Below are 288358 nucleotides of genomic sequence, written 5' to 3'. Positions count from 1 at the left end.
ATCCTTTATCTGCAATAAAGTATTGGGTTTTTAATGAGTAAATGTGAAATATAAAACGAGCAATAAGAATTAAAAAAACGTTAGTTAGGTGGTGTTCGACTCGATAACCGAAAAGTTCCTTTGTACACCAGGTCCTTATACCAAACTTTTTGAGCGCTTTTTTTATCGTTCAATAAAAATTAACATTAGTTAGGAGTTATTGCGAGAAACCAAAAAATTCAAAAACCTGTTTTAAAAAAGTACATGATTATCTTCCTTTAACTCCAGAAGAATCAGAAAAAAAAATGTTAAGGCAAGTTATAAAGTAAGAAAAGTAATTACTAAAAAGGAGATACAGTTTAGAACTGAAAACTGTTTTAAAGAATATGTGTTGGCGTTAGTAAAAGAATTTTATTTATTTCATCAATGACAACAAGAACTCGTGTTTAGAAGATGTCTGAAGATTATAAAGCCGCAAAAATCAAATTAGGACGTTAACTAATCTGCTAAGATGAAAGTACTGATACAACTTTAGTTACTGCTCATCTGAGAATTTTTATAAGAGGTGTTTTTACTAACTTTGAAATTTAAGAAGAATTTCTAGGTATAGTTTCAATGCAAAGCACAACAATAGATTAAAACATTTTAATACCAAATGTGTAATGTACCAGTGTAATGGGTAAAAGGGTATGGACGCTGATCATCACATAACAACTATAACCCTTGAGCCAATTAACTTAAGAGAATATATTGTAAGAGGTGAGGGTTATAAACTTTTAAAGCTACTTACTTTTAAGTTTCAAGAAATGTACTTTTCAATATAACAAACGAATTGCAGAAAGTTGATTTTTGAAAATTACAAGCAGAAAGCTTTATGACAAAATAATTTTAAAAAATTGAAGACTCAAATAAATTTTGTTACTTTGTAATGTATCAAAATGATTAATCTAATTTTAATACAATTCTATTAATAATTAAGTAATTAAACATGTGGTGTATCAGATTTAGCAAAGGAATCAACTCAAGTTAAAGATTCTATAATTCAGGCAGTAAATAAGTTTTACTATTTAGCGGATTGTCAAACTGCGATTCTTGTTCAAATAAATTCTATAACGATACAAAACACGCTGAACTTATTTTGGCAGTTTTGGTCTTTGTGTGATTAATACTTATGTTTTAGTTATTGAGCATTTTAAAATGTTTAAACTTCTTAGAAATTCCTAATTACAACTCAATGCAACTGATAATTATTCTTGAACTTTTCCTTTCTTTTTTTGCTTATACATTAGTTATATAGCTTCTAAAAACAGAAAGTAAACAAGAAAATAGCTAAAAAGTTAAAAAGTTTTAAGTGTATAAAACTGTTAACAATAACATGGTATAGCTTTTAAAGTACACTATTACACTGTTTTACTACAAAATGTTTTAATATTTTGTTTTACTTGAAGAGGTCGCAATTTTTCTGTCACCGAAACCGGGTCGTAAATTAAATATTAAAATTGCACACCTCTATTTAAATAAGCTCTTCACACAACGTTGAAGTTTATCGGAATTTTCTCCGTCAGCATAGTAGCCCGAATCGCATTCGTAATCTACAGAACTTCCACTAACTATATTTGTTTCCGCGTTAGCGACATGTCCGTTTTTAATTACCGGCGGTGTTCCACATACTGTTGGCGGAAAAAATATTGGAGATTTTGAAAAAGTATGACACATTTTATTCTAGTTTTTGTTTAAAATCTAATCAAAAATGTTTCCTTGACATTAAACATGGTTTTCTAAAACGTAAAACTTTCAGTTCTCTAAACTTAAAGACTTCTAATTTATTATGGATATTCACATAATTATTAAATTTATCAGTAATAAAATGATACTCTAACTTTATTACTATTATTATCGTTTTAAACTATTGTCATTAACTGTTATTTTATACAGTAACCTGCCAACTAGGTACGCACTTTTGCGCTGTGTTGAAAGTTTGTACCTAGGTATTTTTGGTTTTGAAATACCTACAGTAAGCCTAATACAGACATATTAAAAGCAACTAAAGTTTAGAAAAGCCTCTTAAAGCACAATCCCTCAAAACAAAAACTTTATCATAAATACATAATAAATGTGTTGAAATTGTATTAAACAAATCTTTAAACTAGTTCGTTCCCTGTAATTTTTAAAATTTACATTGTATGTACATATAACTTATTGCTCACTATAAATAAATGTTTATGAAAAAATTGATCATGCGTTTAATAAGCTGTGTTTATTATTCAGAAAGTTATTCAAAAAAGCCAGTTTAAGGTAATGAAATTTTACTTCTGCTTACTAATTATTCAAAAAAAAATCCATTTTAACTGTTGGTCTCGGTAGAACACACGACAGTAAAGGATAAAATGATGTGGAGCTCGTAGTAAACTGAAGTTTCTATTGCCAATTTTGGCAGTAACAGATTTAGGAAAGGCTGCTTAAGACTTTTATTCTATAAGTGTACCTTTTACTTGTTTTGTTTGTACAAGCATATTTTTGATTAAGTAAATCTTGTTTTATACTTTTAAACGCTTTTTATATTTATGTTTCAATTATATGTTTTATAAATAACGTTTTATATGACAATTAACAATTTAACCGACTTTTTAAACATTCAAATTCATTCTTCTCCCAGTCTCTACCATTTACACAGTTGTAAGTTGTGCTTACAGATTCAGGCACCAAAATGTACGAATTTTTGCAAGTGTAAGTAACTCTTTGCTCAATTGTTTCTGAATTAACTTGATACTCTAAGTTAATAGTTTTTACTGCGTTTGGTATTGTTGGTGATGGGCCACAATCTGCAAAAACACTAAAGTTTTTAGAAATAATTTGTAAATTATAAAACACAAAGTTAAGCATAACGTAAAAAAAATTAAAAAAATAGTAACAAAACTTTTAAAAGTAAAAACAACAAGTTTCTCAATAGGCAATATAGTAAGTAGGTAGTGTATAACTTAAATTGAATTGTTTTTTTTTACGTGTTGATAAGACTAGCATTATAAATTAACGGGAAGAGAACATTTTAATAAGATTAATAGTTTTTTTACAGAGGTTGTTAGTCTTAAAAAAAAACTAAAAGTTTTATAAAACTAACTTTTTACAAAATGTATAGTTATTTAAAAAAGATATAAATTTCTATATTAAAACTTTTAATCGTTTTATTAAAGACGCTTTGAAGGATGATTAAAGGTATGCAACTAGAGCGGAGCATGATACCGTCTTATGGCATGTGAAAATATTTAAAGTTAGCTCTAATTTGTTTTTGTGTTAAAATAATCAATATATTCAAAAAGCTAAAAAGGGAAAGTTTAAGTTTTATAGGTTACTGCATTTAAGTTAGTTTATGTTGCTATGTACCAACTATATTGTCACAATGCATCGTAACTATTTCCAATATATTGAAGTATGAAGTATTAAAAATGGCAAATACTGCTTTAAAAAACTGATTTTGATGATCTAATAAATAACTATACATAATTTACCAAATATATATGAAAAACTAAACTAGTTGAAGTAGTAATTTGAGCTTATTTTATAATAGGGTGAACAATTCAATTCTTTGAATTTTTATTGAATGCTGGGTTATTTATTTAATAATGTGTTCTATTTAAATGGATCTCAGTTTTAAAAGTACCAATTATCAATCTTGGTTAGAATAATTTATTCAAATTGACAGTAACAATATCTTTTTTTTTTAGAAATATTTTTTTATTGTCATTTTGAATCCTTGAACCTTTTATTCAGTAAAAGTAGTCAGGTTGTTTTATTAGAAAACAAAAATAGTTTAAATAACACTACTATTAATTTTGAAGATAGTTTTACAAAATATTCAAGTCATAAAGTTACTTCGGTAGAAACTATTTGTATTAATTCAAGGACTTTTGTCTTACAACTATGTGAAAATATGTTATATTTTCATTAATTAAATTAGACTTAGAAATTAAGTAACATTTAGAAACCTGGATAGCACTCAAAAGTTGGGGTCCATTCACCGTTTTTATCGCAAGTCATTCTTGAAACTCTTGGCACGAAATTTTCTCTGCATGAATACTCAAGTTCAGTTCCACTTAAATCGTAGCCTCCACTTCTTATTGCATTAGTGATAGTGGGAGATTGAGTGTTTAGTATAGTTGGTACTTCATTGCATTCTAAGTATTGATGTTAAAGCAATTTAAATTAACTTTATAAGATTTATTTTCTCGTTCACTTAAAAAGTTAAAAAAAAATTATACTTTTATACGTAGATAGTAAAAGTAAATTAGTAGCAAATAGTATAAATAATAGCTTATTACTTCTTACTTTTCAGACATTTGAACTCATTGTTGACCCAAGATCCATTTACACAAGTATGGTTAGTGTCTGCAGACTCTGGTACTTTAAAGTACTGTTCTTTGCAAGTGTAAGATACAACTTGCTCAACTGTTGTATCTGAATTAACGTTAACAACTTTACCCACACTTTTTACAGAATTTGTTATATTTGGTGATGATCCACAATCTAAATATCGTTTAAGTTTTATTTTAACCGAAGCTAGATAAACTTTAAATATAAGCGCAATATACAAAACAACTGTATTAGTTTGTTTTTATAAAAGTAAATAACTATGTTATCGTTTTCCTAAATTTTACTTAACTTTAAAATTTTCTCATGCATATTAAAGTTAACTAACTAAGGTTAATAGCATTTTAAATATTCAAATAGATCTTTTACTGAAGCAAAACTGAAACACCAACAAACATTTTTTTTTTAATGTAAGGTAACTGTAATAAAGCTAATAAATAATTATACCTAATACAGCACATACATATAAAAACTTTATTAACGGAAACAGTAAAAAATCTTTTCTAAGAATAGGGTGAAAAAATTATTTTATTAAGGGCATAGGTTGAGAGTGAACCACCTTTTTCAGAACTTAGTCTTATTTCATTGAGTTTAAAGTAAACTACAAGTTGCTTTTTACAGATTTTAAAAACTTAAAGTAACTTTTTAGATAAAATGTAACTTGCTGGGTGATATGTTCAAAAATTTACTATATTAAATTGAATCTTAGTTTTACAACAACAGATTATGAACTATGAATTACTTTGGTTAGAATTGATAATAAAAATTGACAATAACAATTATAATTTCTTTTAAGAAAGGTTTGCTTATCGTCATTTTGAATCCTCGATTCTTGTATTCAGTAAAAAAATTTCAAGTTGTTTTATTAGAAAATAAATTCAGTTTAAATAAAACTAGTATATTTAAAGATAATAATACAAAATATTCAAGTTATAAAATTACTGATGTTAGAAACTATCTATATTAGTTCAAGTACTCTTAAATTACGATTATGTAAAAATTCTTATTTTTCCTAGAATATAAGTTAAGTTCAAAAACCTGGATAGCACTCAAATGTTGGGGTCCATTCACCGTTTTTACCGCAAATCGTTCTTGAAACTCTTGGCACGAAATTTTCTCTGCATTTGTACTCAACTTCAGTACCAGTTAAATAAACATCTCCTTTTTGAATTGGATTAGTAATAATGTAAGTTTGAGTGTTGGTTATCTTTGGTATTTCTTTGCACTCTGTATAGTTGTTTTTAAAAAAATTTATGTTTTACAAGTAGTTGTATTTTGTTTTATAATTTAACACGTAACATTTTAATCTTCTATGACTATAATAATATTAAAGAATAAACTACTTCTTTCACAGTAAGGAGCAGTTACGTTCCATTCTCCATTGTAAATACATTCAGCATGTGCTTTATCTGAATCACTAAGAATAAAGTTGTCTTCACAACTAAACTCGATTATCGAACCTTCAAAAAGTGTTCCATCCTCATAGCTTACTTTCTGGATAATTTCAAACTTTAAAGCTTGAGACAATTCAACTTGCTTACATTCTGTAAATATCAAATAACGTTAAAACAATTTAAAATATTCTTAATATGTTTTGTTCAAAAAATGATTTAATGCATACTTTGACGTCAACTACCTTATCCACACTTTTCACTGAGTTTAATATACTTGGTGATAATCCACAATCTGTAGATGAAAAGAATGTTTATAAATAGACTGAGTATAAAAACATCTATACACCTAACTTCACTAAATAATAATTAAAAAGTTAGAAAAGCTCTCCACAAAAGTTGGTAGGTGTCAGTTCATATCAAAAAAGGAACATACAAATGATAGTTAAGAACTAAACACATAAAATATTACAAATAATAAATTTTATGACCTGGGTAGCACTGAATAAATGGTGTCCATTCACCGTTTTCATCGCAAGTCAATTTCGACACATTTGACACGAAATTAGAATTGCATGTGTACACAAGTTCAGTACTATTCAAATAAACCTCTCCTCTTTTATTTGGATTAAAAACTTTGGGAGTATTGGCGTTATTAATGGTTAGTATATCATTGCATTCTAAATGTTGAAACTTGAATTGGTTTAAAACTGATGTGTTTTAAAATAGATGCGTATAAATTAGAAACTTTAGAACAAAAACTTAATGAAATTTTTTTTTTGTTTTTAGTAAAAAACTGTTCATAGTATTATGTTCTGTTTCTACTGTTAGTTTCTGGAAATAAGTAGAGAAATATACTTTAAATCGTCACAAAAAAAAGAATTGTAGAGAGTTTTATTTACCTGTTATATACCTAAAAAAATATTGATGGTATTTAAATTTGTTAAACCTTTAATGCAACTTATTAGTTTTTTAGGTTCCCACGTTGCTCCCAGTTCACAACGAAATCGAACATTTGCGCTTTCGTTTACCAGATAGTAATTAGTATTACAGCTATAATCAACTATACTTGCTTCAATGCTTCCATTTTCAAGCCTTACGGTTTTATTTTGAGTTGTATACGAGTTTGGAACATAGGGAGGAACTTCACAAACTAAAAATATAAACTTTGTTGTCAATAAAATTAAAATTATAATTCAATACCTACAGCAGATTAAAGTTAAGAAGTTTATTTAATGAACTGAAGTTTTTTTTTTTTTATGTCTTCTTTTTTGTTATCATACATAAACACGGTAAGAACTTTTAATTTAAATGTGTCAAAACTAACTAATTGAATACATAACTTAATAAAAAACAACAATTTTTTTGCTCAGTATGTAATCATGTTTAAATTTTTTTTTTTTTTCACTAACTTGGAGCACACTTTGGGGCATTTTGAAAGTCCCAACTTCCATTTAAATCACAAGTCAGCGTTTTATTTTCACCCCACAAAAAACTGTGTGAAGGAGCACACTTGTAGGTAACTTCAGTTTCACTCCAAAACTCGTCTTTTTTATGGCTGAATGTGATTTTCCAAAAAACGTGATCTCCTGCAGGAGGCAATTCACATCCTATTACAATGTGAAAATTTAACTTGTAAAATTCATAATTTCATTTAACGATAATGCACTCTAGTATTGAAATAAGAGACAGTTTTTTAAACCAACCTAACAGTAATCTTACTAAAACAAATAGCTCTTGAGCCCACTAAATCAATATTTACAAAGTAAAAAAGTTATTAGCGAATCAAACTACAAAGAGTTCAAAACATTGTCACTTTCCCACGGAGTAACTTCTACACGTGTGTCATGTTACATGAGTCGTCAGGCTTGCACATAGTAACGACTCGTGCGAAAATGACTACCGTGCAAAAGCAAGGACGTGCGAAATAAGCGCTCGATGTGTAAGTGAAGTTTAGCGTTTAATAGACACCTATCCATTTTAAAAGAATAAAAAAACTAGTACTTTTATTTGTTTTAATACACAACTCAATTTTGTAAAATTTGTGTCTTTAAAAAAACAATTAATGATCATAACTTATCGATTAGGAGAATGCAGGGTTTGTGTGCGGAATTTTTTTTTAATTTCGCCCGATTGAAACCATTTTGGGGGTCTTGACAAGTACTATTTTAGTTTCTGACTTTAACGGCTTTATGGAAAAAATTATTTTGAGCTTTAAAAGTCTGCAAAAAGCAACTCATAGCTTAGTTACAACTCAATAAAAAAAGACTGATGAAAAAGGTGACCCCGCATCCCATGCCCTTAAGATAAAAAAAAATATTATATAAGTTTTAAAATAAGTATTATATCTAATCTATTACTAGTGTAAAAAAATAATATATATTACTAAGCACAATTGTTCAATTTAGTCAAGCATTAAGTAAAAACATTATAACCAGAAAATTTATAATAAAACGACGTGCATTGTAGTGTTTTACTAACATTTAAAATGAAAGGTTACACAAGTATTAAAATAAGTACAAAATGTTTATTATAGTATTTTGACTAATACTGAAAATTGATACATAGTTATAAATCCCAAACTCTAAATTTATTCAGTGATTGTTGATTTCATATCAGATTTAAAAAGCTTACACTTAAACTAAAAAAACCTTTAATATTTTGTTGTTGTAAAGAAAAATGAATTGTACCTAAAATTTGTATTCCCAAAAAACTTAGTACTTATACTTAGTTATGAACATCTCAAATAATTTTAAATAAACAAATAGTAAAATGTATGAACAAACTGGTAAAAGTTTTGATCTAACAAGTGTTTGGTATAAAACCTTAAAATTATAAATTAAAACAGTTCAACTAACTAAGCTGTAAACAACATAGATGGTGTAAACAAATTCAAACAAACAGCTAAGTTGTTGAACTAAACTGTAATGTCTAAACTCTAAACTGTATAATTTTTCATGAATTTTCATATGACGTACATAATCTCCTCAAAACAAAACAATGGAGACTCTTAAATATTTTTTAGAGATTCCACAAAAGGACTTAAGCATTTATTTTTACAAATACTTACTGATTTTGTCTTTAATAACTAAATTTATATTGAGAAATAAATTCACATCTCAATTTGATCTTAAAAAAATTCTCAATTTTTTTAAACAAAAATTTTTAAATATTTGAACTTTGAAAAAACGAGATTCTCAAATTTTTGAATAAAATAATGATTTAGCCTGATGTTTTTTAACTTTTTTCAAAAAAACTGTTTTAGCCTGATTTGGCGTGATTAAGCCTGATGCGCACGAACCCTGAGAATGATATAACTTCAAATATTTTAAGATTTATTATGAAAACAATACCTCACTCAAAAAAGAGAACATCAGTTAATAATAAAATCTGATTTAAATATGGTAAACATGTTATAAGATATTAGGGTTCATTTAAGCAAAACTGTCAATGAAATGTAAAAAGTCAAACATATACTTGATTATAATAACATAAAACTTTAGAAACTATAAACTTTGTTAATTTGAAAAAAACAGCAGATAAATACTATTTTTTTAAAGGTGTACAAAATGTGAACTAACTTGTTATGCAGAGAGGTTCTCTAGTGTTGTTGTAAGATCCGTCATCTAAACACTGGTAAACATAATCACTTGATGTTCCATTATGAAATATATAGCCATCATTACAAGTATAACTAAAAGTATCACCATCTATATTTACACCGCTTGTTTGTTGGTCGAGAGCATTTATTTTTCCGTTAAGTAATTCATCGAGTTTACGACAAACTAAAACAAAACAAAAATAACAAATACATTAAACAATAATTATCTTCAAGAAAATGGATAAAAATGTTTTGTTAAGTGAGTGGTTAACTGATTTCTTTTTACTAACGTAGAACACATTTAGGGGCATTTTGAAAGTCCCAACTTCCGTTAAATCCACAAGTCCGCTTTTTGTTTTCCCCCCACAAAAAACTATGCGTAGAAGCACATTTATAGGTAACTTCAGTTTCACTCCAAAACTCGTCTTTCTTGTGGCTGAATGTTATTTTCCAACTCACGTTATCTCCTGTAGGAGGCGAAGGACAACCTATTGTAACGTAAATTTGTTCCTTTGTTATGAATAACAGATATTTTTAAAACTAATCAGCTGTATAGTTTTAAGAACGTACTTATTTGTAAGTTTCATATAGTAAAAAAACCTAACAGAACGATTGTTAAACCAAATGTAATTTAAATTTTTTAAATTCATTAAATCAATATCCGTTAGACCAACAGTTTCTAGCAAGTTAATCTAGTAACCATTCAAAAAACTATATCTATAAATGGATTTACTCAATTACTGTATAAAGTTTATAGTATTAAAAGACAGTAGTAATTTAGAAGATACTACACTTTAAATGAATGTTTATGTTTAGTATTTTAACTTTTATGATAAAATTACAAAAACTAGGTTTTAAAGTGCACAGCTTTTCACAAATAAAACGGAACAATTTTTTTTAGTATAAGGATAAACGCTGTTTTAACAACGTTTTAAGTCAAACGTAATACAATCAAACTGTCTTCAGAAACGAAGTTTGCTTCTTAAGATGTCTTGACTTCTAAGTATTTGTAAACAGTGTTTATTTTAATTTATAATTATAGAATAATGATTTAAAGAAAATAAACTACATAACTTCAAACTATAAAAAACTACTTTTAAATTTAGTTGCGATCATTGTGCTGTTATTTGTATGGTAAAGTTATTTTTTTATGACAAAATTAATATCATTGCTGTTTTTTTCTTACAAATCAAATTTTTGTATTTTATGTTAAAAAAGCTTATTTCTAAAGTTTTTTCTATAAAGACCAACCCTAACTCCACCTTAATATTTGATAGAAATAAATTAGTATTTTAGGATAATTAATAAATCTTAAAAATATAAAAGTAACAGCAGATAAGGTGTAAGTATTAAAAGGTCGTATTTATTAATATAAACGCGTAGTAACTTGTAATACAGAGAGGTTCTCTAGTGCTGTTGTAAGACATGTTGTTTAAACACTTGTAAATATAATCACTTGATGTTCCATTATGAAATATATAGCCATCAGTACAAGCATAACCAAAAACATCACCTTCCAAGTAAAAACCTTTACGTTTCTGGTCAAGACTCACTAGTTTTCCGTAGGGTATGTTATCAGGTTTATTACACACTATAAATAAAATTTGTTAAAAAACAAAAGCTAAAAAATTCGATACAAAACTTAATTTAGAAAAAAAAATGTATCAACAAAGTTTTTTAAATTCTCATGTCTAACTATTTTTTACAGCCGATGACATTATAAAAGCCAAGTACAGCTTTAGTGTATTTTATATACTGCGTAGATCAACTAAAAAGTTGTTTAGATTTTTTATAATTAATTTTTCTTAAATACAATGTCAGGTATAAGAAGTAGTCTGCTTCTTTAGAAAATAGTTGGGACAGCTTATAAAGTTCTACAACATTATTTATGTTTTAAACCATTAAGAAAAATATTTAAAAACAGAATTATATTTTATAAATGTTTTAAAATGTATAAATAAACGAAAGATCTACATTTAAATGTTTTGTATAAATCTAAGACAGATTTTTCTTAATGAACTTTACCACAAACGGTATTACTCCTGAGCTAAGTCGCAACATATTTTTACTTTTTCCACACATTGGAACAGCCGTAGCAGGCACGCTCTTCCACGTTCCGAACTCCTCGCAAATCCTGCCCACAAAATCTTCTGGTATCATGGACAGGTTGTTTCTGCAAGTGTACATGACTTCGGTACCTGGTAGCAACGATCCGTCGTGTATCCATTTCGTTACTTCGTATTCGGCGTTTCTTACGGACGGAACTTCTATGCAGCGGTGAACTGAAAACAACAGAAGTATTGTTTCATATTTTTAATGGTTGAACAAGTACTTAAAAAGTAAAATAAAAAAAGAAAATTGAGTGAAGTTTTTCAATATTGTTCACTTAAATAAAGACTAAGTCTTTTTTGTTAAATAAAAGCAGTAGATGTAAATTATAGACAATAAATAATACTATGTATTGTTTTTGTAATTCTTTTGTTGTTTACTTATAGATTTTGCAAACTAGTACTTCTATGACTAACAAAGAACTTAAAAAGTTTTCTTAAATTTAACCCTTTAAAAAATTATAATCATACAGTCTGCATACTGCAAACGCTTGTCAAGTCATATATTACATGCGTAACACGCTACCTGAATAACAGTTTCCTACAACTCCCTGCCAAGATCCATCTGCGCAAACTATTTCGTCTTGATCTCTGGGGAGTATTTCGTACCCGTCTACGCAGTAGTAAGTCACAACGCTTCCGTTTAAGTAGTAAGGGTTTTCACTGTCTTCTGAATACGTCATATTGTTTTTCTTTGGTGGTGAACCGCAGTCTAAAGTAGTGGTTATCTTTATTGAGATCGTTTTAAACTTTTTCATCAAAAATAAAGTATATAAGGTACTAAACAATATTCATTAGCAGAAAAAAAGGTTTTGTTGATTAATAGATTGTTAGTTAGAAAAGAGTTTATAAATTAATGAGAGATTATGTTCTAAGTTATTGAACTTTTATTGATCAACACATATTAACTTTCTATACATAATGAGTTTTAGAGAACAGTATAAATGCAAAAAAAACCTGTCACACATTTTGGAGCATAGAAACTTCCGCTGTTTTCATCGCAGTTAAGAACTGCTATTGAATCTGGTGAAATGACGTAGCCATTATTACAGTAGTACGTGACTTTTTGAGGTACTTTCATAACTGAACCATTTTCAGTGTTGTTTACAATTGAGAACAAATTGACTTCAAAGTAACCGTTTGTAATATTTTTAGGATATCCACAATCTGATTTTTCAATAAACTTAAAACAAAACTAATATCAAGTAAACCTAAAGCTTTAGTATATAAGTATAATAGATGAACTTAAATATGAAATGATAACAAACAACTACTTTTTAAAACTTGCATTGTTTTCCTAGCTAACATTTTAAAAAGTGCATACCTCTTACACAGTAAGGTGCAGTTATGTTCCATTCTCCATTGTCAATACATTCCGCGTGTGATTTATCTGAATCACTAAGAATAAAGTTGTCTTCACAACTAAACTTGATTTTTGAACCTTCAAAAAGTGTTCTATCCTCATAGCTTACTTTCTTAATAATTTTAAACTTTAGTTTGTCACTTAGTTTAATTTTCTGGCATTCTGTATTTAAAAAGTAATAATAAAGACACAGTTTAAGATACAATTTATATTATAAAACTATATTTACTAAATTAATGTAAATAATGAAACTTCATAAAAAAGTAGCAATAAATATATGTGATTCAAGCATGTTCATGCTTAGAATAGAAAGAAGATATTACACTTTTGTAAGAGTCCTTTTATTTATATTATTTATATTTTATTTATAAGAAATTACACTATTGCAACGCAAAGATCCAAGAAAGAACCAGGTTTACATTGTTAACAACATATTTCAACTAACGTTGTAAACACTTAAAGTCGTTGTAGACCCAGGATCCGTTTACACAATTACGAGTGGTATCTACAGCTTGTGGTAGTAAAAAGTACGGACGTTTGCAAGTATAAGAAACTATTTGCTCAACTGTAGTATTTGAATCGACGTTAGCTATCTTATTCAAACTTTTCACTGTGTTTGGTATATCTTGTGATGGACCACAATCTGTAAAAATTTAGAAATTATAAATTTTGCTCTTGGGTATTTTAAAGACAAAATATTTTAATGAATAATTTCCTAAATTTTAGATGTTTTATAAATGTATTAATAACTAATCTAAAATTGTGTATTAATAATAAATTAACTTAGATGATTATTTTAGACTGGAACTTTTACTATATAAAAAATTAAAAACCTGGATAACATTGAAAAGTTGGGGTCCATTCACCATTTTCAATGCAAGTCATTTTAGACTTTTTTTCACAAAGTTTTCAATGCATTTGTATTCAACTTCTGTTCTATTCAAATAAACGTTTCTTCTTCGACTTACGTAAGTAATGTTGTAAAAGTGTGAATTTGTTATGGTTGGTATTCTATTGCACTCTGAGCGTTTAAAAGTTACCTATTTATTGTAAGTACGGCATCTTTTTGTCTTATTTACGTTTGTGTTTGTTTGCACAAGTAAACAATAAGTGACAAAAATATATTAAAAAATTAAGTAAACATTTGTTATCAGTATTTAGTGGTTTTACTGTATAAGCTTATTAAACTTACTTTTAACACAACTTATAAGCTTTTTAGGCGTCCAAAATGCTCCTACACTGCACTGAAATCGAACATTTGCAGTTTCGTTAGCCAGATAATAGTCAGGATTACAGTGATAATCAATTGTGTTTTCTTCAACTTCTCCATTTTCAAGTCTTACGGTTTTAATTGTAGTTACATTCGCGTCTGGAACATATGGAGGAACTTCACAGACTAAAAAAAAGAAAATGTTTTTTGACCTTTAATTTATTATTTTATTGGTGATCTGATAACATTTTAAGCTGTGCACAGTAGACTGTTAAATAAGTTTTTTTTATAAATAAGCTGTTAACTTAATCGTTTAATTTTAATTTTAGACTAAATGTTATTTAAGTTATTGAGATAACACAGATTTTGGTTTAAACTGTAACTCAAAACTGGTTATATCTATTTTAAAAGCTCTGTTTAAATTAAAAATGTTTTCTAAAAAAGCAATGTTTAATAAGACTTCTCCATACTAAAGCTAAAATTTTATGTTTGTGAAATACTTACAAAAACAGAACATGATATAATTATGAATTATAATACCACTGATATTTATTTTCTTGTTAACTATTATTCCAAATTCTCGATAATATATAACTTTAATTGTTTATGATTTTTTAATGGATATTAATTAATTTTTTTTGTATTTTGTTAAAGGTTTCAAAATTAATTAGTTTAGTACTAATATGAAAAAAAAAGTTTAGAATTATTTCGTTGAAATGTATATAGTTGATTGTATGCCTTAACTTAGTATTTTTTTTAAACTTTAATACGTAAGACTAAAATTAAGTCTTCTAAAATATTGTTTATAATCACAAGTAGATCAAATATTAAACGTTTTAAAAAATATATATATAGTATGTCATTAAGGTTTTTTAGTAAAAAAAAACTAAATCTGCAGTTAATAATACTTTTTAGGTAACCTTTGTAATTTTAAATGAAAATTATAAGGAGATAAATAAATAATATTTAAGAAATAGAATAAGTTTCGAATATCTTTGTTATTTTATACTTGTATCATTACTCGTTACTATTTTTCGTCTAAATTATTTAAATCCTATTTTTAAAGCAAAAAAATTACATTTGCCTTTAGAGTATTAACTACATTTTCTTAATCTTTTTAATTCTAATTTACTTGGAGCACATTGGGGAGCATTTTGAAAGTCCCAAGTTCCATTTGTTCCACAAGTTCGCATTTTATTTTCACCCCACAGAAAACTATGTGAAGGTTTACAGTTGTAAGTTACTTCAGTATAACTCCAAAACTCGTCTTCTTTGTAGCTGAATCCTATTTTCCAACTTACATATTCTTCTTCAGGAGGTGAAGGACAACCTACAAATATTAGACGTATATTAAGCAAAAGAATAATAGTCGTAGTTGTTAGATAAAGTTATGGTGCAAATGAAATCTTACTTTGTAAAATTAACCTATTTCTATCAAAGTATAATGTGCTTCAGTCAGATTTTTTATTGCGATACGAAAATAACTAGAATAAGATCAAGTTAAATAGTTTATGTAACTGCTCAACATCTTGTGTGTCAAAGGATAAATAAGAAAAGCTAGCAACATAAGTAGGCATCTAAACGTGTTAGATAATATTCAAGAAAAACCATAACATTTAGGGTAAAAAGCCAAATTCCGTTTTCTAATATTTAATACAGTTTTGCCAAATATTTTAATTTGAAAAATGCTCTTGAGGTTTTAAACAAACTGTCTAAATTACATACACAAACAAATTTTATTGATGAGTAATATTTTACAGTTGATTAGAACTTTTGGAAATCTAAAAAATGTAAGTATTATAAACTAAATTAAAGTAAGCTTAGTTTAAGTTATAACACACATTTCATAATAAACAAGTTGGCTTGTAAAGCTCATAACTATAAAAGTTTAATAACATATTTTTAATAATTACTAGTTAATATTCTAATATTTTACAATAAATAATCATAAAAAGTTTCCGTACGTAGAAAAAATACAAAGTTTGTTGCGGAACCTCAAAAACAATTTGCTCTCAAAACAAATAAAATAATAACAATGATAACTTGAAAGTATAACTTGTACATCAGTTTTTTATGTGTTATAAAGTTTATATTCATATAAAATGTGTTCACTTGTAATGCAGAGAGGTGTTATAATGTTGTCGTAATTCCCATCATCTAAACATTTGTAAATGTAATCATCCGATGCTCCAAAGTGAAAAATGTAGCCATCATTACAAGTATAATTAAAAACATCACCAGCCAAGTAGAATCCTTTACGTTTTTGGCTATGACTGACTAGTTTTCCGTTTGGTATGGCTTCCAGTTTAGAACAAGCTAAAAGAGATAACACACGGCATTATACGAATTTCTATTATAAATTGAAATTTATATCTTTTGCATATACGTTTTTGAGTCGCTTTTAAATTAAACTTACCTCTGTGACAAGTTGGGAAAGTTGAGTTCCATGAACCTTGGTTGGTTCACGTTGCCTGAGAAAGTTCAGGGTTATCAATGACGTATCCAGCTTGGCATGTGAATTTCAAAACGGTGCCGGATAAGTAAGATACATCGTCGTGGATAATATTTAAAGTCTCCATGATGACTTTGCTAGAAATTTCTACTTTCGGGCACTCTGTAAAAAAGTTTGTAGAAGTTCTAATGCAAAAATTAAAGTATTTTTTTGTATATCTTATGATCTTTATTTGATATTCATAAAGTAAAGAACGATTTGATTATTTTTATAAAGTGCACTCTTACCAAAAAAATTAAATTGTATCAGTTATAAACTATAAGATCAAACTTTTAGCAGTCTTAAAATCAAGCAGTGATTATTTTAAGCATTACTTAAAGAAATACAGATGAGTATAAATTCATACAGCTGTACTTTGTTAACAAGTGAAAACTGTGTTTGACTACATAAAAAAAACTATTTAAAAGTTTTAAATATTTTGAAAAAAATTCACAAAGGCTTTATGGTCTCACGTTTTAAACACTGAATGGAAGCAATGTCCCAAGGTCCACCAGTATCGCACGTGAACATTTGTGAGGTTACCCTAGGATCAGGCATCATGTAAAGGTCTTCCTCACAAAAGTATTCAACTGAAGTTTCTAAGCTCATACCTTTACTAATGTTGCGGTAGTTTACCAATTTATAAGTTTGTGGAAAGGTTGGTGAAGACCCACAATCTGTGTTTTTTTTTTGTAATGAATTAAAACACTTTGACAAATTATTTTTTTGATTTTCATAAGAATTAAAACGTATAAAAAATTATACTGTTAAGCAGCAATTAAAAGTGTGTTCAATTTTTTTAAATAGCAATTCTAATTCCGACAATTAAATTCTTAAAAATGTAAAGGAGGCCATACCTCATGAAAATATATACATTATAAAGAATCAAAAGAACAATTGTAGATCTAATTAATAAGATTTTGAATAGAATAGTAAAAGTGAACTGAAAAAAAGTATTTAAAGAGAATTTAATAATTTAATAAAACTTACTATTTTTAAAAACTTGTTTTAGCGATATCTCAAAAATATTTAAGATTTTGCAAAATTAAAGAAAATATTTTTAGGTGTTAATTAGATCTAAAAATAAGATTTTTATTTTTTTTAATGTATGTTACGTTTTGAGTTGTGGCCATTTATAAATCGTTTAAAGAATTTGAACAGTCAAATTTTGAAATAACTGGCACCCGTTCAATTTATACTATAAACAACTGATTAGGTATATAAAACTCTTATTTACTGAAAAATTTTTTGAAGCGAAATTACCGGGAATGCACTCCATAGTAGGTCTCCATTTTCCGTCTGATCCGCAAGTTACATTGCCTGCCGTTTCCACAAAGTTTTCAAAGCATTTTTGAGGCACGACTGTACCGGGAATGAGCAGTGATGGCGCATTTGTAGGAGCACTGTTTTCGACAGGCGGTATTTTGTCACACTCTGTTTAAAGTTTTAACTTGAAGAATGGTAGGTTTTGAAATGTTTGAATAATTTTCTTATTGTATGTTAATATAGCTAAATTTTAACTTCCAAAAATAAGTAAAACATTGAATAGCTGTAAAATTACAACTTTGTTGTATGTATGGAAAAAATGACTCTTTTTAGTTTTCTGACTGATAGCCATGTAATCTATTGAAACATAATTTATAAATTGTTTTCTACTTGAAGTTGGACAACGTTCATCAGAGTACTAAAATTTTATCACATACATCATAAACAATGTCAAAAATAAGCAAAAATCGTTTTTTAAGGTTGTCAGTCAAGACTAAAGAAAGATCATAGTTTCACCTACGTTTTTTTTATTATATTTTTTAATAAGTTTCAGTTTCAGGCTTTTAGTAACGACAATTCTGATTACGAACTAAACTTAAACTTAAATTGATCAACGTTATACTCTAAAAATTGTTTTTATAACGATTCATTTTTAAACTGCAATACCTACCTTTAACGCACTGCGGTAGTCTTGTAAAGCTCCACCCGTACTTTGATGTGCAAGTAAAAATTTTACCAGCGTCTTCTTTTCGGTTAAAAACATGCCCGCGAAGACACACATACCTAATTTCTACGCCCTGAATAATCCCGTTGTCGGAACTTTCATAGGACTCTACTACTCGTCTGCTGTTGTTCACGAGTGGAATTATCGAACATGCTGTTAAAAATTAATAAGTATAAAATGTTTAAAGCAAGTTCAGTATCAGAACTTGAATTTTTAAATTTTTTAGCGAAATACAAAAAAATGTTTTCTGTGAGTATATTTTGAATGTCTTACTGAAACAAAAGTAAGTAACAAAATGCTCATACTTTTTTTGAATAAACAAACTTATATACTACTTGATTTTAAAAACTCTTTGAAGTAACTTTTAAAGATCTAACTTGTACAATTTTAAACTATAAACTGGCTGTTTAGTGCATTTAACGTAATTTTGTCAAAAATTGATAAAAATAAAAACTAACTCTGTCTGCATTCAGGAGCGGTTTCGTGACTCCAGGAGCCATCTTTCCTGCAGGTAAGAACTTCAGGTTGGTTGTACTTGAAAGAGTATCCTTCAACACAAGTGTAAGTAACCTTAGTACCGCTCCAAAACACGCCTGTTTGGTAACTGTAGTTTACTGTCATTGTTGATAGTGAACCTTCTGGTGGAGACGGACATTCTGGAATCAAGAATCACGTTAGCTTCTAAATTTCTAGATATAATCTAGAAGCAATATTTGTATATCTACAAGTTACAACATCCTAATACTTAACTCTGTGAACTTGCTTTTTATTTTAAAAATAACATTCCTAGAAAGCAATGATAATATCTAAGTATAAAACTTTCCATTACAAAAAAGTAAAAGATGTCAAACTGTTAATGAAATACAGCATATATTTTTAAGAATGTAGTAAATAACTGTGATTTTTCTCAATTTTAAGCATGATCAAGAAAAACTTACTTTTCACACAGACGGGGCGTGGTCTGAACTTTCCTGACGTCGCACACGTAGACACGGTTCCGAACCCTGGCGGAGTTTGGAATTCTTCGGTGCAGATGTAGGTGACGCGCTGAGGAATCCTGATCACTGATCCTAATCCGGTTACCACTTCTTCGAACTGGTTGATGCGGTAACGGCCGTCTTCTATGTTATCAGGAGCTCCGCAGTCTACATTTTAAATTTAAGCGTTATTTGGTAATCAAAAGGCCCAGAGTCTTAGAAATGAAACTTTTATAGTTACCTAGAGGTATGTTTATATTAGAAATATATAGCATATATACTAGATATAAGACTATAAAAATATAAACCAAAGTTTAATTGTTAGTTTATTGAAGGAGTATTAAAGGTAAGTATAGTAAATAGAATAAATACCATGAAAAAACTTTATGTGTTACTGACTAAAAGAACTAACATGTATTTCTATATTAAAAAAAACAATCAAAAATACTATTTCTTTATCATTTACGAAACATTTACTTTTAACACAGCTGTTAGCAGTTACATTCCAATCTCCATTGTTTGAGCACTTGGCAAACAGCTTTGTTGAATCTTTGAGGACGTAGTTTTCATCGCAGCTAAATTTTATAACTGCACCATTACTTATTTTGGTACCTCCTGATACTAAAGTTACAATTAACGCTTCGGTTGCTTCAATTTCCTTGCACTCTGAAAATTTAGTTAAGTTTTTGTAAAGCACAATATTGTTTATTTTTGCAGCTGTAAATATTTTTTTATTCAATAAGGAAAATAAAATCTACTTACAAATATTGAATCAAAAATAGCTTCCACAACCTACTCTTACGTAGGAATACTAACAAAATTTATTGAGTTTATGATAGTATAATTAAAACAAATGTTTAGTTTAAAAGCTTGACCATTTTCGCTTCGGAAAAAGGATTTTTTATATAAAACATATTTTTATTTCGAAAGAATAAGTTCGTCTGTAGTAAAAGACACGAATATTAATTGCACGCTGTTTAACAAACTCAAGTTAAATTGAAGTTTTGGTTTTATCACTAAGACAATAACAGACCACAAGCTCTCAATAGACCGAGACCTAAGTCTCGTTCATTTTATTTTCATCAGTCAGTCGCAATTGAAGTTTAATGTCAAACAGCTTGTGGTCTACAAATACAAGGGGTATGATCAAATCATGTTGTTAAGTTAAGCTTATTCGTAAGCTTTGTGTATAAAAATCCAGCATTTGCCTCTGATGACTTTCACCGATGTTTTCGTTTATCACTCTTTGACAAATATTAACGTTACTAATTTACATAATTTATTATCTATTTAATAAAGCCTATCCGTTTTTTAGCTTATATGAGCTTAAACCCTAACAAAACTTTATTAATCTTTATATAACGACTACACTTTTCAAGCAAAGCCGTGTGTTCTACTACTTTTTTGTGGGTGGGTGTCAGAATGACACAGCGACAAAATGACACGGTGCGTCACTTTGGCACGGTGCGTCACTTTGACACGGAGGGTCACTTTGACACGGCGACAAAATGACACGGTGCGTCATTTTGGCACAGCGACAAAATGACACGGTGGGTCACTCTGGCACGGTGCGTCACTTTGGAACGGAGGGTCACTTTGGCACGGCGACAAAATGACACGGTGCGTCACTTTGGCACAGCGACAAAATGAAACGGTCCGTCACCAGAGATGTTAAAATGCTAAAAGTTACTATGGTAATTCAGCAATGAAGTGTTTTATTTTTGGTTTGTTTTAAGTTAGTAATTTCACGCTTGAGTAAACAAAGCAGAGCTTTTTAACATGCCTGTCCGTCACCTTGGCACGGTGCGTCACTTTGGCACGGAGGGTCACTTTGGCACGGCGACAAAATGACACGGTGCGTCACTTTGGCACAGCGACAAAATGACACGGTGCGTCACTTTGGCACAGAGGGTCACTTTGACATAGCGACAAAACGACACGGTGCGTCACTTTGGCACGGAGGGTCACTTTGGCACAGCGACAAAACGACACGGTGCGTCACTTTGGCACGGAGGGTCACTTTGGCACAGCGGCAAAATGACACGGTGCGTCACTTTGGCACAGCGACAAAATGACACGATACGTCACTTTGACACAGCGACAAAATGATACGGTACGTCGATATAGCATGGATAAACAAACTTATAAGCAAAACTAAACTTTTTCAGCAAAATAACTTTTAATTGTAAAACTTTGATAGTAATTAGTTAAACAAAATATTTATTATATTTTTTCCAAACTATAGTAGCTTGATACATTTGAAACTATATATGATACAATGCTTTAAAATTTAAGTGCAAGTATAAAAACAAAAATATTCTTAAGTTTTATTTTTTACGTTTCACAACTTTTCATATTTATGTAATGAATAAAATTTAGTATTTTTTGTTAAACGTTTAATTAATTATTATCAGGAATTGTTATAAAAAATAACTAAGATTTAATTTTATACAGTGTTATTTCGTTGTAAGAATAAGTCATGCGTGTTTTAACTCTAGTTTTTGAAAATACAGAGTTTAGCTGCTTTTGTAGTATCTAGCCAGTTATATTAAATATGTTTAATATTTTAATCTTGTAGTTTGTTTAAACATAAAAGTTTTATTATTACTGTTTTTTAAACGACAAAAGGTTATCGCTCGAAAAGTTATACCAAAGAACATTTCAGTTATCGAGTCGTAAATAGTGATGTACCGGACTCACTATCCGGGTCCGGGTCCGGCCGGATATTGCCATTTTTGTCTGATATCCGGATCCGGCCGGATTCTAATTTGAAAAAAAAGTCCGGATCCGGTTCCGGCCGGACTCTAATTTGAAAAAAAAGTCCGGGTCCGGTTCCGGCCGGATACTAATTTGAAAAAAAAAGTCCGGATCCGGGTCCGGCCGGATCCTAACAGATATTCGGCCGGACCCGGATTCAGTTAGTAAAAAAAAGCATACTGAAAAGTATTTTTTCAAAAACAAACCCTGTGTAAATTAATAAGAGTCATTTTCGTCAGTTAAAATTAAACACCTACCGTGATTGGCTCATTCTGTACCAAGACTAATTTACATTTGTTTACATTTGAACTATGAAATAAACATTTCATAAATGCAACTCTTTACATATGTTGTAAAATTGAAAGCTTTGGAATGAATACTTGCATTATTTATTGTTTTAAGTTGTGCTCAGAGAATATTTAGAGTTAATACGTTGAATGTACGAGCAAATGAGAATCATATGACAAAATGTTTCAAACTAAATACTGATGCAACAAAACATCAGAACATGACAGGCAGTTTATATGTAAGCAGTTAGTTAGTTTAGTGTGCAGCTTGAAGCAACAAAATATCTTGAATTTTTTTGTGAATACTTATTGTAAGTAGTGTTTTGTTTTAAAAGTGAATATTTCAACTGGTGTTTAATTGCTTAAATATTTAAGCCAGGTTTAAAGTTTAATAGTTTATTAAAAATTTTAAAGTTTCTTGTTTACTAAAAGTTTTATTTAATTTTTAGTTTGTTGTTTTAAGTCTTTTGATATAGATTTAATTAGCTTCCAGTTTTTAAAGTGTTACCAAAGTAATTAATAATTTTGTATATGCTAGTATTTCTTGTTGTGTTTTATATAAAAGATTCATCACTCAAAACTGTCGTGTCTGATTATAGAAAGTAGTCTCAGTTAGAATTTAGTATTGGTTAGATATTAATTAAATAAGGTAGGATTTAATTATGATGGGTAGTACTAATAAGTTAAGTGTACCACAATCAGTCCACAACTTTACTACCAAATTGTCAACCTTTGCTAGCTGTCTGATTGTTAGATTAAAATAATTTTTTCAGTTTTTAAAAACCTCATTCTGACTCCGGCTCGTTTATACTCACTCTAGCTACTTTAATTGACTTAAACAGTGGCAACCCTGCTAGTTTGAAAATTTTTGGGAATTTTAGAAAATCTTGGACTGCCTCAGGCTAGTTAAGTTTTTTATAAAAACTCAGGCTAGTTTTCTTTTAGATTTTGAATGAGTTTAAGCTGATCCAGTTTTCAATACTTTGTATTTTGCTAGTGTATTTTGTTCCAGAACTTGATTTCAGATTTTTAATTGTAAATAAGACCTAAATTTGTAAACCTTGTGGCTAGCTGTTCTACTTATCACTATATTAAAGTTCTTTTTTTTCAGTTTTTAAAAACCTCATTCTGACTTAGGCTAGTTTATTCTAGTGATGTACCGGACTCATTATCCGGGTCCGGCCGGATATTGCCATTTTGTCAATATCCGGATCCGGCCGGATTCTAATTTGAAAAAAAAGTCCGGATCCGGTTCCGGCCGGACTCTAATTTGAAAAAAAAGTCCGGATCCGGTTCCGGCCGGATTCCAATTTGAAAAAAAAGTCCGGATCCGGTTCCGGCCGGATTCTAATTTGAAAAAAAAGTCCGGATCCGGGTCCGGCCGGACCCAAAATTGTGGGTCCGGTACATCACTAGTCGTAAATCACATGCTTTAACAATCTATTACGTGTAGTTAAAAATAAATTTTTTAAAAGTTAAGTCCTAAATTTCCAAAAACATACAAAAAAAATATTCAACAAAAGTTAATAACTTAGGATGTTTACTTAAAACTCTGTATTGAAAATGTATAATAAACTTGTCTAAAAGCAAATAATTAAAATAAACGGTCCTGGAGCCTAAACTTTTGAAAAAGTTAAAAATAGTATTATGAACAGTTGTGAGAAAATTAAGAGTCTGATGCAACCATTCATGCGCATTTATAAATTTATTACTTTTAAGAAAATTAAGCACTAGAGGTTATACAACTTGAGTCCTAATAAATCAAAATTAGTTGTTCTTAAACATAGTTTATTAAATGTTAAGTTTATCGTCAATTTAGTTAATTCTAATAAAGTTAATACTTCAAGTCTTTTTAATTTTTACAAAACTTTGTAGCCTAAAATATAAAAAATTAAACTTAGAGTATGACAGATATTATAGTATTTTTTGCATTTAAGGAATTAAATAGCATTTATACTATTAGTTTTAGTATTATAATAATAAGAAAAGTTGTACTTTGTTAAAGCAAGTCTACAATAGTCTATTACAAGTGTGTAATAGTGGTTTATTGAGTTTTATTTAAAGAGATGCTTGATGTAGGGAAATTTTTTGCTAAAAAAACTAATTTATTTGCGGTTATTTTTACTTATACTTTTATCTATTCAGTTTTAGTGTTATGTGCACAATTTTATTTGCGAAAGAGCATTATACTTCTACTTCTAAGTGCACGATATATGTTGCAACTAACAAAAGTCGCATAGAGGCGTAAAATTTCGATCTTTTAAGTCAAGTGCACAATGATTTTTTGAAGATGTTGCTACTAACGTAAATCGTCAGGAAACGCAGTATTTTAGTTCAAAATTGTCAGCTATTAAGTCGTCAAAAGAGCGCAAGTATCGCTTTTTTTAAGCATAAAATCGAAAAATAAGAACCGCATTAGAATTTAGAAAATAACAACAGCAGAAAAGTTGTTTTCGATAACGTCTGAGTTTTAGTTCAAAAACAAACTATCCTCTGTGTTAACACCTACTAGTTTATTGTTTTTATATGCTGAATGATTGATCTAACATGTAGATTGTATTTTTTAAATCAGAATGTTGCTGAAGTTTATAAAATAGGTTTATATGAGTTTTTATCTTTTTAGTCGTAAAATGGCAAGTCATTTTTTAATTTTTATTACTCGTATCAAGTTCTAGTACAAAACTGTGTTTAAGTTTTTCCATTCGAAAGAAATCAAAAATAAATTCCCTTTAACTTTGGCAGTCGTATTTTGTTAAAAAAGTTGCTGCTTTTGCTTCTTTGTGAACTTTGTTTGATACAAATAATTATTTGTCGTTTATTAAGCACAGCTTTTAAGCACACCTTACACCTTGCTACTGCTTAAAAATGAGTATGTTGTTTATAAGTACAACGATGGACAATAGAAGGTATAAACATTACGTGTTTCACTTTATTTTATGAAGTCACAATCAAAAATTCCTGCGGTCTTTGTTTTTAAAGTTAATCGATGTGATTAATGCTGATTCTACAAAACCGGTTAGAAGACAGGAAACCGAAAAGTTTCCTAGAAAAACAAGATCGTTGTCCATACCAGTGAAGATTTAAGTTTTACAACAAATCGTTCCCTCCCTTATTAACCACCGTGTCATTTTGTCGCTGTGCTAAAGTGACCCTCCATGCCAAAGTGACGCACCGTGTCGTTTTGTCGCTGTGCCAAAGTGACCCTCCGTGTCAAAGTGACGCACCGTGTCGTTTTGTCGCTGTGCCAAAGTGACCCTCCGTGCCAAAGTGACGCAAAGTGTCGTTTTGTCGCTGTGCCAAAGTGACCCTCTGTGTCAAAGTGACGCACCGTGTCGTTTTGTCGCTGTGCCAAAGTGACCCTCTGTGCCAAAGTGACGCACCGTGTCATTTTGTCGCTGTGTCAAAGTGACCCTCTGTGCCAAAGTGACGCACCGTGCCAAGGTGACGCACCGTGTCATTTTGTCGCTGTGCCAAAGTGACGCACTGTGTCATTTTGTCGCCGTGTCAAAGTGACCCTCTGTGCCAAAGTGACGCACCGTGCCAGAGTGACCCACCGTGTCCTTTTGTCGCTGTGCCAAAGTGACGCACCGTGTCATTTTGTCGCCGTGTCAAAGTGACCCTCCGTGCCATACTGACGCACCGTGCCAAGGTGACGCACCGTGTCATTTTGTCGCTGTGCCAAAGTGACGCACCGTGTCTATTTGACGACCGTGTCATTTTGTCGCTGTGTCATTCTGACCCGCTCCCCTTTTTTGTATCAATAAAAAACTAACCTTTCACACAGTTAAACTCATCACCACTCCAAGAACCGCCTTCTAAACAATTGTAATCGATACTTGCAGACGCGGATGTTATTATAAACGGTTCTTTGCAAGTGTAGGAAACTTTTAGCTCTATTTCTAAATTCTCATCTACTTTGTTCGTTTTATGTACATGTTTATTTGCGTTAGGTACGTTTGGTGAACGACCACAACCTATAAAAAGGATAGCAAATATCATTCCATTTTATTAAGTTATCAATTACATTTTTCCAATATAAATACAAGCAGAAAAAGTAATTAAAACTTTTATAATATTTAATAATGATTGTTAAAACTTTTAAACCATCTTAACTAAAACATTTTTTGACTTGTAAAAAATATATTTACTAGTAAAGCATTGTATGGGCGGATCCCAAACTCCATCGACACCGCAGGCAGATTCGTAGTTGCTCTGATCGTACCCCTCGTTACACAAGTATTCTATTGCGGTTCCTGCTAAATACACACCGTCTCTTTTGTTCTCATTGATAAATGAGTAGAGGAAGAGGAATCTTCCTGATGGATCATAGTTTCTAATTACACCGCATTCTGCATAAAAAGGAATTTTATTGTAATTTTGAAACGGAAGTTAGCTGCAGCAGATATATTCATCGATTTTATCTAGTACTGATTTTTAATAACCTAAGTAGTAAATGTAGTATTTTAATGTCTTTAAGCCTTATCATAAAATCAAAAACTGAAAATCTTAACACTTTGGCCCTAACAAATGACAGAGTTTGCTGCAAATTATAAATTGATCATACCTTTTATACAAGTAGGCAGCTCTTTAGGGGTCCATAGTTCGCCCAAGTTGCACTCAAACCTCATGTTGGCAGTCTCATCGCTGAAATGATACCCCTCAATACACTCGAATTCAACAACATGGCGTACCACATCTTCAGTAGCGGTAACATTGAGCTCAAGCGTGTCGTAGTTGGAGTTTTCAATTAAAGGAGGCTGGTCACAAGCTTAAAAAAGGTTTTGCCTTTAATAAAAACTTAGCTTAAGTTCGGAGTAAACTTGGCACTAAGCTCTAGTTTTGTAATAACATAGGTAATAAGAATATTTAGTGTTTAAAAGTTTATAAATAACTATTAGACCTACTCTTTTATTTTTATATGTTTTGAAGTTTATATATTTAAATTAGGTTATTCTCACCTTCTTTAACTCGAAAAACTACTTGATACTGTAAAGTTATAGTATTAAGTTCTTAAGAATGGTTCTTACACCTTAAGTTCACTCACCCGGAACACAACGTGGAGCGCGATCCGCGTCCCAGCCGCCATCTCTGCCACAAGTCGTTGCTCCAATTTCGCCCAGCGCCAATTTGTGCGCAGCGGAGGTGCATGCGTAAGCCACCCGGGTGTCGGTCCAAAATTCCCCCTTTCTGTGACTGAACGTGATGTTCCAACGAGTTTTGTTGTTTTTGGGAAGAACATCGCACTCTGTTTTATGGTAAAAGAAAAAAACAGATTGAATAAAAAGATCAATTAAAAAAACTATAACACATACAATTATTATAATATAAATTGTTATGAAAAAAAAGACTAACAAAATTTAAAATAATACTATGGTGTATAATGTTTTTTGTTTTATTATTTAAAAAATAATGATAGAACTTTAAATTTATATAAAATTTCAGACTTAAAATTATGTGTTTTAACTTAAAAATAAGTGCATAAACTTCATTTAAATACTGTACTTGAAAAAAATACCTTTAATGCAAATAGGCACGACAGAATTGTTATATAACCCATTTTTTAAACATTCTAAGGCATAATTATCTGCCATGCCAGTGTGGAATTGGTATCCTTCATCACAAACGTATTTGAATGTGTCAGATTGCACATACAAATCAGCTCGAGTTTGGATAACAACAAAAAGTTTTCCGTCTGGTACTTCATCGAGTGCTGGACATTCTATAAGAATAATAAAATCACTTCGTTATACTCAACTGTAAGACGTCAAAAAATTTAGCTAAATTCTTGACACTTGATACTTATTACTTAGTATATATAAATTGAAAAGTTTCAAAAATCAGTAAAATTAAAGCAGTGATTAAAAAAAAATACTTTTCAAGCAAGTCGGAAAAGTTGAGTTCCAATCTCCGTCTTCGTTGCACCTAATTGCTGAAAGTTGGGGATCATCAATCGCATACCCTTCTTCACAAGACATGTACAAAACTAAGTCAGTTACAAAAAGTTCATCATAAACACTAGTTGGTGCCATTTGTAAACCAGTTGTCATATTAAATATAGGACATTCTGTCAGTCTAATTTATTTAGATTTTAACTAGATATACATTAGTAAACATTTTTTTATTGAATTTTAGTAAACTAGTCTGCAACGCTTAATAACGTTAACAGATATTTCAAAGTTCTTTTGAAGGTAAAATAACTTCCACTTTTGTGTTGATAGAATTTTTAATTATATGGAAAAGTTCTAAAAAAAGCAACCTGAAAACAAACTAACTCTGTCCGCATTTAGGAGCGGTTTCGTGACTCCAGGAGCCATCTTTCCTGCAAGTAAGAACTTCAGGTTGACTGTACTTGAAAGAGTATCCTTCAACACAAGTGTAAGTAACCTTAGTACCGCTCCAAAACACGCCTGTTTGGTAACTGTAGTCTACTGTCATTGTTGATAGTGAACCTTCTGGTGGAGACGGACATTCTGGAAAGCAAAGTCTTTAGCTCAGGAAAAGTATATTAAATTTCAAGCAAATGTAGTACTCATTAAATCCTCACATTTTATTAGTTACAAAATGTATTTAAAAAAAGTTTATCAGTATGATATATTTTGGGTCTTATTAGTAGTTCTAACAAACTAAAGTTAAGTTTTTTTTTTCTTGCACTTAGAAATATCTTATGTGAAAAGTTTTTATGCTTTTGCATAACATCTTACTAAAACAATTAAACATAAACATTAATTACTTTTAGGTAGAATGCATACGGTAATATTCGTTGTTAAATTAATGAAATTTTTAAATAACTGATTTTTGGACTAAAAAACAATAGCGAAATATTTTATTAATACTAAAACCAACTTTATAAACTTTCAACAAACTACCAACTTTTTAAACAAACAGGATATGACGGCTCAAATTTTCCAGTTTTATCATTGCAATTCAGTTCAGCAGGCAGTTTAGATGGTATGCTGAAACCTACATTGCAAGAGTACAAAACTTGATGTGGAATTTCTATTTCAAACGACGATCCAGAGTAGGAAACAATGACATTTTCGTACAAAGTCGTTTTGAACTTTCCATTGTCGATGGGCTTAGGTGTGCCACAATCTACATAATGGACTTGGTGTTTACTAATTTTATAAGGTTAAAAAGGAATTGAAACAGTATTAATTACAATAACTTTTTGAGGCCATTTGAAATCACTTTCTGCTAACACTTAGGTGGATATACGCTTAAAAGTAAAGTCAATGCACATAGTTTACATATAAATTATCAAACTAAAGCTGTGATATGGCTGAACAAAATAAACAAAAACAATAAATAATACAACTATATTTTCTATGTAACAACTTATTTTACCCACATAAATTTATTATTCTACGTTTAATTAAAAGCTTTAATTTTGACACTAATAGCGCTTCAACCGACCTTTGACACAGAAAGGAGTAGAAATGCTCCACTCGCCATTTTGTAAACATTCAGCAACCATATTTGTCGTGTCGCTGAGAATATAATTTTCAACGCAGCTAAACTCGACAGTCGCTCCGCTGAAGAGCTTACCGCCATAATGAGTTTCGCTGCTAGAATTTATAAGCAGACCTCCAGTTGGTACTATCTCGGCGCACTCTGCAACAAAAAGCATGTAACGGATTAATAATACAGCCAAAAAATATTTATCTTACCATGCAAGCAGCTAAATTCCTCGTTAGTCCAAGACCCTCCATTGATGCAGTTATACGTGGTTCTGGCGTTTTCAGGAACTAAGTAGTAAGGCTCTCGACAAATATAAGACACATTGAGCTCAACTTTTGTTTCAAGATCAACTTCAAACTCTTCATTGATAGTTTTCAATGCGTTTAGTATATTTGGTGAAGGACCGCATTCTTTTGATTAAAAAAACTTTTTTAGTTTTTTTAGAAAACAAATAAAGATTTTATGTTATAGAATAAATATATTTTATATTTTAACTACTACTTATCGTAAAAAATTCTTACCAGGATAGCACTTTATGACTGGATACCATTTACCATCAACACCACAAGTTGAAACTGTTGCGTTTTGTACGTAATTATCTTTGCAAATGTACTCAACAGAAGTACTATTTAGAAGAATTCCGTTTCTTTCGTTTGTGTTTGTAGTTATGTTGGATTTGGTTTTTTCAACAATTGGAGTATCATCACACTCTTAAAAATTTTAAATATATAGAGAGCAATAGATACTACATACTTACGAAGATTGTTTTAAAATACCTGAAAAATGCTATTAGATAACAAAAAAGTTAATTTTTGCATTATTTAGTTATTCTCTGCTTAATATTTAAACACTTACTTACTATTTAAAACTTTGAAACCAAATTTTAGAATTATTTCAGTTTATCATCATAGCTTTTTATATCTAAATTTCAAACTAAATGAAGTAGTCTATTATCAAAGACTTAAAAATACATCTGTAAAGATGAGCTAAAAGATAAACTTTGTATAATGTGAACTTATTTATCTACCTTTTATGCAAAAGATCGGATCATTAAGTGACCATGAGGAATGTCTGTTGCTGCACTCAGATCGAACAACAGCAGACTCATTGCTCAGATAATAGCCGGGTTTGCAAGAATACTCAACAACATACATTTCTACAAACCCACTGTCTGATGTTTTAAGGTCTATTGTCGTGATGTTCGAGTTTTCTACGAAAGGAGGATTTTCGCAAGCTAAAAACAAAAAAATATATAATATAATTTTACAAAAAAGTTGTATAAATAGTTGTAAGTATAAAGTTCGTTGAAAAACAAATTTTTCAAAGCTATTTATTTTTAAATATAGCTACATGAATAAATAAAAATGTGCAAACTAAATATTTTATTTACGACCAGGTTTCGGTGACAAAAAAAGTACGACCTTTTCAAGTATAATAAAATAGTAAACTGCGCATAACAATGTTGCACATTTTGATTTGCACATTTTTAATTAAACAAGTTCTTTACATTTCAGTAAATCGAGCAACCTTTTTTAGTTAAGACAAATAAATATATATAGCTAAATAACACAAGTTTTTTGTAGCAGCAAAAAACTTTCTAAAACATTTTATTTGAAAACTAATAAACTACTCAGCAAAAAAAGTATTATAATTAGACGGACTAACGAAACTAAGAGATTAAAGCAAAATAAAACTGCAGTGCTAAACAAGTTTTGTTATTAACAGATATGTGTTTTTCTTACATATTTATTTATTAAGTTTTAACCCGGAACACAAGTAGGAGCGAAATCATGATCCCAAAGTCCGTTTCTGCCGCAAGTCAGCTTTTCAGGCTCGTTCCATTTGAAAGTGAACGAAGAGTTGCTGCAAGCGTAAACTACTTGAGTTCCAGTCCACATTTCACCGTATATGTGGCTGAATGATATCTTCCAGTAGACTGAATCACCTTCGGGTGGACTGATGCAATCTATCGGTTTGTTATTTTATTTTACAAGATATATACTTTATCGTTTACTCAAACTAACTGTAGACAACTAAAATTCAATGTTAAAGTATACCAGGTATTATCAAAAACGACAAACTTTTCTTACAAATTAGCTTAACACAAGGGGCGATTATTTGAAATTATTACAAATTAAAATATTTAATTTTACTACTTGTGATGCAGATAGGAACATTAGTGTTGTTGTACGATCCGTTTTCTAGACACTTGTATATGTAGTCATCAGCACTTCCCTTGTGAAACATGTAACTTTTGTCACAAGCATAACTAAAAACGTCATTACTCAGATAGAAATTAGCACGAGCTTGGTTGACAGAGTGTAACTTTCCGTCCTGCACCTTTTGGAGTGTTGGACATCCTGCAAAAATTTAATGAAACAAATTTAGCAATCAAATTACGTTTTAGAAGTAAAATTTAGCATCATTTATTTAAAGCAACGAATAAAAGCTTTGTACAGTTAAACGGATATTTTATTTTTACGAACATAAACTATGCAATTAAAATTTTAACCGAGTTTATAGTACGAATAAATTGGTTTTATAAGTGGACTGTAGATATAACTGGATAAGTTTTCACTCTACAAATTTTATTATGATTTTTCGAAAACTTTTGTGTTAAAACGGGTTATTATAAAAATATAAGTTTAAATATAAAAACTAAAGTTAAAATAATACTTTAGAGAGTTATAATAGAAACGACTACATAGTCAAAGGTTACATTTTTTTAGCATAAGTGTTAATTAAACTGATTAATTTTTATCTAATAATAAATAAAGTTAAACAAGTTACAAATACTGAGATGTAGTTATAACGAGATATTTAACCGGTTAAAAAACAAGTTGTTCTATGGTCTATACCAGATATGATAAAAACTTTTTTGTTAATAATTCTAATATGCATGAATCAGATTAATTTTAAAAACTGTGCACCGTAGAAAAATTTTTCTTAACTAAGCATAAAAGAATATATAAATAGAAAAATAACTAGTCGAATTCCAAATACTAAGTTTTATTATATGTTTAGTTTAAAATGCATGCTTACTTTTTTTGCATTCAAAATCAAATTCACTCCATTGTCTGTTACTTTCACACGACAGAACAGCTGGGTTGATGTCGCTAAAACTGAAACCTTCGTCGCATATGTACCTGACTTCCGCGCCTTCCAAAAATTCCCCTTCAGTAAAACCGTAATCAGCTATAAACCTCATGTTGAGCCCTTCAGGAGGTTGTTGACACTCTGGAAAAAAAAAACAATTTTTGTTGTTTTGTTAAATAAAGTTTAAACTACAACAGAAGCAAAAAAAAAAGATTTAAACCTAATTGATTTAACAGTAGGAGTTTACTTTTGTAAATCATTAGTATTTTAATCACTAGTTCAAAAAATAAGTTTGAAGCAAAACATTAAAACAGTTATTTATCTAAATTAAAAACTGATGGATAGGATGAATTTGATACTTTTTTATATTTGTGGTCAAACTTAGCTATTAAATAAATAAACCTTATAAATAGAATCTGATAAAACATTACGAGTTTACCTTTGTTGAAAAAAGTGCATTTTTAGTTAATAAACACTCTGAATAAAGATTACTGATTGTTTAAATACGAAATAATTACAATGAACAAAAACAATTGATTTTTTCTCATTGAATACAAAATACAAACTGTTTTAACTTTTATTCTTTAAAATTCGAATAACTTTTTGTGTTAAATGACTTAGGTAGAACTATAAACTAATGTTTATAGTACAAACTTGTTTAAGTAAAGCACAATTAAAAAATATTATTTTAGTTATTTAAAAAGTGTACCACTTAGAGTAGATTCGAAAAGTTAGATTAAAAAATTAGGATAATTCAAGCTGTTAATTCAAAAGTACGTTCATGTTTTATTATAGTTATGAATGAATAATAAATATAGAAATAAAATTTATAACACATATTTTCCTATTCATCATTTTATAAGGTTTAATCTTGAAAAAACAGTTCATTAAAAATAATACATTTTAAATTTATAACATAGTAAACTTACTTATAAGTGCATAGACTAAACAAATACCAACTTTTATTACACATATTGTTTTTAAAACTCACTTATTTTTAGACAAACGGGCGGATATCCCTTATCCCATTCGTAAGTTCCGTTTTCCAAACATTTCAACAAATCAGAAGAGTTTTGGTTGATGTAGTACCCCTGATTACACTCGTACTTATATGTAGACCCGTTTGTGGGCACATTTGGACCAGTATAATGCCCGTTTTCAAGTTTTGGTGGTTCACTGCAAACTAAAGTATTTGTGATATTAAAATATGTTTTTAAACATATCTAAAATTTAAAAACTATGTTTATTTAATTTAATTAAAACTACTTTTTTACATTCTAGATGAAAATAAGCATATAAATTTTGATTTGACTAAGGCTACTGTAGCATAAAAAACATTATCATAAGTTATTATATTTTTTATTTATTTCGTAAATCACATAAAACAACAACTTATAGTAATATTAAACTAACGTATTAAAGTTTGCCAAACTATGGATATTATACCACAAGATGAGCACTGCATTTACTTCAGTCAAAATTAAAAAGATACTTTCCAGACAGTTTTAGTTTCACCTAGATTAGTTAGATAGTTTAAAAGTAAAAAATTAAACATATAAGTCCTACGATTTTACAGTATACAGTGTTTTTAAAAAACAAGAAGCTTAAATTATTTTTTTGTAGAGTTAATGAAGATCTTAAACTAGTTCAATTTCAGTAATTAAAAATAAGCTTTTTAAACTAAGTAGCTTAATTCAGATACATTTTAGCTGTTAAATTGTTTGGTTTGAACACATCTTAAACCATCAGCAGTCTGATGGAAAGTACTAAACATAGTATAAAAAAAAACTTTGATTCTTTATATTTTTATTTGAATATACATTCAATTAATTAGCAACTACTAGTAGATCAAAAACTGAGTTATTATTTAGTTAGCTTTTTCCATATTATTTCTCAAACTTAAATAATATTAAGTTGCATAAATAATTTTATAATATTAAGTTTTGTCATTTAATCTCTGTATAAATAACATGCCACATAAATAGCTACATTGTTCAAGATATAAAGAAACCTTTGGTTCTATACTTAATTTTATTATCAAATAATCAGAACAAAAAATTAAGAAAAGGTATTAAACTTAATAATCATAATATGCTTCATTAAAAAGTTATAAATTTCGAAAACTAATTGCACAAATATTACAAAATAGAGGTTTTATCGCTAAAATTTCAAAAACAAAGAACTTATATCAATCATATCATAGAAAATTAACCTTATTTTACAATCACAAAATAGTTTGTTCATATAAAAATCATTTTTAATTAAGTTTGAATAAGTATACATTTAGTTTATAAACTTTTCTTAAAAGTCTTAAAATACAATAAAACACCAACCTTTGTATTTCCACTTTGATGTTTCCTAGTTTCTTTGGGCTTTTTGATTAAACGTTTGTTTGCAATCATCGAAAAAAACAAACTTATAAACTTTTATACAAGGTGACTAGTATTATTTACCAAAATATAATTTGAATAAATTAGTAAATTCATCTCATTTTTTAAATTACGTAATAATTGCTTTACGCACTTTTAAAAATTTCAAGTCATTTGCATTCAACATGAGGTTTTAGCTGTTTTAGTAGTAAAGTGTCAATTAAATTTTCAAAAAGTGTATAAACCAGGGATTGACAACCTGTTTTAAGTCGCGTGCCAATTTTCCTTAAAAAAGTTGCTCGCCGCCTGCACTGTATAAAAAAAGTCTATTGCGGGCCGCAGATATTAAAAAAAAAGTGCACTGACCAACATAAAAAAACTGATTTATAGCAAAAAAGTGATAATAACTATAGTAAAGCACTAGTAATTAATATTTATAAAATTAAGAGCATAATAGAAAGCTTTTACAACAATAAGTTTTCTTATTACTGTTTTCAAAAAAGTATGCTCTGAGCAGCAATAGTACATAGTTGACTGCAGTTTTTGAGGGTCGAAGTTTTCCGACCCCTGGTTTAAACATTTAGATTTTACACATAGAAATCTTTAATTTATTTGTTTAAACACTTTTCTTAGATTTAAATATCAACCATCGATCAATAAAACACCTAAAGTTAAACATTGTTTTGATAATCTGTTGAGTAAAAAATTTATATTTTGTCTCCTTACATGTATTGGTACAATACTTTTCATATCACACTTCACTTGCAATCCGAATATTTTTAAACTAAGTCAGGAATCGAAAAAACTTACTAAATACTTTGAATAGTTTGTATCTACAACGTTTTGTCTCAAAAAAAACTATAAAAATCTTACAGTTCGTTAGTTTAAGTAAAACAGAAAAACAGATAGTTGTGTATCAAGCATAAACGGTATAAATAGTCTAATTTGTAGAAATCATGCTGAGAAAACATTTTTTATTGAGTTACGAAAAAAAAAACCTATAAATAGATAACTCTATGGTTTTATTATCACAATTTGAGCATGCAAGTCAGTCATAGTCAACAAAACTTAAAATTCGTTTAAGATAAGCATAGGCGTTTTTTAAAAAATCTCTAGATATTTTTAAATCCAAACTTAAAATTTTTTTAATTAAATCTTAATTCAGATTCCCTTAAAAAAGTCTGGACAATATTAGTTTTAGAATGTTTTTGTTTCTTTATAAACTTGAGCTAAACTGTTGTAGTTAAATAATGCTGGTAACTAAAATACAAACTATTAGTACTACTTGATCAGTTTCAAAAAAATAGTTAACACACATGCTAATCAAACTTACATTTTATTTATGACCAGGTTTTAGTTAAAAAAATTCGATTTTAAGTTTACTTACTCTTCTTATTTTTATTTATGTCCTGAATGTATTTATTATTATAATACCAAATGCAACTTATAAGTAAGTTTATTGATATATCGAACTTGATAAAAATGTAAAGTAGCTATATAAAGTTGAAACATTTTCCTAAATTCATAATTACAGGTTAATAAAAACTTCATGGAAGACCATGATTTCAAATCACTTTTAAAAGACCTTAATATTACAATATATCCAAAATACTCCGAAAAGGTTGCTTGTTTGGTTTGTTAGGCTAGTTAATTTCTTAAATGTTATAACGTGTGTACTATTGTATAGTAAATATACTTTATAACATTGTGAACTACAAATAACTACAACTATAAAATACTACATACAGAGCAGACTATCTAAAGATCATAGAATTGCTGAATACTATTCTATACTGATTTAAAAAGAAGATTAGGTACGTTTGAGCTTAGTGTGCAAAAGAATGACAAGAGGTAGTAAAAGACGCTATCATGTAAACTAGTAGACTTTTATTAAAAAAAAAATGTTCATCATTAATTTTGAAGTTTAGACAACCAGTTGCATAGAAAAATTATAAAAATATAACCTGGTGTTATTAAGAAAATAAAGTTTAACTTTTTCCTTGTAAGTGAGCGCTTAGAATATTAGTTTGTGTTATTTCTTTCATATTTTTTTCAATTACCAGATAATTTTATGAAAGTATAATTTAACATGAAAAGTTTGATAAAACATTTAGATAAATATTTAATTTAACAATTAATTGCGTACTAATATATTTTAAAGGTGTGAAACTCTATGACCAAGAGGTTTTTTTACGCACCCAGGTCCTTGGACTTTTTTTTGAGAATTTTCGTTTTTTGTATTTGTTCAATAAACTTATGATAACAGGGAAACCTTGTGGTAGCGATAAATAATGTGATTTTGGGTGCACGACTATTCGAATTCGGACAATTCAATTTGAAAACATTCAAATTCTTGAAAATGATTAAAAGGGCCACAACTTAAAATGTGAAGTATGTTGGTCAAATATAAAAAATAAATATGTGGGTCCTATTATTATCTACAAGCTATTTTTTTTCTTTTTGAAAAACACTAAACATTTTTTGAGATATGGCTTAAATAAAGTAAAAAACATCGTTGTTTTTAGTAATTTAAAAATATCTTTGAAGTTTTTTTTAATTTTGCAAAAAAGAAAAAGTGGCTTGTAGATATAAATAAGGTCTACAAATATGATTTTAATTTATATTATACCTTAAGATATAGTTTTATTTTAAATAATTTTATTTATTTTACTTTATTTTATTTTGTTTGTACGTTTTACTATCAGTGTTACACTTAACCTTTATCCTTGATCTGTAAGCGGCTCTCGAATTTGATTGGGTGGGAATTATGACAGGTTGTAACTGAGCAGATCTCTGATTAAAGGCACAAACTGGTACAGTGCATATTCACTTATGCGGACATGTTTGAATAAATTTTTCTGTAGACATGTCCGGATAAGAATTTTTCCGGATAAGTACAACATTTTATTTTAATAAAATAATATAACTGCTGTATACTGTGCAATGCATAATAAATAATAATAACTCAGGTCATTTTTTTCTGCTTTAAATTTTTCTTAACGTTTCAAAATGTCGTACAAAGTCAACCGACCTACCTATGCTAAACTGCTCCATAATAAAAGACTCTGGCACATTGTTTTTTACCGTTTTATAAAACTGTAGATTATTTTCAAATTTTAAGCAACTCGTTTTGTTTATTTTTCGGTATCTTGTCCGTTTCTACAACCTTGTATGTTAAGTGTGTCAGACTTATATAACTTATAAATAAAAACAAAAAAAATGTTTGATTTAACAAATTTTATAATATAATTTGAATTAAATTGATAAAACATGAAAGAAATATTTTACATTAACTTTCTGAAAAAGCTTAGAACTTAATCATTTATCAAAAAACTTCAAAACTTTATATAACAAATGTTAAGTCAAATTTTTAATGACTTAATTTGAATTTTTTTAAACTAACTTACTTTACATACAAACGGTTTTTGATAACTAAAATAATTTTGAACAAAGTTTGAATGGAAGCTTTAGTAATATTACTACGTAAAAATGATGTACTAAAATGCAGAATTCATGAAATCATTTGAAATTTTCTTACAGCATAAAAGCTAAAATGTTTATATCTCACAAAAATGTTTGTGTTTAATACTGTTTTTTTTTTTTTTTTGACTGAAACTGTCCGGATAATAAGAAATTCGGGTTAGTGAAAAACACTGTTTTGTTTTTTACAAAAATTTAATACGCAATTTTCTTAAAATGTTTTTCGATCACTACTCAGTTTGTAAGTCACTGTGTTGTCTGTTACATACTATGCAGTATTTATACAAACAATATGTTTTCTAAATCAAGAGGTTTTTATAAAACCTTTAGTAACTATAGTTCTTAATACGAACATTAACTACCAAAATAAAATATAATTACCAGTAAAAATAAACAAGATTTAATTAAAAATTAATTTTTAACAAAACTTTAATTTAATTTACATATTTAAGTGAAAAACACAAAATCTCATTACTAGTTTAAACAATCAAAAATCACAAATTGATACTGACAATCCATAATGTAAATTACTGTACAATTCTAATATGCCTCTCTTAGTTTTTCGTAAAACGGTTTAAATTGGTTAAATTCATTTTAACTCCCTTGTTAACATTTAATAACCGTTAAACAAGTTTTAAACCTTCAGCTAAATAGTTTAAAAGAGTTTGTTAACAAAAACTAAAGAGAATAGTTTAAAATGGGTTAACATTTGAAAGCCTTTAAACAAGCTCAGGGGTCGGCTAACTTTTGTAAGTCGCGGGCTTTTCTAGAATAAGTTGCTCGCGGACCGCACTGTACAAGAAAATCCTCCGCCGGCAGCAGTAACTTCTAAAGATTTGTAGTAATCAACAAAATATATTTTTCTAATTCTGTTACTATACACTTGTTAAAATAAATAGTATTAACTTATTCTTTTTAATCTTAGATTGAAAAAGTTATGTAAAACTTATTATAAAACCTGTTATCATTTATAAAACATTGATTAACGAATTAAGCTGATATATTTTACAAATTTTGTTAAACTACTCTAAATTTTATAAACTTATCTTGAAACAACAGACACAATACATATTCTTGATAGGCTTTAAAAAAAATTAAATACAAAAATCTTCATGTTGTAAACAACAATGCTTGTTGAAAAATAAGATTTACAGTAATATTTAAAAACAAGTTGAAAAACCTTTATATTTTACATAGTTGTCTGAAAAATTCATTCAAACGAAGAGCTTTTTCTTGAAGTACTTATCTGGAACTCTTTGTAACAAACTGAAGTAACGGCAAAAAATGGCATAGAATCTGTCTAGCATATTACTCTGTTTTAGAAAAGAGACTTAAGTTCAAAATGTTATCTACTTATTAAATTAGTTTTCTTAAACGTATGTTTAACGTTAAATTTTTTAAACATAAATTTGGAATATGTATTCAGTATTTAACGTTTACTTGAATTTTCTTGAAAATAAATCCAATTTAATTTTAACTTCGATTGTACACCTCTGATAGTGATTAAATTATAAAGACAAAAAAGCAACAAACGGCTTTTTGAAATGAAACGTAAATTATTTCTAATAAGACAGTTATTAAGCTATATAAAATTATTTTAATACTATAACAATTTTTTAGGGATCTAAACACGACTCTATAATCCTAAACGCAATATGAAGCGTAAGAAATTTAATATTTTCACCGTTAAATAACATAAGTCATCGAACTATTTTTAGTCGCATTAATATAAGTTGCATACATACTTAAAGCTGATTTTATCGATTTTACTAAGATATTTTATTACAATGAAAAAAAAAATAATTTTTTTCAGAGCTTCTTATATAGATGCATGATTTCATATGACAATGATAAATATGTTTCTAATAATAGACAAAAAATTAAAGTTTTAATAAAGCGTCAATAGTACTTTGCTAATAGAAATATGAATTTCTATCGACAATGAATAAATTAGTATTAATAAATAGATTAATATTATATTAAAACGCATCCTAACGCTAAAGAAAGCGTTTCTATAATCTAATTTCAAATTTATACATCTTGGTGTCAAAAATTTATTTAATATTAAATAAAAAAAGAGTTTGTTAAATTTAAGAAAAATGCAACAATAAGTGATTTAAAACTATACTTAAAAATTTAAGTTATTTATAGATATTAACCTAAATTTTATCGGATATATCGAATAGCTTTACACTTGTATAAAATCGTGAATAACAGTTAAACTAATAAAAAATTGTTTTCAAAAATTTTTTAATCAAAAGTTTTTTGAGTAACTTTTTATTTTGTTGAAATTTCAACAAACATATTTTATGAAGTTTTTCTACTATTTTGTTATTTAAAAGTCTTTTAAATGTTATAATTCTATTTTTTATTTACAATGTAACAATTGCATTTGCATTGATAAAATTTGTTTATCATCTTATTACCGACTAAATAAAATTCATGTTATTTTAATGTTGTATTAATTTTCAAATGTTTCACCGTGAGCTTAGCTTTATTGATAGTTTACTTCTGATTAAGAGCAAGTATTAGCTAAACCTTGAAATTTCATAACTATAAGTTTTTTAAGTATTTTATAAGCTTTACAATGAATGACATATTAATGAATTTATTTTATCAAATTAAAAGCAGACTTTTTGTTCTAGATTGACATGTACAACTATTAAAAAGGCCTTGCTATTATTTTAAGTGTTAAAAAGTCTTACATAGTATTAAAACATATCTTTAAAAAAATTAAATATAAAAAAGTTTAGTTCTACTATATTGTTGGTCAAATAGTTTTGAATTCTTAAAAAAGCAAAAAAAACCTTTAGAATGTTTACGTTATGCATTATTAATGTATAAATTGTCGTGAAATAAAATGTTTATTTAACTATTTTCGTTAAACGAAAACTTACATGTAATGTTTTCTAAAATAAAATAAAAATTAATACTCAAGCTTCAATTATAACTAAGTGTTTTTTATGTGATTTACTTCCGTAATGGTACGATAAAAAATGTCTATTAATAACAAACTACGGTTAAAAGTTTGTTAATCACATGAAGTACCTATTTATTAAGTAGATGAAATTCGAGTATATAAAAATATTTAATATAATAGCAACTGTTTAGAGATCTGAAAACGACTCTAATTCCAAAACACAACGTCATGTGTTTTAAATTCAATTCTTTTCTTTCTATAACATAAGTCATCGAACCGTTTTTAAATCGCATTAATATAAACTGCATACATACTTTGAGCCGATTCATATTGATTTTACTAGAATATACTATTCTAAAAAAAATATTTTTTTCTTCAAAGCTTGTAATGTAACATGACTGTATAATGAATTAGCTTCACAATTTCGCCAAGTGAAGAGAGGTTTAATAAAACGTCAATAACATTGAGCTCTTGATAGAAAATAGTTTAAATAATTTATTCCTACACGGCTTTGTAACAAAAAAGTTTTCCTTTTAGTAATTTGTAGTTTATAAACGTTTACATTATTACGCTTCAAACATTTAAACAAATACTTTTATCGTAGTTTTTATTTTTATCTTCAACTATGATATACACGTTTTGTTTTATTAGAATAAAGCAAATCGCTAACACATGTTATACTAAACTAACTGTGTTCTAGGGTGTATATAAGCTGTATATGGGTGATTCAACACGTACACGGAGGTTAAACACGGAAGAGTTTCAAAATGTGCTGAACTTTTATTTCTCATTTGCTTTGTAACTGAAGCTTACGAAATTAAGATCCTCTTCATTCAGCTTTTGAGTAAAAGCATTTTAATTTAAAGCAGTATGAATGAAAAAGTGTTGAAAAAAATACACTTATGTATACACTTGTAAATACATATACTCATTCACATACTAATGCTTTTTCTTAGGCAAGATTACAAATAACCATAACAAAGAGCAAACAAAGAGCACTTTTCACAAAAAAAAATAATTTAATTAAAAATTCAAAAACTTGCTAAAACGTTTGTAACTACTGCAACTTTTAATAAAACAATTAATGTTAAAGTAGGTTTTTGTTTAATAAACCTAAAGTTTTGGTAAGGCGGGTTAAGAAAAAGAGCTAATATGAGAAATTTTTGCAAAAAAGTTTTACGTAGTTTGCTTTTTTTTGTTTTGAAGTTTTAAAAGTAATAAATATGTCAAATTGAAAACTTATAATGATAATATTACATGATAACCTCAATTACAATATTTTACGCTTATAAATAGATAATTTTATTTAAAACTTTTAAAAAATTGTTGTCTTGCATTATTTTTTCAACTTTAAGCTCAATTACAAGTTTTATCTAGAGAGAAAAATAAATCAAAGCTTTTAGTATTGAAACAACAATGCATTACTATTGTAGGTATATAATTAAATAAAACAGTGTTTCGCCAGCTTAACTATCCTAAAAAAATTCAATTATTATACCATACAAATTTAATTTGTAAAGTACTTGCTTTATTAAGAATGATGACGTTTCTCTGTGCTTACCTAGTAACACAGCTCAACAGAGATTTTAATGAAACTTTCCAAGTACTTAGTAGCTACATTATAAGCCTTAAGAACAACTCCGTAGAACTGTGTTTAATATTTTTCACATATTGTTATTCTTGTTTTATTCCACTTGAACTTGTTTCTTTCGAGTATTTTGTAACAAGCATACTAAAATATAATACTTTTAAACGCTTTTTGAAAAGTTTTACTTTTTTTCCAATATTAAAGCTTTTAACAAACTTCTACTTGTATGAGAAGATTATTTTTATTCTTCAAAAGTATAATATGATTATATAATAGAACAAATTGAAATGTTTAGTCAATGGTGTATATTTTACTTTAAGAAATATATTATATAAAAGCTGTTTTAGTGTAAACGTTTAAATATAAACTGTTTTGAACACAGTAATAATATTCAAAATATTTAAAGAAAATATCTTGTAGAATTTAACGAAAATAGATTAAAAGTTAGAATGCTTAGTTTAACAGAACAAGTATATGTAAAACATTAGTAGAATAAATAATTAACTTCCTTTTGTTTAAAAAAAATACTTACCTAACACTTAGATTATTGTTTAATTTTTTATTTTTGTGTAGCTTCACTAAAGACTACTTTTTTACAACGCAAATGACACTCTGTTAGCTTTAAAGATTTGACACGTAATCATTTATTTTAAATGAGTATTAAAGTTGTAAGTTTAAATATTAATTTAATTCTGCAACAAATTTTTAAATTCTGTAGGTTTTTATGAGCTAGTTTTTCAAAGTAAAACAAGTTGTGTAATTATATTGTATAAAATTTATTTTATTTTGACTTAACTGAAAATAAATTAAAATGTGATTTGCATTTATGAAAAACACTCAAAGTTTTATAATTATTTTTTCTTAATAAAATACTTGAATTTTACTGTTTTGTTTTTTTACTGTTTAATGAACTGTAGCATTGGATTGTGGTACACTTAACTTATTATTACTACCCATCATAATTAAATAATGCTTTATTTAATTACTATCTAGAAAATACTAAATCCTATTTAAGACTACTTTATATAAATCAGACAATACAGTTTGGAGTGATGAATCTATTATATAAAGAACCACAAAACAATACAAACAAAATATTAAAAATATAAATTACTTTGACAAACACTTTAAAAACTGGAAGCTATTTAAATCTATTTAAAAGACTTTAAACAACAAACTAAATATTAAATAAAACTTTTAATAAACAAGAAACTATAAAATATAAACCTGGCTTAAATATTCAAACAATCAATACCAGTTGAAATATTCACTTTTAAAACAAAACAATACTTGAAATAAGCATTCACAAAACAAGTTCAATATATGTTGTTGTTTCCAGCTGCACACCAAAACTAACCAACTGCTTACAAATAAACTGCCTGTTACGTTCTGATGTTTCAACATTACATCAGATGATTCTCATTGGCTCGTGCAGTGAAGCGTATCTGACTCAAAATATTCTCCAAAACAATGACAACGCAGGGAATTTTGCACTGTCATTACACTTCCTCTTCTTCCCCTTCCTTTTGGAAGAGGATCTTCACTCTTCTCTCTTCTTCTCTCCTGGTAGCAGAATTCTAAGATGGTGAGCAACTAAACCTAAATGGTAAACAGCAAAAAAACAAAATAATAGGAACAGTGTAAAGAACAAATAAATACAAAATAGTCCAGAACTAATTTAAAATCAAATTGAAGTATAATTTTAATAAGAGAGAGAAAAAATTAAGAATTGGCTTTCACATATCAAAAAAAAAGTTATTAATGTTTGTATGAGAATATAAGTTTTATCAGAATAATTAACTCAGTAAAAATCTTAGACAACATAGTAAAATACTGGTGTTAACATTATAGTATTTGCATAATAAATAAAGTGAAATATCAATACAATTCTGGTTACATTACCAAATACTATTATTACTTTTTATAGATAAACAACTTTTAATTAAAATTTTAATCTCAAAAAAGAAAATTTGGAAATATAGTATCAATAGGTTTTAAAATCAAAACATTTCACAAAAAAAAAAAAAAAACATTTGTTTAGTCATACAAAAACATCACTCAACTGTCATGCCTAACTAAACCCTAGAATACTATTTTTTACATTTGCCTTTTAAAAACTTTATTTCTTAATTTCTCAATTTTAAGTTTAATACTCTCAACATTTTCTTCAATTTTTAGACTATCTTTAATCAACTCATCTTTTTCTGCAAGCAATTTTAGAATTGCACTCTGAGGTTCAACCTGTTCTTTTTCATTGCTAATAGGTCGATAGCCTGTTGAGCTATTTTTTAGTGAATCATTTAGAGAATTAAAATGGGTGCTTTCTTTTGCAAATTGTTTATCATCAGTTGCTTTATTGTTAACCAGACTAGGAGCCTCACTGATTTCCTTCGAAATTGCCTCGGTCTCAGGCTCGACAATCTCATCAGATTCAAGGTTAGCAGAAGTCTCGGAACAGCTCATTTCGGTGCACGAATGTGTGCGTGGCACTTTCAATAATAATGCCTTTATCAGGGGTTTTAAGGACATAACTATATAATCTATATAACCAAATATAATAAAACTAAGTAATGTTGTTTTATTATGTACAAATAAACGCAATGACAGCTCACAATAAGTCTAAACACTTAAAGTTAACAATTAGAAGGAAAACGTGCTCTGGATTCCCTCCTTGACGTGTCACTGGTCTCCGGTCACTCAGTTTCTGGCACTCGACGTTGGTCCGTCTCGTTTACAGAATCTTGATGAACGTGGCTTGATCTTCTTTCGTTTCCTTTCCGTAATCGGAGCGTGGCGATAAAATACAATATAAATAGGCACGATGATATAAATATGTATAAATATTACAATACAAGTACAATAGTAAGTAGATACGATAATATAAATATGTATAAATATTACGACAGAATTATTTAAAAGTACGAAAACAACTTGTTCGTAGAAGTGTAGCTAAGGTTGACGCCACAGTCTGTGTGGGCTTGCTCAATAATATAAATGTTCAAGTTTGTTTCCTTGGACGCTGAGGACTCAATCGTGGAATTCAGTGTTCAAATTGATCCAAAGAAGTTGTCTGCTACAGTATGCGTAGGCTTATGAGTATGGCACGTTAACAACTCAAATCGAGTTGTTCGCCCCGTCGACGTTGTTGAATAAGAAGGTTTTATCGGGTGTCATTTAGCTTTTCCAAGATGGCGACTTATGTTCAGAACGCCAAGAGAAGGTTTTTCCAAAGATTAGCCAGCTTTTCCAAGATGGCGGTTAATGCTCAAATTTGCGAGCAGCAGAGTGTCGCTTCGTGCTTGTTTCGAGGTAAATGACCTGCTTCATGCTCTGATTGGGCGTATTTATAGTTTTTCGATTTTTTTTCTAGAATTTCCAATAATCACGCGATCTCTCATTTGATTCTCTCATTTTCCTGGACTTTGGACTGTAGATCACTTGATCTATCATTTGATTTTCTCATTTTCCCTTAGCCACACCCATAAACAAGCTATTTCCAGTTCAATCAAGAAATCAAAGACAAAAATCATTTTAACTAGCACTTATTTTGTTTGTGAAAAATAGTTTTTTTGGGAATTAGTTTTACTATATTTATTTGTTGTTTTTTTTTAAAGGAAAACTATAATATCAAGTGATTAACATTAATTTCTTTAAGTTATCAAAATTTGGACACAAGGCAAAATAAGATTTTGCATAAGTGTCCTACAGCTTCAACCTGATGGGTTAATTGGTGGTTGTGCTTAATCTTAAAACTGTTTTGCTCTTCTCTTTGCTGTTGGTCTTTTACTTTACAATAGTCACTGACAAAATAACATTTTTGTTGAGGCCTCTGTTGCCTGTTAAACCTCTGGTTATAGCTTGGCCACCTGTCTTGGGCATATTTAGAACCTTTAAGTGGTTTGTTATTAGGACCTGTTACTTTCACAGCCTGAGGTATTTTTCTTTCACTCATTACAACATCAAACTGAACAGCCTCACCTTGAGCAAGTGACCTTAAAAACTTGTTAGGGTTGGGTTTAGTAATTTCAGTGTGATGAACAAAAACATCACTTTCCTTATCATCACAGTGAATGAATCCATAACCTTTTTTAACATTAAACCACACAACTCTGCCTGTTACTACATATGCTATAACTTTTCTGGGAGCTTTGGGTTTAAAATTTTGTGCCTTTCTGGTTGAATGAACTGAATTAATTTTAGTCATTGCAAACTTACAGTGTTTTACTGTTCTGTCATTACCTTCATGTGCTTTGGAAATATTATGGTTTGGATCAATATGTCCTTAGTTCTTATAAAAGTAGTTTAGTTTAGACCAGGGGTCGGCAGGCAGTTGGTGGTCGCGGGCCAAATTTCAAGTTTACAAAGTCTTCGCGGGCCGCAGTTTTAGTTATAGTGACATTTGAATAATCTTTTGGTTTTAGTTTTAGTCAAACTAGAGAAAAGTTTTACTTTTATTCACCTTATTATTTTAAATAACTTTTAGCTATACATAGAATGACTATTAAAATTGAATTAAATAAAATTAGAATAAAATTTACATTGACTAATATACTTAAGTGTTAATAAACTATGTACTTTCATAAGCACTTACTAAGTTAAATTTAATACTTTTGTAATTTTACATACAATTTAACTCTCTATAAAAACCAAACTTGAAAGACAATATATTAGTTACTTTTATATATTTGTTATATTATCAACCCCTTTTTTCATATTTCTAAGAATATTAACTTCAAAAACTAGTTTTTACGTATTAAATAGTTTACATTCATGAAAAATTTAGTAATTAGTTAATTTAATAAAATTAATATATGTTTGTATTATAGAAAGCTAGAACAAATTCTTTAACATAATTAATTCTCGAATACTTAAATAAAATATCTTATTAGTAACTAGTCTTTTACATGGTTGTCACTTAAAAAGCAAAAAATGTCTGAGTTGTAACAAACCAGTCTAAGTTCATTAAAAGTTTGAAAAGCTAGTAAATCGTTGTAAATCAAGCTTAAGTACCTAGTAAAAATATCATCATCATTAAAAAGTACACAAAGTGTAAAAAAAACAAGAAAAAACTACAATTAGTAAATTACACTACAGTCATAAAAACTATTCTGGGAATTCTAAGATTTATTTAAAGTGTTTGAAATAAAAGTTTCACACACATCTGAGTTTTCAACCTTTTAAAATTTGTGTAGCAACCCAGTTAAAATAAAGTTCACAACATAAATAAATAACGAAACTTATTAACAGTAAACAAATTACATGCCAAAAAAATATAAGTCAGCTGGAATGGACAATTAATTGTATTAAACATTTTTAACAAAAGTATAAAACTTAATTGAGTCATTAGCGAAGAGAAAAACCTTTTTTTATTTAAGCATTACAGCAATTCTTTATCTGCAATAAGAATTTGAAAATATTAGTTGTAAAATAAAAGACGAGCACAAAAAAAAAACTTAAGTAGGAGTTATTGCGAGAAACGATAAAAAAACAAATCACCAAAGTCAGTTCCAACAAAGCACATGAATATCTTCAGTAACTACAGAATTACCAGAAAAAAGTTGCTAAGGCAAGTTATAAAGTAGCAAAATTTATAATCAATAATGAGATACCGTGTATAATTGAAAACTTTTTTAAAGAATTTTTGTTGGCAGTAATGAAAAACTTTTGTTTATTTCTTCAATGACAACAAAAATTCCTATTTAGGAAATGCATTAAGGTTATAAAGTCGCATAAATCAAATTATGACTTTAATCAATATGTTAAGATGAGAGCACTGATAGAAAAACTATTGCTCATCTGAGAATTTTTATTAGAGATGTTTTTTTAACTTTGACACTTTAGTATAATTTCTTGGTTTAGTTCAAACACGAAGCACAACAATCAGTGAAATTTTACAAGTAAAGGTGCAATGCACCAAAAGTTTTTAGAAGTACAATTCCTTCTTTTATTTTTAGTATAAAGTTTAATTAAAGTTTAAAAAGTGTCTTATAAAGTATATCAATATTAAAAAATACTGTTAAGCTACTTTAGTATATTTTTTAATAAAGAAATGTTTATTTGCTAAAATTTTTGTGTCAAATCGAAATTTCACTCTTTTACATGTAAAAATTGTTTGAAACTCTAGGCTTTTTCAAAAATTCTCAAATTCAAGTTTTTTTCCAAAATTTTTAAGCATACATTTTCAAGTTCAAAGCTTGAACTTGATATATTATAACATATATTATAACTGAAACTAACACTTTGGGTTGAGCAAAACTTACATCATAAGTTTAATTTGCCACTCTTTTAAGCAAAAAAGTAAGCCTGAATTAACAAAAACATTCCTGATATTTTTGTATACAAAAAACAATTCTAGCCAATAACTTATAAAATGACTTTATTGGCCTGAGATTTGAAGTCTTCAAATAGTGATAGTCTGAGTGTGTGTCAATGTTTATAAACTATCCCTAAGTCTAGTTTATATTAAATAGGTAGCTCCAAAAAACAGCAAATGTGTGTATTGATATGCAAAGCATAAAAGTTAACTTAGTTTGACAAAATCAATGTTTGAAAAATGAAAATGTATACCTAACAAAAACTATATTAGTTTATGTCATATATATTGTTTTAATTGTGTCTGTACAAATTTAGACATTACATGTAGAAAAAACATACTTAGAAAATTATGCATAAACTAAACTTAAACTAACTAAAGTATTTTACAAAAAGTGGTTTAAAATATGAGCATTTTTTTTAGTTGGTGTGCATATAAATTAGTTCAGGTGCAAAGAAAACTTCTAAAAAATTAAAATGTGTCAAAACAAAACTTAAATAAACCTTTTTTTCTTATTACTATGTTATTTTAAATGTTTTTACACTAAAACATAACATTTGCAAATAAAAGATATATAAAAGAAACTTAGGTATAAAATATATTGGAAAGAATATTTAAGCTATAAAGAAATGACACTTTAATTAATTACTGTGCATTACTTTTGTACAAAATGGAAAACATTTGCATTTAGTTTATTTGATAAAGAGGTATAATATAACTTACTTATTAAATTCAAGCACTCTTTTTTCAGATAATTACTTGCTGTTGTAAAATAGAAGTTATTATGAAACTCAGAAAAATATCCTGTTAGAATGCTAATCTGTCTTTTTCATATTTTTAAATTAAAGTAGCAACTTCTTCTAATTATTTTTAAATGTTATACAGAGACTTAAAAGCAAACTAAACAAATTAAATCGAATTACCGAAAAAAATTTTACTTGAAATATATTTTTGCTCAGCGGGCCACTTTTACATGCTCGCGGGCCACAAAATTTTCTTTCGCGGGCCGCATTCCATTCAAAAAAATAAAGTGCTCGCGGGGCGCAGTTTGCCGACCCCTGGTTTAGACCTTTGTTTATTATATCTGAAACCACTACAGCTCATATTTCTAGCTACTTCCTTTGTGTAGTGCTGATCTGCATCACAAATATTTCTGCACTAATGTTTAAAACTATCAATATCTAAACTTAAAATTTCTCTTATTTTTCCCTTTAAGTGGTCAGGGGCAAGATGCATGTACAAAATTTTTTTTAGGGTATCACTGTCTCTCATTTCAGCTTCCCATTTTTTGACTTCAAGCTCTAAAGTTTGGCCATTTAAAAAATTAAAGTTAGTTTTAGGCAAAAAAAAACTCTTCCTAGGTGGCCATCTCTGTTTGAAAGATAATCTATTAGACTTTGGTAGTCTCTCTTTTCAAAATCAATAGATGTATAATAAGTTCTGATGTCCCTTTGTGGCCAGACTGAGATGAGAACCTGGTACCTTAAATGTTGGTCAAATATTTCAAGACTATGACACATGTCTTCAAAATAACTTATCTCATCTCTTGGGTTACCATCAATATCTATTTTAATAATAGATTTAAGTTCTAAAAATCTATAATTGAATATGAACCCCCTATTACCATCTCTTGGTACGTGGGAATTATTATTGTTTAAAATTCCTGATGCGCACCTGGGTATTTTATTTTTTTTTTTGCTCTTTTTTATAATTAGATGTTTCCCCAGCATGTCCTGGAAAGTTTTGCTGAATATGAGTTTCATAACTTGAGTTACTTGACATTTCTAACTCAGTCTGTTGTACTTTTTTGTTGAGGGCTGCTAGTATTTTCTTTTTATGCAACAAGCTGTGAAGCTCTTGTTCAGTTTTGTACTCTGAATGGTTATTAATAATTGTGTCTATCTTTGTACTATCTAACTGTTTGTTGGAAGATTGATTATTCTCACTTAAAAAGGACGCCATTGTAGCATTGGATTGTGGTACACTTAACTTATTAGTACTACCCATCAGTGGCGTCGCGTGGTATTTTTTTTAGGTGGTGCAAAGTTTAGAAAAAAAATCCCCTACTTTAAAAATCTTTTTTATCCTAAATAAAGACTTTTTTCTACGACAATTACATTAAATTGCTAATGTAACCTGGGAAATTTTGTTTAGAAATAAAATATTTATTTTTTCAAAAAAAAAACATTTAAGAAAATAACTTAAAAAAATAAATAAATACTTTGAAAATTTAAGTAAATATAAGAATATAAGAAAAATAATTATTTTAAGTAATTTACAAGACTCAAAAAATGTGAGCTTACTTATGAGTATTAATTTTTAAGAAGGCTTTAAAATTTAAACTAACAGTAGAAAAAAATTTTGACAAAACAAACTTTTATTATGTTGAAAAACACAGCAACTTTAATAGTTTTTCTTTTGCCTCAACTTAATTTAAAAAATATTTGATTAAACATCATACTAAGAATGGTTATTTTACTAATATTTAACTTAACAAAAAAAAAGAAATGTCTTATTAGACTTGGCAAGAACATTAAAAAGTCTACAAACAAACAAAAAATGTTATGTACAAACTGCAAGTTTATTTTAAGTAAAATTTATTAAAACTCAGTAGAAAATAATTGCTTATTTACTGATGAATATTGAAAAAAATAAACGAGTATCAACTTATAACTAATTAAAATTGTTATGTTTGAAAAAAAAAACAGCTTGACTACTAAGTTAAAAACACAAAAGTAAAATAAGCAAGCTCATAAATATCAAATTTTACGAAGTCTCTAACTTACAATTTAGATTAAACAGATTAATATTATAATAAGAAAATGCAGCAACTGCAATAATATTTTTTTAGCCTCAACTTTAGTTAAAAATATTGGATTAATTAAATATCAAACTATTAATAATTGTTTTACTAATATTTAATGAAAAAAAAGTCTGATTATACTTGGCAAGTAAATTAAAAAGTCTACAAACAAATAAAACGTTGTGTAGAAATTGAATTTTTTTTAAAGAACAACTTCCATTACTCAGTAAAGAAATTTAAAATTCATTTATGATAAAAAAAAACTTAAATAAGTAAAAAACTCAAAAGTAAAACAAGCAAACTAAATAATATTAAGTTTTACAAAGGCTCTAAAGTTAAAACTAAAAGTAGCTTACAATTTAGATATAAGAAACTTATATTATAATAAAAAACACAGCAACTATAATAATATTTCATTTTAGCTTCAACTTTACTTGAAAAATATTGGATTAAATACCAAACTAAAAATAATATTTTTACTTATTTTTAACTAAACAAAAAAAAGGAATGCATAATGAAGCTTGGCAATTAAATTAAAAAGTCTACAAACAAAGAAAAATTTATGTACAAATTACAACTTTTTAAAGAAAAACTAAACTTGCTTAGTACAGAAAATAGTTACTACTGAATGTCTACCTAAAAAATTAAATCTAAAGTCTTACTTTGCAAACATAAATACTTAGACTCTTACTTTTCACCTTTGTAACTAAAATTCATTCTTCTCTCCTTTTGGCTGATAAATTTCTCCATCACCTCTTCTTTGAAACTAGTACAGTTTTTAAGTAAGTCACTACCAATCGAAATTACACTCAAAGAATTTAATCTTGACTGACCCATGGTGTTTCTCAAAAATGTTTAATCCTTTTCAAAGATGAAAATGTTCTTTCAGCGTCTACACTAGTCATGGGAATAGTTATCAAAGTTCTAAGAAGCTTTGTAGTTTTGTTAAATATTTTAGTCAGGTTATGTTCTTCAAGATATAACAGTACTTTCACCAAATCATCCTGATGCATGTGAATAAAATGTCTTCAGTTCTCTTTCTAACTGTTTACATTCAACTACAGGATAACACTTCTTCACTGTTTCTATAAGTTCTAAAGGAAAACAGGGTTTATAAACAGTAAAATATTTTGCCAATAATAACTGTGAAATTCTTAAATTGTTCTAACTATACAGAGTAAACTAATAAATAATTTCAATATTAAAAAAAATAAAATAAAAGCAAGGTTGCCACTCTTTGAGTCAAAAGAAACTGTCCTGAGTGACCTTGAAATGCCCTGAGTCACCATGTGTTTTTGAGAAAAAATCAAAATACCCTGAGATTTTTTAGAACTTAAAATATCATTAAGTTTCACTGAGTACCCTACGTGTGTGGCAATCCTGAATATAGTTAAAAAAAAATTAAAATAATTTCAAAAACAAAGAGTTTAATTTTATCAATAACTTTAAGGACATGAAGATATTTTTTTTTAAATATATTTTTACTATCAAGTTTGAAAAGAACTGAACTTTTGCTACACCTGAAGATAAGCTTTGCTTTTAAGGGCATAGGGAGGATGAAACACTTTCTTCACAATTTGATCTTATTTTATGAAGTTTTTACTAAGCTACAAGATGCTTTTTACAGATTCTAAAAATTCAAAATACTTTTTTAGATATAGCCGGTCGAAGTCGAAGGCAACAAAAGGTTCCTTACAGGAGGCACAAACTAAAACAGCGTTTAAAAAAAAAGTGTTTTACCTCCCTTTTATGCCTTTAACATATACTTTAGAATTATTTTACTGAACTTATTTTATTCAGTTTTAATTTAACTGCAAGGAATTTTTTATCAATATAAAAAATCATACTAATTTTTGAGATATGGTAATTCACAGTCAGAGATACAAAAGAGTCCTTATTAATATAATATAAACTCAAACAACAAATAAATCAAACCACTGAAATCATATCTTTTTTTATAAGTTGGCCTCAAAATCTTTAGATGTTTTTTTTTATAAAATAAAACAATTTGCTAAAATAGATATTTAAAACACTAAGAAAAAAAAAGTTATAACGAAAGTAATATTTTTTTTGTATATATAAAAATATATATTGATATTTTAAAATTTAAAACTTCTCTTCAACAAAAGTATAAAATTTTATAAAGATTAGGATAAAAATTTGATAAAAATTGCTTTAATAATGATGGAGAATATAGGTTTTCAGTAAAATTGTATTTTTTTGCTGTTTTAGTTTGCTCCTTGTATAATAAATCAATGTAATCTCTGTCCTGACCGGTTGTATCTAAAAGTTTAATTGGAAGTTTCAAGTTTATTAAAGAGTAACTATTAGCTTTCTGAAAAACTTAGAATAAGAACAACATGTAAAAAAGTGCCTATACATCCCCACCCCCCTCCCCATTACCCCTCACTATTTTGCACAATTTTTTTCAACAAACTTTAAGATTTTTATTAACTTTTTTTCTAAACTTAATGTATTTTTGTTGGAGGTTTAAAATTCAATTGTTTTTAAAGGGTATCTTTTCTGAATTTAAATTTAATTTGTTTTTCATTTTGATGACAGTACTTTTCTCAGGAACTCAACTTTTTAAAGTTTAGTTGGTGAGGCTGTTGAACTTTTTGAGAAATTTAAAGATAATTAATAAATATGTAACCATTAAAACAGTAAAAAATTGGTTAGTTAGTTTTCATGTGGCCATAGGGGTAAAACACTTATATTTTAACTTTAAATAAACTTGTTATTTTCAGAATAAAAAACTAAAACTGCTTTAGTCAGCCTGAATATTTTCTAATTTGGTCAGTTTTAATTTATCTTGGGTCATCTTGAGTTTTTTTAACATTTCCAAGTTATCCTGATTATGAGGCAAGGCAACCATGTTTCAACAATTTTATCTAAAATTTTTGCTTTGTTTATGAAAAAATTAAACCAAAAGTCATACAAAGTAGACTAAAATGTTAAACTACTCTAAGTAACCAAAGTTTCTTGGGGGGTCAGACTAATATTTTAAGTTAAGGCTATTTTTTTTATTTAAATATGTGAATGTTTCAATAACAATAATTTTTATTTAATATAAATCTAAATTATTTTTCTTTAAGAGTAAACTAGAAGTACATAATAAACTGCTTAACATTTTTTCAGAACTCAAATTTTACATTTAAATATTATTTAATTAAATATTTTATTAACTTTATGATTACAATAATCAGTTATAGTTAAGTTTATTTATGCAAATTAAAATAAAAAATCGAATTTCTTAGACTTTGGTGATTTAAGTTTCTTATCTTTTTTTTTTCAAAATATTTAATAGATGACAAGTTTAAATTTAAAAAAACATGTGAGTACATAAACTCAAGTTTAATCCTTTGCGGTAGCTTAGCTTTGTTTTTAGTTTATGTTTACAATAGCTTGTAGATCAGGGGTCGGCAAACTGCGGCCCGCGGGCCAAATGCGGCCCGCGAAGGGTAAATCTGCGGCCCGCGAGCACGTTATTTTTTTGAATGGAATGCGGCCCGCGAAAGAAAATTTTGCGGCCCGCGAGCATATAAATGTGGCCCGCTGAGCAAAAATAAATTTTAATTTAATTTTCTTTGATTAATTTAGTTTTAAGTCCTTGTATAACATTTTAAAAGAATTAAAAGACTTTAATGGACTAGCTTAAAAATTTGACTGCAGACTTATTTGATCAGTCTGTAGTTACTGAAAAAAATCATGTGCGTTGTTGAAGCGATTTATTTTTTGTTTCTCGCAATAACTCCAATCTAACGTATTGTAGTTCTTATAGCTCCTCTTATAACTCATATTTGCTCTTTTTAAACGCAATATTTGCATAGCAGATAAAGAATTGCTATAATGCTCAATAAAAATAGGTTTTCCTAATTCATAAATAGCTTAATAAATTTATATACATCTGTTAAAAATATTTAAAATCTTAGTTGTCTATTTAGGCTGAATTATAATATTTTTCTAGTTATATAATTAATTCACTGTTAATAAACTTCGGTATTTGTTTATTTTGTGAACCTTATTGTAAACATGGTTGCCAAACATTCAGGCTAGTTTGAAAATCTTAAAAACTAAGACTAGGTTAAAGCTATTTAAGAAATTTTTTTAAAGCTCAGGTGTATCTGAAACTTTTATTTCAAACACTTTCAATAAATCTTTGAATTCTCAGAATAGTTTTTATGACAGTAGTGTAGTTTATTAATTGTAATTTTTTTTGTCTATTTACATATTCTGCTTTTTCATCATAATGATATTTTAGTTATGATTTAAGCTTGATTAACATAAAGTTTTAAGCTATTTTAAATTATAATAATCTTTAATATAATTCAGACATTTTTGCTTTTAAAGTGGCAACCGTGTAAAATACTAATTAATTACTAATAAAGTTTTTTATTAAAGTAATTGAGCATTAATTATGTTAAAAAACTTGATTTAGCTTAACTACAGTATAAATAGGTATCAAATTTATTAAATTAACTAATTACTGAATTTTCAAAAGAGTGCAAACTATTTAAGACGCAAAAACTATTTTCAAAAGGTAACATTTTTTAAAATATGAAACAGTGGTTAATAATATAAAAAATGTATAAAAGTGACCCATAAATATTTTCAAGCTCGGTTTTTATAGAGAGTTAGGTTGCAAGAATAATAATAAAAATAACTTACTAAGTTTAACTCATTAAGTTTTTAAGAAAGTACATACCTTATTAAATCTTAAGTGCACTAAACAATGTAAATTCTATTCCAATAGATATTTATATATTAAATAGGCATTCTACGTGTAGCTAAAAGTTATTTAAAGTAATAAATTGAATAAAAGTAAAACTATCTCTGGTGTGACCAAAACTAAAACTAAAAGATTATTCAAATATCACTAAAACTAAAACTGTTGCCCGCGAAGATTTTGAAAACTTGAAATTTGGCCCGCGAGCACCAACTGCCTGCCGACCCCTGTTGTAGATGATACTTAAGCATGTCCTGTTTTAGGGAATTTTTAACTTAGCTTACTTACCGGAAGATATTGATTTTGCGGTAATTCTTGAAGAAATTTTGCTTTTTTGAGTTCATTTGCGGCAGTCAGCTAAGAGTTTGCGACAGTGAAGTGGGCAAAATGGTCGTTTTCTAAATTGGAGTTTTAAAAGAGATTTCGTTCTAAAAAATAACGAAAATATTATAGATACTTAATTTTTTCCTTACAAAAATTCCAGGTGGTGCAGTTGCGGCAGTGCAACACCCCACGCGACGCCCCTGGCTATCAACCATTATTATATGTACTTAGATATCTTTGTCTATTAAACAGCGTTTTTGATTAATATTTCAAAGCATTTGATGAATTAAAAGTTTTCAAAACATTTTTTAGTTTATTACGTAGAGATAATTTAAAAAACTGATAGACTATTACTTTTTAGTAAAAATTTAAATTAATATTAAAGGTAGGGGTTAAAAAAATACAAAATGACTATTGTGCATTAAAAAATTTTGAAATAATTTAAGTAGGCATAATATTAACAAAATGAAATTTATTAAGCATAAGTGGTTTTATAAAGATTTTGCAAATGTTTAAAAAAAATTTTATAAAATTTTTATCTTATCTATTTCAAACTTAATTTTGTTGAAAATTTAGGAGTTATTTCGATTGAATATTATAAGTACTTAAAAAAAAAAAAACTTTATATAAAGTTTATGTTTTGTCATAAAAACTTTTTTTTTTCATTAAACCTGTAAAAAACTAGTTTTGTACATTAATACTATAGGTTCGATTGTTAGAAGAATTTTTTTTTTACTTCCTAGAAGAAGAACAAATGTTTTTTTTTTAAAGTTAATCAGATCAGTCAATTAAGTTCTGCTAAAAGGTTTACACTAACTTTTATGTAAATACTATATTACAATTTTTCAATTATAGAGTAAACCACATTTTTTACATATGTTTCATACTAATAATTCTATTCGGTATAATAATCAGACAAGCTTTATTTTATTTGAAATGTTTTACAGAATTTTGATTCCAAACTTTCAAAAATGCATAAATTAACAACTACAGCGTATTTTTCAAATTCTGCTAACTGTACAATAAACTGGATTATTGCTACGTCATAATTATTATAAAAAAAATCAAAATATAAATTTCTGTTTACTATTGTAATAAACTTTAGCTTACTTAGGAGTACATAAAGTTTTATATTTCATGTACGAAACAGCTGTCTAAACTATAGTTTTTATACAATATACACATTTATATTTATTCTATTATAAAAAAAACTATTGGTTTATACGACCGTTTCGTATATGAGATATATAACCTCATATACTCGACAGTAACGCTAGCCTTTATTAACAATGTTTAACAGAAATTTAGAATTTGAAAATTTTACATTTATTATGACATAGTGATAATGAAGGTTTTTGTACAGTAAACCTTTTTTGAACAGTACAGTAAACACAGTACAGTAAAGGTTTTTGTACAGTAAAGCAAGTTTGAAAAAGTACGCTGATCTTGTTAGTTTAAGAATTTATGCATTTTGAAAAAATGGAAAAGTTGTACTAGAAAACGTTTTAAACTGTATTAGAAAAATGTTTTAACTACTCGTGTTTCGCGGCTTAATTTTACTTTGATTTAATACTGAGTTAGTTTTAATTTTGTTATAAGAGTTTTTTTGGTAATAAATGCATATATTTTGTCTTTTGCTTTTCTTGTTTAGTGTTATATTCTTGTCTGATTTATCAATTTTTTTCTAAGTTGCAAAGTTTGCAGCCGAATAGTTTAAAACATTTCTGATTTAGTTGATTGAAACATAATTTAGTTAGGTCAAACATGATTTAGTAAAGTACAAGTCATACACAGTTTAGTGAAATCAAACATGATTTTGTAAAATAAAACAAAACTTAATAAAGTAAAACATTATTTAGTAAAATTTAACCTGATTTAGAAAGTCGAAAATGTTTAGTAAAGTGAAAAATGACTTTTTAAAGTCAGACACGATTAAGTAAAATCATATATTATTTAGTTTAAACATTATTAGGTTCTGATTTAGTTAATTAAAACATTTTCTAGTATACTAACATAGTTTAGCAACGTCGAACAAAATTTGTTTTTACTCTACTTATGATTTGATAAAAAAAGAATTTTCTGGAAATAATTTAGTTTATGTAAAGCCAATACTTTTCATGGGTGAATTGAGAAGCGAAATTATTGATCTAATTCAGAATTTGAATTTGTATGATGTATATATTCGCTACAAAATGTTAGTTAGCACAAGCCTCGATAGCTCAGTCGGGAGAGCGTCAGACTGAAGATCTGAAGGTCCCTGGTTCAATCCCGGGTCGAGGCATGGTTTTTACCGATTTAAAGTTTACTTACCATTGATTAATTTTAATGTAACTGATAATTTGTATAGTGATTTATTTTACATAGTTGTTTTGTTTCTTAACGTACATATTTTTTAAACCTTATGTATTTGTGTTTTTTTATGATTTATTGTGCTTTATGCGTTATAATCCCAAAGGCCTGAGTTAGGGGATTACTTTTACTAATTAAATAAAAATTAAATGCTAAATATAAGGAGTTATAAATTTAATAAAACTATATATCTTATTTTAAGCGTCCAGAACACCTTAGTAACAACTATCTTAAACACTTAGTATGTATAAGTATCAGAGTGATTAGTTATTATGTACTGCTAAATATATATAATTCAAATAACAATTGTGCTAACAGAGTTTGTTCAAAGAAAAGCATTCGAATTAACTCACTAAAGAAGCAACTGAAAAACATAATAGTAACAAGAAAACAATAATACTCTCTGGCGCTAATGTGTGTGGCAAGAATATAGGCAAAAAATAACAAAAAGTACTTTGTTGTAGCTTAAGTATTTAAGTAAGTTTTAGTTAGTTGTAAATTACATTTGTTTATTTTATCAAGTTAAGTTTTACTAAGTTTTAAATATATTTATCATAAACTGTAAGTTTTAAGAAACGTGATATAAAATTTAAAAGTTGTTGAGTTAGAATTTAAAATGTTTAAGCGACTTTAAAAGTAGAAAAAGCTTAAATATTATACAATTTTTTCTATATGTTGTTTGAACAGATAAGAAAGAAAATAACTTTATAATAATCTTTTCAAATAATGAATCACTTTATAAGCTGAAAAATTGTAATTACTTTATTAAAAGTAAGAGGAAATTAACATTTCTTTTCTTGAAAAGTATATAAGTAAAGTGTGTAAGTATTTATACAAATAAACTGCAATGCACTTTAGTAAGACTTTAAAACATATATGTATACATATAATGTTAGGAATAAAGTATTTATTTATTTTCTATTTTTTTTAAACGAAAAAATTTGTTATTTTACTTTTTATAAGTTTATGTTTCAATAATTTACAAAACTAAACTAAGTTAAATTAACAACATAAAATAAATAACTTACTGTTTAAAAAAAAATTTTGATTGTTATGAGTACTTACAAATATTTAGAAATGTTTTAAAACTTAACATCATCAAATAGTTTGAAATATATAGATACAGCACTAAAGTTTCAAGTAATAAAGCTCACAGAAGTTTAAGTTACATAAACGTGCTTTAATTGTTACATCATAACGCTTACTTATACGTTTATAATAGCAAAATAACTTCGTTTGTTAAATTCTACATGGTCTAGTGGTTAGGATTTCTGGCTTTCACCCAGGCGGCCCGGGTTCGATTCCCGGTGTAGGAACATTTTGTTATAAAAGAAAATTAGTAGTTGGCTTTTAAGCGGAATAATAAATTTTGCTTATAAACTACACAAATCTATGAACACTTTTTTGTATTTAAAACACATGAAATTAAATAAATTAACAAATTAAAAAGCTGAATTACACGTTAGTTTTATTCACATTTCAATTAAAAAAAGTTCTTAAAAAGGCTCTGTTAAAGTTTTACATATAGACAACATAAAATAAACTTAATTAAACTAATTAGTAAGTAAGCATTAACGAAAAAAAAAGATACAGTGCTAAAGTAGGGTTCGATACTTTAGTTGTTTAAGTTATTAGAAAAATAAATTATAAATCAATAAATCTAAAACGTATACAAAAAAGTGATTATTTTTGTTTTGGTATTATAAACTACATTAAAGTTACTACCTTTTAAAAAGTTATTTATTCATTGTTGTAAAATAAATAAAAATCTAAAAAGTATTTTAAAATAGTGTTTAGATAACTGAAACTAAAAAAATGTTTACATTTTGTTTTGTTAAACATTGATTTATTTTAGTGAAGGGAAAATAGTTTAAAAGGTTTTAGTTAGAATTAGCCGTAAGGGTTTAAAAACTATTGTAACAGGATTATTTAATTACAAAAAAAATTAAGTCGAACTCAATCATTTGTTAACAATTTTGCCTTAGGCAACGCTGATAAACTGTTTATATTCTGTTCTGCATCAATTTGAACGTACGGGGATATAGCTCAGTGGTAGAGCAATCGACTGCAGATCGATAGGTCCTTGGTTCAAATCCGAGTGTCCCCTCCTTTTTTAAATTAAAATAAAACAGTTTTCTTGATGTCGAATAATTATGCTTAATGATGTCACTTATTCTCCAGTGGTGACCTTTGCAAGGCGTAAATTTTGCTTGAGTTTTAACTTTTTGTCACTTTGAACGTATTCCAACCTTACACTGACCTTAACCTCTTGCAAGTGTGATGATTTGTGCGAAAATGACACTTTGTGCAATAGTTACGGTTCCCTGAACAGTTATGCTTGATGTTGATTAGTTGTGCCGTAGTTGACTATAGAGCTTGATAATTGTAATCTTTTTTCTTGATATCAAATACTTTTGCATATTGTTGAACAAATTTACTTAATGTCGAATAATTGTGTTTCATGCTTATTAATTTTGCTTGATGCTTAGTAAATTTGCTTGATACAAAGTCATTTTGTCAGATGATGAATAGTTTTGCTTGATTTTTAATAATTTTGCTAAACTTATTATAACTTTGACAAGTGCTAAATAGTTTTGCTAAATGCTTGATAACTTTGATTGATGCTTTAAAGTTTTGGTTGATGCTGAATAATTTTCCTTGATATCGGAAAATTGTGCATATCTAATAGTTATATTTGTGGTTAATAGTTGTTTTGATGTCAAACAGTTTTGTTGATGTCGAATAGTTTTTCTTGGTTCTTTATAATATTGCTTGATGCTGAATAATTTTCTATTATGTCAAATAGTTTTGCATAACAATGAATAGTTATGCTTGATGTTTAGTAGTTTTACTTGATGCTTAGTATTTGTAATTGATGTCAAATAATAGTAAATATATATTCTACAACCCTGATTGAGGGTTTTACAACTATCCTTTATTAAAGAAATTGTTTGTACTATTTAAATTTTCTCATATTATAAATGGAAGGAAGGTAAACAAATAATATAACCGTTTTCACGTAACATTAAATAGTTTCAATTATATACGCATGATATTATATGGTGGTGCGATGGTCATCACACTAGACTTTGAATCCAGTACTCCGAGTTCATGTCTCGGTAGGACTTCTTTTTGTTGCAATATTAAATTGTTACCTTTTTACTATATAATTTTTTTAGTTTTATAATTTACTACAACTTTTGATACAAAATATTAAACTTTATATTGCCAAATTTTAAGATAAGTAAAGTTTTTTTTATAAATCAGCGTTTATATTTTTAACAACAAAGTGATTTTAATGTTAAACTAAAGTATTGCTTAATTTCTTCATGCACACCTTTAACTTATTTCATAAAAAAATGTTTGAATAAAAACCTATTAGTTACCATAAGATGTTATTTATTAAGTTATAAATTATTTACCTGCTAGTTGTTGTACAAAATATAGTCTAACAGTTTTTGGTTACATTAAGAAAATTAATTCTTTATTCGTAAGTAGAAGAAAGTTATCAATTTTAAAAATAAACAATGTATAGGCAAACATAACTACTTTATAAAAAATTGCAATTGTAAACTTAATTTATTTTCTGAAAAAACATCTAAAAAGAAGCCTGACAGGGGACTTGAACCCCTGACCGTTGGATTAAAAGTCCAATGCCCTACCGACTGAGCTAGCCAGGCTCTTGTCATTGTTGAAATTGTAGCGTTTATAAATAAAACCGTCATACATTGTGACGTAAATATTCAAACTCTGTGACGTAGTTATTGAACCTAATGTTGCAACAATAGAAAATACTTTTTAAATTATTCTTTTAAGCTGTTACAAACTACTGGCATTAAAACACTTTTTGTAATCTTTGAGTTAATAATTGTAGCACTACTATTACAATATTACTAAAGTTGCACACACTAAAGCAGGGGTCGGCAAACAGCGGCCCGCGGGCCAAATGCTGCCCGGGAAGGGTAAATCTGCGGCCCGCGAGCACGTTACTTTTTTGAATGGAATGCGGCCCGCGAAAGAAAATTTTGCGGCCCGCGAGCATGTAAATGTGGCCCGCTGAGCTAAATTATATTTTAAATTAAATTTGTTTAATTAATATAGTTTTAAGTCCCTGTATAACATTTTAAAACAATTAAAAGACTTTACTTATTTAGTTTAAAAATGTGAAAATGACAGGTTAGCATTCCACTAGTTTTTTATTTTCATAATAACTTTCTTCATACAACAGCAACTTATTTTCTATAAAATGAGTATAAAAAGTGATTTAAATTAGTAAGACAATTATATGATACCTATATTGTAAATAAACTAAATGTAAATGTTTTCCGTTTTCAACAAAAGTAATGCACAGTAATTAACTAAAATATCATTTCTTTACAGTTTAGTTTTTTTACACGTTTTTAAACCTAAGTTATTATTACAGATGTTTTGTTACTAAATGTTATATTTTAGTGTGCACAAATACATTTGAAATAACATAATAACATAAAATAAGTTCAATTTGTTTTTGGTTTTGACACCTTTAATTTTTTAGAAGTTTTCTTTGCATTTTGAATTAATTCCTATGCAAACCAGTGTACAAAAATGCTCACATTTTAAACCACTTTATTTAATACTTAACGAAATAAACTTTAGTTTATGCATAATTTTCTAACATTATTGTTTCTACATGTAATTATCTAAGTGTGTACTAACACATATAAAACAATATATATGACATAAATTAAAAATGTTTTTGTTAGGTATACTTTTTGATTTTTCAAACAATCTTTTTTGGAAAAATAAATTAGTTTTTATGCGCTGCATACTAATATAAACAGTTGCTGTTTTTTGAAACTACCTATTTAATTCAAAATAGATTGAGAAATAGTAATTTGTTAAGTTTTAACATTTTTTATCATAATAGTTAAAATTCGATCAAATAAACAAATAAAAATTGCCAAACACTCAGACTATGACTATTTGAAGACTTCAAATCTCAGTCCAATTTAGTCATTTTTCATTTTTTGGCTTGAATTGCTTTTTTTATGCTAAAATATCAGGCTAGTTTTAATCACTCGGACTGATTTTTTTGCTTTAAAGCGTGGTAAATTAAATTTATGATGAATGTTTTATTCAATGCACAGTGTTTGTTTGAATTAAAATATATTTTAAATTTTAATTCTTGCAGCTGATATAATTTGAATTATTATTTATATTAATTGTATACATATAACTGTGAATAATTAGTGTTGCCAAAAAATTCTTGAAAAGCTTGCAATCTAACAATTTATACTTAAAAAATCTGAAAAAGCCTTAAATTTAAGAATTATCGAAAAAACCTGGAGTTTTTAACAATTTTTACATGTAAAGTAATAAAATTTCGATTTGACACAAAAAATCTACAATATAATTATATTTTATTAAAAAATTTAAAGCAGATTAACAGTATCTTTTAAAATTTTCTATATTAAATAAGACTGGTTTTTTACTTTTAATTTTATACTAAGAATAGAAGCAACAAGTTGAACTTTTAAAAACTTTATATTTGTGCATTGCATTTTTCCTTTAAAATGGTTTTACCTATTTTTGTGCTTTGTTTTGGAACTAAAGCTAGAAATTTTAGCTATTTTAACTTTTAATAAAATTTTAATATAATTTAGACATTTTTGCTTTTGAAGTGGCAACCGTTTAAAAGACTAATTAAATACTAATAAAGTATTTTATTAAAGTATTCGAGCATTAACTATGTTAAAAAATTTATTTAGCTTATCTACAGTAGAAATAGGTATTAATTTTATTTAATTAACTAACTACTAAGTTTTCAAAAGAGTACAAACTATTAAGACGCAAAATCTATTTTCAAAATTTATCATTTTTTAAAATATGAAAAGATGGTTCATAACCTAAAAAATGTATAAAAGTGACCCATAAATGTTTTTTCAAGCTCGGTTTTTATAGAGAATTAGGTTTTAAGTAAAACAAAAAAATAATTTATTAAGTTTAACTCATTAAGTGTTTAAGAAAGTACATATTCTATCAAGACTTAAGTATATTTAACAATGTAAATTCTATTGCAATAGATATTTATATATTAAATAGGCATTCTTTTTGTAGCTAAAAGTCATTTAAAGTAATAAAGTGAATAAAAGTAAAACTATCTCTGGTGTGACTAAAACTAAAGCCTAAAAATTATTCAAATATCACTAAAACTAAAACTGAGGGCCCGCGAAGATTCTGAAAACTTTAAATTTGGCCCGCGAGCACCAACTGCCTGCCGACCTCTGCACTAAAGCATGTGTTTTCAGTTTTATTTTTTAACACTTAGTTTATGACAAAAAATCAAAAACTTGTTTACGTATTTTACTTTGACTAGTTAAGCAATCAGAAAGATTTTTTTTAAATATTTATAATAATTTAATTATTTTTCAAAGTTTTAAATAAATTCGGAGTACTATAACATACTCGGATTATTATAAGCATAACATAAAAGTTTTAATACATGAAAAGTTAATTCAATAAAATTATTTAATATGTTCAAAAGCAAATATACGATATGCAAATTATTAATGTAGTAAAAAAAGACATTACTGTAAGTGTAAAAAAAATTAAGTTTATCAAAATACCAAAGGTCCTATAGAGACTTGAACTCGGATCACAGGATTCAGAGTCCTGTGTGCTAACCATTACACCTGTGACCACTTAGTAAACATACATTTTCTGTGTTTGTATAGCTTTATAGGACCTTTGGTATTTTGATAAACTTAGTTTTTTTTACACTTACAGTAATGTCTTTTTTACTATTTTAATAATTTGCATATCGTATATTTGTTTTTGAACATATTAAATAATTTTATTGAATTAACTTTTCATGTATTAAAACTTTTATGTTATGCTTATAATAATCCGAGTATGTTATAGTACTCCGAATTTATTTAAAACTTTGAAAGATAATTAAATTATTATAAATATTTAAAAAAAATCTTTCTGATTGCTTAACTAGTCAAAGTAAAATACGTTAACAAGTTTTTGATTTTTTGTCATAAACTAAGTGTTAAAAATAAAACTGAAAAGACATGCTTTAGTGTATGCAACTTTAGTAATATTGTAATAGTAGTGCTACAATTATTAACTCAAAGATTACAAACAGTGTTTTAATACCAGTAGTTTGTAACAGCTTAAAAGAGTAATTTAAAAAGTATTTTCTATTGTTGCAACATTAGGTTCAATAACTACGTCACAGAGTTTGAATATTTACGTCACGATGTATGACGGTTTAATTATAAACGCTACAATTTCAACAATGACATGAGCCTGGCTAGCTCAGTCGGTAGAGCGTTGGACTTTTAATCCAACGGTCAGGGGTTCAAGTCCCCTGTCAGGCTTCTTTTTAGATGTTTTTTCAGAAAATAAATTAAGTTTACAATTGCAATTTTTTATAAAGTAGTTATGTTTGCCTATACATTGTTTATTTTTAAAATTGATAACTTTCTTCTACTTACGAATAAAGAATTAATTTTCTTAATGTAACCAAAAACTGTTAGACTATATTTTGTACAACAACTAACAGGTGAATAATTTATAACTTAATAAATAACATCTTATGGTAACTAATAGGTTTTTATTCAAACATTTTTTTATGAAATAAGTTAAAGGTGTGCATGAAGAAATTAAGCAATACTTTAGTTTAACATTAAAATCACTTTGTTGTTAAAAATATAAACGCTGGTTTATAAAAAAAACTTTACTTATCTTAAAATTTGGCAATATAAAGTTTAATATTTTGTATCAAAAGTTGTAGTAAATTATGAAACTAAAAAAAGTATATAGTAAAAAGGTAACAATTTAATATTGCAACAAAAAGAAGTCCTACCGAGACATGAACTCGGAGTACTGGATTCAAAGTCTAGTGTGATGACCATCACACCACCATATAATATCATGCGTATATAATTGAAACTATTTAATGTTACGTGACAACGGTTGTATTATTTGTTTACCTTCCTTCCACTTATAATATGAGAAAATTTAACTAGTACAAACAATTTCTTTAATAAAGGATAGTTGTAAAGCCCTCAATCAGGGTTGTAGAATATATATTTAATATTATTTGACATCAATTACAAATACTAAGCATCAAGTAAAACTACTAAACATCAAGCATAACTATTCATTGTTATGCAAAACTATTTGACATAATAGAAAATTATTCAGCATCAAGCAATATTATAAAGAACCAAGAAAAACTATTCGACATCAACAAAACTGTTTGACATCAAAACAACTATTAACCACAAATATAACTATTAGATATGCACAATTTTCCGATATCAAGGAAAATTATTCAGCATCAACCAAAACTTTAAAGCATCAATCAAAGTTATCAAGCATTTAGCAAAACTATTTAGCACTTGTCAAAGTTATAATAAGTTTAGCAAAATTATTAAAAATCAAGCAAAACTATTCATCATCTGACAAAATGACTTTGTATCAAGCAAATTTACTAAGCATCAAGCAAAATTAATAAGCATGAAACACAATTATTCGACATTAAGTGAATTTGTTCAACAATATGCAAAAGTATTTGATATCAAGAAAAAAGATTACAATTATCAAGCTCTATAGTCAACTACGGCACAACTAATCAACATCAAGCATAACTATTCAGGGAACCGTAACTTTTGCACAAAGTGTCATTTTCGCACAGATCATCACACTTGCAAGAGGTTAAGGTCAGTGTAAGGTTGGAATACGTTCAAAGTGACGACTAGCAAAAGTTAAAACTCATGCAAAATTTACGCCTTGCAAAGGTCACCACTGGAGAATAAGTAGTGATGTACCGGACTCACTATCCGGGTCCGGGTCCGGCCGGATATTGCCATTTTTGTCTGATATCCGGATCCGGCCGGATTCTAATTTGAAAAAAAAGTCCGGATCCGGTTCCGGCCGGACTCTAATTTGAAAAAAAAGTCCGGGTCCGGTTCCGGCCGGATACTAATTTGAAAAAAAAAGTCCGGATCCGGGTCCGGCCGGATCCTAACAGATATTCGGCCGGACCCGGATTCAGTTAGTAAAAAAAAGCATACTGAAAAGTATTTTTTCAAAAACAAACCCTGTGTAAATTAATAAGAGTCATTTTCGTCAGTTAAAATTAAACACCTACCGTGATTGGCTCATTCTGTACCAAGACTAATTTACATTTGTTTACATTTGAACTATGAAATAAACATTTCATAAATGCAACTCTTTACATATGTTGTAAAATTGAAAGCTTTGGAATGAATACTTGCATTATTTATTGTTTTAAGTTGTGCTCAGAGAATATTTAGAGTTAATACGTTGAATGTACGAGCAAATGAGAATCATATGACAAAATGTTTCAAACTAAATACTGATGCAACAAAACATCAGAACATGACAGGCAGTTTATATGTAAGCAGTTAGTTAGTTTAGTGTGCAGCTTGAAGCAACAAAATATCTTGAATTTTTTTGTGAATACTTATTGTAAGTAGTGTTTTGTTTTAAAAGTGAATATTTCAACTGGTGTTTAATTGCTTAAATATTTAAGCCAGGTTTAAAGTTTAATAGTTTATTAAAAATTTTAAAGTTTCTTGTTTACTAAAAGTTTTATTTAATTTTTAGTTTGTTGTTTTAAGTCTTTTGATATAGATTTAATTAGCTTCCAGTTTTTAAAGTGTTACCAAAGTAATTAATAATTTTGTATATGCTAGTATTTCTTGTTGTGTTTTATATAAAAGATTCATCACTCAAAACTGTCGTGTCTGATTATAGAAAGTAGTCTCAGTTAGAATTTAGTATTGGTTAGATATTAATTAAATAAGGTAGGATTTAATTATGATGGGTAGTACTAATAAGTTAAGTGTACCACAATCAGTCCACAACTTTACTACCAAATTGTCAACCTTTGCTAGCTGTCTGATTGTTAGATTAAAATAATTTTTTCAGTTTTTAAAAACCTCATTCTGACTCCGGCTCGTTTATACTCACTCTAGCTACTTTAATTGACTTAAACAGTGGCAACCCTGCTAGTTTGAAAATTTTTGGGAATTTTAGAAAATCTTGGACTGCCTCAGGCTAGTTAAGTTTTTTATAAAAACTCAGGCTAGTTTTCTTTTAGATTTTGAATGAGTTTAAGCTGATCCAGTTTTCAATACTTTGTATTTTGCTAGTGTATTTTGTTCCAGAACTTGATTTCAGATTTTTAATTGTAAATAAGACCTAAATTTGTAAACCTTGTGGCTAGCTGTTCTACTTATCACTATATTAAAGTTCTTTTTTTTCAGTTTTTAAAAACCTCATTCTGACTTAGGCTAGTTTATTCTAGTGATGTACCGGACTCATTATCCGGGTCCGGCCGGATATTGCCATTTTGTCAATATCCGGATCCGGCCGGATTCTAATTTGAAAAAAAAGTCCGGATCCGGTTCCGGCCGGACTCTAATTTGAAAAAAAAGTCCGGATCCGGTTCCGGCCGGATTCCAATTTGAAAAAAAAGTCCGGATCCGGTTCCGGCCGGATTCTAATTTGAAAAAAAAGTTCGGATCCGGGTCCGGCCGGACCCAAAATTGTGGGTCCGGTACATCACTAAGAATAAGTGACATCATTAAGCATCAGGCATAATTATTCGACATCAAGAAAACTGTTTTATTTTAAAGAGAAGGGGACACTCGGATTTGAACCAAAGACCTATCGATCTGCAGTCGATTGCTCTACCACTGAGCTATATCCCCATACGTTCAAATTGATGCAGAACAGAATATAAACCGTTTATCAGCGTTGCCTAAGGCAAAATTGTTAACAAATGATTGAATTCGACTTAATTTTTTTTGTAATTAAATAATCCTGTTACAATAGTTTTTAAACCCTTACGGCTAATTCTAACTAAAACCTTTTAAACTATTTTCCCTTCACTAAAATAAATCAATGTTTAACAAAACAAAATGTAAACTTTTTTTTAGTTTCAGTTATCTAAACACTATTTTAAAATACTTTTTAGATTTTTATTTATTTTACAACAATGAATAAATAACTTTTAAAAAGGTAGTAACTTTAATGTACTTTATAATACTAAAAAAAAATAATCACTTTTTTGTATACGTTTTAGATTTATTGATTTATAATTTATTTTTCTAATAACTTAAACAACTAAAGTATCGAACACTACTTTAGCACTATATCTTTTTTTTTTCGTTAATGCTTACTTACTAATTAGTTTAATTAAGTTTATTTTATGTTGCCTATATGTAAAACTTTAACAGAGCCTTTTTAAGAACTTTTTTTAATTGAAATGTGAATAAAACTAACGTGTAATTCAGCTTTTTAATTTGTTAATTTATTTAATTTCATGTGTTTTAAATACAAAAAAGTACATAAAAGTGTTCATAGATTTGTGTAGTTTATAAGCAAAATTTATTATTCCGCTTAAAAGCCAACTACTAATTTTCTTTTATAACAAAATTTTCCTACACCGGGAATCGAACCCGGGCCGCCTGGGTGAAAGCCAGAAATCCTAACCACTAGACCATGTAGAATTTAACAAACGAAGTTATTTTGCTATTATAAACGTATAAGTAAGCGTTATGATGTAACAATTAAAGCACGTTTATGTAACTTAAACTTCTGTGAGCTTTATTACTTGAAACTTTAGTGCTGTATCTATATATTTCAAACTATTTGATGATGTTAAGTTTTAAAACATTTCTAAATATTTGTAAGTACTCATAACAATCAAATTTTTTTTTTAAACAGTAAGTTATTTATTTTATGTTGTTAATTTAACTTAGTTTAGTTTTGTAAATTATTGAAACATAAACTTATAAAAAGTTAAATAATAAATTTTTTCGTTTAAAAAAATTAAAAAATAAATAAATACTTTACTCCTAACATTATATGTATACATATATGTTTTCAAGTCTTACTAAAGTGCATTGCAGTTTATTTGTATATATACTTACACACTTTACTTATAAATTTTTCAAGAAAAGAAATGTTAATTTCCTCTTACTTTTAATAAAGTAATTACAATTTTTCAGCTTATAAAGTGAGTCATTATTCGAAAAGATTATTATAAAGTTATTTTATTTTTTTATCTGTTCAAACAACATATAGAAAAAATTGTATAATATTTAAGCTGTTTCTACTTTTAAAGTCGCTTAAACATTTTAAATTCTAACTCAACAACTTTTAAATTTTATATCACGTTTCTTAAAACTTACAGTTTATGATAAATATATTTAAAACTTAGTAAAACTTAACTTGATAAAATAAACAAATGTAATTTACAACTAACTAAAACTTACTTGAATACTTAAGCTACAACAAAGTACTTTTTGTTATTTTTTGACTATATTCTTGCCACACACATTAGCGCCAGAGAGTATTATTGTTTTCTTGTTACTATTATGTTTTTCAGTTGTTTCTTTAGTGAGTTAATTCGAATGCTTTTCTTTGAACAAACTCTGTTAGCACAATTGTTATTTGAATTTTATATATTTAGCAGTACATAATAACTAATCACTCTGATACTTATACATACTAAGTGTTTAAGATAGTTGTTACTAAGGTGTTCTGGACGCTTAAAATAAGATATATAGTATTATTAAGTTTATAACTCCTTATATTTAGCATTTAATTTTTATTTAATTAGTAAAAGTAATCCCCTAACTCAGGCCTTGGGGATTATAATGCATAAAGCACAATAAATCATAAAAAAGCACAAATACATAAGGTTTAAAAAATATGTACGTTAAGAAACAAAACAACTATGTAAAATAAATCACTATACAAATTACCAGTTACATTAAAATTAATCAATGATAGGTATACTTTAGATCGGTAAAAACCATGCCTCGACCCGGGATTGAACCAGGGACCTTCAGATCTTCAGTCTGACGTTCTCCCGACTGAGCTATCGAGGCTTGTGATAAGTAGCATTTTGTAGCAAATATATACATCATACAAATTCAAATTCTGAATTAGATCAATAATTTCGCTTCTCAATTCACCCATGAAAAGTATTGGCTTTACATAAACTAAATTATTTGCAGAAAATTCTTTTTTTATCAAAACATAAGTAGAGTAAAAACAAATTTTGTTCGACGTTGCTAAACTATGTTAGTATACTAGAAAATTTTTTAATTAACTAAATCAGAACCTAATAATGTTTAAACTAAATAATATATGATTTTACTTAATCGTGTCTGACTTTAAAAAGTCATTTTTCACTTTACTAAACATTTTCGACCTCTAAATCAGGTTAAATTTTACTAAATAATGTTTTACTTTATTAAGTTTTGTTTTATTTTACAAAATCATGTTTGATTTCACTAAACTGTGTATGACTTGTACTTTACTAAATCATGTTTGACCTAACTAAATTATGTTTCAATCAACTAAATCAGAAATGTTTTAAACTATTCGGCTGCAAACTTTGCAACTTAGAAAAAAATTGATAAATCAGACAAGAACATAACACTAAACAAGAAAAGCAAAAGACAAAATATAAGCATTTATTACCAAAAATACTCTTATAACAAAGTTAAAACTAGCTCAATATTAAATCAAAGTAAAATTAAGCCGCGAAACACGAGTAGTTAAAACATTTTTCTAATACAGTTTAAAACGTTTTCTAGTACAAATTTTTCCATTTTTTCAAAATGCATTAATTTTTAAACTAACAAGATCAGCGTACTTTTTCAAACTTGCTTTACTTTACAAAAACCTTCACTGTACTGTGTTTACTGTACTGTTCAAAAAAGGTTTACTGTACAAAAACCTTCATTATCACTATGTCATAATAAATGTAAAATTTTCAAATTCTAAATTTCTGTTAAACATTGTTAATAAAGGCTAGCGTTACTGACGAGTATATGAGGTTATACATCTCATATACGAAACGGTCGTATAAACCAATAGTTTTTTTTATAATAGAATAAATATAAATGTGTATATTATATAAAATCAATAGTTTAGACAGCTGTTTCGTACATGAAATATAAAACTTTATGTACTCCTAAGTAAGCTAAAGTTTATTACAATAGTAAACAGAAATTTATATTTTGATTTTTTTTATAATAATTATGACGTAGCAATAATCCAGTTTATTGTACAGTTAGCAGAATTTGAAAAATATGCTGTAGTTGTTAATTTATGCATTTTGGAAAGTTTGGAATCAAAACTCTGTAAAACATTTCAAATAAAATAAAGCTTGTCTGACGATTATACCGAATAGAATTATTAGTATGAAACATATGTAAAAAATGAGGTTTACTCTATAATTGAAAAATTGTAATATAGTATTTACATAAAAGTTAGTGTAAACCTTTTAGCAGAACTTAATTGACTGATCTGATTAACTTTAAAAAAAAAACATTTGTTCTTCTTCTAGGAAGTAAAAAAAAAATTCTTCTATCAATCGAACCTATAGTACTAATGTACAAAACTAGTTTTTTACAGGTTTAATGAAAAAAAAAAAGTTTTTATGACAAAACATAAACTTTATATAAAATTTTTATTTTATTTAAGTACTTATAATATTATTTCGAAATAACTCCTAAATTTTCAACAAAATTAAGTTTGAAATAGATAAGATAAAATTTTTATAAATATTTTTTTAAACATTTGCAAAGTCTTTATAAAACCACTTATTCAATAAAAAAATTTTAAAATTTTATTACAATACAATCTTTCACTAGTTTTAAAAAACGAGATCTTTAGTTTTACAAAATCTGTAAGAAATTATGTGATAACAAGTATGAAGACATTAGGCTAAACTTGAAATAAAATAAGTTAAAAAGAAAAAAGTATAACAAAAAACTGAGTAAAATCTAATTAAAACTTATAGTTTATAGTTACTAGCATATGATGATTTTAATGTTGTTAGGCTAAATTTAGGAAAATGCACGTTACTTAATAACTATGAAATCTTAAAACTTAAGCAAATAAATAAAAAATTAACAATGAAAAATTACTTATAAAAAATAATTATACTAACATTTAGTGGCCTTGTGAATTTTGTAGATAACTAACAAAGATCTCTTTAACTAAAACTTTAAGTTAAATTTACTCGTTTTTAAAAGTTTGGCTATCGTATTATGACGTAATTATATATTGGTTTAAATACTTGTACAAATTAAAATAGATATTTGTTTATCAAAACGCTCTTAAGTTTTGAAATAAAGCTTTTTAAAGTGTATACAAGAGCATATTAACTCGTTCCTTTTGTTTAAAGATGTTCCCCTGTCAGCGTTCGCTATTTCCATTTTTTCATAGGAGCAGGTCCTGCAGATTCTCTGCGGTTTCCTTATGTGTCCGAGGTGGTGTAAAATTTTCCATTTGATGTTGTAGTTAGTGCTGTTTCGTTTTAGCTTCCAAATATATTTGGATTGTTCGGTTCCGTTCTCCTTGTAAACTTTTATATCTCTTATATGGCTATACCACCTTGTTTTGAAAGTTCCTCCGGTGCTTCCTACATATTGCTTTAATTGTTTTTTCGTCGTGACCGTAGCTTTATAGATAACATTCTTAGTTAGGCATTTGTTTTTTAGCGGGCATAAGTTTTTGTTTCTTCAGTTACATAGTGACTCTTCTTTGTCGTTATTTTCAGTTTTTTCTACATTAATTAAAGTTTTTTTTTGGTGTCCTTGTATTTGTTCTACTTTTTTTCATTTTTACTATAACTGTTTCCCCTAACCCTTAATGTCAAAAAAAACTTAAGATTATACAAATGATACTTTATTATGACGTAACAATATATTGCTTGCATACTTATAAAACGTAAATTGAATACTTTTTCGAAGTAAAATGAAATTAAACGCTAAAAACGCTAAAGTAAATAAGTCGACTTCTCGACTAAAACCGGCCGGATTAGCGAGGAAGCACTGTACTATGTTGAAAAATAATCAAAGGTTAGTTTATATTTTCAAGTAATTATATAACACTAAATACATAAGTATTAGAAAAAATAATTTCATCCATTATATAACATAATACATAAAATAACAAGTGCATAACAAGTAACAGTGCATAAATTGAGCCAAACAAATTGATAAAGCTCATAGTTTGCGTAAAACGTTTGAGCAAAATCACAGTCTAATATGTGAAGTATGTAAAATTTAAGATTATATACACGCGATACGGCTGTCAGACGTAATCCTCGTTAGTATAGTGGTGAGTATTCCCGCCTGTCACGCGGGCGACCGGGGTTCGATTCCCCGACGGGGAGGGTTTTTTATTTTCTGAAATTTCTTTTTAATATTTGTAACCTAAATCTTAATTTACCTTGGCGTAGTAAAATTTAAATTGTTATTGTTTGTAACTATTAGCTTGAACCAGGGGCTAGCGTGGGGAGGGACACTGGCGCATGCGTGCCACCCAAAAAAAAGAAAAATGTAAAAAAAAAGAATATAATATCTTTATCCTCTATAGTTTATTTTTTCTGCTTAATTTGCCTTTTTTTCAACTATGTTTATCTAGTATTCAAAAAGTTAAACGAAATTTTGAATACCAATTAGTGACAAGTTAGGAAAGTACATTTTATCACTCAATATACTGATTCGGTGCGTAATTGCAAATGCGCACCGATGTTGATGAAAAACTCCATAAGGAAAAATTTTATAAGTTCATTAACTTCATAAGATAAGAATTTAGACTCAAAAAGCACGCAATTAATATAGCGCACCGCTGTAGTATAACCTTATGGCAGATTATTTTTCTACAAAAAGTTTACAAAAATAAGTCACGCTTAAAGAAAAATTAAACAATTTTACAATTTTTTTTTTATGCTACATCGTTAAGACTACTGCTAGTTTTCTGAACTTTATTTTTGTAAACATACAAGATAAGCGTGTCGGCAAATGAGAAAAAAACTTTGTTTGTGATTTTTATTTTAAACAAATACAATCACATGAATTAAATATAAAAAGTATACTTTTAACTATTTTACAAAGTTGTAATAAACTGTAATAACAGTTATAAAGTTGGTCTATTTTAACTTCTGTGTAGCTTTATTAAAATTATGTGCAACGAGGTGTTGTTATCACTGTTGTATTGTATACTAAAGAGATTGATATTTTTTTCGTAAATAAAACACATACTTTCGTTTTATTGAATATATTAATTTTTAAAGATATAAAGTTTACTATAAGTAATAAAAACAACTTTTATTTAGTAAGCTTACATTTTTGCAAGTACTGAAATATATACTTTTATTTAACTGTTTAATTTTGTAAGAGATTAATATTTTTTAAAACAGTTAACGAACTTATTTTACTTAATAAATTTATTTCAATTATATTACTTATAAAAAGTTTTTTTATAGCTTATTACAAAAGTTTTAATTTAGAGGATTTTTTGAGAAAACAATTTGCGCTTCCCCTGACCAAAATACCACGTTACGCCACTGGCTTGAACCATAAATATTTTCAGTTTAAAGGTAAACTTAATAAATTTTAGGTAAGTTTAAAAACAATCTTAACTAAGTAAATCAAAGCTTGCAAATATTAAACTATTTGTCAACTAAATAAATAAAAAACGAAGTAATTTTCTGTTTTTATAGTTAAAAATTTAAAGTTAAAGCGTTTATTTCAAAACAATAAAAAACGCTGTTATAGATACTACCTGCTAATTTTTTGCATTTTGCTAATTCAAGCCAATTTACAAATTATTTTTGTAAACGATTAAAGCTTGTAAATACAGTAGGTTTCAACTAAATTTATATGCTTTTATTTTGATTTAAAAATAACTGTTTTCGTTTGGTAGTTCTGTAAAGTGTAAATATATCAAAAAATAAAGTATTTTAAATATATAGCTATAGAGTTATTTTCTACTTTTAATTAATTATTAAATCATAGTTTAAAAATATTTTTAACAGATACAATAGCAATTTAAAGCTTTTAAAAGCAAACTGTTTTTAAGTGTAAAAATATTCAGTAAAATTTAATTAAATATAATAAAATCTACGGATAACAGAGTTTTTGTTATAGCAGAGATTTTTATATTTTGTCTATGACCACATGTTTATAAATTAGCACTGAAATGTTGATAAAAAACTTCATTGATGTGGTAAATAAATGGTTGATTATTTAACTTAACATTAAAATTAAAAATTTTTTTTTTTGATTGGTGTCAAATATGCACGAAAGTTAACTTTTGCACAGCGTCAATTTTGCACAAAGACACTTTTGCACGGGTTGAAAACATTTTATTTAATCTTATATTTTATTAGTTTATTTTTTCTTTACGTTTGTGTTTTTACTATTACTGTTACCTCTAACTCTTAACCCCGGTCGGTAACTTTTTTTTTCTATTTTGTTTTTTTTATCAACCTTTTTTCTGCATTTTATTTTATTATATTAAATTTTATTTGTTATTTGTAGTACTTTTTTTTCATTTTTACTATTATTATTATATTGTTTATTGTGCAATGTTGGACTCAGGCATCAAAACCTGAGCCACTTAAACAGGACACACAAAAAGATAAAAAGAAAATAAACTTATATTCAAAACTTTAAGATAAATTATATATATATATACAAACATAATTTAAATGAAAACACAAAGGTAAACACAATATGATAAACAAATGATCTAAATTGAAAATTCAGTTCAAAAAATTCAAATTTATATATTACTTAGTACACACAGTAAAGAAGTTTGTCTAAAATCATGGCTTATAAAACAAAATTCATAACTACAAAATATATAAGTAAACTAATAGTTTGTAGGGGGGAGGCGTAGGGAAACGAATATTTTTTCTTTTGTTACAGTGGAAAATTAGTGAGTTTTACTGGTATTTATCGTATTTAAATCAAATCTTTTTAGCTTTAAACGAAATTGTTCTACCCTCTCACAAGATACTATATCCTGAGGTAGTCTGTTCCACATAGCTTTTGCTCTGTGAAAAAATGCGCCTTGCCACTGACTGTTTTGAAAATCATGTTTACATTTTATTTTCAAATTATTTCCTCTTAGTTGATATTTATTTTGGGAAAAATTAAAAAACTGGTTAAAAAAACTTTTATATTTGCCATTGATAATTTTGTAAAGAATTAATAAATCAAATTCCCATCTTCTATATTCCAGTGATTTCAAGCCAAATTTAATCATTCTATCATTATATGACGTGTAAGATATGTTGCAACGACTACAAATATGACGGGTAAAACTCTTTTGCACAGATTCAATTTTGTTAATATCCTTTTTTAAATGGGTAGACCAAATTTGGGTACTAAACTCAAGTTTAGGGCGAACGTATGTTTTAAATAGTTTTGTCAGAATTGAAGCAGAATTAGTTTTAAAACTTTTCAATATTTGATAACATGTAGTTTTTGCAATCTTATATAAATAGTTGATATGTTCATTCCATTTCAAATCTTTGGAAATATAAATTCCTAAATCTTTAAAAACTTTAATTTCTGGTAACTTGATGTTATTGATTAAGAGGTCAGTTGGAGAAGATTCTTTTTTGTTAATGGTTAGAATTTTACATTTGCTAGGATTTAAGTTTAGTTTTCTTGTTTTTAACCATATGTAAATATTATCTAAAGATAGTTGTAATGAAGTATTTGACTGACTAAAGATTTTGGCATCATCTGCAAATAAGCTTAACTCACTTTTAATATCAATGTTTGAACAAATATCATTAATATAAATTAAAAAGAGAAGGGGACCAACTAAACCACCTTGTGGTACTCCACTGTAGATTGTTAAAGAGTCAGAAAGCGTATTATTGATGAGTACTCTTTGTGATCTATTATTTAAAAAGTTATCAAACCAATCAATTAAGCTTTCATGTATCCCATGCTGATTTAAAATTTTTAATAATCTTTTGTGTGATACTGAATCAAAGGCTTTTTGAATATCCGTATAAACTACTTTAGTAAATTCATTTTTGAGATAAGGAACTAACCAAGAATGTAAGCATGTTAACAGTTGAATGGTTGATGAGCGGTTTGGAACAAAACCAAACTGTTTGTTAGTTAATAATTTGTTATCAAAGAGGTGATTGAGAATTTTTACAGATACAATATGTTCATAAATTCTTGAAAAGCCACTTGTTAGAGATATTGGTCTGTAATTTAATGCCTCGTGTATATTACCTTTCTTGTGCACAGGAATAATAAAAGATGTTTTCCATTGTTTAGGAACATCAGATAGTTCTAGAGAGCAATTAAATATTAATGAAAGTGGAAAAATTATTGATTGGATAACATGCTTGATATAATAGGGTGGAATGTTTTCTGACGTTCTTATGATTTTATCTTTTAAGTGGTTAATTGAACTTATAATGTCTTCATAGGTTATGAAAAAATTTTGCATCTTACTACAATTCTTTTTGGGTAGCTTGAAAGACTGGTAACTCTCGTCTTTTTTAAAAACTTTTTGAAAATTTATGTTAAAAAGTGTTGCTATTTCAAAATCTGAGGTTACTGTTTTGTTTTTATCATTATCATACAAGAGATGTATGGAATTATTTAACTTAAGTTTAGATTTCACGTAGCTATAAAACTTTTTTAAATTTGGGTTTTTGCAGAATTTGTTTTCATATTCAAAGTTGTATTTTTTAACAGCTAATTGATATTCTTTAGACTTGTTTTTGTATTTTATCAAAAGTGATTTATTTGTCTTACTTTTTTTGTATAGATTCGCTTTTTCTTTTAATAACTTTTTAATATGAGATGGATATTTTTTACTTTTGTTATTTTTAGAAAAAATTGGAACAAAACGTTTGATTGAGATTTGGATTGAGCTAATGAATTGATCGTAGAAGTGCTGGAGATTTTCTGAATTTTTAAATAAAGAGGTCCAATTAATTTTTGACAGGAAATCATTGATGCTTTCAAAATCTGCTTTTTTATAGTCATATGAGACTTCTTTAGCAATAGGTATTATTTTTTTTTTAATTTTAATTGTTAGTGAAAGCAAGTTATGATCACAAGTGTTTGTTAATGGAAAATTAGTTGAGTGTGATATGATTCTATCTAGATCAAAATGATTGCAAATTATGAGATCGAGAATGTTACCATTCTTATGGGTTGGATTTTCAATTACTTGGGTTAAAAAATTGTCTGTACAAAAATTAAGAAAACACTCATGGGGTTTATTGAAATCTGTGCTAGGAATCCTCCAATCTATATTTGGCATATTAAAATCACCAAGAACATAAAAAGAACACTCTTTTGGAAAAACCATTTTAATCATTTTGATTACATTTTAAACAGTCAGTGCGCATCTAGCAGACAGTGGAGGAAGGTAGACACAACAAAATCTTAATTTCATCTTTTTTAAAATTACATCTACACATAGGTATTCAAAATTGATGTTGCTAGTAGAGATAGAATCGTTTTTAACTTTAATAACTTTAAGCGAATTTTCGAAAAGGATAGCAACACCTCCACCCCTACTAGACCTATCACTTCGGTAAATGTTATAGTTAAAAGGACACACTGTGGCATCGTTGACCTTATTAGTCAACCATGTTTCAGTCAAAAAAAATAAATCAATGTTATTCAAATTTATATAGTTCTCTAAAATATAAAATTTATTTAAAACAGATCTTATATTAGTGTAACAAACTTTTAAATAGTTGTTGTTACAATTTATATAGGAAAACTTGTTAGTGTTAAAATTAATCCTATTACTTAATAAGTTTATACCCGTTGACTCACGATTTCCTCCACTAATCCCAGATGTCCTGGGAGCGGTAACGAAAGGGCTGTTTTGTCAGTTCAACTATCTTGTTGTTCCTTATAACATATTTTATGTCCAATTTATTCTCATCAGCGATGGCTTGCTTTATTTTAACTTCTTTTCTCAATGTTCTGAAAGCTTCAATTTCCAAGAGAGTTCTGTCAGGGTTGATGTAAATTTTTGATTCAATTTCACCATTAAACATTTTCAAATCTCTCAGTCTTAACAGTCTGTGTTTGGATGCTAAATTGTTTAATTTGACTATAATTGGTCTGATTTTGTTAGCTGCAATTTTACCAACTCGATAAAGTGACTTAAACTCTTCTTTTTTCATTTTATTTTCTCCTAATACTTTTTGAATAATTTTTAGATCATTTTTGCAACTTTCTAGTGCATTATGAGTTGGATTTTTACTTTCTGGAATGTTAAATATTATTACATTTAAAGCCTTTTTTTCTTTCAGTTTTTGTTCATTTTCAGCATCTATTTTTTCTGCTACTAAATTTAATTTGGTACTAATGTTTGTGATAATTTCTGTTGGTTCGCTTTTCTGCATAGCATCAGCATATTTGGAGAATTTAGTTTCAAACTTGTTAAATTTAGAAGAAAAATCAGACTTAAATTCTGAGAAACTTTTTTGTAATTCTGTAATTCTATTTTCTATATTGTCTATTCTCTTACTGCTGAATTCATCTTTTTGAATCTGATCAATGTTATTTTCGTTTTCAATTGAAATTATTCGTTTCTACTTAAAACATTTACATCATTCCATTCTTAAATGCAAAATATTTTACTACTGTACCAAAAGTACAAAAATGCGTCGACCGGGAGTCGGACCCGGAACTAGTGCTTGGAAGGCACCAATGCTAACCGTTACACCATCGACAAAAATAAAGTATTTTAAAAGTATAGGTATAGAGTTATTTTCTACTTTTAATTAATTATTAAATCATAGTTTAAAAATATTTTCAACAGATACAATAGCAATTTAAAGCTTTTAAAAGCAAACTGTTTTTAAGTGTAAAAATATTCAGTAAAATTTAATTAAATATAATAAAATCTACGGATAATAGAGTTTTTGTTATAGCAGAGATTTTTATATTTTGTCTATGACCACATGTTTATAAATTAGCACTGAAATGTTGATAAAAAACTTCATTGATGTGGTAAATAAATGGTTGATTATTTAACTTAACATTAAAATTAAAAAATATTTTTTTTTGGTTGATGTCAAATATGCACGAAAGTTAACTTTTGCACAGCGTCAATTTTGCACAAAGACACTTTTGCACGGGTTGAAAAAATTTTATTTAATCTTATATTTTATTAATTTTTTTTTTCTTTACGTTTGTGTTTTTACTATCACTGTTACCCCTAACTCTTAACCCCGGTCGGTAACTTTTTTTTTCTATTTTGTTTTTTTTATCAACTTTTTTTCTGCATTTTATTTTATTATATTAAATTTTATTTGAGATTTGTACTACTTTTTTTTCATTTTTACTATAACTGTTTCCCCTAACCCTTAATCTCAGTTAATATCTTTATTCTTAACTTTCGTTTTTATTTTAATTAATACATATTTTCTTTATTTTTATCAATGTTTTCTTTGTATTTTATTTGTATTTTTAAACACTCGTGCAAAAATTACTTTTCGTACAAAAGTGACCCTTCATGCAAAAGTTTCTTTGTGCAAAACTGTCTTCGTACAAAAATGTACTTTCGTGCAAAATTGCCTTCGTGCGAAAGTGTGTCTTCACGCTTATTCGAACCTTTGTGCAAAAGTGTCTCCGTGCATATTTGACCCGTTCTCATACTTGTTAGCTATATACAAAGCTTCGAGAAATAAGTTGGTTATGTTTATAAATATTTTACGTAAATAAAATTATAAAGGATAAACTACCAATAAAACTTATTAATATAAAAGTATATAAAAAAGAAAAATAATTCATACATTAAACTTCATGACTAAAATTTCATACCGTTATTTATGCAGATAATGAACCTATAAAATAAATTTCTATTAGAAAGACCAGGATGTGTAAATAAAAATAAATTTCATTTTTAGGAAACTATCTAACAACTACTTACATAAAATAATTCTATTGGTTTAACGTAACTTAAAAAGCAGCATTTATAAATAAATTGATAACAATTGTTAACTGGTAATAAGCAATTAAAGAATCAATGAGAGATTAAATTAAACTTTATCAAATATATAGCTGTAACAAGGGTTCTTCCTAAGCGCCCGGCTAGCTCAGTCGGTAGAGCGTTGGACTCTTAATCCAACGGTCGTGGGTTCGAGCCCCACGTTGGGCGTGGTTTTCATTGTTTTTTGCTGAAATGAACTATCTTTTGATAATAACATTGATTTACTTTAGGTGATTTTGTGTTTTTTTTTAATATTTTTTAATATCAAGTAGTATTAAACAGAATCTAAAACAACTTATTGTTTAAGCAGGGTCAACAGAACAATGTTTATGAATGTATATTAAAAAAAATAGGTATAATTTATGACCTGTATTTTTAACGATATTTTCTTGTAAAATTGTAAATTTACTACTAGTTTACTTTAAATGGTAATACATAATTAATTAGGTGAGCTTGATTTTTGACTTGAAAGTAACTAAACCATAAAAAATAGAGTTATGTGAAAATCAAATACAAGAGTATTACTACATTCCAACAAATAACTAGCTACCCGAATTAATTTTTTTTTTGAATATCTGATCAACACACTTGTATCTGATCATAAAAATAATTACTGAATTACTTGCTTACTATCTGATTCAAACTTTATAATTTCAAAACAAAATACAGTTGAAAATTGTAGATTTACATCAGTAGTCCTTCTATTACTTGTTTTTAAGTTTCATAAAGCTTGCTAAAATTAGTTTGAAATTATTCGTTTCTACTTAAAACATTTACATCATTCCATTCTTAAATGCAAAATATTTTACTACTGTACCAAAAGTACAAAAATGCGTCGACCGGGAGTCGAACCCGGAACTAGTGCTTGGAAGGCACCAATGCTAACCGTTACACCATCGACGCTTGTTTGCAATGAAAAATTACTATATATAAACCCAAATGTCGAGGCAAGTAAATCTGTAGCGCATTCGAATGCTAGCATATGTTCGTTCAAGCGTTAATTTTTTTGCCTTTAACTCGACAAAATGTGCTATATTATTGCGCTGCAAATTTTAAACGTGTTTTTGCTCGATGGCTTTGACGCTCGTTGAAAATAATCACGTGGTTAAGTAAACTGCAAACTTATAGCTACTGTTCGTTAGCTGTTGTTTAAAACTAAATACTGAATTTCTTGACGTCACATTTAAGCTTTAGCTACATATAGTTTAAAAAAAAAGAAAAATTGTTTGTAATATAAAACTAACGATAAATGGTGTTAATAAGCTAATTAAAAATTTTAAAAAATTCTACAACTTTGTTTAGTTGAAAAAGAAAACTTTAATAGCTTACGCTACCAAGAATAATTATTATATACTACATTTAAGATGAATCATAAACAAATATTTGATGATTTTTTTCTTATATAATTACCAAATTCTCATTAACTACTAAAAAAATTACTAATTTTATTAAGTTATGTTAATTTTAAAGCTATGGCTTAAATGTTCTTAACTTATTTAAGTATAAATAAAAGTCTCATTCTCATATGCATTATTTAATTTGTAATCTAATAAAATAGCTCTATATGAATTAAATGTTAATTTAAGATTAATCGCTCTTATGAAAGGATTCTATAATTTCTCATTATACAATTTCGACTACCATAACTTTAAGATTTTTATTGGGATCAGAAGATTAAACAAGGCTAAATATTTGTATCCAAGTATTGTCTTGAACAATTTGTAGAATAAAATAAAAACACTAAAAATGTTTGATCCTAGGACCTGGTGTACGAAAATACGTTTCAGTTATCGAGTCGTGCACTACAAATAGAATACAGTTAAAGGACTTTTCCAAATAAAAACATATCATCAGAATTGAATAGTTCCCTGGTCTTATTGGTCATCATCGTGCTTACACAAACGTAAAAAAAGCATATACCTATTAATGTTTCACTCACAAATTTTACTTACTGCTTATATCATGTTTGAATGCAAAAATGTTAATTGTTTAAATTGACACCTCTGAAAACATTATTAATTTTTAATTATGTTTTTTCAACAACCGGCTTCTAAAATGTTTGACAAAGTTCGATTTCAAAGTGACAACTTGGTTTTAACAAAGTTTAAGTAAACTTTAATATTTTTACAAAATTTCCTAACTTTGTTTATTAAGCTTAAGTAGTTGCAACTGTAAATTTATTTTAGTTTTAAACCAAATACTGTCTGTTAATATTTAAATAAACGAAAGTAAAAATGGTACATTAGTTTTATAAATAGATAAGCTGGTTTTAAATATTGATGTAAAAATTTAGTTAGTGTTACTATCAAAATTGTCTAGTTTTTTTCCCTTTTAAAAAATCTGTCATAAGGTTATACTACTTCGGTGCACTAACTAGTTGCGTACTGTTTGAGTCTAAACTCTTATGAAGTTAATGAAGTTATAAAATTTTTCCTTATGGAGTTTTTCATCAACATCGGTGCGCATTTGAAATTACGCACCGAATCAGTATACTGGGTAATTTCCCTAACTTGTCACTAATTGGTATTAGAAATTTTGTTTTACTTTTCGAATAGTACTAGAAAAACATAGTTGAAAAAAGGCAAATTAAGCAGAAAAAATAAACAATAAAGTGTAAAGATGTTGCATTTTTTTTTTACTTCTTTTTGTTTTGGGTGGCACGCATGCACCAGCGTCCCTCCCCACGCTACGCCCCTGGTTTGTACATAATTTTTTTTACTGTAACAAAAATAAATTAACTTTTTTAAATAAATAATGTGTTTAAAAATGGTTATAATTTAAAAATGCACAAAAACTAAATATCGAACCGGTAATAAGATAGTAAAAAAAAGTAAATACTAAATGCACTAATATTCAAGTCGCATAAAATCAAAGCTAAATGAACAGTTGATTTTTAATATCATCACAACGGTTAGCTACTTTTGAAAAGCAAATGCAGATACGCTGCATTTGATAAGCATTTGGTTTATATAGTATAAATTTTGAATCTCTAACAAGCATTGTTGGTTCAGTGGTAGAATTCTCGCCTGCCACGCGGGAGGCCCGGGTTAGATTCGCGGACAATGCACTTTTGCTTATTTGATTGAACACTGTCTTAATTTAGTTAGTATTATTTTTTTATCACATCCGAGAGACTGTCTTATTGAAAAAATATTTTTTTTTAATTTCTTTTCAAGAAAAGCAAGAAATGTTTTTTAATTCATTTTTTTTAATTTTCATACGAGTTTCCCCTAAAAACTTAAAATTTATAATTTTGGTTTCTTATGAAAGATAACGAGTTGTTTTATACAATAATAACAACCAGCTTTGCAGTTGTGTTTGTTTTTCTTTACTTACTTCTTAACTTTTCAAACTATAGATCAGAGAACAAAGTATAGTTGTATGCTTTTTGAACTCGTACTTTGAACACAGCCAAAAAGTGCAAACTTATCTAAATTATTGTCGTTCTTACTAAAGCTAAATCTAAATTACTAGTTATTTAATATATAAACCAGAGTCTCTGTAGTCTATTAAGCTTTTAAATGGCTTTCAATTTGGTTGAGAAATTATTGAAAGTCATTTTTTCTTGTTTGGTCGTATTATATCACCTCTAATTTTAAACTATACCATGAATACTTTTCTATGAAAATTTCAAACTTTATATAAACTAAAATGTCATCCAAGTTTAAGTGTTTTTGAATCTAAATAAATCACAGTTACACTGTTTGTTATTTTCTTTCAACAACTAAAATTTAGTCCGGCTGTTTTGAAATCATTTATATTAATGTTTCAACTGTGTTGTACATAATTAAGAAAATCATGTGTTGATTAATGCATTTGAATAACTTGCTTGGTGTGTTTATTAACTTGGTACTAATTCGTAGTAGTTTTCATATATTTTAACTACAAATGTTTAAAATTAAACTTCTTGACACTTATTTAAAGGAAGAAGTTTTTTAATAACAAGTTGCAATTTCTACACAAACTTTTTACTTAATCAAGAAGTTCGAACTTAAGCGGCAGAATTTTTACATTTAAAACTAAATATCAAGGTTATTTGTGATTTTAGCATTGCCTTTTTGTCTTCGTAATCATAAAACAATGGTAGATCAATCGGTTTTACTTAGTTACCATTGATATATAAATGGTGCAAATTTCAATATTAACGACAACACTTACTTAAAAGTATAACAATTATTTCAATAAAGTGTTCTAGATATTTGTTTTTGAAAATAAAAGAAGACAACAATTTAATGAATTATTTTTAGAATACTGCCTTTAAATACTTCATTAATAATTTTTAACAGTAAAAAAAAACGGTATAAAATAAGGATTTTGCCCGTTTTGAATAAAAAATAGTTTGAACTTTTAATTATTATTGTGTTTTAATATTTGATGTTTTATATTTTATCTAGAAATTCAGTTGTTAACAAACTATTTAAGTTATAAAATATCTTTTAGTAAAAAGCTACTTTATAAAATGATATTTTAAGAAATAGTTAATTTGAAGTCTAAAAAAATTAAAAATGTCAAATAAAGTATTATTTGTATTAATAATGATAAACATCAATAACATAAAGTTTGATGAAACTAAAATAAGTCCTTCGAGCCGGAGTCGAACCAGCGACCTATGGATTTCTAACAACTTGCTACAGTCCACCGCTCTACCAACTGAGCTATAGAAGGTGCTAAATATTAGCACAAATTTGTGTTTATAAACTTTAGTGTTTAAAGCACTTGGTGCACTTAACAATTTATTTTGTTTATTAAGTACATCAACACGGCATGTTAAAACGAAAATATGCTTTTGAAATTGAAAATATTTTGATTGATTTTATCAACTCACTAGTATGGCTTTATGCGCTTCTTCTGTTAAGTTGAAATCTTGCGTACCAATTGAAGTCTTTAAAGCTTAAAAATTTTAAATACCAATTTACAAACAATAATTTTGAAATAGATTTTTGTAATAGATTTTCATGCGTACCAACTGAGCTATCGAAGGTTGTTATAGTAACAATGATTGTTTTTTCTATATAATTAAATAATTAATGTATACCTTTAAAATTTTTTCTAAAGAAGCTTGTAAACACTGAGAATAATATGAAATTATATTAGCTTGTTTACATGTGATTCAAGTTATATTTGTAACCTATCATAATACTTAATTTTAAGTTTTTGCACAATTTTATTTGTAAACAAATAAATAAGTATTATATGTTTTTATAACTATAAGAAAATTAAATAAAAACTAAAAAATTGCAAAAAAAATATATTTTATAAAAAAATTCTAAAACTTATGTAAAACAACTATAACTTTTAATTTAGATTAAAAATATCAAACTTAAAAAAAAGCTACAACAAAAGTGTAAGAAAATAATAGTTTATAATAAAAACGCTTAGACTATATTTTGATTTATTAACAATGATTTTTTAACCTTAGTTAAAACTTTTCTATGTTTGGTATATAACTAGGACTGTATTATGAAAAAGTATGTTGTATGAAAACGTTTAATTTATGAAATGCTTTGAAATATTAATTTAAGAGCTGTTTAATAGACACATATATCTAAGTACATAAAATAATGCTTAAATACATACATGTTTACTTTAATAAAAAATACAGTTCTAGTTATATACCAAACATAGAAAAGTTTTAACAAAGGTTTAAAAATCATTGTTAATAAATCAAAATATAGTCTAAGCGTTTTTATTATAAACTATTATTTTCTTACACTTTTGTTGTAGCTTTTTTTTAAGTTTGATATTTTTAATCTAAATTAAAAGTTATAGTTGTTTTACATAAGTTTTAGAATTTTTTTATAAAATATATTTTTTTGCAATTTTTTAATTTTTATTTAATTTTCTTATAGTTATAAAAACATATACAGTGCTTCCTTGCTAATCCGGCCAGGTTGGGCAAGATTTTTTGAAAAATGGCCGGATTTGCCTTTGGCCGGATAAGAACAAAATATTGCTTTTTTTACAAATTATCTACCTTAGTTATATTATGAATGTCTATAACAAAACGCACTATAAAATTTCTGTTAATTTAATTTATTTTATTTTATTCAAAGAAAAAGAATTAAAACAGACAAAACTAAACAAAACAAAATTTTATAAGTTCGAAATTAATGGAAAAATCTACACTGTTAACACTTTAAATAAAATAAGATTTTTTTTTTTAAAGAAAGAATGGAAGATTGTTTTACAGTGCTTTCTCGTTTCTTAGCAGAAAACTCACGGAGGCTTTTTCTAATAGTATTGGGCCAGTTATTGGACAACCCTTTTAACGTTCCTGACGAAACCAAATGTGAAGGGCGCTGTTTAGCTTGTCAAAGACGCCTCCTTCTACTTTTTTTGCCGTTTGCAGCTATGGTCGTTTTAATGCTGGACAAAATCTGACTGGACAAAAATTTTCAGCTTGATATTCGACTAAAACTACAAACTTGCTAAACTTGAACTGGACAATTTTAACTTAGTAAAAGCTGACTTTTAAAAAATTTAACTTCCAAAAATATCCTTTTAAACTTATACAATATTATAAATATAATTAAATATATATTATAGAATACATTTTTAACATATAATACTAATATATAATAAGGAATGTAAAAATATTCTTTTAAACTTATAAAAGTAAGTATAATACTTAACAATATTATAAATATAACTAAATATATATAATTAAATACACTTTTAACGTATTAAAATAATACTAATATGTAATGAAGAATATAAAAATAAAAATATACTTTAAAATTTATAAAAATAATTAACAATATTATAACGAAAAATAGTAATAAAGTTTTCTTTTAAACTTATAAAAATAATTAACAACATTATAACAAAAAATAATAATAAATACTAACTAATCTATAACAAAAAATTGATAACACTATATAAATATACAAACTAATATTTGTATACAATTAAAAGTTTTTTATAAAATATAATAAGTAAAAAATAATTTTCACGAAAAAAAAAAATAAAATCAGTTGTGAAAAAATATATTAAAAACTATAAAATATAAAACAAAATATTAAAAAAATCAACATAAATAAATTATTTGATACAGAGTGATATAAAAGTTTGTCACCATTCTCTTATGAGTTTAGGTTATAGACCTCTTTTTATCAAACTATAATTTATTTACTATTTCTTCGAAATAAAAATTTAAATCAAAAACTTCAAAAAGTAAGTACTTGTTTAAGTTACATTTAAATAAAACAAAGTTTAAATTATTAAAACGCCTGTTTTTACTTTTAAAACTAACAATTTCAGGTATTGTATTAAAATTTTTACGATCTTCTAAACTTTACCTTAAAAAACACCTAAATTCGCCTTTTCAAACTATATGCCATTACAAAAAACATTTTAACACAAAAAGTTATGTACAAAATTTGTTGAAAATTTGTACATTTGGTTTTAAATGCAAAGTCTAGTAGTTAATTTTTTTTTAGTGTTCTAACTAATGTATTAAAAGTTTTACGATCTTCTGAACTTCACCTCTAAAAAACACCTACTTTTGCTTTTTTCGAATATAAGCCATCACTAAAAGCATTTGTAAACAGAAAATTTTTACAAAAATCGTTCAAATTTCGCACAAAATAATTTCAAGAAATATTCTAGTAAATAATTGATTTTTGTTGTTTTTATCAATGTATTAAAAATTTTACCATCGTCTAAACTTAATCTTCAAAAAAACACCTTTACTACTTTATAAACACATATATATGCTTTTTTAAACTATATGCCTTTACAAAAAACATTTTTAGACAAAAAGTTGTGTACAAAATTTGTTGAAAATTTATACAACTGTTGTTGAAAGCATAGTCTAGTAGTTAATTTTTTTTAAATGTTTTAACTAATGTATTAAAAGTTTTACGATCTTCTGAACTTCACCTCTAAAAACACTTACTTTTGCTTTTTTCAAATATAAGCCATCACTAAATACATTTTTAACCAAAAGTATTTTTTCAAAAATCATTTAAACTTCGCACAAATTAATTTAAAGGAATAGTCTAGTATATAAATGATTTTTGTTGCTTTTACCAATGTATTAAAAATTTAGGTGTTTTTAAAGGTGAAGTTCAGAAGATCGTAAAACTTTTAATACATTAGTTAAAACATCTAAAAAAAATTAACTACTAGACTTTGCATTTAACAACAGTTGTACAAACTTTCAACAAATTTTGTACATAACTTTTTGTGTTAAAATGTTTTTTGTAATGGCATATAGTTTGAAAAGGCGAATTTAGGTGTTTTTTAAGGTAAAGTTTAGAAGATCGTAAAAATTTTAATACAATACCTAAAATTGTTAGTTTTAAAAGTAAAAACAGGCGTTTTAATAATTTAAACTTTGTTTTATTTAAATATAACTAAAACAAGTACTTGCTATTTAAAGTTTTAGATTTAAATTTTATTTCGAAGAAATAGTAAATAAATTATAGTTTAATAAAAAGAGGTCTATAACCTAAACTCATAAGAGAATGGTGACAAACTTTTATATCACTCTGTATCAAATAATTTATTTTTGTTGATTTTTTTAATATTTTGTTTTATATTTTATAGTTTTTAATATATTTTTTCACAACTGATTTTTTTTTTCGAGAAAATTATTTTTTACTCATTATATTTTATAAAAAAACTTTTAATTGTATACAAATATTAATTTGTATGATTATATAGTGTTATCAATTTTTTGTTATAGTATTAGTTAGTATTTATTATTATTTTTTGTTATAATGTTGTTAATTATTTTTATAAGTTTAGAAGAAAACTTTATTACTATTTTTTGTTATAATATTGTTAATTATTTTTATAAGTTTAAAAGAATATTTTTATTTTTATATTCTTCATTATGTATTAGTATTATTTTAATACGTTAAAAGTGTATTTAATTATATATATTTAGTTATATTTATAATATTGTTAAGTATTATACTTACTTTTATAAATTTAAAAGAATATTTTTACATTCCTTATTATATATTAGTATTATACGTTAAAAATGTATTCTATAATATATTTAATTATATTTATAATATTGTATAAGTTTAAAAGGATATTTTTGGAAGTTAAATTTTCTTAAAAGTCAGCTTTTACTAAGTTAGAAATTGTCCAGTTCAAGTTTTAGCAAGTTTGTAATTTTAGTCGAATATCAAGCTGAAAATTTTTGTCCAGTCAGATTTTGTCCAGCATTAAAACGACCATGTTTGCAGCTCCAATTAGTCCCAGCTCCTCCTTTTCGGCTTTAAACTTTGTGAACTTTTCTTCGCCTCTCAAAATGTCATTTAAAGTTGACTTACCAATGTTAAACTGGCTCATTATAACAGCTTTAGGCACATTATTGTTTGCCATTTCGCAAACTTTTAACTTGTTTTCAATTGTTAGTTGAACGCGTTTTCGTTTCTTTGCTGTCTTATCCATTTTTTAACCAGATATGTTGATTGTAGTATATTAAAGTGTAACTTGCTTAGCAAAGACAGAAAAATTGCGAATGAATAATAAACAAGTTTGTTACAACTGAGCAGGAAAGTATGAAAAAAAAACTTAAGATCATACAAATGATACTTTATTATGACGTAACAATATATTGCTTGCATACTTATAAAACGTAAATTGAATACTTTTTCGAAGTAAAATGAAATTAAACGTTAAAGTAAATAAGTCGACTTCTCGACTAAAACCGGCCGGATTAGCGAGGAACCGGATTAGCGAGGACCGGATTAGCGAGAAAACACTGTAATACTTATTTATTTGTTTACAAATAAAATTGTGCAAAAACTTAAAATTAAGTATTATGATAGGTTACAAATATAACTTGAATCACATGTAAACAAGCTAATATAATTTCATATTATTTTCAGTGTTTACAAGCTTCTTTAGAAAAAATTTTAAAGGTATACATTAATTATTTAATTATATAGAAAAAACAATCATTGTTACTATAACAACCTTCGATAGCTCAGTTGGTGCGCATGAAAATCTATTACAAAAATCTATTTCCAAATTATTGTTTGTAAATTGGTATTTAAAATTTTTAAGCTTTTAAGACTTCAATTGGTACGCAAGATTTCAACTTAACAGAAGAAGCGCATAAAGCCATACTAGTGAGTTGATAAAATCAATCAAAAAATTTTCAATTTCAAAAGCATATTTTCGTTTTAACATGCCGTGTTGATGTACTTAATAAACAAAATCAATTGTTAAGTGCACAAGTGCTTTAAACACTAAAGTTTATATTTACAAATTTGTGCTAGTATTCAGCACCTTCGATAGCTCAGTTGGTAGAGCGGTGGACTGTAGCAAGTTGTTTGTAATCCATAGGTCGCTGGTTCGACTCCGGCTCGAAGGACTTATTTTAGTTTCATCAAACTTTATGTTATTGATGTTTATCATTATTAATACAAATAATACTTTATTTGACACTTTTAATTTTTTTAGACTTCAAATTAACTATTTCTTAAAATATCATTTTATAAAGTAGCTTTTTACTAAAAGATATTTTATAACTTAAATAGTTTGTTAACAACTGAATTTCTAGATAAAATATAAAACATCAAATATTAAAACACAATAATAATTAAAAGTTCAAACTATTTTTTATTCAAAACGGGCAAAATCCTTATTTTATACCGTTTTTTTTTACTGTTAAAAGTTATTAATGAAGTATTTAAAGGCAGTATTCTAAAAATAATTCATTAAATTGTTGTCTTCTTTTATTTTCAAAAACAAATATCTAGAACACTTTATTGAAATAATTGTTATACTTTTAAGTTAGTGTTGTCGTTAATATTGAAATTTGCACCATTTATATATCAATGGTAACTAAGTAAAACCGATTGATCTACCATTGTTTTATGATTACGAAGACAAAAAGGCAATGCTAAAATCACAAATGACCTTGATATTTAGTTTTAAATGTAAAAATTCTGCCGCTTAAGTTCGAACTTCTTGATTAAGTAAAAAGTTTGTGTAGAAATTGCAACTTGTTATTAAAAAACTTCTTCCTTTAAATAAGTGTCAAGAAGTTTAATTTTAAACATTTGTAGTTAAAATATATGAAAACTACTACGAATTAGAACCAAGTTAATAAACACACCAAGCAAGTTATTCAAATGCATTAATCAACACATGATTTTCTTAATTATGTACAACACAGTTGAAACATTAATATAAATGATTTCAAAACAGCCGGACTAAATTTTAGTTGTTGAAAGAAAATAACAAACAGTGTAACTGTGATTTATTTAGATTCAAAAACACTTAAACTTGGATGACATTTTAGTTTATATAAAGTTTGAAATTTTCATAGAAAAGTATTCATGGTATAGTTTAAAATTAGAGGTGATATAATACGACCAAACAAGAAAAAATGACTTTCAATAATTTCTCAACCAAATTGAAAGCCATTTAAAAGCTTAATAGACTACAGAGACTCTGGTTTATATATTAAATAACTAGTAATTTAGATTTAGCTTTAGTAAGAACGACAATAATTTAGATAAGTTTGCACTTTTTGGCTGTGTTCAAAGTACGAGTTCAAAAAGCATACAACTATACTTTGTTCTCTGATCTATAGTTTGAAAAGTTAAGAAGTAAGTAAAGAAAAACAAACACAACTGCAAAGCTGGTTATTATTATTGTATAAAACAACTCGTTATCTTTCATAAGAAACCAAAATTATAAATTTTAAGTTTTTAGGGGAAACTCGTATGAAAATTAAAAAAAATGAATTAAAAAACATTTCTTGCTTTTCTTGAAAAGAAATTAAAAAAAAATATTTTTTCAATAAGACAGTCTCTCGGATGTGATAAAAAAATAAAACTAACTAAATTAAGACAGTGTTCAATCAAATAAGCAAAAGTACATTGTCCGGGAATCGAACCCGGGCCTCCCGCGTGGCAGGCGAGAATTCTACCACTGAACCAACAATGCTTGTTAGAGATTCAAAATTTATACTATATAAACCAAATGCTTATCAAATGCAGCGTATCTGCATTTGCTTTTCAAAAGTAGCTAACCGTTGTGATGATATTAAAAATCAACTGTTCATTTAGCTTTGATTTTATGCGACTTGAATATTAGTGCATTTAGTATTTACTTTTTTTTACTATCTTATTACCGGTTCGATATTTAGTTTTTGTGCATTTTTAAATTATAACCATTTTTAAACACATTATTTATTTAAAAAAGTTAATTTATTTTTGTTACAGTAAAAAAAATTATGTACAAACCAGGGGCGTAGCGTGGGGAGGGACGCTGGTGCATGCGTGCCACCCAAAACAAAAAGAAGTAAAAAAAAAATGCAACATCTTTACACTTTATTGTTTATTTTTTCTGCTTAATTTGCCTTTTTTCAACTATGTTTTTCTAGTACTATTCGAAAAGTAAAACAAAATTTCTAATACCAATTAGTGACAAGTTAGGGAAATTACCCAGTATACTGATTCGGTGCGTAATTTCAAATGCGCACCGATGTTGATGAAAAACTCCATAAGGAAAAATTTTATAACTTCATTAACTTCATAAGAGTTTAGACTCAAACAGTACGCAACTAGTTAGTGCACCGAAGTAGTATAATCTTATGACAGATTTTTTAAAAGGGAAAAATTTTGTACTACAAACTAGACAATTTTGATAGTAACACTAACTAAATTTTTACATCAAAATTTAAAACCAGCTTATCTATTTATAAAACTAATGTACCATTTTTACTTTCGTTTATTTAAATATTAACAGACAGTATTTGGTTTAAAACTAAAATAAATTTACAGTTGCAACTACTTAAGCTTAATAAACAAAGTTAGGAAATTTTGTAAAAATATTAAAGTTTACTTAAACTTTGTTAAAACCAAGTTGTCACTTTGAAATCGAACTTTGTCAAACATTTTAGAAGCCGGTTGTTGAAAAAACATAATTAAAAATTAATAATGTTTTCAGAGGTGTCAATTTAAACAATTAACATTTTTGCATTCAAACATGATATAAGCAGTAAGTAAAATTTGTGAGTGAAACATTAATAGGTATATGCTTTTTTTACGTTTGTGTAAGCACGATGATGACCAATAAGACCAGGGAACTATTCAATTCTGATGATATGTTTTTATTTGGAAAAGTCCTTTAACTGTATTCTATTTGTAGTGCACGACTCGATAACTGAAACGTATTTTCGTACACCAGGTCCTAGGATCAAACATTTTTAGTGTTTTTATTTTATTCTACAAATTGTTCAAGACAATACTTGGATACAAATATTTAGCCTTGTTTAATCTTCTGATCCCAATAAAAATCTTAAAGTTATGGTAGTCGAAATTGTATAATGAGAAATTATAGAATCCTTTCATAAGAGCGATTAATCTTAAATTAACATTTAATTCATATAGAGCTATTTTATTAGATTACAAATTAAATAATGCATATGAGAATGAGACTTTTATTTATACTTAAATAAGTTAAGAACATTTAAGCCATAGCTTTAAAATTAACATAACTTAATAAAATTAGTAATTTTTTTAGTAGTTAATGAGAATTTGGTAATTATATAAGAAAAAAATCATCAGATATTTGTTTATGATTCATCTTAAATGTAGTATATAATAATTATTCTTGGTAGCGTAAGCTATTAAAGTTTTCTTTTTCAACTAAACAAAGTTGTAGAATTTTTTAAAATTTTTAATTAGCTTATTAACACCATTTATCGTTAGTTTTATATTACAAACAATTTTTCTTTTTTTTTAAACTATATGTAGCTAAAGCTTAAATGTGACGTCAAGAAATTCAGTATTTAGTTTTAAACAACAGCTAACGAACAGTAGCTATAAGTTTGCAGTTTACTTAACCACGTGATTATTTTCAACGAGCGTCAAAGCCATCGAGCAAAAACACGTTTAAAATTTGCAGCGCAATAATATAGCACATTTTGTCGAGTTAAAGGCAAAAAAATTAACGCTTGAACGAACATATGCTAGCATTCGAATGCGCTACAGATTTACTTGCCTCGACATTTGGGTTTATATATAGTAATTTTTCATTGCAAACAAGCGTCGATGGTGTAACGGTTAGCATTGGTGCCTTCCAAGCACTAGTTCCGGGTTCGACTCCCGGTCGACGCATTTTTGTACTTTTGGTACAGTAGTAAAATATTTTGCATTTAAGAATGGAATGATGTAAATGTTTTAAGTAGAAACGAATAATTTCAAACTAATTTTAGCAAGCTTTATGAAACTTAAAAACAAGTAATAGAAGGACTACTGATGTAAATCTACAATTTTCAACTGTATTTTGTTTTGAAATTATAAAGTTTGAATCAGATAGTAAGCAAGTAATTCAGTAATTATTTTTATGATCAGATACAAGTGTGTTGATCAGATATTCAAAAAAAAAATTAATTCGGGTAGCTAGTTATTTGTTGGAATGTAGTAATACTCTTGTATTTGATTTTCACATAACTCTATTTTTTATGGTTTAGTTACTTTCAAGTCAAAAATCAAGCTCACCTAATTAATTATGTATTACCATTTAAAGTAAACTAGTAGTAAATTTACAATTTTACAAGAAAATATCGTTAAAAATACAGGTCATAAATTATACCTATTTTTTTTAATATACATTCATAAACATTGTTCTGTTGACCCTGCTTAAACAATAAGTTGTTTTAGATTCTGTTTAATACTACTTGATATTAAAAAATATTAAAAAAAAACACAAAATCACCTAAAGTAAATCAATGTTATTATCAAAAGATAGTTCATTTCAGCAAAAAACAATGAAAACCACGCCCAACGTGGGGCTCGAACCCACGACCGTTGGATTAAGAGTCCAACGCTCTACCGACTGAGCTAGCCGGGCGCTTAGGAAGAACCCTTGTTACAGCTATATATTTGATAAAGTTTAATTTAATCTCTCATTGATTCTTTAATTGCTTATTACCAGTTAACAATTGTTATCAATTTATTTATAAATGCTGCTTTTTAAGTTACGTTAAACCAATAGAATTATTTTATGTAAGTAGTTGTTAGATAGTTTCCTAAAAATGAAATTTATTTTTATTTACACATTCTGGTCTTTCTAATAGAAATTTATTTTATAGGTTCATTATCTGCATAAATAACGGTATGAAATTTTAGTCATGAAGTTTAATGTATGAATTATTTTTCTTTTTTATATACTTTTATATTAATAAGTTTTATTGGTAGTTTATCCTTTATAATTTTATTTTCGTAAAATATTTATAAACATAACCAACTTATTTCTCGAAGCTTTGTATATAGCTAACAAGTATGAGAACGGGTCAAATATGCACGGAGACACTTTTGCACAAAGGTTCGAATAAGCGTGAAGACACACTTTCGCACGAAGGCAATTTTGCACGAAAGTACATTTTTGTACGAAGACAGTTTTGCACAAAGAAACTTTTGCATGAAGGGTCACTTTTGTACGAAAAGTAATTTTTGCACGAGTGTTTAAAAATACAAATAAAATACAAAGAAAACATTGATAAAAATAAAGAAAATATGTATTAATTAAAATAAAAACGAAAGTTAAGAATAAAGATATTAACTGAGATTAAGGGTTAGGGGAAACAGTTATAGTAAAAATGAAAAAAAAGTAGTACAAATCTCAAATAAAATTTAATATAATAAAATAAAATGCAGAAAAAAAGTTGATAAAAAAAACAAAATAGAAAAAAAAAGTTACCGACCGGGGTTAAGAGTTAGGGGTAACAGTGATAGTAAAAACACAAACGTAAAGAAAAAATAAATTAATAAAATATAAGATTAAATAAAATTTTTTCAACCCGTGCAAAAGTGTCTTTGTGCAAAATTGACGCTGTGCAAAAGTTAACTTTCGTGCATATTTGACATCAACCAAAAAAAATATTTTTTAATTTTAATGTTAAGTTAAATAATCAACCATTTATTTACCACATCAATGAAGTTTTTTATCAACATTTCAGTGCTAATTTATAAACATGTGGTCATAGACAAAATATAAAAATCTCTGCTATAACAAAAACTCTATTATCCGTAGATTTTATTATATTTAATTAAATTTTACTGAATATTTTTACACTTAAAAACAGTTTGCTTTTAAAAGCTTTAAATTGCTATTGTATCTGTTGAAAATATTTTTAAACTATGATTTAATAATTAATTAAAAGTAGAAAATAACTCTATACCTATACTTTTAAAATACTTTATTTTTTGATATATTTACACTTTACAGAACTACCAAACGAAAACAGTTATTTTTAAATCAAAATAAAAGCATATAAATTTAGTTGAAACCTACTGTATTTACAAGCTTTAATCGTTTACAAAAATAATTTGTAAATTGGCTTGAATTAGCAAAATGCAAAAAATTAGCAGGTAGTATCTATAACAGTATTTTTTATTGTTTTGAAATAAACGCTTTAACTTTAAATTTTTAACTATAAAAACAGAAAATTACTTGGTTTTTTATTTATTTAGTTGACAAATAGTTTAATATTTGCAAACTTTGATTTACTTAGTTAAGATTGTTTTTAAACTTACCTAAAATTTATTAAGTTTACCTTTAAACTGAAAATATTTATGGTTCAAGCCAGTGGCGTAACGTGGTATTTTGGTCAGGGGAAGCGCAAATTGTTTTCTCAAAAAATCCTCTAAATTAAAACTTTTGTAATTAGCTATAAAAAAACTTTTTATAAGTAATATAATTGAAATAAATTTATTAAGTAAAATAAGTTCGTTAACTGTTTTAAAAAATATTAATATCTTACAAAATTAAACAGTTAAATAAAAGTATATATTTCATTAGAATTACTTATACTTGCAAAAATGTAAGCTTACTAAATAAAAGTTGTTTTTATTACTTATAGTAAACTTTATATCTTTAAAAATTAATATATTCAATAAAACGAAAGTATCTGTTTTATTTACGAAAAAAATATCAATCTCTTTAATATACAATACAACAGTGATAACAACACCTCATTGCACATAATTTTAATAAAGCTACACAGAAGTTAAAATAGACCAACTTTATAACTGTTATTACAGTTTATTACAACTTTGTAAAATAGTTAAAAGTATACTTTTTAAATTTAATTCATGTGATTGTATTTGTTTAAAATAAAAATCACAAACAAAGTTTTTTTCTCATATGCCGACACGCTTATCTTGTATATTTACAAAAATAAAGTTCAGAAAACTAGCAGTAGTCTTAACGATGTGGCATAAAAAAAAAAATTGTAAAATTGTTTAATTTTTCTTTAAGCGTGACGTATTTTTGTAAACTTTTTGTAGAAAAATAATCTGCCATAAGGTTATACTACAGCGGTGCGCTATATTAATTGCGTGCTTTTTGAGTCTAAATTCTTATCTTATGAAGTTAATGAACTTATAAAATTTTTCCTTATGGAGTTTTTCATCAACATCGGTGCGCATTTGCAATTACGCACCGAATCAGTATATTGAGTGATAAAATGTACTTTCCTAACTTTTCACTAATTGGTATTCAAAATTTCGTTTAACTTTTTGAATACTAGATAAACATAGTTGAAAAAAAGGCAAATTAAGCAGAAAAAATAAACTATAGAGAATAAAGATATTACATTCTTTTTTTTACATTTTTCTTATTTTTGGGTGGCACGCATGCGCCAGCGTCCCTCCCCACGCTACGCCCCTGGTTCAAGCTAATAGTTACAAACAGTAACAATTTAAATTTTACTACGCCAAGGTAAATTAAGATTAAGGTTACAAATATTAAAATGAAATTTCAGAAAATAAAAAACCCTCCCCGTCGGGGAATCGAACTCCGGTCGCCCGCGTGACAGGCGGGAATACTCACCACTATACTAACGAGGATCACGTCTGACAGCCGTATCGCGCGTATAAAATCCTAAATTTTACATACTTCACATATTAGACTGTGATTTTGCTCAAACGTTTTACGCAAACTATGAGCTTTATCAATTTGTTTGGCTCAATTTATGCACTGTTACTTGTTATGCACTTGTTATTTTATGTATTATGTTATATAATGGATGAAGTAATCTTTTTCTAATACTTATGTATTTTGTGTTATATAGTTACTTGAAAATATAAACTAACCTTTGATTATTTTTCAACATAGTACAGTGCTTCCTCGCTAATCCGGTCCTCGTTAATCCGGCCGGTTTTAGTCGAGAAGTCGACTTATTTACTTTAGTGTTTTTAGCGTTTAATTTCATTTTACTTCGAAAAAGTATTCAATTTACGTTTTATAAGTATGCAAGCAATATATTGTTACGTCATAATAAAGTATCATTTGTATAATCTGAATTTTTTTTTCATACTTTTCCCGCTCAGTTGTAACAAACTTGTTTATTATTCATTTGCAATTTTTCTGTCTTTGCTAAGCAAGTTACACTTTAATTGTACTACAATCAACATATCTGGTTAAAAATGGATAAGACAGCAAAGAAACGAAAACGCGTTCAACTAACAATTGAAAACAAGTTAAAAGTTTGCGAAATGGCAAACAATAATGTGCCTAAAGCTGTTATAATGAGCCAGTTTAACATTTTGAACTTATAAAATTTTGTTGCGTTTAGTTTTGTCTGTTTTTATTCTTTTTTCTTTGAATAAAGTAAAATAAATTAAATTAACAGAAATTTTATAGTACGTTTTGTTATATACATTCATAACATAACTAAGGGAGATAGCTTGTAAAAAAAGCGATATTTTGTTCTTATCCGGCCAAAGGCAAATCCGGCCGTATTTTCAAAAAATTCTTGCCCAACTTAGCCGGATTAGCGAGGAAACACTGTACTTTACTTTAAAAAATAGTATGTTAGTAGAGACACTGCTGCAGTTTATAAAGAATTACAATAAATCAAGTTTAAATTACTTACTAAATAATAGATTTATAATTTTATGTACATTAGCTTTTTTAATATTTCTTACAAGTTTTACAAAAAGTTAGCCAATTTTTGATTAAACTTAAACTTAAGTATTTAAATACTGAATTTGTGGTTATTAATTTGATAATTACACAACAAAATTAACTTAATATTGATTGTAAAAGTAGCTTTTAGCACAAACTCAATTCTAAATTAATAACGTCATAATAGAATGAATGCATTTAATTAAACATTAAATTTATATTAAAAAACATATTTGTTTAATCTAAATATTAAGAGTTCTTCTTGAATAAATTTTGCAGAGTATGTGTACTACAAACACGTTTAAACATTTAATTATATTTTGTAATTTAATATCATGCTTAATGATAGTTTAAAACGCTTAAAATGTTTCATTACAGACAAAAAACAAATTCTCAGTAAACTAAAAATAAAAGCATATTCAAAAAATTGTTTACTAAGGTACATATTAATATATATACATTTTATTGAACGAAATAAAAAGCGCTCAAAAACTTGGTCCAAGGACCTGGAGACGAAAAACCTTTCGGTTATCGAGTCATACACCAGGATACAGTTTAATGTCATATCTAGGACATAAATTCATATTAATAATATATCAGTTAATATTTTCTTGATAGTTATTTTACTCTTATGTAGAACTTTTGTATAAAGACTAATTTAAAACAAGTTAACCAACTATTTAAATATTAAAAGTACTACAATATCGATAAGTTTGTTTATTTTCCTTTTCACATAATACTAATATTTTAGTTTTAACCCTATAAAACATTTAAAGTCATTAATAAGTTGCTTGTTTATTTATAACTTTCTTATATACTTCATTTTTAGAATTTTTTTTTGTAAAGTTTAGTTTATATGAATTATAGTGAAATTATAAAAACTGTAATATACCATAGCTATAGTGAAAAACACACAAATTAAATTAATAACTTATGATTAAAAAAAGTTCAAACAAAAAAAAAAAGCTAAAAATTGTTTATTAAACATATAATTTAATAACGAGTAAAAAATAAAACAAAAATCAAACTAACTAAAATTATAAAAAGGTATGGCCAGTACGGGGATCGAACCCGCGACATTCGCGTTATTAGCACGACGCTCTAACCAACTGAGCTAACCGGCCACACATCTAGATCATATTCTGTACGTATATAATACATTGTGGTTTATAGTTATGTTGTTTTTAGTGACTTCCAACCATGTATAATTCTAATTGTTTACTACATCAACTAAACTTTGGTTCATGTTTTATATAATACAGTGCTTACTCACTTATCCGGACGCTCACTTATCCGGACAGTTTTAGTCCGAAGAAAACTCAAAAAAATTTCAATCGACAAAATGTGCTATATTATTGCGCTGCAAATTTTAAACGTGTTTTTGCTCGATGGCTTTGACGCTCGTTGAAAATAATCACGTGGTTAAGTAAACTGCAAACTTATAGCTACTGTTCGTTAGCTGTTGTTTAAAACTAAATACTGAATTTCTTGACGTCACATTTAAGCTTTAGCTACATATAGTTTAAAAAAAAAGAAAAATTGTTTGTAATATAAAACTAACGATAAATGGTGTTAATAAGCTAATTAAAAATTTTAAAAAATTCTACAACTTTGTTTAGTTGAAAAAGAAAACTTTAATAGCTTACGCTACCAAGAATAATTATTATATACTACATTTAAGATGAATCATAAACAAATATCTGATGATTTTTTTCTTATATAATTACCAAATTCTCATTAACTACTAAAAAAATTACTAATTTTATTAAGTTATGTTAATTTTAAAGCTATGGCTTAAATGTTCTTAACTTATTTAAGTATAAATAAAAGTCTCATTCTCATATGCATTATTTAATTTGTAATCTAATAAAATAGCTCTATATGAATTAAATGTTAATTTAAGATTAATCGCTCTTATGAAAGGATTCTATAATTTCTCATTATACAATTTCGACTACCATAACTTTAAGATTTTTATTGGGATCAGAAGATTAAACAAGGCTAAATATTTGTATCCAAGTATTGTCTTGAACAATTTGTAGAATAAAATAAAAACACTAAAAATGTTTGATCCTAGGACCTGGTGTACGAAAATACGTTTCAGTTATCGAGTCGTGCACTACAAATAGAATACAGTTAAAGGACTTTTCCAAATAAAAACATATCATCAGAATTGAATAGTTCCCTGGTCTTATTGGTCATCATCGTGCTTACACAAACGTAAAAAAAGCATATACCTATTAATGTTTCACTCACAAATTTTACTTACTGCTTATATCATGTTTGAATGCAAAAATGTTAATTGTTTAAATTGACACCTCTGAAAACATTATTAATTTTTAATTATGTTTTTTCAACAACCGGCTTCTAAAATGTTTGACAAAGTTCGATTTCAAAGTGACAACTTGGTTTTAACAAAGTTTAAGTAAACTTTAATATTTTTACAAAATTTCCTAACTTTGTTTATTAAGCTTAAGTAGTTGCAACTGTAAATTTATTTTAGTTTTAAACCAAATACTGTCTGTTAATATTTAAATAAACGAAAGTAAAAATGGTACATTAGTTTTATAAATAGATAAGCTGGTTTTAAATTTTGATGTAAAAATTTAGTTAGTGTTACTATCAAAATTGTCTAGTTTGTAGTACAAAATTTTTCCCTTTTAAAAAATCTGTCATAAGGTTATACTACTTCGGTGCACTAACTAGTTGCGTACTGTTTGAGTCTAAACTCTTATGAAGTTAATGAAGTTATAAAATTTTTCCTTATGGAGTTTTTCATCAACATCGGTGCGCATTTGAAATTACGCACCGAATCAGTATACTGGGTAATTTCCCTAACTTGTCACTAATTGGTATTAGAAATTTTGTTTTACTTTTCGAATAGTACTAGAAAAACATAGTTGAAAAAAGGCAAATTAAGCAGAAAAAATAAACAATAAAGTGTAAAGATGTTGCATTTTTTTTTTACTTCTTTTTGTTTTGGGTGGCACGCATGCACCAGCGTCCCTCCCCACGCTACGCCCCTGGTTTGTACATAATTTTTTTTACTGTAACAAAAATAAATTAACTTTTTTAAATAAATAATGTGTTTAAAAATGGTTATAATTTAAAAATGCACAAAAACTAAATATCGAACCGGTAATAAGATAGTAAAAAAAAGTAAATACTAAATGCACTAATATTCAAGTCGCATAAAATCAAAGCTAAATGAACAGTTGATTTTTAATATCATCACAACGGTTAGCTACTTTTGAAAAGCAAATGCAGATACGCTGCATTTGATAAGCATTTGGTTTATATAGTATAAATTTTGAATCTCTAACAAGCATTGTTGGTTCAGTGGTAGAATTCTCGCCTGCCACGCGGGAGGCCCGGGTTCGATTCCCGGACAATGCACTTTTGCTTATTTGATTGAACACTGTCTTAATTTAGTTAGTATTATTTTTTTATCACATCCGAGAGACTGTCTTATTGAAAAAATATTTTTTTTTAATTTCTTTTCAAGAAAAGCAAGAAATGTTTTTTAATTCATTTTTTTTAATTTTCATACGAGTTTCCCCTAAAAACTTAAAATTTATAATTTTGGTTTCTTATGAAAGATAACGAGTTGTTTTATACAATAATAACAACCAGCTTTGCAGTTGTGTTTGTTTTTCTTTACTTACTTCTTAACTTTTCAAACTATAGATCAGAGAACAAAGTATAGTTGTATGCTTTTTGAACTCGTACTTTGAACACAGCCAAAAAGTGCAAACTTATCTAAATTATTGTCGTTCTTACTAAAGCTAAATCTAAATTACTAGTTATTTAATATATAAACCAGAGTCTCTGTAGTCTATTAAGCTTTTAAATGGCTTTCAATTTGGTTGAGAAATTATTGAAAGTCATTTTTTCTTGTTTGGTCGTATTATATCACCTCTAATTTTAAACTATACCATGAATACTTTTCTATGAAAATTTCAAACTTTATATAAACTAAAATGTCATCCAAGTTTAAGTGTTTTTGAATCTAAATAAATCACAGTTACACTGTTTGTTATTTTCTTTCAACAACTAAAATTTAGTCCGGCTGTTTTGAAATCATTTATATTAATGTTTCAACTGTGTTGTACATAATTAAGAAAATCATGTGTTGATTAATGCATTTGAATAACTTGCTTGGTGTGTTTATTAACTTGGTACTAATTCGTAGTAGTTTTCATATATTTTAACTACAAATGTTTAAAATTAAACTTCTTGACACTTATTTAAAGGAAGAAGTTTTTTAATAACAAGTTGCAATTTCTACACAAACTTTTTACTTAATCAAGAAGTTCGAACTTAAGCGGCAGAATTTTTACATTTAAAACTAAATATCAAGGTTATTTGTGATTTTAGCATTGCCTTTTTGTCTTCGTAATCATAAAACAATGGTAGATCAATCGGTTTTACTTAGTTACCATTGATATATAAATGGTGCAAATTTCAATATTAACGACAACACTTACTTAAAAGTATAACAATTATTTCAATAAAGTGTTCTAGATATTTGTTTTTGAAAATAAAAGAAGACAACAATTTAATGAATTATTTTTAGAATACTGCCTTTAAATACTTCATTAATAATTTTTAACAGTAAAAAAAAACGGTATAAAATAAGGATTTTGCCCGTTTTGAATAAAAAATAGTTTGAACTTTTAATTATTATTGTGTTTTAATATTTGATGTTTTATATTTTATCTAGAAATTCAGTTGTTAACAAACTATTTAAGTTATAAAATATCTTTTAGTAAAAAGCTACTTTATAAAATGATATTTTAAGAAATAGTTAATTTGAAGTCTAAAAAAATTAAAAATGTCAAATAAAGTATTATTTGTATTAATAATGATAAACATCAATAACATAAAGTTTGATGAAACTAAAATAAGTCCTTCGAGCCGCAGTCGAACCAGCGACCTATGGATTTCTAACAACTTACTACAGTCCACCGCTCTACCAACTGAGCTATAGAAGGTGCTAAATATTAGCACAAATTTGTGTTTATAAACTTTAGTGTTTAAAGCACTTGGTGCACTTAACAATTTATTTTGTTTATTAAGTACATCAACACGGCATGTTAAAACGAAAATATGCTTTTGAAATTGAAAATATTTTGATTGATTTTATCAACTCACTAGTATGGCTTTATGCGCTTCTTCTGTTAAGTTGAAATCTTGCGTACCAATTGAAGTCTTTAAAGCTTAAAAATTTTAAATACCAATTTACAAACAATAATTTTGAAATAGATTTTTGTAATAGATTTTCATGCGTACCAACTGAGCTATCGAAGGTTGTTATAGTAACAATGATTGTTTTTTCTATATAATTAAATAATTAATGTATACCTTTAAAATTTTTTCTAAAGAAGCTTGTAAACACTGAGAATAATATGAAATTATATTAGCTTGTTTACATGTGATTCAAGTTATATTTGTAACCTATCATAATACTTAATTTTAAGTTTTTGCACAATTTTATTTGTAAACAAATAAATAAGTATTACAGTGTTTCCTCGCTAATCCGGTTCTCGCTAATCCGGTTCCTCGCTAATCCGGCCGGTTTTAGTCGAGAAGTCGACTTATTCACTTTAACGTTTAATTTCATTTTACTTCGAAAAAGTATTCAATTTACGTTTTATAAGTATGCAAGCAATATTTTGTTACGTCATAATAAAGTATCATTTGTATGATCTTAAGTTTTTTTTTCATACTTTCCTGCTCAGTTGTAACAAACTTGTTTATTATTCCTTTGCAATTTTTCTGTCTTTGCCTAGCAAGTTACACTTTAATATACTACAATCAACATATCTGGTTAAAAAATGGATAAGACAGCAAAGAAACGAAAACGCGTTCAACTAACAATTAAAAACAAGTTAAACGTTTGCGAAATGGCAAACAATAATGTGCCTAAAGCTGTTATAATGAGCCAGTTTAACATTGGTAAGTCAACTTTAAATGACATTTTGAGAGGCGAAGAAAAGTTCACAAAGTTTAAAGCCGAAAAGGAGGAGCTGGGACTAATCGGAGCTGCAAACATGGTCGTTTTAATGCTGGACAAAATCTGACTGAACAAAAATTTTCAGCTTGATATTCGACTAAAATTACAAACTTGCTAAAACTTGAACTGGACAATTTCTAACTTAGTAAAAGCTGACTTTTAAAAAAATTTAACTTCCAAAAATATCCTTTTAAACTTATACAATATTATAAATATAATTAAATATATATTATAGAATACATTTTTAACGTATAATACTAATATATAATAAGGAATGTAAAAATATTCTTTTAAATTTATAAAAGTAAGTATAATACTTAACAATATTATAAATATAACTAAATATATATAATTAAATACACTTTTAACGTATTAAAATAATACTAATACATAATGAAGAATATAAAAATAAAAATATTCTTTTAAACTTATAAAAATAATTAACAATATTATAACAAAAAATAGTAATAAAGTTTTCTTCTAAACTTATAAAAATAATTAACAACATTATAACAAAAAATAATAATAAATACTAACTAATCTATAACAAAAAATTGATAACACTATATAAATATACAAATTAATATTTGTATACAATTAAAAGTTTTTTTATAAAATATAATGAGTAAAAAATAATTTTCTCGAAAAAAAAAAATCAGTTGTGAAAAAATATATTAAAAACTATAAAATATAAAACAAAATATTAAAAAAATCAACAAAAATAAATTATTTGATACAGAGTGATATAAAAGTTTGTCACCATTCTCTTATGAGTTTAGGTTATAGACCTCTTTTTATCAAACTATAGTTTATTTACTATTTCTTCGAAATAAAATTTAAATCAAAAACTTTAAAAAGTAAGTACTTGTTTTAGTTATATTTAAATAAAACAAAGTTTAAATTATTAAAACGCCTGTTTTTACTTTTAAAACTAACAATTTTAGGTATTGTATTAAAATTTTTACGATCTTCTAAACTTTACCTTAAAAAACACCTAAATTCGCCTTTTCAAACTATATGCCATTACAAAAAACATTTTAACACAAAAAGTTATGTACAAAATTTGTTGAAAGTTTGTACAACTGTTGTTAAATGCAAAGTCTAGTAGTTAATTTTTTTTAAATGTTTTAACTAATGTATTAAAAGTTTTACGATCTTCTGAACATCACCTTTAAAAACACCTAAATTTTTAATACATTGGTAAAAGCAACAAAAATCATTTATATACTAGACTATTCCTTTAAATTAATTTGTGCGAAGTTTAAATGATTTTTGAAAAAATACTTTTGGTTAAAAATGTATTTAGTGATGGCTTATATTTGAAAAAAGCAAAAGTAAGTGTTTTTAGAGGTGAAGTTCAGAAGATCGTAAAACTTTTAATACATTAGTTAAAACATTTAAAAAAAATTAACTACTAGACTATGCTTTCAACAACAGTTGTATAAATTTTCAACAAATTTTGTACACAACTTTTTGTCTTAAAATGTTTTTTGTAAAGGCATATAGTTTAAAAAAGCATATATAGGTGTTTATAAAGTAGTAAAGGTGTTTTTTTGAAGATTAAGTTTAGATGATGGTAAAATTTTTAATACATTGATAAAAACAACAAAAATCAATTATTTACTAGAATATTTCTTGAAATTATTTTGTGCGAAATTTGAACGATTTTTGTAAAAATTTTCTGTTTACAAATGCTTTTAGTGATGGCTTATATTCGAAAAAAGCAAAAGTAGGTGTTTTTTAGAGGTGAAGTTCAGAAGATCGTAAAACTTTTAATACATTAGTTAGAACACTAAAAAAAAATTAACTACTAGACTTTGCATTTAAAAACAAATGTACAAATTTTCAACAAATTTTGTACATAACTTTTTGTGTTAAAATGTTTTTTGTAATGGCATATAGTTTGAAAAGGCGAATTTAGGTGTTTTTTAAGGTAAAGTTTAGAAGGTCGTAAAAATTTTAATACAATACCTGAAATTGTTAGTTTTAAAAGTAAAAACAGGCGTTTTAATAATTTAAACTTTGTTTTATTTAAATATAACTTAAACAAGTACTTACTTTTTGAAGTTTTTGATTTAAATTTTTATTTCGAAGAAATAGTAAATAAATTATAGTTTGATAAAAAGAGGTCTATAACCTAAACTCATAAGAGAATGGTGACAAACTTTTATATCACTCTGTATCAAATAATTTATTTTTGTTGATTTTTTTAATATTTTGTTTTATATTTTATAGTTTTTAATATATTTTTTTACAATTGATTTTATTTTTTTTTTTCGAGAAAATTATTTTTTACTTATTATATTTTATAAAATAACTTTTAATTGTATACAAATATTAGTTTGTATATTTATATAGTGTTATCAATTTTTTGTTATAGATTAGTTAGTATTTATTATTATTTTTTGTTATAATGTTGTTAATTATTTTTATAAGTTTAAAAGAAAACTTTATTACTATTTTTTGTTATAATATTGTTAATTATTTTTATAAATTTTAAAGAATATTTTTATTTTTATATTCTTCATTACATATTAGTATTATTTTAATACGTTAAAAGTGTATTTAATTATATATATTTAGTTATATTTATAATATTGTTAAGTATTATACTTACTTTTATAAGTTTAAAAGAATATTTTTACATTCCTTATTATATATTAGTATTATATGTTAAAAATGTATTCTATAATATATATTTAATTATATTTATAATATTGTATAAGTTTAAAAGGATATTTTTGGAAGTTAAATTTTTTAAAAGTCAGCTTTTACTAAGTTAAAATTGTCCAGTTCAAGTTTAGCAAGTTTGTAGTTTTAGTCGAATATCAAGCTGAAAATTTTTGTCCAGTCAGATTTTGTCCAGCATTAAAACGACCATAGCTGCAAACGACAAAAAAAGTAGAAGGAGGCGTCTTTGACAAGCTAAACAGCGCCCTTCACATTTGGTTTCGTCAGGAACGTTAAAAGGGTTGTCCAATAACTGGCCCAATACTATTAGAAAAAGCCTCCGTGAGTTTTCTGCTAAGAAACGAGAAAGCACTGTAAAACAATCTTCCATTCTTTCTTTAAAAAAAAAAAATCTTATTTTATTTAAAGTGTTAACAGTGTAGATTTTTCCATTAATTTTGAACTTATAAAATTTTGTTTTGTTTAGTTTTGTCTGTTTTAATTCTTTTTCTTTGAATAAAGTAAAATAAATTAAATTAACAGAAATTTTATAGTACGTTTTGTTATAGACATTCATAATATAAAAAAGGTAGATAATTTGTAAAAAAAGCAATATTTTGTTCTTATCCGGCCAAAGGCAAATCCGGCCATTTTTCAAAAAATCTTGCCCAACCTGGCCGGATTAGCAAGGAAGCACTGTATATGTTCTTATAACTATAAGAAAATTAAATAAAAATTAAAAAATTGCAAAAAAATATATTTTATAAAAAAATTCTAAAACTTATGTAAAACAACTATAACTTTTAATTTAGATTAAAAATATCAAACTTAAAAAAAAGCTACAACAAAAGTGTAAGAAAATAATAGTTTATAATAAAAACGCTTAGACTATATTTTAATTTATTAACAATGATTTTTAAACCTTAGTTAAAACTTTTCTATGCTTGGTATATAACTAGAACTGTATTTTTTATTAAAGTAAACATGTATGTATTTAAGCATTATTTTATGTACTTAGATATATGTGTCTATTAAACAGCTCTTAAATTAATATTTCAAAGCATTTCATAAATTAAACGTTTTCATACAACATACTTTTTCATAATACAGTCCTAGTTATATACCAAACATAGAAAAGTTTTAACTAAGGTTAAAAAATCATTGTTAATAAATTAAAATATAGTCTAAGAGTTTTTATTATAAACTATTATTTTCTTACACTTTTGTTGTAGCTTTTTTTTAAGTTTGATATTTTTAATCTAAATTAAAAGTTATAGTTGTTTTACATAAGTTTTAGAATTTTTTTATAAAATATATTTTTTTTGCAATTTTTTAGTTTTTATTTAATTTTCTTATAGTTATAAAAACATATAATACTTATTTATTTGTTTACAAATAAAATTGTGCAAAAACTTAAAATTAAGTATTATGATAGGTTACAAATATAACTTGAATCACATGTAAACAAGCTAATATAATTTCATATTATTCTCAGTGTTTACAAGCTTCTTTAGAAAAAATTTTAAAGGTATACATTAATTATTTAATTATATAGAAAAAACAATCATGGTTACTATAACAACCTTCGATAGCTCAGTTGGTACGCATGAAAATCTATTACAAAAATCTATTTCCAAATTATTGTTTGTAAATTGGTATTTAAAATTTTTAAGCTTTTAAGACTTCAATTGGTACGCAAGATTTCAACTTAACAGAAGAAGCGCATAAAGCCATACTAGTGAGTTGATAAAATCAATCAAAATATTTTCAATTTCAAAAGCATATTTTCGTTTTAACATGCCGTGTTGATGTACTTAATAAACAAAATCAATTGTTAAGTGCACCAAGTGCTTTAAACACTAAAGTTTATAAACACAAATTTGTGCTAGTATTTAGCACCTTCGATAGCTCAGTTGGTAGAGCGGTGGACTGTAGCAAGTTGTTAGAAATCCATAGGTCGCTGGTTCGACTGCGGCTCGAAGGACTTATTTTAGTTTCATCAAACTTTATGTTATTGATGTTTATCATTATTAATACAAATAATACTTTATTTGACATTTTTAATTTTTTTAGACTTCAAATTAACTATTTCTTAAAATATCATTTTATAAAGTAGCTTTTTACTAAAAGATATTTTATAACTTTAATAGTTTGTTAACAACTGAATTTCTAGATAAAATATAAAACATCAAATATTAAAACACAATAATAATTAAAAGTTCAAACTATTTTTTATTCAAAACGGGCAAAATCCTTATTTTATACCGTTTTTTTTTACTGTTAAAAATTATTAATGAAGTATTTAAAGGCAGTATTCTAAAAATAATTCATTAAATTGTTGTCTTCTTTTATTTTCAAAAACAAATATCTAGAACACTTTATTGAAATAATTGTTATACTTTTAAGTAAGTGTTGTCGTTAATATTGAAATTTGCACCATTTATATATCAATGGTAACTAAGTAAAACCGATTGATCTACCATTGTTTTATGATTACGAAGACAAAAAGGCAATGCTAAAATCACAAATAACCTTGATATTTAGTTTTAAATGTAAAAATTCTGCCGCTTAAGTTCGAACTTCTTGATTAAGTAAAAAGTTTGTGTAGAAATTGCAACTTGTTATTAAAAAACTTCTTCCTTTAAATAAGTGTCAAGAAGTTTAATTTTAAACATTTGTAGTTAAAATATATGAAAACTACTACGAATTAGTACCAAGTTAATAAACACACCAAGCAAGTTATTCAAATGCATTAATCAACACATGATTTTCTTAATTATGTACAACACAGTTGAAACATTAATATAAATGATTTCAAAACAGCCGGACTAAATTTTAGTTGTTGAAAGAAAATAACAAACAGTGTAACTGTGATTTATTTAGATTCAAAAACACTTAAACTTGGATGACATTTTAGTTTATATAAAGTTTGAAATTTTCATAGAAAAGTATTCATGGTATAGTTTAAAATTAGAGGTGATATAATACGACCAAACAAGAAAAAATGACTTTCAATAATTTCTCAACCAAATTGAAAGCCATTTAAAAGCTTAATAGACTACAGAGACTCTGGTTTATATATTAAATAACTAGTAATTTAGATTTAGCTTTAGTAAGAACGACAATAATTTAGATAAGTTTGCACTTTTTGGCTGTGTTCAAAGTACGAGTTCAAAAAGCATACAACTATACTTTGTTCTCTGATCTATAGTTTGAAAAGTTAAGAAGTAAGTAAAGAAAAACAAACACAACTGCAAAGCTGGTTGTTATTATTGTATAAAACAACTCGTTATCTTTCATAAGAAACCAAAATTATAAATTTTAAGTTTTTAGGGGAAACTCGTATGAAAATTAAAAAAAATGAATTAAAAAACATTTCTTGCTTTTCTTGAAAAGAAATTAAAAAAAAATATTTTTTCAATAAGACAGTCTCTCGGATGTGATAAAAAAATAATACTAACTAAATTAAGACAGTGTTCAATCAAATAAGCAAAAGTGCAATGTCCGGGAATCGAACCCGGGCCTCCCGCGTGGCAGGCGAGAATTCTACCACTGAACCAACTATGCTTGTTAGAGATTCAAAATTTATACTATATAAACCAAATGCTTATCAAATGCAGCGTATCTGCATTTGCTTTTCAAAAGTAGCTAACCGTTGTGATGATATTAAAAATCAACTGTTCATTTAGCTTTGATTTTATGCGACTTGAATATTAGTGCATTTAGTATTTACTTTTTTTTACTATCTTATTACCGGTTCGATATTTAGTTTTTGTGCATTTTTAAATTATAACCATTTTTAAACACATTATTTATTTAAAAAAGTTAATTTATTTTTGTTACAGTAAAAAAAATTATGTACAAACCAGGGGCGTAGCGTGGGGAGGGACGCTGGTGCATGCGTGCCACCCAAAACAAAAAGAAGTAAAAAAAAAATGCAACATCTTTACACTTTATTGTTTATTTTTTCTGCTTAATTTGCCTTTTTTCAACTATGTTTTTCTAGTACTATTCGAAAAGTAAAACAAAATTTCTAATACCAATTAGTGACAAGTTAGGGAAATTACCCAGTATACTGATTCGGTGCGTAATTTCAAATGCGCACCGATGTTGATGAAAAACTCCATAAGGAAAAATTTTATAACTTCATTAACTTCATAAGAGTTTAGACTCAAACAGTACGCAACTAGTTAGTGCACCGAAGTAGTATAACCTTATGACAGATTTTTTAAAAGGGAAAAATTTTGTACTACAAACTAGACAATTTTGATAGTAACACTAACTAAATTTTTACATCAAAATTTAAAACCAGCTTATCTATTTATAAAACTAATGTACCATTTTTACTTTCGTTTATTTAAATATTAACAGACAGTATTTGGTTTAAAACTAAAATAAATTTACAGTTGCAACTACTTAAGCTTAATAAACAAAGTTAGGAAATTTTGTAAAAATATTAAAGTTTACTTAAACTTTGTTAAAACCAAGTTGTCACTTTGAAATCGAACTTTGTCAAACATTTTAGAAGCCGGTTGTTGAAAAAACATAATTAAAAATTAATAATGTTTTCAGAGGTGTCAATTTAAACAATTAACATTTTTGCATTCAAACATGATATAAGCAGTAAGTAAAATTTGTGAGTGAAACATTAATAGGTATATGCTTTTTTTACGTTTGTGTAAGCACGATGATGACCAATAAGACCAGGGAACTATTCAATTCTGATGATATGTTTTTATTTGGAAAAGTCCTTTAACTGTATTCTATTTGTAGTGCACGACTCGATAACTGAAACGTATTTTCGTACACCAGGTCCTAGGATCAAACATTTTTAGTGTTTTTATTTTATTCTACAAATTGTTCAAGACAATACTTGGATACAAATATTTAGCCTTGTTTAATCTTCTGATCCCAATAAAAATCTTAAAGTTATGGTAGTCGAAATTGTATAATGAGAAATTATAGAATCCTTTCATAAGAGCGATTAATCTTAAATTAACATTTAATTCATATAGAGCTATTTTATTAGATTACAAATTAAATAATGCATATGAGAATGAGACTTTTATTTATACTTAAATAAGTTAAGAACATTTAAGCCATAGCTTTAAAATTAACATAACTTAATAAAATTAGTAATTTTTTTAGTAGTTAATGAGAATTTGGTAATTATATAAGAAAAAAATCATCAGATATTTGTTTATGATTCATCTTAAATGTAGTATATAATAATTATTCTTGGTAGCGTAAGCTATTAAAGTTTTCTTTTTCAACTAAACAAAGTTGTAGAATTTTTTAAAATTTTTAATTAGCTTATTAACACCATTTATCGTTAGTTTTATATTACAAACAATTTTTCTTTTTTTTTAAACTATATGTAGCTAAAGCTTAAATGTGACGTCAAGAAATTCAGTATTTAGTTTTAAACAACAGCTAACGAACAGTAGCTATAAGTTTGCAGTTTACTTAACCACGTGATTATTTTCAACGAGCGTCAAAGCCATCGAGCAAAAACACGTTTAAAATTTGCAGCGCAATAATATAGCACATTTTGTCGAGTTAAAGGCAAAAAAATTAACGCTTGAACGAACATATGCTAGCATTCGAATGCGCTACAGATTTACTTGCCTCGACATTTGGGTTTATATATAGTAATTTTTCATTGCAAACAAGCGTCGATGGTGTAACGGTTAGCATTGGTGCCTTCCAAGCACTAGTTCCGGGTTCGACTCCCGGTCGACGCATTTTTGTACTTTTGGTACAGTAGTAAAATATTTTGCATTTAAGAATGGAATGATGTAAATGTTTTAAGTAGAAACGAATAATTTCAAACTAATTTTAGCAAGCTTTATGAAACTTAAAAACAAGTAATAGAAGGACTACTGATGTAAATCTACAATTTTCAACTGTATTTTGTTTTGAAATTATAAAGTTTGAATCAGATAGTAAGCAAGTAATTCAGTAATTATTTTTATGATCAGATACAAGTGTGTTGATCAGATATTCAAAAAAAAAATTAATTCGGGTAGCTAGTTATTTGTTGGAATGTAGTAATACTCTTGTATTTGATTTTCACATAACTCTATTTTTTATGGTTTAGTTACTTTCAAGTCAAAAATCAAGCTCACCTAATTAATTATGTATTACCATTTAAAGTAAACTAGTAGTAAATTTACAATTTTACAAGAAAATATCGTTAAAAATACAGGTCATAAATTATACCTATTTTTTTTAATATACATTCATAAACATTGTTCTGTTGACCCTGCTTAAACAATAAGTTGTTTTAGATTCTGTTTAATACTACTTGATATTAAAAAATATTAAAAAAAAACACAAAATCACCTAAAGTAAATCAATGTTATTATCAAAAGATAGTTCATTTCAGCAAAAAACAATGAAAACCACGCCCAACGTGGGGCTCGAACCCACGACCGTTGGATTAAGAGTCCAACGCTCTACCGACTGAGCTAGCCGGGCGCTTAGGAAGAACCCTTGTTACAGCTATATTTGATAAAGTTTAATTTAATCTCTCATTGATTCTTTAATTGCTTATTACCAGTTAACAATTGTTATCAATTTATTTATAAATGCTGCTTTTTAAGTTACGTTAAACCAATAGAATTATTTTATGTAAGTAGTTGTTAGATAGTTTCCTAAAAATGAAATTTATTTTTATTTACACATTCTGGTCTTTCTAATAGAAATTTATTTTATAGGTTCATTATCTGCATAAATAACGGTATGAAATTTTAGTCATGAAGTTTAATGTATGAATTATTTTTCTTTTTTATATACTTTTATATTAATAAGTTTTATTGGTAGTTTATCCTTTATAATTTTATTTTCGTAAAATATTTATAAACATAACCAACTTATTTCTCGAAGCTTTGTATATAGCTAACAAGTATGAGAACGGGTCAAATATGCACGGAGACACTTTTGCACAAAGGTTCGAATAAGCGTGAAGACACACTTTCGCACGAAGGCAATTTTGCACGAAAGTACATTTTTGTACGAAGACAGTTTTGCACAAAGAAACTTTTGCATGAAGGGTCACTTTTGTACGAAAAGTAATTTTTGCACGAGTGTTTAAAAATACAAATAAAATACAAAGAAAACATTGATAAAAATAAAGAAAATATGTATTAATTAAAATAAAAACGAAAGTTAAGAATAAAGATATTAACTGAGATTAAGGGTTAGGGGAAACAGTTATAGTAAAAATGAAAAAAAAGTAGTACAAATCTCAAATAAAATTTAATATAATAAAATAAAATGCAGAAAAAAAGTTGATAAAAAAAACAAAATAGAAAAAAAAAGTTACCGACCGGGGTTAAGAGTTAGGGGTAACAGTGATAGTAAAAACACAAACGTAAAGAAAAAATAAATTAATAAAATATAAGATTAAATAAAATTTTTTCAACCCGTGCAAAAGTGTCTTTGTGCAAAATTGACGCTGTGCAAAAGTTAACTTTCGTGCATATTTGACATCAACCAAAAAAAAATATTTTTTAATTTTAATGTTAAGTTAAATAATCAACCATTTATTTACCACATCAATGAAGTTTTTTATCAACATTTCAGTGCTAATTTATAAACATGTGGTCATAGACAAAATATAAAAATCTCTGCTATAACAAAAACTCTATTATCCGTAGATTTTATTATATTTAATTAAATTTTACTGAATATTTTTACACTTAAAAACAGTTTGCTTTTAAAAGCTTTAAATTGCTATTGTATCTGTTGAAAATATTTTTAAACTATGATTTAATAATTAATTAAAAGTAGAAAATAACTCTATACCTATACTTTTAAAATACTTTATTTTTTGATATATTTACACTTTACAGAACTACCAAACGAAAACAGTTATTTTTAAATCAAAATAAAAGCATATAAATTTAGTTGAAACCTACTGTATTTACAAGCTTTAATCGTTTACAAAAATAATTTGTAAATTGGCTTGAATTAGCAAAATGCAAAAAATTAGCAGGTAGTATCTATAACAGTATTTTTTATTGTTTTGAAATAAACGCTTTAACTTTAAATTTTTAACTATAAAAACAGAAAATTACTTGGTTTTTTATTTATTTAGTTGACAAATAGTTTAATATTTGCAAACTTTGATTTACTTAGTTAAGATTGTTTTTAAACTTACCTAAAATTTATTAAGTTTACCTTTAAACTGAAAATATTTATGGTTCAAGCCAGTGGCGTAACGTGGTATTTTGGTCAGGGGAAGCGCAAATTGTTTTCTCAAAAAATCCTCTAAATTAAAACTTTTGTAATTAGCTATAAAAAAACTTTTTATAAGTAATATAATTGAAATAAATTTATTAAGTAAAATAAGTTCGTTAACTGTTTTAAAAAATATTAATATCTTACAAAATTAAACAGTTAAATAAAAGTATATATTTCATTAGAATTACTTATACTTGCAAAAATGTAAGCTTACTAAATAAAAGTTGTTTTTATTACTTATAGTAAACTTTATATCTTTAAAAATTAATATATTCAATAAAACGAAAGTATCTGTTTTATTTACGAAAAAAATATCAATCTCTTTAATATACAATACAACAGTGATAACAACACCTCATTGCACATAATTTTAATAAAGCTACACAGAAGTTAAAATAGACCAACTTTATAACTGTTATTACAGTTTATTACAACTTTGTAAAATAGTTAAAAGTATACTTTTTAAATTTAATTCATGTGATTGTATTTGTTTAAAATAAAAATCACAAACAAAGTTTTTTTCTCATATGCCGACACGCTTATCTTGTATATTTACAAAAATAAAGTTCAGAAAACTAGCAGTAGTCTTAACGATGTGGCATAAAAAAAAAAATTGTAAAATTGTTTAATTTTTCTTTAAGCGTGACGTATTTTTGTAAACTTTTTGTAGAAAAATAATCTGCCATAAGGTTATACTACAGCGGTGCGCTATATTAATTGCGTGCTTTTTGAGTCTAAATTCTTATCTTATGAAGTTAATGAACTTATAAAATTTTTCCTTATGGAGTTTTTCATCAACATCGGTGCGCATTTGCAATTACGCACCGAATCAGTATATTGAGTGATAAAATGTACTTTCCTAACTTTTCACTAATTGGTATTCAAAATTTCGTTTAACTTTTTGAATACTAGATAAACATAGTTGAAAAAAAGGCAAATTAAGCAGAAAAAATAAACTATAGAGAATAAAGATATTACATTCTTTTTTTTTACATTTTTCTTATTTTTGGGTGGCACGCATGCGCCAGCGTCCCTCCCCACGCTACGCCCCTGGTTCAAGCTAATAGTTACAAACAGTAACAATTTAAATTTTACTACGCCAAGGTAAATTAAGATTAAGGTTACAAATATTAAAATGAAATTTCAGAAAATAAAAAACCCTCCCCGTCGGGGAATCGAACTCCGGTCGCCCGCGTGACAGGCGGGAATACTCACCACTATACTAACGAGGATCACGTCTGACAGCCGTATCGCGCGTATAAAATCCTAAATTTTACATACTTCACATATTAGACTGTGATTTTGCTCAAACGTTTTACGCAAACTATGAGCTTTATCAATTTGTTTGGCTCAATTTATGCACTGTTACTTGTTATGCACTTGTTATTTTATGTATTATGTTATATAATGGATGAAGTAATCTTTTTCTAATACTTATGTATTTTGTGTTATATAGTTACTTGAAAATATAAACTAACCTTTGATTATTTTTCAACATAGTACAGTGCTTCCTCGCTAATCCGGTCCTCGTTAATCCGGCCGGTTTTAGTCGAGAAGTCGACTTATTCACTTTAACGTTTAATTTCATTTTACTTCGAAAAAGTATTCAATTTACGTTTTATAAGTATGCAAGCAATATATTGTTACGTCATAATAAAGTATCATTTGTATAATCTGAATTTTTTTTTCATACTTTTCCCGCTCAGTTGTAACAAACTTGTTTATTATTCATTTGCAATTTTTCTGTCTTTGCTAAGCAAGTTACACTTTAATTGTACTACAATCAACATATCTGGTTAAAAATGGATAAGACAGCAAAGAAACGAAAACGCGTTCAACTAACAATTGAAAACAAGTTAAAAGTTTGCGAAATGGCAAACAATAATGTGCCTAAAGCTGTTATAATGAGCCAGTTTAACATTTTGAACTTATAAAATTTTGTTGCGTTTAGTTTTGTCTGTTTTTATTCTTTTTTCTTTGAATAAAGTAAAATAAATTAAATTAACAGAAATTTTATAGTACGTTTTGTTATATACATTCATAACATAACTAAGGGAGATAGCTTGTAAAAAAAGCGATATTTTGTTCTTATCCGGCCAAAGGCAAATCCGGCCGTATTTTCAAAAAATTCTTGCCCAACTTAGCCGGATTAGCGAGGAAACACTGTACTTTACTTTAAAAAATAGTATGTTAGTAGAGACACTGCTGCAGTTTATAAAGAATTACAATAAATCAAGTTTAAATTACTTACTAAATAATAGATTTATAATTTTATGTACATTAGCTTTTTTAATATTTCTTACAAGTTTTACAAAAAGTTAGCCAATTTTTGATTAAACTTAAACTTAAGTATTTAAATACTGAATTTGTGGTTATTAATTTGATAATTACACAACAAAATTAACTTAATATTGATTGTAAAAGTAGCTTTTAGCACAAACTCAATTCTAAATTAATAACGTCATAATAGAATGAATGCATTTAATTAAACATTAAATTTATATTAAAAAACATATTTGTTTAATCTAAATATTAAGAGTTCTTCTTGAATAAATTTTGCAGAGTATGTGTACTACAAACACGTTTAAACATTTAATTATATTTTGTAATTTAATATCATGCTTAATGATAGTTTAAAACGCTTAAAATGTTTCATTACAGACAAAAAACAAATTCTCAGTAAACTAAAAATAAAAGCATATTCAAAAAATTGTTTACTAAGGTACATATTAATATATATACATTTTATTGAACGAAATAAAAAGCGCTCAAAAACTTTGTCCAAGGACCTGGAGACGAAAAACCTTTCGGTTATCGAGTCATACACCAGGATACAGTTTAATGTCATATCTAGGACATAAATTCATATTAATAATATATCAGTTAATATTTTCTTGATAGTTATTTTACTCTTATGTAGAACTTTTGTATAAAGACTAATTTAAAACAAGTTAACCAACTATTTAAATATTAAAAGTACTACAATATCGATAAGTTTGTTTATTTTCCTTTTCACATAATACTAATATTTTAGTTTTAACCCTATAAAACATTTAAAGTCATTAATAAGTTGCTTGTTTATTTATAACTTTCTTATATACTTCATTTTTAGAATTTTTTTTTGTAAAGTTTAGTTTATATGAATTATAGTGAAATTATAAAAACTGTAATATACCATAGCTATAGTGAAAAACACACAAATTAAATTAATAACTTATGATTAAAAAAAGTTCAAACAAAAAAAAAAAGCTAAAAATTGTTTATTAAACATATAATTTAATAACGAGTAAAAAATAAAACAAAAATCAAACTAACTAAAATTATAAAAAGGTATGGCCAGTATGGGGATCGAACCCGCGACATTCGCGTTATTAGCACGACGCTCTAACCAACTGAGCTAACCGGCCACACATCTAGATCATATTCTGTACGTATATAATACATTGTGGTTTATAGTTATGTTGTTTTTAGTGACTTCCAACCATGTATAATTCTAATTGTTTACTACATCAACTAAACTTTGGTTCATGTTTTATATAATACAGTGCTTACTCACTTATCCGGACGCTCACTTATCCGGACAGTTTTAGTCCGAAGAAAACTCAAAAAAATTTCAATCGACAAAATGTGCTATATTATTGCGCTGCAAATTTTAAACGTGTTTTTGCTCGATGGCTTTGACGCTCGTTGAAAATAATCACGTGGTTAAGTAAACTGCAAACTTATAGCTACTGTTCGTTAGCTGTTGTTTAAAACTAAATACTGAATTTCTTGACGTCACATTTAAGCTTTAGCTACATATAGTTTAAAAAAAAAGAAAAATTGTTTGTAATATAAAACTAACGATAAATGGTGTTAATAAGCTAATTAAAAATTTTAAAAAATTCTACAACTTTGTTTAGTTGAAAAAGAAAACTTTAATAGCTTACGCTACCAAGAATAATTATTATATACTACATTTAAGATGAATCATAAACAAATATCTGATGATTTTTTTCTTATATAATTACCAAATTCTCATTAACTACTAAAAAAATTACTAATTTTATTAAGTTATGTTAATTTTAAAGCTATGGCTTAAATGTTCTTAACTTATTTAAGTATAAATAAAAGTCTCATTCTCATATGCATTATTTAATTTGTAATCTAATAAAATAGCTCTATATGAATTAAATGTTAATTTAAGATTAATCGCTCTTATGAAAGGATTCTATAATTTCTCATTATACAATTTCGACTACCATAACTTTAAGATTTTTATTGGGATCAGAAGATTAAACAAGGCTAAATATTTGTATCCAAGTATTGTCTTGAACAATTTGTAGAATAAAATAAAAACACTAAAAATGTTTGATCCTAGGACCTGGTGTACGAAAATACGTTTCAGTTATCGAGTCGTGCACTACAAATAGAATACAGTTAAAGGACTTTTCCAAATAAAAACATATCATCAGAATTGAATAGTTCCCTGGTCTTATTGGTCATCATCGTGCTTACACAAACGTAAAAAAAGCATATACCTATTAATGTTTCACTCACAAATTTTACTTACTGCTTATATCATGTTTGAATGCAAAAATGTTAATTGTTTAAATTGACACCTCTGAAAACATTATTAATTTTTAATTATGTTTTTTCAACAACCGGCTTCTAAAATGTTTGACAAAGTTCGATTTCAAAGTGACAACTTGGTTTTAACAAAGTTTAAGTAAACTTTAATATTTTTACAAAATTTCCTAACTTTGTTTATTAAGCTTAAGTAGTTGCAACTGTAAATTTATTTTAGTTTTAAACCAAATACTGTCTGTTAATATTTAAATAAACGAAAGTAAAAATGGTACATTAGTTTTATAAATAGATAAGCTGGTTTTAAATTTTGATGTAAAAATTTAGTTAGTGTTACTATCAAAATTGTCTAGTTTGTAGTACAAAATTTTTCCCTTTTAAAAAATCTGTCATAAGGTTATACTACTTCGGTGCACTAACTAGTTGCGTACTGTTTGAGTCTAAACTCTTATGAAGTTAATGAAGTTATAAAATTTTTCCTTATGGAGTTTTTCATCAACATCGGTGCGCATTTGAAATTACGCACCGAATCAGTATACTGGGTAATTTCCCTAACTTGTCACTAATTGGTATTAGAAATTTTGTTTTACTTTTCGAATAGTACTAGAAAAACATAGTTGAAAAAAGGCAAATTAAGCAGAAAAAATAAACAATAAAGTGTAAAGATGTTGCATTTTTTTTTTACTTCTTTTTGTTTTGGGTGGCACGCATGCACCAGCGTCCCTCCCCACGCTACGCCCCTGGTTTGTACATAATTTTTTTTACTGTAACAAAAATAAATTAACTTTTTTAAATAAATAATGTGTTTAAAAATGGTTATAATTTAAAAATGCACAAAAACTAAATATCGAACCGGTAATAAGATAGTAAAAAAAAGTAAATACTAAATGCACTAATATTCAAGTCGCATAAAATCAAAGCTAAATGAACAGTTGATTTTTAATATCATCACAACGGTTAGCTACTTTTGAAAAGCAAATGCAGATACGCTGCATTTGATAAGCATTTGGTTTATATAGTATAAATTTTGAATCTCTAACAAGCATTGTTGGTTCAGTGGTAGAATTCTCGCCTGCCACGCGGGAGGCCCGGGTTCGATTCCCGGACAATGCACTTTTGCTTATTTGATTGAACACTGTCTTAATTTAGTTAGTATTATTTTTTTATCACATCCGAGAGACTGTCTTATTGAAAAAATATTTTTTTTTAATTTCTTTTCAAGAAAAGCAAGAAATGTTTTTTAATTCATTTTTTTTAATTTTCATACGAGTTTCCCCTAAAAACTTAAAATTTATAATTTTGGTTTCTTATGAAAGATAACGAGTTGTTTTATACAATAATAACAACCAGCTTTGCAGTTGTGTTTGTTTTTCTTTACTTACTTCTTAACTTTTCAAACTATAGATCAGAGAACAAAGTATAGTTGTATGCTTTTTGAACTCGTACTTTGAACACAGCCAAAAAGTGCAAACTTATCTAAATTATTGTCGTTCTTACTAAAGCTAAATCTAAATTACTAGTTATTTAATATATAAACCAGAGTCTCTGTAGTCTATTAAGCTTTTAAATGGCTTTCAATTTGGTTGAGAAATTATTGAAAGTCATTTTTTCTTGTTTGGTCGTATTATATCACCTCTAATTTTAAACTATACCATGAATACTTTTCTATGAAAATTTCAAACTTTATATAAACTAAAATGTCATCCAAGTTTAAGTGTTTTTGAATCTAAATAAATCACAGTTACACTGTTTGTTATTTTCTTTCAACAACTAAAATTTAGTCCGGCTGTTTTGAAATCATTTATATTAATGTTTCAACTGTGTTGTACATAATTAAGAAAATCATGTGTTGATTAATGCATTTGAATAACTTGCTTGGTGTGTTTATTAACTTGGTACTAATTCGTAGTAGTTTTCATATATTTTAACTACAAATGTTTAAAATTAAACTTCTTGACACTTATTTAAAGGAAGAAGTTTTTTAATAACAAGTTGCAATTTCTACACAAACTTTTTACTTAATCAAGAAGTTCGAACTTAAGCGGCAGAATTTTTACATTTAAAACTAAATATCAAGGTTATTTGTGATTTTAGCATTGCCTTTTTGTCTTCGTAATCATAAAACAATGGTAGATCAATCGGTTTTACTTAGTTACCATTGATATATAAATGGTGCAAATTTCAATATTAACGACAACACTTACTTAAAAGTATAACAATTATTTCAATAAAGTGTTCTAGATATTTGTTTTTGAAAATAAAAGAAGACAACAATTTAATGAATTATTTTTAGAATACTGCCTTTAAATACTTCATTAATAATTTTTAACAGTAAAAAAAAACGGTATAAAATAAGGATTTTGCCCGTTTTGAATAAAAAATAGTTTGAACTTTTAATTATTATTGTGTTTTAATATTTGATGTTTTATATTTTATCTAGAAATTCAGTTGTTAACAAACTATTAAAGTTATAAAATATCTTTTAGTAAAAAGCTACTTTATAAAATGATATTTTAAGAAATAGTTAATTTGAAGTCTAAAAAAATTAAAAATGTCAAATAAAGTATTATTTGTATTAATAATGATAAACATCAATAACATAAAGTTTGATGAAACTAAAATAAGTCCTTCGAGCCGCAGTCGAACCAGCGACCTATGGATTTCTAACAACTTGCTACAGTCCACCGCTCTACCAACTGAGCTATCGAAGGTGCTAAATACTAGCACAAATTTGTGTTTATAAACTTTAGTGTTTAAAGCACTTGGTGCACTTAACAATTGATTTTGTTTATTAAGTACATCAACACGGCATGTTAAAACGAAAATATGCTTTTGAAATTGAAAATATTTTGATTGATTTTATCAACTCACTAGTATGGCTTTATGCGCTTCTTCTGTTAAGTTGAAATCTTGCGTACCAATTGAAGTCTTAAAAGCTTAAAAATTTTAAATACCAATTTACAAACAATAATTTGGAAATAGATTTTTGTAATAGATTTTCATGCGTACCAACTGAGCTATCGAAGGTTGTTATAGTAACCATGATTGTTTTTTCTATATAATTAAATAATTAATGTATACCTTTAAAATTTTTTCTAAAGAAGCTTGTAAACACTGAGAATAATATGAAATTATATTAGCTTGTTTACATGTGATTCAAGTTATATTTGTAACCTATCATAATACTTAATTTTAAGTTTTTGCACAATTTTATTTGTAAACAAATAAATAAGTATTATATGTTTTTATAACTATAAGAAAATTAAATAAAAACTAAAAAATTGCAAAAAAAATATATTTTATAAAAAAATTCTAAAACTTATGTAAAACAACTATAACTTTTAATTTAGATTAAAAATATCAAACTTAAAAAAAAGCTACAACAAAAGTGTAAGAAAATAATAGTTTATAATAAAAACTCTTAGACTATATTTTAATTTATTAACAATGATTTTTTAACCTTAGTTAAAACTTTTCTATGTTTGGTATATAACTAGGACTGTATTATGAAAAAGTATGTTGTATGAAAACGTTTAATTTATGAAATGCTTTGAAATATTAATTTAAGAGCTGTTTAATAGACACATATATCTAAGTACATAAAATAATGCTTAAATACATACATGTTTACTTTAATAAAAAATACAGTTCTAGTTATATACCAAGCATAGAAAAGTTTTAACTAAGGTTTAAAAATCATTGTTAATAAATTAAAATATAGTCTAAGCGTTTTTATTATAAACTATTATTTTCTTACACTTTTGTTGTAGCTTTTTTTTAAGTTTGATATTTTTAATCTAAATTAAAAGTTATAGTTGTTTTACATAAGTTTTAGAATTTTTTTATAAAATATATTTTTTTGCAATTTTTTAATTTTTATTTAATTTTCTTATAGTTATAAGAACATATACAGTGCTTCCTTGCTAATCCGGCCAGGTTGGGCAAGATTTTTTGAAAAATGGCCGGATTTGCCTTTGGCCGGATAAGAACAAAATATTGCTTTTTTTACAAATTATCTACCTTTTTTATATTATGAATGTCTATAACAAAACGTACTATAAAATTTCTGTTAATTTAATTTATTTTACTTTATTCAAAGAAAAAGAATTAAAACAGACAAAACTAAACAAAACAAAATTTTATAAGTTCAAAATTAATGGAAAAATCTACACTGTTAACACTTTAAATAAAATAAGATTTTTTTTTTTTAAAGAAAGAATGGAAGATTGTTTTACAGTGCTTTCTCGTTTCTTAGCAGAAAACTCACGGAGGCTTTTTCTAATAGTATTGGGCCAGTTATTGGACAACCCTTTTAACGTTCCTGACGAAACCAAATGTGAAGGGCGCTGTTTAGCTTGTCAAAGACGCCTCCTTCTACTTTTTTTGTCGTTTGCAGCTATGGTCGTTTTAATGCTTGACAAAATCTGACTGGACAAAAATTTTCAGCTTGATATTCGACTAAAACTACAAACTTGCTAAACTTGAACTGGACAATTTTAACTTAGTAAAAGCTGACTTTTAAAAAATTTAACTTCCAAAAATATCCTTTTAAACTTATACAATATTATAAATATAATTAAATATATATTATAGAATACATTTTTAACATATAATACTAATATATAATAAGGAATGTAAAAATATTCTTTTAAACTTATAAAAGTAAGTATAATACTTAACAATATTATAAATATAACTAAATATATATAATTAAATACACTTTTAACGTATTAAAATAATACTAATATGTAATGAAGAATATAAAAATAAAAATATTCTTTAAAATTTATAAAAATAATTAACAATATTATAACAAAAAATAGTAATAAAGTTTTCTTTTAAACTTATAAAAATAATTAACAACATTATAACAAAAAATAATAATAAATACTAACTAATCTATAACAAAAAATTGATAACACTATATAAATATACAAACTAATATTTGTATACAATTAAAAGTTATTTTATAAAATATAATAAGTAAAAAATAATTTTCTCGAAAAAAAAAAATAAAATCAATTGTAAAAAAATATATTAAAAACTATAAAATATAAAACAAAATATTAAAAAAATCAACAAAAATAAATTATTTGATACAGAGTGATATAAAAGTTTGTCACCATTCTCTTATGAGTTTAGGTTATAGACCTCTTTTTATCAAACTATAATTTATTTACTATTTCTTCGAAATAAAAATTTAAATCAAAAACTTCAAAAAGTAAGTACTTGTTTAAGTTATATTTAAATAAAACAAAGTTTAAATTATTAAAACGCCTGTTTTTACTTTTAAAACTAACAATTTCAGGTATTGTATTAAAATTTTTACGACCTTCTAAACTTTACCTTAAAAAACACCTAAATTCGCCTTTTCAAACTATATGCCATTACAAAAAACATTTTAACACAAAAAGTTATGTACAAAATTTGTTGAAAATTTGTACATTTGTTTTTAAATGCAAAGTCTAGTAGTTAATTTTTTTTTAGTGTTCTAACTAATGTATTAAAAGTTTTACGATCTTCTGAACTTCACCTCTAAAAAACACCTACTTTTGCTTTTTTCGAATATAAGCCATCACTAAAAGCATTTGTAAACAGAAAATTTTTACAAAAATCGTTCAAATTTCGCACAAAATAATTTCAAGAAATATTCTAGTAAATAATTGATTTTTGTTGTTTTTATCAATGTATTAAAAATTTTACCATCATCTAAACTTAATCTTCAAAAAAACACCTTTACTACTTTATAAACACCTATATATGCTTTTTTAAACTATATGCCTTTACAAAAAACATTTTAAGACAAAAAGTTGTGTACAAAATTTGTTGAAAATTTATACAACTGTTGTTGAAAGCATAGTCTAGTAGTTAATTTTTTTTAAATGTTTTAACTAATGTATTAAAAGTTTTACGATCTTCTGAACTTCACCTCTAAAAACACTTACTTTTGCTTTTTTCAAATATAAGCCATCACTAAATACATTTTTAACCAAAAGTATTTTTTCAAAAATCATTTAAACTTCGCACAAATTAATTTAAAGGAATAGTCTAGTATATAAATGATTTTTGTTGCTTTTACCAATGTATTAAAAATTTAGGTGTTTTTAAAGGTGATGTTCAGAAGATCGTAAAACTTTTAATACATTAGTTAAAACATTTAAAAAAAATTAACTACTAGACTTTGCATTTAACAACAGTTGTACAAACTTTCAACAAATTTTGTACATAACTTTTTGTGTTAAAATGTTTTTTGTAATGGCATATAGTTTGAAAAGGCGAATTTAGGTGTTTTTTAAGGTAAAGTTTAGAAGATCGTAAAAATTTTAATACAATACCTAAAATTGTTAGTTTTAAAAGTAAAAACAGGCGTTTTAATAATTTAAACTTTGTTTTATTTAAATATAACTAAAACAAGTACTTACTTTTTAAAGTTTTTGATTTAAATTTTATTTCGAAGAAATAGTAAATAAATTATAGTTTGATAAAAAGAGGTCTATAACCTAAACTCATAAGAGAATGGTGACAAACTTTTATATCACTCTGTATCAAATAATTTATTTTTGTTGATTTTTTTAATATTTTGTTTTATATTTTATAGTTTTTAATATATTTTTTCACAACTGATTTTTTTTTTTCGAGAAAATTATTTTTTACTCATTATATTTTATAAAAAAACTTTTAATTGTATACAAATATTAATTTGTATATTTATATAGTGTTATCAATTTTTTGTTATAGATTAGTTAGTATTTATTATTATTTTTTGTTATAATGTTGTTAATTATTTTTATAAGTTTAGAAGAAAACTTTATTACTATTTTTTGTTATAATATTGTTAATTATTTTTATAAGTTTAAAAGAATATTTTTATTTTTATATTCTTCATTATGTATTAGTATTATTTTAATACGTTAAAAGTGTATTTAATTATATATATTTAGTTATATTTATAATATTGTTAAGTATTATACTTACTTTTATAAATTTAAAAGAATATTTTTACATTCCTTATTATATATTAGTATTATACGTTAAAAATGTATTCTATAATATATATTTAATTATATTTATAATATTGTATAAGTTTAAAAGGATATTTTTGGAAGTTAAATTTTTTTAAAAGTCAGCTTTTACTAAGTTAGAAATTGTCCAGTTCAAGTTTTAGCAAGTTTGTAATTTTAGTCGAATATCAAGCTGAAAATTTTTGTTCAGTCAGATTTTGTCCAGCATTAAAACGACCATGTTTGCAGCTCCGATTAGTCCCAGCTCCTCCTTTTCGGCTTTAAACTTTGTGAACTTTTCTTCGCCTCTCAAAATGTCATTTAAAGTTGACTTACCAATGTTAAACTGGCTCATTATAACAGCTTTAGGCACATTATTGTTTGCCATTTCGCAAACGTTTAACTTGTTTTTAATTGTTAGTTGAACGCGTTTTCGTTTCTTTGCTGTCTTATCCATTTTTTAACCAGATATGTTGATTGTAGTATATTAAAGTGTAACTTGCTAGGCAAAGACAGAAAAATTGCAAAGGAATAATAAACAAGTTTGTTACAACTGAGCAGGAAAGTATGAAAAAAAAACTTAAGATCATACAAATGATACTTTATTATGACGTAACAAAATATTGCTTGCATACTTATAAAACGTAAATTGAATACTTTTTCGAAGTAAAATGAAATTAAACGTTAAAGTGAATAAGTCGACTTCTCGACTAAAACCGGCCGGATTAGCGAGGAACCGGATTAGCGAGAACCGGATTAGCGAGGAAACACTGTAATACTTATTTATTTGTTTACAAATAAAATTGTGCAAAAACTTAAAATTAAGTATTATGATAGGTTACAAATATAACTTGAATCACATGTAAACAAGCTAATATAATTTCATATTATTCTCAGTGTTTACAAGCTTCTTTAGAAAAAATTTTAAAGGTATACATTAATTATTTAATTATATAGAAAAAACAATCATTGTTACTATAACAACCTTCGATAGCTCAGTTGGTACGCATGAAAATCTATTACAAAAATCTATTTCAAAATTATTGTTTGTAAATTGGTATTTAAAATTTTTAAGCTTTAAAGACTTCAATTGGTACGCAAGATTTCAACTTAACAGAAGAAGCGCATAAAGCCATACTAGTGAGTTGATAAAATCAATCAAAATATTTTCAATTTCAAAAGCATATTTTCGTTTTAACATGCCGTGTTGATGTACTTAATAAACAAAATAAATTGTTAAGTGCACCAAGTGCTTTAAACACTAAAGTTTATAAACACAAATTTGTGCTAATATTTAGCACCTTCTATAGCTCAGTTGGTAGAGCGGTGGACTGTAGCAAGTTGTTAGAAATCCATAGGTCGCTGGTTCGACTCCGGCTCGAAGGACTTATTTTAGTTTCATCAAACTTTATGTTATTGATGTTTATCATTATTAATACAAATAATACTTTATTTGACATTTTTAATTTTTTTAGACTTCAAATTAACTATTTCTTAAAATATCATTTTATAAAGTAGCTTTTTACTAAAAGATATTTTATAACTTAAATAGTTTGTTAACAACTGAATTTCTAGATAAAATATAAAACATCAAATATTAAAACACAATAATAATTAAAAGTTCAAACTATTTTTTATTCAAAACGGGCAAAATCCTTATTTTATACCGTTTTTTTTTACTGTTAAAAATTATTAATGAAGTATTTAAAGGCAGTATTCTAAAAATAATTCATTAAATTGTTGTCTTCTTTTATTTTCAAAAACAAATATCTAGAACACTTTATTGAAATAATTGTTATACTTTTAAGTAAGTGTTGTCGTTAATATTGAAATTTGCACCATTTATATATCAATGGTAACTAAGTAAAACCGATTGATCTACCATTGTTTTATGATTACGAAGACAAAAAGGCAATGCTAAAATCACAAATAACCTTGATATTTAGTTTTAAATGTAAAAATTCTGCCGCTTAAGTTCGAACTTCTTGATTAAGTAAAAAGTTTGTGTAGAAATTGCAACTTGTTATTAAAAAACTTCTTCCTTTAAATAAGTGTCAAGAAGTTTAATTTTAAACATTTGTAGTTAAAATATATGAAAACTACTACGAATTAGTACCAAGTTAATAAACACACCAAGCAAGTTATTCAAATGCATTAATCAACACATGATTTTCTTAATTATGTACAACACAGTTGAAACATTAATATAAATGATTTCAAAACAGCCGGACTAAATTTTAGTTGTTGAAAGAAAATAACAAACAGTGTAACTGTGATTTATTTAGATTCAAAAACACTTAAACTTGGATGACATTTTAGTTTATATAAAGTTTGAAATTTTCATAGAAAAGTATTCATGGTATAGTTTAAAATTAGAGGTGATATAATACGACCAAACAAGAAAAAATGACTTTCAATAATTTCTCAACCAAATTGAAAGCCATTTAAAAGCTTAATAGACTACAGAGACTCTGGTTTATATATTAAATAACTAGTAATTTAGATTTAGCTTTAGTAAGAACGACAATAATTTAGATAAGTTTGCACTTTTTGGCTGTGTTCAAAGTACGAGTTCAAAAAGCATACAACTATACTTTGTTCTCTGATCTATAGTTTGAAAAGTTAAGAAGTAAGTAAAGAAAAACAAACACAACTGCAAAGCTGGTTGTTATTATTGTATAAAACAACTCGTTATCTTTCATAAGAAACCAAAATTATAAATTTTAAGTTTTTAGGGGAAACTCGTATGAAAATTAAAAAAAATGAATTAAAAAACATTTCTTGCTTTTCTTGAAAAGAAATTAAAAAAAAATATTTTTTCAATAAGACAGTCTCTCGGATGTGATAAAAAAATAATACTAACTAAATTAAGACAGTGTTCAATCAAATAAGCAAAAGTGCATTGTCCGGGAATCGAACCCGGGCCTCCCGCGTGGCAGGCGAGAATTCTACCACTGAACCAACAATGCTTGTTAGAGATTCAAAATTTATACTATATAAACCAAATGCTTATCAAATGCAGCGTATCTGCATTTGCTTTTCAAAAGTAGCTAACCGTTGTGATGATATTAAAAATCAACTGTTCATTTAGCTTTGATTTTATGCGACTTGAATATTAGTGCATTTAGTATTTACTTTTTTTTACTATCTTATTACCGGTTCGATATTTAGTTTTTGTGCATTTTTAAATTATAACCATTTTTAAACACATTATTTATTTAAAAAAGTTAATTTATTTTTGTTACAGTAAAAAAAATTATGTACAAACCAGGGGCGTAGCGTGGGGAGGGACGCTGGTGCATGCGTGCCACCCAAAACAAAAAGAAGTAAAAAAAAAATGCAACATCTTTACACTTTATTGTTTATTTTTTCTGCTTAATTTGCCTTTTTTCAACTATGTTTTTCTAGTACTATTCGAAAAGTAAAACAAAATTTCTAATACCAATTAGTGACAAGTTAGGGAAATTACCCAGTATACTGATTCGGTGCGTAATTTCAAATGCGCACCGATGTTGATGAAAAACTCCATAAGGAAAAATTTTATAACTTCATTAACTTCATAAGAGTTTAGACTCAAACAGTACGCAACTAGTTAGTGCACCGAAGTAGTATAACCTTATGACAGATTTTTTAAAAGGGAAAAATTTTGTACTACAAACTAGACAATTTTGATAGTAACACTAACTAAATTTTTACATCAAAATTTAAAACCAGCTTATCTATTTATAAAACTAATGTACCATTTTTACTTTCGTTTATTTAAATATTAACAGACAGTATTTGGTTTAAAACTAAAATAAATTTACAGTTGCAACTACTTAAGCTTAATAAACAAAGTTAGGAAATTTTGTAAAAATATTAAAGTTTACTTAAACTTTGTTAAAACCAAGTTGTCACTTTGAAATCGAACTTTGTCAAACATTTTAGAAGCCGGTTGTTGAAAAAACATAATTAAAAATTAATAATGTTTTCAGAGGTGTCAATTTAAACAATTAACATTTTTGCATTCAAACATGATATAAGCAGTAAGTAAAATTTGTGAGTGAAACATTAATAGGTATATGCTTTTTTTACGTTTGTGTAAGCACGATGATGACCAATAAGACCAGGGAACTATTCAATTCTGATGATATGTTTTTATTTGGAAAAGTCCTTTAACTGTATTCTATTTGTAGTGCACGACTCGATAACTGAAACGTATTTTCGTACACCAGGTCCTAGGATCAAACATTTTTAGTGTTTTTATTTTATTCTACAAATTGTTCAAGACAATACTTGGATACAAATATTTAGCCTTGTTTAATCTTCTGATCCCAATAAAAATCTTAAAGTTATGGTAGTCGAAATTGTATAATGAGAAATTATAGAATCCTTTCATAAGAGCGATTAATCTTAAATTAACATTTAATTCATATAGAGCTATTTTATTAGATTACAAATTAAATAATGCATATGAGAATGAGACTTTTATTTATACTTAAATAAGTTAAGAACATTTAAGCCATAGCTTTAAAATTAACATAACTTAATAAAATTAGTAATTTTTTTAGTAGTTAATGAGAATTTGGTAATTATATAAGAAAAAAATCATCAGATATTTGTTTATGATTCATCTTAAATGTAGTATATAATAATTATTCTTGGTAGCGTAAGCTATTAAAGTTTTCTTTTTCAACTAAACAAAGTTGTAGAATTTTTTAAAATTTTTAATTAGCTTATTAACACCATTTATCGTTAGTTTTATATTACAAACAATTTTTCTTTTTTTTTAAACTATATGTAGCTAAAGCTTAAATGTGACGTCAAGAAATTCAGTATTTAGTTTTAAACAACAGCTAACGAACAGTAGCTATAAGTTTGCAGTTTACTTAACCACGTGATTATTTTCAACGAGCGTCAAAGCCATCGAGCAAAAACACGTTTAAAATTTGCAGCGCAATAATATAGCACATTTTGTCGAGTTAAAGGCAAAAAAATTAACGCTTGAACGAACATATGCTAGCATTCGAATGCGCTACAGATTTACTTGCCTCGACATTTGGGTTTATATATAGTAATTTTTCATTGCAAACAAGCGTCGATGGTGTAACGGTTAGCATTGGTGCCTTCCAAGCACTAGTTCCGGGTTCGACTCCCGGTCGACGCATTTTTGTACTTTTGGTACAGTAGTAAAATATTTTGCATTTAAGAATGGAATGATGTAAATGTTTTAAGTAGAAACGAATAATTTCAAACTAATTTTAGCAAGCTTTATGAAACTTAAAAACAAGTAATAGAAGGACTACTGATGTAAATCTACAATTTTCAACTGTATTTTGTTTTGAAATTATAAAGTTTGAATCAGATAGTAAGCAAGTAATTCAGTAATTATTTTTATGATCAGATACAAGTGTGTTGATCAGATATTCAAAAAAAAAATTAATTCGGGTAGCTAGTTATTTGTTGGAATGTAGTAATACTCTTGTATTTGATTTTCACATAACTCTATTTTTTATGGTTTAGTTACTTTCAAGTCAAAAATCAAGCTCACCTAATTAATTATGTATTACCATTTAAAGTAAACTAGTAGTAAATTTACAATTTTACAAGAAAATATCGTTAAAAATACAGGTCATAAATTATACCTATTTTTTTTAATATACATTCATAAACATTGTTCTGTTGACCCTGCTTAAACAATAAGTTGTTTTAGATTCTGTTTAATACTACTTGATATTAAAAAATATTAAAAAAAAACACAAAATCACCTAAAGTAAATCAATGTTATTATCAAAAGATAGTTCATTTCAGCAAAAAACAAAGAAAACCACGCCCAACGTGGGGCTCGAACCCACGACCGTTGGATTAAGAGTCCAACGCTCTACCGACTGAGCTAGCCGGGCGCTTAGGAAGAACCCTTGTTACAGCTATATTTGATAAAGTTTAATTTAATCTCTCATTGATTCTTTAATTGCTTATTACCAGTTAACAATTGTTATCAATTTATTTATAAATGCTGCTTTTTAAGTTACGTTAAACCAATAGAATTATTTTATGTAAGTAGTTGTTAGATAGTTTCCTAAAAATGAAATTTATTTTTATTTACACATCCTGGTCTTTCTAATAGAAATTTATTTTATAGGTTCATTATCTGCATAAATAACGGTATGAAATTTTAGTCATGAAGTTTAATGTATGAATTATTTTTCTTTTTTATATACTTTTATATTAATAAGTTTTATTGGTAGTTTATCCTTTATAATTTTATTTACGTAAAATATTTATAAACATAACCAACTTATTTCTCGAAGCTTTGTATATAGCTAACAAGTATGAGAACGGGTCAAATATGCACGGAGACACTTTTGCACAAAGGTTCGAATAAGCGTGAAGACACACTTTCGCACGAAGGCAATTTTGCACGAAAGTACATTTTTGTACGAAGACAGTTTTGCACAAAGAAACTTTTGCATGAAGGGTCACTTTTGTACGAAAAGTAATTTTTGCACGAGTGTTTAAAAATACAAATAAAATACAAAGAAAACATTGATAAAAATAAAGAAAATATGTATTAATTAAAATAAAAACGAAAGTTAAGAATAAAGATATTAACTGAGATTAAGGGTTAGGGGAAACAGTTATAGTAAAAATGAAAAAAAAGTAGTACAAATCTCAAATAAAATTTAATATAATAAAATAAAATGCAGAAAAAAAGTTGATAAAAAAAACAAAATAGAAAAAAAAAGTTACCGACCGGGGTTAAGAGTTAGGGGTAACAGTGATAGTAAAAACACAAACGTAAAGAAAAAATAAATTAATAAAATATAAGATTAAATAAAATTTTTTCAACCCGTGCAAAAGTGTCTTTGTGCAAAATTGACGCTGTGCAAAAGTTAACTTTCGTGCATATTTGACATCAACCAAAAAAAAATATTTTTTAATTTTAATGTTAAGTTAAATAATCAACCATTTATTTACCACATCAATGAAGTTTTTTATCAACATTTCAGTGCTAATTTATAAACATGTGGTCATAGACAAAATATAAAAATCTCTGCTATAACAAAAACTCTATTATCCGTAGATTTTATTATATTTAATTAAATTTTACTGAATATTTTTACACTTAAAAACAGTTTGCTTTTAAAAGCTTTAAATTGCTATTGTATCTGTTGAAAATATTTTTAAACTATGATTTAATAATTAATTAAAAGTAGAAAATAACTCTATACCTATACTTTTAAAATACTTTATTTTTGTCGATGGTGTAACGGTTAGCATTGGTGCCTTCCAAGCACTAGTTCCGGGTCCGACTCCCGGTCGACGCATTTTTGTACTTTTGGTACAGTAGTAAAATATTTTGCATTTAAGAATGGAATGATGTAAATGTTTTAAGTAGAAACGAATAATTTCAAACTAATTTTAGCAAGCTTTATGAAACTTAAAAACAAGTAATAGAAGGACTACTGATGTAAATCTACAATTTTCAACTGTATTTTGTTTTGAAATTATAAAGTTTGAATCAGATAGTAAGCAAGTAATTCAGTAATTATTTTTATGATCAGATACAAGTGTGTTGATCAGATATTCCAGATAAACACATATAAGCAAGTTACACTTTAATTGTACTACAATCAACATATCTGGTTAAAAATGGATAAGACAGCAAAGAAACGAAAACGCGTTCAACTAACAATTGAAAACAAGTTAAAAGTTTGCGAAATGGCAAACAATAATGTGCCTAAACCTGTTATAATGAGCCAGTTTAACATTTTGAACTTATAAAATTTTGTTGCGTTTAGTTTTGTCTGTTTTTATTCTTTTTTCTTTGAATAAAGTAAAATAAATTAAGTTAACAGAAATTTTATAGTACGTTTTGTTATATACATTCATAATATAACTAAGGGAGATAGTTTGTAAAAAAGCGATATTTTGTTGAAAGTTTTTTTTATTTATTTGATCTTTTAAGATACTTCTTGTTTAACCTGGTTTGTATTGTTTTAAGTCTTTGTATTGTATTATGTATTCTTTTTATATAAAAAGTTCTTTTAAGTTGTTTATTCTTTAACAGGTTTGCATAATGCCTATTAAATATTAATTACGGTAGACTTCCTCTTGAGTTCGCACTTTTTACCCAAAAAAGTGCAAACTTATACTTTCTTAAATTTAACTTAAACAAGTCTATTACTAACTAAGTATTAATAAAACAAAAAATACACAATATTTAATAGCTTATATAAATATTTTTTTTTTTATGAATGTTTGTTTTATGTTTTAGTTGATTTTATGTTTATTCATAACGTTATTGCATATAACATATTTAAATTTATCATTTTGTAAAAAAATGGTAATAATTTTTGAGTTAAAACTTTTTTATTTTGTTCAAAGTGCGAATTGAAAAGGAAGTCTACTGTATTAATAAAATGTTTTATGTTTTAAATATGTTAATAGCTTTGTTTTGACCGGGTTTATTTTGTAGTTTATATTTGTCGATTTACATTACACTAAAAGTTTTCATAGCATAGTGGTTAAAGTATTTGTTTGAAAGAAATTTATTGACATATTTTTGTTATTACTTGTTTAATCTGTATAAATAAAAAAACCTTGATAACCATTTAAGTTTTTATTTCAAAAATTATTTTTGGTTTTAAAAGAGTATAGATTTGATGTTTCTATTTGAAATGACTTCAAATTTTTCATTTAAAAGATTATTAAACTCAAATTTATTTTCTAACTTGATTTATTACTGTTAGAAAATCTATCAAATAAAATTAAATAATTTTAAACTAATTATACAACTGTTTTGTGTTTTATTTTATTTTTTAATATATTAGCAATTAGAATATGTTGTTTATTTCAATAGTTCAACACTAGCTTTTAGTTTTTCACTATTTTCTTCTGGTAAATTATTATAGGCTCATAACTAGAGAAAAAATAAAATTAAACAGTATTAAATAAGTAATCAAAAAGACTTCTACAGTTACAAAAGAAAGTTTTAACACAATAAAAAGTATTTTTTAATTGATTACTTTCTGTTCACAGAATTAACTGTAAAACATTTGTTTTTTTTTTGAATTTAAATGAAGAAAAAAAATGTTAAAATTAAGGTTTAGTTTCCTAAAGGTTATTTTACGTCAAATACTATTTAATGGTTCACTACTACAAAACATAAAGTTAGAAACTCGATGTAACATGTATATTATATATTGAATGTTTGTAATGATTGAATCAAAGTTATATAGAATTAGGAAGCAGATTTAGTTCAAATGTAAAATCAAAAATGAAAAATTTAACTTTAAGAAAAAACAAAACACAAAAAACAAATTTGTTATTGGGCTTACAATGCACTGACCGACAATTAATTTACAGCGACATACATAAAATCATAATGACCTAAATTAAATATATATTGTATTTTATAATTAATAAAATAATCAATTCGCAAAGTAGGAGTCGGCTGTTTAATTTAAATATCCCATACAGATATTTTAAATATTTAATAAGTAAATTGTGTTATATATGAAAGTTAAAATGTAAAACAACAAGGTAGTCATATGCTAAGTATAAACCTGCAGTAAAAAACCTACTAGCTCTCTTGGGCGTAGTAGGTAAAAAAGCACAGTTTATCTATGATTTGAATACAGGTTTCCAATTAAACTTGGAACTTAACATATAAAGGTGTGAAGAATTATAGTCGGAGGGTAAATTCTATAAAACTTTGATTCAATCATTACAAACATTCAATATATAATATACATGTTACATCGAGTTTCTGTGACTTTTATTGCATTCACCGTCGTTAAGTTTTATTAAATTTTATTGATTCACTAACTAATGGTTAATGTTTCATTTTTTGTTCATAATAGATTACATAACAACTAAATTAATGTTCTTTGCAATACAAATTAAATAGTTTAAATAACCTCATTTACATTGTGACGTAATTATTAGTTGTAACGAATGTATTTTTCATTAGTTAACAACAATAAAATTTTAATTAGTTATCTTTCCCATTAACGTGAGTTTTTTGTTTATATTATGATTTGTTGTTTTGTTGTGTAATTTAGCTTACTTTACTTATTTTAGACTTAATAATCACAAATATTATATAGTTTTATAACAGTCGGATTTAATATTAAGTATTTTACCTATCAATAACTATTATCTGTAGAAAATATCTTACTCTAATGAAAACATGTATACACCTACTTTATTCTATGCTTCTATTCTCTCATTACAGTAAATGACATATGAAAACTCTATAATTTATCTTAAATAACAATGAGCAATAGACAAGCAATGAAAACAAAGATTAACTAAAATTTATAAACTATTTTAAATACTGAAGGTTATGTTTTATAAATTAGTTTTAACGTTATTTCTAAATTGTTAAAAAACTTAGTTATGGTAAAGTCAGTTTATATGATTAATATTTTGAAATTATTTATCAGTAGGCCAGCAATAAAAAAAAAAAACTTTGAATTTAAGTCTTGGTAAACAAAGTTAAAATAATAAAAGTATCGCATAATTTAATATTAGTTGTTTTTATTTTTAATAGTTGTTATTTTCGGATTATAGAACTTAATAAGAAAAAAAAATGATGAGCCCGTCCGGGATTTGAACCCGGGACCTCCCGCACCCTAAGCGGAAATCATCCCCCTAGAACAGGGGTCGGCAGGCAGTTGGTGGTCACGGGCCAAATTTCAAGTTTACAAAGTCTTCACGGGCCGCAGTTTTAGTTTTAGTGACATTTGAAAAATCTAATGGTTTTAGTCAAACTAGAGAAAAGTTTTACTTTTATTCACCTTATCATTTAGTATGACTTTTAGCTATACAAAGAATGCCTATTTAAATTAATATTTATTAGAATAAAATTTTCTTTGACTAATATACTTAAGTGTTAATAAGCTATGTACTTTCATAAGCACTTAAGAAGTTAAACTTAATACTTTTGTAATCTTACTTACAACCTAACTCTCTATAAAAACCAAACTTGAAAGACAATTTATGGGTTACTTTAATATATTTGTTATATTATCAACCCTTTTTTTCATATTTCTAAGAATATTTACTTCAAAAAAAGTTTTTGCGTGTTAAATAGTTTACATTCATTAAAAAAAATTAGTAATTAGTTAACTTAATAAAATTAATACCGGTTTGTATGTCAGAAAGCTAGAACGAATTCTTTAGCATAATTAATTCTCGAATACTTAAATAAAATATTTTATTTGTAACTATTCTTTTAAATGGTTGCCACTTAAAAAGCAAAAATGTCTGAGTTGTATCAAACCAGCCTAAGTTTATTAAAAGTTTAAAAAGGTAATAAGTCGTTTTAATCAAGCTTAAATACCTAGTAAAAATATCATCATCATCAAAAAGTACACAAAAGGTAAGAAAACAAGAAAAAAACTACAATTAGTAAGCTATACTACAGTCATAAAACCTATTCTGGGAATTAAACGATTTCTTTAAAGTGTTTGAAATAAAAGCTTCACACACATCTGAGTTTTCAAGCTTTTAAAATAGCCTGTTTTATGTAGCAACCCAGTTAAAACAAAGTTCACCACATAAAGAAATAACGAAAGTTATTAACAGTAAATAAATTACATGCCAAAAAAAAATTTAAGTCAGCTGGAATAAATAATTAAGTTTCTTAAACAATTTTAACAAAATTTTAAAATTTTATTAAGTCATTAGCAGAATAGAAAATCTTATTTTTTATGAAGCATTATAGCAATTCTTTATCTGCAATAAAAATATTGCATTTAAAAATATAAATTGTAAAATATAAGACGAGCTACAAAAATAAAATAAAACGTTAGTTAGGACTTGTTGCGAGAAACGATAAAAAAACAAATCACCAAAGTCAGTTCCAACAGAGCACATGATTATTTTCAGTAACTACAGAACTATCAGAAAAAAATTGTTATGGCAAGTTATAAAGTAGCAAAATTTATTATTAAAAATGAGATACCGTTTATAATTGAAAACTTTTTTAAAGAATTTATGTTGGCAGTAATGAAAAACCTTTGTTTGTTTCTTCAGTGACAACAAAAAGTCGTACTTAGAAAATGCTTTAAGGTTATAAAGTCGCATAAATCAAATTAGGACTTTAATCAATCTGTTAACATGAGAGCACTGATAGAAAACCTATTGCTCATCTGAGAATTTTTATTAGAGATGTTTTTACTAACTTTGACATTTCAGTAGAATTTCTCGGTTTAGTTCCAACACGAAGCACAACAATCGGCGAAATTTTACAAGTAAAGGTGCAATGCACCAATACAAAGTTTTCAGAAGTACAATTCCTTCTTTTATTTTTAGTATAAAGTTTAATTAAAGTTTAAAAAGTGTATTAAAAAAGATATCAATATTAAAAAATACTGTTAAGCTACTTTAATATATTTTTTAATAAAGAAATCTTTATCTGCTAAATTTTTTGTGTCAAATCGAAATTTCATGACTTTACATGTAAAAATTGTTTGAAATTATAAGTTTTTTCAAAAATTCTCAAATTCAAGTTTTTTTCAAGAATTTTTAAGCACAAATTTTAAGTTCAAAGCTTTTCCGGGATTCAAGTTTTTTGGCAACACTGATGTTCACACTTAAATGTACACTATAATAAAAATAATATTTTGAATTATATCAGCTGCAAGACTTAAAATCCAACATATATTATAACTTAAACTATCACTGTGGGTTGAGCAAAACTTACGTCATAAGTTTAATTTGCCACTCTTTCAAGCAAAAAAGCCAGCCTGAGTCAACAAAAACATTCCTGATATTTTTGTATACAAAAAACAATTCTAGCCAAAAACTTATAAAATGACTTAGTTGGCCTGAGATATAAAGTCTTCAAATAGTGATAGTCTGAGTGTGTGTCAATGCTTAGTTGTTTATTAGCTTGAATTTGAACTATTTTGATTAACAATGTACAAACTTGATAAATTTACCATCTCTAAATCTAGTTTATATTAAATAGGTAGCTCCAAAAAACAGCAAATGTGTGTATTAATATGCAAGGCATAAAAGTTAACTTAGTTTGACAAAAACAATGTTTGAAAAATGAAAATGTATACCCAACAAAAACTATATTAATTTATGTCATATATACTGTTTTAAATGTGTCTGTACAAATTTAGATATTACATGTAGAAACAACAACGTTAGAAAATTATGCATAAATTAAACTTTAACTAACTAAAGTATTAAATAAAAAGTGGTTTAAAATATGAGCATCTTTTTAAGTTGGTGTGCATATAAATTAATTTTAATGTAAAGAAAACTTCTAAAAAATTAAAATGTGTAAAAACAAAAATTAAATAAACTTTACTTTCATTACTATGTTATTTTGAATGTTTTTACACTTAACATTTGTTATTTATAACATTTACAAATATAAAATCTATAAAATAAACTTAGGTATAAAAAATATTGAAAAAGAATATCTAAGCTACAAAGAAATGAAACTTTAGTTAATAATTGTGCAATACTTTTGTACAAAATCGTAAACACTTGCATTTAGTTCATTTAATAAATATGTATTATATAACTAACCTATTAAGTTCAAGCACTTTTTACTCTCTTTTTTCAGATAATTACTTGCTGTTGTAACAAAGGTGTTATTATGAAACTCAGAAAAATATCCTGTTAGAATTCTAATCTGTCTTTTTCACATATCAAATTAAAGCAGTAATTTATTCTAATTGTTTTTAAATGCTATACAGAGACTTAAAACCAAACTAATCAAATAAAATAGAATTACCGAAAAAATTTTAACTTGAAATATATTTTTGCTTAGCGGGCCACATTTACATGCTCGCGGGCCACAAATTTTTTTTCGCGGGCCGCATTCCATTCAAAAAAATAACGTGCTCGCGGGCCGCAGATTTACCCTTCGTGGGCCGCAAATGGCCCGCGGGCCGCAGTTTGCCGACCACTGCCCTAGAAAAACGGGCCACATACAGGTTTAGTTAAATTGTTTATATATTTGAACTACATTGAAGGATAGGCGTCAGTAGCTTTATTTTTAGTAGCAATACCATAGCTTAAAAACAGCATTGAAACAAATGATAGTGCAAGCTTATAAATTAAATAAGCGTTCAGAATCAGTTATGAAATATTTCACACACTTTTATAAATGTAAACTAATCTAGCTAGAGTAATAGTCTTATTTTAAAGTATGTTCGATAATGTATATATTTTTTGTTAGGCTTTTATTAGTTACAGCTAAGTAAGTTTATACTTTTACATATCTTTAATCTAGGAACATTGTTTTACTATTGATAACATTTTTTTCGTTAAAAAAGTATTGTAACTATGTAGTATGTATGGTATTAGAATTAGACTATACGTGTTTATAAAACACTTTACTAATAGTTTTATAAGATAAATTTAGTGTAGTCTACCTTGACAAACGCTAAAACTAGTTTACTAAATTTTAATCGGGTTTTCAATCTTTTTAGCAATTAAACATTAATGTTGCTTTTGTTTAAAGAAGTTGTTTGTTTTAGTTTTGTATAAATTATAGCAAGTAACTACTTAATATTTAAATACAAAATTTAGTATACAGCTTTTTTAGCAATTGAAGCTATTATGAAAATACAATGTAATGTAAAACTTTAATTATTTTCCGTTTGTATTCAATAAGAAAGAAAAAAGTAATATTATTTTGTTAGTTTATTTCAACTGAATTGACTATTTGTTGTTACTTTTTAATAGAGTCTATTAATTGTAAATATCAATTTCTAAACTCCTTTAATTTAGGAACTCATAACACTCAGAAATTTAGTGTAAATAAAAGGAAAAGAGTCTAAGTTTCTAGCCATGTTAAATTAAATAAAAAAAAACTTTTTGTTCAATTATTTTAAGGGGTAGCTGTCAAATTCGCACGAGCGTACAAAACTTCACGAGTTCACTAAGTTGCACAAAGAAATTTTTGCACGAGATGATGAAATTGCACGAAGATAAAACTGCACGAAGATAAAACTGCACGAAGATACTTTTTCACGTGGGTCGCTTTTGCACGAAGACACTTTTGCACGGAGACATTTTAGCACGGGTTGAAGTTTTCTAGTTCTTTTTAAAACTTTTTTTTATAATTATTTTTTTTTACTATCACTGTTACCCCTAACCCTTACCGCCGGACGGTAGCTTTTTTAAATTATTTTTTTTTTTTGTTTATGTAATAACTTTCAATAGTTATTTTTTATTTGTATTTTATTATCACTGTTACCTTACTCGTTTGATCAGTTTTAGCCAGTATTTATTTCGGACATCATCAACAAAGTTGAGATGTTTTATGCCTTCCTGGTCGTAAGTCCACTATTCCTGCCTGATGAGTCCTAATTAGGACGAAACCGGTCGTAGGACTGTCTCAGATGCTGTTGTTGTTGATCTTGCGGTAAAGTTCATTGTTTATTATCGATGGCATTAACATCTCAACTTTGTTGATGATGGCCAAAATAAATACTGGTTTTATAATTCAAAATATAAAAAATGCTAATAACAACAAAACAAGCTAAATAATATATAGATTTGATTACTAAAAGCTAGTCACCAAATGTTTAATTTGGTTAGTTTTTTGAATAAAGCTCATAGTGAGTTTAAATTTACATTTGATATGATAAACTTTCTTTATAGATATATGAGCAAAATTTTGAAAACAAAAAACATCTTAAGAGCAATTTAATATAATTAGAATTTAAATAAATTTTCTAAAATTGTATTCTAGAAAAGTTAGAACAAATAACTATCGAATATTAATCAATCAATTCTTATTACGGCTAAGCTTGAAATCAAAAATTTGAGCTTAGTATAATATCAGTAAGTTCTAATGTTTACTGTTTTCAGGTTTTAGTTACGTTGCTTTATGAAAAACACGTTAAATGATTACTTAGACAGAGCCATAACATAAAACTATAATTGCATACTAAGTATCAATATTTAAGTACAATTCTTATTCACTTATCCGAACAGTTCCAGTCATGAAGAAAGTTCAAAATAGTTTCAACATTCAAACTTTGTTCAAAACAAGAGATAAATTTAAATATTTTTCAATTTTATTATTTTATAGTAAAAATTAACTTATTTTGTCTCTTATATAAAATTAATCTTCTTTTTTAACTAAAAGTTAGGGTAAGTGGAATTACAAATGATGAGTTTTATTTACCCTCAAAAACGTACATCGTTGCATATAGTTAGTAAGTCTGATGTTTTTCTACCTTAAAAATGATAATTAAATAATTTTACCTAAAGTTTTGCTCTTGTTATTAATCATTTTATTATCCTCTACTCATAATTACTATTCGTTTTTACTATAGCGCTTTTATCATTTACCATGCATTGCATAATATACAGCAGTTATGTTATTTTATGAAAATATTTTTTTACTTATCTGGAAAAATGCTTATCCGGACATAGTTAAAAAATAACCTTGCTCAATATAAACGGATAAGTGAATAAGCACTGTACTATGTGTGGTCAAGCTTTATATATAGTTTGTTGGTTTAAAAGTGAATGTTAATGGTTACCCACGTATACTAAGATTATAAAATATATAAGCTGTAAAAGTTTAGGTAAACTGACGTCTCCGTAGCGCAATGGATAGCGCGCTGGACTTCTAATCCAGAAATTCCGGTTTCGAGTCCCGGCGGAGATGCTTTTATTTTCGATATATGCAATTTGGATCAAATGTAGATATACAATTTAACTTTTTCTAAATTTTATTTCGCAAATAGTGTTTTGCTCACAGAGCTCATCAGTGCTTAAACAATAATAAAACAGTTTTTACTATAAAAACAAAATTATTATGTTCGAGTTAAGTGACTAATTTAGCAATGAATAGTGAAATCATAACTTTTGGAAATGCTAGGAATATAAGATCAGATATTTGATTGTTTTTGTAAACATCAAAACGTATAATAATGTAGTGTAGTACAGTGGTACTCAACCTTTTGAAAATCTGTGTACACCAAACTACTGAAATCTAAATTCTGTGCACACTAGAGTCTAGACTACTAAAAGTATATATAATTATAAAAAAATATATTATATTCATGTTCTGAGAAAGTTTATAACTAGTTTGAAAAGTTAGTAATTTTTATCAATTGTAAACTTGATCCTAAGACAATAAAATAACAATATCTATTTTTTAGTTTTACCCACTAATTTTTTAATGAGTATATATTACAATCTAGACGTAAAAAATATCTGGATTAAGAAAAAAATTATCTTTTTATCATATTTACTAGTTGATTATTAGTGATTTTTTATAAGTTACGGTTTAATTTCGAAAAAAAAACTCTAAGGTTATGTAGCACAAAAACATAGGAGGTTTAGAACAACAGTTTACCAGTTTATATTAATGTTCTCAAGAAGCTTAAAAGCTATTAACAATAGAGTAAAAACATGTATGTATACTTTGTATTTAATAAATACAATAGTCCAAATATTTAATTTAACTTTAGATCCACTTTATTTTTGGACAGCTAAGTTACTGAAATATGTTGAAAGTTTTAGCTACTTTTTTTTCGTTCTTTTGTTAATTTTATTTTTTTTTTGATAAGGTTAAAAGTAATAGGTGTTTATAAATTAGTTAATTCTTATGACTGTATTTATTTGTTTTAGAAAACAACAAATGTAATCCAAACAAATTTATAAAATCTCAACTACTAAAACAAAATTAATTGCATAAGTAAGTTTATAATTGTGACTTAAGTCTACCTAGCGGAAAATAAAAGTTAGAGTATAATTTAATGATATTAAACTTTTTTTTACACTATCTTTAAAACTTCAAACATTGATTTTAATTAAATACATAACAAGTTTATGGCACTCTCTAAAGTTTTTTGTGACAGTTTAATACTAAAATTACGTAGTTCTCTACTTTATAGTAGATAAATACGGATAAAATTGTTACAAAAAACTTAGAGAGTGCTATTCACTTGTTATAATTCTACTTTTACAACATGTAATAAACGATTACAAAAGAAATTTTTGTCACTTCCAAGAAAGAAAATTTTGGAAGGAACAGATAAATAAACAAAACAGGCTCGTCTGGAATTTAAGCCCGGGACCTCTCGCACCCAAAGCGAGAGTCATACCCCAAGACCAACGAGCCACTTGACAGTCCAATAAAAAGTGTGTATATAAAGGCATAACTTACATAGCAACCATATAGCTAGCCTTGAAGTGTAAGCAACGTAGCTTATGCGAGTTTATTTCGATTACAAATAAATTTACACTATCTTTTATTTTGAAATTAGTTAGCTACTTTTAATTAAATATTTAAACTGTTCATTTTAAAAGGTTTATAAAAACACTACATCTCATACAACTTTATAATCTTTATTAGAAGATTGTGGTCTACTTTTTGAAACTTTGGTTTGTTTTTCCAATTAACACTCATTACAAGCAATTACTAAGTATCTACAATGTGAATGGAGTTGAAGTTTATGGTACACATAACTAATTAGTTAACATTTTACAATAATTTTAATAGCAGACTACTTTAAAATATGCTTCAAAGTTTTAAGTAGTTATTTGCTATGTGTATACTGTATATGTGTTGATAATGAGTTACAAATCAAAACATTTACCATGTTTTATATGACTAAAAATTTTAACTTTAAAGCTTTTCAACACAACTTTTTAATACCTTTGAACAATTATTTAAACTGGTTTAAAGCTTAATTTTTTACTAGTTTTCAAACTTAATATAACTTTTAATAAACAACTTTATTACCAAAGTTAAAAAAAAGTAAAAAAACTTAGTTACCTTGTATCATTAATGCTTAATTAATAAAGCGGTCAAGAAAAAACTTCAATATATATATATATATATACTAACTTAATTTGAAGTAATCAACATGTTTTTTTAACAAGTTTACTAGATATATAATTACCTACATATATTGTTACAACTTACATATTATTATTTTTATATTTAATGGTACAAAGTTATTCTAATAAAGACATTTAGCTACTAGGTGTAAGTTTAATGTATTTACTAGTTTAATGCTCAGTAATTTCAGTTGCTCCATGTTAATAATCTAAGTTTTAGAGTAATGTTATAGCAATAAATAAAAGCTGTTGCGCCAAGCATTTAAAAAGAATTTTTAAGTTCTATAAGTATGATTAATTTAAGTTTAAGCGTTTTTAGCTTTTATTTTTTCCTATCACCATTTTAGTAATAAACTCAGTTGAACTTTTTAAATACTAAACATTTTAAGTTTTTAGTTTATATCATAAATAAGCAATAAATTTACAGCATTAAATGCAGTACAGTTTTTTAACTTTTATATAACTAGCAATTGAGTATACGTTTGAAAGTTTCATCTAACTAAACTTAGTTTAACAGTAAAATTAATTAAAAAAGGTGGTTTAACGTGTTTTATCTTAGTTATGTTAGTTTATTCATTTAGTTAAATACTAAAGAAAAAAATATTATTTATAAAAATTATTCTATGGAAAGCAAACTCATATTTAGGTTTTTAACTACTGCAACATATTATTAAAAGGCAAAATTTTGAATTTAATTAATTCAATACTTAAAAAATTTACATACAACTTTTATATCTTTTAACTGTAAATATAACTACTTAATCTTTTACAACTGAAATAGCAACATATATAACTGTTTTACCTTCAAAAACTGTACAAGCAGAAAATAAAACTATTTTATCTTCAAAGACTGAACAAGCTTCATATATAATAATTTTACCTTCGAAAACTGTACAAGCTTAATATACAACTACTTTACCTTCAAAAACTGTAAATGCAGAATGTACAGCTTTTTTTCTTTCAAAAACTGCAAATGCAGAATATACAACTATTTTACTTTCAAAGACTGAACAAACTTAATATACGACAATTTTTTCTTCGAAAACTGTACAAGCTTAATATACAACTACTTTACCTTCAAAAACTGTAAATGCAGAATGTACAGCTTTTTTTCTTTCAAAAACTGCAAATGCAGAATATACAACTGTTTTACTTTCAAAGACTGAACAAACTTAATATACGACAATTTCTTCTTCGAAAACTGTACAAGCTTCATATACAACGATTTTACCTTCGAAAATAGTACAAGCTTAATATACAACTACTTTACCTTAAAAAACTGTAAATGCAGAGTGTACAAATATTTTTTTTTTAAAACTTGAAATGAAGAGTATAGAAATACTTTACTTTCAAAAACTTAACAAACTTAATATACGACTATTTTTTCTTCAAAAACTGTCCAAACTTCATTAACAATTATTTTACCTTCGAAAATAGTACAAGCTTCATATACAACTACATTACATTCGAAAACTGTAGAAACTTCATATACACTATTTTACCTTCTAAAGCCATACCAACTGTATAAAGAACTTTTTTTTTTTGAATATTGTACTAAATGCTTATCTTCAAAAGCTTTAAATTTTAATAAATAAAAATTCTACCTTTTAAAACTTTACAAAAATCGTCTGCAGCAATTTTACCTTTGTAAAATGCACAAGCTGCATACAAAACTATCACACCTTTAAAAAATTTTAAAACTGTAAATAAAACTATTTTTACTTTAAAAACTTTCAAACTGTACTATTTTACTTTTAATAACTGTGAAAGCAGCATATGTAACTACTTTACGTTCCAAATCTGTGTAATACTTTTCTGTTTATTATTAACAGACTAAGCTAACACATATTTTATATTCATAATTATCAAAAGCAAGTATCAAAGCGATGAAATTAACTAGCATTAATAGCTTAACAGAAAACAAAAGTTACTTACCAGGCAACGTGTAGATAAGATAAAAGCACTTAACAAAGAATAGAAACTTTTATAAACGCTACGAGCCGGTTCTATGCATGTGGGGGTGTAGCTCAGATGATAGAGCGCTAGCCCAGCATGCGAGAGGCACCGGGATCGATGCCCGGCACTTCCAAAATTTTTTCGGCTCTGTTATAGAATGTTCAGTTAAAATTTTATTAAAGCTTACAAACATGTTTTAAACTAGTAGTAGCACAAAAGTTTAATGATTTTCGAGTAATCTTCTAAGAATAAACTAATACTAAAACAAGTTAATTTTCTTAAAATAGTATATTATTTATATACATGATGAAAATTGTATACTAAGTAGATAAATAAATGCTATTTTAAGTATAAATTAATTTCTACTTAATATAAATAACAAATGTTTCTCAAACTTCAAGTAAAGATTTCAAGCTGTAACACTTTAAACACGTGAAAGTTAAGTTAAGTATGTAAGTTGTTAACACACAGTTATGTAAACTTTTTTGCTAAAATCACCGGTAGGTTAAAGAAGTCAAAGTGTAGTATTTTTTTAAATTTTGTTAATAAAAAAAATATTTAGGTTATGCTAATATTTAATACATGTATTGTTTTCTTATTTAAGTTACAAAATTAAAGTGGTATATAATGTAATAGTTTTTATAATTATTTTAAATAAATATAATTAAAGTAGTTTAAGGTTTCTTGAAGTGCAGTGTTCTTACTTATAGTTGGCAAGTTTATAAATGCAATACAATCGCATTTACTAAGTGGCCCGTTAGTCTGGAGGTGCGAATTTTCAGAGTGAGGGAAGTCTCGGATTCAAATCCAAGGCTTGTTATACTTTTTAATAGTATAAATTGTATTGGTTAGTAGTGTAAACTTCTACTTATTTTTACTACTGCTTATTGCTACTTACTTTAGTGACAACATTATAAAGTTATCAGCTTAAATCTTATTTTACTTATCCTTATTTAAAAACACTAATTTTATAACACTTTATTACTAAGGTCTTTTAACAGAAAATTTTTCAACTTATTTAAATAACAGTACAACTAAAGTCTATTATCTTCTGTGAATGTTGTAAATCAGTTTGATTTCGCAAAACAGTTTTCGAAGTTTAAACAAAATATTAAACAATAATGATAAGCTCTTAGTTATTTATATTTCAAGCATTATTTGATTAGAGTGAAACCCTATTATAAAACCATACTAATTGGAATAGTTTTGTTTTGAATTTTGTACAAATTACGAAATGCAAGAATGTAGAAACAAAAATTAACTATAAAGTTTTAGGTTAAAACTGTAATAAAAACTTACTCAACTAGTACAGCTAAAATTGTTTAATAGTAAAGAAAATGGAAATTTAAATTTGAATATACATCGTTGAATACATAGAAATAAATTTAACTTCACGTAAACTTTAAACTTCAGTAATTTACTTTTTTTTTAATTATAATTGTAGTAAAAATTTAAATGTTAAGAGATTTATAATTCGAAAGTGATTACAACGTTTAAAAATGTATAAAGTAAAAAAATAAAAAATAAAATAAATTTTTTGGTGAGTTTAGTGTATGTAGAAATTAAGCAACAGCTATAAATATTTAAAACTAAAAGTTGGTTTGTAACTTATGTAATGAACGGTTGTTATTTTAGCATTGTTTTATTAATTATTAAAACTTTAGTTTAAGCAAGGCAATAAATATAATTTAATGGTACGCTACTAAATTAACGTAGTAAAAATATAAGTAAATAAAAGACAACGTTTTATGGTTTAATCAAGCAAATTATAGGTTTTTGTATTACAATACAACAAAGCAACAAAACTTTTAAGTTTTCATGACCTAATCTATACAAGAAACTAGTGAAAACTTGACAGCGTCGTACTAATTTGATAAATAAAGCTTAATATAAATAAAAAAAACAAATTCAAAACAGTATTATGACTCAGTGTTTTTATGTAAAAGTCATAATATCATTTATTTCTTAACTTAGGTAATTATTATTGTTAAATGACATATATAAAAACAAGTTATACAGTAATCTTCCTTTATTCTACCAACATATTTTTCTGTGTGTCAACGAATCAACACACTTCAACTTGGTTGTTAATAGGAAAGATAACTAATTCAAAATTAAACAGTAAATTTTGAATTAGTTATCTTTCCTATTGAATTAGCAATTTAAAAAAAAAGCTTTGAATTTAAGTCTTGGTAAACAAAGTTAAATTAACAAAAGTATTGCATAATTTAGTATTATTTGTTTGTGTTTTTAAGTATTGTTGTTTTTGGATTACAGAACTTTGTTGAAAAAATTAAGGTGATGGGCTCTTCCGGAATTTAAACCCGGGAACTCACGCAACCTAAGCGGAAACCATACCCCTGGACCAACGGACCACATGGTTATTATCAATACAAATTATTTATATAGTTCAACTACATTGAAGGATAGGCGTCAGTAGCTTTATTTTTTAGTAGCAATACCATAGCTTAAAAACAGCATTGAAACAAATGATAGTACAAGCTTATAAATTAAATAAGCGTTTAGAATCAGTTATGAAATATTGCACACAATTTTATAAATGTAAACTAATCTAGCTAGAGTAATAGTCTTATGTTAAAGTATGTTCGATAATGTATATACTTTTTGTTAGGCTTTTATTAGTTACAGTCAAGTAAGTTTATACTTTTACAAATCTTTAATCAAGGAACATTGTTTTACTTTTGATAACGTTTTTTTCGTTAAAAAATAATTGTAACTATGTAGTATGTATGGTATTAGAATTAGACTATACGTGTTTATAAAACACTTTACTAATAGTTTTATAAGATAAATTTAGTGTAGTCTACCTTGACAAACGCTAAAACTAGTTTACTAAATTTTAATCGGGTTTTCAATCTTTTTAACAATTAAACATTAATGTTGCTTTTGTTTAAAGAAGTTATTTATTTTAGTTTTGTATAAACTATAGCAAGTAACTACTTAATATTTAAATACAAAATTTAGTGTACAGCTTTTTTAGTAATTGAAGCTATAATAACAATGCAATGTAATATAAAACTAATAATTATTTTCCGTTTGTATTCGATAAGAAACAAAAAAGTAATTTTATTTTGTTAGTTTATTTCAACTGAATTGACTATTTGTAATTACTTTTTAATAGAGTTTATAAGTTGTAAATATCAATTTCTAAACTCCTTTAATTTAGAAACTCATAACACTCAGAAATTTAATGTAAATAAAAGGAAAAGAGTCTAATTTTCTAGCTATGTTGAGTTAAATAAAAAAAAACTTTTTGTTCAATTATTTTAAGGGGTAGCTGTCAAATTCGCACGAGCGTACAAAACTTCACGAGTTCACTAAATTGCACAAAGATACTTATGCACGAGAGGATAAAACTGCACGAAGGTAAAACTGCACGAAGATACTTTTGCACTTGGGTCGCTTTTGCACGAAGACACTTTTGCACGGAGACATTTTTGCACAGGTTGAAGTTTTCTAGTTCATTTTAAAACTTTATTTTATAATTATTTTTTTTACTATCACTCTTACCCCTAACTCTTACCGCCGGACGGTAGCTTTTTTAAATTATTATTAATTTTTTTTTTGTTTATGTAATAACTTTCAATAGTTATTATTTATTTGTATTTTATTATCACTGTTACCCCTAACCCTTACCCTCGGTCAGTAACTTTTTTTTCTGTTTTTTATTAACTTATCTTTTAGTTTTGTTTTTCTGTTATTTTACATATTTTCCTTTATTATTTTTTATACTCTCGTGCAAAAATGTAATCTGTGCAAATTTGTCTTTGTGTGAAAGTATCTTCGTGCAATTTAGTTCACTCGTGCAATTTTTTTTCGTGAACTTTTGACCCGTTCCCTATTTTAGCTATTTAAAGAAAAAGCGTTTAGTAGCATTTTTAGTTTTTTGAAAACTTGTTAAAGTTTTCAGAAACATTTCAAGATATTTTGAAGTTTAGTATTAAGTTTGTCAACTTTTACTTAAAGGTATTAACGACACAAAATTTCTTATACCAATCATAAAACATATATTTGGATTTTTAAATAAGTATTTCTGAAATATTGTTTATATGCACACATAAAAGATATTTAAAGTAAGATAAGATAAAGTCAAACTTTTCAAGACAACTAACTCTGTAAACTTTGTTGCCAATTATATTTATGCACTTATATATTTTAATTAGATAATATGTTAATTATTAAATAGAAGAAGTACTAATTTTGTTAAACTAAAATTTAAAAAAGAAGTATAAAGTTATGCTAAAATGAATAACAATGCAAAATATAAGATAATCTAAGTAAGTATATTGCTTAAAAATTGTTTGACTAATTAGCTAAACAGATACAGTTATTTTTCGTTGTACACAGAAAGGTGTTATAGTTACATAATAAAGTTTTTAAAGTTTAGTTTCTTGCCTATTATTGTTTTATACATACAATGTGTAATATCAATGCAAATTCAGTTTATTGAAACGGAGCAACTTAATATGATTATATACGCACATTATAGATACTTAACAAGCGTTTCCGTAGTGTAGCGGTTATCACGTTCGCCTAACACGCGAAAGGTCCCCGGTTCGAGCCCGGGCGGAAACATAATTTTATTTGAAAGTTTTGTAATCCTAGTTTATATCATTTTATTATAATGCAGTTGTGTGCTAAGAAAATGTTTATAGATTTATTTTAAAAGCATACTAACTTGGTATGTTGTGTATAACTTGATAGAAATATTAAAGGACTATAAAATTTTAAGAATATTAGAATACTGAGGACATTGAAACATCTTTAAAAGTTATAAAAATTGTTGGTTAAAAAAAAAACAAATGCATAAACTTATATGGACTTTGCGAAACGATTTCTTTCCAGGTTTCGATAAAACCAAATTTTAAATACTTTTATTCTTAATAATATAATTTTTTCAAAGACAATTTTTACATAATAAAATAGTTTAGAAATTTTGATTAATATAGGTTGTATTCCACTAAATAAAACAGTTTTAACATAACTTTATTATTAGTATAGTATATTACAATGGTGGTTAAAAAAAATTCTAAACTTTTTATTACAAACAAATGCTTGCAACATACCATAAACCTTACTGTTAAAAAGCTATTTAATTAGAACTTTGAAAAAAAACAGTAGAAATTTTGTTTAAAGTTAATAATCTATGTTGTAAATGTTCAAAAAAAAATTTTAAACTAAAAAAAAAACAGGGCTTTATATAAATAAAACCTTAAGAGCTAAAGCTTAATATTAAGAATTTTGTGTTATACAATTTTATCTATATACATGATTTTAGTTATTACATCATTATTAAAATTGTTAAACTTTTACAGCTTTGTTAAATACTAACTTATCATCACAATTTCTTTAAAACAAGTTTATTAATGTAAATAAGTAACATTTAATCAAATAAAGCTAAAATACTTTTTTTAAATGTATTTATTAAATTTGAAACATAAACTTTATAACGTTTTATACATTAAGCCTAATAATACTCTGTGTAACCAGAAAATGTTCGTAAAACTTGGTTTTCATATAATTTTATCAATCAAAACTTTGTTAAGTGTAATGCAGTTGTAATAAATTAAACTTAATTTCTTTAAGTTTTGCTTATTATTTTGAGCCTGGCTAGCTCGGTCGGTAGAGCCTTAGATTAGTGATTTTAGTCTTCTGTTAGTCTCCTTTTGATAATTACTTTTGAATTGCTTTGTTGTTACATATTTCGTTCAAGTTAATCTTTTTATGTTTATATTATATATTATTCTTATAGTAAAAACATAAACTCTAATTTGTAAAATTTAAACAAGCTTATCAAGGTAAAAATAATTATGATCAAAATAAGATATGAATATTAAGTTATTTGAAGCTATTTTAAATTTTTTTTGTTATTGTATATAGTAAAAAATTATTAACAAAATTAATGTGAAACGGGCAAACAACATATTTGTGTATTTTGTTAACAAAAAAAACATTTGTTTAAAAGTGTATAGCTTTATGTGGTTTTACTTTTAATTATCAACTTCCAAAAATATACATAAAGTCTACTTAAACTTTTCAACCCAATCAAATTAAATTTTGTAAAGATAAAATGTATAACTGTTTATGGCTATTAATTTCAATGTATTTAATATTCTTGTATAATTTAAACATTTTAAAACTGATGAACATACAGAAATGACAAGGCTTTTATGTAGATAAATACAAACAAATCAAACTTTAAAATGAATTATACAAACAATTTATTATCTTTTTCCGTCGCCTAAACCATTTAATCGTTAGTTTAAACCTAAATAAGCTCCTTTATTACAAAGCTGGTAGTTTTTATTTTTGAGTGATTGTAGCATTTATCTAATGACTTTATCGAAAGTCAGAAATTGTTTATAACGTGTGAACACTTAAGCTCAATCATTTAGTAAAAACAAATTAAATTACTACACATAAGTACAACTAAACGAAAAGTTATAGACAGTTTATAAATAACAAAAACTTATTACAATAAATTTTCATTCAGTTTTGCGAGTATCTCTTTTTGATGACGTAATAATAATTTTCGAACAAAATTGGATATCTGGTAAAGATTAGAGGAAATTCATTTAACTTATTAACGAAATTGTATTACATTCTCAACTTGTTTTATTCAGTATAAATACCAAGTCACAACTATGAAATATATTAAGTAGCTTTAAGAAATAAATATAGTTGTGATTGAAAATTTTTGAAACACACATACTGATATAAAATTCTCAGAAATCATTAAAATAAAGAAAAAATAAACTTATTTAAAAAGTAAAGATTAGATTTTAGCAATAATTTCTGTGTTATAACAAGTAGCGATAGTTGTAAATTTATAGTTATATATACGTTAAATTGGAAATCTAGCAGCCAGACGGGGTGGCCGAGTGGTTAAGGCGATGGACTGCTAATCCATTGTGCTCTGCACGCGTGGGTTCGAATCCCATCTCCGTCGCCTTTTTTTTCAACCACTACGTTTGATATGTTTTAAGCTTTTATTTATAAAGTATGGTGCATATATTTAGCATACTTTTAAAACTTTCATATAAAACTTTTTTTAACATGCAACTTCGTGTTCTACCAGTTTTTATCAAGCAGTTAATTATACTACAAGTTTTTTATACCTGGTAGTTTTAACAGTTTAATTAGTTTCTCCTATTAAACTTTTTTTTTATAATCATGTCGTACTGATATCAGTTTGTAAACTACAAAAGAAATATTTGCTTTAAATTTCTTATTTTTTCGGTTAGCAATTATTTTGTTAAACAATAAGTTTAAATTATATAAAAATGATACCTTTATAATTTTACTGAACAAATTCAACTACTTGTAGTATTATAATTGTTATTTATAATTTTCTAAACTTTTGTGAACAAATTAAATACTGAAAATACAAATAAAGCTTTTAAAACCTTTGAGTTAAATACTCTCTAAATGTTTTATAAGTTTGTTCAAAGTTTTTTTTTTTCTTTACCTTGTATTTTAAACGTATTATGTTACTTACAATTGGTTAGTAACTTTTTAAACGTATTTTATTTAAAAGAAAAGATAAAAACTTCCATACTTAACATACAAAACTTTTTTACATTAACAAAAATTGTGCAAACTACTTAGATTGCTTAGTCATCCTGATCAAGTAGGTGGAAGTATAACTAGAAAAATAGTGATGCTAAAACCAAGAATATCTTGTTAACGTAGCATAAAATTGAAAGCGTCAGTGGCAGAGACGGGATTCGGACCCGCGCCACCGAAATGACCGGAGCCTATATCCAGCGCCTTAGACCACTCGGCCACTCTACCATTTATACGTTAAGAATATAGTGCGTATATAAACTTCATCAAATAGTTGTCAGTAGAAAACTTTTTCAAGTCCTTTTATGATGTTATCGAATTTAAGATGAATGATACTTGCTTAAACAGTCAATAATGTTTTGCTACAGTTTTATTTTATGTTATGTCCTTAAATTGTTTATCATGCCAATTACCCTTTTGTTAAATTTGAGCTTGCCTCACGGCAAACGAAAGTCCGGACTTCTGTTCTGCAGACTTTCGCCGATGATTTTGTTAAATTGTTTATAGTATATGTTTCTAAATAAATTAATTATCATAAAAGCTAAAGTAGTAATTGAGTACTATGAAGGTACAGTCCAACAAAATATATCATTAAACTTGTTTTTTAATTCATTGTGTATTGTTAAATTTTTTAAAATTAAAATCTTTAGAATTTGTTTATTGTTATATATGAATTAAATTTAAAAAAACTCATCAAAAAAATAATATATACTTTTTAAAGGTACTTTATAAAACAATCTTGTCATAAAAAGTATTTTTTTTAATTTTCAAACTTTTGCATGTCAACTAACTTTTAACTACTCTAATTAAAAATCACATTGAAATATTTGAAAACTAGCTTTTAGTTTTTCTTTTTCAGATATTTGCTTTAAAATTGCTGTTTTACATGGACTACATACTTAAAAAATGTATTTTTAAGTTATAATTATATATAAAAAACAATAATATTTAGAAAATAACAACAAAATTGTCGTTTATATAAATTAATATACAAATTTAATAATTGAGATTGCTTTCAAAATTATCTATACATTTTTTCATGTTGAAATTTTTTAATTACCAAATATTATTTGTATCAGTTTCTAATTAGTCTTTCATTAGTCGTATCTTATTTTATAAAACCAATTTTATTTAAATTAAAATATGTATAGTCAGAGAACGTAGATAAATATAAAACTAAATACCTAAACCTACATGTAATACTTAGTGATTACGTAAAATGATTTAGAATTGCTGTTATGACAAGTTTATTAAACTTAAATATTTAACAAACAACTGAAATACACTTGCTAAAAGCATGCTAATAAAAATTCTAACGAAAAAACTTCACAGAAAAACAACAATTTGCAAACTACTTTTCTTTATTCAACTGACGCACGTTTCTCTGTGTTAATAAAGTTAATACATTTTTACGGATTTATCTAAAGCTTCCAAGTTACAGTTATCAAAGTTAATTGGAAAACTTTAATAAACTTGCAGAACTGTCTTAATTTGTTAAAAACAGAGAAACGTTCGTCAGTTAAATAAAGAAAAGTAGTGTAAAAATAAAGTACAACACAAAGTTTATAAAAAAAAACTTAAATTAATCTACTGAACTGTTTTGTTAAGTAAAGTTATACTTTTCGAATTAATATTCTTGTTTATAAACATTAACTTCTACAAACCTTAAAATAAAAGCTATTTTCTTTATTTTTAGACTATTTTTTTCAACAAAAGGTATCTATAATACTAGTAGATTTTTTTCTTTTTTTTTTTTGCAAATAGTTTATCTGAAGCTATAAATAAAAAAAAGTAAGTATTATTAAATAAAAAACTTGCTTGTTCGATATTAATATTAGTTTTGTCATCGATGTTAAGATATGAAACGTTTTATTTAAACTATTTTTTTTATTATAAAAGTTTACATACCTTTATCAAAAATATCAGCAGTTCACTTTTTAATTAAAACTAGAAAATCTATAATAAGAAAAAATCTAGAAAATTATACAATTTAAAATAAATAAAACCAGAACTAAACAGATACATAACTTTACTAAACTTTCTAGCTTACAAACAAAAATTTACCTATTTAATACATGCAATAAAAGCGAAACACTCAATAAAAAAGTTTGACAAAAATGAAGTCATTTTGTACAACGAAAGTAAAAATGTTTCAGCCCGGGCTCGAACCGGGGACCTTTCGCGTGTGAGGCGAACGTGATAACCACTACACTACTGAAACGCTTGGGGTGTGGCGAAATATGGCGTTTATATATATACTGTAACTTGAATTAACCCTCTTTGAAAGCTTCAAACAACAAAAAAATCGGCGAAAGTCTGCAGAAGCCCTATCGTGTGCCGTGAGACAAGTTCAAGTTTAACAAAGGACTTGATAATCAGACTTCAGTCATTCCATCTGATCATCAGTTTTTGTTGATTGTATATAATACGAGCGTACCAGATGTCTTGTCTAGTGGACAATGTGTTAAACGTTGTACTGCAAAAGACAATACTGAAGTCACTGATAAATGCCAACAAATGGTTGATTTACGTGAAAGCATGATAAACCGTCTGTAGATAGAAGGCTACAGGTTTTTCGGTTGTGACTGACTGATGAGTCCTAATAAAGACGAAATCGGTTTTAGTCTACCGAAAGCTTATGGTTTGATGATCTTTGAAAGCTTATGAATACATTCAATAGTACAAAGGTAAACATGCTGTACACTATTTTTGTGTTGTTTAAGTTTAAAATTTAACACTTAAATATACTAAGCAAATTATTAGTCTAACTAAATGAAACTTATAATAATATAAAGAAGTAATTGCTCTACGATTGATTTTGTTTAAATTAAATTAGGTTAAGTTCTACCCTTAGATATAGTTAAAACTAGACTTATTTTTTTAACAATTGACTCTCATTTAACTATAAATATATATGTTTTCTTTTTAACAATATATTTTTAAAATAAGTAGAAGTTTTACTATTATGCTGACAACTAGGATATAAAAACAATATGTTAAAATAATTTTAAAGGTTTTTAATTTTTTTAGTCATGTAGTATTTTCAAGAGTGCAAAATTTGATAAAATAAACTTTCTTTGTTTAATTAATTTAGAATTTTGATATTAGTAAAAGATATATACTTATGAGCTTTGACAAAACTATTTAAACTTTAAACTAAGTAGCAAAATATAATTGTACAACTATGTGACAAAACAGAAATATTTAAATAATGGAAAGTTGTTGTAAACATAAAACAGTGCTCAATTTAGTATTAATTTTGGTCAAAAGATGAGTTAGTTTAAAAAATTTGAAATTTTATTCACTTTTTAATCAGTAAAACTTTTTAACTTAACTTTTAGGACAAGCTTACAAGCTTAATGTGACTATTGAGTTTTAGTTATTTGTTTATTGTTATACTTAGTTTATTTGTAGTATAGTGATTTATTAATTTATTAGTAAAATCCACGACTTAAATCAGTTTGTAAAGTTAAGTAATAAATTTTCATTAGTTAGAAACTTTTATCATACATTTAGCAATTTATTTCTACAGTTAGTGTTATCATTTACAAATACCTCGATTTTTTTTCTCAGTCATAATTTGATCAAAACATTCTTAGATTTAAAAATATTAATTCAATATAATCATAAACTTAATATTCTGTGGTCAAACGTATAAATACATATAATTGGAAATAAAAGCAAATACAAAGTAAAATGCACGTCTTAAAATGAACATTTTTTGCAAATAAACATCAAGTTTACAGCCATAAACGCTTAACCACGTGAGAATTTACCGCTTAAACGAGCAGATAAACTGTATATAATACAGCTAGCGAGCGAAAACGCGTTAAAAATCTACAGCGCAATATCATAGCTTATTCTGTCGAGCCAACGGCAATAAAAATAACGCTTGAACACACATATGCTAGCATTTGATTGCAATACAGAGCTAGCTGCATTTACATTTGAGATTATATTTAGTAATTTCTTCATTCCAACACAAGCGTCGATGGTGTAACGGTTAGCATTGGTGCCTTCCAAGCACTAGTTCCGGGTTCGACTGTCGATCGACGCATTTTTATTTGGTTTTTGACAAAATTTTTAAGTTGTAACTAAGGGCTAGTATGCTTAAAAATCAGTCTGCGCTGAAAAGAAGATAACTTAGCAAAAAAAGATTTTTTTCCATCGTATTTTTTGTTATAATAATTTAAAATTGTTTTTTTGACTAATTTAAAAGTAAAGTGGGTTAGGAACAACAGTATATATAAAATATAAAAAAAAAAGCTTTATAAAGTTTTCCTACTCAGCTTTTTACAACTCAGACAGACCTTTAAGTATACTTTCCGTAACAAAGCTTTTATTTGTCATCATCAGCTTCAAAACAAGTTTAAAATCTTTAAACAAGATTTTTAACTTGTTTTGAAGCTGATGAGTGCATAGGCACGAACTCGAGTCCTTTGAGTTTTACATCTTTAAATAAACCTTTGTATATATATACATATATATATATAGAACTAAAATACACAAGATAAACTTTTGTTTGGGACAGCTGTTTCTGCGTTTAATACGCGTCTTTAGCCAAGTTTTATTCAATGAAAAGCAAACTTGTAAGTACAGCAATAAAATTATATAAAATTAGGTATTACGTAATAATAGAATAGATAGTTATTTTTAGACAAAATTATTAACAGAGTTTTTAGATAAATTGTTTTCGATAATGTATGCAGCCAGTTTGTAATTCGTTTCTTTTGTTTAGGGATTCAGATTTTTTAACTTTTAAAATTTCGATTTTTTCCGCATTGCACAATTTACATCCGTTTTTTAAATTATACTTTTATTTTATTATTTATTATTTATTTCATTATTATTTTATTTCTATTATATATATATAATAAAAAGGCTTATTTCAAGATGTAAAACTTAAAGGACTCGAGTTTCGTGCTTATGCACTCATCAGCTTCAAAACAAGTTTAAAATAAAGCACAAAACAAAACACACAAATGAAAGTCCTTTACTTGAGTCCTTTAAGTTTTACATCTTGAAATAAACCATTTTATCAATAAAGCCCTAGAGGTGGCCTCAGTGTGAAAGACTTGATGTATCAAGTTAAATAACTTAATTCTATATATACATATATATATATACTTATAATATAGTAATTGCTTACTATATATATATATACATATAGACATAGAAAAAATAGAAATTGATAAATCAGATATGAACATAACACTAAACAAGAAAAGCGAATAACAAAACATATGCATTTATTACCAAAAATACATTTTTAGCAAAATTAAAACTAACTAAATATTAAAACAAAGTAAAATTTAATCCGCAAACACGAGTAGTTTAAAATAGTTTTTAAATTTTTGAAACAATTTTCTAATATGACCTTTTCCAAACTTTCCAAAATGCATAAATTAAACAACTACAGTGTATTTTTCATATTCTGCTAACTGTACAATAAACTGTATTGTTGCTACGTCAAAATTATTATAAAAAAATCAAAATCTAAATTTCTGTTTACTATTGTAATAAACTTTAGCTTACTGAGGAGTACATCAAGTTTTTATTTATGTACGAAACAGCTGTCTAAACTATTGTTTTTATATAATATACACATATATTTATTTATTCAGTTATATAAAAACTATTGGTTTATACTACCGTTTCGTATATGAGATATATAACCTCATATACTCATCAGTAACGCTAAACTTTATTATCAATGTTTAACACAAATTTAGAAAATGAAAATTTTACAATTATTATGACGTAGTAACAATGAAGGTTTTTGTACAGTAAGTTAAGTTCGAAATAAGACGCTTATCTTGTTAGTTTAAGAATTTGTGCATTTGAAAAAGTTTGGAAAGGTTATGTTAGAAAACGTTTTAAACTGTATTAGAAAAACGTTTTAACTATTCGTGTTTCGGGGCTTAATTTTACTTTGATTTGATATTGATTTAGTTTTAATTTTGTTATAAAAATATTTTTAATAATAAATGCATACATTTTGTCTTTCGCTTTTCTTGTTTAGTGTTATGTTTTTGTCTGATTTATCATTTTTTTCTAAGTTGCAAAGTTTGCAGCCGAATAGTTTAAAACATTTCTAATTTACTTGATTGAAACATAATTTAGTTAGGTCAAACATGATATAGTAAAATCAAACAAGATTTAGTAAAGTATAAGTCATACACAGTTTAGTGAAATCAAACATGATATCGTAAAATAAAACAGAATTTAGTAAAGTCAAACATGATTTAATAAAATTTAACCTTACTAAGACAGTCAAAAGCTTTTAGTAAAGTGAAAAGTGATTTTTAAAGTCAGACACGATTAAGTAAAGTCATACATTATTTATTTTGAAACATAAACTAACTTTTAATAGATTCTGATTTAGTTAATTAAATTATTTTCTAGTGTAGTTTAACACAGTTTAGTAACGTCGAACAAAATTTGTTCCTACTCTACTTATATTTTGATAGTAGACATATTTTCTGCAAATAATTTAGTTTGTGTAAAGCAAATACTTTTCGGGGTGAATTGAAATAGCGAAATTATTAATGTAATTCAGTATTTGAGTTTGTATGATTTATACAAACCCTACAAATTTTAGTTCCCACAAGCCTCGATAGCTCAGTCGGGAGAGCGTCAGACTGAAGATCTGAAGGTCCCTGGTTCAATCCCGGGTCGAGGCATGGTTTTTACCTATTTAAACTGTACTTATCTTTTGTTCATGTTAATATAATTTTACTTGATATAGTAATTTATTCAACATAGTTGTTTTGTTTCTTAACGTATATATTTTTTCAACGTTATGCATTTGTGCTTTTTCATGATTTATGTTACAATGATTGTGCTTTATGCATTATATTCCCCAAGGCCTGAGTTAGGGGCTACTTTTACTAATTAAATATAAATTAAATGTTAAACATAAGGAGTTGTAAACATAATAAAACTATGTATCTTATTTAAGTAAGAGTCCAGAACATCTTAGTAACAACTATCTTTAAAAATAAGTATGTATAAGTATCACAGTGATTAGTTATTATGTATGTACTGCTAAATATACTTAATACAAGTAACAATTGAGCTAACAAAGTTTGTTCAAAGAAAAGCAATCAAATGAACTCACTAAAGAAGCAACTGAACAACATAATAGTAACAAGAAAACAATATTACTCTCTGGCGCTAATGTGTGTGGCAAGAATATAGGCAAAAAATAACAAAAAACACTTTGTTGTAGCATAAGTTATTCAAGTAAGTTTTAGTTATTTGTAAATTACGTTTGTTTATTTTAACAAGTTAAGTTTTACTAAGTTTGAAATATATTCATCATTACCTGTAAGTTTTAAGAGAATTGAAATAAAATCTAAAAGTTGTTGAGTTTGAATTAAAAATGTTCATTTAAAAGAAGAAAATATATAAATTGTTTATTAAACGATAAAAAAAGCGCTCAAAAAGTTTGGTCTAAGGACCTGGTGTACAAAGGAATCTTTCGGTTTTCTAGTCGTACACAACATGCTTGTAAAGTTTCTTACGAGTGATTACACATAGTTTTTTTATCATTTAAATATTTAAAGCTTTAGTATTATACAACCAGTTAAACAAAAAAAAAAAATGTAAGAAAATAAAACTAAACGAAAATTAACTGAATTTTTTGTTAAATAATGTACTATGAATATTGTTTAGTAACTTATAAACTAAAAAATATACATATCACTTTACATTCACTTTTATAAGTAAATAAAAAACACTAATAACACATGTGTGAATACTTGAATTATAGGTTACAACTTCTTCAAAGAAAGTAAAATGCAATACGCTGAAGTTTTCTAACAAACTTTTTTTATAAGAATATTTGTTAAAAGGGTAATATTCTATTTATTTAATAACTCAACTTGAACAGTAATAACAATTTTACATTTTAATAGTTAAATAAACTATTGTAAAATTTTAAACAAGTTATTTTTATAATAACTGAACTTAACTTTTATAATATATTAAGATGAATACTGTAAAATTTATGCTTAAATATTATAAATAATAATAAAAAGCTTAAGTATTATACAACTTTTTCTAAGTGTTTTTTGAACAGATAAAAATAAAGCTTTATAATAATATTTTCGAATAATGACTCACTTTATAATCAGAAATATTGTAATTATTTTATTAAAAGTAAGAGGGACTTAACATTAATTTTCTTGAAAAGTATATAAGTAAAGTGTGTAAGTATTTATACAAATAAACTGCAATGTGCATTAGTAAGACTTTAAAACATATATGTATACATATAATGTTAGGACTAAAATATTTATTTATTTTTTAATTTTTTTAAACAAAAAGTTTTGTCTTTTAACTTTTAATAAGTTTATGTTTCAATAATTTACAAAAATAAAGTGAGTTAAATTAACAACATAAAATAGATAACTTACTCTGTTTAACAAAAACATTTAGATTGTTATGAGTACTTACAAATACTAAAAAATGTTTTAAAACTTAACATCATCAAATAGTTTGAAATATATATGTATTGCACTAAAGTTTTAAGTAATAAAGCTGACAAAAGTTTAAGTTACATAAACGTGCTTTAATTGTTACGTCATAACGTTAACTAATACGTTTAAAAATGCAAAACAACTTTCGTCAGCACAGTCCTACATGGTCTAGTGGTTAGGATTCCTGGCTTTCACCCAGGCGGCCCGGGTTCGATTCCCGGTGTAGGAATTTTTTATTTGAATAGAAAATTAGAAGTTGTTTTTTTAGCGGTGTAACAAATATCGTTTACAAACTACACAAATCTATGAACGCGTTTATATAAATTTTTGTACTAAGATACATGAAATTAAATAAATTAACAAATTAAAAAGCTGGATCAAACGTTAACTTTAATGACATTTCAATTTCAAAAGAATTCCTAAAAAAAATATACTCAAGTTTTACATATATACAACATAAAATCAACTTAGTTAAACTAATTAGTAAGTAAAAATTCACGAAAAAAAATATATAGTGCTAAAGTAGTGTTTGATACTTTAGTTGTTTAAGTTATTAGAAAAATTAGTAAATCAATAAACCTAAAACGTATACAAAAGAGTGATTATATTTATCTAGTATTGTAAACTACATTAACGTTACTACCTTTTAAAATGTTGTTTATTCATTGTTGTAAAATAAAAAAATTCGAAAAGCATTTAAATAAATTTAACCATATAAAAGTTTTTTTTTTGTTAACATTGATATTTTTTAGTGAAGGGAAAAAGGTTTAAAAGTTTTAGTAAGAATTAGTCGTAAAAGTTTAAAAACTGTTGTAAAAGGGTTATTAAGTTGCAAAAAAAATTAAGTCGAATTCAATCCTTTGTAAACAAATTTGCTTTAGGCAACGCTGATAAACTATTTATATATTGTTTTTTTTCATAACAAACGTAAGTGGATATAGCTCAGTGGTAGAGCAATCGACTGCAGATCGATAGGTCCTTGGTTCAAATCCGAGTGTCCCCTCCCTTTTTAATAAATCAAAACAGTTTTCTTGATGTCGAATAATTGTGCTTGATGACGAATAATTTTGATTGATTTGTGATATTTTTTTATGATGTTGAATAATTTTGCTTGATGCTGAATAGTTTTGGTTGATAATTAACAGTTTATGCTTTACGTAAGAAAATTTTGCTTTTTAACCAAATGGGTTATTTTATTGGTTTTTATGTTTTATGTCTTAACTACGTGGTCTCCAGTAACTTACTGACTGCTATACTTACGAGAAGTAAATAATATACAAACAGTATAAGTTACAAAACTATTTCCTAAGTTATGAATAAAACACACTTTGAATAAATGCAATTTACTTTATTTTCAATAATAATTCTTAGTTCTGAAGAAAGAAACTATTAAATCACGACACAAATAAAATCTATAAAAAGTATCAACAATCGTAAAGTTACATAAATACTAACATCAACTCCGCTATGTAGACGTTTTCTTGATTCTCAATAATTGAAGTAAAACGTTACTTGATCGTACCGCGTAATAACTTTGCAACTAACTTTAACGCGTATTTGAAAGACAAAACGCCGATATATACTCGTCGGAATGAAATTAACTCCTTTAAGTAAACAATATTGTTTATTGTTTTAGAAAATTGTTTTAAGAGTTATAAAAATTGTTTTGGAAAAGCTTGTTTTGAAAATAATGAAAAATGTTTTGGAAAAGTTTTTATTGTTACAAAAAATTCCATATTTATTCACAAGCTTTAAAATACTAAAATGAGATGCTAATATCATTACATTGTTTCTTTTTAAATTTTCAATTTTAACGTTTAAAGCCTGGTTTTAAATAATTAAAATCCTTAAAATCCTACTTCACTTTAAACTTTTTTATAATTGTTAAAAGGCCGGGTAAAAAAAAAAAGTAAGAAAAAGAAACTGAATAACTATCTTAAAAATTACATAATTTACAAAAACTAAGATAAAACACAACATAAAGACAAAGTAAGTAACAATGATAGTCATTTAGTTGTCCTCAGGCTTCTTATCCTTGGGGTTCTTGTCCTTGTGCCTGTTGTCCTCGGGCATCTTCTATTTCGGCGTTTCTCTTCCGATTTCTTCTTCTACGGTGGTTTATTTAGCAGGAACGAATTTTTTTAATTCGCTTGTTCTTCTCTAAACTTTAAATTCAAAAATTCATCGAAATCACTTTTTGACATAGAAAAAATTCATCTTTTCATTGGCCATCATTGTAGTATTCATTTCAAAAATACGCGGCTCAAAAAAAAAAAGTTGAGATATTCTTTCAAGAAAGTTTAGTAAAAACTTCTATGTTATCATGCCACAAGACAATAACAATACTGTCAGTATTTACTTTCAAACCTATTATGTTATACAAAACAAAAAAAAAATTAAGCATTTAAAGATGCATTGAATAGAAATTTAATATTCTAAAAAACATGAAAAACTTTAATTTTGTTTTTAACTTAGAAAAACATATGTTCTTAATATTCAACTCGCAAACTTTAATAAACAAAACAGAAAACATTTTCTTTAAAATATTTTACAAAACAATAAGCAGTATTTTCATGCACAAACTTTTAAAGGATTCAAGTATAAAATATTTCTATTAAAGCAACACAAAACTTAAGCATTATAGAAATTTATAAAGAGAAAAATTTAGCGAGTGCTATTTTCGATCGTTAACAGTCAAAACTAAATGGGAGTTGAAAGTAATTTAAAATTCAAAATTTATAGGAAAAGTTTATTACGAGTCGAATTTGAAAGCTTTAAACTTGAACTTGATTATTTTACGAGCAAAAAATCTGATAAATCAGTTTTGTTTTAAAGTTAGAGTAAAATGTAGTTACTAAAATTTTAATATAAAAATAGGCTTATTAAACTTTTTAATTGTATAATTGTTATGTCTTAGCTTTTAATTAATAGTACAGTTACCAAACTGTAATTTATAATATAAAAAACTTCATAGCACATCATTAAAAGTAAAAAAGCTATAAACTTTACAATTCAGAAATTTTATCAGAAAAGAATACAAAATAAATACACGTAATAGTTTCTTTCATTTTAACTTCTTAAAAAAATTACCTGAGTTTAGAAAATATTTAAATAGATTTTCATGTTAATAAAAAGTTACAACTTTTTACCTTTATTAAAGTCTGTTTCGTTAGTTTTGTGAAAATGTTTATATTTTATCTTCAAAAGGGCTTTATGATAAATGGTAAAAGTTTTAGACCTGCTATTAGTAATTCTGACTCTTTTTTATTCTGTGTTATAATTTCTTTTTTGTCAAAGGAATTAAGTACTGCCAAATTGTTTTTCTCTTTAGCTAATATGTTGCTTGATACGCTAGTTTGTGATTTTGTTTTTGAAGAATTGTAATAGCCTGAGTCTTGTTTATAACTTTTAAGCTGCACTGTTGGCACTTGATATTTTGGCTTGCTATCATAATTTTTATTGTAACTGATATTTTTCTGATGTTGTTTCTGATGTTTTTCTTTGCTAAGTTTACCTTGTTTTGCTGTAAAAGCAAAAGCTTGATTATAAACTCTACTAGCTTTTCTTTTCCGCTGTTGGGGGTTACTAGAATGATGGTTTGCGTCAAATATTTTTTGTTGAAATTTTTCGTTGTAGTGTGAATTCTTATCTACAGCATACTTAGACCCTTGAACTGTTTTACCATTAGGACCTGTCACGTTTGCGGCTTCTGACATGTTATTTTTACCTACAACAATATCAAACTGGACTTTTTCTCCTTGTGCAAGAGACCTTAAGAATTTGTTCGGGTTGTTTTTTATGATAGCTGTATAATGAACAAAAATATCGCTGTTCTGATCATCACGATGAATAAAACCGTAACCTTTGCGAACATTAAACCATACTACTTGACCAGTTACTCCAATCGCTATTGTTTTTTTTATTACCTGAGCTTTTTCTTTAACTGTTTGAAACTCTTTGGTTGTATTAGATGTTTTTGTAGGTAAGTTTTGATGACATGACAAACACTGTGCTATGTTAACATTATTACTACTATTCCCATTGTATGATTTTCTTGGTTTAAAATTATCTCTATCTTGATTAAGTTGGCAATAATTGTAATTATGATTAATACCATTATATCTTAAATGAAAATTTTGTTGATTATTAGGACGAACTTGCTTATGGTAATTTATTTTAGACCTATGCTGACTTTGCTCATACTGCTGTAGTCTATTGTAATTAACTTGCTTAGGTATTAATGCGTTTTCTTTATAAGCATTCCATATGGCTTGTCCTTTTCTTTTAAAAAGTTCTAAGCTTTCATCAAAATGTTCCCTAATCTTATCTTTGATCGAAAAGGGCATTAAGTATGCAAGAAAAAACTTAATTCTGTCCTGTTCTCGACATTTGGCCCAACTTACGGCTGTAGCAAATATTTTATTAAAGTTTGTACACTCATTCCAAATTGGAATTTTATCTAAAATTTCAGCTAACTGATTGTCCCTATTAATAAAAAAGTTTCTTAAAGAACTGTAATTTCTTTCACCTCGTTCTGTCATTTTATAATAGTCTGACAACTCTTCTCTCGGCCAAAACCCAGTTAAAAATTTATACTTTTCTGTATTACTAGAAATATTTTCATTTAACATTTCCTCCTCGAAAAAACTAATAATATCACGAGGGTTTCTTACAAAGTCCAACCTTTTAAACTTTTTAATTAGTCTTTGCGCCTTAAATGTGTCGCTAAAGTTATTAAAATTATTTTGATTACTATTTTTGTAATCATTGTAAAAAGGTTCGCGTTTTTCTAGCATCGCACGTTCGAAATGTGGTGATCTAGACTGCTTTAATCTATCATTTAGTTTTTTTATTTGCATTTGCAAAACTCTTAACTCTTCTTCATTTGTTAGCTGCTTAACTTCGCTTGATTTTCTAAATTGTTGTTGAATGCTGTTTGACGGATAAAATTCAGCATTATCTTTCATCATCTCTGCTTGATGGGAATTATTAAAATTGATATCGTCATTGTTGTTTGTGTGCATTTATTCTGTTGACTGCTCAAAGATCCTAACCAGAAGATTCAAGGTTCTTAAAAGACACTGCGTGGTTTCCACTTTAACCAAATGGGTTATTTTATTGGGTCCCGGCGTGGTCTCCACTTTAAATGCGTGGTTATTTAATGGGTCCCGGCGTGGTCTCCACTTTAACCAAATGGGTTATTTTATTGGTTTTTATGTTTTATGTCTTAACTACGTGGTCTCCAGTAACTTACTGACTGCTATACTTACGAGAAGTAAATAATATACAAACAGTATAAGTTACAAAACTATTTCCTAAGTTATGAATAAAACACACTTTGAATAAATGCAATTTACTTTATTTTCAATAATAATTCTTAGTTCTGAAGAAAGAAACTATTAAATCACGACACAAATAAAATCTATAAAAAGTATCAACAATCGTAAAGTTACATAAATACTAACATCAACTCCGCTATGTAGACGTTTTCTTGATTCTCAATAATTGAAGTAAAACGTTACTTGATCGTACCGCGTAATAACTTTGCAACTAACTTTAACGCGTATTTGAAAGACAAAACGCCGATATATACTCGTCGGAATGAAATTAACTCCTTTAAGTAAACAATATTGTTTATTGTTTTAGAAAATTGTTTTAAGAGTTATAAAAATTGTTTTGGAAAAGCTTGTTTTGAAAATAATGAAAAATGTTTTGGAAAAGTTTTTATTGTTACAAAAAACTCCATATTTATTCACAAGCTTTAAAATACTAAAATGAGATGCTAATATCATTACAGCTTGATGTTGAACAATTGGGTGGGTCTGTCACAAAAGCGTCACTTTTTTACAAAGCGTCATTTTTGCACGAAGTGTCACTTATTCTCGAGTGATGACTTTTGCATGAGTTCTAACTTTTGCTCGTCGTCACTTTAAACGTATTCCAACCTTACACTGACCTTAACCTCTTCCAAATGTGATGATTTGTACGAAAATTACACTTTGTGCAAAAGTGACACTTTGTGCAAAAGTGATAGATCTTTGAACAGTCAAGCTTGAAGTTGACTACAAGTTGTGTCATAGTTGACTACAGTCATTGATAATTGGAATCACTTTTCTTGATGTCAAAAACTTTTAAACCTTTTTCATATTAAATATAAATCATATAATTTAACCATATTGTTAAATAAATTTACTTAATGTCGAATAAATGTGTTTCATGCTTATTAATTTTTCTTGATGCTTAGTAAATTTGCTTGATACTTAGTAATTTTTTCAGATGATAAATAGTTTTGCTTGATTGTTAATAATTTTGCTAAATGTTTTTTAACTTCGACAGATGCTAAACAGATTTGCTAAATGCTTGATAACTTTGATTGATGCTTTAAACTTTTGGTTGATGCTGAATAATTTTCCATGATATCAGAAAATTGTACAGACTTAGTAATTATATTTATGGTTAATAATTGTTTTGATGTCAAACAGTTTTGTTGATGTCGAATAGTTTTTCATGGTTCTTTATAATACTGCTTGATGCTGAATAATTTTATATGATGTTGTGCCGAATGGGAATATATTTTTATATTATTTTAGAAATAATTTATTTCAAACTAAAATAACTGTTTTATAAAACATCCTTTTAAGATTTTTTCCAAAACAATTTTCATTATTCTCAAAACAAGCTTTTTCCAAAACAATTTTTATAACTCTCAAAAAAAACTTATTAAAACTATAAACAATATTGTTTACTTAAAGGAGTTACATTTGTTTCAGTGCTTATAAGACGGAATTTTACTTGCATTTACTCGCAGTATCGTTTGGTGTTTGGTGTAGTTCGTAATGTTGTATTACAAAATGTTTGAATTTAAGTCTGAAACGCTTCGTTTTCTTTAGTTTAAGATACTTCTTGTTGCTTGTGTTCAATTGTAGTCTTAGTTAGTGTGTCTTGTGATTATTTTATATTTGTAAACAAACTTTTGTTTACTTTTTAGTATCATATATTGGTTACAATTAAGGGCGTCGCGTTGGGTGTTGCACTGCCGCAATTGCACCACCTTAAAATTTTGTATGAAAAAATTAAGTATCTATAACATTTCCGTTATATTTTAGAACAAAATCTGTTATAAAACTCCAACTTAGAAAACGACCATTTTGCTTACGTCACTGCCGCAAACTCTTAGCTGACTGCCGCAAATGAACTCAAAAAAGCAAAACTTCTTCAAGAATTACCGCAAAATCAGTATCTTGCGGTAATAAAGCTAAGTTGAAAATTCCCTAAAACAGTACAGGTTAATACTTGAATAGTTATGCTTGATGTTTAATAGTTTTACTTGATGCTTAGTAGTTGTAATTGATGTCGAATAATATCAAACACATATTTTATAAACCTGATTGAAGGTTTTACAACTATCCTTTATTAAAAAAATTGTTTGTACTAGTTAAATTTTCTCATATTTTAAGTGGAAGGAAGGTAAACAAATAATACAACCGTTGTCACGTAACATTAAATAGTTTCAATTATATACGCATGATATTATACGGTGGTGTGATGGTCATCACACTAGACTTTGAATCCAGTACTCCGAATTCATGTCTCGGCAGGACTTCTTTTTGTTGCAATATTAAATTGTTATCTTTTTACTATATACATTTTTTAGTTTTTTAGTTAACTTCAACTTTCGCTAAACAACATTTAGCTTTATGTTATCAAATTTTAAGATAAATAAAGTTTTATTTATAAACCAGCATTTATATTTTTCACAACAAAGTGTTTTTAATGTTAAACTAAGGTATTGCTTATATTCTTCATGCACACCTTTAACTTATTTCATAAAAAAGAAAATTTGAATAAAAATATATTAGTTAGCATAAGATGTTACCTATTAACTTAAAAATTATTTACCTGTTAGTTGTTGTACAAAACATAGTTTAACAGTTTTTGGTTAATTTATGAAAATTAATTCTTTATTCGTAAGTAGAAGAAAATTATCAATTTTAATCTTCGTACAAATCATCACATTTGGAAGAGGTTAAGGTCAGTGTAAGGTTGGAATACGTTTAAAGTGACGACGAGCAAAAGTTAGAACTCATGCAAAAGTCATCACTCGAGAATAAGTGACACTTCGTGCAAAAATGACGCTTTGTAAAAAAGTTACGCTTTTGTGACAGACCCACCCAATTGTTCAAAATCAAGCAAAATTTTCTTACGTAAAGCATAAACTGTTAATTATCAACCAAAACTATTCAGCATCAAGCAAAATTATTCAACATCATAAAAAAATATCACAAATCAATCAAAATTATTCGTCATCAAGCACAATTATTCGACATCAAGAAAACTGTTTTGATTTATTAAAAAGGGAGGGGACACTCGGATTTGAACCAAGGACCTATCGATCTGCAGTCGATTGCTCTACCACTGAGCTATATCCCCTTACGTTTGTTATGAAAAAAAACAATATATAAATAGTTTATCAGCGTTGCCTAAAGCAAATTTGTTTACAAAGGATTGAATTCGACTTAATTTTTTTTGCAACTTAATAACCCTTTTACAACAGTTTTTAAACTTTTACGACTAATTCTTACTAAAACTTTTAAACCTTTTTCCCTTCACTAAAAAATATCAATGTTAACAAAAAAAAAACTTTTATATGGTTAAATTTATTTAAATGCTTTTCGAATTTTTTTATTTTACAACAATGAATAAACAACATTTTAAAAGGTAGTAACGTTAATGTAGTTTACAATACTAGATAAATATAATCACTCTTTTGTATACGTTTTAGGTTTATTGATTTACTAATTTTTCTAATAACTTAAACAACTAAAGTATCAAACACTACTTTAGCACTATATATTTTTTTTCGTGAATTTTTACTTACTAATTAGTTTAACTAAGTTGATTTTATGTTGTATATATGTAAAACTTGAGTATATTTTTTTTAGGAATTCTTTTGAAATTGAAATGTCATTAAAGTTAACGTTTGATCCAGCTTTTTAATTTGTTAATTTATTTAATTTCATGTATCTTAGTACAAAAATTTATATAAACGCGTTCATAGATTTGTGTAGTTTGTAAACGATATTTGTTACACCGCTAAAAAAACAACTTCTAATTTTCTATTCAAATAAAAAATTCCTTCACCGGGAATCGAACCCGGGCCGCCTGGGTGAAAGCCAGGAATCCTAACCACTAGACCATGTAGGACTGTGCTGACGAAAGTTGTTTTGCATTTTTAAACGTATTAGTTAACGTTATGACGTAACAATTAAAGCACGTTTATGTAACTTAAACTTTTGTCAGCTTTATTACTTAAAACTTTAGTGCAATACATATATATTTCAAACTATTTGATGATGTTAAGTTTTAAAACATTTTTTAGTATTTGTAAGTACTCATAACAATCTAAATGTTTTTGTTAAACAGAGTAAGTTATCTATTTTATGTTGTTAATTTAACTCACTTTATTTTTGTAAATTATTGAAACATAAACTTATTAAAAGTTAAAAGACAAAACTTTTTGTTTAAAAAAATTAAAAAATAAATAAATATTTTAGTCCTAACATTATATGTATACATATATGTTTTAAAGTCTTACTAATGCACATTGCAGTTTATTTGTATAAATACTTACACACTTTACTTATATACTTTTCAAGAAAATTAATGTTAAGTCCCTCTTACTTTTAATAAAATAATTACAATATTTCTGATTATAAAGTGAGTCATTATTCGAAAATATTATTATAAAGCTTTATTTTTATCTGTTCAAAAAACACTTAGAAAAAGTTGTATAATACTTAAGCTTTTTATTATTATTTATAATATTTAAGCATAAATTTTACAGTATTCATCTTAATATATTATAAAAGTTAAGTTCAGTTATTATAAAAATAACTTGTTTAAAATTTTACAATAGTTTATTTAACTATTAAAATGTAAAATTGTTATTACTGTTCAAGTTGAGTTATTAAATAAATAGAATATTACCCTTTTAACAAATATTCTTATAAAAAAAGTTTGTTAGAAAACTTCAGCGTATTGCATTTTACTTTCTTTGAAGAAGTTGTAACCTATAATTCAAGTATTCACACATGTGTTATTAGTGTTTTTTATTTACTTATAAAAGTGAATGTAAAGTGATATGTATATTTTTTAGTTTATAAGTTACTAAACAATATTCATAGTACATTATTTAACAAAAAATTCAGTTAATTTTCGTTTAGTTTTATTTTCTTACATTTTTTTTTTTTGTTTAACTGGTTGTATAATACTAAAGCTTTAAATATTTAAATGATAAAAAAACTATGTGTAATCACTCGTAAGAAACTTTACAAGCATGTTGTGTACGACTAGAAAACCGAAAGATTCCTTTGTACACCAGGTCCTTAGACCAAACTTTTTGAGCGCTTTTTTTATCGTTTAATAAACAATTTATATATTTTCTTCTTTTAAATGAACATTTTTAATTCAAACTCAACAACTTTTAGATTTTATTTCAATTCTCTTAAAACTTACAGGTAATGATGAATATATTTCAAACTTAGTAAAACTTAACTTGTTAAAATAAACAAACGTAATTTACAAATAACTAAAACTTACTTGAATAACTTATGCTACAACAAAGTGTTTTTTGTTATTTTTTGCCTATATTCTTGCCACACACATTAGCGCCAGAGAGTAATATTGTTTTCTTGTTACTATTATGTTGTTCAGTTGCTTCTTTAGTGAGTTCATTTGATTGCTTTTCTTTGAACAAACTTTGTTAGCTCAATTGTTACTTGTATTAAGTATATTTAGCAGTACATACATAATAACTAATCACTGTGATACTTATACATACTTATTTTTAAAGATAGTTGTTACTAAGATGTTCTGGACTCTTACTTAAATAAGATACATAGTTTTATTATGTTTACAACTCCTTATGTTTAACATTTAATTTATATTTAATTAGTAAAAGTAGCCCCTAACTCAGGCCTTGGGGAATATAATGCATAAAGCACAATCATTGTAACATAAATCATGAAAAAGCACAAATGCATAACGTTGAAAAAATATATACGTTAAGAAACAAAACAACTATGTTGAATAAATTACTATATCAAGTAAAATTATATTAACATGAACAAAAGATAAGTACAGTTTAAATAGGTAAAAACCATGCCTCGACCCGGGATTGAACCAGGGACCTTCAGATCTTCAGTCTGACGCTCTCCCGACTGAGCTATCGAGGCTTGTGGGAACTAAAATTTGTAGGGTTTGTATAAATCATACAAACTCAAATACTGAATTACATTAATAATTTCGCTATTTCAATTCACCCCGAAAAGTATTTGCTTTACACAAACTAAATTATTTGCAGAAAATATGTCTACTATCAAAATATAAGTAGAGTAGGAACAAATTTTGTTCGACGTTACTAAACTGTGTTAAACTACACTAGAAAATAATTTAATTAACTAAATCAGAATCTATTAAAAGTTAGTTTATGTTTCAAAATAAATAATGTATGACTTTACTTAATCGTGTCTGACTTTAAAAATCACTTTTCACTTTACTAAAAGCTTTTGACTGTCTTAGTAAGGTTAAATTTTATTAAATCATGTTTGACTTTACTAAATTCTGTTTTATTTTACGATATCATGTTTGATTTCACTAAACTGTGTATGACTTATACTTTACTAAATCTTGTTTGATTTTACTATATCATGTTTGACCTAACTAAATTATGTTTCAATCAAGTAAATTAGAAATTTTTTAAACTATTCGGCTGCAAACTTTGCAACTTAGAAAAAATTGATAAATCAGACAAGAACATAACACTAAACAAAAAAAGCGAAAGACAAAATGTATGCATTTATTATTAAAAATATTTTTATAACAAAATTAAAACTAAATAAATATCAAATCAAAGTAAAATTAAGCCCCGAAACACGAATAGTTAAAACGTTTTTCTAATACAGTTTAAAACGTTTTCTAACATAACCTTTCCAAACTTTTTTAAATGCACAAATTCTTAAACTAACAAGATAAGCGTCTTATTTCGAACTTAACTTACTGTACAAAAACCTTCATTGTTACTACGTCATAATAATTGTAAAATTTTCATTTTCTAAATTTGTGTTAAACATTGATAATAAAGTTTAGCGTTACTGATGAGTATATGAGGTTATATATCTCATATACGAAACGGTAGTATAAACCAATAGTTTTTATATAACTGAATAAATAAATATATGTGTATATTAAATAAAAACAATAGTTTAGACAGCTGTTTCGTACATAATTAAAAAACTTCATGTACTCCTCAGTAAGCTAAAGTTTATTACAATAGTAAACAGAAATTTAGATTTTGATTTTTTTATAATAATTTTGACGTAGCAACAATACAGTTTATTGTACAGTTAGCAGAATTTGAAAAATACACTGTAGTTGTTTAATTTATGCATTTTGGAAAAGGTCATATTAGAAAATTGTTTCAAAAAATTAAAAACTATTTTAAACTACTCGTGTTTGCGGATTAAATTTTACTTTGTTTTAATATTTAGTTAGTTTTAATTTTGCTAAAAATGTATTTTTGGTAATGAATGCATATGTTTTGTTATTCGCTTTTCTTGTTTAGTGTTATATTCATATCTGATTTATCAATTTCTATTTTTTCTATGTCTATATATATGTATCTATATATATAGTAAGCAAATACTATATTATAAGTATATATGTATATATAGAATTAAGTTATTTAACTTGATACATCAAATCTTGCACACTGAGGCCACCTCTAGGGCTTTATTGATAAAATGGTTTATTTCAAGATGTAAAACTTAAAGGACTCAAGTAAAGGACTTTCATTTGTGTGTTTTGTTTTGTGCTTTATTTTAAACTTGTTTTGAAGCTGATGAGTGCATAAGCACGAAACTCGAGTCCTTTAAGTTTTACATCTTGAAATAAGCCTTTTTATTATATATATATAATAGAAATAAAATAATAATGAAATAAATAATAAATAATAAAATAAAAGTATAATTTAAAAAACGGATGTAAATTGTGCAATGCGGAAAAAATCGAAATTTTAAAAGTTAAAAAATCTGAATCCCTAAACAAAAGAAACGAATTACAAACTGGCTGCATACATTATCGAAAACAATTTATCTAAAAACTCTGTTAATAATTTTGTCTAAAAATAACTATCTATTCTATTATTACGTAATACCTAATTTTATATAATTTTATTGCTGTACTTACAAGTTTGCTTTTCATTGAATAAAACTTGGCTAAAGACGCGTATTAAACGCAGAAACAGCTGTCCCAAACAAAAGTTTATCTTGTGTATTTTAGTTCTATATATATATATGTATATATATACAAAGGTTTATTTAAAGATGTAAAACTCAAAGGACTCGAGTTCGTGCCTATGCACTCATCAGCTTCAAAACAAGTTAAAAATCTTGTTTAAAGATTTTAAACTTGTTTTGAAGCTGATGATGACAAATAAAAGCTTTGTTACGGAAAGTATACTTAAAGGTCTGTCTGAGTTGTAAAAAGCTGAGTAGGAAAACTTTATAAAGCTTTTTTTTTTATATTTTATATATACTGTTGTTCCTAACCCACTTTACTTTTAAATTAGTCAAAAAAACAATTTTAAATTATTATAACAAAAAATACGATGGAAAAAAATCTTTTTTTGCTAAGTTATCTTCTTTTCAGCGCAGACTGATTTTTAAGCATACTAGCCCTTAGTTACAACTTAAAAATTTTGTCAAAAACCAAATAAAAATGCGTCGATCGACAGTCGAACCCGGAACTAGTGCTTGGAAGGCACCAATGCTAACCGTTACACCATCGACGCTTGTGTTGGAATGAAGAAATTACTAAATATAATCTCAAATGTAAATGCAGCTAGCTCTGTATTGCAATCAAATGCTAGCATATGTGTGTTCAAGCGTTATTTTTATTGCCGTTGGCTCGACAGAATAAGCTATGATATTGCGCTGTAGATTTTTAACGCGTTTTCGCTCGCTAGCTGTATTATATACAGTTTATCTGCTCGTTTAAGCGGTAAATTCTCACGTGGTTAAGCGTTTATGGCTGTAAACTTGATGTTTATTTGCAAAAAATGTTCATTTTAAGACGTGCATTTTACTTTGTATTTGCTTTTATTTCCAATTATATGTATTTATACGTTTGACCACAGAATATTAAGTTTATGATTATATTGAATTAATATTTTTAAATCTAAGAATGTTTTGATCAAATTATGACTGAGAAAAAAAATCGAGGTATTTGTAAATGATAACACTAACTGTAGAAATAAATTGCTAAATGTATGATAAAAGTTTCTAACTAATGAAAATTTATTACTTAACTTTACAAACTGATTTAAGTCGTGGATTTTACTAATAAATTAATAAATCACTATACTACAAATAAACTAAGTATAACAATAAACAAATAACTAAAACTCAATAGTCACATTAAGCTTGTAAGCTTGTCCTAAAAGTTAAGTTAAAAAGTTTTACTGATTAAAAAGTGAATAAAATTTCAAATTTTTTAAACTAACTCATCTTTTGACCAAAATTAATACTAAATTGAGCACTGTTTTATGTTTACAACAACTTTCCATTATTTAAATATTTCTGTTTTGTCACATAGTTGTACAATTATATTTTGCTACTTAGTTTAAAGTTTAAATAGTTTTGTCAAAGCTCATAAGTATATATCTTTTACTAATATCAAAATTCTAAATTAATTAAACAAAGAAAGTTTATTTTATCAAATTTTGCACTCTTGAAAATACTACATGACTAAAAAAATTAAAAACCTTTAAAATTATTTTAACATATTGTTTTTATATCCTAGTTGTCAGCATAATAGTAAAACTTCTACTTATTTTAAAAATATATTGTTAAAAAGAAAACATATATATTTATAGTTAAATGAGAGTCAATTGTTAAAAAAATAAGTCTAGTTTTAACTATATCTAAGGGTAGAACTTAACCTAATTTAATTTAAACAAAATCAATCGTAGAGCAATTACTTCTTTATATTATTATAAGTTTCATTTAGTTAGACTAATAATTTGCTTAGTATATTTAAGTGTTAAATTTTAAACTTAAACAACACAAAAATAGTGTACAGCATGTTTACCTTTGTACTATTGAATGTATTCATAAGCTTTCAAAGATCATCAAACCATAAGCTTTCGGTAGACTAAAACCGATTTCGTCTTTATTAGGACTCATCAGTCAGTCACAACCGAAAAACCTGTAGCCTTCTATCTACAGACGGTTTATCATGCTTTCACGTAAATCAACCATTTGTTGGCATTTATCAGTGACTTCAGTATTGTCTTTTGCAGTACAACGTTTAACACATTGTCCACTAGACAAGACATCTGGTACGCTCGTATTATATACAATCAACAAAAACTGATGATCAGATGGAATGACTGAAGTCTGATTATCAAGTCCTTTGTTAAACTTGAACTTGTCTCACGGCACACGATAGGGCTTCTGCAGACTTTCGCCGATTTTTTTGTTGTTTGAAGCTTTCAAAGAGGGTTAATTCAAGTTACAGTATATATATAAACGCCATATTTCGCCACACCCCAAGCGTTTCAGTAGTGTAGTGGTTATCACGTTCGCCTCACACGCGAAAGGTCCCCGGTTCGAGCCCGGGCTGAAACATTTTTACTTTCGTTGTACAAAATGACTTCATTTTTGTCAAACTTTTTTATTGAGTGTTTCGCTTTTATTGCATGTATTAAATAGGTAAATTTTTGTTTGTAAGCTAGAAAGTTTAGTAAAGTTATGTATCTGTTTAGTTCTGGTTTTATTTATTTTAAATTGTATAATTTTCTAGATTTTTTCTTATTATAGATTTTCTAGTTTTAATTAAAAAGTGAACTGCTGATATTTTTGATAAAGGTATGTAAACTTTTATAATAAAAAAAATAGTTTAAATAAAACGTTTCATATCTTAACATCGATGACAAAACTAATATTAATATCGAACAAGCAAGTTTTTTATTTAATAATACTTACTTTTTTTTATTTATAGCTTCAGATAAACTATTTGCAAAAAAAAAAAAGAAAAAAATCTACTAGTATTATAGATACCTTTTGTTGAAAAAAATAGTCTAAAAATAAAGAAAATAGCTTTTATTTTAAGGTTTGTAGAAGTTAATGTTTATAAACAAGAATATTAATTCGAAAAGTATAACTTTACTTAACAAAACAGTTCAGTAGATTAATTTAAGTTTTTTTTTATAAACTTTGTGTTGTACTTTATTTTTACACTACTTTTCTTTATTTAACTGACGAACGTTTCTCTGTTTTTAACAAATTAAGACAGTTCTGCAAGTTTATTAAAGTTTTCCAATTAACTTTGATAACTGTAACTTGGAAGCTTTAGATAAATCCGTAAAAATGTATTAACTTTATTAACACAGAGAAACGTGCGTCAGTTGAATAAAGAAAAGTAGTTTGCAAATTGTTGTTTTTCTGTGAAGTTTTTTCGTTAGAATTTTTATTAGCATGCTTTTAGCAAGTGTATTTCAGTTGTTTGTTAAATATTTAAGTTTAATAAACTTGTCATAACAGCAATTCTAAATCATTTTACGTAATCACTAAGTATTACATGTAGGTTTAGGTATTTAGTTTTATATTTATCTACGTTCTCTGACTATACATATTTTAATTTAAATAAAATTGGTTTTATAAAATAAGATACGACTAATGAAAGACTAATTAGAAACTGATACAAATAATATTTGGTAATTAAAAAATTTCAACATGAAAAAATGTATAGATAATTTTGAAAGCAATCTCAATTATTAAATTTGTATATTAATTTATATAAACGACAATTTTGTTGTTATTTTCTAAATATTATTGTTTTTTATATATAATTATAACTTAAAAATACATTTTTTAAGTATGTAGTCCATGTAAAACAGCAATTTTAAAGCAAATATCTGAAAAAGAAAAACTAAAAGCTAGTTTTCAAATATTTCAATGTGATTTTTAATTAGAGTAGTTAAAAGTTAGTTGACATGCAAAAGTTTGAAAATTAAAAAAAATACTTTTTATGACAAGATTGTTTTATAAAGTACCTTTAAAAAGTATATATTATTTTTTTGATGAGTTTTTTTAAATTTAATTCATATATAACAATAAACAAATTCTAAAGATTTTAATTTTAAAAAATTTAACAATACACAATGAATTAAAAAACAAGTTTAATGATATATTTTGTTGGACTGTACCTTCATAGTACTCAATTACTACTTTAGCTTTTATGATAATTAATTTATTTAGAAACATATACTATAAACAATTTAACAAAATCATCGGCGAAAGTCTGCAGAACAGAAGTCCGGACTTTCGTTTGCCGTGAGGCAAGCTCAAATTTAACAAAAGGGTAATTGGCATGATAAACAATTTAAGGACATAACATAAAATAAAACTGTAGCAAAACATTATTGACTGTTTAAGCAAGTATCATTCATCTTAAATTCGATAACATCATAAAAGGACTTGAAAAAGTTTTCTACTGACAACTATTTGATGAAGTTTATATACGCACTATATTCTTAACGTATAAATGGTAGAGTGGCCGAGTGGTCTAAGGCGCTGGATATAGGCTCCGGTCATTTCGGTGGCGCGGGTCCGAATCCCGTCTCTGCCACTGACGCTTTCAATTTTATGCTACGTTAACAAGATATTCTTGGTTTTAGCATCACTATTTTTCTAGTTATACTTCCACCTACTTGATCAGGATGACTAAGCAATCTAAGTAGTTTGCACAATTTTTGTTAATGTAAAAAAGTTTTGTATGTTAAGTATGGAAGTTTTTATCTTTTCTTTTAAATAAAATACGTTTAAAAAGTTACTAACCAATTGTAAGTAACATAATACGTTTAAAATACAAGGTAAAGAAAAAAAAAAACTTTGAACAAACTTATAAAACATTTAGAGAGTATTTAACTCAAAGGTTTTAAAAGCTTTATTTGTATTTTCAGTATTTAATTTGTTCACAAAAGTTTAGAAAATTATAAATAACAATTATAATACTACAAGTAGTTGAATTTGTTCAGTAAAATTATAAAGGTATCATTTTTATATAATTTAAACTTATTGTTTAACAAAATAATTGCTAACCGAAAAAATAAGAAATTTAAAGCAAATATTTCTTTTGTAGTTTACAAACTGATATCAGTACGACATGATTATAAAAAAAAAGTTTAATAGGAGAAACTAATTAAACTGTTAAAACTACCAGGTATAAAAAACTTGTAGTATAATTAACTGCTTGATAAAAACTGGTAGAACACGAAGTTGCATGTTAAAAAAAGTTTTATATGAAAGTTTTAAAAGTATGCTAAATATATGCACCATACTTTATAAATAAAAGCTTAAAACATATCAAACGTAGTGGTTGAAAAAAAAGGCGACGGAGATGGGATTCGAACCCACGCGTGCAGAGCACAATGGATTAGCAGTCCATCGCCTTAACCACTCGGCCACCCCGTCTGGCTGCTAGATTTCCAATTTAACGTATATATAACTATAAATTTACAACTATCGCTACTTGTTATAACACAGAAATTATTGCTAAAATCTAATCTTTACTTTTTAAATAAGTTTATTTTTTCTTTATTTTAATGATTTCTGAGAATTTTATATCAGTATGTGTGTTTCAAAAATTTTCAATCACAACTATATTTATTTCTTAAAGCTACTTAATATATTTCATAGTTGTGACTTGGTATTTATACTGAATAAAACAAGTTGAGAATGTAATACAATTTCGTTAATAAGTTAAATGAATTTCCTCTAATCTTTACCAGATATCCAATTTTGTTCGAAAATTATTATTACGTCATCAAAAAGAGATACTCGCAAAACTGAATGAAAATTTATTGTAATAAGTTTTTGTTATTTATAAACTGTCTATAACTTTTCGTTTAGTTGTACTTATGTGTAGTAATTTAATTTGTTTTTACTAAATGATTGAGCTTAAGTGTTCACACGTTATAAACAATTTCTGACTTTCGATAAAGTCATTAGATAAATGCTACAATCACTCAAAAATAAAAACTACCAGCTTTGTAATAAAGGAGCTTATTTAGGTTTAAACTAACGATTAAATGGTTTAGGCGACGGAAAAAGATAATAAATTGTTTTTATAATTCATTTTAAAGTTTGATTTGTTTGTATTTATCTACATAAAAGCCTTGTCATTTCTGTATGTTCATCAGTTTTAAAATGTTTAAATTATACAAGAATATTAAATACATTGAAATTAATAGCCATAAACAGTTATACATTTTATCTTTACAAAATTTAATTTGATTGGGTTGAAAAGTTTAAGTAGACTTTATGTATATTTTTGGAAGTTGATAATTAAAAGTAAAACCACATAAAGCTATACACTTTTAAACAAATGTTTTTTTTGTTAACAAAATACACAAATATGTTGTTTGCCCGTTTCACATTAATTTTGTTAATAATTTTTTACTATATACAATAACAAAAAAAATTTAAAATAGCTTCAAATAACTTAATATTCATATCTTATTTTGATCATAATTATTTTTACCTTGATAAGCTTGTTTAAATTTTACAAATTAGAGTTTATGTTTTTACTATAAGAATAATATATAATATAAACATAAAAAGATTAACTTGAACGAAATATGTAACAACAAAGCAATTCAAAAGTAATTATCAAAAGGAGACTAACAGAAGACTAAAATCACTAATCTAAGGCTCTACCGACCGAGCTAGCCAGGCTCAAAATAATAAGCAAAACTTAAAGAAATTAAGTTTAATTTATTACAACTGCATTACACTTAACAAAGTTTTGATTGATAAAATTATATGAAAACCAAGTTTTACGAACATTTTCTGGTTACACAGAGTATTATTAGGCTTAATGTATAAAACGTTATAAAGTTTATGTTTCAAATTTAATAAATACATTTAAAAAAAGTATTTTAGCTTTATTTGATTAAATGTTACTTATTTACATTAATAAACTTGTTTTAAAGAAATTGTGATGATAAGTTAGTATTTAACAAAGCTGTAAAAGTTTAACAATTTTAATAATGATGTAATAACTAAAATCATGTATATAGATAAAATTGTATAACACAAAATTCTTAATATTAAGCTTTAGCTCTTAAGGTTTTATTTATATAAAGCCCTGTTTTTTTTTTAGTTTAAAATTTTTTTTGAACATTTACAACATAGATTATTAACTTTAAACAAAATTTCTACTGTTTTTTTTCAAAGTTCTAATTAAATAGCTTTTTAACAGTAAGGTTTATGGTATGTTGCAAGCATTTGTTTGTAATAAAAAGTTTAGAATTTTTTTTAACCACCATTGTAATATACTATACTAATAATAAAGTTATGTTAAAACTGTTTTATTTAGTGGAATACAACCTATATTAATCAAAATTTCTAAACTATTTTATTATGTAAAAATTGTCTTTGAAAAAATTATATTATTAAGAATAAAAGTATTTAAAATTTGGTTTTATCGAAACCTGGAAAGAAATCGTTTCGCAAAGTCCATATAAGTTTATGCATTTGTTTTTTTTTAACCAACAATTTTTATAACTTTTAAAGATGTTTCAATGTCCTCAGTATTCTAATATTCTTAAAATTTTATAGTCCTTTAATATTTCTATCAAGTTATACACAACATACCAAGTTAATATGCTTTTAAAATAAATCTATAAACATTTTCTTAGCACACAACTGCATTATAATAAAATGATATAAACTAGGATTACAAAACTTTCAAATAAAATTATGTTTCCGCCCGGGCTCGAACCGGGGACCTTTCGCGTGTTAGGCGAACGTGATAACCGCTACACTACGGATACGCTTGTTAAGTATCTATAATGTGCGTATATAATCATATTAAGTTGCTCCGTTTCAATAAACTGAATTTGCATTGATATTACACATTGTATGTATAAAACAATAATAGGCAAGAAACTAAACTTTAAAAACTTTATTATGTAACTATAACACCTTTCTGTGTACAACGAAAAATAACTGTATCTGTTTAGCTAATTAGTCAAACAATTTTTAAGCAATATACTTACTTAGATTATCTTATATTTTGCATTGTTATTCATTTTAGCATAACTTTATACTTCTTTTTTAAATTTTAGTTTAACAAAATTAGTACTTCTTCTATTTAATAATTAACATATTATCTAATTAAAATATATAAGTGCATAAATATAATTGGCAACAAAGTTTACAGAGTTAGTTGTCTTGAAAAGTTTGACTTTATCTTATCTTACTTTAAATATCTTTTATGTGTGCATATAAACAATATTTCAGAAATACTTATTTAAAAATCCAAATATATGTTTTATGATTGGTATAAGAAATTTTGTGTCGTTAATACCTTTAAGTAAAAGTTGACAAACTTAATACTAAACTTCAAAATATCTTGAAATGTTTCTGAAAACTTTAACAAGTTTTCAAAAAACTAAAAATGCTACTAAACGCTTTTTCTTTAAATAGCTAAAATAGGGAACGGGTCAAAAGTTCACGAAAAAAAAATTGCACGAGTGAACTAAATTGCACGAAGATACTTTCACACAAAGACAAATTTGCACAGATTACATTTTTGCACGAGAGTATAAAAAATAATAAAGGAAAATATGTAAAATAACAGAAAAACAAAACTAAAAGATAAGTTAATAAAAAACAGAAAAAAAAGTTACTGACCGAGGGTAAGGGTTAGGGGTAACAGTGATAATAAAATACAAATAAATAATAACTATTGAAAGTTATTACATAAACAAAAAAAAAATTAATAATAATTTAAAAAAGCTACCGTCCGGCGGTAAGAGTTAGGGGTAAGAGTGATAGTAAAAAAAATAATTATAAAATAAAGTTTTAAAATGAACTAGAAAACTTCAACCTGTGCAAAAATGTCTCCGTGCAAAAGTGTCTTCGTGCAAAAGCGACCCAAGTGCAAAAGTATCTTCGTGCAGTTTTACCTTCGTGCAGTTTTATCCTCTCGTGCATAAGTATCTTTGTGCAATTTAGTGAACTCGTGAAGTTTTGTACGCTCGTGTGAATTTGACAGCTACCCCTTAAAATAATTGAACAAAAAGTTTTTTTTTATTTAACTCAACATAGCTAGAAAATTAGACTCTTTTCCTTTTATTTACATTAAATTTCTGAGTGTTATGAGTTTCTAAATTAAAGGAGTTTAGAAATTGATATTTACAATTTATAAACTCTATTAAAAAGTAATTACAAATAGTCAATTCAGTTGAAATAAACTAACAAAATAAAATTACTTTTTTGTTTCTTATCGAATACAAACGGAAAATAATTATTAGTTTTATATTACATTGCATTGTTATTATAGCTTCAATTACTAAAAAAGCTGTACACTAAATTTTGTATTTAAATATTAAGTAGTTACTTGCTATAGTTTATACAAAACTAAAATAAATAACTTCTTTAAACAAAAGCAACATTAATGTTTAATTGTTAAAAAGATTGAAAACCCGATTAAAATTTAGTAAACTAGTTTTAGCGTTTGTCAAGGTAGACTACACTAAATTTATCTTATAAAACTATTAGTAAAGTGTTTTATAAACACGTATAGTCTAATTCTAATACCATACATACTACATAGTTACAATTATTTTTTAACGAAAAAAACGTTATCAAAAGTAAAACAATGTTCCTTGATTAAAGATTTGTAAAAGTATAAACTTACTTGACTGTAACTAATAAAAGCCTAACAAAAAGTATATACATTATCGAACATACTTTAACATAAGACTATTACTCTAGCTAGATTAGTTTACATTTATAAAATTGTGTGCAATATTTCATAACTGATTCTAAACGCTTATTTAATTTATAAGCTTGTACTATCATTTGTTTCAATGCTGTTTTTAAGCTATGGTATTGCTACTAAAAAATAAAGCTACTGACGCCTATCCTTCAATGTAGTTGAACTATATAAATAATTTGTATTGATAATAACCATGTGGTCCGTTGGTCCAGGGGTATGGTTTCCGCTTAGGTTGCGTGAGTTCCCGGGTTTAAATTCCGGACGAGCCCATCACCTTAATTTTTTCAACAAAGTTCTGTAATCCAAAAACAACAATACTTAAAAACACAAACAAATAATACTAAATTATGCAATACTTTTGTTAATTTAACTTTGTTTACCAAGACTTAAATTCAAAGCTTTTTTTTTTAATTGCTGGCCTACTGATACTAATTTCTAAATGTTAATCATTTAAACTGACTTTACCATAACTAAGTTTTTTTTTAAACTTAGAAATAACGTTATTACTAATTTATAAAACAAAACCTTCATTATTTAAAATAGTTTTTAACTTTTAGTTAATCTTTGTTTTCATTGCTTGTCTATTGCTCATTGTTATTAAAGATTGATTATAGCATTTCTATATGTCATTTAACTGTTCAAAATATAGTTTTAATTGTTTGCTAACAAAAGATCCTACTGAAGTAACTTCACTGGAATATAAATAAAAACAAGTTATACAGTAATCTTCCTTTATTCTACCAACATATGTTTCTATGTGTCAACGAATCAACACACTTCAACTGGGTTGTCAATAGGAAAGATAACTAATTCAAAATTTACTGTTTAATTTTGAATTAGTTATCTTTCCTATTGACAACCCAGTTGAAGTGTGTTGATTCGTTGACACACAGAAAAATATGTTGGTAGAATAAAGGAAGATTACTGTATAACTTGTTTTTATATATGTCATTTAACAATAATAATTACCTAAGTTAAGAAATAAATGATATTATGACTTTTACATAAAAACACTGAGTCATAATACTGTTTTGAATTTGTTTTTTTTATTTATATTAAGCTTTATTTATCAAATTAGTACGACGCTGTCAAGTTTTCACTAGTTTCTTGTATAGATTAGGTCATGAAAACTTAAAAGTTTTGTTGCTTTGTTGTATTGTAATACAAAAACCTATAATTTGCTTGATTAAACCATAAAACGTTGTCTTTTATTTACTTATATTTTTACTACGTTAATTTAGTAGCGTACCATTAAATTATATTTATTGCCTTGCTTAAACTAAAGTTTTAATAATTAATAAAACAATGCTAAAATAACAACCGTTCATTACATAAGTTACAAACCAACTTTTAGTTTTAAATATTTATAGCTGTTGCTTAATTTCTACATACACTAAACTCACCAGAAAATTTTTTTTTTTTTTTATTTTTTTTTTTTATACTTTATACATTTTTAAACGTTGTAATCACTTTCGAATTATAAATCTCTTAACATTTAAATTTTTACTACAATTATAATTAAAAAAAAAGTAAATTACTGAAGTTTAAAGTTTACGTGAAGTTAAATTTATTTCTATGTATACGATGTATATTCAAATTTAAATTTCCATTTTCTTTACTATTAAACAATTTTAGCTGTACTAGTTGAGTAAGTTTTTATTACAGTTTTAACCTAAAACTTTATAGTTAATTTTTGTTTCTACATTCTTGCATTTCGTAATTTGTACAAAATTCAAAACAAAACTATTCCAATTAGTATGGTTTTATAATAGGGTTTCACTCTAATCAAATAATGCTTGAAATATAAATAACTAAGAGCTTATCATTATTGTTTAATATTTTGTTTAAACTTCGAAAACTGTTTTGCGAAATCAAACTGATTTACAACATTCACAGAAGATAATAGACTTTAGTTGTACTGTTATTTAAATAAGTTGAAAAATTTTCTGTTAAAAGACCTTAGTAATAAAGTGTTATAAAATTAGTGTTTTTAAATAAGGATAAGTAAAATAAGATTTAAGCTGATAACTTTATAATGTTGTCACTAAAGTAAGTAGCAATAAGCAGTAGTAAAAATAAGTAGAAGTTTACACTACTAACCAATACAATTTATACTATTAAAAAGTATAACAAGCCTTGGATTTGAATCCGAGACTTCCCTCACTCTGAAAATTCGCACCTCCAGACTAACGGGCCACTTAGTAAATGCGATTGTATTGCATTTATAAACTTGCCAACTATAAGTAAGAACACTGCACTTCAAGAAACCTTAAACTACTTTAATTATATTTATTTAAAATAATTATAAAAACTATTACATTATATACCACTTTAATTTTGTAACTTAAATAAGAAAACAATACATGTATTAAATATTAGCATAACCTAAATATTTTTTTTTATTAACAAAATTTAAAAAAATACTACACTTTGACTTCTTTAACCTACCGGTGATTTTAGCAAAAAAGTTTACATAACTGTGTGTTAACAACTTACATACTTAACTTAACTTTCACGTGTTTAAAGTGTTACAGCTTGAAATCTTTACTTGAAGTTTGAGAAACATTTGTTATTTATATTAAGTAGAAATTAATTTATACTTAAAATAGCATTTATTTATCTACTTAGTATACAATTTTCATCATGCATATAAATAATATACTATTTTAAGAAAATTAACTTGTTTTAGTATTAGTTTATTCTTAGAAGATTACTCGAAAATCATTAAACTTTTGTGCTACTACTAGTTTAAAACATGTTTGTAAGCTTTAATAAAATTTTAACTGAACATTCTATAACAGAGCCGAAAAAATTTTGGAAGTGCCGGGCATCGATCCCGGTGCCTCTCGCATGCTGGGCGAGCGCTCTACCATCTGAGCTACACCCCCACTTTCATACAAACGTCTCGTAGCGTTTATAAATTTCTATTCTTTGTTAAGTGCTTTTATCTTATCTACACGTTGCCTGGTAGGTATCTTTTGTTTTCTGTTAAGCTATTAATGCTAGTTAGTTTCATCGCTTTGATACTTGCTTTTGATAATTATGAATATGAAATATGTGTTAGCTTAGTCTGTTAATAATAAACAGAAAAGTATTACACAGATTTGGAACGTAAAGTAGTTACATATGCTGCTTTCACAGTTATTAAAAGTAAAATAGTACAGTCTGGAAGTTTTTAAAGTAAAAATAGCTGTATTTACAGTTTCAAAATTTTTTAAAGGTGTGATAGTTTTGTATGCAGCTTGTGCAGTTTACAAAGGTAAAATTGCTGCAGACGATTTTTGTAAAGTTTTGGAAGGTAGAATTTTTGTTTATTAAAGTTGAAAGCTTTTGAAGATATGCATTTAGTACAATATTCCAAAAATAAATAGTTCTATTTACAGTTGGTATGGCTTTAGAAGGTAAAATATTGTGTATGAAGTTTGTACAGTTTTCGAAGGTAATGTAGTTGTATATGAAGCTTGTACAGTTTTCGAAGGTAAAATAATTGTGAATGAAGCTTGTACAGTTTTTGAAAAAAAAAAGTCGTATATTAAGTTTGTTAAGTCTTTGAAAGTAAAGTAGTTGTATACTCTTCATTTGCAGTTTTTGAAAGAAAAATATTTGTATATTCTGCATTTACAGTTTTTGAAGGTAAAATCGTTGTATATCAAGCTTATTCAGTCTTTGAATGTAAAATAGTTGTATATTATGCACTTACAGTTTTGAAAGAAAAATATTTGTACATTCTGCATTTACAGTTTTCGAAGGTAAAATCGTTGTATATGAAGCTTGTTCAGTCTTTGAAGATAAAATAGTTTTATTTTCTGCTTGTACAGTTTTTGAAGGTAAAACAGTTATATATGTTGCTATTTCAGTTTTTAAAGATTAGTAGTTATATTTATAGTTAAAAGATATAAAAGTTGTATGTACATTTTTTAAATATTGAATTGTTTAAATATGAGTTTGCTTTCTCTAGAATAATTTGTATAAATAATAGTATTTAACTAAATGGATAAACTAATAAAACTAAGATAAAACACGTTAAACCACCTTTTTTAATTAATTTTACTATAAAACTAAGTTTAGTTATATGAAACTTTTAGACGTATACTCAATTGCTAGTTATATAAAAGTTATAAAACTGTATTGCATTTAATGCTGTAAATTTATTGCTTATTTATAATATAAACTAAAAACTTAAAATGTTTAGTATTTAAAAAGTTAAACTGAGTTAATTACTAAAATGGTGATAGGAAAAAATAAAAGCTAAAAACACTTTAATTTAAATTAATCATACTTATAGAATTTTAAAAATTCTTTTTAAATACTTGGCGCAACAGCTTTTATTGGTTGCTATAATATTACTCTAAAGCTTAGATTATTAACATGGAGCAACTGAAATTACTGAGCATTAAATTAGTAAATACATTAAATTTACACCTAGTAGCTAAATGTCTTTATTAGAATAACTTTGTACCATCAAATATAAAAATAATAATATGTAAGTTGTAACAATATATGTAGATAATTATATATTTAGTAAACTTGTTAAGAAAAACATGTTGCTTACTTCAAATTAAGTTAGTATATATATAATTAAGTTTTTTCTTGACTTCTTTATTAATTAAGCATTAATAATACAAGGTAACTAAGTATTTTACATTTTTTAACTTTGGTAATAAAGTTGTTTGTTAAAAGTGATTTTAAGTTTAAAAACTAGTGAAAAATTAAGCTTTAAACCAGTTTAAATAATTTTTGAAAGGTATTAAAAAGTTGTGTTGAAAAGCTTTAAAGTTAAAATTTTTAGTCATATAAAACATGGTAAATGTTTTGATTTGTAACTCATTATCAACACATATACAGTATACACATAGCATATAACTACTTAAAACTTTGAAGCATATTTTAAAGTAGTCTGCTATTAAAATTATTGTAAATGTTAACTAATTAGTTATGTGTACCATAAACTTCAACTCCATTCACATTGTAGATACTTAGTAATAGCTTGTAATGAGTGTTAATTGGAAAAACAAACCTAAATTTCAAAAAGTAGACCACAATCTTCTAATAAAGATTATAAAGTTGTATGAGATGTAGTGTTTTTATATGCCTTTTAAAATGAACAGTTTAAATATTTAATTAAAAGTAGCTAACTAATTTCAAAATAAAAGATAGTGTAAATTTATTTGTAATCGAAATAAACTCGCATAAGCTACGTTGCTTACACTTCAAGGCTAGCTATATGGTTGCTATGTAAGTTATGCCTTTATATACATACTTTTTATTGGACTGTCAAGTGGCTCGTTGGTCTTGGGGTATGATTCTCGCTTTGGGTGCGAGAGGTCCCGGGCTTAAATTCCAGACGAGCCTGTTTTGTTTATTTATCTGTCCCTTCCAAAATTTTCTTTCTTGGAAGTGACAAAATTTTCTTTTTTAATCGTTTATTACATGTTGTAAAAGTAGAATTATAACAAGTGAATAGCACTTTTGTAACAATTTTATCCGTATTTATCTACTATAAAGTAGAGAACTACGTAATTTTAGTATTAAACTGTCACAAAAAACTTTAGAGAGTGCCATAAACTTGTTATGTATTTATTTAAAATCAATGTTTGAAGTTTTAAAGATAGTGTAAAAAAAAGTCTAATATCTTTAAATTATACTGTAACTTTTATTTTCCGGTAGGTAGACTTGAGTCACAATTATAAACTTACTTATGCAATTAATTTTGTTTTAGTAGTTGAGATTTTATAAATTTGTTTGGATTATATTTGTTGTTTTCTAAAGCAAATAAATACAATCATAAGAATTAACTAATTTATAAACACGTATTACTTTTAACCTTATTAAAAAAATTAAAGTTAAGAAAAGAACGAAAAAAACGTAGCTAAAACTTTCAACATATTTCAGTAACTAAGCTGTCCAAAAATAAAGTGGATCTAAAGTTAAATTAAATATTTGGACTATTGTATTTATTAATTACAAAATATACATACATGTTTTTACTCTATAGTTAATAGCTTTTAAGCTTCTTGAGAACATTAATATAAACTGGTAAACTTTCTACTGTTGTTCTAAACCTCCTATGTTTTTGTGCTACATAACCTTAGAGTTTTTTTTTTCGAAATTAAACCGTAACTTATAAAAAATCACTAATAATCAACTAGTAAATATGATAAAAAGATAATTTTTTTCTTAATCCAGTTTTTTTTTACGTCTAGACTGTAATATATACTCATAAAAAAATTAGTGGGTAAAACTAAAAAATAGATATTGTTATTTTATTGTCTTAGAATCAAGTTTACAATTGATAAAAATTACTAACTTTTCAAACTAGTTATACACTTTCCCAGAACATGAATATAATATATTTTTTTATAATTATATATACTTTTAGTAGTCTAGACTCTAGTGTGCACAGAATTTAGATTTCAGTAGTTTGGTGTACACAGGTTTTCAAAAGGTTGAGTACCACTGTACTACACTACATTATTATACGTTTTGATGTTTACAAAAACAATCAAATATCTGATCTTATATTCATAGCATTTCCAAAAGTTATGATATCACTATTCATTGCTAAATTAGTCAATTAACTCGAACATAATAATTTTGTTTTTATAGTAAAAACTGTTTTATTATTGTTTAAGCACTGATGAGCTCTGTGAGCAAAACACTATTTGCGAAATAAAATTTAGAAAAAGTTAAATTGTATATCTACATTTGATCCAAATTGCATATATCAAAAATAAAAGCATCTCCGCAGGGACTCGAACCCAGAACATCTGGATTAGAAGTCCAGCGCGCTATCCATTGCGCTACGGAGACGTTAGTTAAAATAAACTTTTACAGTTTATATATTTTATAATCTTAGTATACGTGGGTAACCATTAACATTCAGTTTTAAACCAACAAACTATATATAAAGCTTGACCACACATAGTACAGTGCTTATTCACTTATCCGTTTATATTGAGCAAGGTTATTTTTTAACTATGTCCGGATAAGCATTTTTCCAGATAAGTAAAAAAATATTTTCATAAAATAACATAACTGCTGTATATTATGCAATGCATGGTAAATGATAAAAGCGCTATAGTAAAAACGAATAGTAATTATGAGTAGAGGATAATAAAATGATTAATAACAAGAGCAAAACTTTAGGTAAATTTATTTAATTATCATTTTTAAGGTAGAACAACATCAGACTTACTAACTATCTGCAACGATGTACGTTTTTGAGGGTAAATAAAACTCATCATTTGTAATTCCACTTACCCTAACTTTTAGTTAAAAAAGAAGATTAGTTTTATATAAGAGACAAAATAAGTTAATTTTTACTATAAAATAATAAAATTGAAAAATATTTAAATTTATCTCTTGTTTTGAACAAAGTTTGAATGTTGAAACTATTTTGAACTTTCTTCATGACTGGAACTGTTCGGATAAGTGAATAAGAATTGTACTTAAATATTGATACTTAGTATGCAATTATATTTTTATGTTATGGCTCTGTCTAAGTAATCATTTAACGTGTTTTTCATAAAGCAACGTAACTAAAACCTGAAAACAGTAAACATTAGAACTTACTGATATTATACTAAGCTCAAATGTTTGATTTCAAGCTTAGCCTTAATAAGAATTGATTGATTAATATTCGATAGTTATTTGTTCTAACTTTTCTAGAATACAATTTTAGCAAATTTATTTAAATTCTAATTATATTAAATTGCTCTTAAGATGTTTTTTGTTTTCAAAATTTTGCTCATATATCTATAAAGAAAGTTTATCATATCAAATGTAAATTTAAACTCACTATGAGCTTTATTCAAAAAACTAACCAAATTAAACATTTGGTGACTAGCTTTTAGTAATCAAATCTATATATTATTTAGCTTGTTTTGTTGTTATTAGCATTTTTCATATTTTGAATTATAAAACCAGTATTTATTTTGGCCATCATCAACAAAGTTGATATGTTAATGCCATCGATAATAAACAATGAACTTTACCGCAAGATCAACAACAACAGCATCTGAGACAATCCTACGACCGGTTTCGTCCTAATTAGGACTCATCAGGCAGGAATAGTGGACTTACGACCAGGAAGGCATAAAACATCTCAACTTTGTTGATGATGTCCGAAATAAATACTGGCTAAAACTGATCAAACGAGCGCAGACTATAATTTCACAATAAACTGACAATGTCTGAGACGTTGGGCAGTGAATGATTAAGCTGTGTCATTTTTTCGACTTTACCCACAAACGGTCGCTTCAGTGCTTTCTACTTAAGCCCGCTTGTTTAAGATCACAGTAGCGGTTTCTCGCGACTATTCCTGCCTGATGAGTCCTAGTTAAGACGAAACCGGTCGTAGGATTGTCTCGGATGCTGTTGATCTTGCGGAATTATAAAACCAAATGTTCATATAAACTAGTAATTACGAAGTTTGATAAGTTATTACTATTTTAAAACTTCCTACTAGATAAAGTTCATGCACCGTGCTATTAAGTTTTTTTAACACAATAAGTTTTACTGTATTAACTACTGCATTTCACATAATATCCAACATTTAAAGGATTATTTAGATAAGAGTAAAATCTCACTAGCTTTCTAAATATACTTACTCTTAAATATGTACTTTGAGTTACTATTGGATAGCAGCAGAAAGGTAATAAAGTTTTTAATCAAATATTGTTTTAAAAAATTCTCATTATGTATATTGCCAAAACTATATAAAAGTTTGTAAATCTTTTTGTTTCTGTAACTGACGACAAAAACAAAGTAATTCAAACAAAAATGTTATTTACTAGTTTGAATAAGACTGTTATTGTTGTTAGACTACAGTGCTTATTCACTTATCCGGATAAGTACAAATAATCAGTTTTTTCATATAAAAACATAACTGCTGTATATAGCTCAATGCATAATAAAAGTGTTATGGTAAAACAAATACATAGTAATTGCGAATTATATAAAAAAATTAATAAATAATAAAAGCTAGATTTGAGGTTAACTAATTTATTTCAAGAAGAATTCTAAATATTTAGTTTTAAAAAATGTGTTTTTTAATATATATTTAATGTTTAATTAAATGCATTCAATCTATTATGACGTTATTAATTTAGAATTGAGTTTGTGCTAAAAGCTACTTTTACAATCAATATTAAGTTAATTTTGTTGTGTAATTATCAAATTAATAACAACGAATTCAGTACTTAAATACTTAAATAATTACAACAAGGTAGAAAAACATCAGACTTACTAACTCTCTGCAACAATATACGTTTTTTGAGGGTCAAGCAAGTAAAATTCATCATTTGTAGTTTCACCTGCCCTAACTTTTAATATTAAAGAGAGATTAGTTTTTGTTTAAGAGAAAATATAAATTAAATTTAAAGACAAAAAAATAATGTAAACCTATCTCTCTATTGAAAAAAAAAATTAAAAAAAGCAAAAAAAAAAACAGACATAAAGGAAAACAAAAATTTTTGACTAAGTTTAAAGTCAATTTAACGGAAACATATCACTCCTAACAAACTAGTTTTTATTGGAAGTTTTACTAAAATAAGAAAGAATAGACGTTTGTTTTATAGTTTTTTCATGTTTTCAGCAGAAAACTCACGGAATTTAATAAGTTGTGAAACTTTTTCTAGCGTGGCTTCTGGCTAACACCGATAATAAGCTAAAAAAGAATCATCTAATTACTAAACTAATTTTTTGATAACTAAACTAGTTTTGAAAAAAGATAAAATGTAATCATTAGTGGTACGTCATAAAAATGAACAAAATTGTAGATTTCATAAAGTTTTTTAAACATTTCTTACAGCATGAAAGCTTAAACATTTGTATCATACAAAAATATTAGTGTTTATTATTGAAATTTTTTTGAGTTTTCTTCGGACTAAAACTGTCCGGATAAGTGAGCGTCCGGATAAGTGAGTAAGCACTGTATTATATAAAACATGAACCAAAGTTTAGTTGATGTAGTAAACAATTAGAATTATACATGCTTGGAAGTCACTAAAAACAACATAACTAAAAACCACAATGTATTATATACGTACAGAATATGATCTAGATGTGTGGCCGGTTAGCTCAGTTGGTTAGAGCGTCGTGCTAATAACGCGAATGTCGCGGGTTCGATCCCCGTACTGGCCATACTTTTTTATAACTTAAGTTAGTTTGATTTTTGTTTTATTTTTTTCTCGTTATTAAATTATATGTTTAATAAACAATTTTTAGCTTTTTTTTTTTGTTTGAACTTTTTTTAATCATAAGTTATTAATTTAATTTGTGTGTTTTTCACTATAGCTATGGTATATTACAGTTTTTATAATTTCACTATAATTCATATAAACTAAACTTTACAAAAAAAACTCTAAAAATGAAGTATATAAGAAAGTTATAAATAAACAAGCAACTTATTAATGACTTTAAATGTTTTATAGGGTTAAAACTAAAATATTAGTATTATGTGAAAAGGAAAATAAACAAACTTATCGATATTGTAATACTTTTAACATTTAAATAGTTGGTTAACTTGTTTTAAATTAGTCTTTATACAAAAGTTCTACATAAGAGTAAAATAACTATCAAGAAAATATTAACTGATATATTATTAATATGTATTTATGTCCTAGATATGACATTAAACTGTATCCTGGTGTATGACTCGATAACCGAAAGGTTTTTCGTACTCCAGGTCCTTGGACCAAGTTTTTGAGCGCTTTTTATTTCGTTCAATAAAATGTATATATATTAATATGTACCTTAGTAAACAATTTTTTGAATATGCTTTTATTTTTAGTTTACTGAGAATTTGTTTTTTGTCTGTAATGAAACATTTTAAGCGTTTTAAACTATCATTAAGCATGATATTAAATTACAAAATATAATTAAATGTTTAAACGTGTTTGTAGTACACATACTCTGCAAAATTTATTCAAGAAGAACTCTAAATATTTAGATTTTCAAATATGTTTTTTAATATAAATTTAATGTTTAATTAAATGCATTCATTCTATTATGACGTTTCAATTTAGAATTGAGTTTGTGCTAAAAGCTACTTTTACAATCAATATTAAGTTAATTTTGTTGTGTAATTATCAAATTAATAACCACAAATTCAGTATTTAAATACTTAAGTTTAATCAAAAATTAGCTAACTTTTTGTAAAACTTGTAAGAAATATTAAAAAAGCTAATGTACATAAAATTATAAATCTATTATTTAGTAAGTAATTTAAACTTGATTTATTGTAATTCTTTATAAACTGCAGCAGTGTCTCTACTAACATACTATTTTTTAAAGTAAAGTACAGTGCTTCCTCGCTAATCCGGCCAAGTTGGGCAAGAATTCTTTGAAAATACGGCCGGATTTGCCTTTGGCCGGATAAGAACAAAATATCGCTTTTTTTACAAACTATCTCCCTTAGTTATATATGAATGTATATAACAAAACGTACTATAAAATTTCTGTTAATTTAATTTATTTTACTTTATTCAAAAAAAAAGAATAAAAACAGACAAAACTAAACGCAACAAAATTTTATAAGTTCAAAATGTTAAACTGGCTCATTATAACAGCTTTAGGCACATTATTGTTTGCCATTTCGCAAACTTTTAACTTGTTTTCAATTGTTAGTTGAACGCGTTTTCGTTTCTTTGCTGTCTTATCCATTTTTAACCAGATATGTTGATTGTAGTACAATTAAAGTGTAAATTGCTTAGCAAAGACAGAAAAATTGCAAATGAATAATAAACAAGTTTGTTACAACTGAGCGGGAAAAGTATGAAAAAAAACTTAAGATTATACAAATGATACTTTATTATGACGTAACCATATATTGCTTGCATACTTATAAAACGTAAATTGAATACTATTTCGAAGTAAAATGAAATTAAACGCTAAAAACACTAAAGTAAATAAGTCGACTTCTCGACTAAAACCGGCCGGATTAGCGAGGACCGGATTAGCGAGGAAGCACTGTACTATGTTGAAAAATAATCAAAGGTTAGTTTATATTTTCAAGTAACTATATAACACTAAATACATAAGTATTAGAAAAAAATAACTTCATCCATTATATAACATAATACATAAAATAACAAGTGCATAACAAGTAACAGTGCATAAATTGAGCCAAACAAACTGATAAAGCTCATAGTTTGCGTAAAACGTTTGAGCAAAATCACAGTCTAATATGTGAAGTATGTAAAATTTAGGATTATATACGCGCGATACGGCTATCAGACGTGATCCTCGTTAGTATAGTGGTGAGTATTCCCGCCTGTCACGCGGGCGACCGGGGTTCGATTCCCCGACGGGGATGAATTTTTATTTTCTGAAATTTCATTTTAATACTTGTAACCTAAATCTTAATTTATCTTGGCGTAGTAAGATTTAAATTGTTATTGTTTGTAACTATTAGCTTGAATCATAAATATTTTCAGTTTAAAGGTAAACTTAATAAATTTTAGGTAAGTTTAAAAACAATCTTAACTAAGTAAATCAAAGTTTGCAAATATTAAACTATTTGTCAACTAAATAAATAAAAAAACCAAGTAATTTTCTGTTTTTATAGTTAAAAATTTAAAGTTAAAGCGTTTATTTCAAAACAATAAAAAACACTGTTATAGATACTACCTGCTAATTTTTTGCATTTTGCTAATTCAAGCCAATTTACAAATTATTTTTGTAAACGATTAAAGCTTGTAAATACAGTAGGTTTCAACTAAATTTATGTGCTTTTATTTTGATTTAAAAATAACTGTTTTCGTTTGGTAGTTCTGTAAAGTGTAAATATATCAAAAAATAAAGTATTTTAAATGTATAGTTATAGAGTTATTTTCTACTTTTAATTGATTATAAAATCATAGTTTAAAACTATTTTCAACAGATACAATAGCAATTTAAAACTTTTAAAAGCAAACTGTTTTTAAGTGTAAAAATATTCAGTAGATTAAATTAAATATAATAAAATCTACGGATAATAGAGTTTTTGTTATAGCAGAGATTTTTATATTTTGTCTATGACCACATGTTTAAAAATTAGCACTGAAATGTTGATAAAAAACTTCATTGATGTGGTAAATAAATGATTGATTATTTAACTTAACATTAAAATTAAAAAATATATTTTTTAGGTTGGTGTCAAATATGCACGAAAGGACACTTTTTCACGAAAGTTAACTTTTGCACAGCGTCAATTTTGCACAAAGACACTTTTGCACGGGTTGAAAAGATTTTATTTAATCTTAGATTTTATTAGTTTATTTTTTCTTTACGTTTGTGTTTTTACTATCACTGTTACCCCTAACTCTTAACCCCGGTCGGTAACTTTTTTTTTTCTACTTTGTTTTTTTTTATCAACTTTTTTTTTGCATTTTATTTTATTATATTAAATTTATTTGTTATTTGTACTACTTTTTTTCATTTTTACTATAACTGTTTCCCCTAACCCTTAATCTCAGTTAATATTTTTATTATTAACTCTCGTTTTTATTTTAATTACTACATATTTTCTTTATTTTTATCAATGTTTTCTTTTTCTTTGTGTTTTTTTTTTTGTATTTTTAAACACTCGTGCAAAAATTACTTTTCGTACAAAAGTGACCCTTCATGCAAAAGTTTCTTTGTGCAAAACTGTCTTCGTACAAAAATGTACTTTCGTGCAAAATTGCCTTCGTGCAAAAGTGTCTCCGTGCATATTTGACCCGTTCTCATACTTGTTAGCTTCGAGAAATAAGTTAGTTAGTTATGTTTATAAATGTTTTAGGAAAATAAAATTATAAAGGGTATGACACTACCAATAAAACTTATTAATATAAAAGTATAAAAAAAGAAAAATAATTCATACATTAAACTTCATGACTAAAATTTCATACCGTTATTTATGCAAGATAATGAACCTATAAAATAAATTTTATTTAGAAAGACCAGAATTTGTGAATAAAAATAAATTTTATTTTTAGGAAACTATATAACAATTACTTACATAAAATAAATCTATTAGTTTAACGTAACTTTAAAAGCATTATTTATAAATAAATTTATAATAATTGTTAACTGGTAATAAGCAATTAAAGAATCAATGAGAGATTGAATTGAACTTTATCAAATATATAGTTGTAACAAGGTGTCTCCCTAAGCGCCCGGCTAGCTCAGTCGGTAGAGGGTTCGAGCCCCACGTTGGGCGTGGTATTTTTTGTTTTTTGCTGAAATGAACTATCTTTTGATAATAACATTGATTTACTTTAGGTGATTTTGTGTTTTTTTTTATATTTTTTAATATCAAGTAGTATTAAACAGAATCTAAAACAACTTATTGTTTAAGCAGGGTCAACAGAACAATGTTTATGAATGTATATTAAAAAAAATAGGTATAATTTATGACCTGTATTTTTAACGATATTTTCTTGTAAAATTGTAAATTTACTACTAGTTTACTTTAAATGGTAATACATAATTAATTAGGTGAGCTTGATTTTTGACTCGAAAGTAACTAAACCATAAAAAATAGAGTTATGTGAAAATCAAATACAAGAGTATTACTACATTCCAACAAATAACTAGCTACCCGAATTAATTTTTTTTTGAATATCTGATCAACACACTTGTATCTGATCATAAAAATAATTACTGAATTACTTGCTTACTATCTGATTCAAACTTTATAATTTCAAAACAAAATACAGTTGAAAATTGTAGATTTACATCAGTAGTCCTTCTATTACTTGTTTTTAAGTTTCATAAAGCTTGCTAAAATTAGTTTGAAATTATTCGTTTCTACTTAAAACATTTACATCATTCCATTCTTAAATGCAAAATATTTTACTACTGTACCAAAAGTACAAAAATGCGTCGACCGGGAGTCGAACCCGGAACTAGTGCTTGGAAGGCACCAATGCTAACCGTTACACCATCGACGCTTGTTTTAAGTTGAAAAATTACTATATATAAACCCAAATGTCAAGTAAATCTGTAGCGCATTCGAATGCTAGCATATGTTCGTTCAAGCGTTAATTTTTTTGCCTTTAGCTCGACAAAATGTGCTATATTATTGCGCTGCAAATTTTAAACGTGTTTTTGCTCGATGGCTTTGACGCTCGTTGAAAATAATCACGTGGTTAAGTAAACTGCAAACTTATAGAGAAATTTTACCTGTCGGCCGTTGACTTTTAGTTTACGTTGTTAGTTAGCTGTTGTTTAAAACTAAATACTGAATTTCTTGACGTCACATTTAAGCTTTAGCTACATATAGTTTAAAAAAAAAGAAAAATTGTTTGTAATATAAAACTAACGATAAATGGTGTTAATAAGCTAATTAAAAATTTTAAAAAATTCTACAACTTTGTTTAGTTGAAAAAGAAAACTTTAATAGCTTACGCTACCAAGAATAACTATTATATACTACATTTAAGATGAATCATAAACAAATATCTGATGATTTTTTTCTTATATAATTACCAAGTTCTCATTAACTACTAAAAAAATTACTAATTTCATTAAGTTATGTTAATTTTAAAGTTATGGCTTAAATGTTCTTAATTTATTTAAGTATAAATAAAAGTCTCATTCTCATAGGCATTATTTAATTTGTAATCTAATAAAATAGCTCTATATGAATTAAATGTTAATTTAAGATTAATCGCTCTTATGAAAGGATTCTATAATTTCTCATTATACAATTTCGACTACCATAACCTTAAGATTTTTATTGGGATCAGAAGATTAAACAAGGCTAAATATTTGTATCCAAGTATTGTCTTGAACAAATTGTAGAATAAAATAAAAACACTAAAAATGTTTGGTCCTAGGACCTGGTGTACAAAAATACGTTTCAGTTATCGAATCAGTTACAAATAGAATACAGTTAAAGGACTTTTCCAAATAAAAACATATCATCAGAATTGAATAGTTCCCTGGTCTTATTGGTCATCATCGTGCTTACACAAACGTAAAAAAAGCATATACCTGTTAATGTTTCACTCACAAATTTTACTTACTGCTTATATCATGTTTGAATGCAAAAATGTTAATTGTTTAAATTGACACCTCTGAAAACATTATTAATTTTTAATTCTGTTTTTTCAACAACCGGCTTCTAAATGTTTGACAAAGTTCGATTTCAAAGTGACAACTTGGTTTTAACAAAGTTTAAGTAAACTTTAATATTTTTACAAAATTTCTCAACTTTGTTTATTAAGCTTAAGTAGTTGCAACTGTAAATTTATTTTAGTTTTAAACCAAATACTGTCTGTTAATATTTAAATAAACGAAAGTAAAAATGGTACATTAGTTTTATAAATAGATAAGCTGGTTTTAAATTTTGATGTAAAAATTTAGTTAGTGTTACTATCAAAATTTTCTAGTTTGTACATAATTTTTTTTACTGTAATAAAAATAAATTAACTTTTTTAAATAAATAATGTGTTTAAAAATGGTTATAATTTAAAAATGTACAAAAACTAAATATCGAGCCGGTAATAACATAGTAAAAAAAAGTAAATACTAAATGCACTGATATTCAAGTCGCATAAGATCAAAGCTAAATGAACAGTTGATTTTTTATATCATCACAACGGTTAGCTACTTTTGAAAAGCAAATGCAGATACGCTGAATTTGATAAGCATTTGGTTTATATACTATAAATTTTGGGCATTTTTACAAGCATTGTTGGTTCAGTGGTAGAATTCTCGCCTGCCACGCGGGAGGCCCGGGTTCGATTCCCGGACAATGCACTTTTGCTTAATTGATTATACACTGTCTTAATTTAGTTAGTTTTATTTTTTTATCACGTCCGAGAGATTGTCTTATTGAAAAAATATTTTTTTTTAATTTCTTTTCAAGAAAAACAAAAATGTTTTTTAATTCATTTTTTTTAATTTTCATACGAGTTTCCCTTAAAAACTTAAAATTTATTATTTTGGTTTCTTATGAAAGATAACGAGTTGTTTTATACAATAATAATAACCAGCTTTGCAGTTGTGTTTGTTTTTCTTTACTTACTTCTTAACTTTTCAAACTATAGATCAGAGAACAAAGTATAGTTGTATGCTTTTTGAACTCGTACTTTGAACACAGCCAAAAAGTGCAAACTTATCTAAATTATTGTCGTTCTTACTAAAGCTAAATCTAAATTACTAGTTATTTAATATGTAAACCAGAGTCTCTGTAGTCTATTAAGCTTTTAAATGGCTTTCAATTTGGTTTAGAAATTATTGAATGTCATTTTTTTTTCTTGTTTTGTCGTATTATATCACCTCTAATTTTAAACTATACCATGAATACTTTTCTATGAAAATTTCAAACTTTATATAAACTAAAATGTCATCCAAGTTTAAGTGTTTTTGAATCTAAATAAATCACAGTTACACTGTTTGTTATTTTCTTTCAACAACTAAAATTTAGTCCGGCTGTTTTGAAATCATTTATATTAATGTTTCAACTGTGTTGTACATAATTAAGAAAATCATGTGTTGATTAATGCATTTGAATAACTTGCTTGGTGTGTTTATTAACTTTGTACTAATTCGTAGTAGTTTTCATATATTTTAACTACAAATGTTTAAAATTAAACTTCTTAACACTTATTTAAAGGAAGAAGTTTTTTAATAACAAGTTGCAATTTCTACACAAACTTTTTACTTAATCAAGAAGTTCGAACTTAAGCGGCAGAATTTTTACATTTAAAATTAAATATCAAGGTCATTTGTGATTTTAGCATTGCCTTTTTGTCTTCGTAATCATAAAACAATGGTAGATCAATCGGTTTTACTTAGTTACCATTGATATATAAATGGTGCAAATTTCAATATTAACGACAACACTAACTTAAAAGTATAACAATTATTTCAATAAAGTGTTCTAGATATTTGTTTTTGAAAATAAAAGAAGACAACAATTTAATGAATTATTTTAAGAATACTGCCCTTAAATACTTCATTAATAATTTTCAACAGTAAAAAAAACGGTATAAAATAAGGATTTTGCCCGTTTTGAATAAAAAATAGTTTGAACTTTTAATTATTATTGTGTTTTAATATTTGATGTTTTATATTTTATCTAGAAATTCAGCTGTTAACAAACTATTTAAGTTATAAAATATCTTTTAGTAAAAAGCTACTTTATAAAATGATATTTTAAGAAATAGTTAATTTGTTGTCTAAAAAAATTAAAATGTCAAATAAAGTATTATTTGTATTAATCATGATAAGCATCAATAACATAAGGATTGATGAAACTAAAATAAGTCCTTCGTGCCGGAGTCGAACCAGCGACCTATGGATTTCTAACAACTTGCTGCAGTCCACCGCTCTACCAACTGAGCTATCGAAGGTGCTGAAAACTAGCACAAATTTGTGTTTATAAACTTTAGTGTTTAAGGCACTTGTGCATTAACAATTGATTTTGTTTATTAAGTACATCAACACGGCATGTTTAAACGAAAGTATGCTTTTGAAATTGAAAATTTTTGATTGATTTTATCAACTCACTAGTATGGCTATATGCGCTTCTTCTGTTAAGTTGAAATCTTGCGTACCAATTGAAGACTTTAAAGCTTAAAAATTTTAAATACCAATTTACAAACAATAATTTGGAAATAGATTTTTGTAATAGATTTTCATGCGTACCAACTGAGCTATCGAAGGTTGTTATAGTAACCATGATTGTTTTTTCTATATAATTAAATAATTAATGTATACCTTTACAATTTTTTCTAAAGAAGCTTGTAAACACTGAGAATAATATGAAATTATATTAGCTTGTTTACATGTGATTCAAGTTATATTTGTAACCTATCATAATACCAAAATAATAAATTTTAAGTTTTTAAGGGAAACTCGTATGAAAATTAAAAAAAATGAATTAAAAAACATTTTTGTTTTTCTTGAAAAGAAATTAAAAAAAATATTTTTTCAATAAGACAGTCTCTCGGACGTGATAAAAAAATAAAACTAACTAAATTAAGACAGTGTATAATCAATTAAGCAAAAGTGCATTGTCCGGGAATCGAACCCGGGCCTCCCGCGTGGCAGGCGAGAATTCTACCACTGAACCAACAATGCTTGTAAAAATGCCCAAAATTTATAGTATATAAACCAAATGCTTATCAAATTCAGCGTATCTGCATTTGCTTTTCAAAAGTAGCTAACCGTTGTGATGATATAAAAAATCAACTGTTCATTTAGCTTTGATTTTATGCGACTTGAATATCAGTGCATTTAGTATTTACTTTTTTTTACTATGTTATTACCGGCTCGATATTTAGTTTTTGTACATTTTTAAATTATAACCATTTTTAAACACATTATTTATTTAAAAAAGTTAATTTATTTTTATTACAGTAAAAAAAATTATGTACAAACTAGAAAATTTTGATAGTAACACTAACTAAATTTTTACATCAAAATTTAAAACCAGCTTATCTATTTATAAAACTAATGTACCATTTTTACTTTCGTTTATTTAAATATTAACAGACAGTATTTGGTTTAAAACTAAAATAAATTTACAGTTGCAACTACTTAAGCTTAATAAACAAAGTTGAGAAATTTTGTAAAAATATTAAAGTTTACTTAAACTTTGTTAAAACCAAGTTGTCACTTTGAAATCGAACTTTGTCAAACATTTAGAAGCCGGTTGTTGAAAAAACAGAATTAAAAATTAATAATGTTTTCAGAGGTGTCAATTTAAACAATTAACATTTTTGCATTCAAACATGATATAAGCAGTAAGTAAAATTTGTGAGTGAAACATTAACAGGTATATGCTTTTTTTACGTTTGTGTAAGCACGATGATGACCAATAAGACCAGGGAACTATTCAATTCTGATGATATGTTTTTATTTGGAAAAGTCCTTTAACTGTATTCTATTTGTAACTGATTCGATAACTGAAACGTATTTTTGTACACCAGGTCCTAGGACCAAACATTTTTAGTGTTTTTATTTTATTCTACAATTTGTTCAAGACAATACTTGGATACAAATATTTAGCCTTGTTTAATCTTCTGATCCCAATAAAAATCTTAAGGTTATGGTAGTCGAAATTGTATAATGAGAAATTATAGAATCCTTTCATAAGAGCGATTAATCTTAAATTAACATTTAATTCATATAGAGCTATTTTATTAGATTACAAATTAAATAATGCCTATGAGAATGAGACTTTTATTTATACTTAAATAAATTAAGAACATTTAAGCCATAACTTTAAAATTAACATAACTTAATGAAATTAGTAATTTTTTTAGTAGTTAATGAGAACTTGGTAATTATATAAGAAAAAAATCATCAGATATTTGTTTATGATTCATCTTAAATGTAGTATATAATAGTTATTCTTGGTAGCGTAAGCTATTAAAGTTTTCTTTTTCAACTAAACAAAGTTGTAGAATTTTTTAAAATTTTTAATTAGCTTATTAACACCATTTATCGTTAGTTTTATATTACAAACAATTTTTCTTTTTTTTTAAACTATATGTAGCTAAAGCTTAAATGTGACGTCAAGAAATTCAGTATTTAGTTTTAAACAACAGCTAACTAACAACGTAAACTAAAAGTCAACGGCCGACAGGTAAAATTTCTCTATAAGTTTGCAGTTTACTTAACCACGTGATTATTTTCAACGAGCGTCAAAGCCATCGAGCAAAAACACGTTTAAAATTTGCAGCGCAATAATATAGCACATTTTGTCGAGCTAAAGGCAAAAAAATTAACGCTTGAACGAACATATGCTAGCATTCGAATGCGCTACAGATTTACTTGACATTTGGGTTTATATATAGTAATTTTTCAACTTAAAACAAGCGTCGATGGTGTAACGGTTAGCATTGGTGCCTTCCAAGCACTAGTTCCGGGTTCGACTCCCGGTCGACGCATTTTTGTACTTTTGGTACAGTAGTAAAATATTTTGCATTTAAGAATGAAATGATGTAAATGTTTTAAGTAGAAACGAATAATTTCAAACTAATTTTAGCAAGCTTTATGAAACTTAAAAACAAGTAATAGAAGGACTACTGATGTAAATCTACAATTTTCAACTGTATTTTGTTTTGAAATTATAAAGTTTGAATCAGATAGTAAGCAAGTAATTCAGTAATTATTTTTATGATCAGATACAAGTGTGTTGATCAGATATTCAAAAAAAAAATTAATTCGGGTAGCTAGTTATTTGTTGGAATGTAGTAATACTCTTGTATTTGATTTTCACATAACTCTATTTTTTATGGTTTAGTTACTTTCGAGTCAAAAATCAAGCTCACCTAATTAATTATGTATTACCATTTAAAGTAAACTAGTAGTAAATTTACAATTTTACAAGAAAATATCGTTAAAAATACAGGTCATAAATTATACCTATTTTTTTTAATATACATTCATAAACATTGTTCTGTTGACCCTGCTTAAACAATAAGTTGTTTTAGATTCTGTTTAATACTACTTGATATTAAAAAATATAAAAAAAAACACAAAATCACCTAAAGTAAATCAATGTTATTATCAAAAGATAGTTCATTTCAGCAAAAAACAAAAAATACCACGCCCAACGTGGGGCTCGAACCCTCTACCGACTGAGCTAGCCGGGCGCTTAGGGAGACACCTTGTTACAACTATATATTTGATAAAGTTCAATTCAATCTCTCATTGATTCTTTAATTGCTTATTACCAGTTAACAATTATTATAAATTTATTTATAAATAATGCTTTTAAAGTTACGTTAAACTAATAGATTTATTTTATGTAAGTAATTGTTATATAGTTTCCTAAAAATAAAATTTATTTTTATTCACAAATTCTGGTCTTTCTAAATAAAATTTATTTTATAGGTTCATTATCTTGCATAAATAACGGTATGAAATTTTAGTCATGAAGTTTAATGTATGAATTATTTTTCTTTTTTTATACTTTTATATTAATAAGTTTTATTGGTAGTGTCATACCCTTTATAATTTTATTTTCCTAAAACATTTATAAACATAACTAACTAACTTATTTCTCGAAGCTAACAAGTATGAGAACGGGTCAAATATGCACGGAGACACTTTTGCACGAAGGCAATTTTGCACGAAAGTACATTTTTGTACGAAGACAGTTTTGCACAAAGAAACTTTTGCATGAAGGGTCACTTTTGTACGAAAAGTAATTTTTGCACGAGTGTTTAAAAATACAAAAAAAAAACACAAAGAAAAAGAAAACATTGATAAAAATAAAGAAAATATGTAATAATTAAAATAAAAACGAGAGTTAATAATAAAAATATTAACTGAGATTAAGGGTTAGGGGAAACAGTTATAGTAAAAATGAAAAAAAGTAGTACAAATAACAAATAAATTTAATATAATAAAATAAAATGCAAAAAAAAAGTTGATAAAAAAAAACAAAGTAGAAAAAAAAAAGTTACCGACCGGGGTTAAGAGTTAGGGGTAACAGTGATAGTAAAAACACAAACGTAAAGAAAAATAAACTAATAAAATCTAAGATTAAATAAAATCTTTTCAACCCGTGCAAAAGTGTCTTTGTGCAAAATTGACGCTGTGCAAAAGTTAACTTTCGTGAAAAAGTGTCCTTTCGTGCATATTTGACACCAACCTAAAAAATATATTTTTTAATTTTAATGTTAAGTTAAATAATCAATCATTTATTTACCACATCAATGAAGTTTTTTATCAACATTTCAGTGCTAATTTTTAAACATGTGGTCATAGACAAAATATAAAAATCTCTGCTATAACAAAAACTCTATTATCCGTAGATTTTATTATATTTAATTTAATCTACTGAATATTTTTACACTTAAAAACAGTTTGCTTTTAAAAGTTTTAAATTGCTATTGTATCTGTTGAAAATAGTTTTAAACTATGATTTTATAATCAATTAAAAGTAGAAAATAACTCTATAACTATACATTTAAAATACTTTATTTTTTGATATATTTACACTTTACAGAACTACCAAACGAAAACAGTTATTTTTAAATCAAAATAAAAGCACATAAATTTAGTTGAAACCTACTGTATTTACAAGCTTTAATCGTTTACAAAAATAATTTGTAAATTGGCTTGAATTAGCAAAATGCAAAAAATTAGCAGGTAGTATCTATAACAGTGTTTTTTATTGTTTTGAAATAAACGCTTTAACTTTAAATTTTTAACTATAAAAACAGAAAATTACTTGGTTTTTTTATTTATTTAGTTGACAAATAGTTTAATATTTGCAAACTTTGATTTACTTAGTTAAGATTGTTTTTAAACTTACCTAAAATTTATTAAGTTTACCTTTAAACTGAAAATATTTATGATTCAAGCTAATAGTTACAAACAATAACAATTTAAATCTTACTACGCCAAGATAAATTAAGATTTAGGTTACAAGTATTAAAATGAAATTTCAGAAAATAAAAATTCCTCCCCGTCGGGGAATCGAACCCCGGTCGCCCGCGTGACAGGCGGGAATACTCACCACTATACTAACGAGGATCACGTCTGATAGCCGTATCGCGCGTATATAATCCTAAATTTTACATACTTCACATATTAGACTGTGATTTTGCTCAAACGTTTTACGCAAACTATGAGCTTTATCAGTTTGTTTGGCTCAATTTATGCACTGTTACTTGTTATGCACTTGTTATTTTATGTATTATGTTATATAATGGATGAAGTTATTTTTTTCTAATACTTATGTATTTAGTGTTATATAGTTACTTGAAAATATAAACTAACCTTTGATTATTTTTCAACATAGTACAGTGCTTCCTCGCTAATCCGGTCCTCGCTAATCCGGCCGGTTTTAGTCGAGAAGTCGACTTATTTACTTTAGTGTTTTTAGCGTTTAATTTCATTTTACTTCGAAATAGTATTCAATTTACGTTTTATAAGTATGCAAGCAATATATGGTTACGTCATAATAAAGTATCATTTGTATAATCTTAAGTTTTTTTTCATACTTTTCCCGCTCAGTTGTAACAAACTTGTTTATTATTCATTTGCAATTTTTCTGTCTTTGCTAAGCAATTTACACTTTAATTGTACTACAATCAACATATCTGGTTAAAAATGGATAAGACAGCAAAGAAACGAAAACGCGTTCAACTAACAATTGAAAACAAGTTAAAAGTTTGCGAAATGGCAAACAATAATGTGCCTAAAGCTGTTATAATGAGCCAGTTTAACATTTTGAACTTATAAAATTTTGTTGCGTTTAGTTTTGTCTGTTTTTATTCTTTTTTTTTGAATAAAGTAAAATAAATTAAATTAACAGAAATTTTATAGTACGTTTTGTTATATACATTCATAATATAACTAAGGGAGATAGTTTGTAAAAAAAGCGATATTTTGTTCTTATCCGGCCAAAGGCAAATCCGGCCGTATTTTCAAAGAATTCTTGCCCAACTTGGCCGGATTAGCGAGGAAGCACTGTACTTTACTTTAAAAAATAGTATGTTAGTAGAGACACTGCTGCAGTTTATAAAGAATTACAATAAATCAAGTTTAAATTACTTACTAAATAATAGATTTATAATTTTATGTACATTAGCTTTTTTAATATTTCTTACAAGTTTTACAAAAAGTTAGCTAATTTTTGATTAAACTTAAGTATTTAAATACTGAATTTGTGGTTATTAATTTGATAATTACACAACAAAATTAACTTAATATTGATTGTAAAAGTAGCTTTTAGCACAAACTCAATTCTAAATTGAAACGTCATAATAGAATGAATGCATTTAATTAAACATTAAATTTATATTAAAAAACATATTTGAAAATCTAAATATTTAGAGTTCTTCTTGAATAAATTTTGCAGAGTATGTGTACTACAAACACGTTTAAACATTTAATTATATTTTGTAATTTAATATCATGCTTAATGATAGTTTAAAACGCTTAAAATGTTTCATTACAGACAAAAAACAAATTCTCAGTAAACTAAAAATAAAAGCATATTCAAAAAATTGTTTACTAAGGTACATATTAATATATATACATTTTATTGAACGAAATAAAAAGCGCTCAAAAACTTGGTCCAAGGACCTGGAGTACGAAAAACCTTTCGGTTATCGAGTCATACACCAGGATACAGTTTAATGTCATATCTAGGACATAAATACATATTAATAATATATCAGTTAATATTTTCTTGATAGTTATTTTACTCTTATGTAGAACTTTTGTATAAAGACTAATTTAAAACAAGTTAACCAACTATTTAAATGTTAAAAGTATTACAATATCGATAAGTTTGTTTATTTTCCTTTTCACATAATACTAATATTTTAGTTTTAACCCTATAAAACATTTAAAGTCATTAATAAGTTGCTTGTTTATTTATAACTTTCTTATATACTTCATTTTTAGAGTTTTTTTTGTAAAGTTTAGTTTATATGAATTATAGTGAAATTATAAAAACTGTAATATACCATAGCTATAGTGAAAAACACACAAATTAAATTAATAACTTATGATTAAAAAAAGTTCAAACAAAAAAAAAAAGCTAAAAATTGTTTATTAAACATATAATTTAATAACGAGAAAAAAATAAAACAAAAATCAAACTAACTTAAGTTATAAAAAAGTATGGCCAGTACGGGGATCGAACCCGCGACATTCGCGTTATTAGCACGACGCTCTAACCAACTGAGCTAACCGGCCACACATCTAGATCATATTCTGTACGTATATAATACATTGTGGTTTTTAGTTATGTTGTTTTTAGTGACTTCCAAGCATGTATAATTCTAATTGTTTACTACATCAACTAAACTTTGGTTCATGTTTTATATAATACAGTGCTTACTCACTTATCCGGACGCTCACTTATCCGGACAGTTTTAGTCCGAAGAAAACTCAAAAAAATTTCAATAATAAACACTAATATTTTTGTATGATACAAATGTTTAAGCTTTCATGCTGTAAGAAATGTTTAAAAAACTTTATGAAATCTACAATTTTGTTCATTTTTATGACGTACCACTAATGATTACATTTTATCTTTTTTCAAAACTAGTTTAGTTATCAAAAAATTAGTTTAGTAATTAGATGATTCTTTTTTAGCTTATTATCGGTGTTAGCCAGAAGCCACGCTAGAAAAAGTTTCACAACTTATTAAATTCCGTGAGTTTTCTGCTGAAAACATGAAAAAACTATAAAACAAACGTCTATTCTTTCTTATTTTAGTAAAACTTCCAATAAAAACTAGTTTGTTAGGAGTGATATGTTTCCGTTAAATTGACTTTAAACTTAGTCAAAAATTTTTGTTTTCCTTTATGTCTGTTTTTTTTTTTGCTTTTTTTAATTTTTTTTTTCAATAGAGAGATAGGTTTACATTATTTTTTTGTCTTTAAATTTAATTTATATTTTCTCTTAAACAAAAACTAATCTCTCTTTAATATTAAAAGTTAGGGCAGGTGAAACTACAAATGATGAATTTTACTTGCTTGACCCTCAAAAAACGTATATTGTTGCAGAGAGTTAGTAAGTCTGATGTTTTTCTACCTTGTTGTAATTATTTAAGTATTTAAGTACTGAATTCGTTGTTATTAATTTGATAATTACACAACAAAATTAACTTAATATTGATTGTAAAAGTAGCTTTTAGCACAAACTCAATTCTAAATTAATAACGTCATAATAGATTGAATGCATTTAATTAAACATTAAATATATATTAAAAAACACATTTTTTAAAACTAAATATTTAGAATTCTTCTTGAAATAAATTAGTTAACCTCAAATCTAGCTTTTATTATTTATTAATTTTTTTATATAATTCGCAATTACTATGTATTTGTTTTACCATAACACTTTTATTATGCATTGAGCTATATACAGCAGTTATGTTTTTATATGAAAAAACTGATTATTTGTACTTATCCGGATAAGTGAATAAGCACTGTAGTCTAACAACAATAACAGTCTTATTCAAACTAGTAAATAACATTTTTGTTTGAATTACTTTGTTTTTGTCGTCAGTTACAGAAACAAAAAGATTTACAAACTTTTATATAGTTTTGGCAATATACATAATGAGAATTTTTTAAAACAATATTTGATTAAAAACTTTATTACCTTTCTGCTGCTATCCAATAGTAACTCAAAGTACATATTTAAGAGTAAGTATATTTAGAAAGCTAGTGAGATTTTACTCTTATCTAAATAATCCTTTAAATGTTGGATATTATGTGAAATGCAGTAGTTAATACAGTAAAACTTATTGTGTTAAAAAAACTTAATAGCACGGTGCATGAACTTTATCTAGTAGGAAGTTTTAAAATAGTAATAACTTATCAAACTTCGTAATTACTAGTTTATATGAACATTTGGTTTTATAATTCCGCAAGATCAACAGCATCCGAGACAATCCTACGACCGGTTTCGTCCTAACTAGGACTCATCAGGCAGGAATAGTCGCGAGAAACCGCTACTGTGATCTTAAACAAGCGGGCTTAAGTAGAAAGCACTGAAGCGACCGTTTGTGGGTAAAGTCGAAAAAATGACACAGCTTAATCATTCACTGCCCAACGTCTCAGACATTGTCAGTTTATTGTGAAATTATAGTCTGCGCTCGTTTGATCAGTTTTAGCCAGTATTTATTTCGGACATCATCAACAAAGTTGAGATGTTTTATGCCTTCCTGGTCGTAAGTCCACTATTCCTGCCTGATGAGTCCTAATTAGGACGAAACCGGTCGTAGGATTGTCTCAGATGCTGTTGTTGTTGATCTTGCGGTAAAGTTCATTGTTTATTATCGATGGCATTAACATATCAACTTTGTTGATGATGGCCAAAATAAATACTGGTTTTATAATTCAAAATATGAAAAATGCTAATAACAACAAAACAAGCTAAATAATATATAGATTTGATTACTAAAAGCTAGTCACCAAATGTTTAATTTGGTTAGTTTTTTGAATAAAGCTCATAGTGAGTTTAAATTTACATTTGATATGATAAACTTTCTTTATAGATATATGAGCAAAATTTTGAAAACAAAAAACATCTTAAGAGCAATTTAATATAATTAGAATTTAAATAAATTTGCTAAAATTGTATTCTAGAAAAGTTAGAACAAATAACTATCGAATATTAATCAATCAATTCTTATTAAGGCTAAGCTTGAAATCAAAAATTTGAGCTTAGTATAATATCAGTAAGTTCTAATGTTTACTGTTTTCAGGTTTTAGTTACGTTGCTTTATGAAAAACACGTTAAATGATTACTTAGACAGAGCCATAACATAAAAATATAATTGCATACTAAGTATCAATGTTTAAGTACAATTCTTATTCACTTATCCGAACAGTTCCAGTCATGAAGAAAGTTCAAAATAGTTTCAACATTCAAACTTTGTTCAAAACAAGAGATAAATTTAAATATTTTTCAATTTTATTATTTTATAGTAAAAATTAACTTATTTTGTCTCTTATATAAAACTAATCTTCTTTTTTAACTAAAAGTTAGGGTAAGTGGAATTACAAATGATGAGTTTTATTTACCCTCAAAAACGTACATCGTTGCAGATAGTTAGTAAGTCTGATGTTGTTCTACCTTAAAAATGATAATTAAATAAATTTACCTAAAGTTTTGCTCTTGTTATTAATCATTTTATTATCCTCTACTCATAATTACTATTCGTTTTTACTATAGCGCTTTTATCATTTACCATGCATTGCATAATATACAGCAGTTATGTTATTTTATGAAAATATTTTTTTACTTATCTGGAAAAATGCTTATCCGGACATAGTTAAAAAATAACCTTGCTCAATATAAACGGATAAGTGAATAAGCACTGTACTATGTGTGGTCAAGCTTTATATATAGTTTGTTGGTTTAAAACTGAATGTTAATGGTTACCCACGTATACTAAGATTATAAAATATATAAACTGTAAAAGTTTATTTTAACTGACGTCTCCGTAGCGCAATGGATAGCGCGCTGGACTTCTAATCCAGATGTTCTGGGTTCGAGTCCCGGCGGAGATGCCTTTATTTTCGATATATGCAATTTGGATCAAATGTGGATATACAATTTAACTTTTTATAAATTTTATTTCGCAAATAGTGTTTTGCTCACAGAGCTCATCAGTGCTTAGACAATAATAAAACAGTTTTTACTATAAAAACAAAATTATTATGTTCAAGTTAATTGACTAATTTAGCAATGAATAGTGAAATCATAACTTTTGGAAATGCTAGGAATATAAGATCAGATATTTGATTGTTTTTGTAAACATCAAAACGTATAATAATGTAGTGTAGTACAGTGGTACTCAACCTTTTGAAAATCTGTGTACACCAAACTACTGAAATCTAAATTCTGTGCACATTAGAGTCTAGACTACTAAAAGTATATATAATTATAAAAAAATATATTATATTCATGTTCTTAGAAAGTGTATAACTAGTTTGAAAAGTTAGTAATTTTTATCAATTGTAAACTTGATTCTAAGACAATAAAATAACAGTATCTATTTTTTAGTTTTACCCACTAATTTTTTTATGAGTATATATTACAATCTAGACGTAAAAAATAACTGGATTAAGAAAAAAATTATCTTTTTATCATATTTACTAGTTGATTATTAGTGATTTTTTATAAGTTACGGTTTAATTTCGAAAAAAAAAACTCTAAGGTTATGTAGCACAAAAACATAGGAGGTTTAGAACAACAGTAGAAAGTTTACCAGTTTATATTAATGTTCTCAAGAAGCTTAAAAGCTATTAACTATAGAGTAAAAACATGTATGTATATTTTGTAATTAATAAATACAATAGTCCAAATATTTAATTTAACTTTAGATCCACTTTATTTTTGGACAGCTTAGTTACTGAAATATGTTGAAAGTTTTAGCTACGTTTTTTTCGTTCTTTTCTTAACTTTAATTTTTTTAATAAGGTTAAAAGTAATACGTGTTTATAAATTAGTTAATTCTTATGATTGTATTTATTTGCTTTAGAAAACAACAAATATAATCCAAACAAATTTATAAAATCTCAACTACTAAAACAAAATTAATTGCATAAGTAAGTTTATAATTGTGACTCAAGTCTACCTACCGGAAAATAAAAGTTACAGTATAATTTAAAGATATTAGACTTTTTTTTTACACTATCTTTAAAACTTCAAACATTGATTTTAATTAAATACATAACAAGTTTATGGCACTCTCTAAAGTTTTTTGTGACAGTTTAATACTAAAATTACGTAGTTCTCTACTATGTAACATGTAATAAACGATTACAAAAGAAAATTTTGTAACTTCCAAGAAAGAAAATTTTGGAAGGGACAGATAAATAATAAAAATGGGCTCATCCGGGATTTGAACCCAGGGCCTCTCACAACCATGGCGAGAGTCATACCCCTAGACCAACGAGCCACTTGACAGTTCGGTAAAAAGTAAGTATATAAAAGGCATAACTTGCATAGCAACCATATAGCTAGCCTTGAAGTGTAAGCAACGTAGCTTATCCAGTGCTTCTGAAATGGGGTTCCGCGAAGCCTTTCGAAATTTAAAAAAAATTTGAAAGAAAAAAAACATAAACCGTAAAACTTCAAAAAAAAGGAAAACATTAATAATTATAGCATTCATTGATCTGCTTAGTGTGTATCTAGCGGTAGGACTTTTAATGGGTATTCATTATTAATAGGTGTCCTGGTTGCCTAATTTTTTTGAATTTCTATTTTTAGTGAAGTCATGAAAATACTTGTATTGTCACTTTATCAAACAATGTAGGAGCAATCAAAACAAATTCTAAATTTTTGCACATTAAAACTATATAAAAAATCTTTATCAGAAACTTATTTATGGTATATTATATTGTTTCAAATGCTGTAAAAATGTTTAAAAAAATGTCTATTAGCTTGATTTAAAATTTTATATGTATAACAACTTATTTTTACTTAAAAAATGCAACTATAATTTTTTCTAAATATGGCCAGGCCTATAAAATTCTAACAGAAATTGAATTTTAAATAGTTTTTTTCAAACTTACATGATAAAAAATGATACTCTAATTTTTAAAAGTTGTGGCCAGGTCTTTAAAATTTCAACAGAAATTGAGTTTGAAATAATTTTTTAAATTTACATGATAAAAATGTTTAAATGTCTATGTGTTAGCAAAGTTTTAAAGTTTGTTATTTAAGTAATTGCTTTTTCTCTTTAATTATTATAACTCAATGATACTTTTTTTGATACTTATTTATAAAAAAAACTTCTGTTGAAGTAATGAAATGTGTCGAAAATTATTTCATCAGCAAGGGTTTAGAGTGGAATAAATATTTCGGCATTTGTACTGACGGTGCAGCGTCTATGACTGGGTCCAAAAATGGTGTAGTGAGGAAAATGAAGGATAAAGCAGTTGAAGCTAAATGGATACATTGTTTTTTACATAGAAAAAATTTGGCAACAAAACATTTTCCTTCTTGTTTACAAGAAGTTCTCTGAGCGTCGATTAAAACTGTTAATTTTATAAGGAAAAGTGACACAAAGGCCAGATGTCTCAAAGACCGATGTGAAAGTTTAGATGCTGACCATCTGCGACTTTTTTATCACAACGAAGTTCGCTGGCTGTCGAAGGGGCGGACACTGGTTCGTCTCGTTAAATTAAAGAAGCAGGTGTTAACCTTTCTTAAAGATGAAGGCTCAGAATTAGTGAAGTTCTTCGAAGATGATGTTTTTTTTTGGCCAGGCTAGCTTATCTCACCGATATTTTCGAAGAATTGAACGCTTTGAACTTAAGCATGCAAGGGAAGCAAAATTCCATTTTTGTCATGACAGACAAGATTGAGGCGTTAAAAAATAGAATTAATTTTTGGAAAAAAAAGGTTAGCAATAAAAATTTTGCGATGTTTCACCGGTTTGATGAGGCCCATGAAAAATGCATAGAATTCAATTTCTCTGACGAAATATACAACCACCTTAATCGTTTGTCTATAAAGTTTCAACATTATTTTCCTGAAGATGTTCGCATCGGAAATTTATGGATTTTGAATTCTTTTATGTGTGATATTGCTACAGAAGAAGTTATTCTTCCTACAGATACAGAAAACGAATTGCTGCAACTATCAGAAAATAGAAATTTAAAATTGAGTTTTAAAGGGAAGGAGCTTTTAGATTTTTGGATATGTGCAATTTCAGAGTACTCCGTCTTAGCAAAGCGTGCAGTAAAATTTCTTTTAGTATTCACCACCACTTATCTTTGCGATTCCGGCTTTTCGCATGTAACAAACATTAAAACGAAGCAAAGGAACTGTATGCTGACTCCTACCTTATCTGCCTGTCTCCGTATCAGTTTATCCAAAATCCAGCCGCGCATTGATATGCTTATTGCAAAGAGACAAGTTCAAGTTTCGCACTAAATGTTTTTTATCTATTTTCGTTAGGCATCTTACCCGTTTATTACGGTAATCTGTGAACTTGATTAGGTTCATGTTCATTTCGTTATTGTTTGTAGCTCTCATTTTGTATTATTATGCAAGGAAAGATTTTTATGACGTTGCGATTAATCATGTTTGTTTTCGTTTATTTATTATAGAATCATAAAATACTTATTGCCTCTGGCGCACTTTGAGTTTGACTAGGCTTCATACTATAACAATTGGTATGATTTCTAACAATGATATAGTTTTGCTAAAAAATTCGTTTTTCACTGAAATTCTTTTTTTTTTGCAGGAAATATTATGTTAAACATTTTATGTAAAATTAAATTAGGGGTTCCGCGGAAAAGTTTAACTTTGGAAAAGGGTTCCACCACTAGAAAAAGGTTCAGAAGCACTGGCTTATGCGAATGTATTTAGATTTGTGATTACAGATAAATTTACACTATCTTTTATTTTGAAACTAGTTAGCTACTTTTAATTAAATATTTAAACTGTTCATTTTAAAAGTTTTATAAAAACACTACATCTCATACAACTTTAAAATCTTCATTGGAAGATTGTGGTCTGCCTTTTGAAACTTTTGTTTGTTTTTACAATTAACACTCATTACAAACTATTACTAAGTATCTACAATGTGAATGGAGTTGAAGTTTATGGTACACATAACTAGTTAGTTAACATTTTACAATAATTTTAAACGCAGACTACTTTAGAATATGCCTCAAAGTTTTAAGTAGTTATTTGCTATGTGTATGCTGCATATGTGTTGATAATGAGTTACAAATCAAAACATTTACCATGTTTTATATGACTAAAAATTTTAACTTCAATGCTGTTCAACACAAATTTTTAATATTAAAAACATTTTAAAATTATTTAAACTGGTTTAAAGCTTAATATTTTTACTAGTTTTTAAACTTAATATAACTTTTAATAAACAACTTTATTACCAAAGTTAAAAAAAAGTTAAAACGTTGTTACCTTGTATCATTAATGCTTAATTAATAAAACAGTCAAGAAAAAACTTCAATATATATTTTACTAACTTAATTTAAAGTAAGCAACATGTTATTTTAACAAGTTTACTAGATATATAATTACTTATATATATTGTTACAACTTACATATTATTATTTTTATATTTGATGATACAAAGTTATTCTAATAAAGACATTTAGCTACTAGGTGTAAAACTATTGTATTTACTAATTTAATGCTCAGTAATTTCAGTTGCTCCATATTAATAATCTAAGTTTTAGAGTAATATTATAGCAATAAATGCTAAAAACTGCTGCACCAAGTATTTAAAAAGAATGTTTAAAATTCTATAAGTATGATTAATTTAAATTTTAGCGATTTTAGCTTTTAGTTTTTCCTATCACCATTTTAGTAATTAACTCAGTTTAACTTTTTAAATACTAAACATTTCAAGTTTATATTATAAATAAGCAATGAATTTACAGCACTAAATGCAATACAATTTTTTAACTTTTACATAACTAACAATTGAGTATACGTTTAAAAGTTTCATATAACTTAACTTAGTTTTATAGTAAAATTAACTAAAAAAGGTGGTTTAACGTGTTTTATCTTAGTTTTATTAGTTTATCCATTTAGTTAAGTACTAAAGAAAAAAATATTATTTATAAAAATTATTCTATGGAAAGCAAACTCATATTTAGGTTTTTAACTACTGCAACATATTATTAAAAGGTTATCACGTTCGCCTAACACTCGAAAGGTCTCCGGTTCGAGCCCGGGCGGAAACTTAATTTTATTTGAAAGTTTTGTAATCCTAGTTAATATCATTTTTATTATAATGCAGTGGTGGGCTAAGAAAATGTTTATAGATTTATTTTAAAAGCATATTAACTTGGTATGTTGTGTATAACTTGATAGAAATATTAAAGGACTATAAAATTTTAAGAATATTAGAATACTGAGGACATTGAAACATCTTTAAAAGTTATAAAAATTGTTGGTTAAAAAAAAAACAAATGCATAAACTTATATGGACTTTGCGAAACGATTTCTTTCCAGGTTTCGATAAAACCAAATTTTAAATACTTTTATTCTTAATAATACAATTTTTTCAAATACAATTTTTACATAATAAAATAGTTTAGAAAGTTTGATTAATATAGGTTATATTTAACTAAATAAAACAGTTTTAACGTAACTTCATTATTAGTATAATATATTACAATGGTGGTTAAAAAAAATCTAAATTTTTTAATACAAACAAATGCTTGCAACATACCATAAAATTTTAGTTTTAAAAAGCTATTTAGTTAGAACTTTCAAAAAACAGTAGAAATTTTGCTTAAAGTTAATAATCTAAGTTGTAAATTTTCAAAAAAAAATTTTAAGCTAAAAAAAAACAGGGCTTTATATAAATGAAACCTTAAGAGCTAAAGCTTAATATTAAAAATTTTGTGTTGTACAATTTTATCTATATACATGATTATTAGTTATTACATCATTATTAAAATTCTTAAACTTTTACAGCTTTGTTAAATACTAACTTATCATCACAATTTCTTAAAAACAAGTATATTAATGTAAATAAGTAACATTTAATCAAATAAAGCTAAAATACTTTTTTTAAATGTATTTATTAAATTTGAAACATAAACCTTATAACGTTTTATACATTAAGCCTAATAATACTCTGTGTAACCATAAAATGTTCGTAAAACTTGGTTTTCATATAATTTTATCAATCAAAACTTTGTTAAGTGTAATGCAGTTGTAACAAATTAAACTTAATGTTAATCTTTTTATGTTTATATTATATATTATTCTTCTAGTAAAAACATAAATTCTAATTTATGAAATTTAAACAAGTTTATCAAGGTAAAAATAGTTATGATCAAAATAAGATATAAATAATAAGTTATTTGAAGCTATTTTTGATTTTTTTTATTATTGTTTATAATAAAAAATATTAACAAAATTAATGTGAAACGGGCTTAAAACATATTTGTTTATTTTTTTAACAAAAAAAAACATTTGTTTAAAAGTGTATTGCTTTATTTGGTTTTACCTTAAATTATTAACTTGCAAAAATATACTAAAAGTCTACTAAAACTTTTCAACCCAATCAAATTAAATTTTGTAAAGAAAAAATGTATAACTGTTTATGGCTATTAATTTAAATATATTAAATATTTTAAAATTGATGAACCTACCAGAAATGACAAGGCTGTAATGTAAATAAATACAAACAACTCAAACTTTAAAATAAATTATACAAACAATTTATTAGCTTTTTCCGTCGCCTAAACCATTTAATCGTTAGTTTAAACCTAAATAAGCTCTTTTATTACAAAGCTGGTAGTTTTTATTTTTGAGTGATTGTAGCATTTATCTAATGACTTTATCGAAAGTCAGAAATTTTTTATAACGTGTGAACACTTAAGCTCAATCATTTAATAAAAACAAATTAAATTACTACACATAAGTACAACTAAACGAAAAGTTATAGACAGTTGATAAATAACAAAATTTAATACAACAAATTTTCATTCAGTTTTGCGAGTATCTCTTTTTGATGACGTAATAGTAACTTTCGAACAAAATTGGTTATATGGTAAAGATTAGAGGAAATTCATTTAACTTATTAACGAAATTGTATTACATTCTCAACTTGTTTTATTCTGTATAAATACCAAGTCGCAACTATGAAATATATTAAGTAGCTTTAAGAAATAAATATAGTTGTGATTGAAAATTTTTGAAACACACATACTAATATAAAACTCTCAGAAATCATTGAAATAAAGAAAAATTAAACTAAGTTAAAAAGTATAGATTAGATTTTAGCAATAATTTCTGTGGTATAACAAGTAGCGGTAGTTGTAAATTTATAGTTATATATACGTTAAATTGGAAAATTAGCCGCCAGACGGGGTGGCCGAGTGGTTAAGGCGATGGACTGCTAATCCATTGTGCTCTGCACGCGTGGGTTCGAATCCCATCTCCGTCGCTTTTTTTTTCAACTACTACGTTTGATATGTTTTAAGCTTTTATTTATAAAGTATGGTGCAGATATTTAGCATACTTTTAAAACTTTCATATAAAACTTTTTTTAACATGCAACTTCGTGTTCTACCAGTTTTTATCAAGCAGTTAATTATACTCAAACGTTTTTTATACCTGGTAGGACTAACAGTTTAATTAGTTTCTCCTATTTAACTTTTTTTTTTATAATCATGTCGTACTGATATCAGTTTGTAAACTACAAAATAAATATTTGCTTTAAAATTCTTCTTTTTTCGGTTAATAACTATTTTGTTAATAAATAAGTTTATATTATAAAAAAGCGTACCTTTATAATATTACTGAACAAATTCAACTACTTGTAGAATTATAATTGTTATTTATAATTTTCTAAACTTTTGTAAACAAATTAAATGACTGAAAATACAAGTCAAGCTTTTAAAACCTTTGAGTTAAATACATTTTAAACATTTTATTAGTTTGTTCAAAGTTTTTTTTTTAACTTGTAATTTAAACGAATTATGTTAGTTACAATTGATTAGTAACTATTAGAACGTATTTTATTTAAAAGATAAAAACTTCCATACTTAACATACAAAACTTTTATACATTAACAAAATTTGTGCAAACTATTTAGATTGCTTAGTCATCCTGATCAAGTAGGTGGAAGTATAACTAGAAAAATAGTGAAGCTAAAACCAAAGCACATCTTGTATTCATAGCATTAAATTGAAAACGTCAGAGGCAGAGACGGGATTCAAACCCGCGCCGTCGAAATAACTGGAGCCGAAATCCAGCGCCTTAGACCACTCGGCCTGTCTTCTACATATACGTTAAGAATATAGTGCGTATATAAACTTCATCAAATAATTGTCAGTAGAAAACTTTTTCAAGTCCTTTTATGATGTTATCGAATTTAAGATGAATGATACTTGCTTAAACAGTCGATAATGTTTTTCTACAGTTTTATTTTATGTTATGTCCTTAAATTGTTTATCATGCCAATTACCCTTTTGTTAAATTTGAGCTTGCCTCACGGCAAACGAAAGTCCGGACTTCTGTTCTGCAGACTTTCGCCGATGTTTTTTGTTAAATTGTTAATAGTATATGTTTCTGAATAAATTAATTATCATAAAAGCTAAAGTAGTAATTGAGTACTATGAAGCTACAGTACAAATAAAATATATCATTAAACTTGTTTTTTAATTCATTGTGTATTGTTAAATTTTTTAAAATTAAAATCTTTAGTATTTGTTTATTGTTATATATGAATTAAATTTTAAAAAACTCATCAAAAAAATAATATATACTTTTTAAAGGTACTTTATAAAACAATCTTGTCATAAAAAGTATTTTTTTTAATTTTCAAAGTTTTGCATGTCAACTAACTTTTAACTACTCTAATTAAAAATCACATTAAAATATTTGAAAACTAGCTTTTAGTTTTTCTTTTTCAGATATTTGCATTTAAATTGCTGTTTTACATGACCTAAATACTTAAAAAATGTATTTTTAAGTTATAATTATATATAAAAAACAATAATATTTAGAAAATAACATCAAAATTGTCGTTTATATGAATTAATATATAAATTTAATAATTGAGATTGCTTTCAAAATTATCTACAAGTTTTTTATGTTGAATTTTTTTAATTACCAAATATTATTTGTATCAGTTTCTAATTAGACTTTCATTAGTCGTATCTTATTTTATAAAACCAATTGTATTTAAATTAAAATATGTATAGTCAGAAAAAGTAGATAAATATAAAACTAAATACCTAAACCTACATGTAATACTTAATGATTACATAAAATGCTTTAGAATTGCTGTTATGACAAGTTTATTAAACTTATATATTTAATAAACAACTGAAATACACTTGCTAAAAGCATGCTAATAAAAATCCTAACAAAAAAAACTTCGCAGAAAAACAACAATTTGCAAACTACTTTTCTTTATTCAACTGACGCACGTTTCTCTGTGTTAATGAAGTTAATACATTTTTACGGATTTATCTAAAGCTTCCAAGTTACAGTTATCAAAGTTAATAGGAAAACTTTAATAAACCTGCAGAACTGTCTTAATTTGTTAAAAACAGAGAAACGTTCGTCAGTTGAATAAAGAAAAGTAGTGTAAAAATAAAGTACAACACAAAGTTTATAAAAAAAAATTTAAATTAATCTACTGAACTGTTTTGTTAAGTAAAGTTATACTTTTCGAATTAATATTCTTGTTTATAAACATTAACTTCTACGAACCTTAAAATAAAAGCTTTTTTCTTTGTTTTTAGACTATTTTTTTTTAACAAAAGGTATCTATAATACTAGTAGATTTTTTTCTTTTTTTTGCAAATAGTTTATCTGAAGCTATAAATAAAAAAAAGTATGTATTATAAAATAAAAAACTTGCTTGTTCGATATTAATATTAGTTTTGTCATCGATGTTAAGAAATGCAATGTTTTATTTAAACTATTTTTTTTATTATAAATGTTTACATACCTTTATCAAAAATATCAGCAGTTCACTTATTAATTAAAACTAGAAAATCTAAAGTTATACAATTTAAAATAAATAAAACCAGAACTAAACAGATACATAACTTTACTAAACTTTCTAGCTTACAAACAAAAATTTACCTATTTAATACATGCAATAAAAGCGAAACACTCAATAAAAAAGTTTGACAAAAATGAAATCATTTTGTACAACGAAAGTAAAAATGTTACAGCCCGGGCTCGAACCGAGGACCTTTCGCGTGTGAGGCGAACGTGATAACCACTACACTACTGAAACGCTTGAGAAGGGCGAAATATAGCGTTTATATATTTACTCTAAATTGAATTAACCCTCTTTGAAAGCTTCAAACAACAAAAAAATCGGCGAAAGTCTGCAGAAGCCCTATTGTGTGCCGTGAGACAAGCTCAAGTTTAACAAAAAACTTGATCATCAGACTTCAGTCATTCCATCTGATCATCAGTTTTTGTTGATTGTATATAATACGAGCGTACCAGATGTCTTGTCTAGTGGACAATGTGTTAAACGTTTTACTGCAAAAGACAATACTGAAGTCACTGATAAATGCCAACAAATGGTTGATTTACGTGAAAGCATGATAAACCGTCTGTAGATAGAAGGCTACAGAGGTTTTTCGGTTGTGACTGACTGATGAGTCCTAATAAAGACAAAATCGGTTTTAGTCTAATGAAAACTTATGGTTTGATGATCTTTGAAAGCTTATGAATACACTCAATAGTACAAAGGTAAAGATGCTGTACACTATTTTTGTGTTGTTTAAGTTTAAAATATGACACTTAAATATACTAAGCAAATTACTAGTCTAAATGAAACTTATAATAATATAAAGAAATAATTGCTATAAGATTGGTTTTATTATAAATTAAATTAGGTTAAGTTCTACCCTTAGATATATTTAAAACTGGACTTATTTTTTAAACAATTGACTCTCATTTAACTATAAATATAGATGTTTTTTTTTAACAATATACTTTCAAAATAAATTGAAGTTTTACTATTATGCTGACAACTAGGAAATAAAAACAACATGTTAAAATAATTTTAAAAGTTTTTCAATTTCTTAGTCATGTAGTATTTCTAAGAGTGCAAACTATGATAAAGTAAACTTTCTTTCTTTAACTAATTTAGAATTTTGATATTAGTATAAGATATATACTTATGAGCTTTGACAAAACTATTTAAAGTTTAAACTAGCTAGCAAAACATAATTGTACAACTATGTGACAAAACATAAATATTTAATTGAGGGAAAGTTGTTGTAAACATAAAATAATGCTCAAGTTAGTATTAATTTTAATCAAAAGATGAGTTAGTTTAAAAAAATTCAAACTTAATTTATATTTCAATCAGTAAAACTTTTTAACTTAACTTTTAGGGCAAGCTTACAAGCTTTAAGTGACTATTGAGTTTTAGTTATTTGTTTATTGTTATACTTAGTTTAGTTGTAGTATAGTGATGTGGTAATTTATTAGTAAAATCCACGACTTAAATCAGTTTGTAAAATTAAATAAAAAAATTTTATTAGTTAGAAACTTTTATCATATACTTAGCAATTTATTTCTACAGTTAGTTTTATCATTTATAAATACCTCAATTTGTTTTCTCAGCCATCAATTAATCAAAACATACTTTGATTTAAAAATATTAATTCAATATAATTATAAACTTCATACTCTGTGGTCACACGTATATTAAAATATAAATGAAAATATAAATGAAAGTACAAAGTAAAATGCACGTCTTAAAATGAACAGCTTTTGCAAATAAACATCAAATTTACAGCCATAAGTTGTAACTAAGGGCTAGTATACTTAAAAATCAGTCTGCGCTGAAAAGAAGATAACTTGGCAAAAAAAAATTTTTCTATCGTATTTTTTGTTATAATAATTTAAAATTTATTTTTGACTAATTTTCAGGTAAAGCGGGTTAGGGATAACAGTATAAATAAAAAAAAATAAAAAAGCGTTATAAAATTTTCTGACTCAGCTTTTTTCAACTCAGACAGACCTTTAAGTATACATACTTTCCGTAAAAAAGCTTTTTTTTTGTCATTGTATTTTAACAATATGTATCTTTCGAGGTTTCTAAGCATTATTACTGTATCATTTGTTTATATTACTATATCAATTGTAAATATTTAGAACCAATTTATCAAATACAAGCTTTAATCCCTTTGAAATTTAAAACTTTATTTACACTATGTATTGAATTCTTTGATAAATTTGGGCGACCTCACAATAAGTTATGAGAGCAACTTAGACTAACTGTGTTTTGAACATTGTTTTCAGAATAAAAGAGAAAGGTATGAAAAATTTTGGTGACGTAGAGGTGCTAATGAAGGAGTTGAAAACAACAGTTTTTGAAAACTTATGTAGGCGATCTTTGCTAAAAATATAAAAAATGCTTATGTATAAAATACTTTAAAACAAATTAAAATAAAAAGTTTATGAAAATATTAAAGCAAGTATTTTACAGTAGTAGGTTATTTTGATAAAAGAATTAACAAAGTTAAAACTTAAAAATTAATGTTAAAATTGTTCCTATGTAAACTAAATATAAAAGTTTACTCATAAAATGGTTTTGTTAGAATAGTTTTGCACGTAGTCAAAATCTAAGAATACTAAAGTCTATAGAGGTAAATTAACTTTTTTTTCAAAGCTTAAGCTAGATATACAAAAAAAGAAAAGTCTGCAAATAAAATTTCAGTAAAAAAAATTAAAAATAGTAGAACACCAGTGTTTTTCTACATTACTCCTATTCACAAGCTATAAAAAAATTAAAGTAGCTTACACTTTCAGTCAACATAAAAAAAGAATGATCAAGGTGTTAAGATACAAGGAAAAGATCATAAAAAGTCCTAAAAGCAAATGGTGAGAGATATAAAAAGTTTCTAAAAATGTAAATAGTATTATTATAAGCAGGATTTTTAGTACATATTTAGAAAAACTTTGAAAAAGCATACATTGAAACTAATAAACAAATAAAAATGCAAAAAACTCCCCACAATAAGGTGAGATTGCTCCAACAATTGTTTGTAGTTTGTATCCCAAATTTAATTTAATCCCCCTCGTGTTCAAACCCACAACTTTACAAATCATCCAACCCCGTGTCCGACGTCCCAACGCCTCGACCCACACGGCGTATATCAAGATCAGTAAAAATACCGATTTTATATTGAAAATTTGGTACTAATAAGGAAAACAACAATCGAAATTTTACGAATTTGTGAAAATAATAGCTTAAGTGGTTTAAGTAGACTTAAAATAAGGGCGGTATGGTAAAATATAGATATTTTTATGAAAACTAATGCTAAAGTGGTAGAGAACAACTACTTATGGTATTTAGAGTGCTAAAGTGTTTGCTTAAATATATGGTAATTATGCTGGCCTCACTATAACTAACTATAAACATACAAAATTTACTATCTAATCTAATAGCTTGTAAGTATATATCTTAAAGAAACAAGTTCGTTAGAATATATATTAAAAAAAGTTTTTGTAGAACTTTTTTAAAACTTACGTATGTTTCTCTGTGTTAGAAAAAATTAAGTAAACAAATACACAAGTTTATTAAGTATCTAGTAGTCAGGATTATTTTGTAACTGTTTATACTGTGTTGAAATAATTTCAAGTGGGAATTGTAGAAAAACAGTTATAATACAGATACTATAGAGTTAGTACGTATTAGAAAAGAGTTTTTATAAAGTTATTTGGTTAGCTTGCTATGTTGATATACACTTTTTATAAAAATAGTTTTTTAACTTTACACAATTTGGAATGAAGTGTAAAATCATTCATAATTCACTTTTTAAAAAAACATAACAAAAGTTTAGCACGTAAAATTTGAAAGAGTTATAATTTTTAAACTTACCTTCTATAGCTTCAATTTTTAGTACGCCGAAGTATAATTTTAAGTCTTTTAAGTTTATTTCGAGTAGCAACTAAATGGTTATTGAAACAAGTGACTATTCAGCTATGCTAAATACTATGAACAAAATACAAAACTTAAGTATTAGCTTTCAATAAGGCCATGTAACAAAGATAGGTAATCTTTGAATTTTATTTAGAAATTGGTGATAATAGCTTTAGTTCAGTGTTTTATACACACTTAATGCAAGATCAAGGTTAGAAAGTATAATTTATTAAGTTCAACAGGTTTTCTAATTTTCATAGACAAAGTTAAACAAAGTTTTGACTCTATCAAAAAAAATCGAATCAAATACTTAAAAGACAGAAGAAAAACTTTAAAAAAATATTTTAGGTACAAACTACCAGTAAGTGTACATTTTTACCGACAAACAACAACAACTCAACTTAAAGCAATTTAAGCATTACAACCAAAGGTCAATTTTTATTTTCAAAAGCTCTTAAATCAGATATAAGAAAGCGATGGTTCCAATTAAACGACAATTTCTTCGCATTTTTGTTTCTAATATTTTTTTTTTTTAATTCTCCCCGTAACGTAAAAACCGGCTCAAAATGTAAAAGTTATTGTGTGTGTATTTAAGTAGAACTTTTTTTATGTTGCATCTTTTATTGTGTTAAAAATATAAAACTTGATTTGTAAACTTTCACAGAAGTATTTATGTGCTAAAAATAAAGTTAAATAAACTGAATACTGTCTACTTCTACAAAAAATTGGCAGCTATAAATCTAATTATAAATCTTGTACACATAAACACTTTAAATTTTAACATACATCTAGCTTTCTATCAAAAAATAATCCTGAAATAAGAACAAGTTAAACTGTTTACGTTCAAATAACTTAAATTCAGTTACATTTGAAATATAGTTTTTAGTTAAAGTACATTATGAGTTTGAATTGTTTGTTTTTAGATTGTAAGTTTAAATTCTTAAGTTTAAATTTTAAGTTTGTAGCAAAATACAAGTTTTTAATGTTATGTTTGAATAAAAAGTTATTGCTTACAAAAGCATTATAAGTTCCTAATGATATTTTTAATTACAAGTTTGAATAGTTACGTTTAGACTTAAAGCTTGTAATATTATGTCATGAATGTTTTAGTTAGTTTATAACGGTTTACCTTGTGTTAGTTAAAACATAATATTAAAGATCACTATAATCATCACTTAAGTATTATTATATAAACTAACATTAATAGCAACAATGAAACATACTGCGCATGTGAACATGGGTCTGTGAATAATTTGAATACAATTCCACTTGATATCTGATAAGGCAAGTTGGCACGTCAAAATACGGTAGTTTGTTATGTTCCACTATCAAGTGTAGCTGGTGGAATTAAGATACAAATAGCTTTGAAATAATTTATAATCACAAATCTAGTTTACCTATCAAGTGAAACTGGTGGGTTTTGTTGAGTTTTTATGTTTTTTGCAGTTTAAAAACTCACAAGCTGCTACTGTCTTTACCTGTTGGGAGAAAACATAAATATTAAAATATGAATTTTGTACCAACACTAATAAAGTTGTGTAAAATATAAGTGCAAGTTAATAAGAAATTTTACGTTTTACCAATACTTTGTACCTGTAGAAGTTAAATTGAATTATTTCTTCAAAGCTTTTAAGCAACATAAAAATACTGAAGTAAAAATAACTTAAATATCAAAGTAACAAATTTGTTATATTTATACTTAACACAGCTTTTTTTAAGATATTATTTTCCAAAAGCAAACTAGCTTTGTTTAGTATTACAAATTTTAAATCTGGTTCTTTTATTTAAGTGCTTTAAGTAATAATTTCATGACTAAAACTTTAATTCAGTATATATATTAAATTAGAAATACAAATATTACATTATTATAAAAGTTATCACAGTAAATTATTTTAAAATGTTTAGACTTGTCGTTTACTTTAATGATTCATGTCCAATTAAAATATTTAATTGTAATTTTGAAAGCATACATAGGAAAAATAGATAATGTCTGAAAAATCATGAAAATCTGAAAAAAACTTCGTCGGCAGGATTCGAACCTGCGCGGGCAGAGCCCAATTGATTTCTAGTCAATCGCCTTAACCACTCGGCCACAACGACTTGTGGGTGGGGGCGATATCACGCATATATAAACACTTAATATACGTTATAAGCTCAAATATAATACATGTATTGCATTGTAACTTTGAAGCATTGCTAAATTTTGTCATTTCCTGCAAAAAGCAAATAGCGTATTATTCTAATTTTGTGTTTTAAATATTAATAAAATGTTATTAAAATGCTAGTAATCATGTACTTTAAGTTTATAAAATATGTTGACACTTCTACTAAAAAAAAACTATGAGACAACTGCTACATTGAATAGTTTAAATTTTTTACAGTCTAAATAAAAGTATTACATACAAGTTGTATGATACAACTAAATAATTAAAAAAGTACTATAAAAGTTTAGATGTAATAAATTTAATTTTTCCATTAATAGTCTAGCTTTTTCGTTATAAAGTATTAACTTTTAAACATAACACAAACAAAATAACTTGAAAAAAATCAATGATGTCTAACCTTTTTTGTTTAATCAAAACAATTCATATAAATTAAATTAGTATTACTTCTACATACAACTATGTCTTTAGTTCAATAGTTCGCAACAATATTTTGATCGTCACACGAAATTTTCCTCAAAATAAACGTAAGCTAAAACACAAAAACAAAACTTTATCCAAAAAAATAAATAATGTTTTTATTGTTTAAAAATTTATAATGAAGAAACATTAAAATTTAAACAAACTTGTGTGGACATTTAACATCATACTTTTAGAAAAAGTGTTAAATAAAGTTAGTGTCTTATCGGAATTGCCAATTTTCGAGCTCTTAAACTTTGTAGTGACAATAGAAAAATTAGTTGCCACTAAAGCTCATAGTTTAAAAGATTAAAATTAAAAAGTCAATCACTGTTAATTTCATAAGAAAACTGACTAAAAAATGCGTCAACCGGGAGTTGAACCTGAAACTAATGTTTGGAAGGCTCCAATGCTAACCGTTACACCTTTGAAGCTTGTTTCAACCTAAATAGTTATAAATTATGATAACCAAAATTCAAATATAACAATTTGAAATTATAGACTTATAATGATGGCAAGCAATACGTAAAAGGGTTATTAAAATTTTGAAGAGGAAATTAGAGAAAGCAGATAAAAAGGTATGATATGAATAATCGATGATCTACAACTAAATGTAATAGTAACATAATACAATTAAACTTTATCTAAATAAAAAATGTTTATTTAGTTATTATGTATGTATTTAGTCAAAGTTCAGAAGCATTTTTTGAGCTTTTAGCTGTATACATTTTGTATTTGGTTTTTCCAGCTCATCAAAACAGTATTGATTTTATAAAAATTTTAAGTAAACATATAAAGTTGCTCTTAGTAAATACTTTATTTTTATTTTACATTTTGATTATTTATTGACCATTTTGATGAGCTGTAAACTTTTGTAAATAGTAAAACACATATAAATGCTTGATTCTATTTTAATTGTTGTTTAGTAAGTGCTAAAAGCTTTTTTTAGTATTTTAAGCTGCATATTTACTGGTAATGTCATTGGTGGTTAAGTTATATTATTAGAGGATTTAGCTAGATGTGCAAAAGTAATGATATATGTTAGAGTGATAGTATTATATCAAACCGTAAAAATGGTCTTGAGATCAACTTTGTAATCAATTTAAAATGAGTAAAACATTGTAGTAAACAATGAACTTCACCGCTCGATCAACAACAACAGCATCCGAGACAATCCTACGACCGGTTTCGTCCTAATTAGGACTCATCAGGCAGGAATAGTCGCGAGAAACCGCTGTTGTGATCTAACCAAACGGGCTTAAGTACGAAGCACTGAAGCTACCGTTTGTGGGTAAAGTCCGAAAAATCGTTGAAAAAATGTTGATCGTGCGGTGAAGTTCATTGTTTAATCTCGATGGCATAAAACATCTCAACTTTGTTGATGATGGCCGAAATAAATACTGGCTAAAACATTGTAAGTATAATTCACTTTAACTAAACATTCAGAAAGAAGGTTTACTTTTAACTTTTATCGATCCATAACATAATAATTTATGAAACTTCCTATCATTTAATTTATTCTCAAAATTTTAATCTTTAGATGATTTCTTATAAAAATGTTTCAGCTAACAATTTTTATACTTTAAAAATTGATTTGAATAAAATAAAATATTGTATTAAACAATATGGTAGCTTTTTATTTACCTTAGCTAAAAACATTACGCCATTCCTTCTGTAAGTTTCTTAAAAACTAATCTAGCGAATCTTCACTGTTTATTATTACGTCACAGTCCAAATATTATTAAAGCATGGCTTGTTATCGAAAGTAGCTTTATATTATTAACTTACAGAAAATTTTCGCTAGTTCCGGGTTCGACTCCCCGTCGATGCATTTTTTTTATTTATAATTAAAGTTGTTAAGCGATAAAAGTTACTTTTTCCATCGAGCAATTAAATTATCGACGCTTTCTACTTTTTTCTTTACTTGTTAGTACTTTTTTTTAGCAAATGAAGCTAAATTCTATGATAAGTAATTAAATCGTGCATTGTTATGTTTAATATGCACATAAAAAAACGAGAACGAGTCAAATTGCACGAAAATTCAAATATGCTCGAAGGGACTTTTTGCACAAAGGCATTTTTAAACGAAAATACTTGCACGAAGTTTAATTTTTGCACGAAAGTAAAAAATTAAATAACATTAAAATAAATTATAAAAAAATAACAAGAAAAAACAAGTTAACGACCGAGGGTAAAGGTAACAGTGATAGTAAAAATAAAATAAACAGAAGTTTAAAATTAATAAAGTTTAAAAAAAAAAATTCAAACCTGCAAAAGTGTTCCCTCGTGCAAAATTGACACCTACTCAGTAAAAAAAAAAGTAACTTAAACCAAACGAAGTCAAAAATAGGACTACGCCCAACGCGGGGCTCGAAACTAACGACCATTGGATAAAGAGTCCAACGCTCTACCGACTGAGCTACAGAAGCGATGAATGTAAGGTATTTATCTTATGCTTGAGTACTTAATTACGTCATAATTACCAACGGCCGCTCATCATTCCCAAGTAATTGATTATAAATGTTAGCTTTTAAAGAATTATTTTGAACTTTAATAAATTTTTATCTAAAGTTAATAAAGTTTTAGTTGAGAATAAACTGAGTTATTAACAAAACGTACTAATACGTATCAACTTTTGTACTTTATCAATTAGCTGTAAAATGTAATTAAAACTATCTAATCAAAATCTAAAAAGCATTTCTTAAGCAAAAAATATACTACTAAAGGTTTATACTTAATTTTAGCAAATTAGAATTATTTAAAGCTCATAAATATTAAATCAACTATCATATTAAGTTGTAAGCATTAGTTATAAACTTAAAAAACTTACGTGTTTTTCTTATACTACAAATTATCATATTAGCTTGCAAATTAGTTGTGAAAATTTTCGAGATAAAAAAAAGGTTACTCTATGTATAATAGTTAACAGTTAAATAAGGAAACTAATGTAATTAAAAAGTTAATGCATGTGGTATACAGTTTATATTCTACAGTTATGTAAAATTGTAATAGTTATGTCTAAGAACGATATTAAGAATTTTTTGGAAAGCTATTCCAAAACGTTATAACGTTTAAACGGTGTATACATAAGCTATAAATAAGACTAAATAAAACTTGGAATATTTTTGTTTAAATAAATCAACATTATACTAATGTTCTTATTATACAGAAGATTTACATGAAAACTTATAACTTAGTAGAAATGAAATACTTAGTAGACTTTATAGAAGAGTTCAAAAAATATTCATCAAAAATGTATCACATAAGAATAGCTAATAAATCTTCAAAATACTTTTATTTATTTAAATCGTTCAAGAAAATTTAAAACGAAACTAAGTAGTTTTTTTTTGTAATGATAAAATTGAAAATATGTTTAAACCTTCGCGTAAAACTTAAAAATTATTTTACAGGTTTGGTATTTCAAACTAAACTATAATAAAATTCAATATTTGTTTTAAACATAAATACTTTAAAAACAAGGTTAAACTAACATCTTTCTATGTAGATTCCTTTAGTTTTGGCTTCAAATACCAGTTTTCGTCGTCTTTTTGTTGTTAATAAATCTAAGAAAACTTAATATTTCCAGCAAAAAAAATTAATTAATAAAAAATACTACTAAAGAAAAAAATATGTTTAATTACAATTGACAAGCTTTAAAACTAAACAAAACACATAAACCCTTATTTAAAAAATAAAAACTTTCCAATACTTTAAGTAAAATAAAAAACATTAAAAAAAAACTTTTTATTAATTTTATAGTTATAAAAAAGTATGATGCATAGCTAAAACTTTTAATTTTAACTCATTAAAATTTTTGATCAATAAATTTTGATAAAATAAAGTTAAATAATAGTTCTTGCTTAAATAAAATAAATTTTATCTAAGGTCATAGTGAGATTACACTTTAATTTTAAAAAGTGCAATTTAATTAGAGTGAGTACTTTAGATTGCAGTTTAATGAAGTAATTTTATTTAAGTATTAAACCACATTTAAAACATTTTTTTAATCATTAAAAGCTATCAAATAATAAAATCAAATACTATTTCCATAAAATTTTCAGAAAAATTAAATTCAGTCAAAGGAATATTACTGTCAATGTAACGTAAACGATTAAAATTCACAAAAGCATTGTCACATCATGATTGACTTATGCGATTATATATGAGAACATTTTAATTTGAACAAGAGGCGCCATGGATTAGTTGGTTAAAGCGCCTGTCTAGTAAACAGGAGATCCCGAGTTCGGATCTCGGTTGTGTCTCACCTTTAATTTGTCGAGCTACTTAAAATACCTAATAGTTGAAAAGTTTTATCAAGTGCTTAATGCGCTATAATAGCTGACACAGTTTTTTAAAAGCAGTATAAATGTAAGGTTTTATTGATATTTATACAATAATGCTTTTTTATCTTGACTAAAGTAAAGTGGGCGCAAATCGCGCAGGATTAAAAATAGGTAAGGACTGATTTGAATTTTATGTATATAAATTGAACTTGTGCATATTTCTTAATATTAAAATTCAATGTAGCAGAAAGTTGTTTAAAACAAATTTCATTCAAATATTTTTTGTTTAGTATATTATTAATCTAAACTTTGGTTTACACTACACAATATATCATATTTCTCAACTCTTTTCTTTACTTAATTTGAAAATTCGTCGTGTTTTTGGTTTAATATTTTTTTTCATTAAAATAATTTGTGCGACAAAATTTTTCTAAATTTAATTCTTTAAAAACATTTTGTGAAGTTTTCTTTAATTTTATTTTTACTACAATATAAAGTTTTAAACCTTTTTACATATATATTACCTTCAGAAAACGTTTATCGTTGTAGAGGGGAGAGTGGGTTTCTTCTAATGTTTTCCTACCTTTAAATGAAAAAAAAAAAAGCTCTTATAGTCATATATTTGTATATTTATAATTAATTATTTGGTAATTTATTTATTAAAAAAAAAAAATTAGTTTAATGTTATGAAGTACTTTGAAAACTTAAGAAATTAATGTATCTAGTCTAGCACCAAGCATATTCAAATGTTTTACTACTAGCTTATACTAGGGGTGGGCAACGTTTTTCAATCAACGGGCCGGATCCGGAAAAAAAAAAAGTTGTTTGCGGGCCGGAGCATTTCGAATTAGTGATTTACCGGATCCAGTATTCGGATCCAGCCGAATAATGACAGATTAGATCCGAGTCCTACTGAATACTAATTTTAAGTCGAGATCCGGATCCGGACGGATTCTAATTTAAATAAAAGTTTCAGATTCGGCCGGAATCTAACTTTATGGATACAGTTGATAAGTTTTTTGAATCCCTTATGTATGACAACTTAAGATGCAGATTGAAACATGTCAGATGTTTAAAAATTGTCAATAAATAGAATTGACTTTGTAATTGACTAAGGTACGTCTGTAAAAAATCGTACTTGAAAAAAAAACACTTTGCTTGGGATAATTTGACAAATAGATATTCCAACTAAGTTAGAATAGAACAACACAAAATAATAGGACAAAATAGTGTATTTATTAGTACACATTAATTTATAAAGCTATTTTTTAGCATGTTTTTAAAGTCAGATTCTTACAGTTTTGTTTTTTTTTTTAATATGATACAAAGTTTTATGAAAGTTTTATAATATTTACCCTTTACAGGCCTGTCACTTTGCTGTGGGCCGGTCATTTGCGGGCCGGATCCCATTAAAGTTTAAAAAACGGTCAGGAGCCGGAATTTTTCACTCTACGGGCCGAATCCGGCCCGCGGGCCGTACGTTTCCCACCCCTAGCTTATACTAATAGAAATATTAAAAAAGTTACATACCCAGTCGAACAATTTGAACAGTAGTAAAAGAATTCTCAATGTAAAAAACACACCAAATTTTTTGCTTTAATTCCAAGCATTTTATTTTAGATTTACTGTTTTTTAAATAACGGTTTGTATCTTATAAATTAGTAAAAAAGTAAGATTAAGTATAAAATATAGTAAATCAAGTTGAGTTTATGATGAATTTACCAAATTAAGTGGATACACATTTTGTTACAAACTCATAACAGATTAGTTTGAAGTTTACAATTAACAAAAATAAAGGAACAAAGTATTTATTTATTAGTTTTAATAAATTTAATTGTTTTTTACAACTTATAAACGAAAGTGAGATTTGTGGTGCTTATTAAACTTAGTAAAAAACTTGAAACTTTTTTAATATATTTTTAAACAGGTACACTTTGCTGAGACTTAAACTAGTATATATGTTTTTGCTGTGGTTTTAACTTCGAACAATTTTTATCAGATATTTAGTTGTTTCTGTTGATAGCATATTGTTTGACCAAACTAATTTGTAGTGTCTATTAATGTTGCAGTATTAAAAAGAAACACTGTGAGAAAAATTCTAATAGCTTCAATTTTCATATAAAATGAGAGAAATTAGTTAGAAAAAGTGACCTGGGCATGATATGAACACCAAAACTTTAATTCTGGAGCCAGACGTTGCGCCGCCAGGTTTGCTGAATCAACGCTTCTTAAAGTGTTTATAAACAAATGTATAAAATATTTGAGCTTAATATAAATAATGTGATTTAATGATTGCTCTTTTTAATGTACTATTCTTAAACTAATTACCTCTAGTTATAGTTAATATGTTGAAAGAGTTCAATAGCAAGAATGGTTTTGTTTAAGATGGCTGTAATAAATTGTGCTTGAAGAAAAAAAAGTCTGGAATTTAAATATTGTTTAATTTGCATGTCCTACTATTGCATAAGTATGAAAATTTAAAACACCTAAAATATATATGATTATAAATTTACTAATCTAACTAAAACTTAGAAATCGTATAAATACGTATCATGTAAATAATTAAGTTTTTAATTATTGGTCATATATACAACAAAATTTCATTTGAGTTAAACCATTTATACTTTAGAAATTTAAATTAAAAGCTTTAAGCATTTTTGAGAACTTTGCTTGTGATTTAGCTTGATAGAACTCTAAAACTTTTTCAAGTTTTCAGAATTGAAGTTAAAAAAAAGTTAACCTATGCCGAAATTAATTATAATTTTTTATGTATGAATTGAACTTTGGTAAGTTAAAAAAATCAAGTCGTTGAAAAATTTAATTTTTAGTAAATACTTAAATATTTTAATTCTCTTAATGATAAGTTGTTATAAAGTTTAAGCTTTGAATGTAAAAAAATTTATAAATTAGCTTATACAAACAACAATTAGTTATCATTTATAAAAAATTATATCTAACATAGTTAACTAGATAATATTAGAGTAATTGAATTGTGTATTAATCTACATCTTCGACTAAACATAAAAGATTCTTTATCTAAGTCAAGTAGAATATGTCATGAATATTACATTTTTTATATTAAGCTCAAGTATTTTATACATTTGTTAATAAACACTTTAAAATGCGTTCATGAAGCATAATAACTAAATAAAAATAACCTAATTATCTATAAAGCTGGACACAGTAAACTATTGAGTAAAATATTTTTACGTCGAAACTTTACTGTATAATTTTTATTGTAAAAGTTATCAATAGTTTATTGGTAAAAATAATATTTAAGAACTATTAAAAACATTATCAAATCTGAATACTTTTTTTCCTTCATTTTTAGATACTTTGACTTTTCATTTTAGTTTTTATGTACATTACAGTAAGTTTAAGTCTAAGCAAACTACTTTCTACATTTAAAAACACTTATATTGAGTATATATAATTAATTAAAAACACAAACCAACAATTCCATGTTAATACTTTTCAGATCTAAAAAAATGGTAAAATTATTGTTGTATGAATACCAACCTCTTTGTTTTTGAGTTATATATTTAAATAAAAGTTTCGTTTCTTAAAATAGACTAAAAATTATAAAATATTTACATATTTAAACATTATTCAAAAAAATATAAACTTACTTTTCAAAATCATATTAAATTCATGATTGCACAAAACATTGTTTTTAACTTAAATTATACAAGCTGTATTAATTTGTTTTATAAAAAATAAGATACAAGCTTTTTATAATGCAGTCTTATTTATAACAGCTGAATAATTGTAAAACATCAGTTTAACTGCAAACTTTGTAAATTTTCAGAACAATAAATCTTAATACTTCAAATTTTATTAACAGAATTCATATTTAATATATTAATCACTATCTTATTGTTGTTGACATAGGGGAGTTTATAACAACTTTTAAAGTCTAATATTATTTGAATAACTAAGCTTGTAGTTACTTTTTTATGTATTTTTAAATTCCAAGTAACCTTTACAATAAATATTTGAGCATTTTATAGGCTCGAAAATAAAAGTCGAAAAAATTTCATTGTATGTCAATCTCATCAAACAATTTTTGATTGTTTTCTTTTGAAACTTTCTCAGTTTTGAAACTTTTAACTAAAATAAAACATTACTTTTTAGTCATGAAATATTCATCTAAAAATGTATTTTTTATTTGTCTGGTCAGAATTTCAAATATTGCAAAAAATACTTCCTAATATTTTGAGGTCTCTAACTTAAAAATGAAGAAAAATATTTTTTTTTAATATATAAATTTCTGAGAAAATTAAAGAGAAAAAATTGCATAACTTAATGCATAGATTTGTTTTTGAAACTTTTTATAAAAATAACTGTTACTCAAAACTTAATTGTAACTATTATCTTCTATAATAAAACAACTTAAGTTTATATTTAAAGTCATTATATAATAGCCTTTAGTAATTAAAAAAAAGACAGGTATTTTAAAAATTTTCTCTTTATGCCTTTATGCACTTTTTGTAGTATATATGTAGTATTTATGATGACTACAACTTGTTTTAACTTTAAAATAAATTTGAAAAAATATTTGCTAACATTTTATAAACTTAATACTTAAATTAGTTCATTATAATTATATTTTAAAAATCCAAAATGAATTCGAGTTTTTGTTTGATAAGCTTTAATCTAAAATTAACTTTAGAATAACTATCATCAAAAGCATAGCTATATAAACAAAACTTTCAGAAAGTTAGCATATTATATGTTTTCAAATAAGTATTATATTTTATAACTTAAGATTTTTAGTTTTTCATTATGGTAAAGTTTAAAACCTAAAAAAATTAGAATAAAGTATACTAAAATTAAATAATAACAAAATTTATTCATAGCTTATAGTTGTATACATTTTAATAAACTTGTTTTAAATTTATGCCTTAAGTTGTTTACTTATAAAAAAACCATAGTAAATTAAATGAAAACAAAACAAAATTTAAAGTGATTTTTATTACACAATTATATTTAAACTACCAAAAAATCATAAAATAATTAAAAAAGTTTTAAGCAAATGTTATACTTAAAAATTCAAAAATCTGTTCAAAGTTTATTTAAAAGAGCATAGGGTGGTGATTTAAGCACAGTTTTTTTTGCACGTTGATCTTAATATAAAAGTATTTAAATTTATACTATTTTTTATAATGAAAACTATCTTTTTAGATATATAGTTATAAAATGAGAGAGTTCAATAGGATCCTTATGGAAGGGCCAAGTTAAAAAGCAAAAAAAAAGACTGCTTTATTAAAATATATCTTCTCCAACAGCTTCTAAGAATTTTTTCAATTTTTTTAAGTATTACCTCAATTGAATACTAAACAATGCTATTAAGAAATTTTGAATTTTTGAGTCGAGTCAAAATATATTGTTCTTAAAAGAAAAAAAAAATCTTTTTATGTTGGTAATAAAGCTTTAGTTTTTTGATGCTTTTTTAATCTTTACTATAGGATTTTTTCCACAATGCAAGGAGAATTTTTTTTTGATTTTTGGAAATTAGCTTTAATTACGAAAGAGAACATACACTTTTAGTTAATTTTAAAGTTTTAAAAAATAACTGACCATGAAAAAACTTTGGCCCATACGTTTTTATCAAAAACTTTTAATTTAAATGACTTTAGATCAAAAGTAAAATAATTTCTACATTTAAAAAAAAGTAAATTTCTAGTTTGAACTTAAGTTTTTATATACTATCTACATACAATTTTTGTAGAAAAACAGCTCTTATCCTCCTATGCTTTTAATATAATAAAAAAACTGTTTAAATGAATTAGTTAATAGAAGTAATTCCCTTTATAATTGAAATAAACAAAAGCATTGAAACTTACTATTTATATATTTTTAATAGTACTGTTTTTATAATGTTGAAAACCATAAGTATATTTGAAACTAAATATTCTGATTTTTGTAGTGCGAGATAAAATTCTATTGAAATTTATTTTTATTTGATTACAGTTAAATAAATAAAACTGTACTTTCTGTTTTTTTAAATCTCATTAACAAAATAGTTGAAATTAAGTTAACAATAGTTATGACAATACTACTATTTTTAAACTATATTGTAATCTTTTAAAATCAAACTTGATTATTTCTGTTAATGATTAAGATTTATTTCTTATGCAAAATATTTCATAATTTGAAAATTTCAAGAAATCTTTTTATTTCAACATAGTAAGAAATAAATATAACAATTTCATTAGTGGTAAACACTTTTTTTTCGTTACAAATTTTATAAATACTTCATAAACTTTTAAATTAGTTGAAAAGTAACAATCAAAGATTTAAACTTGCTTCAAAAAAAAAAAAAACATTTGTTAAAATGCATTTTATGATTATATAGATTATGTATGAATGATTTCTCCAGGTTTATAAACGAACAAGTTTTTGGGTCTATCTTTAGTTTAAAGTTAAGTATAAGGAAAGAAACTAAGTTAAATATCATAAAAACATTAAAAATTTAAATTGTATTTCAATAAAACGTGTATTTCAATAAAAAAAAATTGATAATGACAAAAGTGTTTTATCTTTATGATAGATTTTTGTGTCAAACCAAAATTTTACTACTGAACATGTTAAAATTGTTTAAATTCCAGGTTTTTTTTTTATTTTTCAAGTTCCAAGTTTTTCAGGTTTTTTTCAGTTTCAGGAAATTGTTAAATTCTAGGTTTTATGGCAACCCTGTTATTAAAATTGTATATTATTTTTCGTATTAAAATTTCTAGCACTTTTACTTAAGTAATAATTATCATTCTATATTAAAACTAAACTTCAATAAAAATACACTATTTCTATCACAAACATATATGAATATGATCAAATCTAATCAAGTAGTAAAGTTGTTTAATGAAGTAATTAAATTACAATATTAAGTAATTAAATATTTCAGTGGGCTATATATTTGAAAATTTAATTTCAATTTTATAACTAACCCTTTACTTAAAAATTCCAAAGGTTTTTCGAACAAAAATGAAAATTAGGTACACAAAAACAGCAGTAGCGTAGTTTTAAAAAATTATTTGTTTTCATTCTAAATTTTAGCATTTTAGCACAAGCTAAGTTTAAAGGGCATCAATTTGTAAATGTTAAATTTAGTTTTAAGATTGACTTATGCTAAGCCTTAAAAACTACTGCTAAAAGTAAAGTGTTTCCTTCAAAAAGGTTTCTTTCAACTATCTCGATAAAACTTAAAAAAAAATCACTGTATATACTGTTAAGTTGTTCAGAAAATAACTTTATAAAGATTTTATTGTTAAAACCATTGATTGAAGTAACTATTTGTAACTGTTAGTCATACTTATACGTCTTTAAAAAAATACAAGATTAATAACTATTTTCTAACATATATAAACCATTTAGTTGTTTCATAAAAAATATGATTTTAAATCAAAATTTCTAATACACTATTAATTTAACTTTTCAAAAAAAAATTTAAAAATAATAATAAAATATGCTATTTTTTCATACTAATAACCAGTTGTAATTTTTTTATAAGTATATTAATAAAAAAACATTGCTAAATCAATGTATTATTACAGAACCGTTTTAATTGTCATAAAATTGTATGTTATTTATAAAACATCAAAATTGTTCATCAATGTGTGGTCGGTTAGAGCGTCGTGTTAATAACGCGATTATCGCGGTTTCGATCCCCGTACTGACCATGCTTTTTAATTTCACACACTATTGAACAAACTAAATTTTTATAAACACGTTTTTTAATATATTTTAATGCGTAAACTACTTAGTGTAGTAATCGTTTAGGGCTTAAACTTTGTTCAGGTCACAAATATTCTAGTACATAAAACTTTAAATAAAACTTAGAAGTTTTAGAACATAAAAAAGTAAATAACAAAGTAATAATACATTCCTAAACATTAGTAGTTCATTTAAGTTTTAAGAAAACTAAATAAAACACCGTTTTTACGTTTTAAACTAAAATTTTAAAGTGTAAAACTACTTAAAAGTTTATTTTAAAATTTAACAAGCTAATAATTATTTAATGTTATAGTCTTTTGTTTGTAGTTTTGTAATTTTTTGTTGCTTGTTTAGAGGGAAGTTAAATTTTTGCACTGAAATTTGTCCTATACAATGTTTCATAGTTATTTCATACTGCTTTTTTTTTTGTACAAATTGTTTATTAATGTAAAGGTCAGTACAATTCAACTAGAACTTGAAGATCTGAAGTTTACAAACAATAACTTGAATGAAGCAACTGTAGTGTTTTGAAACTCGACAATTTAAAATAGCCTAAAAAAACAAATGTATACATTATATATTGAACACTACGTACTGGCTAACGTTTGTTCTAAAGACTAATGCTTATAATAGCTATAAATGTTCGGGAACGGGTCTAAATTGCGCGAAGACAAAATTGCACGAGGTTACTAAATTGCACGTGGGGACTAAATTGCACGAAGATACTTTTGCACGAAGACTAGTTTGCACGCGGGCACAAAATTGCACGAGGGGACAAAATTGCACGAAGACTATTTTGCACGGAAGCTCAATTTTACACGAGTTACAATTTTGCACGACAGACAGTTTTGCACGGAGGGTCAATTTTGCACAAAAAAAATACTAACTTAAAATAAATAAAGAAAAAATATATTAATACCTGTATATTTTATAAATAAAATAATAATCATGTATTAGTGTAATTAATTTAATTTAGTTGAGTTTAGTTTATTTTATTTTTTATTTTTTAATTTTTTAAATTTTTTTTTATTGAAACTAATTTTTTTGTGTTGAAAAACTAATATAAATTTATAAAGTATTTAATATAAATAAAACTAATATTTTATTTAAATAAAAATATTCCTTGTTTAAAGAATAAACATGTATTGATGTAAACTTAAATTAAATTAAAATTATACTAAACTTAAATAAGAAATAAGACAAGATTAAAAATAAAAATAAATAAATAATATTTACATGGGTAAGTGTTAAAGTTGCACCAGCGTACAAAATTGCACGAAAATACTTTGCACAGAAAAAAACGAGCATGCAAAATAGTCAGACAATTAAATAAATTTAGAAAGGAGAAAATCCGTCTGATGAAATTTTTATTGTGCATTGTACAGTTCTGTTATGGCTGTGTACTTCCATAAATTATACTTTAAATTGTTTTTTTTTTGAATTATATAAAAGTTTTAAACATAATTTATATATCATTATTTTCTATTTGTCTAAACTATTTCTTAGTTGCATCACTATTTGCAGGCGTTTTACTCTAATTAGCTCTAAAGTTTCTCCTGCTCTGTTTTTTCTCTTTATCTGACCCAGACTTGCGAAAAGCACTGTAAGAAGCAATTTTCTTCTTACATTTTTAGAAAAAAAAGAGATACAAGCTTTTGACTTATATGAAACAAACAAAATATTACAACAGCTACAATAGTTAACTTCTGTTTTTGTCAAAAAAAATTATTAATTTAAACAAAACTCAATTTGCTTATTTTATTTTAACAACGGTTAAAATCTAATTTTATAATCTAGGTTTTATTTTATTTATAACTATTCAAAATTATAGGTTTAATCGTTTGCTAACAAAAGATCAAAGTAACTTCACTGGAATATAAATAAAAACAAATTGTACAGTAATCTTCCTTTATTGTACTAACATATGTTTGTTGTTTTGTTGTGTAATTTAGCTTACTTTACTTATTTTAGACTTAATAACCACAAATATCATATAGTTTTATAACAGTCAGATTTAATATTAATTATTTTACCTATTATTAACTATTGTCTGTAGAAAATATCTTATTTTAATGAAAACATGTATACACCCACTTTATTCTATGTTTCTATTCTTCCATTACAGTAATAATTTTTTTACAGAACCCAGTTGAAGTGTGTTGATTTGTTAACACACAGAAACATATGTTGGTACAATAAAGGAAGATTACTGTACAATTAGTTTTTATTTTTATTTATATAAAAAAATTTAAATTGATTTTTGGTTATTATTTAATTTGTTTATTTTAACAATTTCAACTATTTTTATCTATTTTAAATTTGTTTAATTATCTATTTCATTTATTTTTTATTTGTTTTAATAATTTTATTAACTTTTGTTTTGGACTTTAGTTTAATGTATTTATTATTTAATTTAATAATTCTTAATTTTTATTAATCTTATTTATTTATTTTTAATTTATTTATTTATTATTTAGTTATTTGATTTTTTAAATTCTTAGTTTTTATTTTTTATTTTAATCTATATAACATTTAATTTTTATTTCTTACTTGAAGTTTTTTTTTTTTTCTTAAAAATATTTTATATAAATTTTTTTTTTATAGTTTTTATTGTTTTTTATTATTAATTGATTATTGTTATTTTTTGCTTGTTAGTTTTTTTTTACTTTAAATTGATTTGTTTTTTTAATAATTTTTTTTACATTTTTTTTCTATATAGTTATAAATTATATAATTCAATTTTTTTTTAGTTTTTAAAATAATATATAACATTTTTTCGTATACTATTATTTAGTTAATAAATCTTTTAATTCTGATTTTTTTATTTTTCAAATATTATATAATTTTTTTCGTGCAAAAGAGTCTTCTCGTGCAATTTTGTCCCCTCATGCAAAAATGTCTACGTGCAAATTTGACCCGTCCCTGAAAAGGAAACAAAACCCGTGCAAAATTGACCCTCCGTGCTAAATTGTCACTCGTGCAAAAATGACCCTTCGTGCAAAAGTGTCTGCGTGCAAAATTGTCTGATCGTGCAAAAATATACCCTCGTGCAAAAGTGTCTTCGTGCAAAAGTGAACCTTTGTGCAATTTTGTCTACGTGCAATTTTATCTTCGTGCAATTTTGTGCTCTCGTGCAAATTAGTCTTCGTGCAAAAGTATCTTCGTGCAATTTTGTGTTTTCGTGCAATTTTGTCCCCTCGTGCAATTTTGTACGCTCGCGCAATTTAGACAGCTACCCAAATGTTCATTTATCGTCTGGCAGGATGACCGAGTGGTCTAAGGCGCTGCGTTCAGGTCGTTGTTAAGAAAAGTTGCATTCAGGTCGCAATTTACATTGTTTTCATTATTTGTACAGTTTTTTATACTTAATTTGATTGTTTTATAAATAACTTAGTGCATTTAGTTGTGGAAAGAATACGAGTTCTATTTACTTGTCATAAAATTGCTGTTTTTGTTTTTTAATTAAGCAAATTTCTTTCTGTAAAGAGTCAATAAGGTATTTTAGCTGCATTTGTGTATGTGTAAAAAATGTAAGTAAAGACAAAGTTAATTTAATGAATTAAACAAAATTTCAGTTTAATAATTGTTACTTTTAGTTAAATTAGTAGTCATCTTATTAAAGTGCTTTGTTCATAGTTTACATCAATTACTTTGTCTAAGTACTTAATTTTAGTTCTGCAAGTTTTTACATCTTGTAATAAACTTTTATTATAAAAGCCTTTAAGGTGGGCTCTGTGTTGAAAAATTTAATTTATTAAGTCAATCAACTTGTTCCTATATATATATGATATAGTATTTGCTTACTATATATATAAATATATATTAAAGGTTTTATAAACAGTTCTAGTCGATAGTGCTCGACAAATTAAATTGGAGCTAAAACTTCAGCGTATTATTTTCAAATTCAGCTAACTGTACAATAAACTTTATCATTACTACGTCACAACTATTATAAATATTTTCGAAATCTTAATTTTCTGTTACTATTATAATAAACTGTAGCTTACTGAGGAGTACATGAAACTTTATATTTCATGTATGAAACACCTGTATAAATTATATTTTTTATGTAACTAGATAAGTATATACATATATATATATATATATAAAGACATAGAAAAAAAATAAATTGATAAATCAGATAATAACATAACACTAAACAAGAAAAGCGAATGACAAAACATATGCATTCATTACCAAAAATAAGTTTTTAGCAAAATTAAAACTAGCTAAATATTAAAACAAAATAAAATTTAAGCCGCAAACACGAGTAGTTTTAAACAATTTCTAATTTTTTATAACATTTTTCAAATATAACCTTTTCCAAACTTTCCAAAATGTATAAATTAACAGTTACAGCGTATTTTTCAAATTCTGCTAACTGTACAATAAACTGTATTATTGCTACGTCATAATTATTATAAAAAAAATCAAAATACAAATTTCTGTTTACTATTGTAATAAACTTTAGCTTACTTAGGAGTACATAAAGTTTTATATTTCATGTACGAAACAGCTGTCTAAACTATTGTTTTTATATAATATACACATTTATATTTATTCTATTATATAAAAACCTATTGGTTTATACGACCGTTTCGTATATGAGATATATAACCTCATCTACTCGTCAGTAACGCTAAACTTTATTAACAATGTTTAACAGAAATTTAGAATTTGAAAGTTTTGCATTTATTATGACATTGTGATAATGAAGGTTTTTGTACAGTAAACCTTTTTTGAACAGTACAGTAATCACAGTACAGTAAAGGTTTTTGTACAGTAAACCAAGTTTAAAAAGTACGCTGATGTTGTTAGTTTAAGAATTTATGCATTTTGAAAAAAATGGAAAAGTTGTACTAGAAAACGTTTTAAGTGTATTAGAAAAATTATTTAACTATTCGTATTTCGCGGCTTAATTTTACTTTGATTTAATATTGAGTTAGTTTTAATTTTGTTATAAGAGTTTTTTTGGTAATAAATGCATACCCTTTGTCTTTTGCTTTTCTTGTGTAGTGTTATTTACTAGTCTGATTTATCATTTTTTTTCTAAATTGCAAAGTTTGCAGCCGAATAGTTTAAAACATTTCTGATTTAGTTGATTGAAACATAATTTAGTTAGGTCAAACATGATTTAGTAAAGTACAAGTCATACACAGTTTAGTGAAATCAAACATGATTTTGTAAAATAAAACAGAATTTAGTAAAGTAAAACATGATTTAGTAAAGTAAAACATTATTCAGTAAAATTTAACCTGATTTAGAAAGTCGAAAATGTTTAGTAAAGTGAAAAATGACTTTTTAAAGTCGCACACGATTAAGTAAAATAATATATCATTTAGTTTAAACATTATTAGGTTCTTATTTAGTTAATTAAAACATTTTCTAGTATACTAACATAGTTTAGCAACGTCGAACAAAATTTGTTTTTACTCTACTTATGTTTTGATAAAAAAACAAATTTTCTGCAAATAATTTAGTTTATGTAAAGCCAATACTTTTCATGGGTTAATTGAGTAGCGAAATTATTGATCTAATTCAGCATTTGAATTTGTATGATGTATAAATTTGCTACAAAATGTTAGTTATCACAAGCCTCGATAGCTCAGTCGGGAGAGCGTCAGACTGAAGATCTGAAGGTCCCTGGTTCAATCCCGGGTCGAGGCATGATTTTTACCGATTTAAAGTTTACTTATATTGATTAATTTTAATGTAACTGATAATTTGTATAGTGATTTATTTTACATAGTTGTTTTGTTTCTAAACGTACATATTTTTTAAACATTTTGTATTTGTGCTTTATGCATTATAATCCCCAAGGCCTGAGTTAGGGGATTACTTTTACTAATTAAGAAAAAATTAAATGCTAAATATAAGGAGTTATAAACTTAATAATACTATATATCTTATTTTAAGCGTCCAGAACACCTTATTAACAACTATCTTAAACACTTAGTATGTATAAGTATCAGAGTGATTAGTTATTATGTACTGCTAAATATATATAATTCAAATAACAATTGTGCTAACAGAGTTTGTTCAAAGAAAAGCATTCGAATTAACTCACTAAAGAAGCAACTGAAAAACATAATAGTAACAAGAAAACAATAATACTCTCTGGCGCTAATAAGTGTGGCAAGAATATAGGCAAAAAATAACAAAAAGTACTTTGTTGTAGCTTAAGTATTCAAGTAAGTTTTAGTTAGTTGTAAATTACATTTGTTTATTTTATCAAGTTAAGTTTTACTAAGTTTTAAATATATTTATCATAAACTGTAAGTTTTAATAAATATGATATAAAATTTAAAAGTTGTTGAGTTAGAATTTAAAATGTTTAAGCGACTTTAAAAATAGAAAAAGCTTAAGTATTATACAATTTTTTCTATATGTTGTTTGAACAGATAAAAAAAATTAAATAACTTTATAATAATCTTTTCGAATAATGACTCACTTTATAAGCTGAAAAATTGTAATTACTTTATTAAAAGTAAGAGGAAATTAACATTTCTTTTCTTGAAAAGTATATAAGTAAAGTGTGTAAGTATTTATACAAATAAACTGCAATGCACTTCAGTAAGACTTTAAAACATATATGTATACATATAATGTTAGGAATAAAGTATTTATTTATTTTTTAATTTTTTTAAACGAAAAAATTTGTCATTTAATTTTTTATAAGTTTATGTTTCAATAATTTACAAAACTAAACTAAGTTAAATTAACAACATAAAATACATAACTTACTGTTTAAAAAAAAATTTTGATTGTTATGAGTACTTACAAATATTTAGAAATGTTTTAAAACTTAACATCATCAAATAGTTTGAAATATATAGATATAGCACTAAAGTTTCAAGTAATAAAGCTCACATTAGTTTATGTTACATAAACGTGCTTTAATTGTTACATCATAACGCTTACTTATACGTTTATATTAGCGAAATAGTTTTAACTATCATAGTCCTACATGGTCTAGTGGTTAGGATTCCTGGCTTTCACCCAGGCGGCCCGGGTTCGATTCCCGGTGTAGGAACATTTTATTATAAAAGAAAATTAGAAGTTGGCTTTTAAGCGGAATAATAAATTTCGTTTATTAAACTACACAATTCTATGAACATTTTATATATTTTTTTTTGTATATAAAACACATGAAATTAAATAAATTAACAAATTAAAAAGCCTGATTAAACGTTAGTTTTAATCACAATTCAATTAAAAAAAGTTCTTAAAAAAGTTCTATTAATGTTTTACATATAAACAACATAAAATAAACTTAATTAAACTTATTAGTAAGTAAGCATTAACGAAAAAAAGATATAGTGCTAAAGTAGTGTTCGTTACTTTAGTTGTTTAAGTTATTAGAAAAATAAATTATAAATCAATAAATCTATAACGTATACAAAAAAGTGATTATTTTTGTATTAGTATTATAAACTACATTAAAGTTACTACCTTTTAAAAAGTTATTTAATCATTGTTGTAAAATAAAATAAAATCTAAAAAGTATTTTAAAATAGTTTAACTGAAACTAAAAAAAAGTTTACGTTTTTTTTTGTTAAACATTGATTTATTTTAGTGAAGGGATAATGGTTTAAAAAGTTTTAGTTAGAATTAGAGGTAAAAGTTTAAAAACTATTGTAAAAGGATTATTCAATTACAATAAAAATTAAGTCGAATTCAATCATTTGTTAACAATTTCGCCTTAGGCAACGCTGATAAACTGTTTATATTCTGTTCTGCATCAATTTGAACGTAAGGGGATATAGCTCAGTGGTAGAGCAATCGACTGCAGATCGATAGGTCCTTGGTTCAAATCCGAGTGTCCCCTCCTTTTTTAAATTAGAATAAAACAGTTTTCTTGATGTCGAATAGTTATGCTTGATGCCTAATGATGTCACTTATTCTCTAGTGGTGACCTTTGCAAGGCGTAAATTTTGCATGAGTTTTAACTTTTGCTAGTCGTCACTTTGAACGTATTCCAACCTTACACTGACCTTAACCTCTTGCAAGTGTGATGATTTGTGCGAAAATGACACTTTGTGCAAAAGTGACTCTCGTGCAAAAGTGACGGTTCCCTGAATAGTTATGCTTGATGTTCATTAGTTGTGCCGTAGTTGACTATAGTGCTTGATAATTGTAATCTTTTTTTTTGATATCAAATACTTTTGCATATTGTTGAACAAATTTACTTAATGTCGAATAATTGTGTTTCATGCTTATTAATTTTGCTTGATGCTTAGTAAATTTGCTTGATACAAAGTTATTTTGTCAGATGATGAATAGTTTTGCTTGATTTTTAATAATTTTGCTAAACTTATTATAACTTTGACAATTGCTAAATAGTTTTGCTAAATGCTTAATAACTTTGATTGATGCTTTAAAGTTTTGGTTGATGCTGAATAATTTTCCATGATATCGGAAAACTTCCGTATCTAATAATTATATTTGGGTTAATAGTTGTTTTGATGTCAAACAGTTTTGTTGATGTCGAATAGTTTTTCTTGGTTCTTTATAATATTGCTCGATGCTGAATAATTTTCTATGATGTCAAATAGTTTTGCATAACAATGAATAGTTATGCTTGATGTTTAGTAGTTTTACTTGATGCTTAGTAATTGAAATTGATGTCAAATAATATTAAATATACATTTTACAACCCTGATTGAGGGTTTTACAACTCTTTTTCCTATCCTTTATTAAAAAATTGTTTGTACTAGTTAAATTTTCTCATATTATAAGTGGAAGGAAGGTAAACCAATAATACAACCGTTGTCACGTAACATTAAATAGTTTCAATTATATACGCATGATATTATATGGTGGTGTGATGGTCATCACACTAGACTTTCAATCCAGTACTCCGAGTTCATGTCTCGGCAGGACTTCTTTTTGTTGCAATATTAAATTGTTATCTTTTTACTATATACTTTTTTTAGTTTTATAATTTACTACAACTTTTGATACAAAATATTAAACTTTATATTACCAAATTTTAAGATAAGTAAAGTTTTTTTTATAAACCAGCGTTTATATTTTTAACAACAAAGTGATTTTAATGTTAAACTAAGGTATTGCTTAATTTCTTCATGCACACCTTTAACTTATTTCATAAAAAAATGTTTGAATAAAAACCTATTAGTTAGCATAAGATGTTACTTATTAAGTTATAAACTATTTACCTGTTAGTTGTTGTACAAAATATAGTCTAACAGTTTTTGGTTACATTAAGAAAATTAATTCTTTATTCGTAAGTAGAGGAAAGTTATAAATTCTAAAAATATACAATGCATAGGCAAACATAACTACTTTATAAAAAATTGCAATTGTAAACTTAATTTGTTTTCTGGAAAAACATTTAAAAAGGAGCCTGACAGGGGACTTGAACCCCTGACCGTTGGATTAAAAGTCCAACGCTCTACCGACTGAGCTAGCCAGGCTCATATCATTGTTGAAATTGTAGCGTTTATAAATAAAACCGTCATACATTGTGACGTAAATATTCAAACTCTGTGACGTAGTTATTGAACCTAATGTAGCAACAATAGAAAATACTTTTTAAATTATTCTTTTAAGCTGTTACAAACTACTGGTATTAAAACACTGTTTGTAGTCTTTGAGTTAATAATTGTAGCACTACTATTACAATATTACTAAAGTTGCATACACTAAAGCATGTGTTTTCAGTTTTATTGTTTAACACTTAGTTTATGACAAAAAATCAAAAACTTGTTTACGTATTTTACTTTGACTAGTTAAGCAATCAGAAAGAATTTTTTTAAATATTTATAACAATTTAATTATCTTTAGAAGTTTTAAATAAATTCGGAGTACTATAACATACTCCAGGGGTCGGCAGGCAGTTGGTGGTCGCGGGCCAAATTTGAAGTTTCCAAAGTCTTCGCGGGCCGCAGTTTTAGTTTTAGTCACACTATAGAAATGTTTTACTTTTATTCACCTTATTATTTTAAAAAAATTCTTTCTGATTGCTTAACTAGTCAAAGTAAAATACGTAAACAAGTTTTTGATTTTTTGTCATAAACTAAGTGTTAAACAATAAAACTGAAAACACATGCTTTAGTGTATGCAACTTTAGTAATATTGTAATAGTAGTGCTACAATTATTAACTCAAAGACTACAAACAGTGTTTTAATACCAGTAGTTTGTAACAGCTTAAAAGAATAATTTAAAAAGTATTTTCTATTGTTGCTACATTAGGTTCAATAACTACGTCACAGAGTTTGAATATTTACGTCACAATGTATGACGGTTTTATTTATAAACGCTACAATTTCAACAATGATATGAGCCTGGCTAGCTCAGTCGGTAGAGCGTTGGACTTTTAATCCAACGGTCAGGGGTTCAAGTCCCCTGTCAGGCTCCTTTTTAAATGTTTTTCCAGAAAACAAATTAAGTTTACAATTGCAATTTTTTATAAAGTAGTTATGTTTGCCTATGCATTGTATATTTTTAGAATTTATAACTTTCCTCTACTTACGAATAAAGAATTAATTTTCTTAATGTAACCAAAAACTGTTAGACTATATTTTGTACAACAACTAACAGGTAAATAGTTTATAACTTAATAAGTAACATCTTATGCTAACTAATAGGTTTTTATTCAAACATTTTTTTATGAAATAAGTTAAAGGTGTGCATGAAGAAATTAAGCAATACCTTAGTTTAACATTAAAATCACTTTGTTGTTAAAAATATAAACGCTGGTTTATAAAAAAAACTTTACTTATCTTAAAATTTGGTAATATAAAGTTTAATATTTTGTATCAAAAGTTGTAGTAAATTATAAAACTAAAAAAAGTATATAGTAAAAAGATAACAATTTAATATTGCAACAAAAAGAAGTCCTGCCGAGACATGAACTCGGAGTACTGGATTGAAAGTCTAGTGTGATGACCATCACACCACCATATAATATCATGCGTATATAATTGAAACTATTTAATGTTACGTGACAACGGTTGTGTTATTTGTTTACCTTCCTTCCACTTATAATATGAGAAAATTTAACTAGTACAAACAATTTTTTAATAAAGGATAGGAAAAAGAGTTGTAAAACCCTCAATCAGGGTTGTAAAATGTATATTTAATATTATTTGACATCAATTTCAATTACTAAGCATCAAGTAAAACTACTAAACATCAAGCATAACTATTCATTGTTATGCAAAACTATTTGACATAATAGAAAATTATTCAGCATCGAGCAATATTATAAAGAACCAAGAAAAACTATTCGACATCAACAAAACTGTTTGACATCAAAACAACTATTAACCCAAATATAATTATTAGATACGGAAGTTTTCCGATATCATGGAAAATTATTCAGCATCAACCAAAACTTTAAAGCATCAATCAAAGTTATTAAGCATTTAGCAAAACTATTTAGCAATTGTCAAAGTTATAATAAGTTTAGCAAAATTATTAAAAATCAAGCAAAACTATTCATCATCTGACAAAATAACTTTGTATCAAGCAAATTTACTAAGCATCAAGCAAAATTAATAAGCATGAAACACAATTATTCGACATTAAGTAAATTTGTTCAACAATATGCAAAAGTATTTGATATCAAAAAAAAAGATTACAATTATCAAGCACTATAGTCAACTACGGCACAACTAATGAACATCAAGCATAACTATTCAGGGAACCGTCACTTTTGCACGAGAGTCACTTTTGCACAAAGTGTCATTTTCGCACAAATCATCACACTTGCAAGAGGTTAAGGTCAGTGTAAGGTTGGAATACGTTCAAAGTGACGACTAGCAAAAGTTAAAACTCATGCAAAATTTACGCCTTGCAAAGGTCACCACTAGAGAATAAGTGACATCATTAGGCATCAAGCATAACTATTCGACATCAAGAAAACTGTTTTATTCTAATTTAAAAAAGGAGGGGACACTCGGATTTGAACCAAGGACCTATCGATCTGCAGTCGATTGCTCTACCACTGAGCTATATCCCCTTACGTTCAAATTGATGCAGAACAGAATATAAACAGTTTATCAGCGTTGCCTAAGGCAAAATTGTTAACAAATGATTGAATTCGACTTAATTTTTATTGTAATTGAATAATCCTTTTACAATAGTTTTTAAACTTTTACCTCTAATTCTAACTAAAACTTTTTAAACCATTATCCCTTCACTAAAATAAATCAATGTTTAACAAAAAAAAACGTAAACTTTTTTTTAGTTTCAGTTAAACTATTTTAAAATACTTTTTAGATTTTATTTTATTTTACAACAATGATTAAATAACTTTTTAAAAGGTAGTAACTTTAATGTAGTTTATAATACTAATACAAAAATAATCACTTTTTTGTATACGTTATAGATTTATTGATTTATAATTTATTTTTCTAATAACTTAAACAACTAAAGTATCGAACACTACTTTAGCACTATATCTTTTTTTCGTTAATGCTTACTTACTAATAAGTTTAATTAAGTTTATTTTATGTTGTTTATATGTAAAACATTAATAGAACTTTTTTAAGAACTTTTTTTAATTGAATTGTGATTAAAACTAACGTTTAATCAGGCTTTTTAATTTGTTAATTTATTTAATTTCATGTGTTTTATATACAAAAAAATATATATAAAATGTTCATAGAATTGTGTAGTTTAATAAACGCAATTTATTATTCCGCTTAAAAGCCAACTTCTAATTTTCTTTTATAATAAAATGTTCCTACACCGGGAATCGAACCCGGGCCGCCTGGGTGAAAGCCAGGAATCCTAACCACTAGACCATGTAGGACTATGATAGCTAAAACTATTTCGCTAATATAAACGTATAAGTAAGCGTTATGATGTAACAATTAAAGCACGTTTATGTAACATAAACTAATGTGAGCTTTATTACTTGAAACTTTAGTGCTATATCTATATATTTCAAACTATTTGATGATGTTAAGTTTTAAAACATTTCTAAATATTTGTAAGTACTCATAACAATCAAAATTTTTTTTTAAACAGTAAGTTATGTATTTTATGTTGTTAATTTAACTTAGTTTAGTTTTGTAAATTATTGAAACATAAACTTATAAAAAATTAAATGACAAATTTTTTCGTTTAAAAAAATTAAAAAATAAATAAATACTTTATTCCTAACATTATATGTATACATATATGTTTTAAAGTCTTACTGAAGTGCATTGCAGTTTATTTGTATAAATACTTACACACTTTACTTATATACTTTTCAAGAAAAGAAATGTTAATTTCCTCTTACTTTTAATAAAGTAATTACAATTTTTCAGCTTATAAAGTGAGTCATTATTCGAAAAGATTATTATAAAGTTATTTAATTTTTTTTATCTGTTCAAACAACATATAGAAAAAATTGTATAATACTTAAGCTTTTTCTATTTTTAAAGTCGCTTAAACATTTTAAATTCTAACTCAACAACTTTTAAATTTTATATCATATTTATTAAAACTTACAGTTTATGATAAATATATTTAAAACTTAGTAAAACTTAACTTGATAAAATAAACAAATGTAATTTACAACTAACTAAAACTTACTTGAATACTTAAGCTACAACAAAGTACTTTTTGTTATTTTTTGCCTATATTCTTGCCACACTTATTAGCGCCAGAGAGTATTATTGTTTTCTTGTTACTATTATGTTTTTCAGTTGCTTCTTTAGTGAGTTAATTCGAATGCTTTTCTTTGAACAAACTCTGTTAGCACAATTGTTATTTGAATTATATATATTTAGCAGTACATAATAACTAATCACTCTGATACTTATACATACTAAGTGTTTAAGATAGTTGTTAATAAGGTGTTCTGGACGCTTAAAATAAGATATATAGTATTATTAAGTTTATAACTCCTTATATTTAGCATTTAATTTTTTCTTAATTAGTAAAAGTAATCCCCTAACTCAGGCCTTGGGGATTATAATGCATAAAGCACAAATACAAAATGTTTAAAAAATATGTACGTTTAGAAACAAAACAACTATGTAAAATAAATCACTATACAAATTATCAGTTACATTAAAATTAATCAATATAAGTAAACTTTAAATCGGTAAAAATCATGCCTCGACCCGGGATTGAACCAGGGACCTTCAGATCTTCAGTCTGACGCTCTCCCGACTGAGCTATCGAGGCTTGTGATAACTAACATTTTGTAGCAAATTTATACATCATACAAATTCAAATGCTGAATTAGATCAATAATTTCGCTACTCAATTAACCCATGAAAAGTATTGGCTTTACATAAACTAAATTATTTGCAGAAAATTTGTTTTTTTATCAAAACATAAGTAGAGTAAAAACAAATTTTGTTCGACGTTGCTAAACTATGTTAGTATACTAGAAAATGTTTTAATTAACTAAATAAGAACCTAATAATGTTTAAACTAAATGATATATTATTTTACTTAATCGTGTGCGACTTTAAAAAGTCATTTTTCACTTTACTAAACATTTTCGACTTTCTAAATCAGGTTAAATTTTACTGAATAATGTTTTACTTTACTAAATCATGTTTTACTTTACTAAATTCTGTTTTATTTTACAAAATCATGTTTGATTTCACTAAACTGTGTATGACTTGTACTTTACTAAATCATGTTTGACCTAACTAAATTATGTTTCAATCAACTAAATCAGAAATGTTTTAAACTATTCGGCTGCAAACTTTGCAATTTAGAAAAAAAATGATAAATCAGACTAGTAAATAACACTACACAAGAAAAGCAAAAGACAAAGGGTATGCATTTATTACCAAAAAAACTCTTATAACAAAATTAAAACTAACTCAATATTAAATCAAAGTAAAATTAAGCCGCGAAATACGAATAGTTAAATAATTTTTCTAATACACTTAAAACGTTTTCTAGTACAACTTTTCCATTTTTTTCAAAATGCATAAATTCTTAAACTAACAACATCAGCGTACTTTTTAAACTTGGTTTACTGTACAAAAACCTTTACTGTACTGTGATTACTGTACTGTTCAAAAAAGGTTTACTGTACAAAAACCTTCATTATCACAATGTCATAATAAATGCAAAACTTTCAAATTCTAAATTTCTGTTAAACATTGTTAATAAAGTTTAGCGTTACTGACGAGTAGATGAGGTTATATATCTCATATACGAAACGGTCGTATAAACCAATAGGTTTTTATATAATAGAATAAATATAAATGTGTATATTATATAAAAACAATAGTTTAGACAGCTGTTTCGTACATGAAATATAAAACTTTATGTACTCCTAAGTAAGCTAAAGTTTATTACAATAGTAAACAGAAATTTGTATTTTGATTTTTTTTATAATAATTATGACGTAGCAATAATACAGTTTATTGTACAGTTAGCAGAATTTGAAAAATACGCTGTAACTGTTAATTTATGCATTTTGGAAAGTTTGGAAAAGGTTATATTTGAAAAATGTTATAAAAAATTAGAAATTGTTTAAAACTACTCGTGTTTGCGGCTTAAATTTTACTTTGTTTTAATATTTAGCTAGCTTTAATTTTGCAATAAGAGTGAAGGGTGGGGGAGTTGAACATATTTTATTAATGTTGATAAAAGTAGTTGTTTACTGAAAATAGATCTATTTTGATTATAGAGACTTTGGCTGTTAAAGTCAAAGAGTACTGTAAAATCATGTAGAAAGGGCACTCTAAAATGTCAAATAAAGTTTTCACTAAAAACCTATCTTCAACAAATTTTTATAGCTTATGACCTAAATTTTTTTTAACTGATCCTTGTATGATTTAAAATAATTTTAAGTATTTTTTTTTTCATATAATGAAAATAAAATATTTCATTGAAATTTCAAATAAATGTTTTTGAAATTCTTTAACATTTGTTTTATCAGGCAAAGATTGCTTAAAATTTAAGGAAAAGTATAGGTCCAAGTGAAAAACTATATTTATAGTTTTCTGCTTTTATAAGCAACCTATTATACTTAAATTGATCAACCAAATCTCAAAATTGTTTTTATTTTCTAAAAAAGGTAAAATTAAGATCAATTTTACAAACTTGAAATTGTACAAACTAAAATCAAAGTTGTAAATAAAAACCTGACCCCTTCAAACTCCTCTATGGCTCAAATAGTTCATTGAATGTTCTAATTATTTTTATTGAAATTAATTTATATTATTTTTTTTAAAGTAAGTTTATAATTGCAAACTATAAAAACTGTGCAAACTTTTGAAAAAAAAATGAAAAAAAAAAAACTATATTTTTAGTTTTTTTTATGTTTATGAGATGATATTACCTACCAATCTTTATCTTTGGCTTAGTTTATGTACTAAACATTAATGTGATATAAGCATTATTTTTGTTGAAATAATATAATTTAGACTTATTAAAACACAAATGTTGTTGACTAGCAAGTTTAGGCAGAATTTACAAATTTATTTTGTGCTTTGGACTCAATTGTTTTTGATAAAGTTGTAATGGTTACACTTTGTATATATAACATATTATTATAGTACTTTAATCTTTTGTAGGTTTCTTTATGTGAAATTATTTTAGATAATTATAAACCTAAAAAGCTAGTGTTTAAAAAATATATGAAGTCTTTTAAATCTGTGTTTGAGTTTAAAAGTAATTTTCTTTCCCGTTAACTTTGTGTATTTAAATTCAATTTTTATATTTTTTAGCCATATTTGAAATAAAGTAACAAAGTATAACTTTTTTAATGTTATTATGTTATAAATTTGCAGAAGTTTGTATTGCCAAAATATTAATAATTAACTATCTACATGATATGTTTCATTCAACTTTTATAGCTGTTCTACATTTTCAATTTTAATTTGACTTATTAAAATGTGTTTTACAGAATCACTGATTATTATAAGTAGTAAATGCTTTGAGAACATATCTACTGCAATATGTTTAAAAAATGTTTAAGAAATTTCAAGTCATTTTCAGTGCACTGCTTGATCAGCAGCTTGATTTTGTAGATTTTTAGAATAAAACCAACAATACAGAACTATGACTACTTTTAATTTAAGAAACACGTTTATAAAATTATAGTTGTATAAATTTGAACAAACATTTTAAACATGTATTTTTACACATTTAAACTACAATTGCCAATATACTTTCTATTTTTAAACAATATGAAGTAAAACTGTTATACATATTTAAATGCAATATTCCAAAATTGAACATTAGTATTTTGAGATCAACTTGCAAAGCCATGGAATTTTGTTTCTGAAACTTTCCTATTAATTTAATTATGATGAAAGAGCTTGGAAAGACTAGCCTCTTAAAGACGATAAATGAACATTTATAGCTATTATAAGCATTAGTGTTTAGAATAAACGTTAGCCAGTACGTAGCATTCAATATATAATATACATATTTGTTTTTTAGGCTATTTCAAATTGTCGAGTTTCATAACACTACAGTTGCTTCATTCAAGTTATTGTTTGTAAACTTCAGATCTTCAAGTTCTAGTTGAATTGTACTGAGTTTTACATTAATAAAATAATCGTACACATAAAACAAAAATCAATATGAAATAATTATGAAACATTGTATAGGAAGACTTCTTCCTCTAAACAAGCACATAACTACTAACAAAAGACTATAACATTAAGTATTTATAAGTTTGTTAAAATTTAAGATAAGCTTTTAAGTAACTTAACACTTTAAAATTTTAGTTTAAAACGTAAAAACGTAAATGAACTACTAATTTTCAGGATTAAATAATTACTTTGTTATATACTTTTTTATGTTCTCAAGTATTTGTTACCTGAACAAAGTTTAAGCCCCAAAAGAGTACTACACTAAGTAGTTTCCGCATTAAAATATATTAAAAGACGTGTTTATAAAAATTTAGTTTGTTCAATAGTGGGTGAAATAAAAAAGCATGGTCAGTACGGGGATCGAAACCGCGATAATCGCGTTATTTACATGACGCTCTAATTAAAATTTATGAATAATTTTAATGCTTTATAAATGAGATGCAGTTTATGACAATTAAAACAGTTCTGTGATATTACATTAATTTAGCAATGTTTTTTATTAATATAATTATAATTTTGTTTATTAATGTTTCAATTTCAAAAGCATACTTTTGTTTAAGTATGCCGCGCTGATGTACTAAATAACAAAATCAATTGTTAAGTGCACAAGTGCTTCAAACACTAAAGTTTATAAACACAAATATGTGCTAATGTACAGCACCTTCGATAGCTCAGTTGGTAGAGCGGTGGACTGTAGCATGTTCTTAGAAATCCATAGGTAGGCTGGTTCGACTCTGGCTCGAATGACATTTTTTAGTTTCATCAAACTTTATATTAATGGATGTTTATCGGGGACACGCTCAAAATCCACTCGCGATTAAAATCCACCCGCATTCAAAATCCACCCGCGTTTAAAATCCAGCCAGTCAAATTCGAGAACCGCCTACCGATTAAGGGTAAGGGTTAGGGGTAACAGTGACAGTGAAAAATATATTAAAAAAATATATATATAAAATAAACTTATAAATAAAAAAATAAAAATAAAATCGGGTAGATTTTGAACGCGGGTAGATTTTGAACGTAGATGGATTTTGATAGTATAATGTTTATCGTGATTAATATACACAATTTATTATTTGACTTTTTTTATCTTTTAAAACAACAAAATTAAGTATTGCTTAAAATATATTTTATAAAGTAGCTTTTTACTAAAAGACATTCTGTAATTTAAGTAGTTTGTTAACAACTGAATTTCTAGATAAAAATATAAAACATCAAATGTTTAAACACAATAACAATTAATAATTCAAATTATTTTTTATTCAAAACAGGCAAACTCCTTATTTTGTGAACGCGTCACTTTTGCATGAGCGTCACTTTTGCAAGAAGACACTTTTGCACGGCGACTCTTTTGCACGAGCATTTTTTCTAAGCATTAGGTATGACTAGGGGTAATTAGTTTAACTATAGCAAAATTAAAAAGAAACATCATTAAATTACATTGTGCATATTAAGCTCAAGTGTTTTATACATGCGTTTATAAACACTTTAAAAAATGTTAAATCAACAGGCCTGGTGACGCAACAGTACCGCGTCTGACTTCAAAATCAAAAGTTTGTTTGTTAGATCAAGTCCGGGTCACTTTTTTCTGATTAATTTCTCTCATTTTATTTAAAATTGAAGTTATATGTACAAGCTATCAAATTGTTTGTCTACTCTGTTTTTTTTTTAATATAGCAAATATAGACACTATAAATTAGTTTCGTCTAACAATATGCTATAAACAGTAATAATTAAATATCGTATAAACGTTGCTGGAAGTTAATACCACAGCAAACATATATATACTCACTAAAACGCCAGCAAAGTGTATCTGTTTTTCAAAGCTTAAAAAATTATATCAAAAAAGTGTCAAGTTTTTACAAATTTTTTAACAAGTTCGAAAATTACCACAAAACTTATTTTTGTTCATACGTTGTAAAAAAAATAAATTTATTAAAACGAATAAATAAACACTTGATTTATTTATATTTTGTTAACTGTAAACTTTAAACTAATCTGTTATGAATTTGTAACAAGTTGTGTATCTACTTAATTTGGTAAATTTGTCATAAACTAAATATGACTTACTATCTTTAAAACTTAATTTTATTATTTTTATATTTGTAAAATACGAACTATTATTTTAAAATGAAGTAAATCTAAAAAGTTATGCTTGTAACTAAAACAAAAAGCTTGGTATTTTTTTTTCATTGAGAATCTTTTTACTACTGTTCAAATTATTTGACTGGGTATGTAACTTTTTTTTAAATATTTCTATTAGTATAAGCCAGTAATAAAATGCATGAATATGCTTGGTACTCGACTAGATAAATTGTTTTTTTAATTTTCAAAGTATTTCATAATACTAATTTAGTTAAATTTTTAATTATTGTAAATAAACAAATTAACAATCTTATTAAATTAAAAAGCACAACAAATAATTAATTTTTGTAATTCTATGTTACAAAACATGTTATAACACAAAATTGAAAAAGTTGTCGTCAACAAATTTACAAACAATGTTTTTTCAGGTAAATAAACATTATCATAAAATACATGCCAAAAAGTTAAGGCATATAAGTAAGTTTATAAACGCTACATATTGTTTTAGAAACAAGCATTGTAGGTTCAGTGGTAGAATTCTCGCCTGCCACGCGGGAGGCCCGGGTTTCGATTCCCGTAATGCAAAGTTGCATTTTGTTTTTAATTTAAGTAGGATATAAGCAAATTTCATGTAGTTTGTTTACAACAGAGCTTCTGAACCTTTTTCTAGTTGCGGAACCCTTTTCCAAAGTTCAACTTTTCCGCGGAACCCCTAATTTTAATTTTACATAAAATGTTTAATTAAATAAATGTTCTTTTTTAAATTTCGAAAGGCTTCGCGGAACCCCTGAGAGACGCCGCGGAAATAAATAATTTATTAAAAATTACTGATTGCTTAGATAAATAATGGGACTTAAGTCTGAACAGTTTTACAAAGTTTAGTTTTTAAGGTAATAGTGGTGTAATAATTTAGAATACAGGGTGCACGACCATTCAAATTCCGACAGTTCAAATTCTTAAAAAAAAATTGAAAAGGCCACAACTAAAAAAATAATAAAAAAATCTTAATAGAAAACATATGTAGGTACTATCAATATCTACAAGCCATTTTTTTATTTTTTCATAACATTAAATAAATTTTCAGATATGGCTTAAATAAAGTAAAAACATAGTTATTTTTAGTAATTTAAAACTATCTTTAAAAAATTCAAGATGTTGCAAAAATGAAAAAGTTGCTCATAGATATTAATAAGATCTCCATATACAATTTTTATTTTTTCCAAATATATGTTACTTTTTGAGATACAGTCTTTTATATTTTTTTTAGAATTTGAGTAGTCAGAATTTGAATTGTCATGTAACCTAGAATACTAGGCTATATAAAACGAGAGAATTTCCAAAAAGAATGGCTCCTTCGTTTTCTACAGTAATTTTCTGTAGGCAAAATTATACAAAAAAAGTTTGATTTATATCAGGGGTCGGCAGGCAGTTGGTGGTCGCGGGCCAAATTTCTAGTTTCCAAAGTCTTTGCGGGCCGCAGTTTTAGTTTTAGTGACATTTGAATAATCTTATGGTTTTAGTTATAGTCACACTAGAGCAGGGTTTCCCAAACTCATTTACTATATCGCTCCCTTTTCAGTAATTTGAAAAAAAAAATCGCCCCCCACGATTTTACAAAGTAGTTTTTCTTTTGAGTACAAACTTTTTAGGTAAAAAAAGTTGTGTTCGAAATGTAATTTAGTCTGGTACTTTTATGCACGCAGGGTAGTTTAAAGTAGTTTACAGGGCTTGAGAAAAAAATTTACAGTTATTTTCTTAAAAGCCTAGTAAAGTGTATTAAAATACTTAATTATTAAAAAGCCTTGTGTAATCTGTAATCAATCCTGTTTAAATATGAACTGTTTTGAAACTAATGAAACTTTTAGGTCAGTGGTGGACAACGTTTGTAGTCAGAAATTCATATTTACTAAGAAACATTTCCTAATTTAAACTTGTTAAAAAAATGTAATTGCGGGCTGCATGATTTAAAAAATAACAAATAAGAAAATTAAAAAACTCGTGTAAAATTGTAATAAAATAATTTAGTATTATTGTGATCTAGGAAATACTATGGTGAACTGACAACGAAATGAAAGCGTATTTCAAAATATTAGATATCAAAAAACGAAATTTTATTTACTTAGCGGGTCGAAATTCGACTGGATCTGCGACTGGGTCTGAGCCGTACGTTACCCATCTGAAATCTTCACTAAAACCTGACAATATAATAATTTCTCATATAACAAGTTTCGGTCATTTAGAAGTTAATACTAAGTAACTTATTTAAGCAGCAAAAATACTTAAATTGTTTTATAAATAGGCATATTCTAAAATAACCATACCAGAGATTAAAAAACTATAAAAAATGAACAATTCATTTTACACATAATGAAACAAAAATAAAAAAATAATTTCCGATCTAGTTTGAGGAAGTTTCACCGACTGGTTGATTATCTCACATAAAAAGGTGTTTTCATCATTAGCTTCAGTTAATGCAGTAAATTTATTAAATTCAATGCTAAGATATATTGTAAGCAAGTTAGTTGTAAAGTTAAAAATATAATTTTAATTTTTTTTAACTATTTGTTTCGTAGTAGAATACCATGAAATAGTATTTGACTTGGAATAATCTTTAGGTGACTAAACATTAATTCTAACATTTTTTTTTCTTTATTTAAATTCAAAAAAAAATCAATGTTTTACAGTTAATTCTGTGAACAGAAAGTAATCAATTAAAAAAAACTTTTAACTAGGATAAAATTTTGTTTTGTAACTGTAGCAGTCTTTTTGATGGCTTATTTAATTCTGGTAAAAAAGTTTTTTTACTAGCTATTAGCCTATAATAATTTAACAGAGGAAGATAGTGAAAACTAAAAGCTAGTGTTGAAGTAATAAAATAAACTAAGTATATTTTAAAAGCTAATATATATTGAATTAAGATAGAACAAAAACAGTTGTATTAATACTTTGAAAATCCTTATATAATAATAAATTTTTAACAATAATAAATCAAGTTAGAAATAAAATTAAGTTTAAGAATTTTTTAAATGGAAAAGTAGAAGTCATTTCAAATAGAGACCTCAAATTTATATTCTTTTAAAACCAAAAAAATCTTTATAGAAATGTAAACTTTAGTGGTTATCAAAGTTTTACAATCAGATAATATTTATATAGTGATATAAGTTATATACAGATTAAACAAGTAATAACAGAAACCTGTCAAATAAAGGTCTTTCAAACAAATATTTTAATCACTATGCTAAAAAACTTTTAGTGTAATGTAAAACGACGAATATGAACTACAAAATTAACCAGTTCAAAATAAAACTATTAACAACTACTTTAAAACATAAACCATTTAATAAACATAGTAGACTTCCATTTAAGTTCGCACTTTGAACAATTTCAAAAAGTGCAAGTTCAAAATTAATTTATTACCATATTTTTTTTACAAAATCACAAATTTCATTATGTTATATGCAATAATGTTATGAATAAACATGAATTCCACTAAAACATAAAACAAACTTTCATTAAAAAAAAATATCCATATAAGCTATTAAATACTGTATATATATTTTTTTATTAATATTTAGTTAGTAATAGAGTTTACTTTAGTTAAATTTAAGAAAATATAAATTTAAACTTTTTTTTGGGTAAAAAGTGCGAACCTTAAAGGAGGTCTACCGTAATTTATATTTATTATACATTATGCAAACCTGTTGTGGAATAAATAGCTTAATAAAGTTGTTATTATAAAAAGACTACTTAAATACAATACAAACCCGGTTCAATAAGAAATATTTTGAAAGATTAAATAAATTAAAAAACTTTTACAAAATAATGTCTGCTAATGAAGTCTAATATAATGCGAAGGATGAGGTTCATGACTGCTTGCAAGTTTTTCTTATCTGATTCTTAATCAGTAAAATAGAGCCTTAAGTCACCTCCTTATAAATATCTAGATTAGATCTTTTGCTCAACATGTTGTAAACTGAACTAAAAGCTTTCTCAACAACATAGCTATAGGGAAAAGCTATAAACAACAATCTAAACTCCTAACAAATGATTTGATACTTTTGCCTTAGTTTTTGTTGAGTCCAAAAATTTTCATATAGTTCTTTAGAAGAATTTACTTTAAGTTCAAGGTCAGTTTGTAAGTCTGAGAAGGTTTCCTGTAAGTCGTTTACTTCAAAAGCATCTGCCTCGAAGCTATCCATATTTTTATCTATATGATAGCTTTTTTGTGTCAAATCTAAATTCTAACTACTTAATATGTTAAAGTTGTTAAAAATTCCAGATTTTTTACAGGGTTTCTTTTACCTAAATTGTCAAATTCTAGATTTTTTAAGGTTTCTAGGTAAATTGGCATAGTTTTATTTCTTAGTCTAACTTAGACTAAGAATTCGTATTTAACGAGCGTCATTCCATTTACGGTACAACTTTTATGGTTTTTACTAAAGTTCTTTAGCTTTGACGCTCATCCACATCCTTATCTTTACTTCCACAATAATGTTTTATACATCATCTTTTAGCTTAGAGTATCTAGTTTGTGAACTATTATTCTATTTTTATATTGGGTTGGTATAAATGGTGCTGTAGCCCATAGAAAAAGTGGTACATTATGGCTATTTTTCAGTTTTTTTGGAAAATCTAACGATAAACAAATAGTTTTGACTTGATATTTTTTTTATGCATATAAAATAATATTCTGCTCATTCTCTATGTACGATTTTTTATAAAACAAATTATTTTTTAAGAAAATAGGTGATTTATTGTTTTCATTATATTATGGTTTATCTCAATAAATATTCAACTAAAAGTAAAATGAATAAAAGATTCACACAGTACTAATTATTCTGCATTGTTACCATGCACAGTTTTTATTTTAACGAATTACTTTTTGAAATATTAAGCATTGAAATTTTCCTTTTTTTTTTAATTTCAAGCTACTTAGTCTTTGAAGTAGCCGCGAAGTTATTCGAGCAGAACGTTTTCTGAACTTTTTTAAATCTTAGCCAAAAAAAGTCTTAGCAAATTAAGATATTGATTTATAATTAACATAAATAAAAAATTGCAGTCCACATGTTTCTACAGAAAACTTTTTACTCAAGCTACTATATTTTAAAAATTCATACAACATTACAACAACTCAACAAAAATATATAAGTTTATAAATATCAAAGTGGACCCACCCTATGTCTCATCTTTTGTAAAAAAAGTAACCTTTACCCTTGTTAATCCATGAACTAGTGTTTTATTTTAAGTTGTCAACAGAGCTAACATGGTTGTTCTTGATGATTTTCCTAACTATTTCAGTTTCTATTGTACTGTGGTTGTAACTAATTGATTTATTGTAAAAAGTTATTTAGCTAATTCAAAAAAACTTTTTTCAACATCATACAGTTACAACGACACAATCAACTATATTTTATATATATTATTTATATTTTTTTTTATACAAAAAGTATTTCTTACACCAAAAAATATTTCCAAAATTAAATAAAATCGAAAATGTTCCTATGAATTCTGTTGAGTAATATGGGCACCCATTTGTGCCTATAATTATTTTTCTACAGGCTACAGGATCTTTCAATCGAACTTAAAACAAAAACAGATAATTGTTTTTAATTTTAACATTTTTAATTGATTGTTTTTAACATAAATACATTAAACTAAAATATGCTGTACAAACTTTTAGTTAAAAAACTATGTTGTCAACTAATCATATTTAGGTCACATGTAAGCAGTTTGAAAAACAATGGTCAAAACATAAAGTTTCTACATCTGCAAATCAAAAACAAAAAATATATTTTTTTTTATCTACAACAAACAAAAGTTGTGATATAATGAGAATAACAACAAATAAAAAAGCAAAAAATAATTGTTTTTTGAATGGTTAAATTTTGGTACTTAGTATCAACAAAAAAAAATAATAACTATTTTTTTTTTAATCAGAATTGCTTTTTTTACAATCATACTGACTTACTTTTGATATAAAATACTGTTGATTGTGTGTTTGTAACGGGTGGGTGTCACTTTTGCACGACCGTCACTTTTGCACGAGCGTCACTTTTGCACGAAGGGACACTTTTGCACGAGCGTCACTTTTGCACGAGGGGTCACTTTTGCACGAAGGGACACTTTTGCACGGCGTCACTTTTGCACGCAGGGTCACTTTTGCACGAGGGGACACTTTTGCACATCGTCACTTTTGCACGGTCGTCACTTTTGCACGAGGGGACACTTTTGCACGGCGACTCTTATGCACGGAGGGTCACTTTTGCACGAGGGGACACTTTTGCACGGCGACTCTTTTGCACGGAGGGTCACTTTTGCACGAGGGGACACTTTTGCACGGCGACTCTTTTGCACGGAGGGTCACTTTTGCACGAGAGGACACTTTTGCACGGCGCCACTTTTGCACGAGGAGACATTTTTGCACGGCGACATTTTTTCACGATGACAATTTTTTTACGGCAGCTTTGTTGCACAACGACACTTTTGCACGGAGAGTCACATTTGCACGAGATGACTCTTTTGCACGGCGTCATTCTGCACTAGGAGACTTTTCTGCATGCAGGGTCATTTTTGCACGAGGAGACACTCTTGCACGGCGACATTTTTTCACGATGACAAATTTTTATGGCAGCTTTGTTGCACAACGACACTTATGCACGGAAAGTCACTTTTGCACGAGGGGACGTTTTGCACGGAGGTACATTTTTGCACGAGGGGACTCTTTTGTACGGCGTCTTTTTTGCACGAGGAGACACTTATGCACGCAGTCATTTTTCTTAGAGGAGACACTTTCTCTAGGCGACATTTTTTCATGATGACAACTTTTTACGGCAGCTTTGTTGCACAACGACACTTTTGCACAACGTCACTTTTTTAAGAAGAATTTTTACACAGCGACATTTTGGCACTATGACTTTTTCGCATGGAACATCAATTTTGCAAGAAGACCAATTAAACGCCTTTTTTAGATTTATAACATATAGAAAAACATAAATCTATTGCGTGCGTTTTTTTATTATATTTAAAAAATGTACTCAGATAAAAATTTATATTTTAATGGATTGATAATATAAATTGAAACCTATTTCTAACTTTTAAATAAAAACTTTTGTATTAATTTTTTTCTAAAAATCTCAATTTAATAACAGTGTACAATATAAAAATCAAAAAAAATTGTTTTTTTACTAGTCTTTAAATTCTAATTGTTAGTTATAATCATGCGCAAACTACTATATTTTTGTTACAGTTAACTATTAAGTATCAAAACTATTAATAATAAATCAGTTTATAAATTTCAAGACTACGTTATATTTTAATATAGAATAATTTTTTAATTATAGAAAAAAACAACTAAGCAATTTATTTTATACCCAGTCATCATTTATTTATTGTTTACAATTTAAAAGATCCACAATAAACGAACAAAAAGAAAATTAACGAAAAAAAAATATTTAGAATTATTCTAAGGTAAAGTTATGAGAGATCCCTCTCAAAAAATCGACTATGTTGCTATTATCATTAAAGTTAGAAACGAGCCGATGAATTCTCTCATCTGCCTGTTTACACTTTAACTGTTCACCAGCAGGCTTTATTCCCGAGACAATGTGTTCAATATTCAGGTCGCGAGAGTTTTGGGTTGATTTAAGCAACTCAATGAAGCTCCACAGATGAGGGTGGTTGCCTATTCTAAAATATTTATAGTATTCTAAATTGGTATTCTAAATTGTTTATATTTAAATTTAAAAAATCTTATTCATCTGTTTCAATTGTTTAAATGCTATTTTCCATGACTGTCACATATCTTTTTAAATTTATTGAAGCACTGAAGATATAGTTGATCAAAACTTAGTTTGTAAGATAATTTATTGAGAGATTAAATTCATTCATCTAGTTTATTTAAATTCAGATTATAAACATTAATTAAACAAATGTGGTACGTTATTATATTGTTCTACGTAAAACTTCAAAAAAAAAACTTTATATTTAAATTTCATTATAAAAAAACCACATTTCATTCATTCAGTCTCCGGATATGAACAGTCTTAATAAGCTTTTTTTTTCTCTTTTAAATTCGTCCTAAGTTAAAATATAAAACACCAATTTGTTATACATAATAAAATAAAGATATTAACCAAATAGAATCTGTTCAAGGAAAACCGCTGCAATATTTCAACAATGAGGTTTGGTAAAGTTCTTTTTTTTATATTGGTCAGTTGAAATATGGTGCAAACTTCCTAATGAATTAGTATCTTGCAAAAATTTTATTTAATTTCGATTAAAGTTAAAAACGTTTTATCTGTGTTATATTATGGTTAACAAAATTTTTAAGTTCTTAACCGTATTAAAAATAAATTAGTTAAGTAATTTTTATCAACTATTGATTTAATTTTAGGATTTAGCTTAGTTTATAGTTCAATTTTATTAGCAGCACCTTTACTCTATTAATGATGACTCATATATCAATGTATTAATGATTATTTATCCGGCCGGTCTATTGTTAATGTCTTTGGAGCGTTAGGTTTTTATTTTTGTTGTTAGTCAATGCATTTAAATATTTGATGTTGATCGTTCTACATCAAAGCGTAAATAAGTATAAGTTTGTGATTAAAATTTTGCTCTCTATGCTAACCTATAAATTTTATATCAAATTATGTTTTTATCTTTGTTTTAATAAATTAAGAATTTTTGTTAATTTTTTTTCTTTTTGTGGACGATAAACTTGTAACCGTATAGTAAACTATATAAAAAGGCATAGTTGTTGATTAGTATATTAAAATTCAAAGTTAACTAGAAAAATTTACCTACACTTAATGTATTTTTATATCCTATTTCCTAATTAAATCAAATTTTTTGTCCCTTGTATAAATCTTTTATAAATAACTTTAATTTATTTTCTCGTTAGTTTGTTTCTAACATCAATTTTTACTGTTTAAAATCTTAAATTTTTAGTTTTTTTCCTTAAATATAGGTATGTTATAAAACTTTAGTTTTCAGTTTCTTTTTATGTTACAGATTTGATACTAGCTAAAAAGACTTTTAATTGGCCTGCATGCAAAATTGATGTTCCGTGCGAAAAAGTCATAGTGCCAAAATGTCGCTGTGTAAAAATTGATCTTAAAAAAGTGACGTTGTGCAAAAGTGTCGTTGTGCAACAAAGCTGCCGTAAAAAATTTTCATTATGAAAAAATGTCGCCTAGAAAAAGTGTCTCCTCTTGGAAAAATGACTGCGTGCATAAGTGTCTCCTCGTGCAAAAAAGAAGCCGTGCAAAAGAGTCCCCTCGTGCAAAAATGTACCTCCGTGCAAAAGTGTCGTTGTGCAAGAAAGCTGCCGTAAAATTTGTCATCGTGAAAAAATTTTGCCGTGCAAAAATGACGAAAGTGCAGTAGTGTCACCTCGTGCAAATGTGACTCTCCGTGCAAAAGTGTCGTTGTGCAAGAAAGCTGCCAAAAAAATTGTCATCGTGTAAAAATGTCGCCGTGAAAATATGTCTCCTCGTGCAAAAGTGACCCTCCGTGCAAAAGAGTCGCCGTGCAAAAGTGTCCCCTTGTGCAAAAGTGACCCTGCGTGCAAAAGTGTCCCCTCGTGCAAAAGTGACGACCGTGCAAAAGTGACGCCGTGCAAAAGTGTCCACTCGTGCAAAAGTGACCCTGCGTGCAAAAGTGACGCCGTGCAAAAGTGTCCCCTCGTGCAAAAGTGACGCTCGTGCAAAGGTGTCTCCGTGCAAAAGTGTCCCCTCGTGCAAAAGTGACCCCTCGTGCAAAAGTGACGCTCGTGCAAAAGTGTCCCTTCGTGCAAAAGTGACGCTCGTGCAAAAGTGACCCGTTCCCGTTTGTAACTGTATGACTGTTGAAAAAAGTTATTTTGAATTAGCTAAACAACTTTTCACAACAAATCAAATAGTTACAACCACAGTACAATGGAAACTTACATACTTCTTAAAATGGGTACTTTAAGTTGGTGCGTATCTTACACGGACACAAATTTCTTAAGGTGCGTACCTTATGTGGGTGCTTACCTTACACAGACACATACTTACTGAGCACATATTTAAATTATGGTTTAGATCCCATACATACTTAATCACTTCCTACATGGGCTTAAATTAAAAGTTATAAAATGCTTTTATTTTAAAAGAGCCAGGTTTTTAGTTTCGCAAAATTTATTCATTAGAATGAAAAATCTTACTACTTGATTAGGCTTTAGAAATAAATTGCATTTTATACATTTAAAACGAGTTTTAAATAAATTTTAAAAGAAGAAAAACATCAGAAAATAATGCTAGCTGTCTCAACAATTGATGTTGTTTAACAAATTCTAAGCTTCATCATTTGTTCCTTCTTTACCCTCTTTAAATTTAACTAACCAACAAAAATTAAAAAAAACCTTTTGGTGGACGCATACCAGACACTTACTTAATTAAAGTTGCCACAATAAAAACCACTAAGTGTGGGAAAATCATGTGGCTAAAACAAAGTGTCTACTAGCGCTGAACAAAAAAAAAATAATTCAACAGTGTGAACACACCCACCCATGTGAACCAACTATTGATTATTTACAGCAAAACAGAGAAAAAAAACACAAATATTCAAATACTTTTAAAAATTAGTTCTATTTTGTTAATGAAATATAAACAACTGCTAATAGTTTAGAAAAAAATATATGTTTAAAAAATATATGTATTTTTCAGTATTTTATTGAAAAATTTATTAAAAATGAAGTCTATTGAAAACTAATATTATAAATATAACTCTAAATCCAAAAATACTATACTGAAACAAACCATGCTAAAACAAATAGCTAGATATGAAAATTAAAAAAAAACTCTTTAAGTCTAAAAGCATTTAAAAAAATACTTATTTTTGAAATAAAAAGTTGTAACTTAAAAAAAAAGCTAAAAAAAATACAGTTTAACTTTAATCAGGTTTTATAAACAAAATGTAATTTACATTCATTCTCCATGGCACTAGCTAAAAGCATTTTCAACTTGAGCTACATACCCTTTTTGATTCTTTTTTTTAAATTCACAGTCAGATTTGTCAAAAGCTTCTTAATTACAATTTTCAAGTAGACAGATCAAATTAAGGTTTGTTTGTTTTTATTTAGGTAATTAGAGAACTTTTTTATCCATAAATTATGAAAAATTGGTTATTTTATGTTAATAGATTTAAAACTGTACATCTAAATGATGTTTAGCTTTGTATATCTAAAAACCTTAAAAAGAAAGGCAAAACATGAGTCCGAAAACTTATAAAACAATCAAATAAAAGTTTTTCTTGTAAAACTTTAAGTTGTGCTGTTTCTTAAAAGTTTAAAAATATAAAAAAGCTAAATAGATAAAAAACAAGTGAGATAAGTTTATTTACATTTGCAGTAGTCTATATATATAAATTTTAACACCTGCATACGTTTTAAAAAGTTGCGACACACGTAGATGTAGAAATAAGAGGAACTTCGCATCGTTTTGTTTGACGATGTTAAAACCTTGTGTATTATAAAAATCAATTAAGTACATTTTTAATAATCTATTGATTTATCGGAGCTTTGAAACAAAGTCAGTTTATTTATCAATAATAGCAATATTTTTAATTTACTAACTAAAACTAATTTAAGCTAATTATGATGTTATAAAAGGCCTGGAGCTTGTTACGTTGCTAGTTTTATACAAAAAGATATTTGTTGAAATTAAAAAACTAAAAGTGTTAAAATACCTTCGTTAAATTGTTTTAGTAAAATGAGTTAATAGACGCCGTGCTAAAGTGTCACTCCGTGCTAAAGTGTCACTTTCTGCTATTGTGTCACTTCGTGCTAAAGTGTCACTCTGTGCTAATGTGTCACTCCGTGCTAAAGTGTCACTTTCTGCTGTTGTGTCACTTCGTGCTAATGTGTCACTCTGTGCTAAAGTGTCACTCTATGCTAATGTGTCACTCCGTGCTAAAGTGTCACTTTCTGCTGTTGTGTCACTTCGTGCTAATGTGTCACTCTGTGCTAATGTGTCACTCCGTGCTAAAAATCTCTTTTTGCTAAAGTGTCGCTTTGTGTTTAAGTGACACTTTGTGCTAATATGTCAATTCGTGCTAAAATGTCACATAAAAAGTCAGTCTGTGCTAGTGTGTCACTTCGTTCTAAAGTGTCACTTTGTGCTGAAATGACACTCCGTGCTAAACTGCTAGCTGTGCAAAAGTGACACCGTGCTTATGTGTCACTCCGTGCTAAAGAGTCTCTGTTTGCTAAGTTCCCTTTGTGTTTAAGTGTCACTTAGTATTAATGTGTCTTTTCGCGCTAAAGTGTCACAGAAAGTGTCACTCTGTGTGAGTGTGTCACTCCGTGCCTAAGTGTCACTCTATGCTAAAGTGTCACTTTGTGTTAAAATGACACTCCGTGCTAAAATGTTACCTGAGTTAAAGTGACGCCGTGCTAATATGTCACTCCGTGCTAAAGTGTCACTCTTTGCTAAAGTTTCACTTTGTGTTAAAATGACACTCCGTGCTAAAATGTTACCTGAGTTAAAGTGACGCCGTGCTAATATGTCACTCCGTGCTAAAGTGTCACTCTTTGCTAAAGTTTCACTTTGTGTTTATGTGTCATTCCGTACTAAAGTTACGCCCGTTCTTTTCTGACCCGTTCCCACAGCACCATTCATACTGACATAATATAAAATAAATTATTTAAGAAACTATTTGCTAATATGTTGATAAAAAATTGCATCAAATTATATATTAAATTAGTTTAATAATCTGTAGCGCCACCTAAGAAAATTAGTTTCAAACAAATCATTTGCGTTTGTTTTGTACTTCAAAGACTAAGTAGCTTACAGTTATTAAAAAAAAGGAAAATTTCAATGCTTAATATTTCAAAAAGTAATTCGTTAAAATAAAAACTGTGCATGGTAACAATGCAGAATAATTAGTACTGTGTGAATCTTTTATTCATTTTACTTTTAGTTGAATATTTATTGAGATAAACCATAATATAATGAAAACAATAAATCACCTATTTTCTTAAAAAATAATTTGTTTTATAAAAAATCGTACATAGAGAATGAGCAGAATATTATTTTATATGCATAAAAAAAATATCAAGTCAAAACTATTTGTTTATCGTTAGATTTTCCAAAAAAACTGAAAAATAGCCATAATGTACCACTTTTTCTATGGGCTACAGCACCATTTATACCAACCCAATATAAAAATAAAATAATAGTTCACAAACTAGATACTCTAAGCTAAAAGATGATGTATAAAACATTATTGTGGAAGTAAAGATAAGGATGTGGATGAGCGTCAAAGCTAAAGAACTTTAGTAAAAACCGTAAAAGTTGTACCGTAAATGGAATGACGCTCGTGAAAATTTAACCCGAAAAATTTGCGGCCCAAAAGTTTTAGTTTAGGGGATTTTTTGAGAAAAAATGTGCGCACCCCCTGACCAAAATACCACGCTACGCCACTGGTTGCTACCCGAAATAAACTTAAAAGACTAAAAATTATACTTCGGCGTATTAAAAATTGAAGCTATGAAAGGGGAGCGGGTCAGAATGACACAGCGACAAAATGACACGGGCGTCAAATAGACACGGTGCGTCACTTTGGCACAGCGACAAAATGACACGGTGTGTCACCTTGGCACAGTGCGTCAGTTTGGCACGGAGGGTCACTTTGGCACGGCGACAAAATGACACGGTGCGTCACTTTGGCACTTAGGGTCACTTTGGCACGGCGACAAGATGACACGGTGCGTCACTTTAGCACAGCGACAAAATGACACGGTGCGTCACCTTGGCACGGTGCGTCACTTTGGCACATAGGGTCACTTTGGCACAGCGACAAAACGACACGGTGCGTCACTTTGGCACAAAGGGTCACTTTGGCACAGCGACAAAATGACATGGTGCGTCACTTTGGTACAGAGGGTCACTTTGGCACAGCGACAAAATGACACGGTGCGTCACTTTGGCACAGAGGGTCACTTTGGCACAGCGACAAAATGACACGGTGCGTCACTTTGGCACAGCGTCAAAATGACACGGTGCGTCACTTTAGCACAGCGTCAAAATGACACGGTGGTTAATAAGGGAGGGAACGATTTGTTGTGAAACTTCAATCTTCATTGGTATGGACAACGATCTTATTTTTCTAGGAAACTTTTTGGTTTCCTGTCTTCTAACCGGTTTTGTAGAATCAACAACAATCACATAGATTAACTTTAAAAACAAAGACCGCAGGAATTTTTGATCGTGACTTTATAAAATAAAGTGAAACACGTAATGTTTATACCTTCTATTCTCATCGTCGTACTTATAAAAAACATGCTCGTTTTTAAGCAATAGCAAGGTGTTAGGTGTGCTTAAAAGCTGTGCTTAATAAACAAAAACTAGTTGTTTATACCAAACAACGTTCACAAAGATGCAAAAGCAGCAATTTTTTTAACAAAATACGACTGCCAAAATTAACGAAAATTTATTTTTGATTACTTTCGAATGGAAAATCTTAAACACAGTTTAGTACTAGAACTTGAAACGAGTAATAAAAATTAGAAAATGACTTGCCATTTTACGACTAAAAAGATAAAAACTCATATAAACATATTATTTAAACTTCAGCAACATTCTGATTTAAAAAATACAATCTTCATTTTAGATCAATCATTCAGTACATCAAAACAATAAACTAGTAGATGTAAATACAGAGGAAAACTTGTTTTATAAACTAAAACTCAGACGTTATCGAAAGCAACTTTTCTGCTGTTGTAATTCTAATTTCTAATGCGGTTCTTATTTTACGTTTTTATGCTTAAAAAAATTAATACTTGCGCTATTTTGGCGACTTAATAGGTTGCAAGATTAAAAATAGAAAATTAAATATTATTTTCATAACAGAGTTAAGACAAAACCGAGTTTTTTAAAACTTTGTAATAAAACTCAAGAATATAAAGTAGAAGAAATGTTTTACACTCAAATTAAAATCTGCTTTTACTGTATCATTATGAAATTTATTTACTGATTTTGTATTAAATATAAATGCAATTAAATCCTTATATGCAGTAAAATACTATAATATCTGTCATACTCTAAGTTTATTTTTTTATATTTTAGACTAAAAAGTTTTATAGAAATACAAAAGACTTAAAGTATTAACTTTAATAGAATGGCTGCAGCTTTAATTAGAAGGCTGCAGCAGCAATGTTGTATGTATAACCTCTTCTAGTGATTTTTTTTTAAAGTGACAAATATATAAATGCGCATGAATGATTGCATCAGACTCTTATTTTTCTCTCAGCTGTTCATAATACTATTTTTAACTTTTTCATAAATTTAGGCTCCAGGTCCGTTTATTTTAATTATTTGCTTTCAGATAAGTTTATTATATATTTTCAATACAGAGTTTTAAGTAAACATTCTAACTTATTAACTTTTGTTAAATATAAATATATATACATATTTAATATAAATGGCTAGTTACTACAAAAGCAGCTTAACTCTGTATTTTTTAAAACTACAGTTAAAACACGCATGACTTATTCTTACTACGAAATAACTCTGTATTAATTTAAATATTAGCTATTTTTTTAAACAATTCCTGATAATAATTAATTAAACTTAACAATAAAAAATACTAAATTCTATTCATTACATTAATATGAAAAGTCGTGAAACGTAAATAACAAACTTAAGAAATTTATGTTTTTATACTATGACTTAAATTTTAAAGCAATATAACATATATAGTTTCAAATGTATTAAGCTACTATAGTTTGGAAAAAATATAATAAATCTTTTGTTTAACTAATTACTATCAAAATTTTACAATTAAAAATTATATTACTGAAGAAGTTTAGTTTTGCATATAAGTTTGTTAATCCATGCTATTGTGACGCACCGTGTCATTTAGTCGCTGTGTCAAAGTGACGTATCGTGTCATTTTGACGCTGTGCCAAAGTGACGCACCGTGTCATTTTGTCGCTGTGCCAAAGTGACCCTCCGTGCCAAAGTGACGCACCGTGTCGTTTTGTCGCTGTGCCAAAGTGACCCTCTGTGCCAAAGTGACGCACCGTGTCATTTTGTCGCTGTGCCAAAATGACGCACCGTGCCTAAGTGACGCACCGTGTCGCTTTGTCGCTGTGCCAAAGTGACCCTCTGTGCCAAAGTGACGCACCATGTCATTTTGTCGCTGTGCCAAAGTGACGCACCATGTCATTTAGTCGCCGTGCCAAAGTGACCCTCCGTGCCAAAGTGACACACCGTGCCAAGGTGACGCACCGTGTTATTTTGTCGCTGTGCCAAAGTGACGCACCGTGTCATTTTGTCGCTGTGCCAAAGTGACGCACCGTGTCATTTTGTCGCCGTGCCAAAGTGACCCTCCGTGTCGAAGTGACGCACCGTGCTAAAGTGACGCACCGTGTCATTTTGTCGCTGTGTCATTCTGACACCCACCCATAGAAGGTAAGTTTAAAAGTTAAAACTCTTTCAAAATTTACGTGCTAAATTTTTGTTATGTTATAACAAGTAGTAGTTTACTACTTGTTTCGAGAAGTACAATGAAGGAGTCAAAGATAAGTTAAGTGGAATTTACATCAAAGGAGTCAAAGTTTTAAGTGGAAAATTACAGAAAGACTTGTGCGTGACGTAGTAAGTAGAGAAGAGAGTAAAAAAATAAATAAGTTTTTCTTAGTGTGTTAAAAGGATGTTTTGGGGTTGTTGTGGGTTGTTGACGGATTGGGCAAAGGGAATAGAAGCTCTGCAAAGGATAGTAGAGTTGCTTGAGTTTTGTAAATTGTAACCAGCGTACAGTCACTAAGCTTAAGAAAACCTCGAGTCAGTTGTGGTAGAACTTCATCACGTTACTTTATCACATTGTCGTGTTTTGTTTTTAAATGTATATAAATTCACCATTCACTTAAAGTTGTTTTCTAGAAACTAAATTATAAATAAGCTCAATACATTAAAGTTATTGATCGTTCCATTAGAACGTTTTATAATTGTATTAGAATATATATTAGAATATATATTAGAACGTTTTAATATTATATATATATATTTTAACTAAGATTTCATGTCGTCCAAACGCTTATCGATGGACGACATAAAACGCATGACGCGGTCGCAAACTAAGGCGAAAAGCAATAATAAGCAATTACCTAACCTAACTACGACCGAGCCATCGGTCAGTGGTTATAATGGCGTCCTCCCTACAAGCACAGATGTACCACCTTTCGATGAAACAGCGAATAGCGGACTGAATGATAGAAATGTTGAAAATAAGGGCCAAGAAGGTAAAAAAACTGATACAGAAGGATTAACTTTTCAGGTCAATACACCAACTTATGACGAAGCTAGAACTTTATTTAATGATCGAATTATACAGGCAAATAAAAAAACAGAAATGGATAAAATACCTTCGACGAAGTTAGAAAATGATCAAAAAAATTTTTTTCAACAGAATAACATTTCGACCCAGGATAATTTAAACATTATTAAGAAAACAGACTATGAAATACAAATAGAAGAAATGAATAAATTACTTAAGATAAGCGAAGAAAACCTTAGAAGACAACAGGCGGAAGAAGAAATTCGTAAAATAAGGGAGAAAATTTGTGAAAATAATAATAAACTGGAAAATCTGATCACAAGTCAAAACTTTATACATACAGATAATAACATGACGCATCACATCAGTAATAACATGTATGCAAATAAAAACAGCTTTTGCGACGAAGATTATATGCAGAACCAAAATATTTATAATAGAAATTTTGATAATATTAACTCAAACCATACAGTATATGGAAAATATATGGAAATGGACAGATTAATAAAAAAATTCAACAGAATAGAGAAAGTAAAAAATCCTAGAGATGTATTGGGGTATTTCCAGGAAGAATTTCATCGACTTAACATACGTGATGATTACGTGAAGTATAACATACTTATCGAAAAATGGCCAACTGAGGATGTTTCGAATTTTTATAGATTAGTGGACAGGGAACATCGAAACTTCGAATCATTCTGTGATTTTTGTGTTAATAGAGACGACTCTCTGAGCGATATTCTCAGTAAGGTACCACAATATGATGCTTCTACCCCGTTTGGTGTATTCCTCGCAGATGCAACTAAATTCGCAGAAAGCAGCAAAGTTGACCGCATAAAATTTTTCTGCTACTACTTAAGTCCACTTTCATTGAAAACAAAAATCAGAGAAAACTTTAATGAAAACTATGATATCTTCAAGAGAAGGACACAAGGTATTTGGAATTGTCAAGAGGAAAAAATACCTTCCAATCCGGTAAATTATGATAGAACGCCACGAACTAATCAAATTTATAGTACAAATCCTAGAAGGTATAACAATCGAAATATCGGACATAAAAACAATAATTTTAATTACAACAATAACAACAACGGAAATTTTAGACCGTATCGAAATCATCAAATTCCAGATTTTTACTCACACAATAAAAACAATAACAATAATTGGAACTACCAACAAACTAGTGCAAAACCAAATCCGTTTACAAACCAGGGTGACTTATGCTATCAACATTGGCGATACGGAAAAGAGGCTTACTCTTGCAATAGGAAAGATTGTAAGATGAATCATCTAATTGCGAATCACCAACAACAGAAAAGTTGCAACGTTGCTGTTATGCAAACAGACTTAACAAAGGACAAGGAAACTAAGTTATACGACGAAGATAATAAAAACTGCAGTTACAAAGCAATACCAGTGGATAACACAGAAAATAGTTTTGTAAATCAAAAGAGCTCATTAACTGTAAGCATGAAAGGAACGAAAGAGAATGATATTCATGAAAGTACAATGCCTACATGTTCGGGAAATACAGATCAAATAAACAACAATCTAGAAAATATTTTGAAAAAGATAAACGAATTGGTTTTGGACAAAAGTAATGTTCCGGTTAAACAATGCTCAGTTTTAGAAAATAAAACAGAAACAACCGATATAAAAAATCTTCCTAAAAACCTCCTATTCGCACTGGAAAAAAAATCGGGAGTCTTGTTATTAGTCGATTCAGGTAGTGAAGTGTCTATCTTACCGAAAATGTTAGCTAATGGAATAAATCAATATTTCCAGCCAAAAAGTAAAACAATAAAGGGTTTGGGAAACTCAACCATTTATCCAATAGGGAGTGTAGATGTGGATCTCAGCATTGGAAATATGCTTTTAAAAAAAGCCACATTTTGGGTTACCAAGGAATCGGGGGACTATGGAATTATTGGATTGGATATACTCAAAGCTAACAAACTAATTATTTCACCTCACACTTCCGAAATTCTTGAATACAATTTAAATCGTAAAGCCAGACTATATACAGCTGGGGAATTAACCACAGCTGCTGAGGGACCATGTAAAAAACTCAAAATAACTAGTTACCAAGAGAAATCAGATGACAAAAACAATATAAAAAGCATACTTGAGGAATTCAAAGAACTTACGATGGAACCAGATTACAATAAACCAGTTAAACATGGACATTCACTTGAGATAAAAGTAAATAATCTAGTACCAAGAATGATTAAAGCACGTAAATGCAACGGAATGAGACGTAAAATAGTTGAGGAAAATTTTAACGATTTAATAATAAGAGGGGCAATGTCAAGAGGACAAGAAGCAATATATGTATCACCAATTACGATGGTACCAAAAAAGGATGGAAATATAAGAATCTGCATAGATTATACAACCTTAAATGCCCACACAAACCCAATCTCATACCCATTGCCTCGCATTGATGAGCTTCCTGAGTTTATTCCAAATGGGTCAAAAATTTTTTCCTGTCTTGACTTAAAAGAAGCGTACTACAGTCTTCCAATTCACCCAAACTCTCAAAAATATGCTGCTATAATTGCTCATCATGGTGTGTTTATCCCTCATCGCACAACATTTGGCCTCATGAATGCGCCGATGCGTTTTCAGATGATGATGGAAGATATTTTGACTCCTTGCACAGGGTTTGTTTATGTTTATCTGGATGACATACTTGTTTTTAGTGAAACTAAAAAAGATCACGAATTGCATCTTAGAAAGGTGCTTCAAACATTACAAGATAGTGGACTGTATTTGAACGCTAAGAAGTGTATAATAGCAGAATCAAAAGTAGACTTTTTAGGACATTCAATTGGAGCCGATGGTATAGGTGTCATGGATAGCAAAGTGGAAGCAATTATTAATTTACCGAGGCCAACAAATAGAAAGGAACTAAAAAGATTCATCGGTTTAGTCAATTATTATTACCATCACATTCCAAGATTATCTGAAATCATAGCACCACTTAACGAATTGTCTGGAGGACCCAAAGCTACTAACAAAAAACCACTAAAACTAAATCAATTCCAAATTAATGCATATAAGGATACATTGAAGGTGTTGGCAAAGGCAGCAACCTTAGCTTATGAAGATCACAATAAGCCATTAA

General features: G+C 26.4%; 63 non-coding genes across 63 annotated transcripts; 30 read left to right on the top strand and 33 right to left on the bottom strand.

Annotated features, from left to right (window-relative positions):
* The first annotated feature begins 59804 nt into the window (after positions 1-59804).
* Trnaf-gaa (transfer RNA phenylalanine (anticodon GAA)) lies at positions 59805-59877 on the top strand. Its single transcript has one exon. It is a non-coding gene; the product is annotated as a tRNA-Phe (tRNA).
* Positions 59878-61189: 1312 nt separating this feature from the next.
* On the top strand, positions 61190-61261 carry Trnae-uuc (transfer RNA glutamic acid (anticodon UUC)). Its single transcript has one exon. It is a non-coding gene; the product is annotated as a tRNA-Glu (tRNA).
* A 719-nt stretch (positions 61262-61980) lies between these two features.
* On the top strand, positions 61981-62052 carry Trnac-gca (transfer RNA cysteine (anticodon GCA)). The gene has a single exon. It is a non-coding gene; the product is annotated as a tRNA-Cys (tRNA).
* A 1500-nt stretch (positions 62053-63552) lies between these two features.
* Trnak-uuu (transfer RNA lysine (anticodon UUU)) lies at positions 63553-63625 on the bottom strand. Its single transcript has one exon. It is a non-coding gene; the product is annotated as a tRNA-Lys (tRNA).
* A 3611-nt stretch (positions 63626-67236) lies between these two features.
* Trnak-uuu (transfer RNA lysine (anticodon UUU)) lies at positions 67237-67309 on the top strand. The gene has a single exon. It is a non-coding gene; the product is annotated as a tRNA-Lys (tRNA).
* Positions 67310-70603: 3294 nt separating this feature from the next.
* On the bottom strand, positions 70604-70675 carry Trnac-gca (transfer RNA cysteine (anticodon GCA)). The gene has a single exon. It is a non-coding gene; the product is annotated as a tRNA-Cys (tRNA).
* Positions 70676-71404: 729 nt separating this feature from the next.
* On the bottom strand, positions 71405-71476 carry Trnae-uuc (transfer RNA glutamic acid (anticodon UUC)). Its single transcript has one exon. It is a non-coding gene; the product is annotated as a tRNA-Glu (tRNA).
* A 1313-nt stretch (positions 71477-72789) lies between these two features.
* Positions 72790-72862, bottom strand: Trnaf-gaa (transfer RNA phenylalanine (anticodon GAA)). The gene has a single exon. It is a non-coding gene; the product is annotated as a tRNA-Phe (tRNA).
* Positions 72863-76095: 3233 nt separating this feature from the next.
* Positions 76096-76167, top strand: Trnad-guc (transfer RNA aspartic acid (anticodon GUC)). Its single transcript has one exon. It is a non-coding gene; the product is annotated as a tRNA-Asp (tRNA).
* A 7708-nt stretch (positions 76168-83875) lies between these two features.
* Positions 83876-83948, top strand: Trnak-cuu (transfer RNA lysine (anticodon CUU)). The gene has a single exon. It is a non-coding gene; the product is annotated as a tRNA-Lys (tRNA).
* Positions 83949-84611: 663 nt separating this feature from the next.
* Positions 84612-84683, bottom strand: Trnag-ucc (transfer RNA glycine (anticodon UCC)). Its single transcript has one exon. It is a non-coding gene; the product is annotated as a tRNA-Gly (tRNA).
* Positions 84684-88359: 3676 nt separating this feature from the next.
* On the bottom strand, positions 88360-88445 carry Trnay-gua (transfer RNA tyrosine (anticodon GUA)). Its single transcript is given in 2 exon segments — positions 88360-88395; positions 88409-88445. It is a non-coding gene; the product is annotated as a tRNA-Tyr (tRNA).
* Positions 88446-94030: 5585 nt separating this feature from the next.
* Positions 94031-94116, top strand: Trnay-gua (transfer RNA tyrosine (anticodon GUA)). Its single transcript is given in 2 exon segments — positions 94031-94067; positions 94081-94116. It is a non-coding gene; the product is annotated as a tRNA-Tyr (tRNA).
* A 1512-nt stretch (positions 94117-95628) lies between these two features.
* Positions 95629-95699, bottom strand: Trnag-gcc (transfer RNA glycine (anticodon GCC)). Its single transcript has one exon. It is a non-coding gene; the product is annotated as a tRNA-Gly (tRNA).
* A 2105-nt stretch (positions 95700-97804) lies between these two features.
* Positions 97805-97876, top strand: Trnag-ucc (transfer RNA glycine (anticodon UCC)). The gene has a single exon. It is a non-coding gene; the product is annotated as a tRNA-Gly (tRNA).
* A 663-nt stretch (positions 97877-98539) lies between these two features.
* Positions 98540-98612, bottom strand: Trnak-cuu (transfer RNA lysine (anticodon CUU)). The gene has a single exon. It is a non-coding gene; the product is annotated as a tRNA-Lys (tRNA).
* Positions 98613-103721: 5109 nt separating this feature from the next.
* Trnai-aau (transfer RNA isoleucine (anticodon AAU)) lies at positions 103722-103795 on the bottom strand. Its single transcript has one exon. It is a non-coding gene; the product is annotated as a tRNA-Ile (tRNA).
* A 2201-nt stretch (positions 103796-105996) lies between these two features.
* On the top strand, positions 105997-106067 carry Trnag-gcc (transfer RNA glycine (anticodon GCC)). The gene has a single exon. It is a non-coding gene; the product is annotated as a tRNA-Gly (tRNA).
* A 1512-nt stretch (positions 106068-107579) lies between these two features.
* On the bottom strand, positions 107580-107665 carry Trnay-gua (transfer RNA tyrosine (anticodon GUA)). Its single transcript is given in 2 exon segments — positions 107580-107615; positions 107629-107665. It is a non-coding gene; the product is annotated as a tRNA-Tyr (tRNA).
* Positions 107666-113255: 5590 nt separating this feature from the next.
* On the top strand, positions 113256-113341 carry Trnay-gua (transfer RNA tyrosine (anticodon GUA)). Its single transcript is given in 2 exon segments — positions 113256-113292; positions 113306-113341. It is a non-coding gene; the product is annotated as a tRNA-Tyr (tRNA).
* A 3688-nt stretch (positions 113342-117029) lies between these two features.
* Trnag-ucc (transfer RNA glycine (anticodon UCC)) lies at positions 117030-117101 on the top strand. Its single transcript has one exon. It is a non-coding gene; the product is annotated as a tRNA-Gly (tRNA).
* A 663-nt stretch (positions 117102-117764) lies between these two features.
* Trnak-cuu (transfer RNA lysine (anticodon CUU)) lies at positions 117765-117837 on the bottom strand. The gene has a single exon. It is a non-coding gene; the product is annotated as a tRNA-Lys (tRNA).
* Positions 117838-125212: 7375 nt separating this feature from the next.
* On the top strand, positions 125213-125283 carry Trnag-gcc (transfer RNA glycine (anticodon GCC)). Its single transcript has one exon. It is a non-coding gene; the product is annotated as a tRNA-Gly (tRNA).
* Positions 125284-126795: 1512 nt separating this feature from the next.
* Trnay-gua (transfer RNA tyrosine (anticodon GUA)) lies at positions 126796-126881 on the bottom strand. The gene is given in 2 exon segments: positions 126796-126831; positions 126845-126881. It is a non-coding gene; the product is annotated as a tRNA-Tyr (tRNA).
* A 5590-nt stretch (positions 126882-132471) lies between these two features.
* Positions 132472-132557, top strand: Trnay-gua (transfer RNA tyrosine (anticodon GUA)). The gene is given in 2 exon segments: positions 132472-132508; positions 132522-132557. It is a non-coding gene; the product is annotated as a tRNA-Tyr (tRNA).
* A 1512-nt stretch (positions 132558-134069) lies between these two features.
* Trnag-gcc (transfer RNA glycine (anticodon GCC)) lies at positions 134070-134140 on the bottom strand. Its single transcript has one exon. It is a non-coding gene; the product is annotated as a tRNA-Gly (tRNA).
* Positions 134141-136245: 2105 nt separating this feature from the next.
* Positions 136246-136317, top strand: Trnag-ucc (transfer RNA glycine (anticodon UCC)). Its single transcript has one exon. It is a non-coding gene; the product is annotated as a tRNA-Gly (tRNA).
* Positions 136318-136980: 663 nt separating this feature from the next.
* On the bottom strand, positions 136981-137053 carry Trnak-cuu (transfer RNA lysine (anticodon CUU)). Its single transcript has one exon. It is a non-coding gene; the product is annotated as a tRNA-Lys (tRNA).
* A 10684-nt stretch (positions 137054-147737) lies between these two features.
* Positions 147738-147810, top strand: Trnar-ucu (transfer RNA arginine (anticodon UCU)). Its single transcript has one exon. It is a non-coding gene; the product is annotated as a tRNA-Arg (tRNA).
* An 8662-nt stretch (positions 147811-156472) lies between these two features.
* On the top strand, positions 156473-156545 carry Trnav-aac (transfer RNA valine (anticodon AAC)). Its single transcript has one exon. It is a non-coding gene; the product is annotated as a tRNA-Val (tRNA).
* A 2292-nt stretch (positions 156546-158837) lies between these two features.
* Positions 158838-158919, top strand: Trnas-gcu (transfer RNA serine (anticodon GCU)). The gene has a single exon. It is a non-coding gene; the product is annotated as a tRNA-Ser (tRNA).
* A 2765-nt stretch (positions 158920-161684) lies between these two features.
* On the bottom strand, positions 161685-161757 carry Trnav-cac (transfer RNA valine (anticodon CAC)). Its single transcript has one exon. It is a non-coding gene; the product is annotated as a tRNA-Val (tRNA).
* Positions 161758-166146: 4389 nt separating this feature from the next.
* On the top strand, positions 166147-166219 carry Trnaf-gaa (transfer RNA phenylalanine (anticodon GAA)). Its single transcript has one exon. It is a non-coding gene; the product is annotated as a tRNA-Phe (tRNA).
* A 1957-nt stretch (positions 166220-168176) lies between these two features.
* Positions 168177-168248, top strand: Trnae-uuc (transfer RNA glutamic acid (anticodon UUC)). Its single transcript has one exon. It is a non-coding gene; the product is annotated as a tRNA-Glu (tRNA).
* Positions 168249-168950: 702 nt separating this feature from the next.
* Trnac-gca (transfer RNA cysteine (anticodon GCA)) lies at positions 168951-169022 on the top strand. Its single transcript has one exon. It is a non-coding gene; the product is annotated as a tRNA-Cys (tRNA).
* Positions 169023-176377: 7355 nt separating this feature from the next.
* On the bottom strand, positions 176378-176449 carry Trnac-gca (transfer RNA cysteine (anticodon GCA)). Its single transcript has one exon. It is a non-coding gene; the product is annotated as a tRNA-Cys (tRNA).
* Positions 176450-177151: 702 nt separating this feature from the next.
* Trnae-uuc (transfer RNA glutamic acid (anticodon UUC)) lies at positions 177152-177223 on the bottom strand. Its single transcript has one exon. It is a non-coding gene; the product is annotated as a tRNA-Glu (tRNA).
* Positions 177224-179180: 1957 nt separating this feature from the next.
* On the bottom strand, positions 179181-179253 carry Trnaf-gaa (transfer RNA phenylalanine (anticodon GAA)). The gene has a single exon. It is a non-coding gene; the product is annotated as a tRNA-Phe (tRNA).
* A 4379-nt stretch (positions 179254-183632) lies between these two features.
* Positions 183633-183705, top strand: Trnav-cac (transfer RNA valine (anticodon CAC)). Its single transcript has one exon. It is a non-coding gene; the product is annotated as a tRNA-Val (tRNA).
* A 2765-nt stretch (positions 183706-186470) lies between these two features.
* Positions 186471-186552, bottom strand: Trnas-gcu (transfer RNA serine (anticodon GCU)). Its single transcript has one exon. It is a non-coding gene; the product is annotated as a tRNA-Ser (tRNA).
* Positions 186553-188842: 2290 nt separating this feature from the next.
* Trnav-aac (transfer RNA valine (anticodon AAC)) lies at positions 188843-188915 on the bottom strand. The gene has a single exon. It is a non-coding gene; the product is annotated as a tRNA-Val (tRNA).
* Positions 188916-193682: 4767 nt separating this feature from the next.
* Trnaa-agc (transfer RNA alanine (anticodon AGC)) lies at positions 193683-193755 on the bottom strand. Its single transcript has one exon. It is a non-coding gene; the product is annotated as a tRNA-Ala (tRNA).
* A 3849-nt stretch (positions 193756-197604) lies between these two features.
* On the bottom strand, positions 197605-197677 carry Trnar-ucu (transfer RNA arginine (anticodon UCU)). Its single transcript has one exon. It is a non-coding gene; the product is annotated as a tRNA-Arg (tRNA).
* Positions 197678-200936: 3259 nt separating this feature from the next.
* Trnai-aau (transfer RNA isoleucine (anticodon AAU)) lies at positions 200937-201010 on the top strand. Its single transcript has one exon. It is a non-coding gene; the product is annotated as a tRNA-Ile (tRNA).
* Positions 201011-205710: 4700 nt separating this feature from the next.
* On the bottom strand, positions 205711-205782 carry Trnag-ucc (transfer RNA glycine (anticodon UCC)). The gene has a single exon. It is a non-coding gene; the product is annotated as a tRNA-Gly (tRNA).
* Positions 205783-207524: 1742 nt separating this feature from the next.
* Trnag-gcc (transfer RNA glycine (anticodon GCC)) lies at positions 207525-207595 on the top strand. Its single transcript has one exon. It is a non-coding gene; the product is annotated as a tRNA-Gly (tRNA).
* A 1512-nt stretch (positions 207596-209107) lies between these two features.
* Trnac-gca (transfer RNA cysteine (anticodon GCA)) lies at positions 209108-209193 on the bottom strand. The gene is given in 2 exon segments: positions 209108-209143; positions 209157-209193. It is a non-coding gene; the product is annotated as a tRNA-Cys (tRNA).
* Positions 209194-209852: 659 nt separating this feature from the next.
* Trnag-gcc (transfer RNA glycine (anticodon GCC)) lies at positions 209853-209923 on the bottom strand. Its single transcript has one exon. It is a non-coding gene; the product is annotated as a tRNA-Gly (tRNA).
* A 1742-nt stretch (positions 209924-211665) lies between these two features.
* Positions 211666-211737, top strand: Trnag-ucc (transfer RNA glycine (anticodon UCC)). The gene has a single exon. It is a non-coding gene; the product is annotated as a tRNA-Gly (tRNA).
* A 2527-nt stretch (positions 211738-214264) lies between these two features.
* On the bottom strand, positions 214265-214336 carry Trnad-guc (transfer RNA aspartic acid (anticodon GUC)). Its single transcript has one exon. It is a non-coding gene; the product is annotated as a tRNA-Asp (tRNA).
* Positions 214337-216437: 2101 nt separating this feature from the next.
* On the bottom strand, positions 216438-216511 carry Trnai-aau (transfer RNA isoleucine (anticodon AAU)). Its single transcript has one exon. It is a non-coding gene; the product is annotated as a tRNA-Ile (tRNA).
* Positions 216512-219770: 3259 nt separating this feature from the next.
* Positions 219771-219843, top strand: Trnar-ucu (transfer RNA arginine (anticodon UCU)). Its single transcript has one exon. It is a non-coding gene; the product is annotated as a tRNA-Arg (tRNA).
* Positions 219844-227146: 7303 nt separating this feature from the next.
* Positions 227147-227228, top strand: Trnas-gcu (transfer RNA serine (anticodon GCU)). The gene has a single exon. It is a non-coding gene; the product is annotated as a tRNA-Ser (tRNA).
* A 2738-nt stretch (positions 227229-229966) lies between these two features.
* Trnav-cac (transfer RNA valine (anticodon CAC)) lies at positions 229967-230039 on the bottom strand. Its single transcript has one exon. It is a non-coding gene; the product is annotated as a tRNA-Val (tRNA).
* A 5672-nt stretch (positions 230040-235711) lies between these two features.
* Positions 235712-235793, bottom strand: Trnas-aga (transfer RNA serine (anticodon AGA)). Its single transcript has one exon. It is a non-coding gene; the product is annotated as a tRNA-Ser (tRNA).
* An 18111-nt stretch (positions 235794-253904) lies between these two features.
* Trnaf-gaa (transfer RNA phenylalanine (anticodon GAA)) lies at positions 253905-253977 on the top strand. The gene has a single exon. It is a non-coding gene; the product is annotated as a tRNA-Phe (tRNA).
* A 1294-nt stretch (positions 253978-255271) lies between these two features.
* Trnae-uuc (transfer RNA glutamic acid (anticodon UUC)) lies at positions 255272-255343 on the top strand. The gene has a single exon. It is a non-coding gene; the product is annotated as a tRNA-Glu (tRNA).
* Positions 255344-256066: 723 nt separating this feature from the next.
* On the top strand, positions 256067-256138 carry Trnac-gca (transfer RNA cysteine (anticodon GCA)). The gene has a single exon. It is a non-coding gene; the product is annotated as a tRNA-Cys (tRNA).
* Positions 256139-257674: 1536 nt separating this feature from the next.
* Positions 257675-257747, bottom strand: Trnak-uuu (transfer RNA lysine (anticodon UUU)). Its single transcript has one exon. It is a non-coding gene; the product is annotated as a tRNA-Lys (tRNA).
* An 869-nt stretch (positions 257748-258616) lies between these two features.
* Positions 258617-258689, top strand: Trnak-uuu (transfer RNA lysine (anticodon UUU)). The gene has a single exon. It is a non-coding gene; the product is annotated as a tRNA-Lys (tRNA).
* A 1536-nt stretch (positions 258690-260225) lies between these two features.
* Positions 260226-260297, bottom strand: Trnac-gca (transfer RNA cysteine (anticodon GCA)). Its single transcript has one exon. It is a non-coding gene; the product is annotated as a tRNA-Cys (tRNA).
* A 723-nt stretch (positions 260298-261020) lies between these two features.
* Positions 261021-261092, bottom strand: Trnae-uuc (transfer RNA glutamic acid (anticodon UUC)). Its single transcript has one exon. It is a non-coding gene; the product is annotated as a tRNA-Glu (tRNA).
* A 1294-nt stretch (positions 261093-262386) lies between these two features.
* Positions 262387-262459, bottom strand: Trnaf-gaa (transfer RNA phenylalanine (anticodon GAA)). Its single transcript has one exon. It is a non-coding gene; the product is annotated as a tRNA-Phe (tRNA).
* Between the last annotated feature and the right edge of the window lie 25899 nt (positions 262460-288358).

This window comes from Thalia democratica, chromosome 2 (genome assembly GCF_965202585.1).
Source record: "Thalia democratica chromosome 2, ktThaDemo2.hap1.1, whole genome shotgun sequence".
Taxonomy (NCBI): domain Eukaryota; kingdom Metazoa; phylum Chordata; class Thaliacea; order Salpida; family Salpidae; genus Thalia; species Thalia democratica.
The sequence above is the reverse complement of the archived record's forward strand: the minus strand, read 5'-3'. Positions and strand labels throughout refer to the sequence as shown.